This window comes from Tachyglossus aculeatus, chromosome 4 (genome assembly GCF_015852505.1).
Source record: "Tachyglossus aculeatus isolate mTacAcu1 chromosome 4, mTacAcu1.pri, whole genome shotgun sequence".
Lineage (NCBI taxonomy): Eukaryota > Metazoa > Chordata > Mammalia > Monotremata > Tachyglossidae > Tachyglossus > Tachyglossus aculeatus.
Window position 1 is genome coordinate 99072666 of NC_052069.1, and position 288358 is coordinate 99361023.

At 44.0% G+C, this 288358-nt stretch overlaps 5 protein-coding genes, 1 long non-coding RNA gene and 3 other non-coding genes across 11 annotated transcripts in view; 3 read left to right on the forward strand and 6 right to left on the reverse strand.

Annotated features, from left to right (window-relative positions):
- The first annotated feature begins 19010 nt into the window (after positions 1 to 19010).
- On the forward strand, positions 19011 to 19148 carry LOC119927821. The gene has a single exon (XR_005450790.1). It is a non-coding gene; the product is annotated as a small nucleolar RNA SNORA7 (small nucleolar RNA).
- Positions 19149 to 20385: 1237 nt separating this feature from the next.
- On the forward strand, positions 20386 to 20523 carry LOC119927935. Its single transcript, XR_005450899.1, has one exon. It is a non-coding gene; the product is annotated as a small nucleolar RNA SNORA7 (small nucleolar RNA).
- Positions 20524 to 38141: 17618 nt separating this feature from the next.
- SNX16 (sorting nexin 16) lies at positions 38142 to 89381 on the forward strand. Its single transcript, XM_038745837.1, has 8 exons — positions 38142 to 38204; positions 51886 to 52343; positions 61758 to 61844; positions 70491 to 70639; positions 78368 to 78437; positions 82562 to 82698; positions 85574 to 85690; positions 87788 to 89381. Exons 2-8 carry the CDS (start codon positions 51969 to 51971, stop codon positions 87891 to 87893), a joined length of 1041 nt encoding a protein of 346 aa, XP_038601765.1. The 5' UTR covers positions 38142 to 38204; positions 51886 to 51968; the 3' UTR covers positions 87894 to 89381.
- Positions 89382 to 101648: 12267 nt separating this feature from the next.
- On the reverse strand, positions 101649 to 125417 carry CHMP4C (charged multivesicular body protein 4C). The gene is made up of 5 exons (XM_038745649.1): positions 125198 to 125417; positions 112690 to 112867; positions 109601 to 109715; positions 102500 to 102650; positions 101649 to 102278 (listed from the first exon to the last, which is right to left on the reverse strand). Exons 1-5 carry the CDS (start codon positions 125415 to 125417, stop codon positions 102217 to 102219), a joined length of 726 nt encoding a protein of 241 aa, XP_038601577.1. The 3' UTR covers positions 101649 to 102216.
- A 16070-nt stretch (positions 125418 to 141487) lies between these two features.
- On the reverse strand, positions 141488 to 171051 carry FBXW2 (F-box and WD repeat domain containing 2). Of its 2 annotated transcripts, none has more exons than XM_038745964.1 (7): positions 170969 to 171051; positions 162462 to 162971; positions 153713 to 153907; positions 148972 to 149105; positions 147912 to 147998; positions 145022 to 145191; positions 141488 to 142174 (listed from the first exon to the last, which is right to left on the reverse strand). In XM_038745964.1, exons 2-7 carry the CDS (start codon positions 162949 to 162951, stop codon positions 141886 to 141888), a joined length of 1365 nt encoding a protein of 454 aa, XP_038601892.1. In that variant the 5' UTR covers positions 162952 to 162971; positions 170969 to 171051; the 3' UTR covers positions 141488 to 141885. The 2 variants fall into 2 exon arrangements, with proteins under 2 accessions (XP_038601892.1, XP_038601893.1); XM_038745965.1 differs by having other exon boundaries at positions 162462 to 162879; positions 170969 to 171046.
- A 15211-nt stretch (positions 171052 to 186262) lies between these two features.
- On the reverse strand, positions 186263 to 202780 carry SLC2A8 (solute carrier family 2 member 8; the record flags this gene model as incomplete). Its single annotated transcript, XM_038745650.1, has 9 exons — positions 186263 to 187762; positions 188662 to 188807; positions 192395 to 192568; positions 194430 to 194538; positions 194770 to 194913; positions 196291 to 196502; positions 197068 to 197167; positions 200393 to 200599; positions 202571 to 202780. Coding segments are annotated over 9 exons (1440 nt in total), but the record flags the coding sequence as incomplete, so codon positions are not given.
- LOC119927789 lies at positions 199452 to 199589 on the reverse strand. The gene has a single exon (XR_005450760.1). It is a non-coding gene; the product is annotated as a small nucleolar RNA SNORA7 (small nucleolar RNA).
- Positions 202781 to 203179: 399 nt separating the features above from the next.
- Positions 203180 to 205940, reverse strand: LOC119926932. The gene is made up of 2 exons (XR_005450374.1): positions 205700 to 205940; positions 203180 to 204331 (listed from the first exon to the last, which is right to left on the reverse strand). It is a non-coding gene; the product is annotated as an uncharacterized LOC119926932 (long non-coding RNA).
- Positions 205941 to 209208: 3268 nt separating this feature from the next.
- Positions 209209 to 288358, reverse strand: part of GARNL3 (GTPase activating Rap/RanGAP domain like 3) — a 175006-nt gene continuing 95856 nt past the window's right edge. Inside the window, exons 7-30 of one of the 2 annotated variants that reach the window (XM_038745515.1) lie at positions 288338 to 288358; positions 287970 to 288033; positions 287625 to 287651; positions 280522 to 280597; positions 278201 to 278299; positions 277569 to 277672; positions 271516 to 271624; positions 265290 to 265335; positions 263548 to 263654; positions 262094 to 262209; positions 258147 to 258251; positions 255423 to 255497; positions 253426 to 253537; positions 247936 to 248034; positions 243572 to 243688; positions 241804 to 241979; positions 240569 to 240727; positions 232433 to 232499; positions 231985 to 232092; positions 228517 to 228635; positions 227515 to 227650; positions 219788 to 219997; positions 219294 to 219411; positions 209209 to 209658 (exon numbers count right to left, since the gene is read on the reverse strand). The exon at positions 288338 to 288358 is cut by the window's right edge and continues 44 nt beyond it. In XM_038745515.1, coding sequence (XP_038601443.1) covers positions 209487 to 209658; positions 219294 to 219411; positions 219788 to 219997; positions 227515 to 227650; positions 228517 to 228635; positions 231985 to 232092; positions 232433 to 232499; positions 240569 to 240727; positions 241804 to 241979; positions 243572 to 243688; positions 247936 to 248034; positions 253426 to 253537; positions 255423 to 255497; positions 258147 to 258251; positions 262094 to 262209; positions 263548 to 263654; positions 265290 to 265335; positions 271516 to 271624; positions 277569 to 277672; positions 278201 to 278299; positions 280522 to 280597; positions 287625 to 287651; positions 287970 to 288033; positions 288338 to 288358 — 2542 coding nt within the window. In that variant the 3' untranslated portion in view covers positions 209209 to 209486. The remainder of the gene's footprint in view (positions 209659 to 219293; positions 219412 to 219787; positions 219998 to 227514; positions 227651 to 228516; positions 228636 to 231984; positions 232093 to 232432; positions 232500 to 240568; positions 240728 to 241803; positions 241980 to 243571; positions 243689 to 247935; positions 248035 to 253425; positions 253538 to 255422; positions 255498 to 258146; positions 258252 to 262093; positions 262210 to 263547; positions 263655 to 265289; positions 265336 to 271515; positions 271625 to 277568; positions 277673 to 278200; positions 278300 to 280521; positions 280598 to 287624; positions 287652 to 287969; positions 288034 to 288337) is intronic. The other variant, XM_038745516.1, reaches the window with a different exon arrangement.

Sequence of the window (288358 nt, forward strand, 5' to 3'; positions counted from 1 at the left end):
TAGGTTCTAATTTATGCTCTGCCAGTTGCCTGCTGTGTGACCTTGGGCAAATCACTTCACTTCTCTGGGCTTCAGTTACCTCATCTGTAAAATGGGGATTGAGCTTGTGAGCCCCATGTGGGACCTGTACTGTGTTCAACCTGATTACTTTGTAATCAGCACTTATAACAGTGCCTGGCACATAGTAAGCGCTTAACAAAAAGAGGCATAAAAATCAATGGTCAGGAGTTTCAGTTTAATGTTAAGATGAATTACTGTTGAGGAGACTGTAAATTCATTGTGGTCAGGGAATGTGTCTGTTTATTGTTATATTGCTCTCTCCCAAGCACACAGTAAGCTCTCAGTAAATACGATTGAACAAATGAATGAATGAAAGGAGCAGTATGGCCTAGTAGAAAGAAAATGGGTCCTGGAATCAGAAGACCTGGGTTCTAATCCTGCCCCTGTCAGTTGCCTGCTGTGTGATTTTGATCAAGTCACTTAATTTCTCTGTTCCTCAATTTCCTCATGTGTAAAATGGGGATTTAATGCTGGTTCTCCCTCCACCTAGATTTGTAAGCCCCATTTGGGATAGGGACTGTGTCCGACCTGTTCAACTTATATCTACCCCAGAGCTTAGAACAGTGTTGGATACACAGAAAGTAAATAACCAATGTAATAATAATAATAGAAGTTTTTGAGGAGTGGAGAGATGTGTGAAGAATGATGGTTGAGATAGATTATTTGAGCAGCAAAATGAAGTAAAGTCATGCAGAAAAATAAGAGACTATAAGGTTGCGCATGCTTGAGCTATCTTGTCACCCCTCCAGACAACATACTGAGATTAATTAATTAATTAATCAATGGCATTTTTTGAATGCTTACTGTGTGCAGAGGACTGTAGTAAGCACTTGGGAACGTACAACAGAGTTGGTAGACATATTCCCTCCCGAAATTAGAAATTAATAGCAGTGAGTTCTGGACATGTTCAACTGTCATTCAAAAATCATGGCTGGATCATATATAGAATATAGTTGAAGTTCATTGACCCTACCAAACTAAATAATAAGAGGGACAACACATCCATTTATGCAGACTCACTCCCAAAGATAAGACCACAAACCTTGGTATCAAGATAATGGGTATATGAGATAATTTGAGGATTACTAGTGAAGAAGCAATCAATCAATGGTATTTACTGAGTGCTTACTCTGTGTTTACTGCAGTAAACATTTGGGAGTGTACAGTTGGTAGATAGGTTCCCTGAGCACAAGGAGCTTACAGTCTAGCAGGGGAGCCAGACAATAAAATAAGCTATGGATATGTACATAAATGCTGTAGGGCTGAGGGAGGGGTGAATATCAAATGCTTAAAGAGTACATAGGTGATGTAAAGGGAGAAGGAGTAGGGGAAATGAAGGCTTAGTCACAGAAGGCCTCTTGGTGGAGATATGATTTTAAAAAGGCTTTGTACTTGGGGAGAGTGGTAATCTGTCATACCTGGGCTTTGGAGTCAGAAGTCACAGGTTCAAATCCCAGCTCCGTCACTTGTCGGCTGTGTGACTTTGGGCAAGTCACTTAACTTCTCTGGGCCTCAGTTACCTCATTTGTAAAATGAGGATTAAGACTGTGAGCCCCCCCATGGGACTACCTGATCACCTTGTAACTTCCCCAGCGCTTAGAACAGTGCTTGGCACATAGTAAGCGCTTAATAAATGCTATCATTATTATTATTATCTGGAGGGGGATGGAGTTCCAGGCCAGAGGTAGGTATGAGGTAGATGAAATCAAGGTACAGTGAACAGGCTGACACTGGAGAAGTGAAGTGTGTGGGTTGGGTTGCACTAGAAAATCATTATTGAACTACGTTATTCATTCTAGGACATCAAAATATTTGAGAAATTAGGTCCTAATCTTTCCTACAAGTGGTACTCTGCCACCATTGAGTCACGATAAATTAAAGAGCTCAGAACAGGATTCTGCACACAGTAAAAGCTCAGTAAGTACTATTGACTGATTATATGATTACTAGTCACAGAGACCTTAAAGACAAATCAAAGGCAAGTTTGAAACATGAGGTTACCTTTTTACTTTTCTGATAATTTGGGTGGAGATTACAGTGTCCTTGTTTCTATCTTTCCCCATTCCTCAAGAACCTCCTGCAGTTGCCCATCCACCGCCGTGTCAAACAAAAACTTCTTACCAGGACTTTAAAGCACTAAATCACCTTGCCCCCTCCTACCTCACCTCACTACTCTCCTACTACATCCCAGCCTTCACACTTCACACCGTTAATGCTAACCTTCTCACTGTACCTTGATCTCATCTATCTCACCACAGATCTCTCACCCATGTCCTGCATATGGCCTGGAATGCCCTCCCTCTTCATATCCAACAGAAAATTACTCTCCCCTCCTTCAAAGCCAAGGCACATCTTCTCCAAGAGGCCTTCCCTGCCTAAGCCCTCCCTTCCTCTTCTCCTACTCCCCTTATTCATCCTCCCACATCCCAGCTCTGCAGCACTTATGATGATGGTGATGACGATGATGGTATGTTAAGCACTTACTATGTGCAAAGCACTGTTCTAAGTGCTGGGGGGGGGGAAACAAGGTGATCAGGTTGTCCCACGTGAGGCTCACAGTCTTAATCCCCCTTTTACAGATGAGGTAACTGAGGCTAAGAAGCTAAGCGACTTGCCCAAGGTCACACAGCAGACATGTGGCAGAGAAGGGATTCGAACCCATGACCGCTGACTCCAAAGCCCGGGCTCTCTCCACTGAGCCATGTTGCTTCACTGTACATATCTGTCATTTGTTTACTTATATTAATGTCCATCTCCCCCTCTAGACTGTAAGTTCATTGCGGGCAGGGAATATGTCTGTTTACTGTTGTATTGCACTCTCCCAAGCCCTTAGTACAGCACACAGTAAGTGCTCAATAAATACAACTGAATGAAAGGACTTGGTGGTGATCATCAGTGTCCTGCTTAATCTGACTATACACAGTAGCTGTCAGGAAAAGCTTGGACTTAGAGTACCAGAGTAGGTGTTATCAACATTTATTTATTTATTTAATCTGTACATATCTATTCTATTTATTTTATTTTGTTAGTATGTTTGGTTTTGTTCTCTGTCTCCCCCTTTTAGACTGTGAGCCCACTGTTGGGTAGGGACTGTCTCTATATGTTGCCAATTTGTACTTCCCAAGCGCGTAGTACAGTGCTCTGTACATAGTAAGTGCTCAATAAATACAATTGATGATGATGATGATGATGATCAACATGACCAGTTCATCCTCAAACTGCACAGAAAGTCATTTACCTTAGTTTTCTGCAGGCCTAAAATTAAATTGACCCAGCCTGTCTGTTTCAAATTCAATCCCCTGGCAGCATGTAAATATTCCAAATTTTTGTGCACCTGCCAACACTGATCTAAGGAATGACTTTTCTCAAAGGCTGCTCTCATCACCTATATCATTTCTTTCAGATGGGATGAGAATCAGCTGGGATGAGTTGGTAAGCAATGGAGACATAAGGACTGTGACATTTGTGAAATGGAGACATTTTAGACTGTGAGCCCACTGTTGGGTAGGGACTGTCTCTATATGTTGCCAACTTGTACTTCCCAAGCGCTTAGTACAGTGCTCTGCACACAGTAAGCGCTCAATAAATACGATTGATGATGATGATAAGGATGCAACAGCCTCTTCAAGGCCTGGTACTGTGAGAAGACAGCTCCCGTCACGATCTCGGAAACGTCTATCTCCGGAATTAATGCTCAGGTCATAGGCAAGTGCCCAGCTACGCTTCAAGTGTTTAGGGAAGCCACATGGCTTACTGGATAGAGCACAGAGTCAGAAGGTCCTGGTTCTAATCCCGGCGCTGCCACGCATCTGCTGTGTGACCTTGGGCAAATCACTTAACTTCTCTTGGCCTCAGTTACCTCATCTGAAAAGTGGAGATTAAGGGTATGAGCCTCATGTGGGACAGGGACTGTGTCCAACCTGATTAACTTGTATCTACCCCAGAGCTTAGAATAGTGCTTGGCACATAGTAAGAACTATACAAGTACCATAATAATAATAATTATTATTATTTTTTTTATTAAATCCTTTTTGTGTTAAAGTGGACCAATGAAAGGAACACCCCCCATGAGTTGCTGTTATGATGATATCTGCTTAAGCAAAGAAGTTTGCAAACCCAACAAAACCCATATAATAGCAAATGGGACCATCCATTTTTGGATAGTGATCAGCTTGCTTGGGTCCACTTCATATTCTCTGGGACAATGTTGGGTAGGGACTGTCTCTATATGTTGCCAGCTTGTACTTCCCAAGCGCTTAGTACAGTGCTCTGCACACAGTAAGCGCTCAATAAATACGATTGATTGATTGATTGATTGACAATCACATACCAATCAATGGTATTTATTGAGCATTTACTGTGTGCGGAGCATTGTATCAAGTACTTTGGTGAGTACAACAGAATTGGTAGAAAGAATTGGAGCTTACAGTCTAAAGGTCTCAGGAATTCCACTCTTGAGTACTCAACTTCACACTCTGAGTTTTGTGCTGTGATGGCATCCACACAAATCTTCTAAAATGGTCATAGCATATTTCCATTCCTGTTCCAAGTTTCAGGAACTTGTATACCAACACCCTATTATATGATGACAATAAATCCTCCAAATCCTAGAAAATGTTATTGAAGACATGCTGAAAAGTGTCTGTAGTATTACATATTCCCAATAGCATACTCCATAGGAAATTCTGAAGGAAGTCCTCCTCTAGTCTCCAGGGAGAATATGTACTAGAATAGATGATCCTCAAAGGTCCAGTTTTGTAAAAATCTGAGCTGAATGTAGGTGCCCCAAGTTCAGGAATCAATGGTAATGGCCGCAATGTGCAGGGGATTTTCAAGAAAGTGATGAAGTAGGATCAGCATTACATCACCCCACATTACAGCTCTGCATCAGATACCCCTGCATCAAACAAAATCTCCTCACCATTGGCTTTAAAGCACTTAATCACCTTGCCCCCTCCTACCTCACCTCACTACTCTCTTACTAAAACCCAGCCAGCACACTTCATTCCTCTAATGCTAAAGGCTTCTCACTGTACCTTGATCTCATCTATCTTGACACCTGACTTCTCGCCCATATCCTGCCTCTGGCCTGGAATGCCCTACCTCCTCATATCAGACAGATAATTGCTCTCCCCCACTTCAAAATCTTACTGAAGGCACAACTCCTCCAAGAAGCTTTCCCTTCTCTCCTCTTCTCCCACTCCCTTCTGCACCACTCTTACTTGCTCCTTCATTCATCCTGCCTCCCATCCCTGCAGCACATATGTATATGAGGCCCTTCTCTGAGGCCCAGAGAAGGTAAGTGACTTGCCCAAAGTCACACAGCTGACAAGTGGTGGAGTCAGGATTAGAACCCGTGACCTCTGGCTCCCAAGCCCGTGCTCTTTCCACTGAGCCATGCTGCTTCGCTTCAGTAAGAGAGTAGTGAGGTGAGATAGGAGGGGGCAAGGTGATTGAGTGATGTAGCATTTGAACAAGCTTCCATTTCACCACTTAAAATGATCCAGCACTTAATACAATATCATCATTTCCAACAGGATTGTTGAGTGCCTTCAACATACCGAGCATTGATCCAAACACCTGGGTATATAGAGAGACATATCTGATAAGGTCCTTTGCTCCTACTATTAAGGAGCACGCTATCAATTTTGAAAAATTTAACAATAGACAAATATGACAGGGACACAGCCCTCCCATCTCTATCTCTGGGTCATCAATCAATCAATCGTATTTATTGAGCGCTTACTGTGTGCAGAGCACTGTACTAAGCGCTTGGGAAGTACAAGTTGGCAACATATAGAGACAGTCCCTACCCAATAGTAGGCTCACAGTCTAAAAACAGTGGGCTCACAGTCATGTTAGTCACTGGGAAAAGGAACAATTTCCCCATACTCACTGACCATCAGGAGGACCCCCATTGATAATCCATTACCTCCTTTTCTGCCTCCACTCCTCCTCCTCTACTCTTCGATGACCCCTTCTACTTGTCTGCTGTGTGACCTTGGGCAAGTCGCTTAACTTCTCTGTGCATCAATTAACTCATCTTAAAATGGGGATTAAGACTGTGAGTCCCTCCGTGGGACAACCTGATTACCTTGTACCTACCCCAGCACTTAGAACAGTGCTCAGCACGTAGTAAGCAGTTAACAAATACCATTATTATTATTATTGAAAAGCACCCCAACAGGGCTAAGGAGGGGCACATGTGTGCAGTGGGAAGGTGGGATTAAGGAGAGAGGTGAGTTATGAATTTAATTATGGTACTTAAGTGCTTACTATGAACCAAGCACTGTTCTAAGCACTGGGGTAGATACAAGTTATTCAGGTTGGACACAGTACTTGTCCCACATTGGGCTCACACTCTACATCCCCATGTTTCACAGATGAGGTAACTGAGGCACAGGGAAGTTAAGTGACTTGCCCAGGGCCACACAGCAGACATGTGGCAGAGCTGGGACTAGAACCCAGGTCCTTCTGACTCCCAAGCCCATGCTATAGCCACTAAGCCACACTGCTTTTCCTGGGTTTCCATTCCTGCATCATGTTGCGAAGATGTATTTCCAATTGTGAGTCTGATTTATAATTAGCATCCCAGAAGCAACAACTGTCCTTAATTTTAGTGAATTATTGGCCATGCCTAATTGTCACCTGAAGCGACTGATAACTTTTTTATTCACTGTCTAATTAGTAGATATTGGAAAATGGGAATATTTAACAATCCAGGATTTGTAACACAAATGGCTAATTTAGACACTCTGGTGTTTACAATTGCAGTTTATCTGTCATCAAGATAATGTTCGGAAAGCAAAATAGCAATGGCCTACTTCTATTCTGCAAGTGTGCCAATATTATGTGGTCCAATTACTTCTTTCCACATTTTGGCATTGCTACCCAATCATGCTTTGAAGTCTCCCATGGTGATCAGTTTGTCAGATATGGGAACCACTGAAATCTGTCTATCCAGATTTCTATAAATTTTTGTCTCTTCATTTCTATTTGAAAGTATTGGAGCATTTGCACAAATGATGGTAGCAAAGTGTTTTTGCTTTAGAAGCACGCATAGTATTAACAGTTGGTTGCTTATACTTCTGGCTAGATTTCGAGGCCAGAGATTAAGAACTGTCTGATTACAAATTCAACCCGGAGTGATGTCTCTCTGAAGAGGGGAGGCCTCTCCAGAAAAATATATATCTGACTCCTGTTTCTGCATTATCCAACAGGCAATCTTGTTTCACTCATGCTGCATTGTTACCTCCACATCTGGATAGTTTATGTGTAGTGAGTGCTATCACAATGACATGCTCTCCTGATGTCCCATATTTTCTTCTTTTTATTAATGTTTTCTATTTTGTAAGGCAAAATTGAAGCTCACCAAGTACAGTCTTCTGGTGAGCCTCTTTTGAGATGGAGGAGCAGACAAGTTTTAGACATTTTGATGAGCTCTTCTCCATCTTCAACTGCTCAGTCTCCAAGGCTTCTTTCCCATTGCTTTCAAACATGCCCTTGCCTTCCCTATCCTAAAAAAACTTCCCTTGACCCCACCCGCCGACTCCCTCCAATTATTGCCCCATCTCTCCCCTACCATTCCTATCTAAAATCCTTGATAGAGTTCCTTATACCTGCTGTCTCTACTTCCTCTCCTCCAGTTCTCTCTTTGATTCCTCCAAGCTGGCTTCCACCCCCTTCACTAAACAGAAACTGCCCTCTCAAAGGTCACCAATGATCTCCTTCTTGCCAAATCCAACATCCTCTACTCCATCCTAATCCTTTTTGACATCTCAGCTGCCTCTGACTCTGTCAACAACACCCTTCTCCTGACAACATTATTCAACCTTGTATTCACTGACACTGTCCTCTCCTGGTTCTCCTCCTATCTCTCTGGACATGCCTTCTCAGTCTCTTTTCATGGTTTCCTCCTCTGCCTCCCACCTCTAAAGGTGGAAGTCCCTCCAGGCTCAGTTCTGGATCCCCTTCTCTTCTCCACCTACACCCACTCCATTAGAGAACTCATTCACTACCATGGCTTCAACTACCATTTCTCTGCCCAGGATTCCCAAATCCGCATCTCCAGCCCTGATCTCTCTCCCTCTCTGCAGTCTCACATTTTCTCCTGATTTCAGAACATCTCTATTTGACTGCTCTGCTGACACCTCAAACTTAACACGTCCAAAACAGAACTCCTTACCTTCCCACCCAAACCTTGTCCTCCCCATGACTTTCCCATCACTGTAGACAGCACCACCATCCTCCCCTAACTTTGGAGTTATGGCAAGCCCATAACCTTGGAGTTATCTTCAACCCATCTCTCTCATTCAACTAAAATATTCAATCTGTCACCAAATCCTGTCAGTTCAACATTGACCATATTGCTAAAATTCACCCTTTCCTCTCCATCCAAGTTGTTAATCCAAGCACTGATCCTAGCTTCCTTGCTTAACCTCCCTGCCTCCTGTCTCTCCCCACTCCAGTCCACACTTCACTCTGCTACCCAGATCATTTTTCTAAAAAAACATTCAGTCCAGGTTTCCCCACTCCGCAAGAACTTCCAGTGGTTGCCCATCCACCTTCACATCAAATAGAATCTCTTTACCAATAGCTTTAAAGCACTTAATCCCCTCTCTCCCTCCTACCTTACTCCCTGTTTTCCTTCTACAACCCAGCCCGGATAGTATGCATCTCTAATGCTAACCTACTCATTATACCTCAATCTCATCAACCAGTCAATCAGTGATATTTATTGAGCCCTTATCTTATGCAGAGCACAGTACCAAGCCCTTGGGAGAGTACAGTACGACAGAGCCAGCAGACATATTCCCTTACCACAAGGAGCTTGCAGTGTAGACAGGGAGAGAGACAATAAAATGAACTAGAGATATGTACGCATGTTTTGTTTGGCTGAAGACAGGACAAACATCAAGGGCTTAAGGGGTACAGATCCAAGTGCAGAGGTGACACAGAAAGTAACACAGCGAAGCAGCGTGGCTCAGCGGAAAAGAGCCCGGGCTTTGGAGTCAGAGGTCGTGGGTTCAAATCCCGGCTGAGCCAATTGTCAGCTGTGTGACTTTGGGCAAGTCACTTAACTTTTCTGTGCCTCAGTTACCTCATCTGTAAAATGGGGATTAAGACTGTGAGTCCCCCATGGGACAACCTGATCACCTTGTAACCTCCCCAGTGCTTAGAACAGTGCTTTGCACATAGTAAGCACTTAATAAATGCCATCATTATTATTATTATCTCGCTGCTGACCTCTTGCCACAGCCTACCTCTGGCCTGGGCTGTCCCCCTCTTCAAATCTGACAGATGACCACTCTCCCTACCTTCAAAACCTTATTAAAAGCACATCTCCTCCAGGAAGCCTTCCCTGACTGAACTCTCCTCTCCTCTTCCCCCACTTCCTTCTGTGCCACTCATGACTGCACACACTGAGCACTCAATAAATATGACTGAATGAATGAAAATTATGAATAATACTGGCTCCACCACTTGTCTGCTGCATGACTCGCCTGTCCCCCCGTCGACCCCCGGCCCACGTCCTCTCCCTGGCCTGGAATGCCCTCCCTCTGCACATCCGCCAAGCTAGTTCTCTTCCTCCCTTCAAAGCCCTACTGAGAGCTCACCTCCTCCAGGAGGCCTTTCCAGGCCGAGTACCCTTTTTCCTCTTCTCCTCCCTATCCCCCCGCCCTACCTCCTTCCCCTCCCCACAGCACCTGTATATATGTTTGTACAGATTTATTACTCTATTCATTTTACTTGTACATACTTACTATTCTATTTATTTTGTTAATGATGTGCATCTAGCTTTAATTCTATTTGTTCTGACAACTTGAAACCTGTCCACATGTTTTGTTTTGTTCTCTGTCTCCCCCTTCTAGGCTGTGAGCCCACTGTTGGGTAGGGACCGTCTCTCTATGTTGCCAACTTGTACTTCCCAAGCGCTTAGTCCAGTGCTCTGCACACAGTAAGCGCTCAATAAATACGATTGAAGGAATGAATGAACTCGGTCCCTTCACGGGAACAAACAGCCTGGCACTTGGTCCTTTTTGTTCTCTGTCTCCCCCTTTTAGACTGTGAGCCCACTGTTGGGTAGGGACTGTCTCTATATGTTGCCAATTTGTACTTCCCGAGTGCTTAGTACAGTGCTCTGCACACAGTAAGCACTCAATAAATACGATTGATGATGAGGAGGAGGAGGCACAGAGAAATTAAGTGACTTGCCCAAAGTCACACAGCTGACAACTGGCGGAGCCGGGATTTGAAACCATGACCTCTGACTCCAAAGCCCATGCTCTTTCCACTGAGCCATGCTGCTTGAGAGCACTTACTGTGTTCAGAGTACTGTACTAAGTGCTTGGAAAGTACAATTCAGCAATAGAGACAATCCCTGCCCACGCTGGGCTTAAAGTCTAAAAGTGGGGAGGCAGACATCAAAACAAGTAAACAGGCATCAATATAAATAAATAGAATTAAAGATATATACACATCAAAATAAGTAAACAGGTACCAATATAAATAAATAGAATTATAGATATATACATATATACATAAGTGCTGTGGGGTGGGGAGAGAGGGGCAAAGGGAATGAGTCGAGGGTGACGCAGAAGGGAGCGGGAGCTGAGGAAAAAAGGTGGGCTTAGTCTGGGAAGGCCTCTTGGAGGAGGTGAGCCTTCAGTAGGGTTTTGAAGGGGGGAAGAGTGATTGATGGATTTGAGAAGGGAGGGCATTCTAGGCCAGAGGTAGGATGTGGGCCAGGGGTCGACGGTGGGACGGGCAAAATCGAGGCACAGTGAGAAGGTTAGCACCAGAGGAGTGGAGTGTGCGGGCAGGGATGTAGAAGGAGGGAAGGGAGGTGAGGTACAAAGGGGCAAGGTGATAGAGAGCTTTGAAGCCAGCAGTGAGGAGTTTTTGTTTGAGATAGAGGTTGACTGGCAACCACTGAAGATTTTTGAGGAGGTGGGTGACATGCCCAGAACGTTTCTGTAGAAAGATAATCTGGGCAGCAGAGTGAAGTATGGACTGAAGTTGGGAGAGACAGGAGGTTGGGAGATCAGAAAGGAGGCTGATGCAATAATCCAGTCGGGATAGGATGAGTGATTGTACTAACATGGTAGGGGTTTCTATGAAGAGGAAAGGGCGGATCTTAGCAATGTTGTGCAGGTGAGACCGGCAGGATTTGGTGACGGATTGGATATGTGGGGTGAGTGAGAGAGCGGCTTCTGCTCACCGCTGCAAAGCTAGACTGTGAGCCCACTGTTGGGTAGGGACCGTCTCTATATGTTGCCAACTTGTACTTCCCAAGCGCTTAGTACAGTGCTCTGCACACAGTAAGCTCTCAATAAATACAAATGAATGAATGAATAGAAAGACCTAGCTTGCAAAATCGAGGCAGACCTCGTCCCATCGTTGGGTGATGAGGAGGAAACTTCTAAGGCAAAATTTGCTGATGGCTGTGGTCGGTAGAAAGGCAGAACAGGCCAGACAGCCATCTTTCGAACCGGGAATTGAGGAACGGGCTATAAAGGAGAGCTCAAACCTGAGGAGTCTTTGCCGCTGAAGCGGCAAGGATTCTCCAGGTATCTGGAATCCCAGCCATCTGCCCGGTGTTGGGGACCCCCACACCGTGACCGCCGAGACAAGAGCAAGGACCTCAGTGGGCTGACTTGGTGAGCACTGGGAAACTGCTCCCAGGAAGGGGGGATATCAAGTAGTGGGCTAGGAATTGCTTGCTCCCACCTTCCTCAAAAATTCTAGCTAGAAATAAAGGTTGTGCACTGGTAGTTCAGGTGTAGCAATAATACAAGTATAACTAAGCTTGTGTCAGGGAGGAATACAGAGCTTGTATTTTTCTGATTAAGGAGTCTGTCTGTTTTGTCTTTCCTATAAACATTGCTCACAGAAATCCAAAACTGTTTCACCATCAATAGCCCACCTGGCCCCCTGCCCTGTGCAGCTGGGTTGAAGGAAGCATAGTGTTCACTGGCCACCTCCTCCAGGAGGCCTTCCCAGACTGAGCCCCCCCCTTTTTTCCTCTCTCCGCCCTCCTCCCCTCCCCATCGTCCCCCCATGCCCTACCCCCTCCCACTCCCCACAGCATTTATGTATATTTGTACATATTTATTACTCTTTTTTTTATTAATGGTGTGTATATAGCTATAATTCTATTTATTCTGATGGTATTGACACCAGTTTACTTATTTTGTTTTGTTGTCTGTCTCCACCTTCTAGACTCCTCACCTTCAAAGCTTTATTAAGGTCACATCTCCTCCAAGAAGCCTTCCCCTTTTTTCCCTGACTGCCTCTCCCTTTCATGTTGTCTTTGCACTTAGATCTGTACCGTTGGCACTTGGTATTCACCACTCCCTCAGTCCCACAGCCCTTATGTATATATCTGTAAATAATTTATTTATATTAATGTCTGTCTCCCCCACTAAACTGGAAGGTTGTTGTGGACCCAAAATGTGTCTATCAACATTGTTGTATTGTACTCACCCAAGCACTTAGTACAGTGTTCTGCACACAGTAAGTGCTCAATAAATACCATTGCTTGACTAACTATGCACTTGGTTCAACACTTTGATACTCACCCCAGCACCACAGTACTTATGCAGACATTCTTCTGCGCTATTATTTCCCTATTAAACTATTTTAATGTCTGTCTCCCCCTGTAAACTGTAAGTTCCTTGTGGGTAAAGCTTGCAATCTACCAACTCTGTGATACTGTAGCATCTCAAGCACTTAGTACACTACTCTGCACACAATAAGGGTTCAGTAAATACTATTAGAGAAGCAGCATGGCTTAAAGGCAAAAACATGGGCTTGGGAGTCAGAGGACAAGGGTTTTAATCCCAGCTTTGCCACTTGTCTGCTGTGTGACCTTAGACAAGTCACTTCACTTCTCTGTGCCTCAGTTCCCTCATCTGTAAAATGGGGATTAAGACTGTGAGCCCCACATGGGACAATCTGATTGCCTTGTATCTGCCTCAGTGTTTAGAACTGTGCTTGGCACATAGTAAGTGCTTAACAAATGCCATCATTATTATTATTATCATTATTATTATTATTATTACCATTATCAGTGGATTGATTGACTGCCCTGCAACTCCCTGTTTGCAGCTCACTCTCTAAACTCGGCAGTGTTTTTGAGAACTGTTATTTTGAAATCCAGAAAGCTCAGTGAATACTTGTTGACTGACTAATCACAAAAATCCCTCCCTAAACAGATGTTTCTGGGGACCGACTCAGAATAGCAGATGCAGAACTATTCAATTTCTGCAACCGTCAGTTGGAAAGACTGCATTGTCTCCTCTATTTCTGAAACGGTAATCTCAAGGCCACTTTTTACTTTTTTATTTTCTCACCTCAACCTTCAAGCCACCACCAGATGCTAAAAAGTCCTCCTCATCCCCACTTACCCCTCCTCTCTTCTATTACTTCTAAACCTTGGCGAGGTTCCAATCTGCTCTTGGCTTAGCTATTCAAATCTACTGTTCTGGTTTTCACAATCAATCAGTCAATCAATGGTATTTATTGAGCGCTTATTGTGTTCAGAGCAGTGTACTAAGCACTTGGGAGAGTACAATACAACAGATACGGTAGATGCATTACCAGACCACAAGGATATTACAGACTGGATGGGGAGACAGATGTCTGTCTAAATTACAGATATATATGAAAATATTCTGGGCTGAGGATGAAGTGAACATCAAGTGCCTAAAGTGTAATAACAATAATAATAATAATAATGGTATTTGTTAGGCGCTTACTAGGTGTCAAGCACTGTTCTAAGTGCTAGGGGAGATACAAGGTAATCAGGTGGGACTCACAGTTGTTATCCCCATTTTACAGATGAGGGAACTGAGGCACAGAGAAGTTAAGTGACTTGCCCAAAGTCACAGAGCTGATAAGTGGCAGAGCCGGGATTAGAATCCATGACTTCTGACTCCCCAGCCTGTGTTCCTTCCACTAAACCACGCTGCTTCTCCAATCCAAATGCATAGGTGATGCAGAAGGGAAAGGGAGTAGGGGAAATGAAGACGTAATTGGGAAAGGCGATTGGAGGAGATGGGATTTTGACAAGGTTTTGAAGGTGGGCAGAGTGGTTGTCCATCTCATATGGAAGGGGAGGGAGCTGGGCCAGAGGGATGACCAAACATGGGCACTGTAGGAAATGCTTTATTCAAGTTTTAATGTCTCATTTCCACCTTCAAGCCTTTCCAACACTCTTCTTTAATCAACATCTTCTCCTTTCTCTCTCCATTCAACCTTTTCAATGGCAATCTATCCTGACCTATGGTCTTGGAGACAAACTGAGGAACTGTTGAAAGCAATCTAGGGAACAAACAGAAATTCTGCCTTAAAATTGGAAAATATGGCTTCCTATTGAGTCAGCATTGTTCACACTTCAAAATTCAGAGCAATTCATTCTTTCATGATATGAATTTCTAGAGTCTGCCAGGACATGAATTAATTATTTCTTTTGTTATTATTTCCACTAACAGATCCCCGCTTCTTCTCACATACTTCTCTTAGTCTTTCTTTTCTCCGACTGCTATTATTTGACCTGCCTCCAGAACCAAGAACTGAAGCCTTTGAACAAATGTTCAGAAAACAGCAAGTTTTACAGACAGACCTCTTTGACTTTTGAGTTATTTTGTAATTTCCACAGGAGTACTCCTCAGTGAATCACTAAAGAGATATCTTTGCTACCTATTCTTACCTATTCCTTTCTCTACAGTTAGAGAACTAAGTTCCTTCTTATTGCATTTCCCTAGAGAATCTAGAACCATGCATCATGGCAGATCGAATTATTCTGAATCCTGAACTTTGAAATCCTGCCATCATTCATTGTATTGTTAATGGGGGCGGGTGAGCCAATGGATATTGATTTTCAATGCCGCTGCCAAATTTCCCCAACTCTCTGTAGGGCCTTTGATAGCTTCTATTTCATTCTGAACAATGACCGTGACATGTGGCTTCAACCCTATAGGTTTGTTTGGACTTTTCTCCTGTTCCCAACCTCTTTTCTCTCTTTAGTCATCCTCGAGCAAATTTATTCCCTTTCGTTTGATTCCCATCTCCCTTCTTGTAGCCTTCTGTACCTGTCACTCAATTCCCAGATTTCCTTCTTCCATCATTTGAATAGCCCTTGACATTAAAACAAATTACAGGTAGAGGAAGCAACAGTTACCACGCTGTGCAGGTGGGAATGGGATGAGTGTCAAAGCAGCATGGCCTAGTGGAAAGAGCATGGGAGTCAGAAGGATCTGGGTTCCAATCCCACGTCTGCCAGTTGTCTGCTTTGTGACCTTGGGCAAGCCACTTAACTTCTCTGGGCTTCAGTTACCACATCTGAAAAATGGGGATTAAGACTGTAAGCCCCATGTGGGACATGAACTGTGTCCAACCTGATTAGCTTGCATATGCCCCTGTGCTTAGTACAGTGCCTGGCACATAGTAAGCACTTTATAGAGTCCATAAAATTAAAAAAGCACCTAGGAGGTACGGACTTAAGTGCATAGGTGACACAGAAGGGAGGGAAAATAGGATGTGGGAGATGAGAATTTAGTCTGGATAGACTTTCTGGAGACAGACTGTTAGTTTGTCCTGTAGCCTGGAAGCTCATTGCTGGTAAGGAACATGTCTACCAACTTGGTTATATTGTTATATTGTTCTCTCCCAAGCGTTTAGTACAATGCTCTGAACACAGTATGCACTCAATAAGTGTGCTCGATTGACTGGTTAATTTACTGATATAATGTTTGTAGGGCTTTGAAGATGGGGAGAGTGTTTAGTGTGTTGAATATGAAGACTGTGAGCCCACTGTTGGGTAGGGACTGTCTCTATATGTTGCCAATTTGTACTTCCCAAGCGCTTAGTACAGTGCTCTGCACATAGTAAGCGCTCAATAAATACGATTGATGATGATGATGAAGGGGGAGAGAGTTCTCCACCACACTAAATGCTCTCAACACTGTCAATCAGGATTCGCTAGTTTTTCCCCTCAAACAGTTGGTCCATCTTGAAACTGAGTATAAAATCATGATGAGAAACATGTTTGCAAATTCCTTTTTCTTTGGTCAACTGTCCTCATCCATCTACCAGACTTCATTTTGGAGCTATTAATAGACACAATAAAAACAAACCTATTTTAGATTGAGAATGAGATTTCGGGGGATCTTAGAAAGGATTTGGAAGTCTCATCTCAGTTCTGCATCTAAAAATAATTTTCCTTTCAGGAAAGTGAAGTACAAAAAATATAAAATCCCGAAATGCCTCATAGAATTGCCAGATGATATTTAATTGGAAACACAGAAAACGACGGCTGGCAATCCAATCAAGAAAATAACATCTTGGGCCAAGTTTCTGGTTAAATGGATTATATACTGAATTCAATAAAGTGAAGACAAATTGAAGATGAGCCTGAAAGGACAAAACCAGAAGCAGAATGCCCACTTAGCAGATGTGTCAAAGCATTTGAATTGAAACAGGGAGTGGTTCTTTTCAAACCAGCAAGTATAAAATACAAACTTTAACACTATAACAGCCTCTTTGTAACAGCCTGACAAAAACCGCTCTTCTGGAACTTCTCCTTTGAGAGACATCTATTTCCCCTTTCCCCTTTGCCGTGGATCCAGGTGATCTACTAAGCAGGGAGGATGCCTTCTTCTAGTCTTTCCATGTCGCCCTGACTTACTCCCTTTATTCATCCCCCACTCCCAGCTCCACAGTACTTATGTATATATTTGTAATTTATTTACATTAATGTCTATCTCCCTATCTAGACTGTGAGCTCATTGTGGGTGGGGGATGAGTCTGTTATACTGTTATATTGTAATAATAGTATTTGTTAAACAATTACTATGTGCCAAGCACTGTTCTAAGCACTGAGGGGATACAAGGTGATCAGGTTGTCCCACGTGGGGCTCACAGTCTTAATCCCCATTTTACAGATGAGGTAACTGAGGCCCAGAGAAGTGAAGTGACTTGCCCAAAGTCACACAGCTGACAAGTGGCGGAGTCGAGATTAGAACCCGTGACCTCTGACTCCCAAGCCAGGGCTCTTTCCACTGAGCCACACTGCTTCTCTCTTATTGTACTCTCCCAAGCACTTAGTACAGTGCTCTGCACACAGTAAGCTCTTAATAAATGTGATTAAATGTCTTTCTGGCTCCTCCCACCTGCCTTCTCCAGGTGACATTCTCCTCTCCCTGGCTCCTGACTCCTTCTAGGTCTCCTTCCCACCAATTTGGTTTCTATAAAACCCCAGATACCATGGCTGCAACATTAGATGCAATTTAATTTTTTTCACGGTATTTGTTTAGCACTTGCTTTGTGCCAGACAGCACTGACGGCTGGGGTAGATACAACCTAGTCAGCTTGGATATAGTCTATGTCCCACATGGGGCTAACAGTCTTATTTCCCATTATACAGATGAGGGACCTGAGGCACAGAGAAGTTCAGTGACTGGCCCAAGGTCACACAGCAGACAAGTGGCAGAGCTGAGATTTGAACCCAGGTCCTTCTATCAGGCCCACTATCCTCTAGGCCAAACTGCATCACATCCTGCCTCCCACAAATGTAATGTAAAGTGAAGTAATAAAATTCTGTCTTCCATTCTGCACTTGACCCTCTGGTGACTGAGACATGTGATGCTTTTAAGTTCAGAGTTTGGAGTAGCAGTTTCACCAATATCTAGCCATCTATGAGATCAGCCTGGTGCACAGCAATGAATAATAATAATAATAATAATGGCATTTATTAAGCACTTATTACATGCAAAGCACTGTTCTAAGTGCTGGGGAGGATACAAGGTGATCAGGTTGTCCCACGTGGGGCTCACAGTCTTAATCCCCATTTTACAGATGAGGTCACTGAGGCACAGAGAAGTTAAGTGACTTGCCCAAAGTCATACAGCTGACAATTGGTGGAGCCAAAATGGAGTGATCCTCTCCATCTATCAAACAGTAGCATTTATTGAATCCCTACTAGGTGCAGAACTCTATAGTACTAACCACTTGGATGAATGCAGTAGAACTACAAGGCACTGAAATAATAATAAAAGTAGTAGCATTAATAATAATCAATCAATCGGTGGTACTTATTGAGCACTTTCATTCAATCGTATTTACTGAGTGCTTACTGTGTGCAAAGCACTTTGTACTAAGCACTTGCTCTGTGCAGAGCACTTTACTAAGTGCTTGGGAAGGTATATTGCTACAGAGTTGGTAGATATGTTCCCTGCCCACAGGGAGCTTACAGTCTAGAGGGGGAGACAGACATTAAAATTAATTATGGATATATACATAAGTACTGAGGGGGATAAATGGAGGGTGAATATCAAGGGCTTAAAGGGTGTCGATCCAAGTTCATAGGGAACCAGAAGGGGTGGAGAGTAGGGGAAATGAGAGCTTAGTTATGGAAGGCCTCTTGGAGGAAATGTGACTTTAATAAGATTTTTGAGGTGGCGAGGGTGGTGGTCTATCGTATATGAAGTGGGATGGAGTTCCAGGACAGCGGGAGGACACAGGCAAGGGGTGAGCAGCGAGGTGGACGAGATTGAGGTACAGAGAGTAAGTTGGCATTAGAGGACTGAAATGTAGGAAATCAGCAAGGTAAGGTAGAAGGGGGAGAGCTAGCTGATTGTTTTAAAGCCAATGCCTCACCATCATCAGTGGTATTTATTAAGAACTTGCACGTGCAGAGCGCTATACTAAGCACTTGGGAGAGTGAAATTCAGTAAGTAGACACAATTCCTGCCCTCAAGGAGCTTCTCTGTATACAGTAGGCACTCTAAAACACTGGTAACTGACAACTAGAAAAGTCAGCCTCTCTCCCCTCATCAATCAATCAATTGTATTTATTTAGTGCTTACTGTGTGTACTGTACTAAGTGCTTGGAAGAATACAATACAGCCAAGTTGGTCACCACATTCCCACAGTCTAGCACACACTTTCACCTCTCAGGGTCTCACTTGGAGAGTTTCCTGTACTCTACCAGTCTCGACTATAGGAGGAAGAGTCAAGCAGAGGCATACCCATTCCATACCTAGCTTAGGCGGTGGCTAGTGAGTGGAAGGCAATCTGCTACAAGTCAAAACTCACTTATGCTGGGCAGCAGCGGCAGGGGAGAGAGTCGAGGGCGGAGACTCGGGTTTACGGCGCGGAAAGCAAACCACTTCTGTATTTTTACCAAGAAAACTCTATGGATACACTACCAGAAGGACTGCAGATGGAGGTGGGGTGTTCTGAGAGAGATATGTACATGGCGTCACTATGGGCCGGACACGACTCGACAGCATAAGACAACAAGCACACACTTTAACACTCAGCAGTGGATCAAAAACTGTCCTATCCTGGGCTAGAAATAGAGCCACAACCACTTGACTGATGACAGTGACTATGACAGTTGCCCATCTGGGTTCTGACCAAAAAGCAGCAAGGAGACTATGCAGTTCTGTGGGGTTTAATGGAATGGCTTCATTCAATCAATGGCATTTATTGAGTGCCGAGCACCGTACAAAGCATTTGAGCAAATACAATGCAGGAGAATTGGAAGGCAGGATCCCTGCCTTCAAGGAGCTTACAGCCTAGAGGAGGATCTCTTATAATCTACTCTACCCATGTCCCCTGCCCCAAAGATGTTCCAGCTTTCTGGGTGGATGAAGGGTGAGTCAATTGTAAGCCTCCTCCCCACAGTTACAGGACCAGTGTCCAGTGAAATCCCTGCCAGAAGAAGGAGCAGGAAAAAAACAGTGGGAGTAGAAACAGGATGTTTCCTTTCGTCTTCCTTCCCCCCTTTCCATTTTTCCTTAACCAATCCATCTCCTCCTCATTAATAATAATGAACAATTATGTATTTATTAACCACTTACTATGCATCAAGTGCTATGCTAAGTTCCGGGGTAGACACAAGTTAATCAGGTCAGACACAGTCCTTGTCCCTCATGGGATTCACAGTCGAAGTTCGAGGGAGAATAGGTATTGAATCATCATTTTATAGTTCATTCATTCATTCAATCATATTTATTAAGCGCTCACTGTGTGCAGAGCACTATACTAAGTGCTTGGGAAAGTACAACAATAAACAGTGACATTCCCTGCCCACGGTGAGCTCACAGTCAGGAAGTGGGGGAGATAAACATCAATACAAATAAATAAAATTACAGATATATTCATAAGTGCTGTGGGGCTGGGAGTCGGGGGGAAAAGCAAAGGGAAACTGAGGTCTTTTTGTGAGACAGCTGGGAAGAGTGGAGAAATAGGTGAGAGAATCAACGCTCCCTTCTCAGGGGAATCAAAGGCATTCCAGTTCAGTACCAGAGTAAGTGTCCCCTCTCAGGGTCTCACCTGGAGAGTTTCTGGTACTTTACCAGTCTCGGCTAAGGGAGGGAGAGTCAAGCAGAGGCCTACCCATTCCATTCCTACCTTGGAAAGTGGCTAGAGAGTGGAAGGCAATCTGCTAAAAGTCAGAATTCCCCTGTGCTGGGCAGCAGTGGCATGGGACAGAGTCGAGGGTGGAGATTCGAGTTCACTGCGCGGAAAGCGGCAAAGGTAAACCAATTCCGTATTTTTACCAGGAAAACTCTATGGATACACTACCAGAACGATTGCAAATGGACAGCGGGGCGTTCTGGGAGAAATGGTGACAGTGTGGGTCGGAAATGACTCGATGGCATAAGACAAGACCAGAGTAACTGGAATCCCAATAGTCACCCCAAAATTGACCCACCAATTTGTAGTTATACAGAGTTCCTCCTTCCCTTCACCCCAACAAGGCTCCATGGAGGTGCCCCAGTCCAGCAGTACCAAATAGTACGAATGACATTGGTACAGAACACCCTTTGAATCTTATTTCCCCAAAGATTTATTTGGCACTATATTGGGGCATTCAGGGCCCTCCCCCAAATAGACCTGCTGAAAAGAACAGCCAGAACTCTTTATTATTTAGAGAGTCCCAACCCAGAATGAATGAAATACAATACAATTCCCCCTTTTAGACCGTGAGCCCACTGTTGGGTAGGGACTGTCTCTATATGTTGCCAATTTGTACTTCCCAAGCGCTTAGTACAGTGCTCTGCACATAGTAAGTGCTCAATAAATACGATTGATGATGATGATGATGAATTGTATGAAAGTCCGGACTCTGTAGTCCAGACTCCTGCATGGGAGAAATGAGTCTGGATGGCAGACCCGCTTTCCCCAGTGGTGCATTTTAGGGAAACACAGCTGTTGCCACGTTAATGTCCCTCTAATCATTTTAAGAATAACCAGGTGGCTGCTATTACTAAAGAGTAACACAACTCATCTTTCACAGATTTTCAGCATTTAGGAGAGAAAACTATGAATTCTCAAGTGATTTAAAAAAAGCTTAATTTCATTCCTGCGGAAAGAAATTTGGGATTTCCCAGAGTATAAAATGAGGCCATTTTACTTAATGAAAATGATTTCTCAGTCCAACTGTCTGAAACATCTATCATCATAATTTTGTTTATATTTGAAGAAATGATTATGATGTATATAACTAATAGAAATGTTTCAGTTTTCCAGTGTTTCCTGCCTACTCATTTCCCTTAGAAACTAATTACAGACAAGATAATTCTATTCAACTGAAGTGATTTCTAGAAACACAAAAATCCCATAATCTCAAACATTCCCTAATTAGAGCATCATAGCCTGGTGGAAAGAGCACAGGCTTGGGAGTCAAAGGACATGAGTTCTAATCCTGATTCACCTCTTACCTGCTGTGCAACCTTAGATAAATCACTTCACATCTTTGTACCTCAGTTCCCTCAATAACAGAATGGGGATTCAAATCCTGTTCTTAGTACGTGCTAAGTACTAAGCGCTTAGTACAATGCTCTGCACACAGTAAGCGCTCAATGAATACGATTGAATGAATGAATATAGTGTCTGGCACATAGTAAGCACTAACAAATAGCACATTCATTAATTATTGTTATGAGAGTGTCCCCCTTTTAGACTGTGAGCCCGTTGTTGGGTAGGGACCGTTTCCATATGTTGCTGACTTGTACTCCCCAAGCGCTTAGTACAGTGCTGTGCACACAGTAAGTGCTCAAAAAATACGATTGAATGAATGAATGAATTTCCTTGCAGGCAGAGGAGGCATTTCTTTGTAATATACTTTCTCAAGAGTTCAGTTCAGTGCCTTGCACTCTCTCGCTGTTCAATCAATACTATTTCTCCTCCTCCTCCTCCTCCTCCTCCTCCTCCTCCTACTAGTACTACTACTACTATTTATATCACTACTGCTATAATTTTTTGTTCAGCTTTGCCTTCTTTCTGTCTCCTTCTGGTTAACATTTCACTAAGGGAAACTATCATCTCCCATTCCTTCCTTATCTGAAGGAAAAACATTTGTAATTGAATAAAGTTACTTCTCATGAGCGGGAGATGAAAAAAGAGCGGGTAATGGGTGATGGAGCAGACAAGAAGGGCTAAGAAAGATTAGTCAAGCTTCAAAGATCTAACGGGGAAAGCAGGATGGCCTAGTGATCGAGCAGCAGCGTGGCTCAGTGGAAAGAGCATGGTCTTGGGAGTCAGGGGTCATGGGTTCTAATCCCAGCTCCGCCACTTGTCAGCTGTGGGACTTTGGGCAAGTCACTGAACTTCTCTGTGCCTCAGTTCCCTCATCTGTAAGACTGTGAGCCCCATGTGGGACAACCTTGATTACCCTGTATCCCCCCCAGTGCTTAGAACAGTGCTTGGCACATAGTAAGCGCTTAACAAATACCAACATTATTATTATTATTAGTGGATAGAGCATGGGCTTGGGAGTCAGAGGGACCCAGGTTCTAATCTCGCTTCTGCCACTTGTCTGCTGTGTGGCCTTGGGCAAGTCATTTCATTTCTCTGTGTGGCTCAGTTACCTCATCTGTAAAATGGAGATTAAAACTGTGAGCCCCATGTGGGACAGGGACTGTGTCCAATCCAATTCGCTTGTATCCATCCCAGCGCTTAGTACAGTGTTAGCATATGGTAAATCCTTTAGAATTTGGGGTCTTTTCTGTCCCATTTGGAAGCTGTCGATTCTTGTCAGTCAATCAGTGGTATTTATGGAGCACTTACTGGGTGCAGAGAGAGCACTGTTCTCAGCTCTTGGGAGAGAACAAGACAGTTGGCAGACAGAATCTCTGCCCTCAAGGAGTTTACAGATGGTGATGTGGAGTGAGGAAATCTGGGAAACTAGATCAAACAGCTCAGGGTAATACAACAGGTTCCACCCCAAACTTGAAAACCTAGGAGGGGAAGGAGGCCCATTGATCTAAATGCAAAATGCAGAATGGTAGAATGATTGCTATTTTCTAATGAACATTGCACACCCAAGGGGTTGTTGATCAATCCATCCATCAGTGATATTTAATGAGAGATTACTGAGTGCACAGCCCTGGGAGGGCACAATATGATAGATATTCATTCATTCAATTGTATTTATTGAGCACTTACTGTGTGCAAAGCACTGTATTAAATGCTTGGGAGAGTACACTATAACAGACACATTCCTGCTTACAACAATCTCACAGTCTAGAGATGACAGACATGATCCCTACTCTAGAGGAGTTTACAGCCTAGTGGGGAGAAAATGCCCCATCTGATCAATCAATCAATCGTATTTATTGAGCGCTTACTGTGTGCAGAGCACTGTACTAAGCGCTTGGGAAGTACAAGCTGGCAACATATAGAGACAGTCCCTAACCAACAGTGGGCTCAGGCCTACTTAGTTTCTCATAGACTCAGCGGAATCCCGAATTTACTTTGTGAACTCACTTTTTTCCTAATTTTCAACCTTTAGAAATGTTGAAGGGAAATGCAAATCCTGTTTCATTTACATTTAATGAACCAGGATGTAATTTTGCAATAGGTGTTTGCAAATCCAAGAAGGATTAAAACTTTATTCCCTGAAGTGTAAACTCTTTTTGGGCTGGGAATGTGTGGACGAACTCTGTTATATTGTACTCTCCCAAGTATTCAGTACAGTGCTCTGTACACGGTAAACCCTCAATAAATATGATTGATTGATTAGTTGATTGAACCAAGGCTTTGAAATCAGTTGTAGTGAGGAGTGAGGCCCAAAGATGGATAGAGTAGCCCACGGCTCAGCTCTAGAGAGTTCCACTTAGCCAATTTTGCTCTGGCTCCTCCACATTCAACCTTATGAGTTCCTAAGAATCCCCCCACACCCCTACTAAAATCAGCCTTGGGGCCAACAAAAATTTAACTGAGTTAGGCTTGGAATTAGCGGCTTAGATGGGTGCAGAGAGAGACACCCATTCAAAAACTTGCCATTAAAATACTGATTTCACCAACAGGTTCTTTTCACATTCCTTTATAATTAGCTCAGAGAAATCAATGTCCATTTGTTTGCTAGTCCTCTCTTTTTGGCTGCTAAGAGAATTTCAGATTCTCAACAATTTTGCAGTTAAATTTGCTAATATAGGAAATGGAATGGGTCAAATATGGGAGTGATTTGATGCAAATAAAAAGGTTCTCTGTTATCGACAAGTAGCGTGCAAAATAGGTTAATTGGTGTAAATCGGCTGCAGGGTTCTTGTACCCAGGGTGGTGACGCAGATAGGAAAAATGACTCGGAGACATGAGCTCAGATAGAGCAGTAAAGAAGGAAAGTGGCTACCTGCCTGTTCACCTCCCGGGAGAGGTACGAGTGGCAGGCAGCCCCGATCCCCTTCTCACTGTGTCTTTTATTGAGTTACAGCAACAAGGGAGCGGAGCATTGGGAATTTCAGGAATCCAATTAGGACTGACAGGATGTTATAAATTCTCATTATTCTGTTTTCACTGCCTTGAGCAGGTTGTTGTTATCTGCCCTATGGCCTTGCATAGATAGGTGTTACTGGCCTTGAAGACATCTGTTGCTGAGCCTTGCATAAAATGCGAAAAAAGGAGTTGTTCTCACAGCCTGCACAAAATGGAGGGTTACTGTCAGCATATACAAAATGGAGTCAGTCATGTCAAGTCCCCTAGTGGACAACATTCTCAAATTAGAAAAGAGCTGTCATTAAAAAGTAATGGCAATTAATAATGACAAAAAAATAATAACAGCACCCTATTCAGTACCAAATCTGAAACTCTCAACCTCTAAAAGTAGAAGTTTGAAATCTTAGAATTTGATTTTTTTTTAGGGTATAAATTATTCTAGACAAGAGACCATGTCTTTCACACGTTATGATCTGCTATTTAGTGCATGGCCTAGTAGATAGAGCACGGGCCTGAAAGTCAGAAGGACCCGGGTTCTAATCCCGGCTCTCCCACTTGTCTGCTGTGTGACCTTGGCCAAGCCACTTCACTTCTCTGGGCCTCAGTTACCTGATCTATACAATGGGGATGAAGACTGTGAGCCTCTTGTGGGACAGGGACTAGGTCCAACCCGATTTGCTTGTATTCACCCCAGTACAATGCCTGGCACATAGTAATAATAATAATAATAATAATGTTGGTATTTGTTAAGCGCTTACTATGTGCAAAGCACTGTTCTAAGTGTGGGGTAGATACAAGGTGATGAGGTTGTCCCACGTGGGGCTCACAGTCTTCATCCCCATTTTACAGATGAGGGAACTGAGGCCCAGAGAAATGAAGTGACTTGCCCAAAGTCACACAGCTGACCGTTGACAGAGCCGGGATTTGAACCCACGACCTCTGACTCCAAAGCCCGGGCTCCTGCCACTGAGCCACGCTGTTTCTCTAGTAAGCACTTAACAAACACCAGTTATTATTATTAGCAGGCAATCAAAATAATCAATCAATCAATCAATCGTATTTATTGAGCGCTTACTGTGTGCAGAGCACTGGACTAAGCGCTTGGGAAGTACAAGTTGGCAACATATAGAGACAGTCCCTACCCAACAGTGGGCTCACAGTCTAGAAGGGGGAGACAGAGAACAAAACATATTAACAAAATGAAATAAATAGAATAGATTTGTACAAGTAAAATAAATAGAGTAATAAATATGTACAAACATATATACATATATACAGGTGCTGTGGGGAAGGAAAGGAGGTAAGACGGGGGGATGGAGAGGGGGGCGAGGGGGATAGCAATGCTATGCTGATGATAAAATCCCTGCATATGCCTCTCCAAAGTTACTACACATGTTTAAATCACAAAGTTTGAACTTTCATCAATTTTTATTTTGACTATAGCGTAGAATTTTGAAGACACTTTAGGGATATTTTCTCACAAACAGTTCTTGTGCAATGCCACCTTTCCCCACAAGATGGCTCGCTCCCATTTTGATTGAAAAGGACATTCCTGCTTCATTCATTCATTCATTCATTCATTCATTCAATCGTACTTATTGAGCGCTTACTGTGTGCAAAGCACTGTACTAAGTGCTTGGGAAGTACAAGTTGGCAACATCTAGAGACAGTCCCTACCCAATAGTGGGCTCACAGTCTAAATGGGGGAGACAGAGAACAAAACCAAACATACTAACAAAATAAAATCAATAGAATAGATATGTACAAGTAAAATAAATAAAGAAATAAATAGAGTAATAAATATGTACAAACATATATACATATATACAGGTGTTGTGGGGAAGGGAAGGAGGTAAGACGGGGGGATGGAGAGGGGGTCGAGGGGGAGAGGGGGAGAGGAATTCAGTCGTACTTATTGGGCGCTTACTGTGTGCAGAGCACTGTACTAAGTGCTTGGGAAGTACAAGTTGGTAACATATAGAGACGGCCCCTGCCCAACAACGGCTGGTTGTTATCTGTCACTACTATTCCGTTGTTTTCTCTAACTTCCCTTTTTTTCATGCTATTTGTTAAGCACCTACTACGCACCAGGCACTGTACTAAGTGCTGAGGTAGATACAAGCTAATCAGGTTGGACACAATCCATGTCCCACGTGGGGCTCACGGTCTTAATCCCCATTTTTCAGATGAAGTAAATGAGACACAGAGAAGTGAAGTGACTTGTCCAAGGTCACACAGCAGATAGGTGGCAAAGCTGGGGTTCGAACCCAGCTCCTTCTGACTCTTAGGCCCTAACTCTATCTACTAGGCCAAGATCTTCTCAATCTTCTAGACTGTGAGCCCGTTGGTGGGTAGGGACCGTCTCTGTTGCCGAATTGTACTTTCCAAGCGCTTAGTAGAAGGCTCTGCACACTGTGAGAGCTCAATAAATTTGATTGAATGAATGAATGAATTTTCAAAGATGGTGCTGAAGCTGGTGCACGTGTGTTTGTGTGACTGAAAAGGCCTATAAACAACCACCAAGCTTTTCCGTATTATAATAATAATAATAATGTTGGCATTTGTTAAGCTCTTACTATGTGCCAAGCACTGTTCTAAGTGATGGGGGGATACAAGGTAATCAAGGCTGTCCCACGTGGGGCTCACAGTCTTCATCCCCATTTTACAGATGAGGGAACTGAGGCCCAGAGAAGTGAAGTGACTTGCCCAAAGTCACACAGCAGACAAGTGGGGGAGCTGGAATTAGAACCCACGACCTCTGACTCCCAAGCGCGGGCTCTTTCCACTAAGCCACGCTGCTTCTCTATATTATCAGCATGTAAAATGAGTTCCTTGCTCTGCAGCTGCATTCCCCATTTGAAAACCTTGTTACTGACGACTTGCTGGGTTCCCTCTTCTTCCCCAAGCCCCAACTCAAAAAGCGCTACTCTCAGTACTTGCTCAATTCATTCATTCATCCAGTCGTATTTATTGAGTGCTTACTGTGTGCAGAGCACTGGACTAAGCACTTGGGAAGGACAAGTCGGCAACATATAGAGACGGCCCCTACCCAACAATGGGCTCACAGTCTAGAAGGGGGAGACAGACAACAAAACAAAACATGCAGACAGGTGTCAAAGTTGTCAGAATGAATAGAATTATAGCTATATCATCATCATCAATCATATTTATTGAGCGCTTACTATGTGCAGAGCACTGTACTAAGTGCTTGGGAAGTACAAATTGGCAACATATAGAGACAGTCCCTACCCAACAGTGGGCTTATGCACATCATTAACAAAATAAATAGAATAGTAAATATGTACAAGTAAAATAAATAGGCTAAGAAATCTGTATAAATATATACAAGTGCTGTGGGGAGGGGAAGGAGGGAGGGCGGGGGGGTGGGGAGGAGGAGAGGAAAAAGGGGGCTCAGTCTGGGAAGGCCTCCTGGAGGAGGTGAGCTCTCGGTAGGGCTTTGAAGGAAGGAAGAGAGCTAGTTTGGCAGATGTGTGGAGGGAGGGCATTCCAGGTCAGGGGAAGGACGTGGGCCGGGGGTCGACGACGGGACAGGTGAGAACGAGGCACAGTTCGACCCCCAAGCTGATCTGTGAGATGCTGTTGTTTCCCAAAAATCTACTGTCATGTCACAACAGTTGAGCCTGTCTTTAAAACATTCATTCTGCTCTCCGCGCTTGCGTGAGTGCCATTTCACTTCAGCATTCACCAGCTACTGAGGTTTCCTGACCAGTGAAGCTGAGTTGCAAAGACTATTTCCTCAACGATAGACGACGGCTGACGTTCCGGGACTTCAGCGCAGCTAATTAACACGGATGATGACTAAGTAATAGTTGTGAAACCACTGGGAAAGTTGGATAAGTGCTTAGCACAGTGCTTTGCACACAGTAAGCATTCAATAAATAGCCTCCATTGATGGGCCTCTGTTACAGGCCCAAGTCTCATAGCCGTGTAGAAGATTGGACACTATCGCAGTGCTGGGGATAGAGCACGGGGTTGGGAGTCAGAAAGAGCTGGGTTCTAATATAGACTCCACCACTTGTCTATTGTGTGACTTTGGGCAAGTCACTTCACTTCTCTGTGCCTCAGTTACCTCATCTGTAAAATGGGGACTGAGATTGTGAGTCCCATGTGGGACAGGGACTGTGTCCAGCCCAATTGGCTTGTGTCCACCCCGGCGCTTAGTACAAGGCTTGGCATATAGTAAGTGCTTAACAAATGTGGTAATTGTTATTAATTATCTTCCTCGATCCTGTCATTCATTCAATCGTATTTATTGAGCACTTACAGTGTGCGGAGCACTGTACTAAGAGCTTGGGAGAGGTTCCCACAGCAATAAACAGACACATTCCCTGCCCACAATGAGCTCTATCTTGCTGGTGCTCTTGACAGCAAGGACCACTCCAACCGCCTCAAAACACTATCAGGCCCTGTTTTTTTTCTGACACACAACTAACCTGGTTCTCCTCCTATCATCATCATCATCATCAATCGTATTTATTGAGCGCTTACTGTGTGCAGAGCACTGTACTGAGCGCTTGGGAAGTACAAGTTGGCAACATATAGAGACAGTCCCTACCCAACAGTGGGCTCACAGTCTCTCTGATTGCTCCTTCTCAGCTTCAATCACTGTCTCCTCTGCATTTCATGTATGTATGTATATATGTTTGTACATTTTTTTTTACTCTATTTATTTATTTATTTATTTTATTTGTACATATCTATTCTATTTATTTTATTTTGTTAGTATGTTTGGTTTTGTTCTCTGTCTCCCCCTTTTAGACTGTGAGCCCACTGTTGGGTAGGGACTGTCTCTATATGTTGCCAATTTGTACTTCCCAAGCGCTTAGTACAGTGCTCTGCACACAGTAAGCACTCAATAAATACGATTGATGATGATGATGATTTCATTCACTTACTGGTGACATTATTTATTTGCTCATTTCTTAGAAATATGCTGTATAAGTATACAACATGTATGACTAATAATATATTGTGTAATGAAATGTATAATTTATAATTATTCATTTATATTGTCTGTACCTCTAATAATAATTATAATAATGATAGTATTCGTCAAGCACTTACTATGTGCCAGGCACTGTACTAAGCGTTGGGGTGGGTGGATTCAAGCAAATTGAGTTGGACACAATCCCTGTTCCATGTGGCGCTCACAGTCTCAATCCCTATTTTACAGATGAGGTAACTGAGGCCCAAGATCACACAACAAAGTGGCAGGGGCAGGATTAGAACCCTTGACCTTCTAACTCCTAGGCCCACGTGGGCAGGGATTTGTCTACCAACGGTGTTATACTATACTATTCCAAACGCTGCAGTACATCTTTTTTACAGTATTTATTAGGCGCTTATTATGTGTGAAGCGCTATTTATTAAGCGCTAGGGTAGATACAAATTAATTAGGTCGGATGCAGTCCTTGTCCCACATGGGGCTCACAGACTCAAACTAAGTAGGAGGGAAAACAAGAGAATGGAGGTAGGCGCTTAGTACAGTGTTCTGCACACTGTAAGCACTCAATAAATACGATTGAATAAATACGATTGAATGAAAGACTTGCCCAAGGTCACCCAGCGGGTAAATGGCAGAGTCAGCATTAGAACCCAGGTCCTACATCGATTAACTTTATCCGAAATCAAATGGTTGGCTTGGGCAGCTTAATGCACGACAGCCCTCCTGTTGGAAATTGTTTTTCCTTAAAGGCAGTCCAGTCTGCGAAACGATCCCTCAATCCAATCCAACATGGATTCTAATCCTGCCTCCACCATTTGTCTGCTGTGTGACCTTGGGCAAGTCACCTCACTTCTCTGGGCCTCAGTTCCCTCACCTGTACAATGGGGATTACGACTGTGAGCCCCACCTGGGACAACCTGAATGACCTTGTATCTACCCCAGCGCTTAGAACACTTCTTGGCACATAGTCAGCGCTTAACAAATACCATCATTATTATTATTATAAGAAGAGAAGCAGCGTGGCTCAGTGGAAAGAGCACGGGTTTGGGAGTCAGAGGTCAAGGGCTCTAATCCAATCAATCAATCAATCAATCAATCAATCATATTTGTTGAGCACTTACTGTGTGCAGAGCACTGTACTAAGCGCTTGGGAAGTACAAGTCAGCAACATATAGAGACGGTCCCTACCCAACAGTGGGCTCACAGTCTAAAAGGGGACTAATCCAGACTAATCCAGTCTAAATCCAGACTCCGCCACTTGTCAGCTGTGTGATTTTGGGCAAGTCACGTGATTTCCCTGGGCCTCAGTTACCTCATCTGTAAAATGGGGACTAAGACCGTGAGCCCCACGTGGGACAACCTGATTACCTTGTAATAATAATAATAATAATAATGGTATTTATTAAGTGCTTAGAACAGTGCTTTGCACATAGTAAGCACTTAATAAATGCCATCATTATTATTATTATTACTATGTGTGAATCACCGTTCTAAGCGCTGGGGGGAAACGATCCCCCACAGCTTGTATCCCCCACGGCGATTAGAACAGTGCTTGGTACATAGTAAGCACTTAGGAAATACCATCATTATTATTTTTATTAGTATTAACAGTGCTTGGCACATAGTAATGTTGTCCACCCTAGCCGCGTACTCCAGCAGAAGCGGCATTGACTGCATTTTCCCTTAAGGCTTAGCATAACCGACTCCATTGTACGCAGGGCTTAACAACAGGGTGTGTGAGGAATAGGCACCTCTATTACAGAATATTTTATTCTGTAATCGAGGAGGGGTGACACTTATCAAAGAGGCTACACCCTGTCTGAGACGACCCCATCCTGTATGGGCGATGTCTTCTGCCAATATCTCCTGTTAACAGGGTACCAAATTTTCGTGAGCGTGGGAATCCCTTGTGTAGCTTCGATGGGTAACCAAATAAAAGGGAAGAAGCGGCTGGAATCGGGGCTCGTACCTCTCAGGAGGTCAATGGGCGACCACTCAGCTTTCCTACCGCTACTGTTTTATCTGAACTCATATCCCGAGTCATTTTTCCTATCTGCGTCACCACCTTGGGTTCTCGAACCCCTGCGGCCGATTTACACCGGTTAATTTATTTCAATCAATCAATCAATCAATCGTATTTATTGAGCACTTACTATGTGCAGAGCACTGTACTAAGCGCTTGGGAAGTACAAATTGGCATCACATAGAGACAGTCCCTACCCAACAGTGGGCTCACAGTCTAAAAGGGGGAGACAGAGAACAGAACCAAACATACCAACAAAATAAAATAAGTAGGATAGAAATGTACAAGTAAAATAAATAAATAAATAAATAAATAGAGTAATAAATATGTACAACCATATATACATATATACAGGTGCTGTGGGGAAGGGAAGGAGGTAAGACAGGGGGATGGAGAGGGGGACGAGGGGGAGAGGAAAGAAGGGGCTCAGTCTGGGAAGGCCTCCTGGAGGAGGTGAGCTCTCAGCAGGGCCTTGAAGGGAGGAAGAGAGCTAGCTTGGCGGAGGGGCAGAGGGAAGGAGGGCATTCCAGGCCCGGGGGATGACGTGGGCCGCGGGTCGAAGGCGGGACAGGCGAGAACGAGGTACAGTGAGGAGATTAGCGGCGGAGGAGCAGAGGGTGCGGGGTGGGCTGCAGAAGGAGAGAAGGGAGGTGAGGTAGGAGGGGGCGAGGGGATGGAGAGCCTTGAAGCCCAGGGTGAGGAGTTTCTGCCTGATGCGCAGATTGATCGGTAGCCATTGGAGGTTTTTGAGGAGGGGAGTAATATGTCCAGAGCGTTTCTGGACAAAGATAATCCGGGCAGCAGCATGAAGTATGGATTGAAGTGGAGAGAGACACGAGGATGGGAGATCAGGGAGAAGGCTGGTGCAGTAGTCCAGACGGGATAGGATGAGAGCTTGAATGAGCAGGGTAGCGGTTTGGATGGAGAGGAAAGGGCGGATCTTGGCAATGTTGCGGAGCTGAGACCGGCAGGTTTTGGTGACGGCTTGGATGTGAGGGGTGAATGAGAGAGCGGAGTCGAGGATGACACCAAGGTTGCGGGCTTGTGAGACGGGAAGGATGGTAGTGCCGTCAACAGAGATGGGAAAGTCAGGGAGAGGACAAGGTTTGGGAGGGAAGACAAGGAGCTCAGTCTTCGACATGTTGAGCTTTAGGTGGCGGGCGGACATCCAGATGGAGATGTCCTGAAGGCAGGAGGAGATGCGAGCCTGGAGGGAGGGGGAGAGAACAGGGGCAGAGATGTAGATCTGGGTGTCATCAGCGTAGAGGTGATAGTTGAAGCCGTGGGAGCGAATGAGGTCACCAAGGGAGTGAGTGTAGATTGAGAACAGAAGGGGACCAAGCACTGAACCTTGGGGAACCCCCACAGTAAGAGGATGGAAGGGGGAGGAGGAGCCTGCAAAAGAGACTGAGAAAGAACGACCGGAGAGATAAGAGGAGAACCAGGAGAGGACGGAGTCTGTGAAGCCAAGGTCAGATAACGTGTTGAGGAGAAGGGGGTGGTCCACAGTGTCAAAGGCAGCTGAGAGGTCGAGGAGGATTAGGACAGAGTATGAGCCGTTGGATTTGGCAAGCAGGAGGTCATTGGTGACCTTTGAGAGCGCAGTTTCCGTGGAATGAAGGGGACAGAAGCCAGACTGGAGGGGGTCGAGGAGAGAGTTGTTGTTGAGGAATTCTAGGCAGCGCGTGTAGACAACTCGTTCAAGGAGTTTGGAAAGGAATGGTAGGAGGGAGATGGGGCGATAACTAGAAGGTGAGGTGGGGTCAAGAGAGGGTTTTTTTAGGATGGGAGAGACATGGGCATGTTTGAAGGCAGAGGGGAAGGAACCAGTGGAGAGTGAGCGGTTGAAGATGGAAGTTAAGGAGGGGAGAAGGGATGGAGCGAGAGATTTCATAAGATGAGAGGGAATGGGGTCAGAGGCACAGGTGGCCGGAGTAGCATTTGAGAGGAGGGAGGAGAGTTCCTCTGAGGATACCGCTGGGAAGGATGGGAGAGTAGCAGAGAGTGTTGAGAGCCGGGGGGTTGGAGAAAGGGGGGAAGAGACTTTGGGGAGGTCGGACCTGATGGATTTAATTTTGTTAATGAAGTAGGAGGCCAGATCGTTGGGGGTGAGGGAAGGAGGAGGGGGAGGAACCGGGGGCCTGAGAAGGGAGTTGAATGTACGGAAGAGCTGGCGGGGGTGATGGGCATGGGTGTCAATAAGGGAGGAGAAATAGTTTTGTCTGGCAGAAGAGAGGGCTGAGTTAAGGCAGGAAAGGATAAACTTGAAGTGAACGAGGTTGGCATGGTGTTTAGACTTTCGCCAGCAGCGTTCGGCAGCTCGAGCATAAGAGCGAAGGAGGCGGACAGTGGCCGTGATCCAGGGCTGTGGGTTAGTGGTGCGAGAGCGGCGAAGGGAAAGGGGAGCGAGCGAGTCTAGCTGAGTGGAAAGGGTAGAGTTGAGAGCAGTAATCTGATTTGCCCCCTTCTTGTCGATAACAGTAAGCCCTTAACAAACACCATAATTATTATTATTATTATTAAGCAGCAGCAGGCTTAGGGAGGGCTAGGAAGCACCGTGGTTCAGTGGAAAGAGTCAGAGGTCGTGGGTTCTGATCCCGACTCTGCCGCTTGTCAGCTGTGTGACTTAGGGCAAGTCACTTCACTTCTCTGGGCCTCAGTTACCTCAAAATGGGGATGAAGACTGTGAGCCCCATGTGGGACAACCTGATTACCTCGTATCCCCACCAGAGCTTAGAACAGTGCTTGGCACATAGTAAGTGCTTAACAAATGCCAGTGTCATTATTATCATTATAGCTCCCCAGTCCTTAGAACAGTGCTTGGTAATAATAATAATAATGATGGCATTTATTAAGCGCTTACTATGTGGAAAGCACTGTTCTAAGCACTGGGGAGGTTACAAGGTGATCAGGTTGTCCCACCGGGGGCTCACAGTCTTCATCCCCATTTTTACAGATGAGGTAACTGAGGCCCAGAAAAGTTAAGTGACTTGCCCAAAGTCACACAGCTGGCAATTGGCGGAGCCGGGATTTGAACCCATGACCTCTGACTCCAAAGCCCAGGCTCTTTCCACTGAGCCACACTGCTTTTCTATTCATTCATTCAATCGTATTTCTTGAGTGCTTACTGTGTGCAGAGCACTGTACTAAGCACTTGGGAAGTACAAGTTGGCAACATATAGAGACGGTCCCTACCCAACAACGGGCCCACAGTCTAGAAGGGGGAGACAGACAACAAAACAAAACATGTGGACAGGTGTCAAGTCATCAGAATAAATAGAATTATAGCTATATGCACATTAACAACATAATAGAAGAGTAAATATGTACAAGTAAAATAGAGTAATAAATCTGTACAAACATATATACAGGTGCTGTGGGGAGGGGAAGGAGGTAGGGTGGGGGGGTGGGGATGGGGAGCACTTAGCAAATGCCAGTATTTTATTATATCTCCCCAGCGCTAAGAACAGTGCCTGATGATAATAATAATAATAACATTTATTAAGTGCTTACTATGTGCCAGGCACTGTTCAAGCGCTTAACAAATGCCATCATTATTATTATTATTAACAGTGCTTAGCACATAGTAAATGCTTAACAAACACTATTATTATTATTATTATTATTATTATTATTCAGGGCTGAGGGAGGGAGATGCCCGTGGTTAGGAGAAAGACTAGGAGTCCCAAGATGGCCTGCCCCTAAGAGGGCCTGCGTTGGGCTTCATTGCAAGCTGGGGGATCTATAGTCTTCTGCTCCCCCTCCCCCCCCGCCTTATCTCCTTCCCCTCCCCACAGCACCTGTATATATGTATATATGTTTGTACGTATTTATTACTCTATTTATTTTATTTGTACATATTTACTCTATTTTGTTAATATGCTTTGTTTTGTTCTCTGTCTCCTTCTTCTAGATTGCGAGCCCGCTGTTGGGTGGGGACCGTCTCTAGATGTTGCCAACTTGTCCTTCCCAAGCGCTTAGTAATAATAATAATAATAACAATAATGGCATTTATTTAGCGCTTACTATGCACAAAGCACTGTTCTAAGCGCTGGGGAGGTTACAAGGTGATCAGGTTGTCCCACGTGGGGGGGGGGGGGGGCTCACAGTCTTCATTCCCATTTTACAGATGAGGTAGCTGAGGCCCGGAGAAGTGAAGTGACTTGCCCAAAGCCACCCAGCTGACAACTGGCAGGGCCGGGATTCAAACCCATGACCTCTGACTCCAAAGCCCGGGCTCTTTCCACTGAGCCATGCTAGGAAGGAAGGAAGGAAGGAAGGAAGGAAGAAAGAAAGGAAGAAAGGAAGAAAGGAAGAAAGGAAGGGAGGAAGAAAGAAAGGAAGAAAGAAAGAAAGAAAGGAAGGAAGGAAGGAAGGAAGGAAGGAAGGAAGAAAGAAAGGAAGAAAGGAAGAAAGGAAGGGAGGAAGAAAGAAAGGAAGAAAGAAAGAAAGAAAGGAAGGAAGGAAGGAAGGAAGGAAGGAAGGAAGGAAGGAAGGAAGGAAGGAAGGAAGGAAGGAAGAAAGAAAGAAAGGCAGGAAGGCAGGAAGAAAGAAGAAAGAAAGAAAGAAAGAAAGAAAGAAAGAAAGGAAAGAAAGGAAAGAAAGAAAGGAAAGAAAGGAAGGAAGGAAGGAAGGAAGGAAGGAAAGAAGAAAGGAAGAAAGGAAGGAAGAAAGGAAGGAAGGAAGAAAGGAAGGAAGGAAGAAAGAAAGGAAGGAAGAAAGAAAGGAAGGAAGGAAGAAAGAAAGGAAGGAAGGAAGGAAGGAAAGAAGGAAGGAACGAAGGAAGGAAGGATGGAAGGAAGAAAGAAAGGAAGAAAGAAAGGAAGGAAGGAAGAAAGGAAGAAAGAAAGGAAGGAAGAAAGAAAGGAAAGAAGAAAGGAAGGAAGGAAGGAAGGAAGAAAGGAAGGAAGAAAGAAAGAAAGGCAGGAAGGCAGGAAGAAGAAAGAAAGAAAGAAAGAAAGAAAAAAAGAAAAAGAAAGAAAGAAAGAAAGAAAGAAAGAAAAGAAAGGAAAGGAAGGAAGGAAGGAAGGAAGGAAGGAAGAAAGGAAGGAAGAAAGGAAGGAAGAAAGGAAGGAAGGAAGGAAGAAAGAAAGAAAGGAAGAAAGAAAGGAAGGAAGAAAGAAAGGAAGGAAGAAAGGAAGGAAGGAAGGAAGAAAGGAAAGAAGAAAGGAAGGAAGGAAGGAAGGAAGGAAGGAAGGAAGAAAGAAAGAAAGGAAGAAAGAAAGGAAGGAAGGAAGAAAGGAAGGAAGAAAGAAAGGAAGGAAGGAAGAAAGGAAAGAAGAAAGGAAGGAAGGAAGGAAGGAAGGAAGGAAGGAAGGAAGGAAGGAAGGAAGGAAGAAAGAAAGAAAGGAAGAAAGAAAGGAAGGAAGGAAGAAAGGAAGGAAGGAAGGAAGAAAGGAAGAAAGGAAGGAAGGAAGGAAGAAAGGAAGGAAGGAAGAAAGAAAGGAAGGAAGGAAGAAAGAAAGGAAGGAAGAAAGAAAGGAAAGAAGAAAGGAAGGAAGAAAGGAAGGAAGGAAGGAAGGAAGGAAGGAAGGAAGAAAGGAAGGAAGAAAGAAAGAAAGGCAGGAAGGCAGGAAGAAGAAAGAAAGAAAGAAAGAAAGAAAGAAAGAAAGAAAGAAAGAAAGAAAGAAAGAAAGAAAGAAAGAAAGAAAAGAAAGGAAAGGAAGGAAGGAAGGAAGGAAGGAAGGAAGGAAGGAAGGAAGGAAGGAAGGAAGGAAGAAAGAAAGAAAGGAAGAAAGAAAGGAAGGAAGAAAGAAAGGAAAGAAGAAAGGAAGGAAGAAAGGAAGGAAGGAAGGAAGAAAGGAAAGAAGAAAGGAAGGAAGGAAGGAAGGAAGAAAGAAAGAAAGGAAGAAAGAAAGGAAGGAAGGAAGAAAGGAAGGAAGAAAGAAAGGAAGGAAGGAAGAAAGGAAAGAAGAAAGGAAGGAAGGAAGGAAGGAAGGAAGGAAGAAAGAAAGAAAGGAAGAAAGAAAGGAAGGAAGGAAGAAAGGAAGGAAGAAAGAAAGGAAGGAAGAAAGAAAGGAAGAAAGAAAGGCAGGAAGGCAGGAAGAAAGAAGAAAGAAAGGAAAGAAAGAAAGAAAGAAAGAAAGAAAGAAAGAAAGAAAGAAAGAAAGAAAGAAAGAAAGAACAAAGAAAGAAAGAAAAAGAAAGAAAGAAGAATGAATGAATGAATGAATTCTGCTAGGCCCCGCCTTGCCCGACGATGGGGGACGGTCAGATCCCCCCCGGCCGCTCCCCCCCCGGCCGCTCCCCCAAAGCAACGTCACTTCCGGCCGGTCTCGCGCCGTCTCCCTACTTGGGCTGCGGTGGCCGTTGGTGGGGCGGTCACGTGAGCGGGGGGAGGTCACGTGAGGGGGCGCGCGCTCGCTCGGAAGGGGCCGTTGAAGGGGGGCGCGGGCGCATGCGCGAAGGAGCCGGAGGCCGCCTGAGGTAGGCGGCTCGGGGCGGGGGGCGCCTATGGCGGGTCGGTCGGGGACTGTAGTGGCCGGGGTTAACATATAGAGACAGTCCCTAATAATAATAATAATAATGATGATGGCATTTATTAAGCGCTTACTATGTGCAAAGCACTGTTCTAAGCGCTGGGGAGGTTACAAGGTGATCAGGTTGTCCCACGGGGGGCTCACAGTCTTAATCCCCATTCTACAGATGAGGTAACTGAGGCCCAGAGAAGTGAAGTGTCTTGCCCAAAGTCACACAGCTGATAGTTGGTGGAGCCGGGATTCGAACCCATGACCTCTGACTCCAAAGCCCGGGCTCTGTCCACTGGGCCACGCTGCTTCTCTACCCAACAGTGGGTTCACAGTCTAAAAGGGGGGGAGACAGAGGACAAAACCAAACGTACTAACAAAATAAAATAAATAGAATAGATAATAATAATAATGATGCATTAAGCGCTTACTATGTGCAAAGAACTATTCTAAGCGCTGGAGAGGTTACAAGGTGATCAGGTTGTCCCACGGGGGGCTCCCAGTCTTCATCCCCATTTTACAGATGAGGGAACTGAGGCCCAGAGAAGTGAAGTGTCTTGCCCAAAGTTACACAGCTGAGATAATTGGTGGAGTCGGGATTCGAACCCATGACCTCTGACTCCAAATCCCGGGCTCTTACCACTGGGCCACGCTGCTTCTCTACCCAACAGTGGGTTCACAGTCTAAAAGGGGGGAGACAGAGAACAAAACCAAACGTACTAACAAAATAAAATAAATAGAATAGATATGTACAGGTAAAATAAATAAGTAAATAGAGTAATAAATATGCACAAACATATATGCATATATACAGGTGCTGTGGGGAAGGGAAGGAGGGGAGATGGGGGGGATGGAGAGGGGGCAGAGGGGGAGAGGAAGGAAGGGGCTCAGTCTGGGAAGGCCTCCTGGAGGAGGTGAGCTCTCAGTAGGGCCTTGAAGGGAGGCGCGCTTACGGTGTGCAGAGCACTGTACTAAGCGCTTGGGAAGTACAAGTTGGCAACATCTAGAGACGGTCCCTACCCAATAACGGGCTCACAGTCTAGAAGGGGGAGACAGACAACAAAACAAAACAGACGGGTGTCCATTCATTCAGTCAATCGTATTTATTGAGCGCTTACTGTGTGCAGAGCACTGGACTAAGCGCTTGGGAAGTACAGGTTGGCAACATATAGAGACAGTCCCTACCCAACAGCGGGCTCACAGTCTAGAAGGGGGAGACAGAGAACAAAACCAAACATACTAAGAAAATAAAATAAATAGAATAGATATGCACAAGTAAAATAAATAGAGTAATAAATTCGCACAAACATATATACATAGATACAGGGGCTGTGGGGAGGGGAAGGAGGTAAGGCGGGGGAGGAGGGGGCTCAGTCTGGGAAGGCCTCCTATACCACCATTCTCCGTGAACTAAGTGCTTGGGAGAGTACAACGCAATCGTATTTATTGAGCGCTTACTGTGCCCAGAGCACTGTACGAAGCGCTTGGGAAGGACAAGTTGGCAACATCTAGAGACGGTCCCTACCCAACAGTGGGTTCACAGTCTAAAAGGGGGGAGACAGAGAACAAAGCCAAACATACTAATGAAATAAAATAAATAGAATAGAGATGTACAAGTAAAATAAATCCAAGTAAGTAGAGTAATAAATATGCACAAACATATATGCATATATACAGGTGCTGTGGGGAAGGGAAGGAGGTAAGATGGGGGGGATGGAGGGGGGGAGAGGAAGGAAGGGGCTCAGTCAGGGAAGGCCTCCTGGAGGAGGTGAAGCACTGTTGAGGTAACTGAGGCCTAGAGAAGTGAAGTGACTTGCCCAGAGTCACACAGCTGGCAATTGTGTGACAAAGGTCATGGGTTCGAATCCTGCTCCGCCACATGTCTGCTGTGTGACCTTTGCGAGACTTCATCAGCAGCATCATCATCATCAATCGCATTTATTGAGCGCTTACTGTGTGCAGAGCACTGTACTAAGCGCTTGGGAAGTCCAAGTTGGCAACATATAGAGACAGTCCCTACCCAACAGTGGGCTCACAGTCTAAAAGGGGGAGACAGAGAACAAAACCAAACATACTAACAAAGTAAAATAAATAGAATAGATATGTACAAGTAAAATAAATAAATAGAGTAATAAATATGTACAAGCATATGTACATATATACAGGTGCTGTGGGGAAGGGAAGGAGGTAAGATGGGGGGATGGAGAGGGGGGCCGAGGGGGAGAGGAAGGAAGGGACTCAGTCTGGGAAGGCCTCCAGAGGTGATCGGGTAACTTGTGTAACTCCTGTGTGCTGTGTGAGAAGCAGCGTGGCTCAGTGGAAAGAGCCCGGGCTTTGGAGTCAGAGGTCATGGGTTCGAATTCCGGCTCCACCACAGGTCTGCTGTGTGACCTTGGGCAAGTCGCTTAACTTTCCTGAGCCTCAGTTCCGTCATCTGTAAAATGGGGATTAAGACTGTGAGCCCCACGTGGGACAAACTGATCCCCTTGTATCTCCCGCAGCGCTTAGAACAGTGTTTTGCACATAGTAAATGCTTAACAAATGGCATCATTATTATTATTATTATTATTATTATTATTATTACTTAACTTCTCAGAGCCTCAGTTACCTCATCTGTAAAATGGGGATGACGACTGTGAGCCCCATGTGAGACAACCTGATCACCTTGTATCCCCCCCCAATGCTTAGAACAGTGCTTTGCGCATAGTAAGCGCTTAATAAATGCCATCATTATTAATTGGGGGAGGTGGGATTTGAACCCATGACCTCTGACTCCAAAGCCCGTGCTCTTTCCACTGAGCCACGCTGCTGTCCACCCGACAGGCCTCTATAACAATAATGACTGTAATGATGGGCCTGGTGAAGCGCTTACTATGTGCTAAGCACCGTCCTAAATGCTAAGGTGGACACGAGGTCAACAGGTTGGCCCCCGGAGGTTCACAATCTTCTTCCCCGTTTTACAGAGGAGGGAACTGAGGCACGGATCAGTGAAGTGTCTTGTAATAGTAATAATGGTATTAAGCGCTTACTATGTGCCAAGCACCGTCCTAAGCGCTGGGGTAAACACGAGGTCAACAGGTTGTCCCACGGGGGCCTCACAGTCTTCATCCCCATTTTACAGAGGAGGGAGCTGAGGCACAGAGAAGTTAAGTGACTTGTGAAAATAATAATAATGATGGTATTTGCTAAGCGCTTACCATGTGCCAAGCACCGTCCTAAGCGCTGGGGTAGACACAAGGTCAGCAGGTTGTCCCACGGGGGGTTCACAGTCTTCTTCCCCGTTTCACAGAAGAGGAAACTGAGGCACAGATCAGTTAAGGGTCTTGTAATAATAACAATGGTATTTATTAAGCGCTTACCATGTGCCATCACAGTCCTAAACGCTGGAGTCGACATGAGGTCAACAGGTTGCCCCACGTGGGGCTCAGTCTTCATTCCCATTTAACAGAGGAGGGAACTGAGGCACAGAGAAGTTAAGTGTCTTGTACTAGTAATAATAATGGTATTAAGCGCTTACTATGTGCCAAGCACCGTCCTAAGCCCTGGAGTCGACACGAGGTCAACAGGTTGTCCCACGTGGGGCTCAGTCTTCATTCCCATTTAACAGAGGAGGGAACTGAGGCACAGAGAAGTTAAGTGTCTTGTACTAATAATAATGTCAATCAATCAGTTGTATTTATTGAGCACTTACTATGTGCAGAGCACTGTACTAAGCGCTTGGGAAGTACAAATTGGCGACATATAGAGACGGTCCCTGCCCAACAGTGGGCTCACAGTCTAAAAGGGGGAGACAGAGAACAAAACCAAACATACTAACAAAATAAAATAAATAGAATAGATATGTACAAATAAAATAAATAAATAAATAGAGTAAAAATATGTACAAACATATATACATATATACAGGTATTAAGCGCTTACTATGTGCCAAGCACCATCCTAAGCGCTGGAGTCGACACGAGGTCAACAGGTTGCCCCACGTGGGGCTCACTGTCTTCATCCCCATTTTACAGAGGAGGGAACTGAAGAACCCAGAAGGTAAAAGTCTTGTAATAATCATGGTATTGAAGCGCTTACTATGTGCCAAACACCGTCCTAAACGCTGGGGTAAACACGAGGTCAACAGGTTGTCCCACGTGGGGCTCACAGTCCTCATTCCCGTTTAACAGAGGAGGGAACTGAGGCACAGAGAAGTTAAGGGTCTAATAATAATAATGGTATTTGTTAAGCGCTTACTATGTGCCAAGCACCGTCCTAAGCGCTGAAGTCGACACGAAATCAACAGGTTGTCCCACTGGGGCTTCTCAGTCTTCATCCCCGTTTTACAGAGGAGGGAACTGAGGCACAGAGAAGTTAAGTGACTTGTAATAATAATAATAATAATAATGGTGGTGTTTGGTAAGCGCCTACTATGTGCCAAGCACCGTCCTAAGCGCTGGGGGAAACCCGAAGTTAACAGGTTGTCCCACGTGCGGCTCACAGTCTTAATTCCCACTTGACAGGTGAGGTAACTGAGGCACAGAGAAGTGAAGTGGCTTGCCCAAGTACACACAGCAGACAGGTAGCGGGGGCGGAATTAGAACCCATGACCTCTGACTCCACTAAATAATGGAAACTCGCTCTGGGCAGGGACTGTCCATGTATTGTAATAATAATTGTGGTATTTGTTAAGCGCTTACTATGTGCCAGGCACTGTATTAAGCGCTGGGGTAGCTACAATAATAATGATGTTATTTGTTAAGCATCTACTATGGGCTAAGGACTGTTTGAAGCACTGGGGTAGCTACAAGGTTGTCAGGTTTTCCCATGTGGGGTTCACAGTCTTAAATCCCCATTTTACAGGTGGGGTAACTGAGGCCCAGAGAAGTGAAGTGGCTGGCCCAAAGTCACGCAGCTGACAAGTGGTGGAGTCGGGATTAGAACCCACAACCTCTGACTCCCAAGCCCGGGCTCTTTCCACTAAACCCCACGTGGGGTTTAAATGGGATGAAGACTGAACCCCACGCGGGACAGGGACTGAGTCCATCCTGATCTGCTTGTATCCACCCCAACGCTTAGTACAGAGCCTTGCACACAAGAAGCGCTTAACAAATACCACAGTTATTATTATTATTATTACAAGGTGATTGGGTTGGGCACACTCCCTGCCCCACGTGGGGCTCACAGTCTTAAACCCCGTTTTACAGATGAGGCCGCCGAGGCGCAGAGAAGTTAAGCGGCTTGCCCAAGGTCACGCAGCAACTTGCCAACTTGTACTTCCCAAGCGCTTAGTACAGTGCTCTGCACACAGTAAGCGCTCAATAAATACGATTGAATGAATGAATGAACAGCAGACAAATGGTGGAGCGGGATTAGAACCCATGTCCTTCTGACTCCAGGCCCGGGCTCCATCCCCTAGGCCGTGTATTGTCCCCAGCGCTTAGTCCAGTGCTCTGCACACAGTAAGCGCTCAGTAAATACGATTGACTGATGGATTTGTGGCCCACGACAGGGTCGGAGCCCCTCCAGCCTGGCTGACACAAGTCCAGCCGCCGAGGCGGTGGGCGAAAAGGGACTTTGTTTTTATCAGTGGCTTTTAAGCGCTTACTACGTGTCAAGCGCTGAGAAAAGTACAAGTTCATTGGGCCGGATACCGTCCCTCTCCCGCGCGGGGCTCACAGTCGAAATAGGAGGGAAAACAGGGCAACTGAGGCCCACTGAAGTGACTTGCCCAAAGTCACCCAGCAAGATTAGAACCCAGGTTCCCCTACTCCCAGCCCGTACTTTTTAATAATAATAATGGCATTTATTAAGCGCTTCCTATGCGCACTAGGCCACGCCGGCAGTGAGCTCGTTGTGGGAACGAATGTGCCTGTTTGTTGTTAAAGTGTACAGCACAAGCGCATAGTACAGCGCCTGGCACACAGTAAGCGCTCAAAAAATACGAATGAATGAATGAAAGGCTCCAGTTTAGCCCAGCGCTCTGCACACAGTCAGCGCTCAAGAAATACGAGTGAGTGAATGATTCCAAGGCACCCGAGGTGTCCTTCCTCTCCCCCTCGCCCCCCTCTCCATCCCCCCATCTTACCTCCTTCCCTTCCCCACAGCACCTGTATATATGTATATATGTTTGTACATATTTATTACTCTATTTATTTTATTTGTACATATCAATTCTATTTATTTTATTTTGTTAGTATGTTTGGTTTTGTTCTCTGTCTCCCCCTTTTAGACTGTGAGCCCGCTGTTGGGTAGGGACCGTCTCTAGATGTTGCCAATTTGTACTTCCCAAGCGCTCAGTACAGTGCTCTGCACACAGTAAGCACTCAATAAATACGATTGATGATGACCAAACCCACGGTGATTCAGCTCCCAAAGCGGAGCGTTTGCAGAGTGAGGGAGCGGCGGGTCGGCTGCTTCACGGGTTTGTTGCGAAGTGGAGCAACCTGTCATCACCATGGTGGTCAGCCAATGTAGAGTTAAATATTTCTTCCCCGCTGCCCTTATTTCCTGCTGAAATTCTGCTGGCACAGTATAGCATCAGAGGCCGCTTGAAATTAAATAATGATACTATTATAGGGGTGGTTTGGTATTCAAATATATAGACATATAGAGAGGGAATGTGTATTATGGAACACCAGATTTTTTTTATTGCCAAACAAAAAGTAAGTGTGTTCTTGTACAGTGGATTTGAAGTCTGCATAGAAAAGGGGGAGAGAATCTGTGCTACTTTGGTTTAAAAAGGTAAAGGAGTTTGGTTTCAAACAGGTCATTTTTAAAAGTAAACGAAGCTCACGTTTTGAGCGAACTGCATTTAATTTTCTTAGACGTGGGATTTCTCTAGTAGCAGTTGATCATCTTTTTTTCCTCAGTTACCTGGTCAAAGCTAAAAGGATTTAAAAATCCATTTTAAAAGTCACATTTGTAAAAGTGATTGATAAATATGGTATATTTTTAGAGGCTTTGAAACACTGTATAGATGTTTGGAAACTTGTACATTTCCTCTCAAGAATCGAAATATATGCTGTAGTTTTATTTGTAGCAATCATTTGTTTCTCTTTATTGTCCCATTAACACAGATAATAATAATTTATTAAGCGCTTATTATGTGCAAAGCACTATTCTAAGCGCTGGGGAGGTTACAAAGTGATCAGGTTGTCCCACGGGGGGCTCACAGTCTTCATCCCCATTCTACAGATGAGGTAGCTGAGGCACAGAGAAGTTAAGTGACTTGCCCAGAGTCACACAGCTGACAGTTTGCAGAGAAGCAATGTGACCTAGTGGAAAGAGTGTGGGTCTGGGAGTAAGAGGACCGGGGTTCTAATCCTGACTCTGCCACTTGTCTCCTGGGTGACCTTGGGCTTAGCTGCTCTGTGCCTCAGTTTCCTCATCTGTAAAATGGACATTAGACTGTGAGCCCCATGTGGGACAGGGACAGTCCGAACCAATTATCTTGTATCTACCCCAGCACTTAGTACAATACAAGTTAAATAATTGTGATACTAAATACCGCAATTATCAATTATTATATTGCATTTTTGCAGAATCCTGCATTAAGGAAAATTCATGTTTCCCCAGTTCCGCTGTTGCGTCTGGGCACATGCATGGAGAATAATGTGTGCTGTCACAACAGCGTATACAACAGTTGACTTAATGTGTAATGCCTCAGTCTATAAACTCTTCAAGCAAGAGATAGTTGGGGCAGGAGCAGTGAGTGGAGTGAGCACCACTTCTCTTCCCTGCCCGGGCTCATGGTTACCATTTTAGTCAGGGGACATGGGTTCTAATCCTGGCTCTGCCACTTGTCTGATGTGTGACCTTGGGCAAGTCACTTCACTTCCATCCCTCAGTTACCTCATCTGTAAAATGGGGATTCCACACATGTTCTCCCCCTTATGTACCCTGTAGGGACAGAGATGGTGTCTGACCTGATTACCTTGTATTTTCCCCAGTGCTTAGAACAGTGCCTGACACATGGTAAGCTTTAGAAATCCCCTTACTATTATTATTATTACTACATGTCTTGAGCTCTGTTGGGCAGGGATATCAGCAGTATATGACACAGAAAGCTTCCCAGACTCTTCCCAGATTACCTATCCCATGGGTTTGCATTAGAGCTGCAAGGCCATGGCAGGTAACATCAGTCACATTTCCAGTTTAGTATTAAAGCCTTTTTTCTGGTCAGTGGGAGGGCCCTACTAGTTGGGGATGGGTGAGGAAGGGGAGAGGAGGAAAGCAAAGATAAAGTTGGAGCCCCTCCCTCCTCCTTGCTGACTTAAGCAGAACTCTGTTTGTACAGATTTACTACTCTATTTTACTTATAAATATTTACTATTCTATTTATTTTATTCTAATATGTTTTGTTGTCTGTCTCCCCCGTCTAGATTGTGAGCCCGCTGTTGGATAGGGACCGTCTCTATCTGTTGCCAACTTGTACTTGCCAAGTGCTTAGTACAGTGCTCTGCACACAGTAAGCACTCAATAAATACGATTGAATGAATGAATGAATGAATAATATTTATGAGCACCCAGTGAGCACAGTGCACTGTGCTGATTGCACGGGAAGTACAAAACAAACAAGTGACAAATTATCTGCCCACCAGGAGCTTACATCTGAATGGGAGAGACAGACATGAAAGTACAGAGTAAAAAAAATAAATAATTGAATAAACTTGTATATCTACCCAAGTGCTGAGTGAGGGTGTGACTGGAGGGTTTCTGTGACTTGAAATGCTGAGAATTAGGGAGGGCATGATGGATAAAGTGGGCTTTGAATGAGGGGATGGGGTCTGATGGATTTGGGAGTCAGGGAGAGAGTTCTTAGCTGGGTTTGGTGTGAGCAAGGGAACGGAGGTGAGAGAGTCGAGTAAGGTACACCGTGACTCACAAGTGTGCAATCTCAGCATTGTTCTTTTCTCTTCAACCCATTTAGGCAATCAGTCACCCAGATCCTGTCAGGTTTATCATCAAAACTTGTCCGGAATCGAATCTGCCCCTTACTCTCCATCCAAGCTGTCACTTATCATAGCCCTTCTTGACTACTGCATTAGCCTCCTCTCTGTTGCCTCCTGTCTCTCCCTTCTCCAGTCCATACTTTGCTCTGCTGCCCATGTCATTGTTCTAAAACATCAGTCCGCACACATTTCCCTATTTCTTAAAACCCTCCAGTCGATGGAAGCCCGTTGACTTCCACGTCAAGGAACTCGTCACCTACTATGAACACTACCTATCGTTGCTCCTCTCCCACTGCAACCAGCCTGCACACTTTGCTTCTTTAACACCAGACCACTTACTGTGCCTGTCTTGTCCTTCTCACCTTTGACCTTTGAGAAGCAGCGTGGCTCAGTGGAAAAGAGGTCATAGGCTCAAATCCTGGCTCCGCCAATTGTCAGCTGTGTAACTTCGGGCAAGTCACCTCTCTGTGCCTCAGTTACCTCATCTGGAAAATGGGGATTAAGACTGTGAGTCCCCCGTTGGACAACCTGATCACGTTGCAACCTTCCCAGCACTTAGAACAGTGCTTTGCACATAGTAAGTGCTTAATAAGTGCCATCATTATTTGACCCTTTGCTCACACCTCCCTTCACATCAAACAGATCATCATTCTCCCCATCTTCAGTGCCCTACTAAAATTACATATCCTCCAAGAAATCTTCCCTGACTAATCTTTCATCTTCCCCACTCTATTTTCCATCCTTACCGCCTTACCTGTGCACTTTGTCAGTACCCACTAAGCACTTGGGTATTTTCACAGCCCTTAGGTTCATGTCTTTGTAGTCCATTGCTTCCCCTAATGTATTTTAACGTGTCGCCATTACTAGATAGTAAGCACCTTAGTGGCAAAGATTTTGTCTAACTCTTTTATACACACGTACACACACCCACACACACACCCCACCCCTCCCCCAAGCACTTAGTATAGTGCTGCAAATAGTAAATGCTCAATAAATATCATTGATTTGCTTAGGAGAAATAATAACAATAATAATAATAGCATTTGTTAAGCGCTGACTATGTGCCAAGCAGTGTTCTAAGCGCTGGGGGGGATACATGGTAATCAGGTTGTCCCACATGGGGCTCACAATCTTAATCCCCATTTTACAGATGAGGTAACTGAGGCATGAAGATAAGTGACTTGCCCCAAGTCACACAGGTGACAAGTGGCAGTGCCCGAATTAGAACCCATGACTTCTGACTCCCAAGCGCATGCTCTTGCCCACTGAGCTACGCTGCAGGTGAATAGAGCAGGTATCTAAAGTGGGGTGAGTTAATGGAAAAACTTGAAGCCATTGTGAGGACTTTCTGCTTGATACAGTGGAGCATAAGGAGTCAATGAAGGGTTTTGAGGAGAGATATGTGCCTTGTTTATTGTTTAATTTATTGCAACACTTAATAATAATGAGGATGGTATTTAAGTGCTTACTATGTGTCAAGCACTGTTCAAAGTGCCGAGGTAAATACAAGCTAATCAGGTTGGACACAGTTCCTGTCCCACCTGGGGCTCACAGTCTTAATCCCTATTATTCAGATGAGATAACTGAGGCACAGAGAAGTGAAGTGACTTGCCCGAGGTCACACAGCAGACAAGTGGCAGAGTTGGGATTAGAACCCAGGTCCATGCTCTCTATCCACTAAGGCATGCTGATCAGTGCAGCAGTTTATAGTATTGAGGGGAGAGCCTGGAGGCAAGGAGACAAGGGAAGTGGCTGGTCGGATAGTCTAGATATGATATAAACAGAGCTTGCCACCAGGGTAGTAGTCGTTTGGCTGCAGAGGAAGCAGCTGAATTTGGCAGTGGATTGAATGTGAAAATTAAAAGACAGCAAGAAGTTCAGGATAACACCAAGGTTGTGGGCTTCTGAGACAGAGAGGACAGTGTAGTATGAACCTGGATAGGGAAGATGAGCGGTTCAATTTTAGACAGAGGTCAAGGCTATAGAGTAGGTTCGGGAGTCCTTTACATAGGGGTGGTAAGCTGAAGCCGTGCGAGTGAACGAGCTTCCCAAGGGAGTGGGTGTAGAAAGAGAAGAGTAGGGGACCCAGAACAAAGCCCTTCGGGACCGTGGCAGTTCAGAAAAGAGAATGAAATGGGAGAGGAGCCAGAGAATGAAACTGGGGAATGGTCAGTGAGATAGAAGAACCAGGTCAGTACCATGTCAGCAGATCCGAGGCCTGAATGTATTTCAAGGAGGAGGAAGTGGTCCTCGGTGTCAAAGGCAGCCAAGAGGTCGAGGAGGATTAGGCAGTTAGGCATAGTAGAGGCCATTGGATTTTGTTGTAAGAGAAGCAGTGTGCCCAGTGGAATGAGCATGGCCATAAGAGTCAAAGGGCCTGGGGTTCTAATTCCAGTTCTACCACTTGTCTGCTGTATGACTTTGGGGAAGTCATTTCTCTGCCTCAGTTTCTTCATCTGTAAAATGGGGGTTCAGTACCTGTTCTCCCTTCTACTGTGGGCCACATTTGGGACAGGGACTGTGGCCGACCCGATTATCTTACATCTACCCCGGTGCTTAGAACAGTGTCTAGACACCACAGTTATTATTAGGAGGGCATTGGTTCAGTCTCGGTGAAGGGCCTGAAAGCTGACCGTAGCCGTTCCTGGAGTATGGATGAGAATGGGAAGTAGGGAGATGGAGAAGTAGCTGGAGAGGATCGACAGAGAGCTTTTTAAGTATGGGGGGGACTTGAGCGTATTTGAAGGTTGAAGGGAAGGAGCCAGCAGAAGGTGAGAGGTGAAGATGGCAGTGAGAGAGGAGAGAAGAGCAGGGTCAGGGAGTGGGGGAGATGGGAGCAGTGGTGCAGTAAGAGGGGGTGGTTTAGCGAGTGTTGGGAAGACCTCTTAAGAAACTGCAGAGAAGCAGAAAAACGAGAGGAGGGATTAGTAGTGAAGAAAGAGATGGAGTATATTTGTGGGAGTCGCTTGTAGCTAGAATAACAGGCAACACTTGAACACAGCCAAGCTTCAGTCAAGACAGTACTATCTAGGACTGTGTCTTCTGGGTGTCTCAACAGATCCCTGTCACAAATACCTTCCATCCCCCTTTCCCCGTGTGTCCCAGTTTTTCTCTTCTTGCCCTATGTGAGTCTCAGCTACTGATCTGAAGCACTCTCTTTTCCCTGTTTTTCTCCAAGCACCAGTTGCTCTTCACTTTCTGGGCATCTCAGGAGGCTTTAGGTCTAGGAGCCCTCCCCTCCCCCTCTTCTTTGACTCTGGCTTCTGTCCACGTTCTTCTGATTTAACAGGTTCCTCGTTAAGTGTTTCCTTTCCTTCTAAAGCTGGTTTGTTTTTCTGCTTTTGTTTTAATCTTTGACCTTTCCCGTGTCTCAGCCACCATTTCTACCTCTTATGCCCCATCCTGTGCAGTATATATGAGGGCAGAATTTCCCCACTATTGGTAATTTTATAAAATAGTCAGACCTCGTAGATGAAGATCCTACTGATGGTGAAACACCTTTTTCTAAGCAACTATGGCTAAATGTCCATTGAACTACCAACAATTCCATACTGGCCTAGTGCAAAATGCATGGGAATGGAAGTCATTAGACCTAAGTGGTAGTCCCAGTTCTGCCAATACTATACTCTATCACCATGGGCAAGTCACTTAACCTTTTCTGTGCCTCAGTTTCCTTCCCTGTAAAATGAGGGTTAGATGACTTGTGAGTCCCCATGTGGGACGGGGACTGTGTCTGACCTGATAATTTGTATCTACTCCAGCACTTAACTCATTGTAAGGGTTTAATAAATGCTGCAATTATTATGAACCTGTCATCTCCACATTGAACTACAGCCACCATTTGTAGCACCTGATTGTTGTTTACAACTCTGCCTTATTGATTATCAGTATGTCTAAAATTTATGCTCAAGAAAAGCAATCCCATTCCAGATTGCAGCTCATCAAACCAATTTCCCACAACTGTTGACATCTGTCAGCTCATGATGCTTGCAGTTGCTCTTTCACATCTTTAAAGGTTTCCTTTGGCTGTTCTGAAATAGAGTAGCATTCAGTACTACTCCATAGATGTCTCTTACTAGAATTTTTATGCACAGTGTCTCTAAAAATAAACTGTTATTGATAGCTCTTAATATAGGCTTAAATATAGGCTTAAAACCATAATCTTAAGAGGTCATTGTCCTAAGAGGGTTTGTAATAGTTAAGTTAGAGCTATCATAGAAAATTGTTTCACCGTGCAAGTTAAGATTCTGGTTCTCTAAATGTATGGCATTTAATAAAAAATCACACTAAACAAATGATGGGAGGGAATTAATTCAGTATGTATTCCAGTGTTTGATACAAAATTTAAGGCATCATTTATACGTATGTTACTAAGTACACAATGCAAACTCGAGTTTTATCATTCGTTTGAATAATGAATATTGCTTAGGAAAGCACGAGCTGCTATTGAATTAAATTAAGAACTGAGAACAACTCACTCAGTCATTAAAGGTGGATTGTCCCACACTTTACATGGGGTATAAATTCAATTCTTTACGATTATATGGCGAGGAGTCAGCCCTCCTTGGCTTATTCAGCTTCATCCACCTGCATTTAAACTCCCTTGAAGATCTGTGGGAAAATCAAGCCGTCTTTTAGCATTGATAGAAATCCTTTCAGATTTCACCTGTCTCAGGACATCTTTCACTATGTGTTCCTTTCATTTAGGCACTGCGTTACTGAGAGGAAAAGCATGGATTATTTATTGGCAGTTCGTTAAGTACTTGGACTTAGAAGTTTCCTGAAGGAGGATGGCAACTCCCTATGTCCCTGTCCCCATCCCTATAGGAAGTTCTTCATCAAGTATTACAACTCATCGAAGCCAAAGACGTTCTTCTTTTGGGAGTATTTCAACAAACTCAAACTCTTCCAAAGGCCAGCTAGAAGATTCAAACGTGGGTAGCTATAAAAAGATAAGTGTTCCCGAGCGTGTGGACAGTACATCATCTGCCTGTAGTAGCCCCCTCATTAGAACTAAATTTACAGGTGGAGATTCATCTATTGAATACTCCGCTAGGCCAGGGGCGAATGAAGAGCAAAATTTAGAAGAGGTGAATTGGGAAGAACGACCTTCAACACCTACCATACTAGGCTATGAAGTGATGGAAGAAAGGGCTAAATTCACTGTAAGTATCCACAGTAGGTAAGGGGAGGAGAAGAGGAAAAATTTTATGTGTTATTAATATGCTTTAGAGGAAAGTAAACACCATGAAATGATATAATCTTAGAAAGTAATATGTTTAATCAAACCATTACTTTTTTTAAATATATACTAAATAGCTGAAACCCTTACCGGCTTTTCAGGAAATGTAAGATTTGGACTCTCTATTTCTACCTGTTTGTTTTTACCCTTTTCTGTTTGCCACTTTTTTCAAAAGTTGTACCCAATCCCTTCTTCCACCAATCAATGAATCAATGGTATTTATGGAGCATTTACTGAGGGAAGAGCACTTTAGTAAGCACTTGAGAAAATACAATATAAAATCATATGTATTGTGTTTACTATGAGTAGAGCACTGTACTAAGCACTTGGGAGAGTACAATACAACAGAATTAGCAGACATGTTCCCTTCCCATAATGAGCTTGCAGTCTAGAGGGGGAGACAGACACTAATATAAATATTTTATGATATATAATTTAAAGACGTAATTATTATGGTATTTAAATGCTTACTCTGTGCTAGGCACTGTACTAAGCTCTAGGTTGGATATAAGCAATTCAGGCTGGACACAGGCCGTGTCCCACATAGGGCTCATAGTCTTAATCCCCGTTTTACAGATGAGGTAACTGAGGCACAGGGAAGTTAGGTGACTTGCCCGAGCCCACAGAGCAGACAAGTAGCAGAGCCAGAATTAGAACCCATGACCTTCCAACTTCCAGGCCCATAAGTGCTGTGGGGTTGGGGGTGAGGAGAATATCAAGTGATCGAAGGTCACAGATTGAAGTGCATAGACAATGCAGAAGGGAGAGTGAGCTGGGGAAAAGAAGGGCTCAATCAGGGATGGCCTCTTGGAGGAGATTCACTCTTATTTGAGTGCTTACTACTACTACTAATAATAATAATGGCATTTATTAAGCACTTACTATGTGCAAAGCACTGTTCTGAGCACTAGGGTGGTTACAAGGTGATCAGGTTGTCCCACGGTGGGGGCTCACAGTCTTAATCCCCATTTTACAGATGAGGTCACAGGCCCAGAGAAGTGAAGTGACTTTCCCAAAGTCACACAGCTGACAATTGGTGGAGCCGGGATTTGAACCCATGACCTCTGACTCCAAAGCCTGTGCTCTTTCCACTGAGCCACACTGCTTCTCTAGCTGCTTACTGTGTGCAGAGCACTGTACTAAGCGCTTGATGTGACCTTAGTAATGCTTTGAAGGTGGAGATAATCGGTGGTTTGGCCTGTGTGGAGCAGGAAGGGAAGGAGTTTCAGGCTAGGGTGATGATCATCATCAATCGTATTTATTGAGCGCTTACTGTGTGCAGAGCACTGTACTAAGCGCCTGGGAAGTACAAGTTGGCAACACATAGAGACAGTCCCTACTCAACAGTGGGAATCAATCAATCAATCGTATTTATTGATGTAGGAATTGATGATGATGTAGGAAAGGGATTGGCGGCAAGATAAGATTGGGGAATAGTGAGTAAATTGGCAGGAGAGGAGTAGAGTGTGCAGGCTGGGCGTTGGTAGGTGATTGGGACAAGATGATTGAGTGCTTTAAAGCCAGTGGTAAGGAGCTTCTGTTTTATGCGGAGGTGGATATGCAGCCTTTGAAGATTTTTGAGGAGGGGAGAGGTGTGAACTGAACGTGTTTGTTGATAAATGATTTGTGCAGAAGCGTGAAGATTGGAGTGGGGAGAGACAGGAGGTCAGTAAGGAGACAGATGCAGAAGTCAAGGCAGGATAGGATAAGTGCTTGGATCAGCATGTTCATAGGTATAAAAAAGTTGGTCGATACAGTCCCTGCCTACAAGGAGCTTAGAGGAAGAGCTTAAGTCAGTTTTGTACCTCTCTGCTTGAGTCTTGATTATCCTTGGGAGAACATCTGCCTGTATAGCTGGAGCTGTTAGTTTTCTGGAAGGTTTGTCTCCCTTTTCTTAGGCCGTTCTCCTATTCCCATTGTAACGTCTCTTGTCTGCCCCCTCACCTCCACACTTCTGCCGGCATGTACTGAATCCCTTATTGAGCAACTCAGTTTTTAAGTGTGATGATTTTAAAATTGGAGAAATGGTGATGGTAAAGGTCTGTATTGAATTCCCGTATTCTAAAGAACGTATATTTGTGAGAGTAAAAATTGCAAAATTTTCTCTCACACAGTTGCTTGACTTTGATGTCTCTGCTCAAGGTACTATGTGTTGATTAGTGAATATGAGGATGGGGAGCGAAAACTAAAAGGAGCAAGAATTAAATTTACCGCTTCTTAGCAAACTTTGCAAGAACTGAATAAAAGAAGAGGTTTTGGAGCCAGTAATTAAGGGGTGTTTTTTTGGTGGTGTGTTTTGGTTTTTATATGCTATTTGTTAAGCACTTACTATGTACCAGGCACTGCACTAAGCCCTGGGGTAGGTACAAGTTAATTTGGTGTTGGATATGGTCTCTGTCCCATATAGGGCTCACAGTCTTAATCCCCATTTTACAGATGAGGTAACGGAGGCACAGAGAAGGGAGGTGATTTCCCCAAAGTCACACAGCAGACAAGTGACAGAGTTGGGATTAGAACCCATGTCCTTCTGACTCCCGGGCCCATGCTCTATCCACTAGGCCACACTGCTTCTCAAGTTTGCAAGTTTGTGTGCCTTTTTGTTTTCTCCTGAGTACTTTTTTACTAGCCATAGAAACACTGTTCCTGTTACCCTAGAGAGTGAGAGATTGTCTTGCCAAGCTTATTTTAGCCAATGCTGACAGGCCAGCCAAAAAGCCACGCCTCCTGACAAGTAGCAAAATTGACAGATTTGAGGACTCACCATCTTTACTTTCTTTTGCTCCCTCTGGTAGAGGTTAAGATGTTAGATGACCAAAAGGAAGACTGGAGAGGGAGGAGAAAAAGCAAAGGACATGGATGATCCACCCATTGCCCCTCACTAATAGAGGACCACATAAGGATTGATTAGTATCAGATAAATGAACAGCAAAGTGGAAACAATAACACTTTCCTTGTTCTGCGGAAGGGGAAAAGTGGCAGAAATATTTGCTTTACAGTGGAACAGATGGAAGATGTTGTATGCGATCTGTGTTGTAACTGCCACGGACTCCTGAAGGAATTTTAGAATTTTCTCTAGTCCATCATTTAGGTAAGCCGCTATTTAACTGCTTTGTAGTGCTGAAGTACTTAAAGTGGTGTGCACGCAGTAAACAATAAATACCATTAATTGATGAATCTAAGTAATTTTAGGATGAGACCCTACATTTCCTGGATATTCTCAGACTTTATCTTGTTTAAAAATATTTATAAATCTTGTGTGTTAGGTGGGATATGTGTCTTTGCTTCAAGTATTTTCACGTTTCCCATCACTGTAAGCAGCACCACCAACCTCCCTATCTCACAAGCCTGTAACCTTGGCATTATCCTTCAACTCATGTCTCTCATTCAACCCACATGTTCCATCTGTCACCAAATCCTGTTGGTTCATCATTCATGACATCCCTAAAATCTGCCATTTCCTCTCCATCGAAACTGCTACTCCAATGATCCAAGCATTTATCCTGTCTCGCCTTGACTACTGCATCTGCCTCCTCGCTGACTTCCCTGCCTTCTGTCTCTCCCCACTCTGGTCCATTCTTCACTCCGCTGCCTGGATTATTTGTCTAAAAAAAAGTTCAGTCCATGTTTCCCCATTCCTCAAGAACCCCCTTTGGTTGACCATCCACCGCCATTTCAAACAGAAACTCATTACGATTTGCTTTAAAGCTCCGTCACCTTGCCCCCTCCTATCTTACCTTGCTGATTTCCTACTACAACCAAGCATGCTCACTTGGTTCCTCTAACGCGGATCTTGATCTCATCTATCTCACTGCTTACCCTTTGCCCACATCCTCCCTCTGGCCTAGAAATCCCTCCCCCACCTTCAAAGTCTTACTAAAATCAAATCTCCTTCTAGAGTCCTTCCCCTGTTAAGCCCTCATTCCACCTCCTCCCTATCCCTTCTTTGTCATCCTTGCCCTTGGGTTTGTACCCTGCCACCCTTGCCCTTGGATTTGTACCCTATATTCACCCCACCCTCAGCCCCATAGCACTTATGAACATATCTGAAATTTATTTTAATGTCTGCCCCCCCACCGGGCAGGGAACATGACTATACATTCTGTGTTGTTGTACTCTCCCAAATGCTAGAAACAGTGCTCTGCACACAGTAAGTGCTCACTAAATACGACTGTTTGATACATTGCTTCTCATTTCATTAAGGACCTGCATTTCAGAAATGCTATGCTAACCTAGGAAGCATACTTTGTAGTATTGAGTTGATGTGTCTCAGTTGTGATGTTGAGGTTTTGCCTGTGTTATATGCCAGCTCTTGAGATAATCACATATGTATGCAGAACATGAGTGGGCAAACCCACGGGTCCGGATCAGGCTGACTGTCAGCCGAGCCAGCAACTTCCACCTACATTGACTCCTACCTTGCTGCATTTCCAAGGCAGCAGCATGTGGCCCATTGTTGGGTAGGGACTGTCTCTATCTGTTGCCGAATTGTACTTTCCAAGCACTTAGTACAGTGCTCTGCACACATTAAGCGCTCAATAAATACGATTGAATGAATGAATGGTGGTGGTAGTGGTGGTGGTTATTAACTGCATCCCTGTATGGTTCCAAGTCAGAAGGGAGCTCTCTCAGCCCAAGTGGCAATGCTTCCAGAGTTCAGGTCTCTCCCCAATGCTCCTTTCAGTATTGCCAGGCCTGTGGGACCACTTACAAAATGTGGCAGTTGGCCTGGGGCCAAAATAATTCCCTTCCCCTTAAGTAGAACAAAAGAGTCTTTCAAGGCACTTGCAAGCGTCATTAATTCTTTTATCATTAATTCTAGAAGACAGTGACCCAGAAAATATTCAGGGGGCTGACAAGTTCACTATTGTTAATGTATGCTCAGTCAAAAATCCCTTTTTGGTTAATATTATCCTAAAAGTTTTCTACCATGTTTAGAAGAACTCTGGTAATCTTTTTGTAACGGTCAGGCAGATGAAATCATTATTGCAATACGGAGCAGTTTAGGGTGGTATTTTTCAGTTGAGAGCTGCAAGGAAGTTTCACAAGGATTGCAGAATGTGAAGCTGCAGCAATGTGGGGGGCAGCGACAACTTGTGCTCTTCGCAAATGGCATGAGCCGACTTCCTCCCCAACCTGGTCCTACTCCCTAAATTACCTCCAGACTGTAAGATCTGCTGAGGGAAATGAAGTCTGAGTTGTTATTTTCTTCTTGGTGATGGATGGCATGGTAGTCAGGAAAGCCCGCAGATTGAAAAATAATAATGGTGGTATTTGTTAAGCGCTGACTAGGTGCCAAGCATTGTACTGAGCTCTGGGGTAAATGCAGGATAAATCAGGTCTGATGCAGTCCCTGCCCCACATGGAGCTCCCACCTGGAGAAAGCTATCAAAGGATTCTCTGTCACTTTATGATGGTTTGCATGTTCCTCAGAGGCAGAGGCCTGGTCTTTTCCTTCCTTTGTAATTCCCCAAAGAGCCTAAAATAGTTCCTCGTAAGTGGTTGGGCTCAGTGGGCTATCCTTAAAATTGGAATACTGTTGCCGTTATAGTGCCTGTATCCCTACATAGGCTAACCCCAGCCTGCCCATCCCAGAGATCTTCTCTTGTAAAGGGCACTGCTGCCCATATTTGATTGTCCCCTTGGGCTTCTTAGGCAACTACCAACAGCGCTTATGGACAACCACACATGTGTGGCGGCATCCCTATTTCTCCAGAATTAAGGCCCAACCACTTCCAGGTCTGCCCTGGCTCACTTGTGGTCTGAGATTCCCCTTTGACCGGGCATGGTCTGGGATGGAGGTACACCAAATCTAGCCAGACCGGAGATTTCCAAACCACACAAGGCCCTGCTAACTCCCTTTTTCAGGAGGATAGGTAGAGTGTTAGACTCAGAAGCTTTTACTTTTTCAGAATGAGATTGGGACCATTTAGCTGTATAATGCCCTATATGTAACCAAAGGTATCCATCCAGTGTTTACGGCATTCCAAGGAAGTTGCATGGTGAGGCACGTCAGCCAGATCTTAGTTAATAGCTCTGTGAAGGCCACGGTAACTATAGGTGAATCCAGTTCCCGGCTGAGAGCACCATAGCCTAGTGGAAAGAGCACGAGCCTGGGGGAAGTCAGAGGACCTAGGTTCTAATCCCAGCTATGTCATTTTTCTGCTGTGTAACCTTGGACAACTCATTTAACTTCTCTCTGGTTCAGTTTCCTATCTACCCTGGTGCTTTTTAAAGTACTTAGCACATAACAGACACTTAATAACTGCTACATTTTTGTTATTACTCCCAGGTAGGATAATGACCAAAGCTGAGGAGTTAATCAGTGGTACAAATCAGTAAGAATAGCAAAAGGAAAACACTAGAGTGGTTTCTTTATTTAAACCCCCTGAGGTTTGAAACTGACAATGCCAAGCGTGATTTCTTGGGAACCAGAAATGGGTTGTTGTGTCTTTAAGGCTAGTTAATTGTGCAGATATTTTTTGAGAAGCAAAGTTGATTTTTTTTTTCATACCATAATTCTCTGAACATAGTATGTATTTTTAATCCAAGAATTACTTTTGAAGTAGGGTACACATGCATAGTAACAAATCCAAAATTTATTTTTTGATTGATTGAATTCTGTGTCCCTTCCACCTCCCTCTAACCCGGTCTTCCTAGCCCTGTGTTTCCTCTGATCATATCTAATTTTTTTATCTCATACCCACTGTCTTTCCCAGATCCACAATTTGACTCTCTTTTCTCTCACCTGTCCACCTACCTGCTGCCCCACTTTTTCTTCCTTGCTCCTCCTTTCTCCAAGGCATTAGACTCTCCACATTTTTCTTCCACTCCTTTCCCCCCACCCCCGTACCTGCCTTCAACCAATGAGTTCCCATTCTTCTTGCCATAGTTCTTCTTATTCATGTGTAATTATTCAGTACTGAAAATATGGTACAATTTGCATGTGGCTACATTTTATATCTTGAAAATTTTAGTAAATTGCTTTTTTTTAAAAAAAAAAAAGCTAAATATTCTAGCCTGAATTCCTGAATTCTTTTTATTTAACTCTATTTTCCCCATACCTGATGCTAGCATACTGTTTTGGGGGAAGTTTTTTGGCATTATTTAGTAATAAATTGTAATGGATTAGAATCAATATTGAAAGGCTAGTGATGAAATCACCAGTTCATTTCAGAATACAGGCATAGTTTTTTGTGCTTTCATAATGAACTTTTGTTCAAGAAAATCTCAAAAAATACAATGTCTTTTGCTCAATTTCCATTTTTTGAAATTGGTCAGTCTTACATAGCTGTGCCGTCTATAGAAAGATGAAAAAGTCAAAAATGAGAGTATGCCCCAAATCCTGTGATTTATGTTTTTCAGACCAATACATGAAAAACTTCCCAGTGATTCTTTTATTAACATAAAAACTCACTGGAAAAAATGATTTTAGAAATGAGCTTCACTAATAACTTATCTATGAAAAACACTTCTCATGTTCTCCAGAGAAAGAAATCTTGTTACCTTTTTTTTTAATGATATTTGTTATGCACTTACTATGTGCTAGGCACTATACTAAGGGCTGGGCTAGATGCAAGGTAATCAGGTTGGATACAGTCCATGTCCCACATGGAGCTCACAGTCTAAATCCCCATTTTTACAGATGAGGTAACTGAGGCATAGAGAAGTGGTGACTTGCCCAAGGTCACGCAGCCGACAAGTGACGGAGCCAGAATTCAAACCCAGGTTCTTTGACCCCAGGCTGAAGCTCTTTCAATTAGGCCATGCTGTTTCCTAAACTGAGTAGCCTAATTCAGAAATGTTCTCCTCATTTAAAAGAGAGGAGGGAATTCTTTGAGGATTATTTTACATTTTGTTTTTGACATTATACTCAAGACCTTTTTATTAATGTTTTAGCTTCATGTGCAGTATGTTTGGCTGATTTTGCACCAAAGCATTTGGAGCCAAATCAGTTGTTTAGTTCATGTTTCCCCACTCCCAGAGAACTCAAGAACTCCCAGTAGTTGCTCCTCCACCTCCACACCAAATGGAAACTCCTTACTATCAGCTTTAAAGCATTCAATCACCTTGCCCCCTCCTACATCACCTAGCTACTCTCCTCCTACTACTACTACCCAGCCCTCACACTTCACTCCTCTAATGCCAGCCTACTCACTGTACCGTGATCTCATCTATCTTGCCACTGACCCATGTCCTGCCTCTGGCCTGGAACTCCCTCCTTTTTCATATCCAATAGACTATTACTCTCCCCATCCTCAAAGCCTTATTAAAGGCACATCTCTAAGAGGCCTTTCCTAAGCTTTAATTTCCTTTTTTTCCCTACTCCCTTCTGCATCATCCTGACTGGTTCCCTTTAAGGCACATCTCTAAGTGGCCTTTCCTGACTAAGCTTTAATTTCCTTTTTTCCCCACTCCCTTCTGCACCATCCTGACTGGTTCCCTTTATTCACCACCCCCACAGCACTTACGTACATATCCCTAATTTATTTATATTAATGTCCATCTCCCACTCATCGTAGGCAGGGAATGTGTCTGTTGTTGTGTTGTACTCTCCCAAGCTTACACAGTAAGCACTCAATAAATACGATTGATCACCTCCTGTGTCGCCCTCCATCCTAGCCATAATGATCTTTGAACAATATGGTCATAAACAATTTTACTACCTTGGGTCCAAGCTTAGCACCATAGCAGTTTAGTTGGATTGAAGAGAGCATGCACTCTGCTCTGCTGTCCAGTACTCTTACATAACTATGCCAGTGTTGAGGTCCCATGCTTTGCCATCAGTAACGATTAGATTAGAATATTAGTTGACATCACAGACCAAAAAAGAGAAAATGACTTGAGCTGTGGAATAATGCCATGTGCCAAGTCTCATCCCCAAAACACATCCCCACACACACAAAAAATGCTAGTTGTACAGATCCTTGACAGATGCAAGCAAAACATAAATGGACAGCTGTGTAGCTCCCAAGCAGGAATCCAGATGGGTATTCTGCAGAACAGATTGAGACTGCCCCTCCACCCCTCCATCCCATCTCTCCCATGAAGGAGAAAACGCCGTCAAAATATTTAATCACAAATGGATGCAGTGTGCTCAAGATCAATCAATCATTAGTATTTAATAAGTGCTTACTCTGCAGAGCCCTGTACTAAGTGCTTGGAAAAGCATAATACAAATTTGAATAGAATGATATATTGGAAAAATGAACAAAAGCAAGGAAGAGAAAAAGGATATTGATTGTGCTTTTGTGTAGATTCCAAAGATTTTCTTTATTACTAAAACTAATTGTCTAACCCTAAACAATTTTTGGGGGGGATTTTTCTTTTTTGTGTACAGGTTTACAAAGTGCTGGTAAGAAAAAGCCCAGAAGAGAGTTGGGTAGTTTTCAGAAGGTACACAGACTTCTCTAGGCTTAATGATAAGGTATAGTATTTGACCTGAAGAATTTTGATTGCCTGAGTTATTCTTAACCCTTCATTTACCTTTTTTCTGACTCATTTTGCCCTGTATGTTGTGTGGTTAAATTCAAATTAGCTTGTTGCTGGAGTGTAGTTGATGGCGGGTAAGAGGCTTTGCTTTGGACTGAGATATGTAACATAGATACTATTCACAGTAACAACAGTGATACCTGATTTCTTTTTGAGATGCTTACTATTTAATGATTTCCATATATTTACTATCCACTAGATGAAATTTCTTCCCTTGCTCCCCCTTGTACTTATTGTAATTTACCCCTCAAGTTTTAATGACTGCCCCTTTACCCTGTTGTAGGATTTAGTAGCAACAATTCTAGGTTCGTGCTGTATGTACCCTTCATAATGGTGTAGACTTCTGTCATGTTCAAATTTAGCCTTAACTTTCCAGACTCAAGTGTGTTAACTTTTTCAGTCTGTCCTCATGCAGAAGTTTTGCCACTCCTGGTCATCTTTGGTATCCATCAATCAGCCTGTTTGACTGTAAACCCTTGACTGTAAATTCTTAGAGGGTAGTGATTATTTCCTCTAACATCTGATACTCTCCCAAGTGATAGAGCACTGCCCTGCAGATCAGGAAACCTGAGTTCTGGTCCCGATTCTAACATGGGCAAAGACCATCCGTGCCCTTGGCAATATAATAATAAATAATTATGATTATGGTACTTGTTAAGTGCTTAGTATGTGCCAAGCACTGTTCTGAGCATTGGAGTAGATACAAGTTAATCAGGTTGTTCCCAAGCACTTAGTGCAGTGCTCTGCACACAGTAAGCGCTCAATAAATGCGAATGAATGAATGACTGTGAGGCTCACAGTCTTAATCCCCATTTTACAGATGAGGGAACTAGGCCCAGAGAAGTGAAGTGACTTGCTAAAGGTAACACAGCAGACCACTGGTGGGGCTGAGATTAGAACCAATATTAGAACAATATGCAACATCTGTGTTTGTTAGATAGTAAGGTCACAGCTGAAACAGTGTGCATTAACCACCTTTTAAAGGGGCCTGGCCTAAAGACAAATGAGAGAACTGAAAGAAAGGAAAGGACTAGATAAATTGCAAAACCTAGGTACAAAAGGGCTAGTTTCACCTTCATCTCCCAGACCTCACTGGGTCATTCTGGAAGGTGTTTGCCTCTCTAATAGAGAAAGGACTCTACTCTCCTGGGCAGAGCCGATTTTCTCTCAGAGAAAACTCTGAGAAAAGCCTCGGTTTTTTGTACTGTGATTTGCCCATTGTAACGCAGGAACTTAGCTCCAAGCAGATTCATTCTGGATTCGGCGAGACCGAAGAAAGAGAGAGGAGCCTTTGCAATGGGGTTCATATCACCTTTAATCTCGCGGCGGCCGGTTGAGGCCCTGGTGCAAGGACAGCCCCCTTCCACGGGACATCCGTGGAGCATCCGCACCGCAACAGGTGTGGGGCGGGCTTTTGTACAGAACCAGGCGAAGGTGGCCACTTGCCAAAGGCTTATCTAAGCCTACATAAGGGTGGCGCAGTTAGAAATATATGGCGCATGAGCAGAAAGCAGAGCAAGAGATTCTGGATATCATAAAGCGAGGGATCGTGGATATCACAACAAAGCGAGGGATTCTGGGTATCGCGATATTCTGTGGACATACACCCATTCTGCCTTTTTTTTATTTTTTAATCTCCCCCTCATTTAGACTACACCAGAAGAAGAGTTCCATGTAGTCAGGGTCATTTTCTTAAAGGGAAGTCTGGGTGAAGTAACGTGAGGTTAATTCATTCTTAAACCTTTTTTCTATTCTCTTCCCTAAGCTAAAATCTGAAAGGTGCCTCCGTGACCGAGCGCGTGGGGAGTGAACTTCGGTAATGGACAGTCAGGTTTGGTGTTTGCAGCTTTAAACATCATTCTGTAAACATCAGTCTCTCAGTATTCTTTCCAATTTGTAATTTTGATTCAATCTTTACATTTGGGAATCTGGTTCAGCCATGATTACTGGGGCCTTGCAGAGCAATGGAAAGGATCCTGGCTGGTGTTTCTAACCCCTGCTTTTCTGCTGGGTTACTCTGAATATCTGATGGCTAGTTCTAGTGTGGGGCTTCTTAGCTCCAAACACCAGTAATAATAATGGTATTTGTTAAACTCTTACTATATGCCAAGCACTGTTCTAAGAACTGAGGTAGATAGAAGGCAATCAGGTGGCCCCATATTGGGCTCACAATTACAACACAGTGTTCTTTCGTGTCCTACACACATTAAGTGCTCAGGAAATATCACTGATTGATTTCGGGACACAACTTTGGCAACTGAAGTAGAAATAGATGTATTTGTATTTTAGAATGACTAGATATTTGTCATTCTTGCCCAAGGTTCCACAGCAGGTAAGTGGCGGAGCCGGGATGAGAATCCACTTCCTCTGACTCCAAGCCTGGGCTTTTGCCACTAAGCCATTATGCTTCACGATCTCATAAAGTTTCCGCTTCTGAATCTAACAGTGCCCCGGCAGGAACATGACTGGCTTGGAAAAGGGAGTGCAAATGGCACTGCCCAAGCCATTAGCCCTAGAAGCGTTTCCTCTTTGAAGGTTCTTCATCATCATCATCACAGCCTGCACACAGTAGGCACTCAGTAAATTCAGTAGGTTGATTATACTTCTGCCAATAATTTTGTCCCTTTTAGAAAGTGAGAAACACATTCAAAATCATATGCAATCTAAAAGCAAAAAAAAAAGTTGTTAAAGATTGTTAATATGCAGTAATCACCTTGGGGGGCTTTGAAATAGCAGTAGGCTTTAGACCAGTTCTTTCTGAATCAAGAGTTTCGTACTCAGATTTTTCTTTTAAAATATCAAAGGAAATACAAATATCTAGTCATTAATAATAATAATAATAATAATTGGCATTTGTTAAGCGCTCACTATGTGCAAAGCACTGTTCTAAGCACTGGGGAGGATACAGGGTGATCAGGTTGTCCCACGTGGGGCTCACAGTCTTAATCCCCATTTTACAGATGAGGTAACTGAGGCCCAGAGAAGTTAAGTGACTTGCCCAAGATCACACAGCAGACATGTGGCGGAGCCGGGATTCGAACCCGTGACCTCTGGCTCCCAAGCCCGTGCTCTTTCCACTGAGCCAAATAGAAATACATCTATTTCTACTATAGTTGCCAAAGTTGTGTCCCTAAATCAATCAGTGATATTTATTGAGCACTTAATGTGTATAGGGCACTAAAGAACACCGTGTTGTAATAACCATTGATTTGAGTAGAATTAATTGAAGGACGATGGCTCAAAGATACCATTATAACTGAGGCTTTTGTTACAAATTCCTATACAGTTATTTGAATGATTTGTGTTCTTTTTACAAAGAGTGTTATACTACATGAAATACAGCAGTGTAAATTGAGAAAAATGCAAACATCACACAAAATATGGTATTGTTTAGTAAGGCTAATGCAGTTCTGTAAGGCCAAGGGAGAGACTAGGAAACATAACAACCTTATACTAGTTTGAAGCTATGTGCATATACGCTCAGTAAACAATATTGCATACAACATTTTTTTGGTGATGCTTAATAATACATTTACCAGTACAGCTCACATTCTACCCATCAATTAGTACTACAGGAAGAACATCTGGTGGTTCTCTACTGTCGTTGTACTAGTAGTTGTATAATAATGGTATTTCTTTAGCACTTTTAGCAAAGTACAAAACAATATAGGAATTTACATACTAAAGGGGGAGGCAGGCATAAAAAATATATACAAATAAACTCCTCTATCCAAATTAGCCTATGCTATAGAACTAAATCTACCCCTAATAAAAATGTTAAAAAAGTACTGTTACTTTCCAAATATTTTTCATTGCCAGTGAAATGAAGTGGCCAAATGAAAGGAATAATCTAAGCTTTACAGATAGGCAGTAGATGTTCTTATTCATTTGGCAAATAAGATTATTTAGTTAAAAGATTAATTTGGAATTATTTTAAAATATTCAAATTCTATAATATTTTGATCTCTAAACTTTGCTTTATTCATATCCCTTAGTAGTGAAAAACTAACGAGTAAAGGAACTTTAAACTCTATGAAGTCAAAGAACAGCAGATAGTTTGCTGAGTAAATATTAACCTCCAAAATACAAACTATTTTTCAGTGAAATTTTAAAGATTGCCGTCTACAGGGAAGGGTTTCTGTATTATAGAAATTGGTAAATATAAACAATTTTAAAAACCAGAAAGGTAATTTCTGTTTAATTTTATTACACAAACCCCCTTCTGTCCTTATGGCTAGGTTAGAGGTTATCCTAAAATGATTAATCCTTCTTGATACCCATCGGGTGCCCCTTCTGATAATGCCTTTAAGTTCTGCCTCTACATCCCTAATTTTCCTTCTAGTCATTCCTTATGGTTCACTCATCAAGAAATGTATCCAAACCACTCCTGAACTTAACTGTAATTTTCAGCATGCACAACTTCTTATGATAATGAATCTTCCTTGTCATCAATAGCAGTTACTGAATACAAAAACACTAACACATCGAGTCGCTCAAGGCTTTCACCGAACTATAGGCTATTCCATAAAAGGATGCAGTAATAATAAAGGACCACTTTAAACAACAATAAATGATCTCTTTTCCCAGAATTAAGGGGTCTTCCCCTTGACCAGCAGTCAACTAGCAAAAGTGGTTTTAAGTGATCAACAACTTCTCTTGTAGTTTCCAAATGACCCTGACGGAGGATACAAAAGAAATGCTCTCCCTTCTCTGAGATGGAAGCCAATTTTGTGATGGGGTTTTCACATTCACTGCCCACTTAGATACACTTACAAGAGCTGGCAACAGAAGCTGCCAAAGAAACGTTTATCACTGGCCAGATCCCACTTGGGATTAGATGAGCACAAGAAAAAAAGATGCAATTTAAGATGGTGCAATATTTATATGAGCATATAATTGGTCTGTTTTTTGCACAACCTTTTAGTGAACTATTTTTGTTTATTGCTATTCCAAGGTACTATGTATTCTACAGGGAAGGGATGTTTCTGACATCTCTGTACATCAGCACCTCCGCCATAATATACCTGAGACCTCAGATGATGGGATTTGGATTTTTTTTCCTTCCCCTCCTCCTTTTCACACCTTCCTTTTTCATTCTCTCCCTTCTCTTTGCACTTCTCCACTCAACTCTGTTTTTCCTTCCTTTGTTTCTTGTTTCCCTGACCACTTGATTCCCTTGATGTATGGACTGTTCTGGGACTAACTTTCTGTGTAATTCTGTGGGCATCCAAATGTGTCTGTCCATGTTTTAAGTATTTACTTCTCATGTGTGTGTTTTGTATGGTTTCATGTGCGTCTTTGTGAGGGCTCATTTCTGTTGGTTTTTCTGGGTGTGTTTCTATTTCCCTGGAGGGGTGTGGGTATTTCAGCCAGTTGTAGTTTTTGAATTCTTACTGTATGCAGTGCACTGAAGTAAGCACTTGGGAGAGTACAGTACAGTAGAGTTGATAGGCACATTCCTTGCCCACAAGGAGCTTACAGTCCAAAGGGGGAGGAAGACATTAAAATAAGTCATAAATATGTATATAATGGGGCTGATGATGGGGTGAATATTAAGTGCTTAAAAGGTACAGATCCAAGTGCTTAAGTGACAAAGGGAGAGGGAGTAGGGGAATGAGGACTTAATCGGGGACTACCTCTTGGAAAAAATGTGATATTACTAAGGAGGTGTGATTTTTAGTATCTTCGTGTATGTGATTCCTAATGACTTCCTGCTTATGCAAAATGAGTCCAGCCGCATATGGGGTTGGAGCTGAGTAGGAGAGGGAAGGAGACGGGCACGAATCTGCCTTTAATAATAATGATGGCATTTATTAAGCGCATACTATGTGCAAAGCTCTGTTCTAAGCGCTGGGGGAGATACAAGGTGATGAGGTTGTCCCACAGGGGGCTCACAGTCTTAATCCCCATTTTCCAGATGAGGTCACTGAGGCACAGAGAAGTTAAGTGACTTGCCCAAAGGCACACAGTTGACCATTGGCAGAGTCAGGATTTCCCTTAGAGCCGAAGCTGGTCAAACAAACAGAAACCTATGAACAAGTGGTACACAGAGCCATCCAATTTATTACCCTGATGCATGCCACATGACAATACTTCAGTCTGCATCTGACACTACACGATGGTATCATTACACTGTGCAGTTGCTTCATAATGACAGGTGTTGTTGATGGGATGGGGAAAAAAAGAAAAGGATGAGTGGGGCCAGGAGGCAGGGAGGGAGAGTCAGCACCAGTCATCCTGCCTAAGGACCTCTGCCAAGCACAATTGGGGGAGCACCAGTCAATTGTATTTCAATCATTCGTATGTACATTCATAATTACTAAATATTTACACATATTTAGTGTGCAGAGCACTGTACTAAATGATTGGGAGACTACAGTATAACAGAGTTGGTAGACCAATTCCCTTCCCACCACGGGCTTGCACCAATTCCCAGAGGGTCATGGCCCCATTCCCCTGCCTTGGAGCTTCTGCTCCTTGCCTCTGATGGATGGAGGGGGAATCATCATCATCATCATCATCAATCGTATTTATTGAGCGCTTACTGTGTGCAGAGCACTGTACTAAGCGCTGGGAAGTACAAGTTGGCAACATATAGAGACAGTCCCTACCCAACAGTGGGCTCACAGTCTAAAAGAGCTCAGCAGCTTTTTCTTCCAGCCGTAGCTGTTGATCTGGGAGGGGAAAGGGCACTTGGGATTCGGGGATTCGGTAAGGCTGGCATTTGTCCCATCCTGTTAGTGGGGGAAAGAAGAATAGGGAGATAGGGAGAGAGCAGGGGGGAATGCGATATAGAGAACTGAACTGACAACCTGGTTGTTTCCTTCCTGCGTAACTCAACTGCTTTCAGATGTAGTACCCATAGTAAGTTGACCGTTTTGGCTTTCCATGGCCCCACCTGACTGGTCTGCTAGGCAGTGCTGCTACTTGACTTGCTAAGGAGATAGGAGATAGGGAAGAACCAGAGTCGCTTGAGCTCACCCTTCCATCTAGTTAAGTGTGAACCTGCCATTTTTCCCACACACCCAGCTCCTTTCTGATGCCGAAGGACCGGATGGCTCAGTTACTCCCAGCTTCATCCTGCGTAGTGTTTTTTGTTTGGCTTTGGTCTTGCTATGGAGACAAAGCTGATGGAGTCGCCCTCGTGGAGCTGAGTCTTTTGGTGGATTGGTTTCCAACTCCTGCCTTTGAAGTGTGTCCAAGTGGATATATGCACCTACCATCCTGGCACCAACCCAGGAAACGATGACCACTTCTCCTACTCCCTCCATTTCCCTCCTGCTCTAGGAGCTGCCTGGATTTGCTTTTTTTTCTTTAATATACCTAGATGCAGTTGTTAGGGTGCCATTCTGCTCAGGGATTTTGATGAATAGTAAATGTGAGAGAAAAGTACTTTATGCCGTTATCAGACACCCAAAATGAAATTGAAGCCTTCATTTCAGGCTTGCCTTTGTAATACTATTCAGGGTAAGCCATTTAAAATAGGCCAAACTTAAAGCAGTTAAATCCTTGTCCGTGTTCCTTCTATTGTTTATCTACCTCAAAGGGTTTAGTGCCCTCTTTTTCACCCATAACATTAATTTTCCATTTTCTCCTTAAATTCTCTCTAAAGAAGCTGCCATGTTAAGGCAGCTTTATTTCCTAAATCAGTGGTATTTCTTGAGCGCTTATTGTGTGCAGAACACTGAACTAAGTGCTTGGGAGAGTACACTGTAACAGTTGGTAGGCATGTTCCCTGCCCACCAAGAGCTTACAGCCTAGAGAGAGGCAAACATTAAAATAAATTACAAATATGTGCGTAAGTCCTGTGATTTTTAATAAGGCTTTGAAGGAGAGGGCAGTGGTAGTTTGTCAGCTACGAAGGGGGAGGTACTTCCAGGCCAGAGGTGGGATATGAGTAAGGGGTCAGCATCAAGATCGATGAGATCAAGGTACATTGAGTAGGTTGGCATTAGAGGAATGGAGTGGGTTGTAGTAGAAAATCGGTGAGGTAAAATAAGGGGCATGCTGATTGAGTGCTTAAAAGTAATAATAATAATTATTATTGTATTTGTTAAGCTCTTACTATGTGCCAGACACTGTTCTAAGCACTGGGGTGGATACAGGTAATAAGGAAAGTAACACAGTTGGCAGGCACATTAATAATAATATGGTTTTTGTAATAATTGGTATTTGTTAAGCGCTTACTATGGGTCAGACACTGTTCTAAGCCCTTGGGTCGATACAAGCAAATTGGGTTGGACATAGGACACATAGCCACATGGGGCTCACAATCTTAATCCCCATTTTACAGATGAAATTCACTGAGGCACAGAGAAGTTAAGTGACTTGCCTAGGATCACACAGCAGACGTGGTGAAACTGGGATTAGAACCCAGGTCCTTCTGACTCTCAGGCTCGTGCTGTATCCACTAACCCACACTGCTTCACATTCCCTGCCCACAAGGAGTTTACAGTCATAACAAGCCTTAATGAGGAAGAGTTTCTTGAATTGATCTGTGTTTGGTCGTTTGGTTTATGTTTCTTTACCAAACTGGCAGGATTGTATAAGCCTAAGAATATCATTTTTGCTGTACTTTCAGTTGAAAGAGATGTTTCCCGGCTTCCGACTCGCCCTTCCCCCAAAGCGCTGGTTCAAGGATAATTACAATGCTGACTTCTTAGAAGATAGACAATTGGGATTGCAAGCATTTCTGCAGAATTTGGTAGCTCACAAGGACATTGCTAACTGGTACGTTACTTCGTTTCCTAAAATAGAGTTTGTAAAGCTATGCCAGTATCTGGAGTTAGCCTTTGAGCTGATCCACTAATATGTTTATTAAATCAATATAGTGTGGAATTTAGTTGATGAAATTTAATCATGCATCCACTGAAATGAAACTTCATTTCAAGGATTTAGTTCCTTTCAAGGATTTATTTTGTGTTGCTTTGTGGCAGTCTAAAGTGTTGGTGAAGTGAATTTATAGCTATGTTTCTGTTCAGATATCGATTTGTTAACTCTATAGTATATTATTAAATATAGGCCTAATTGCTCATCCAGTTTAATCCTAAAGAACCTTGCTGTACTTAAGGTATAATTACTTTCTTTAAACGTTTTTTCAAGCAATATGACTATAAAATCAGTCTTGGGGGATTTCTCTGAGGTAGTCATAATTTATGTACGTACAGATCTTTTATATTTTAGTTTCCGGATGACTTTTGTTTTTTGATTTATTTACCATATCTGTAAGACACAGAACTCTGCACATGCTTAATTTTGCTGGTGGGACAGGCAGTGCCAGGCGTAAAACGGCAGGCAGGACTTGGGCACCCCTGTTTGCAGCCAAAGAATGGCCAACTCCTACCATTCGAGGTGGTTTTATTGCTAAGAGAGCCTGCAGGCGTCTGTTGGGAATTGGAAATGATGCTGAGGTTTCATTTGCATTTGTTTTGCTGACTTTGGAACAGTGCCATCCTTCTCCCAGCCATCACTAGAACATGACTACAGTTGAAGTCTTAGGCATTTTCTGAAAAACCGGGCAAAACCCCAGGTATATTGAGGCTCTTACCTCATCACATCCAGAAGGATATGTTACTGTTTTCATAGATACAATTGGAGAGAACCTACAGCATCCTTTTGGGAAAACTACTACTCTAGATATTGGAGAATAAGGGCAATTCATGGTAAACTTTTCCTTGGTCTAGTCCTTGGGGAAAGGAGTGATGATGAATCGTGAGCAGGGTGAGATTATTTTAGAGTGTCTGCCTCCCAGCTTGTTGTTACCCCTTTTCCCATTATTTTGATGCCACTTTAAAGCACTTTCCAACCTTCGCTTGGCTAATAGTGTATGAGTGTTTTCATTATTAAAGACTTCTAATTCGGAAAAACAGTAGAAAAGAGAGCAAAATGAAATATGTACGGAAATTAAGAATTGGGTTATAAATCTTAACAGACGTTGTGTGTGCCAGTTATTAAAATATCGGTCATGGTGAGTTTTGCACTGCTGTTTTCCCAGCATCTGTGATAGAAGAAAGTAGCCAGGGGATTTCAGAATTGCTTAAGTTGGATCTGCCCAGAATCAGACCAGTAGCAAATTGAACCCAAGTCAGGTTGTGATGGGCTCAGACACCCTTAGCCTCTTTCCCCTCCACCCTTTACCTACACACTTGCCTAATGCTTTTTAAGTTTCTTGAACTGGGTAGGTGACAAATAAGCAAGACTGGCTATTAAAATACTTGTTATGAAAGGCAGAGTCATGAAAACTTTCTACTGAGGAGAAGCAGCATGACCTAATAGATAGAATTTGGGCCTGGGAGTCGGAAAGACCTGGGTTCTAATCCCAGCTTCACCACTTATTTGTTGTGTGTCACTTAACTTCTCTGTGCCTCAGTTTCCTCATTTGTAAAATGGAGATGAAGACTGTGAAGCCCAGTGTGGGACACAGACTGTGCCCAACCTGATTAGCTTGTATCTTCCTCGTGCTTAGTAGAGTGTATGGCACAGAGTAAGTACTTGACAAATGCCATTAAAAAAAATGGTTTCAGAAGAGTTTTGAAGATGGGAAGAGCTGCAGTCCATAGGTCCTGAAGGGAAGGAATAATAATAATAATGATGGCATTTGTTAAGCGCTTACTATGTGCCAAGCATTAATTTGAGGTGAGAAGTGAGGGCAGGAGCAAGAGGTCAGTGGCAGAAGAGAATAGAACCAGGTACAGTGAGTAGGTTAACTTGAGAGGAACAAAGTGGGAGCTGGAGTGTAGTTGGAGAAGAATGAAAAACCAGAAAGAGATGATCGAGTCTTTTAGAGGCAATGGTCAAGAGATTTTTGCTTGGTGCAGAGGAATATCAGCCATTTGATACTTTTGAGGAATGGAGAGATGTGTGCAGAAAGATGTTTTCGAGAGGAAAAATGTGCTTGATGGTGTGGTTATTAATTTGGTTTTACAAGGATCTGGGAATTTTGCTTCTGCTGATTCATTATTATAAAGCACTGTGACCTCCAATCGTGGTAGCTGACTGCAGAGGAATAAAGGCAGGAAAAGTGAATATAAATGGAAAGTAAATAATAGCATTTTTCTTCCCCCAAGCTTTTTTTACTCCCTTCTTTCCTTTATAAAATGGCATACTTATATGTGTGATCCTTGTTGGAGTGGTGGTGTTAGAAGGGAAGCTTTGAGATGGAGTGGTCCTGAGCATAGTACCTTTGAAGAAGGCCAGCTGTTGAGGTCTGCGAGGATTTTGGCTTTTTGTTGTTTTGTTTTGTTTTTCTGGTATTTGAAAGGGCTTACTCTGTGTCAAGCTTATGCGAAGTGCCGGAGCTGCTGTCTGACAGCACTGAGAATAGTTTTGGAAGGTTTCAAATCCTTAGATATTTGTTTGGTAGACTATACTTTTTCTTGCTGCACCTCTTCTGTTTTCTTAATGTTAGATGGTTATTGCTTGAGCTGGAGGTATGATCATTTCTTATTGTGAACTCAGTTATATGTTAGGCAAAGGGGACATCAGTCAATCATATCTTTTGAGCACTTAACTGTGTGCATCATCATCATCAATCGTATTTATTGAGCGCTTACTATGTGCAGAGCACTCTACTAAGTGCTTGGAAAAGTACAACGCACTATAAGATGCAATCCTTGCCCAAAATGAGCTTAAAGTCTAGAGGGGGAGACAGACATTAATATAAATAAATTATAAATATGTACATAAGTGCTGGGGGGTGGGAGCAGGGCACTTTGGTGCATGAGTAGAGCCAGTCCGGGTGACACAGGAGGGAGTGGGAAAAGAGGAAAGGAGGGCTTAGTCAGTGAAAGCCTTATGGAGAAGTGCCTTCAATAAGGCTTTGAAATTGGGGAAAGTGATTGATGGTATGAAGAGGGAGGGCATTCTAGGCCAGAGGCAGGACATGGGTGAGAAGTTGGTGGCGAGATAGACGAGATTGAGGTACAGTGAGTAGGTTGGCATTAGAGGAGTGAAGTGTGTGGGCTGAGTTGTAGTAGGAGAGCAACAACTTGAGGTAGGAGGGGGCAGGATGATTGAGTGTTTTTAAAGCATGGGCAAGTGATATTCACAAAATAACCACAAATTAAGACTGTGGGCCCTACGTGGGACAACCTGATTACCTTGTATCTACCCCAGAGCTTAGAAGAGTGCTTGGCACATAGTAAGCACTTAACAAATACCATTATCATTATTATTATTATAAACAAAATCCTAATTTTACACCATTCCACTTCTGCCAGGCTTTATACAACAGATCTTAAGCAGACTCCCTTGAGTTTGTCCTCCTTTTCTATGCCCCTTCTGAGCCCTTCAGCACTGTGAGCTGTGAAACAGCCCAAAGGCAGAGAGGGAGGAGAACCTAAAGGTCATCTGCTAATTGCAGTCAACCCTGCACAATTGAGAATTGAATGATTTGTCTGCAGTCTCTGGCAATCTATGAAAATGTCTTCATGTTTTGCTTTGTTGTCTGTCTCCCCCTTCTAGACTGTGAGCCCGTTGTTGGGTAGGGACCATCTCTATATGTTGCCGACTTGTACTTCCCAAGCACTTAGTACAGTGCTGTGCACACAGTAAGCGCTCAATAAATACGATTGAATGAATGTCTGTGAGTTAATGTAAGCTTGCTCACTCTGGCCTGGGGATTAGGTAGACCTGCTCACACTATGCTTTGGATTGATTAATCAGAAAGTTAGTCATCCTAGAATTGGATGTACCTTGGATTGGGTCAAGGTTTTTGACTGACTTTGGGCCTTGGTTTTGCCGTGAGACAGGGACCCACTGGTGGGCCTGGTCAGTGATGTGAGGGAAATAATAGGGTGAACCCTCTGCCCCTCATCATGGGAGACTTCCTTTAAAGTCAACCTACTCACTATTCTTCGCTCTTGACCTCTTGCTAATACCCTCCCGTCTGCCCGGAACTCTCTCCCATTTCACATCCTGGCAGATCTCTACTCTTGCCGTTTTCGAAGCCATGCTAAAATCCCATATCTTCCAAAAACCCCTCCCTGACTCATTCTGTCATCTCCCTATTCCCCTTATTGTGTCACCTATGCCCTTGAGTCTGTACCCCCTAAGCACCCCACCCCACAGAACTTTATACTCAGCTGTATAAGGGGATTATACTTTGTCTCCCTTATTTATTTTAGCCTCCACCTCCCGCACTAGATGTAGATGAAGTGCAAAAAGCATGATAAAAGAAAGTGCCTGAGATCAGTAACTTGTCTGATTATGTTTCGTCACATTTTTCATTATCTGTTGCTTTCCCTTTCCTCGTTGTTTTTCCTCCAGTCCCTCCGTGTTTATAGATTGTTGGTCCCACCCCTTAGAATTTCCATTCTCCTGATTGAGTATTCGTCGCTCCTTATATTCCAAATATATAAATGGCACTGAGCTCTGAAATAGGTAGAGTTGCTTTGCGCCCCTCCTGGGAGTTTGCACTGAGCCACCGGGGCTGTGAATATGTTGTGGATTGGTAAAGTACTGCTGCAGTTGCAGGAAGAATACAAGCTCTGGGCTCCTGAAGAATCTTGGTGTTCTGGCTCAGTCAGTGACCCCACCTGGTTTGATTGTAATAGGATTATATTGTTCAAAGTTGTGTTACTGCTGCCCTGTCTGCGGTTAATGTCATTGCCAGCAAAGATCTGGGGGAAATACAGTCCGTCCTCCTTATACCATGGGGGTTATATTCTATGTTAAGCCCTGAGCAGTTATGCGATCTATGAGCTATGACAGACCATAACTCTCCCCACTTTCAATTCCCTTACTCCCACTCCCTTCTGCATCGTCGCCTGCATTTGGATCTGTACCATTTAAGTGCTTGATATTCACCCCACCCTCAGCCCCAAAGCATTTGTGTGCATAGCTGTAATTTACTGTAATGTCTGTCTCCCCCTCACCTGTAAGCTCCCTGTGGGCAGGGAGCATGTCTACTGACATGTTACGCTCCGGGCATGTTACTCCCCTCCTCAAAAATCTCCAGGGCTACCAATCAACCTATGCATCAGGCAAAAATTCCTCGCTCTTGGCTTCAAGGCTGTCCATCACCTCGCCCCCTCCTACCTCACCTCCCTTCTCTCCTTCTCCAGCCCACCCCGCACCCTCCGCTCCTCTGCCGCTAATCTCCTCCCCGTGCCTCGTTCTCGCCTGTCCCGCCATCGACCCCCGGCCCACATCATCCCCCGGGCCTGGAATGCCCTCCCTCCGCACATCCGCCAAGCTAGCTCTCTTCCTCCCTTCAAAGCCCTACCGAGAGCTCACCTCCTCCAGGAGGCCTTCCCAGACTGAGCCCCCATTCCTCTCCCCCTCCCCATCCCCCCCGCCCTACCTCCTTCCCCTCCCCACAGCACCTGTATATATGATTGTACAGATTTATCACTCTATTTTACTTGTACATATTTACTATTCTATTTATTTTATTTTGTGAATATGTTTTGTTTCGTTGCCTGTCTCCCCCTTCTAGACTGTGAGCCCGCTGTTGGGTAGGGACCATCTCTATATGTTGCCAACTTGTACTTCCCAAGCGCTTAGTACAGTGCTCTGCACACAGTAAGCGCTCAATAAATACGATTGAATGAATGACTCCCTTGTATTGGACTCTCCAAGCACTTAGTGCAGTGCTTTGCCCACAGAAAGCACTCACTCAATACATGTCATTGAATGATAGCCATATTTAGTGAGTGCTTACTATGTGCAGAGCGTTGTTCTCAGCTCTTAGGAGAGTACAGTAGAGTTAGTAAACATGAGCTCTGCCCTCACGGAGTATAGTCAAGTGGGAGGAAGCAGTGAAGTATAAAGATTTGTATGTAAGTCGATCAAGCATGGAGGCCGAGGCAGGTGTGGAAATGTGTATCCAAGTGCTTAAAGAACTGTGTGTTCATGAAAACTCAAGTTGTATTCATTCTTTGGGTGACACCACGCAAATGCACAAAACTATCTTCTGATATAAACATGTCAAATCCAGACAGCTAGATTGTTCAGAAAACCTTTCCCTGGTTTTGCATCAACAGTCTCCTGATGAGCAGGTCTCCTAAACAATTTTTCTTGGTAATCCATCTCAATCCAGTGCTTTAATCCCAGCTCTGCTATTCGTCTGCTCTGGGACATGGGGCAAGTCATTTTCACATGTCTGTACCTCAGTTACCTCAGCTGTGAAGTGGGGATTAAGATTGTGAGGCCCATGTGGGACAGGGAGTGTATGAAATCCAGTTTGCTTGTATCCACCAGCACTCTGAACAGTGCCTGGCCCATAGTAAGCACTAACAAATGCCACTATTATTATTCTTAACCTTACCTTTTGAACTGTAATTAGCTGTCTATGCCTCATGGCGTCTAATCATTTAAGATCATCGAAAATGCAGGTAATTTTAAAATTACCTAACATCACCTTTTGTAAATTTGATGTAACAATGCTTTAAAATTATATTTTCATTTAAAACTTCTTCACGTTTGGGGGCAGGTAGTATAATAATTATGGTATTTGTTAAGCACTTACTATATAATAATAATAATAATGGTATTTGTTAAGCGCTTACTATGTGCCAAGCACTGTTCTAAGCACTGGGATATGTACATATCTATTCTATTTATTTTATATTGTTAGTATGTTTGGTTTTGTTCTCTGTCTCCCCCTTTTAGACTGTGAGCCCTCTGTTGGGTAGGGACCGTCTCTGTATGTTGCCAACTTGTACTTCCCAAGTGCTTAGTACAGTGCTCTGCACACAGTAAGCGCTCAATAAATACGATTGATGATGGGATAGATACAAGGTTATCAGGTTGTCCCACGTGGGGCTGACAGTCTTAATCCCCCCTTTAGAGATGAGGTAACTGAGTCCAGAGAAGGGAAGTGACTTGCCCAGAGTCACACGGCTGACAAGTGGCGGAGCCGGGATTAAAACCCCCGACCTCTGACTCCCAAGCCTGTGCTCTTTCCACTAAACCACGCTGCCTCCCCCAGCCACGCTGCTTCCCCTATGCCAAGCATTGCCAAGTCTTAGTATATCATCATCAATCGTATTTATTGAGCGCTTACTATGTGCAGAGCACTGTACTAAGCGCTTGGAAAGTACAAAGTGGCAACATATAGAGACAGTCCCTACCCAACCAAGTACTGCACTAAATGCTGGGGTAGATACAGTATATGCAGATCAGACACAGCCCCTTTCACAACTGGGGCTCACAGTAGGCAGGAAAACAGGTATTGAATCCCTGTTGTACAGGTGAGGAAACTGAGGCACAAAAAAGTCAAGTGTCTTCGTAGTCAAACAACAGGCAAGTGGCAGACCTGGAATTAGAACTCAGGCCCTCTGAATACTAGGCCTTGTACGACTACTGTACAACTGCTACTGTTTTGACAGGCTAATATAGGCATTCATTGTGTTTATTTCAAGAAGAAATAATTGATTGTCCTGTATGGATTTTTTCCTGTAGCCTGGATCGTATCTGTACCACAACTTATTTGTCCTTTTTTTTTTTTTTTTAAAGCCTTGCAGTTAGAGAATTCCTATGTTTGGATGATCCACCAGGTCCATTTGATAGCCTAGAAGAGAGCAGGGTAAGTGCTGTATTTTATATCACATAAAAGGAACAAATGCAGGACAATAATCCCCTTGTTTCTAGAGCTGCTTAAAATGTCCCTGCTGAAAAGAATACAGTGTTATGATTTGAGACTCTGCGTATTGTGTTACTGAAAATGTAAGTACCCATTTTCACCCCACCCTCAGAATTTATATGCATATTCTTATACTCTGCCATTTTCCCTAACTGTAATTTATTTTAATCTCTGTCTCCCCCTCTATTCTGTAAATTGCTTGTGGGTAAAGATCATGTCTATCAACTCTGTGGTACTGTACTCTCCCAAGCGCTTAGTACAGTGCTCTGCATTTAGTAAGTGCTCAATGAATACCATTGTTGATGAGAATGTGAAACTAGAGATAAATGTGAAATGTACACCATTAGAATATTAATGTAGTCAAAAAATGAAAAAGACTTAATTTTGGTATCACCCTTTGTCTTTACTCTTGAAAAAGGTTAAATAACTTGTGCATTTACATTATACCTCATATTTAGAGTAACTTTTATTTTCATGTGCTGAATTTTCTTTATTATGATAGAGCCTAGAACACAATAGCATATGAGGTGTTTTTGTGGAGAGACTGGTGAGGTGAGCTTTGGTGAATGCACCTTTCGCAGGGCGTGACTCAGATTTTGGTAGAACAACTTTAAATGACATCCGAAGTGGCAAACCTCTTACTTGGAACGATTGAGTAGATTCACCAGGCATATTTAGTAAAAGATTTGTGGAATGAATTGCACACCAGAATGGCACAGACACCAAGTGTGTGTGATGTTAAATATTAGAAAAGACACTTGGATGGTAATACATTCAATGAATGTGTTTTCGTTCCCCTACTAAACTATGCCAATGTCCACTAGGTATCATGGTCAGTTTGTATAACTTAATAGCCTGTTGTTTTGTAGTTAAAAATTGAGCTTGGTGTATTTTCTATATTTCTAATATCTTTAAGAAGAGTGGGAGTCATCAGTAGGCACTGTACTCTGGGGGATCAGTTCACAATTCTGTACAGCCCCTGCCAAAGCTTCCCTTCCCACTCCAGTCGTAAAACTGTGGAGTGGGGCCATATCGATGAGGCTGAAGTCCTTAAAGCCCTTTTCCTTCCTTCCTGCTCTCCCAATCAATGGTATCTATTGAGTACTGAACACTGTACTAAGTGCTTGGGAGAGTACAGTACAATAAAGTTGGTAGACATGATCCTTGCCCACAAGGAGCGTATAGAATAGAGGGGGGAAAACAGAATAAATTACAGTTAGGGGAAAATGGCAGAGTATCAGAATATTCATGCATTCATTCAATCGTATTTTTTGAGCGCTTACGGTGTGCAGAGCACTGTACTAAGCACTTGGGAAGTACAAGTTGGCAACATATAAAGACGGTCCCTACCCAACAACGGGCTATGTTACATAAGTGTTGAGGGTGGTGCGGACATCAGGTGCTTAAGGAGTACAGATCCAAGTGCATAGGCATTGCAGAAGGGAGAGGGAGTAGGAGAAAAGAGGGCTTAGTGCAAGGAAGGTGTTTTGGAAGAGATGTGAGTTTTAGTAAGGCTTTGAAGGTGGGGAGAGTGGATACGAAGTGGGAGGGAGTCTCGGATCCAAGGGAGGATGTGGGCAACAGTTGGCGGGCAGTGAGAAAGACAAGCTCGAGGTACAGTGAGTAGTTGGGCACTGGAGAAATGAAGCGTGCAAATTGTGTTGATAGATCAGCAAGATAAGGTAGGTGGGGGAGAGCTGAGTGAGTGCCTTAAAGCTGATAATAAAGAGTTTCCATTTGAGTCAGAGGTGGATGGGCAGTCATTGGCGATTTCTGAGGAGTGGGGAGATACGGACTGAACAGTTTTTCAGAAAAATGACCCCGGGCAGCAAAGTGAAGTTTGGACTGGCGAGGGGGAGACAAGAGGCAGGAAGGTCAGTGAGTGGGCAGGTCAGGATACAATAAATGCTTGGATTAATGAGGTAGCCATTTGGATGGAGAGAAAAGAGCAGATTCCAGAGATGATGTATTTTGGTATTTATTAAAAACTTTCGGTGTGTCAAAGCTCTGCTGAGTGGGGTAGATCGAAAACAGTTGAATCAGACACAGTTCCTGTCCCACACGGGGCTGAAAATCTGAGGGAAGAAGAGGATTTTACAGACTGAGAAACTGAAACACAGAGAAGTGACTTGTCCATGGCACCGCAACATACTGTTGACAGAGCTGGGATTAGAACCCTGGTCTCCTAACTCCAGAATCATGCTCTTTTCCTTAGGCTATGCTGCCTCTATCTTTATCTTATTTTGCCTGCTATACTGTGCTTTAAAATACCCCCGAGAGTTTGCATTATAATTTGAGGACTGATTTAGTTCACGCTTCCCCCCCCTTTCAGTTAAATATTAGATAAGGGTATCTGATTATCATTAGATATCATGATGGGTCAACTCCATGGGGATTTTGTGAGAATAAACTTGTGATCACTGCTCTAGTATTGGAAAAATTGTTCCTTGAGCAAGTTTAAAGTCAGGTTATCCTCCCCGATACTTGACTTCGTAGTTATGATCACCAGTTTATTTCCAGTAGTCTGTTTAAATTTTCTATACTGTAGTGAGTTTAAAGCACATCAGATGGAAATTCTCAAGGAGTCTATAGGTGCCGGTTCTTTTGTTGGGAGTGTGGTGGGTAAGAAACAATCCCCTGACCAGATTCTATGAAAAACTGTATCTGGGACAGCAGCTCCCTTGGGCTCACTGGCTAGGATCGGTGCTGTGCAGTAGTAATCCCCTGGGATGGAATACTTTGTAGCAAAAGTCTTGTGGGGGAGGTGGGGAGGGAAGACAAGAGAGAGAGAGAGATTTTAGCTCTCAAGAGAGCACTTGAGTCTTGAGAGGACATAACTGCCAAGTCTGTTTGCCTGCAAAGCCAAAGAACCTAGTGGGCTTGGCCACAAACGTTCCTGATACTTCAGGGTCTAGCCAAAGAGCAGTGGTGCAGCCATGAGCCAAGGAATTTACGAATGCCTCGGATTTGTCCATTGTAAAAATGTTTGCAATGTCTTTCAAGTACCCTAGTTCTCCTCTCACCTCGGGGGAGTACATTCTTGACAAAGCCCCTATTAAAGAAAACTCACAGCGTGTGCATGTCTCACTACACCAGGCAGATGCTCACACCCATTCCTCCCAGCATTGCGTTATGTTCTGTCCAGGCTCAGGTTGTTGGGAGAACACCCCATAATTCCCTAAGAGCAGTCTATCCAAACATGCTTTGTTGGAAGAAATGAATGCGTTCAAAAGAAAGCAAGAATTGAAAATAGAAAGGAGTTCATTAAAAGAACATATTTTAAGTAGTATTTTGTTTCAGGAACCAAATGTTTTCTTTGAAATAATGAATAGAGGGTGCTCTGAAACACTAGAGTGTGCTTTTTAAATGGTATCTTGGGGGGTGTTATGTTCAAGTCTTGGTTCGAGTCATCCTGGAAGACTAGACTTGTTATCTCAGGAGAGTTTGGGGCTGTAATGCTGACCCTAATGCATCTTATGACCCCCATCCTGGGACACATATGGGCGATGTTTGAGGGAGAGCAGCAGTGTATCAGTAATTCCAAAAGCATCATTGATCATATATGGTGCGCTTAATTCCCAGCTCAACATCATCATCATCATCATCAATCGTATTTATTGAGCGCTTACTATGTGCAGAGCACTGTACTAAGCGCTTGGGAAGTACAAATTGGCAACATGTAGAGACAGTCCCTACCCAACAGTGGGCTCACAGTCTAAAAGGGGGAGACAGAGAACAAAACCAAACATACTAACAAAATAAAATAAATAGAATAGATATGTACAAATAAAATAGAGTAATAAATATGTACAAACATATGTACATATATACAGGTGCTGTGGGGAGGGGAAGGAGGTAAGAAGGGGGGGATGGAGAGGGGGACGAGGGGGAGAGGAAGGAAGGGACCAACACCAAATAACACAGTCAAGTTTCCCATATTTGCATAGTATGTTTCCCTACAACTTCACCAATTCATGGGCTTTTCCAAACTACTGCAATGGCTTACTCATGTCTTTCAAAATCCTGATGGGAAAAATTAAATAATTTCCATTTGCTCTGTTCTTTAGGCTTTTTGTGAAACCCTCGAAGAAACTAACTATCGTTTGCAAAAGGAACTACTTGAAAAGCAAAGGGAAGTGGAATCCCTGAAGAAATTACTGAATGAAAAACAACTTCACATAGATACTATGGAGAACAGAATGAGGTAGGTCATGACTCTTTGAAGCTTTTCTGTTTTGCCTTAACTGATTGATCTAGTCACCCTAAACAAACTTCCCCTGTAATGATTAATGTCATGTATGCTCTTAGGAGACAAAGAAAGATGAATGTCTGATTCTGTAAATCTTACTTTCATTTGATTATTCACATTATTCTCTATTTGTACTACATGTTTGACTTTTGAAGAAGCGTAAAAGCTTTTGTAGTTAGTTATCACGGTAATTAATCTGGAATTAAACTATTTGATGTTTTGCACAAGCCCACATTATAGGACTATTCTGAACCTTGCAAGTTTTTCTCCATAAGATGAATTAATGAATACACTTTTCATGTGTATTCACACTTTTAGACTGTGAGCCCACTGTTGGGTAGGGACTGTCTCTATGTGTTGCCAATTTGTACTTCCCAAGCGCTTAGTACAGTGCTCTGCACATAGTAAGCGCTCAATAAATACGATTGATTGATTGATTGATTGATTGAATAGCTCCCTCCCTGATGATGATGGTATTTGTTAAGCATTAACTATGTGTCAACTGTGCTGTGGTAGATACAGGCTAATCAGGTTGGACATAGTCCCTGTCCCCCATGGGGCTCACAGTCTTAATCCCCATTTGACAGATGAGGTAACTGAGGCCCAGGGAAGTGAAGTGACTTGCCTGAAGTCACACAGCAGACAAGCGGCAGAGCTGGGACTAGAACTCAGGTTCTTCTGACTCCCCAGGTCCATGCTCGAGGCCATGCTACTCCCTGTACCCCCTCCCCCTCTTTCATTCTACTTGACTTCATTATGCAGTGTTTGAGTAGAACCATCTTACATGTAGACCTTTCAGAAATTTATAGGTAATGCAACAAATAATAGATATAAAAAATCAAAGGTTACCATGACATGCCTTAATTTAGTGCTTTACCCACCCTGATGCTGAAGCAGGCATCCCATGTATATACAGGATAATCAGGCTGGACCCAGCCCCTGTTCCTCATTGGACTCAGTCTAAGTAGGAGAGAGACCTTGTATTTAATCTTCATTTTACAGATAAAGAAACAGGCATAGAGAAGTTAAATGACTTGCCCAAGGTCACAGACCAGGTAAGTAGTAGAACTGGGATTAGAATCCAGGTCTTCTGACCCCTGGGCATATGCTCTTTCCATTAGGCCACAGTACTTCCACCACTGATCTACAGTATAAACTTGGGCAAATCACTTCAGGCCCATTTTACAGGGGGTACAACTGAAGCACAGAGAGGGGCTGTCTTTGGCCCCCTCTTCCTCACAGGGATAAGAGGTAAATGAAAGGTTATCTGAACGAAGATTTGATTTATTAGGAGGAGATACTTAATAAATCCCAAGATGTATTTTCTTCACCCCTCATATTAAACTCAGTAGATCATTAGCTCATAGTTTTGACTCCCACTCACACTGCTCTTGCAGTAATTTATGAATAGATTGCATTTCTGAACTAATAGTACAGACCAGCCAGACTCCAATGTGGCTAACCACCATTTGGCGTACGTAATAGTACTGCTAGAAACCCATAGGGTTTTCACTGTATTTATTCCTGGACTGAGGTGGACCGTCCTTGTCCCCAGCAGGACCATTTCTTGTAATGCCATAAGGAGGAAAGGGTTTAATGTGCACCAACTTGGAGTCAGTAGCCCTGCAGGTGATTTTCCCAAATTTCTCTTGTTCTATGCATTTTCTGCAGCTTCCCATTTCCCGCACCAAACATCCACATACACCATCTCTCTTGTGCTCTGAGCCCTCTATCGTGCCCTTGCCTCGCAACAAGAGACAATGGTGAAGGATGCAGAGGGCCTGGGTTCTTATCCCTGCTCTGCCACTTGTCTGCCGTGTGACCTTGGACAAGTCACTTCACTTCTCTATGCCTCAGTTACCTCATCTGTAAAAGGGGAATTAAAACCGTGAGCTCCATGGGGGACACGGACTGTGTCCAACTTGAATTATCTTGTACCTACCCCACCACACAATACAGTGTCTGGCACATGGTAAGCGCTTAACAAATACTTAGAAAAACAAAAAAGTAAGGAACCTTAGATTCCCAGAGCCATCAGACAGGCAACCTCTCTTTAGGCCCTCAGAAATTGCAAAGAAGATAGAACAGACTTCTTGCCTTGTTCTCCCAGTGAGATGAAAATGTCACACAGTTCAGCAGCTGGCAATATATCCAATTCTGAATGGACAGTACAAGCAATACTGTAGGTACCAGCAGTTATTCACTTATTTATTGAACACATGTACGTCTGGGGCACTGTACTAAACATTGAGCAAAGATACAAGGAGGATAATTTGCTCAGACACTGCCCCTGGACCCCAGGGGGCTCGCAGTGTTAGACTAATGATGATCACACAGGCAAAAAAAAAAACAAAGTTGGGCAAAACAGAGTAAGAAAACAAGGTAAAAAATAAGAGCTGTGATACACTGACAGGTATATAGGGCAATTTATAGGTTTCTCACCACCCCAGAATCCAAGAGTTGCAACCTTCCAGCTGTTGGGATGGCGTCCCCACAGCTGCCTTTCTGCCAGCCTTGCTGGAGCAGGACCTTAAGGTGCCAGAGGGCAGTGGCATCTCCTGCACCCACCGTGGCGCTCAGCTACTGTTCTCTAAGGAGAAAAATGGGTGACAGCGAGGCGGATTGCAGAGATTGCACATGCTTCCATTGGTGCTGATGTCCTCAGACTCCAGCTGGCCACTCAGTCCATTTGGTTGGCAAGACTGATGGATCCCTATACCAACCGAGCTGGTCACGTTCAGGATACCCTGTCTACTTCAGTTACTTGAGTCGTTTGCCATGTATCTTTTTTGGAGAGCTGCTTTTGATGATCGACCTGTTGTTCTTATAGGTTTTTATCTATAGAACCTATGGGCACACTTAGGATTTCAGGAGGCAGTGAGTGCTTCAGAGGTGTGGAGTCCCCTTCAGTGGAAGCCGGTCGTAGTACTCTGGATGAAGTAAACAGGTAGGAAAATTAAAGATAACTTAATATTGTTTCTATGAATTTTAAACTGTTTCTCTCAGGAGAATTGTATAGTTTTAATCAGGGATTAGTACCCCGAGGACTGAAAGATTCAGGGAGGGAGGAAGGCCAAGATCTCCATTATGTGGGCTGCAGTTCTCCTGTCCTCTTCATTAACAATATTGATTGAACATTTGTGAACAGAGATCCATACAGGATATTTCCAGGCAGTTCTGAAAGACACACATTCCAGCCTCTTGAAGGGTTTACAGTGTAAAATTAAGGATTGAGGGTGGGCATAAATCTACAGAAGAGTAAAGGCAAGTGATATAGATATTATACAGTAGGTCATGACTGGGGTTGGGGATCAATCAAGAAGGGCTTTGAAGAATAGGTTTTGTTAAGGGCTTTAAGGAGGAAAGTGACATGATTCAGAGTGGCAGAAGCTGAATGGAGTGAGAGTTAAAAGCCGGGGAGGAAAGGCGAATGGCAGCGGGTCAGAAACAGGAGAATCGATGTTGTGCTCTAACCAGTGTTTTAGAGAGATGATGTGTGCAGTGGATTTAAGAAGGGCTTAAGTTGAGGTGGAGAGAGCCTGAGAGTAGGAAGAACAGGAAGGAGGCTGTTACAGTAGACCAACCAGATGAGTGTGTAACAAGGTAGAAAGGATGGGACAGATCCATGAAAAACTGTAGGGAAGTGGCAGAACGTTTTGAGAGAGGGAATGATAACATGAAGATAAGGAAGAGGGAAAAACAACAGTTTAGGAGGGAAGTTGGTGGGCCATTCAGGTGGAGATGACTTATTCAGTCCCTTCCTCATATTATGCTCTTAAAATGTACACCTAGTTCAATGCTTTGTGCATAGAAGGTACTCCATGAATACCATTGATTGATAGGATTCAAAAGCAGGAGGAAATACAAATTGTAGAGCAGATGAAGTCAGGCCAAGATTGGGAGATGACATTTTGGGCCAAATGCAGCCCATGACCCACAGGTTTCCTCATCCATTAACAAAGTGGAGAGCGCACAGGGGAGATTATTTGATCTATTCCCCCTATGAGGTGTACACCAAAAGTACCCTGACATACATTCAAGGCCTGGAGAACAAACCAAAAGCAAATGACAGAAATTACAGCCTGTGGAATTTAGGATAAGATTGTTAAACACTTGAATGGATTCTTACAGAAGATTGCTCTTCTGAAACGCTTTAAACATGTGTTAACTCTTCTATAGCTTGACTGGTGCTCCTGACTAAATTCGTAAGTCACTCAACAGCTTCATGCCTCAGTTTCCCTATTTGAAAAAAGGGTTTGAGTATTTGGCCCGAGTCTGTGACGATAGGTTATACACTGAAAAGTCTGGTGAGCTCAGTAGGAAGTGTGCTATTTATTGTTCCAAGAAAATATGAATACCCTATGGGCAACTTACTAAGTAGCAATTGATTAAAAGTCAGAAGAGAGAAATTGTCTTGGTGGTAAGGATAGTTAAGAACTCATTGTACACTGCTAAATGGTGTGCACAAAAGTTGGTTTTACCTCAGAGTGCCTAAAGTTGATCCAGGGAATGGCTTACTTGTCTGGCAGTATCTGATTTACCATTTCTGGGGAAATATAACAGTTACATATGCAGGAATGAGAGACTGAAGTTCTTTCATGTGTGGTTAATAACTTTTGTTCTTTTCATTCAATCGTATTTATTGAGCGCTTACTGTGTGCAGAGCACTGTACTAAGCGCTTGGGAAGTCCAAGTTGGCAACTTATAGAGACGGTCCCTACCCAACAACGGACTCACAGTCTAGAAGCGGGGGACAGGCAACAAAACGAAATATATTAACAAAATAAAATAAATAGAATAGCAAATACGTACAAGTAGAATAGAGTAATAAACCTGTACAAACATATATACAGGTGCTGTGGGGAGGGGATGGGGAGGGGGAGAGGAAGGAGGGGGCTCAGTCTGGGAAGGCCTCCTGGAGGAGGTGAGCTCTCAGTAGGGCTTTGAAGGGAATCATAGTTCTTTTTAGGGGGAGGTGTGGAGAAAGGTTAAGTTTTGTTAATCAAGCGTGTTTGTTGAAAAACATATCCATCCCTTCTTTCAGCTCTGGCAAGAAAATTGACATCGCAGACTGGAATGCCTGTGAGTCCCAAACCTCTGTACCAGAGGTGGAAGTAGCTGAAGTGGCATATACTGTCGAAGAACAGTAATACAGCAGTAGCTACCACCATTGAGGTTTCAGTGGGTTTGGAATGGACTATACGTGGTGGTAAATGTCCTCTTCACACAGGATAGGAGCTATAAAGCATTTAAGGCAAGTTGAAGAATGCACATGTGACTGTTTACAGAAACCAACTTAAATTATTGGCATAGAAAAGGGGTTCCGTGCTGCTCTGTTTTACCCGGCCTTAAAAAATGAACATTTTCAGCAGTGTAACTAGGAATAGATTCTGAAATAGAAATTAAGGATGGGAGGGTTGTGTTCTTGCAAAGCCTCACGTTCAGGAAGGCTGGTGCTGTGATGCTCAGCCACTGCAGCACCTCGCTCAGGCACACAAGCAGCTTTGTCAGTAATGCTGCAGGTTGAGCCCAAGCAGGACTGGTGGTCTCAGAGTAACCTTCCCTGCTTCCTGGCTCACGTCCTAGCCAAACTGCATACTGAAAACAGACGGCATGGCAGAACTGAGTTCTGAAAGCTTTATGCTACAGCTGTAATAACCAATCACACTAGGTGGGTCAAATGGAAGGATATGGTGATGCTTTTCTGTATTTAAAGCATGCTTATATATACACCTGTCTAAGTTTAGATCCAGGTTATCTTTACTGCAAAGACCGAGTCTTCTTTTCATAATTGGTTACTGGTCACTTCTAAAACCCAAAAATGAAAATGGCTTCTGGAATTTTATTCCAAAAGAAAGGGAAATATTCAGTATAGATGTAAAGTGTTTGACAAGAGTTATAACTGGGTCTGGTGTATGTTTCTCAAATTTAGAAAAATTCCTGGGTATGCAGTAGCATTAAAGGCCCTCCCCCTCAAGTCTGTGATCTGTGTAATTCTTTTACATGTGATATTTGCTTTCAGATCATTTAAACTCTTGAGTAAGCAAAATCTGCCTGTACCCAAAACACTACCTCTTACTTTGCTAATTCAGACAGTCTGTTGAGAATTTATTCTAGATGTGTAGATTGTAATTCACTGAAAAACAGTAAAAAAAAAAAAGCCATACTCTACTTCAGAGTTGATAACTAGGTGGAATTTAGTTACATTTTTGTTTCAAAAGAGGCATGAAGGTATTACTCCAATGCTATAGCCTGTTTTTCAAAAATGTATTTAGCCAGGTGATGCACTTTATAAATCTCGTGCCAAGTTTAATTGGCAGTTTGTTTAGTGAGTGGAGTTATGTGGAAAAGGATTATATAGTGCCTTTTATATTTTACTTATTACAGAAGCCTCGCGGTTCTGTGGATCAGCTTTATGGTACCTATTCCAATGTATTTCTAGCTTTGCACTTAGTTACTGCAAGTGCCTTGCTTGGTTTGTGAAAGAAACTTGGTTTTTTTTTTTCCGTTCCTACTACTTTGCTTGTTACTGTGATAATACAGTTTAGCCATGCTGATGTTTTTAAAGCTTACTTTGTATCTGGGGCTGATTGAGGAACTGAATGACATTTTTTGAGGAAATAAAGCCATGGACATTGTTTAGTTTTTGGTTTTTCTTACCTTGGTATGTTGCTGTGGATTGCCCGCTAAAATTCTGTGCTTCTCGTGTTTCCCCTCAATAGTAGAACAGTCAGCTTTTACTCTAAAATCTATTCTCCTTTTAACCTGTAATACCAAAAATATGAGTCTTTGTGAAAACAAATTGCTACATTCCCACTTAGAGGACATCTCAGAAAGAAACATTTACTGGGCTTGTACTAAGAAGAAAATCAAAAAAGCTGGTCATCTGCCTTTCACTGGTTGCAGGAGAGTCAAGAAAGGGGATATAACAAAGGTGAGAGAATTTTCAGTCACCTAAAATGCAGTGCTTTTTGCCAAATCCATGTAATTATTTGCATCTTTAAAAGCAAGGTGAGACTGCATTTCCTCTTTTTGCCGCCTTAAAATGCCCCATATAAAGTTTGCTAGGAACCAGGTTTCTGGGCCAGCTCACTAGACAAACCACTATTGTTTTGTTTAGAATTTTTCCATTTTGCCTACGGTGTCATTTTTTTTTTTCAACTGGTTCTGTGTACTTGCTAAATTCCTATTTTCCACCCAGCAGTAGACATTTTACGAAGCATTTAAATGTGTGGGGTTGGGCTGGTGACTTACCTGTGTTTCTTCCTCTAAGGATTATAGGATCATCATTATTGTAAACGAAATGAAATTTTAGTGCCGCACCTCAAAGATGTAGAGGGAGTACCTATTAGATTTCCTGTTATGCTTGATGTTGTTGATACATTTTAAATCTTGATCAGTGCAGTGCACTTCCCAATATTAATAAAGAAGTTTTATGAAGTTTAAAATATGGGTTTGTGGATGAGTTCTTGTAATTGGCATCTTCCTGAGAACTCAGAGCAATATGTAATACTTGTTGATATGTGATTGTCCAAATCCACCTGTTGCCATACCTTGTCATTTGAGAGGCTTTCAAGACTTGGAAACCGAGGTTGGGAATGTATGGATTTCTGAAAACCAACCTCCTCCCCCAAACGTTCAAACTGCCTTTGGCACAGGATCCCTTTCCTAGAATATTAGAGAAGAGGATTTTAGTCTCCAGTTGGAATTAAGTATATCCTATGAAAAATAAACTGAAGCACCGTGAAAGGGGTTACTTTCACTCAGAGTTTTCACTGGTTTAACTCCTCTTTTCCTCAATCTAATCTTGAAAAGCTCATCTATTTCTATTCCCATTCTGGTGACGTGTTCCCTTTTGAAAACCTTCACACCGTATCACACTCTCGGGAAAAGTCGTTAGCACTTAGTCTGTTTTCCGTGTCCTCACCACAATGCTTGGAGGAAAGGCCTTTGGGATTGGACTGGCAACAGGTGATATTAGAAACACCTGCTACTGACAAATCCCAGAATACCTCAATTTCCAGTAAGTAGGAGGTTGGGGAAAAAGAAAAAGCAGAAAATTGGCAATGGATCACCATCTGAAAAGCATTGCTAGTTAGCCAACTGGTGATATTTCAGTTCCTTGTGATAAAATGTCCCCTTGCAATGACAGATAAGCCTCAATCCTGAGCCTTCAGGACCAAGGATCTGGGCAGAGGGGTTGATTCTAGAGCTAGTGGCTTGTGCAGCACCACAAGCATACTGTCATTCCTGCCAGTATATTTTTTTTTTACCCTTACTAAAGACCCTCAAGCCCAAAAGACTGTCTGTCCAGTCCTAAAGGAAATGTTGAACCAGACTGCATGCTCTAAAAGGTAGGAGGCTTGTGTGGGTCTCAGAGCACTCAGCCACGAGGAAACCTTGAGGAAGCCACAACTTGTTCACTCTCTTCCCTTCTTTACCTCAAACCAAAACACCTATATTTAGAGTTGTTCTGTTTGTAAGTACTACTTAATGGTTATTTCATGTAGCTTGAAAAAAGATCAGTTCTAAAGTAGGAAATGCCCTACTTAAGTACAATTGCTGGGGGGGAAGTTAGCTTCCAGGACTAATTCAATCATATTTATTGAGCGCTTACTTTGTGCAGAGCACTGTACTAAGCGCTTGGGAAGTACAAGTTGGCAACATATAGAGACGGTCCCTACCCAACAGCAGGCTCACAGTCTAGAAGACTAATGCAAAACCCAAAGACATCTAACAGTATAACTCCAAAAGGGGCCATTGTCTCATCTCTCTTGTTAATGAATGGAGCCTGTGACCCAGAAAAAAAGGTTATGGTAAGTCACTGAAATACAGTCATAGGCCCAGGTGCTCATTTGGATAATTGGTGTTCTTAAGTGTGAGCAATTCATTGTCCCTAGAGTTTGATGTGTTTTTTCCTTCCCTTCAAGTGAAGAACTAGATTTCAATGTTCCTGTTCTCCATTTCAAGAAATGATCAACAGTATTCAATTTCTAAATTCAAACCCAGCTTTGACACTATGAAACTAACTCCCAGGGTGTGGACAGCTTACCTGAGGGCCAGGTGGAGTCACCAGGGTTGGTCGCATATCTTCTTATTTCTGAAAGGTTAAGGGCATTGGTTAGTGCACTTAACAGTCTTCTATTACAGTACCTCTCTGACTATAGCATACAGTAAGATATTCCTCCTCTGAGAATACAACTCTGGGTAATTTTGGTAAAAACAGAGCATCCCATCTGTAACACTGTTCATTGGGGGGGGGGGAAAAAAATTCCAATTTAACATTTTGACTTGCACTAATTGGCTTTGAAAACTGGCTTAAGTTTGAGGACTACTTGCAATACAGTTTGAATGCCAGCTGTGAACCCAAAATTCAGATAGGGTGGCTCCTGTCACAAGGAAGGGTCTGGAACTCAGAGGACCTGGGTTCTAATTCCAGCTCTGCCACCTGTCTGCTGTGTGACCTTGGGTAAGTCACTTACCTTCTCTGTGCCTCCGTTACCTCATCTATAAAATGGGTCCAACCTGATTATCTCGTATTTGCCCAGTGCCTAGCATATAAGAAGCACTTAAATACCATTAAAAAGAAATGTGACCACTAAGGAGCTCAACAAGCTGTGCAGCAGAGAGAAGAATAAAGCAGGCCACCATCCTCTACACCTCTCCCTCCACTCCCCGCAGCTTCCAGGGCATGGCTGGTGCTGAAGCGTGTCAGGCAAGCGACACCAGGAAGCAAGAAGTGAAAAGTCTGATCAAATCCATTCAAGTATGAAATTCCCTTTCTAAAACAGCTTTATTGGTTTTAGTGAGTATTCCCTATTAAAAGGAGTGGTTAAAACTGAACCCCTCATTCAAACAATCTGAAAATAGAAAACACTCTTCATGATCAAATTTCTCTGTGGGACTTTTTCCCCCTGGCTGATTCTCATCTTTCAACCACAAGAGAGACACAGTATTGAGCTATCCTCTCACAGTCTTTAAAAAACAATTACCTCAATAACTGCTTCCTTGGTGATGGTGTTTCTTCATTCTGTGTGGCAGATACTAAACATTCACCGTATTTCAGCACGCTGCTCCAAAGCCAGTGGTAATCTCAGAGCTTTTGTCTTGCCTATTCCAAGGGCAATAATAATTGTCAGGCAGTCGTATGTACTGTATACAGAGCACTGTAATAAACGGTTGGCAGAGTACAAACAGCCATAATCCCTGCCACAATGAGTTTACAGTCAAAATGAGGAGGCAGACATTAACAGAAATAAATCACTAATATGTACTTAAGTGCTGTGGGGCTGGGAGGGGAGATGAATAAAGGCAGCAGCAAGTCAGTGTGATGCAGAAGAGAGAAGAGGAAAGGAGGGCTTAATCAGGGAAGGCATCTTGGAAGAGATGGCTTTGAATAAGCCAATAAGGCTTTGAAATGGGGGAGAGCAATTGTCTGTCAGATGAGGAGGGAGGGTGTTCCAGGCCAGAGGCAGGTCGTGATAGTTAAGTGCTCACCTATTTCTCACTGAAGCCACTCTAAAAGTGCAAGCTACTGTCAGACTACTCCATAGGAGAGGTAGGTCCTAGGTGCCTTTCCTTTCCCCCGCAACTTCCAATTTAGGCTTTGCAGCATCCCACCCTTACAAATCCCTAGGCAGTAGGGGGAGGAACGTAGGGGCGGCATTCACTGGCAGGTTGTCAAGCTGGGCGTGGGCCCTTGGACTCAGCCTCTTGTGCTGCTCACGGTAAAAGGCTGTAAAACACCTCCCTCCACTTACCTTTTCTGTTGGCATCAGTTAAGTGCACTACTTAGAGGGTGGGACTTAAACCATCTACTGGCATGAGGAAGAACTAGAAAATTTAATCATCATCATCATCATCAATTGTATTTATTGAGCGCTTACTGTGTGCAGAGCACTGTACTAAGCGCTTGGGAAGTACAAGTCGGCAACATATAGAGACAGTCCCTACCCAACAGTGGGCTCACAGTCTAGAAGACGGGAGACAGAGAACAAAACCAAACATAGTAACAAAATTAAATAAATAGAATAGATATGTACAAGTAAGATAAATAGAGTAATAAATATCTACAAACATATATACATATATACAGGTGCTGTGGGGAAGGGAAGGAGGTAAGATGGGGGGATGGAGTGGGGGAGAGGAAGGAAGGGGCTCAGTGTGGGAAGGCCTCCTGGAGGAGGTGAGCTCTCAGTAGGGCCTTGAAGGGAGGACGAGAGCTAGCTTGGCGGAGGGGCAGAGAGAGGGCATTCCAGGCCCGGGGGTCGATGGCGGGACAGGCGATCAATCAATCGTATTTATTGGGCGCTTACTGTGTGCAGAGCACTGGACTAAGCGCTTGGGAAGTACAAGATCATCATCATCAATCGTATTTATTGAGCGCTCACTGTGTGCAGAGCACTGTACTAAGCGCTTGGGAAGTACAAATGGGCAACACACAGAGACAGTCCCAAAAGCTTATAATTGTTATGTACAATCTGTTAAGTACAATACTCACCTGTGCTGGGCAGCAGCAGCATGGGAGAGACTCGAGGGCAGAGACTCAGGTCCGCTGCGCAGAAGGAGGCAATGGTAAATCACTTCCATATTTTTACCATGAATACTCTCTGGATACACTACCAGAGTGGGTAGAGACTGTCTCCATATGTTGCCAACTTGTACTTCCCAAGCGCTTAGTACAGTGCTCTGCACACAGTAAGCACTCAATAAATACGATTGATGATGATGATGATGATTGCAGATGGACGTGGGGTGTTCTGGGAGAGACGTGTCCATGGCGTCGCTATGGGTCGGACACAACTCGACAGCATAAGACAACAACAACAAATACTAAGGAAAGTACAAAATACTAAAACAGAGAGATCTGTGAGCTTCAATTCAAAGCTGAACCCGTTGATGCTGAAGTTTTCTTGTGTACATATCTATTCTATTTATTTTATTTTGTTAATATGTTTGGTTTTGTTCTCTGTCTCCCCCTTCTAGACTGTGAGCCCACTGTTGGGTAGGGACTGTATATGTTGCCAACTTGTACTTCCCAAGCGCTTAGTACGGTGCTCTGCACACAGTAAGCGCTCAATAAATACGATTGGCTGAAAAAACATGGGTGACTGACAGGTTTGTGCAGATACAGTGGTTTTCTTACAGGTCTAACAGGAAAATAATCACCCACCTGGACAGCACCAAAGAGGGTCTGTACGGCAAACAGCTCAAGAAAATAACCAACCCACTATTTTCTTGCATGCACTGTTGCTAATGTCAGAAGCGCAATCTTGACCTGACCCAGGAATGGCAGTGCGGTTCTTGGCTGTACATTTTTCCTCAGCAATTGGAACAGAAAAGAAGGTTTATTCCTTTGAGTTGAAGAGACCCCAGCCACCTCCTGGGCCCCTCATGGACTCATTAAGCACCTCCTACGCCACCCCCATGCTTTCTGACTGGAGGAAAAAAAAAAAAACACAGAAAACAAAGTATGATGCTGCCTCCAATCAATCGTATTTATTGAGCATTTACTGTGTGCAGAGCACTGTACTAAGCGTTTGGGAAGTACAAGTTGGCAAAATATAGAGACAGTCCCTACCCAACAGTGGGCTCACAGTCTAAAAGTTCCACCAGGACACGTCATACATTTGAAAACAAGAAACAGACATACCATGAATTTAAATGAAAAATGCAGTCTCCCAGCCACATGGGAGAGGAGGATCAGCTCACAAGTAAAGAGACCCCTGGGAATGAATAAGAGTGACAAATGACCCTTAGGGAACTCGCACTTGCATCTCCTCTGGCCACTGTCTCCTACTAAGTTTGCCCCCACCCAAGAGTGGAACTTCTAGGGGCCCCGACAGCTATTTATCGGATTGTAGAACAAGCAGATTAAAATGGGGGCACGTTCCCTAATGGGAAATGCCCAGTCTGGTTCATGTTTCTGTACAAAATACAGTTTACATACTTAGAAGTCTAATTAATGAGCCCCAACTAATAATCAATAGCCCTTTAAAGGAGCTACTGCCAGTACTGTGCGCTCACTTCGCCTACAACAAGCACAAACCTCCACCTGCCGGGCAGAAGGTTTCTCAACACCAAGCATCTTTCTGGTAAAAAAAAATGTCATTCATTCGATCATATTTATTCTATCAATCGTATTTATTGAGCGCTTACTATGTGCAGAGCACTGTACTACGCGCTTGGGAAGTCCAAGTTGGCAACATACAGAGACAGTCCCTACCCAACAGTGGGCTCACAGTCTAGAAGGGGGAGACAGACAACAAAACCAAACATATTAACAAAATAAAATAGACTAGATATGTACACACATGTACCCATAGAAAACTTCAGCATCAATGGGTTCAGCTTTGAATTGAAGCTCACAGATCTCTCTATTTGTCTTAGTACTTCTGTACTTTCCTTAGTATTTGTTGTTGTTGCCTTATGCTGTCGAGTTGTGTCCGACCCATAGCGACGCCATGGACACGTCTCTCCCAGAACGCCCCACCTCCATCTGCAATCGTTCTGGTAAGTGTATCCAGAGAGTTTTCATGGTAAAAATACTGAATTGATTTACCATTGCCTCCTTCTGCGCAGCGAACCTGAGTCTCTGCCCTCGAGTCTCTCCCATGCCGCTGCTGCCCAGCACAGGTGGGTATTGTACTTAACAGATTGCACATAATTATAAGCTTTTGGTTTTTATGACTAAATTTTCTAGTTCTTCCTATTGAGCGCCTATTGTGTACAAAGTACTGAGCTTGGGAGAGTACAATACAACCATATCCCCTGCCCACAGCGAGCTTACAGCTAGACTCAGCCCTGATGAGACTACTGGAATTGCCTAGAATACTGGCTGACCCAATGAACTCTGCCTGAAGACATATGCTCCTGGGAATTTTACTTGCCTAAAATCAATCAATCGTATTTATTGAGCGCTTACTGTGTGCAGAGCACTGTACTAAGCGCTTGGGAAGTACAAGTTGGCAACACATAGAGACAGTCCCTACCCAACAGTGGGCTCACAGTCTAAAAGTATTATTTGAACCTGATACCTGCCACTGCATCCTCAGTGTTTTGCCACCGCCCTCTCCCTCATCCTATCATCATCATCAATCGTATTTATTGAGCGCTTACTATGTGCAGAGCACTGTACTAAGCGCTTGAGAAGTACAAACTGGCAACATATACAGTCCCTACCCAACAGTGGGCTCACAGTCTAAAAGTATTATTTGAACCTGATACCTGCCACCGCATCCTCAGTTTTTTGCCACTGCCCTCTCCCTCATCCTACGTGAGCAGCTACAGTTTCACTGCCCCAAGAAAGTTCACAAGCAAGTGTGGTGTGCTCTGCTTTGAAGGGATCAGGATTCCCCTTTAATCTATTTCCTTTTCAGCTGGTTTTTGTGACTCCAGTCACCTCCCCTTGCCAAAATCTATCTTATCTCACCAGGGGCATCACCACGCTGGATGCTCCAAACCCTCTGTTACAAAACCGTCTCCTGGTTCGTGTGGACACAATCACTACAACCCCCGGGAGGTGCAGAGCATCACTTGATGCACCCAACCACCTCCCAGAGCCTTTCCAGTTACCCACTGAGGTCACCAAATCTATACCATCGTGAAAGGTGAGCCCAGAGCCAAGTGAAATCATCGTTCTCCAAATCCCACAACAGGACGAGCTTACCCTGATGCTGCGGGGAGGACGGCCCAGTCGCCACGGGGCTGCCTGTGTGAAAGGGGTGCTGCCATGCTCTGTTCTCCTCCTCCTGGCAAGGCAGATTCTGAAACGAAAACAGAGAGGGTGGTTTGGGTGACGAGTAAAAGAGCTGTGGGGCCCAGAACCCACGTCAGGACATTCTCTCTTTCTTGCCTTCCCACATTTTAGAATGCACACAATGTGGGGGAGTGAGGGAAGTTGAGGGAGTTGAATTGGAAGGGGGCTACTGATAGAGTTTATCACCTCCCTCCCTTCCCCTACTCCAATTTAAGGCAGAACATCTGCATTATTCCATCTCCTCGAGATCATCACCCATCCTTCCTCAATCCTCCCTCCAAATCTTCCTTTAAAAATCTAGTTTAGTCCCAAAACGGAAATTAATCGAAAAGATTACAAATGAATCGGGAAAGGCTTCCTGGAGGAGATGCCGTTTCCTAAAGGCTTTCGAGATGGGGAGAGCTGGATCTCTCACCTCACCGTGGCTCAGTGGAAAGAGCTCAGGCTTGGGAGTCAGAGGTCATGGGTTCTAATCCCGGCTCTGCCGCATATGTGCTGTGTGACCTTGGGCAAGTCACTTCACTTCTCTGAACCTCAATTCCCTCATCTGTGAAATGGGGATTAAGACTGTGAGCCCCACATGGGACAACCTGATCACCTTGTATCCCCCCCAGTGCTTAGAACAGTGCTTTGCACATAGTAAGCACTTAATCAATCAATCAATCGTATTTATCTTTTAGACTGTGAGCCCACTTGTTGGGTAGGGACTGTCTCTATATGTTGCCAACTTGTACTTCCCTAGCGCTTAGTACAGTGCTCTGCACACAGTAAGCGCTCAATAAATACGATTGATGATGATGATGATCTGTTAGGTACGAAGGAGGAGAGCTTGAGCAAGAGGTCAGCGGCAGGACAGACTAGAACAAGGCATTTTGAGTCGGTTGGCTTGAATGAGACAGAGTCCCATGAGGGACAGGGACTGTGTCCAACCTGATTAGCTTGTCTCAACCCCACTGCTTAGAATAGTGCTTTACACCTAGTAAGCACTTCAAATACAATATAATAATAATGATTATAAATTATAACCCTGACTCCCTAGACTTATAGAGAGCATCAAGGTCAGGTGCTGGCCTCCCAGATCGCAGAATTTCCCTGGAAAGAGTACAAGTGGGCATCTTGAGGGCAGGGAAGAGTCAACTAACTCTGCTCTATTGTCCTCTCCCAAGAACCTAGAACAGTGCTCAGCCCACAGGAGGCAATAAATACCTACTCATCATCAATCGTCATCATCATCAATCGTATTTATTGAGCGCTTACTATGTGCAGAGCACTGTACTAAGCGCTTGGGAAGTACAAATTGGCAACATATAGAGACAGTCCCTACCCAACAGTGGGCTCACAGTCTAAAAGGGGGAGACAGAGAACAAAACCAAACATACTAACAAAATAAAATAAATAGAATAGATATGTACAAATAAAATAAATAGAGTAATAAATATGTACAAACATATATACATATATACAGGTGCTGTGGGGAAGGGAAGGAGGTAAGATGGGGGGATGGGGAGGGGGACGAGGGGGAGAGGAAGGAAGAGGCTCAGTCTGGGAAGGCCTCCTGGAGGAGGTGAGCTCTCAGCAGGGCCAAACACCTACCTACTATACCTATTACAGTATTACTAAACTACAATACCTACTATAAATAATCAATACCTCTGATTGATGGGAGTTGGAGGACCCAGGTTCCGATCCTAGCTGGGCCACTTGCCCACTCCGTGACTTGGCCTGTCTGTGAATCAGTTTCCCCACCTGTAAAACACAAGGACCACTGACAAATTAGCCCCCTTCTAAGTGCAAAGACCATTACAGGTTCCATTATTGGAGAATTCCCACCGCTCTTTCCTAATCGGGGGGTTTCTTGACTGACCTTTGCCTTGTTCCTAGTCTCCAAATTCTGCCGCTGGAAATTTTTCTCCTCCGCAGGGCTTGCGCGCCAAGTCCCCCTCCATTCGGCCGCACTGGTTCTTCCCTTCTCCTCCCATTGTTTGCCAAGTCGGTGACAGGATGATCCCATGAGTCTGAAGGAACCTGAGAGTCTGATTCACTCTCAGGGCTGGATGTGCTCACTTTACCATCCCCTATATAATGCTGATGTTTCACAACCATAAAACAAGTTGGGCCCATCAATTTAGCGTGCCCAAAGTAAGTCAACATGTGTATATGTTGTTCTGTTGCTTTTGTTCTCTGTCTCCCCCTTTTAGACTGTGAGCCCACTGTTGGGTAGGGACTGTCTCTATATGTTGCCGATTTGTCCTTCCCAAGCGCTTAGTACAGTGCTCTGCACACAGTAAGCGCTCAATAAATACGATTGATGATGATGATATTGACTCTGGCCTGACTTAGCCAACCGGAGCAGGGCTTGCAGGGATGGGTCCCTGAAGACTCGTGGCAGCACATCCTCACCCTATTATTTAAAATTTACAATGGTATTATAAATACCAGGAAGACCTGGGTTCTAATCCCATCTCTGCCACTTGTCTCCTGTGTGACCATGGGCAAGTCACTTAACTTCTCTGTGCCTCAGTTACCTCATCTGTAAAATGGGAATTAAGACCGTGAGCCCCACACGGGTCATGGACTGTGCCCAACCCGATTATCTTTTTTTTTTTGAAGGTATTTGTTATTGCTTATTATGTGTCAGGCACTCTTCGAAACACAGTACCTGGCACATAGTAAGCGCTTAACAAATACCATTAAAAAAAACTGAAAATAAAACTCAGTTAATTGAAATGTTAGCAAACAACTGCAATTTGGAAGAGATTAAATTTATTTGAAAGGAACATTCTCCCCAAAGCAGCTCGGCTTCACTTCACCAGTCACTAAATCAGTTTCTTTCTTGAGGCTATATTTGATCTGCCCGGTAACTGGAGCAGTTCCAGCTCTTTACAGCCTATTTGAGAAGCAGCAACATAGACACCATTTATCCACATGTGTACCCCTACCCAATGTTAACACTTGCCATCGCCATTTCCCATAATTAAGAATTAGAGTGGTGAAACCAGACCTTATGTGCTCAGATGTCAGTGTTCAACAGATCAGTTGAATTTTCAAAAGCCAACCCCTCCCAGATGTGTAGAATAAACATAAACATCTGAATTCCCCGATACTTTCTTTTTCAATCCTACAAATGAATTTCTGTGTAAACCTTTGTCACAAGCATTTTCGTTTATTTTGAATATTATTAAATGGAAAATATGATTCAGAAACTACACCTTAGCCTTTGCCATTAGATTGGTCAATGAGCATTTCCACAAAAATCTGCATTTGAGTTGTAAGTTGCCACGCGCTCAAAAGACATATTAAATCAGTACCTTCCTTTGTGTGATAATAATAATAATGATGGTATCTGTTAAGCGCTTACTATGTGCCAAGCACTGTTCTAAGTGCTGGTGTAGATACAAGGTTATCTGGTTGTCCCACATAGGGCTCACAGTCTTATCCCCATTTTACAGATGAGAGAAACTGAGGCATAAAGAAGTTGACTTGTCCAAAGTCACACAGCAAAGTGGCAGAGCCAGGATTAGAACCCATGACCCCTGACTCCTAAGCCCAGGCTCTTTCCACTAAGCCACGCTGCTTCTTGGAGGGTTGCCCTCCCTACTTCTATTCTCATGATTCGTTACATACCTCCTGATTATGAACCTAATACCTATGAGCATATCTAAACCCTTACTGGACCATTTAATTTATCAAATATTCATTCATTTTGGACCACTCCAAACACTTCTTGAACATATTGAAATCTTCTACCTCCACAACTTTCTATGGTGTCAGGATAAACCTTCAGAAATGATCAACCCAGAAACTGTTTTCCAGGCAAAAAATACTCATTCTCAATCAACCGTATTTACTGAATGCTTAACGTGTGCAGAGCACTGTACTAAGCGCTTGGGAGGGGACAATGCTATAGCCTATGATTATCAAAATCTTTGAAAAGAGGCCTTACCTAAGCCATTTCTTCTTCTCCCACTCCCTTCAGCATCACCCTGATTTGCTCTCTTTATTCATCCCTTCCTCATCTCTACAACACTTAAGTACACACTCGCAATTTATTTTTGTTTGCTTATTTTTTTATTTATTTATTTAATGTCTGTCTCCCCCTCTAGACTGTAAGCTCACTGTGGGCAGGGAACGTATCTACCACCTGCTATATTGCTATACTGTCCTCTCCCAAGCACGTAGTACAGTACTCTGCACACAGAAAGCTCTCAATAAGTAGAATTTGGTAATTTGTAAGGCACTTAATGACACAGCGCATAATAAACTGAATACACACCAGTGTAAGGTACTTGCTGGGAGTAAGGTAAGCAGCTGGAAGCTGCATTAACTCCTTTAAACCCCCATTCTAATGCAAAAATTGTTGTGCTTCTATATATGTACCCCTAAACCATAGATATATATTTTCAGGGGCCAAACATGCCCCGACTGTTTTACTGCCGAACGAACTCTTTGCATTCAGTTCGACAGTCAACGTGCTGGTGTGATCTGGATGCCTGATACTATACTCCTCTACTTCCCTGTATGTTTGCATGATGTATGTGCTAGAGATAGAGTCCTGAATGTCAGCAGAACTAGCCCAAAGGCAGGGGAAAACTACCTACTTGTCTTGGTGTCGACATCAAAGAGGGTGCAAATGAGTTTTTAATTATGGTAAACATGCATTCCAAAAATTTACACAGCTCGGCGGATTATGCCTGTGTGTGTACTGTAGTTGGCTTTTAAGAGGCCCAGGCTGCCAGCTGATGCACATCGCCATCCTCTTCCGTTCTTTTGGAGGATGCTGTGGTGAAAGTTAGATAAAAACCGGTGGTTGATGAAATAATGTAACTCTAGAAAAATCACCCGCCCGAACCAAACAGAAATGAATTCTGCTGTAATGGTGTCCCATATTCGAGTAACCTCCAAGCACTTGAAAGCGACACGCTCAATATAGTTAATGGGCCAGCTGATGTGGGTGTTTTCCTAGGAAAGCACTCCCAGTTCAGGGGAGAGGGCACTCACCACCTTGAAACTGTCGGGAAGCGGAGGGTCCGCTGGGCAGTCTTGAAGGCGCAGGGAGCAGAGAGGGAGATGGCACACTTGGAAGTCTGACGCTCTTCGTCTTCTTCATTTCTTCCTGCTCCAATTCTAAAAGTTCTGCCATCAGTTCGTCCTAAGACCAAGCAACAGTATATTAGAGAGGAAACCATTCAAGATTATACTCATCCATAATCCCATGAGCACCAGACTGACGGGAAAACTGGGTGAAATTTTTAGTTTAAAATTAAACTTGTTTTTCCAATCAGGAGCAAGAATTGATGTACATATGAAATGGGTCACTGCATAATATACTTCACCATTCACATCGTTCAAAGCATGACTTCACAGTCAATTAATCATCGGCCTTTACTAAAGGCCCTCTGAGTAGTAGGTGGTGTATTAAGCACTTGGGAAAGTATGAAAACAACCACCTCATTTTCCTAGTCCTCAAACTGACAAACTAATGGGGAACACAGGCAGAAGTTATTTACAGATATTGAAAGCCAGAAGAAGCATAAGCAATCAGTGCTACTCATTACGCACTTAATATAGGAGAAGCAGCGTGGCTCAGTGGAAAGAACCCGGGCTTTGGAGTCAGAGGTCAAGGATTCAAATCCCGGCTCCGCCACTTGTCAGCTGTGTGACTTTGGGCAAATCACTTAACTTCTCTGGGCCTCAGTTGCCTCATCTGTAAAATGGGGCTGAAGACTGGGAGCCCCCCGTGGGACAACCTGATCACCTTGTAACCTCCCCAGCACTTAGAACAGTGCTTTGCACATAGTAAGTGCTTAATAAATGCCATCATTATTATTATTATTACATGAGAACGCTGTAAAACAATTGGGAGAGTACAATGCCGAAGAGTTAGCAGACATGCTTTCTGCCCACAAGGAGCTTAAAGTCCAAAGGGAACAGAAAGCAATTAGTGACATCTCAAAAGCAGCATGGCCTAGTGGAAAAAGCATGGGCCCGGGAGTTAGAAGACCTAGGTTCTGATTCCAGCTCCACCACTTATCTGCGTATGTTCTTGGGCAAGTCATTTAACTTCTCTATACGTCGATTACCTCAGCTGCAAAATGGGGATTGTAATACCTGTTCTCCCTCCTACTTAGACTGTGAGCCCCATGTGGAGCCTGATTATCTTGTATCTACCCCAGTAAATATATATACTATATAGTATATGCACTATAAGATATAGTGCTTGGTGCATAGTAAGCACTTAACTAATGCTACTACTACCATCATCATCATCATCATCTGTGAACCTCCTAGGGAGTTTGTCCAGTCTCTCCTCTGGGCTTTTCTCTGCTGAGGATAAGCAATTAAAAACACAGTTCTATCCCTCTGAATCTGTTCCTAAATCCTCTCCCCAACTTAGTTGAGTCTGCTAATCAATTACATTTGCTGAGTGCTTATAGTGTGCATAGCACTGTACTAAGCACTTGGGAGAGTACAACAGAGCAACAGACTCATTCCTTTCCCACAATGAACTTTCAATCTAGAGAAGATTACATTGGCACACTTCCCCCCTTCAAAGCCCTACTGAAAGCTCACCTCCTCCAGGAAGCCTTCCCACCCCCCTTTTCCTCCTCCCCTACTCCCTCCCTCTGCTCTACTCCCCCCCAACGCACCCAGGGGACACTTGTGTATATATGTGCATATTTTATTATTACACTTATTTTATTAATGATGTGTATATATCTATAATTCCATTTATATTGACACTACTGATGCCTGCCTACTTCTGTTGTTTTGTTGTCTGTCTCCCCCTTCTAGACTGTGAGCTTGTTGCTGGGCAGGGATTGTCTCTATTTGTTGCCAAATTGTACTTTCCAAGTGCTTAGTACAGTGCTCCACACACAGTAAGCGCTCAATAAATATGATTGAATGAATGAATGAATGATATAAATAAATTACAGACATGTACATTAGTGCTGGGGGGATAGGTTAATAAAGGGAGCAAGACACAAAAGAGAGTGGAAAAGAGGAAGTCAGGAAAGGCTTCTTCAAAGAGATGTGCCTTCAATAAGGCTTTGAAGGTGAGGAGAATATTTGTCCATATGAAAAGGGTGGGCATTCCGGGCAGGAGGTGGGAATAGAGAAGGTGATTGTGAGATAAAGTATTAGCAGGTACAGCAAATCTTACTTCTAAAAGTAAAAAATGAATGAGTGCCTAAATGCTCACTATTGAGAAATACTGTATGATCTCATCAAGACTATCTCTATAGCCCCACAGGTGACAGGTTTCCTATGATCTGGTAGGAATACAGGTAGAAATGGGATTAATTGCTTATTTTTTGTTAAAAAAAATTGGAGGAAAGAGTAACAGTGAAACACATCAGCTAACACTCAGTTCTCCTAGATTTCCCCAGTCATATCCCTAACAAACCCTGCATTGATGGGAACTCAGGCTATATGTGTCTTTTGTCCAGTGCCACTTGCACGTCCACAACTATTTCTTCCAACAAAACATGGTGTTCTAGCCAAAGCATGTTGTGAAACATGGCTTACGGAAGAACTGGGTGTTCTTGAAATCCATCATATGCCAAGAGAGCCTTTCCCAGCCAATGCCAGAGCACAGTGCAGTGTCCGCATGGTCTCTGAGCTTGCCAATCAATGGTATTTATTGAGCACTTACTGTGTGCAGAGCGCTGTACTAAGTGCTTGGGAGAGTACAACACAGAAGACTGTGATCCCACTCTTGGGTAGGGACTGTCTCTATATGTTGCCAACTTGTACTTCCCAAGCACTTAGTACAGTGCTCGGCACACAGTAAGCGCTCAATAAATACGATTGATTGATTGATTGATTGGTAGGCACATTCCCTGCTCACAACAAGCTTACAGTCTAGAGAGTCCAGAGAAGCCCCCTGCTCTCCACCTCCCCATCCGCGACAGAGAGGAGCCTCTGGCTCAGTGTCACAGCCCAGGTGGAGGACGCATGAGCCCCCAACTTGCCCCGACTCACCCCCAGACCATCAACCATAGCTACTTTAGTTGGAATAGACACAGGATATTGGATTCTCCCAAGCGCTTAGTACAGTGCTCTGCACACAGTAAGTGCTCAATAAATACGATTGATTGATTGGGCCAGAGGGGGACAGACAGGAAGAGCAGAAAGAGGGAGAAGGAAAAGGAGAGGTGGGGGTGGCGGAGAAGGAATAAAGGAGAGAGAGTATCCACCTTCTGCTACCTCGCCTGTCCAATGCTTAATACAGTGCTATGACTATAAGTGCGTAATAATTACTATTATTACCGTGCCTTCTCCTACCGCCACCACCAAAACTAAGCAGATGGCAGGCACCATGCCACCTCACAAGGACTGCAGAGTCTTTTAGAGTCTTTTAGACTGTGAGCCCACTGTTGTTGCCTTCCCACATTTTAGAATGCACAGTGTGGGGAAGTGAGGGAAGTTGAGGGAGTTGAATTGGAAGGGGGCTACTGATGGAGTTTATCACCTCCCTCCCTTCCCTTACTCCAATTAAGGCAGAACATCTGCATTATTCCATCTCCTAAAGATCATCACCCATCCTTCCTCAATCCTCCCTCTAAATCTTCCTTTAAAAATTTAGTTTAGTCCCAAAACGGAAATTAATCTAAAAGATTACAAATGAATCTTTTCTGTCTCTATATGTTGCCGACTTGTACTTCCCAAGCGCTTAGTACAGTGCTCTGCACAAAGTAAGTGCTCGATAAATACGATTGATTGATTGATTGCAGAGCCGCACCAACAGTTTCCGAGACCAGACATCTGCCTCACTCCCATCCCGCCCGCCCACTGCCTGCCTGGGTTTTCAAACCCAAAGTCTCGGCCTAACATCATCATCATCAATCGTATTTATTGAGCGCTTACTATGTGCAGAGCACTGTACTAAGCGCTTGGGAAGTATAAATTGGCAACATATAGAGACAGTCCCTACCCAACAGTGGGCTCACAGTCTAAAAGACATCCTAACCTCCATGTGGGTGAGGACTGGGCCCTTCACTTCTGGGCTCCATTTTCCCAAGCGCCCAGTGCAGGGCTCAACCCACGGATGCTCAATGAAGGAACAGTGAGCAGATCAGTTAGCCGTATTTACCGAGCACTTACTGTGTGTGCAGAGCACTGTACTAAGTGCTTGGGAGAGTGCAATAGAGTTACTAGACACTGTTCCTGCTCCTAAGGAGTTTACAGTCTACAGAGGAAGAAAGACATTCAATCCATGTTATATTATTAGACTACATATTAGACTAATAAATGTCTAGAGAAGCAGCGTGGCTCAGCGGAAAGAGCATGGGCTTTGGAGTCAGAGGTCAGGGGTTCAAATCCCAGCTCCCCCCATTGTCAGCTGTGTGACATTGGGCAAGTCACAACTTCTCTGGGCCTCAGTTCCCTCATCTGTAAAATGGGGATTAAGACTTTGAGCCCCCCATGGGACAACCTGATCACCTTGTAACCTCCCCAGTGCTTAGAACAGTGCTTTGCACATAGTAAGCGCTTAATAAGTGCCATTATTATTATTATTACCAACAGAGTTGGTCCACATTCCCTGCCCACAATGAGCTTGCGGTCTAAAGGACTCAATGCAAAAGTCAATGATTCATGTTGGCAGTTGGGAAGGAGAGCACGTGCCCCACCTAAACTCAGCTATGCGGACTTGGTGTCTGCCCAATTCAGTCCCGCCGGCGCAGGTTGGCCAAGCCCAGGTTGGGCTCTAAAATCGGCTGGGAAAATGCAGCAGCATGGCTTAGTGGATAGACCACAGGCTTGGGAGTCAGAAGGGCATGAGTCCTAATGCCGCTTGTCTGCTGAGTGACCTTGGGCAAGTCACTTCACTTCTCTGGGCCTCCATTACCACATCTGTAAAAGGGGGACCGTGTCCAACCCGATTTACTTGTGTCCACCCCGGTGCTTAGTTTGGTGCCTGGTACTTCATAAGCGCTTAACAAATACCACAATTACTATTATTATTACAGCTGACCCGAGGGACCCCAGTGGAAGAAGTGGGCCGACGAAAAATGATCCAGGCAGCAGAGTTAAGTATGGACTGGAGTGGGTAGAGACAGGAGGCAGGGAGGTCAGCAAGGAGGCTGAGGCAGTAGTCAAGGTGGGATATAAGTCCCTGGATCAGTGTAGTAGCAGTATGGAGGGAGAGGAAAGAGCATAGTCTAGAAATGATGTGATGGTAGAACCGAATACGTGGGTTGAACGAGAGTGATAAGGACAATGCCAAGGTTTCTGGCTTGTGAGACAGTGAGGACGGTGGTGCCAACTAACTACAGTGTTGGGAAAGTCCGGAGGACGGTATTTGGGTGGGAAGATGAGGAGTTCTGTTTTGGACATGTTTAGTTTGAGGTGTCAGTAGGACATCCAAGGAAGGATGTCCTGAAGACGGGAGGAAATGCAAGACTGCATTGAAGAAGAGAGGTCGGGGGTGAAGGGGTCAATTTGAGAATTATCCACGTAAAGATGGGAGAAAATGTGTCCTGTGATGGAGTGGGTGAAGATGGAGAATAGAAACGAATGCAGAACTGAGCCTTGAGGGGCTTCTAAAGATGGGAGTGGGAGGCAGAGGAGGAGCTGGTAAAAGACACTGAGCAGGAAGGGCCAGAGAGATAACACTCCCCTGTTAAGAGTTTAAGATCCCTGTGGACAATAAGTCAATCGATTAATGGTTTTTATTGAGTGTTTACTGCATGCAGTAAGCTACTGCGGTATGCTACTCAATACTCTTTTCCTACAACCCAGCCCACACACTTCGCTCCTCTAATACTAACCTCCTCATTACACCTCATCTTGTCTATCTTGCCGCCGACCCCTCGCCCACATCCTGCCTCTGGCCTGGAACGTCCTCCCCTCTTCAAATCTGCCAGACTCTCTCCCCCTTCAAAGCCTACTGAAGGCACATTTCCTCCAAGAGGCCTTCTCTGACTAAACCCTCTTTTCCTCTTCCCCCGACTCCATTCCGCATCACCCTGACTTCCTTCCTTTATCTCCCCTCTCAGCCCCTTAGCACTTATGAACATATCTGCAATTTATTTGTTTGTATTAATGCCTGTGTCCTCCTTTAGACTGTCAGCTTGTTGTGGGCAGGGAATGTGTCTGTTTACTGTTACATTGTACTCTACCAAGCGCTTAGTACAGTGCTCTGCACACAAGTGCTCGATAAATACAATTGAATGAATGAAGGCAGAGCACTGTACTAAGTACATGGGAGAATAAAATACAGCACAGTTGGTAGACACATTCCCTGCTCAAAAAGAGCATACAGTCTAGAGGGCAGGGAATGTGTCTACCAATTCTGTTGTACTGTACTCTCCCAAGCACTAAGTACAGTGCCCTACATACAGTAAGGGCTGACAGATTGACAGAGGGGGAGGCAAACATTAACATAAATTATGAATAGGGGAAATGTCAGAGTACAAGAATATGTACGTAAGTGTTGTGGGCTGAGGGTGAGGTGAATATCACGTGCTTAAAAGTACAGATCCAAGTGTCTAGGTGATAATAATAATAATGATAATAATTATGGTATTTGTTAAGCGCTTACTACGTGCCAGGCACTACTAAGTACTGGAGTGGATATAAGCAAATCAGGTTGGGTACAGTCCCTGTCCCGCATAGGGCTCATAGTCTTATTCCCCATTTTCCAGATGAGGTAACTGGGGCACAGAGAAGTGAAGTGACTTGCCTAAGGTCACACAGCAGACAGGTGATGGAGCAGGGATTAGAACCCATGACCGTGCTCTATCCACTATGCCACAGTGACAGGGACATGGACAAGCAATGTGTTTTGTGCATCTGTTGCACTTTCCTGAGCACCTAGCCCTCATTTTACCCAGTGAGGATTAAATAAATACTGTTACCACTACTACCCTTCGCTGCAAGTTTGATATAACTGATCCTGGTAAAACATTCATTCATTCAATCATATTTATTGAGCACTTACTGTGTGCAAAGCACTGTACTAAGCACTTGGGAGAATGCAATATAACAATAAACAGACACATTCCCTGCCCACAACAAGCTTACAGTCAAAGTCACAAAAGAAAAGCTGACATCAGGCACACTAAGTTTTCAGCTTCATTTGGTCGCATTACTAACCTCATCAAAATCGTCACCAAATCCAACTCTCTGCGAAAACGCGTCTGCCATTTCTTGGGCACGATCTTGTTGTTCTGTGACCTCTTGCATCAAGTCATCTATTTTGTTTAAATCCCTAAGAAGAGAGTACTCTGATGAAGCATTTGGAGTTTCGATTACAAATCGAAGAACATCGTAGAATAAATGAATAACAGTGGTTCCCAGAAGAGTCTTGGAGTTTTCAACTAGAAGGTAAGGTACCAGGGCATTTGCCCTACTTTTCAATCAGTAATGGCTTAAAAAGAAGACTCTAAGGGTATCTGCCTTGTGCCAAATGACTTGCTCCCTTTGTTCTTCCCAGCTCCACAGCACTTATGTATATATTTGTAATTTCTTCACTTGTAATGATGTCTGTAGCCCCCTCTCTAGACTGTAAGCTGGATGTGGGCAGGGAATGTGCCTGTTTATTGTTGTACTGTACTCTCCCAAGTGCTTAGTACAGGGCTCTACACACAGTAAGTGCTCAATAAATACAACTGAATGAATGAATCAGTTTAGGGGCTCTTAGGGTCTCTTTTGTCCAGCAGCCCCTACTAGCTACCAAGGAGTACCAGTGAGAAGCAGCATGGCCTAATGGAAAGAGTAGCAGATCTGGGTTCTAATTTCCATTCTGCCAATTGTTTGCTGTGTGACCTAGGGCAAGTCACTGAAGTTCTCTGTGAGTCAGTTTCCTCAACTGTAGAATGGGGATTCAATCCTCCTCCCTCCTAGATTGGGAGCCCCATGCGGGACAAGAACTGTGTCCAACCTGATTAACTTATATCTTCTCCTTTATCTGTCCCAATTCCTAAGCACTTAGAACAGTGTCTTACACATGGTAAGCACTTAACAAATGTCATTAAAAATTGAATAAATAAAAAGGACTGGGGAATGTCTGCAATCCCTCAGAGCCCTTGGAACTGTAGCTGGGTCCAAAGAGACCATCCTCCATCCTGGCTGGTCCCTCTGGCTCGACAGAGAAATCTCAGAGCCAGTCCCGGCCCTGGGGAGTTAGGTATACAGAGGTAGTCTCTTTCCCAGAAATGGCAACATTCACAGTAGAGGGATTTCCCCAAAGCCATAGTACTGGCTCTTCTAGTAATAATAACAACAATTGTAGTATTTGTAAAGCACTTACTATGTGCCAAGCATTGTTCTAAGCACTGGGATAGATACAAGGTAATCAGGTAGGACACAATCCTTGCCCCACCTGGGGTTCACAGTCTTATTCCCCATTTTATAAGGTAACTGAGGTACGAGAAGTTAAGTGATTCACAAAGTCACACAGCAGATATGTGGTGGAGCTGGGATTAGAACCCACATCCTCTGACTTTCATGCCAGTGCTCTTTCCACTATGCCACGCTGCTTTTCTCTTGACCCAGGGCCCTCCAGGGTGAGCGAACACTGCTCCCGTCAATGGCTGGGGGAAAAATATACAATACACTAAAATGAAAATACTCAGCCCATGTAGAGCGCATCAACCCTGCAAAGTTGATAGCTCTGCATGTGGGGAAAAGGACCAGTCTTCTAGACTGTGAGCCCGCTGTTGGGTAGGGACTGTCTCTGTTGTCGACTTGTACTTCCCAAGCGCTTAGTACAGTGCTCTGCACACAGTAAGCGCTCAATAAATATGATTGATTGACCAATCCAGTCCTTCACAGGTACTGACTAAGCCTCCTAATCAGCCCATACTGGGTCCTGAAAAAGCCACTTGTCTGCTGCCTGTGTATTAATAATAATAATAATGATGATGGCATTTGTTAAGCACTTACTATGTGCAAAGCACTGTTCTAAGCACTGGGGAGATACAAGGTGATCAGGTTGTCCCACGCGGGGCTCACAGTCTTAATCCCCATTTTACCGATGAGGTAACTGAGGCATAGAGAAGTGAAGTGACTTGCCCAAAGTCACAGAGCTGACAAGTGGCGGAGCCGGGATTAGAACCCACGACCTCGGACTCCCAAGCCCATGCTCTTTCCTCTAAGCCACCCTGCTTCTCTACGTGAGATTCTCTCCTCCTTTCACCATTGTCGGCTGCCCATCCATCTTGTGAACGGTAAGGAAGAAAACCTTTTTTTCTCCTATGCAAAATGTAGAAAAAGGGACTACTCACCCTTCTTATGAAAATAAGAAATGCCAATCTTAGAAGAGCATCTGGGATAACTGACCTTGTTTTTCTTACCAGTAAAAACCCATCATCCCAGGCCAGGATTGTCCTGTTTTTTTTCCCCCAAGGCCTATACTGCTCTTCCTTTTCCCCTCATCCAGGTCCCCTTCCCTTCTCTCTTCTCTCTCCCTCGCATCCCTATCTGCCTCAGCCTCTGTCAAGATTCCCACTGCCCAGGCCGGCCAGAGGGCAGACACAGAGCAGAAATAGGTGTGTTGCCATGGTGTGCCCCAGAAGGAGGTGTCTGTGGACACGACTGATACGATTAAATACGATTAAATACGATTGATGATGATGTGGAGCAGAGAAGCAAACAGATAGCCGAGGAAGTGACTACACGGAAAGATCCGAAAGGGTCTCGGGGAGCAAGAAGACCCAGGTCAGTGATACACTGGCATTCAAGTGCTTGACTTCTAAAGGGATAGTCTATTTTAGCAACCAAGATTGCTCCGGATTCCCTACTTGGAAAATGGCCTTCCTGCCCCTGCCAAAATGACCTGAGCTGGCAAGAAAGTCAATTATTTCCCTTGCAAAGCCGTGATGAATTGGAAAGGTCACCAACAGTCAGCCGGTCACCTGGACCCTTTTAGACTGTGAGTCCACTGTTGGGTAGGGACCGTCTCTATATGTTGCCAACTTGTACTTCCCAAGCGCTTAGTACAGTGCTCTGCATGCAGTAAGCGCTCAATAAATACGATTGATGATGATGATGGACCCAAGAGGAATGCAAAACACACACCTGCCTGATAATAATAATAACTGTGGTATTTTTTTAAGCACTTACTGTGAGCAAGGCACTGTACTAAGTGCTGTCCAAGGGGACAAACAGCTCCAGATCGCTCTTTGCTTATGGTCACTTGGTGGAGAAAAGCTTCATCTGGGAAACACCCCAAAACCACTCACATAGGCTCGTGAACTGCTTTCAGGACTTTTGCAGCAAAGCCCAGGTTCCTTATCACTTCCGTGTTGGTGTGGGCCTTCTCCAGGGCTTCTCTCTGGAACTCAACGGTGGAAAGTAGCCCATCAACTTGAGACAACTGTTTCTCAAATTGCTTCTTTCTCTTCAGGGCCTGTAATGCAGCTGGGAGATAAAGTAACGTGTTTAGAGAAGTCAGTGTTATCAAGGTGGAAGTAAATAAAAAACAGCTCAAATTATGGACAACGCAGTTAGGAAAGTCGGGATTTGAGGCCAAAATTAAATCGTCTCTCCCCCACCTGCTCTCATCCTTGTCCTCCTAACAGGTCAAAAAAGAGAGAAAGGGGAGTAAATTTCTGCTGCCCATAGAACACACTTTACATTACCACTGTTTTGATCCAGTAATATAATCTTTTATATTCTTAGGCAAGCTGCCTAAATGTAGTTTACTCCCACTGGTAGTTTTCCTCTGAGAAATGGACCGAAAGGCAAGTAGTAGAATGGGAGAAAATACCCTAGAAGGTTAAGATGAAGCCAGTGCTCAAATGAGACAGAGAAATGCCTAAAGAAAAGATATTTATTGATGGAATGAAGAGAGAGAGAGGAAGACGACAGCACTGATGGGCAATGAAGGATTCTTTTAGCTGTAGGATTCTGAACTAACCTAGAAAAAGGATTAAAAACATGAACTTCAGCAGGGGAGTAAAAATTAGGTAACGTACACTTATCAAAATAACGATGGTATTTGTTAAGTGCTTACTATGTGCAAAGCACTGTTCTAAGCACTGGGGTAGATACAAGGTAATCAAGTTGTCCCACGTGGGGCTCATGGTCTTAATCCCCATTTTACAGATGAGGTAACTGAGGCACAGAGAAGTTAAGCAACTTGCCCGAAGTCACACAGCTGACAAGTGGCAGAGCCGGGATTACAATCTACTAGCCTGACTCCCAAGCTCGTGCTCTTTCCACTAAGCCACACTGCTTCTCATGCTGCTTGTTGTGAGCAGGGAAGAAGTCTATCAACTCTGTTGTACTGTACTCTCCCAAGTGCTTAGTACAGTACTCTGCACATTCATTCATTCAATCGTATTTATTGAGCACTTACTGTGTGCAGAGCACTGTACTAAGCACTTGGGAAGTACAAGTTGGCAACATATAGAGGCGGTCCCTACCCAACAACGGGCTCACGGTCTAGCACATAGTAAGAGTTCAATAAATAACCACTGATGCTGAGACAGGATTTAGAAGTGCCTCATATTGTACTGAGGAAGAGAAAGGGAATGGAGAAGCTGATAATCAATCAGTGGAATTTATTGAGCACTTACTGTGTAAAGAGCACTGTACTAAGAGCTAGAAAAAGTACATTACAATAGAATTGGTACATGCTATCCCTGTCCACAAGGAGATTACAATCTACAGGGGGAGAACGATGTTAAAATAAATTACAGATAAGGGAAACAGTAGAGTATAAATATATGAACATAAGTGCTGTGGTGAGTATCAGAGTGTTTTAAGGGCTACACAGCCAATGATTACATTAATTCAATTCACATGTGTTGAAGGCAGGGAAAACGGCATTATTAACAGTAGGGAAACTGAATAAAGTCAAACTTGGGGAAACATCAGGATTACTGTCTTCTTCACAGTGGAAGAAAATAATAATGGGACTACTTCAAGAAAGCTGGGATGGTGAGAATGAGCAGCAAGAAATTAAAGGGTAGTAGCGTGGCTCAGGGGAAAGAGCTCGGGCTTGGGAGTCAGAGGTCATGGGTTCTAATCCCGGCTCCGCCACTTGTCAGCTGTGTGACTTTAGGTAAGTCACTTAACTTCTCTGTGCCTCAGTTCCCTCATCTGTAAAATGGGGATTAAGACTGTGAGCCCCACGGGGGACAACCTTGATTACCTTGTATCCCCGCTCGCAGCGCTTAGAACAGCGCTTGGCACTTAGCGCTTAATACCAACATTATTATTAGTAGTAAGGTGTCCCTTCAGAGGATGCGGCAGAATATATGTATATGCATATATGTATATATATTCGGGGGGAATGGGGAGAGAGAGAGAGAGGGAGAAGGGACTAATAACAGGAATTAGAGAAAAGCTTGGAGACATGAAGTAGCCATTACAGCACTGCACTGACATACACACTGGTGTAAAGATGCTTCTTCTTTCCCCTCAAGGCATTTGTTAAGCACTTACTATGTGCCACGCACTGCACCAAGTGCTAGGATAGATAGGAGATAATAAAGTTGGACACAATCCACATCCCACATGTGGCTCACCGTCTTTATCCCCACTTTACAGATGAGGTAACTGAGGCACAGAGAAGTTAAATGACTTGCTCAAGGGTCAAACAGAGCTGAGATTAGAAGCGAGGTCCTTGTAATTCCCGGGCCCGTGCTTTCAGTGGGGTTTGCTTTCTTCAAGTACCCCCCTCGCCCCCCTCATTCCAGAACGCATGGACACTGTGACCATTCTCCACTAAGTAATAGAATCAATCAATCAATCAATCGTATTTATTGAGCGCTTACTATGTGCAGAGCACTGTACTAAGCGCTTGGGAAGTACAAATTGGCAACACATAGAGACAGTCCCTACCCAACAGTGGGCTCACAGTCTAAAAGGGGGAGACAGAGAACAGAACCAAACATACCAACAAAATAAAATAAATAGGATAGAAATGTGCAAGTAAAATAAATAAATAAATAAATAAATAGAGTAATAAATATGTACATCCTAGGGCCCCTCCAGCAGGCAGGGTATATTTTCTTGATCTTTTCTTCATATGAAATATGATCACTCAGTGAGTTTCCAGAGGAAAGAAAGGTGAATGGGGCCCCTGTGCCATCCCACCCTGTTCACTAGGGACAAGGCTGGGACTTGGGCGGTCAGCCATCATCTTCCTCGGCTCCTCCCTCAAGAAGGGACATGAATACATGACTACAGGATAATTACATATTTCCCTTTTTTTTTTTACTGGACCAAAACACAACTGGATGCTTTTTTTAGACGTTAATCACCCTCCAATTTCCCATCACAATGACACGTTCCGAAGTGAAGGAGGAAACTGGAAATGCAGGTCCACCACCCAAACATTCTTGAAAGCTGATTCCAATTCCACCTACACATGCCTGGCTGGTTAAGCGACTATAAATATAATAAGCCAAACTGTTATTGCCTGTCAAAAGAAGAGGAGGATTTTTTGCGGTTTAACCTGATTTTAAATTATGTAGTATCTCTGAGGAGAAAACAAAAATAAAACTTTTTTATATAAAGCTTTCTCTAAATTCTACTTTATTAAAATTACCTACAAATGTGACCTGACGTTTCCCCCCACGGAAATACTAAGGGGAAATCTGAAAGTCCAATACATATACTTTTCCTATCTGGATTATGATCATTATAAAATAGGTTACAATTTACCAATATTTCCACCTTTTAGAAGAAAAAAGAAGGTTTACCAAAATTCAAAAGAAAATATTCTATTGCAGTTAAGGAAAATTACGGATTCTATTAAAGTAGTGAAAGAGAATAACTAAGGAATCAACCAGAAAACTAGCCCAGATTTCTAATTCAGAGATAATAGAATGGTTCAGAAAAATCAATCTGCCTAGATTTTGGAAAGAACAACTCATTTTAAAAGTTGGTGTGACCGGCTGGGATCTAGAGAGTGTTCTAACTGGTGAGAACAAAGGAGCTATTTTATTTGTGATGGTTTTTGTTATTTTTTTCAACCAGACACCATGTCTCACTGAGGTGTTGTTTCCAGACCAGAGGACTATTATTGTAATAGGAGATGCAACAATAAATCATTTTGATAGAGGCAAAGTAAGTACATTTAGATTGTGGTAGTTAAAATGATGAGTCTTTGGCATCTCCTATCTAAGCGCTATTGTGATTACTATTGTAGAGCAATGTAAACAGAATTAGGAGGTATGAAATTTAGGTAGATTCTGTTACTCATATAAATTATAATTACAGTATATTAACTGCTCAGTATGTGCCAAGCAATAGGTTAAGCACTGGGGTAGATAAAAAAAATATTCAAATAAGGTAAGCTTCAGTAAGTTTATTTGCCAATAATTTGGTATCTGCTGGCAAGGTACTTGGAAGATAAATTGTTTCAAAAGTGTACATAAAGAGTCTCTGTCAGGACCTACTACAGTGCTTCTCAGTTTACCGGGCCACACTCTTCTTTGGTTTTAAAATGATGACTTCAGGGAACTCAGCATATTCTGTTTAATGGAGAGAAGCAAAAAGACCTGGAGGAAAGCGTACAAGCCTGGAAATCAGGAGACCTGAGTTCTAATTCTGATTCTGCCACTTGCCTGCTGCCTGACTTTGAGCAAGTCACTTAATATTTCTGTGCCTCGGTTTCCCAACTGCAAAATGGGGGATAAATACTGGTTTTTCCTCCTCATTAGACTGTGAGCCCCGCTGGGTCTTACCTGATTGCCTTGTATCTACCCCAGAGCTTAGAACAGTGCTTGAAAAGAGTTTACAATCTACTGTATTAAGTCCAAAACCCTCCTGGCTAATATTCTTTTGGTGAAATTGGTGAGATGGATGGAAAGAGGAGGGAACTGTAGGGTGGAATTAGGAGAGGTTTTAAAAATGTCTTAGAAATATTAATACTTAAACTGAGTTGATACAAGACATTAAAGGATTAGGATTCATCATTAGTTCAGAAAATTGTTTAACATATTGATAGTCTTCAACTTCTTACTTTCTTGATTTGTGACTGGTCACACAGATTAGTTCTTTCTTTGTGAAATGACTATAACACTCACTAGGAGAGTGAAATAAAGAGAGTCATATAAAGAGTACATTTAAGTATAAAACATTTAGTGAGACAGAAGTAAGCTCATTATGGGCCGGAAACACGTCTGCTAATTCTGTTAATAATGATGGCGTTTTGTTAAGCACTTACTATGCTCCAAGCACTGTTCTAAGCGCTGGGGTATATACAAGTTAATCAGGTTGTCCCCAGTGGGGATCACAGTTTCAATCACCATTTTACAGATGAGGTAACTGAGGCGCACAGAAGTTAAGTGACTTGCCCAAAGTCACACAGCTGACAAGTGGGAGGGCCAACATTCGAACCCATGACCTCTGACCGCAAGCCTGTGCTCTTTCCACTAAGCCACACTGCTTCTCTGTTGTATTGTACTCTCCCGCGTGCTTAGTACAGTGCTCTGCACATAGTAAGCGCTCAATAAATATGATTTATTGACATAAGTATCTGAGTAAGAATGAATTGAAGTTTTGAAAATCTGCATGTCAAGCCTCATGGTCATGAAAAATCCTAGTTAAAAAGATAAAGAACAGCACTTCCAAGGTTGGTGTTTAGAGCAACTGTACCTAGAATGTAAAGACTATTCCTTCATTTTGCCACCCATTTGTATGATTTAAAGTGCTGAATTGTGTCCATATAGAAAATGCTCTGAAATCTGCCCAACAAAAATAAACACCCTATTCACAGGTCAGCACGGAGGCTGGAATACATTTCACTCTCTTGCCCTGTTTTTTTTTTTTCCCCCTGTTGTTTTGGTTTGTTAACATATATTATGAACAGATCACATTTAGAATGTCCACATTCAGGTACGCAGTACACTCTGTAATAATAGTTATGGAATTTATTAAGCATTTACCATGTGCTAAGTGCTGAGATATTCATTCATTCATTCATTCAATCGTATTTATTGAGCGCTTACTGGGTGGGAATGGGGAGGGAGGATGTAGAGTCAATTTCATGTCAAATCATAAGGAACACCATGAGTTGTCAAGGCCAACGGGGTCCTCTGGTCAACCCAGTGGCTGTTCCAAGTGAATGTCCTGGCTAGACATTGTGGATAGGCATCCATCCATCATCTAGACTGTAAGGTCGTTGTGGGCAGGGAATGTGTCTATCAACTCTGTTGTATTGTACTCTACCAACTGCTTAATACAGTGCTCTGTACTTAGTAAGTGCTCAATAAATACCACTGATAATGAAGGCTATTTCACAGAAATCTGCTGCCTTGCACCTGATATTCCTCTCAGTCAGCCCAATCAAGGCAGTAACTGAATCAATCACAATTATAAAGCCCCTTTCTGGTGGATGTTAGAATGAGATATTAATCCTGAGCTGGAAGAAGGCCAATCTTCCCAAATCCAGTTAACACACAGATGGACAGGGAAAGTGTCTGACATACACTGAACTCTCCAAATGCCTTAGTACAGTGCTCTGTGCACAACAGAAATACAATGGATTGATTACTTTGTCATATGAAGGTTTCCCTGATTGCCAAAAATGTTTTCTCCTTCCTGTCTTGCCTTTTGTCTTTAAAAACATGTCCATTCATTCAGTCAATCGTATTTATTGAGTGCTTACTGTGTGCTGAACACTGTACTAAGCGCTTGGGAAGTACAAGTTGGCAACATCTAGAGACGGTCCCTACCCAACAGTGGGCTCACAGTCTAGAAGGGGGAGACAGACAACAAAACAAAATATATTAACAAAATAAAATAAAATAGAATAAACATGTACAAATAAAATAGAGTAATAATAGAGTAATAATAAATAGAGTAATCTACATTTGCTAACATACAGAAACGGCTGATGAACAGGTGTGGGCATATGTTTTCTTCTTGGCAGGTGTAACCATTTACTCAGAATTCTCAAGCCCAAACAAACATGACTCCTGCATTCCCACCCAAACCAGTGTAACCATCTCTCAATTATGGGTAACACTGGGGTTCATATCCACTCGGTCTGGCTGCAAAATCTCTTCCTCGAGATCCTGCTGGGCAGCACTTGGTCTCAGGTCCCAAGCACCTGCAGCATGGCTCAGTGGAAAGAGCGCAGGCTTTGGAGTCAGAGATCATGGGTTCAAATCCTGGTTCCGCCAATTGTCAACTGTGTGACTTTGGGCAAGTCACAACTTCTCTGTGCCTCAGTTCCCTCATCTGTAAAATGGGGATTAAGACTGTGAGCCCCACGTGGGACAACCTGATCACCTTGTATCCCCCCCAGCGCTTAGAGCAGTGCTTTGCACATAGTAAACGCTTAACAAATACCATCATTATTATTATTATTTGGCCCCCTCCTCCTCCTGGGTACTCGGTCTTCATTCTTAGGAGTCAGAATAAATCCAACTGGGCTCCCCTACCTGATTCTCAGACTGCCACTGCTCTTGCTTTGGAATCAATCATATTTATTGAGTGCTTACTGTGTGCACAGCACTGTACTGTGTGGGAGAGTGCAACTGATAGACACGTTCCCTGTCCACCAGAAGCTTACAGTCTTAGAGGAATTCTCCTCTGTGAGGTAGCTATAAAGTTTCCTGATTTCCAAAAAAGTGTCCTCTCTTTCTTCAAAGAAGAGTCTTTCAAGCCACCTTTCTTTGTCTAGACTGGAGGACCCCTCCCCTACTTTGGCCCTCTCAGTCCCCTTTCCAGAAGTGCCTCCCTGCCCCTCAGGTGCTCTTGACTACAGACACTCTACCGAACCCACTCCAATGACCCTTGGAGTACATTAGCCTTAAGTTTTTTTTCTTCTGAAACTATTTATTGATTTTTGAGAAGTTGCTTCACACCTAACCTCATAGCAATGGGAGTACGTTCAGAGGCTCTCCTTTCATAGGGAAACAAATTTTCTGACACAAAGGGAAGAAAAAACTAGTAGATGTAGCCAGATTGAAATCTGTCCTTGCTGAACATGGCTTTTTTAAAACCCAAAACAGGAATTGATGTAATGGCAATTAATAAGAAATAAACGGAGGGTTAACTTCACCAATTGCCATGAGAAGATAGGAGCCAGAAATGGTTGGCCCGTGAGGAAACTGGCCAGCATTCATTCATTCAATCGTATTTATTGAGCGCTTACTGTGTGCAGAGCACTGTACTAAGCACTTGGGAAGTACAAGTTGGCACCGACTTCTACTTCCCAAGCGCTTAGTACAGTGCTCTGCACACAGTAAGCGCTCAATAAATACGATTGATTGATTGATATAGAGATGGTCCCTACCCAACAGCGGGCTCACAGTCTAGAAGGGGGAAGACAGAGAATCTGGCCTCTACCTCCAGGCACATCCCGGAGATGAATCACATCCACCTTAGAAGAGTGCTTTGCACATAGTAAGCGCTTAATAAATGCCATCATTATTATAATTATCCACCTCCTTTTTTCTACCCGAAAAATAGGGTGATGTTAATACTGTTTGCACTCCCTGACTCAGGGCAATGTGGCAGAAACCAGTGAAGGCTGGTAAAGCCCAAGTGGTATTTGACGTGAAGCATATTAAAAACTGATATTGTGTGCCAATCCCCAGCGAGCTGAAAGGGCGGGGCCAATTTTTGTCGTTGACTCAGGTGTTGGAGAAGCTACAGGAAAGGTCTGAGAAACAACACCTGAAGGTCATGTATACCGCCGGCAACATTACATACAGAAGGATGTGTCAAGCCAACAATCTGTAAACCAATACAGGTGCACACATGCAATTACAAGCAAATCCACCTTGCTTATGCAATTCCAAGAACATAGCTGCCGCCGCCATCTCCATACACATACACACACACGCATACAAGCAAATCCACTTTGCCTATGCACTTCCAAGAACATACCTGCCCCCGATAGTCACACACAAGTACAAGCAAATCCACGTTGCCTATGCCCTTCCAAGAACATATCTGCCCTAATTAGAAGCAAATCCACCCTGCCTATGACCTTCCAAGAACATATCTGCCCCCGATATACACACAGAGTACTTTGCCTATGCACTTCGGTATCTGCCCCAAGTAAAACAAAACCACTCTGCCTATGCACTTCCATGAATATATCTGCCCCCCCGACATCTCTATACAGAGTACTTTGCCTATGCACTTTGGAATCTGCCCCAAGACAAAACCACTCTGCACTTCCATGAATATATCCGCACCTACACACATGCGCAAGAAGATGCAAATCCACTCTGCCTATGCACTTCCAAGAACATAATAATAATAATTTTGGTATTTGTTAAGCGCTTACTATGTGCCAAGCACTGGTCTAAGTGCTGGGTAGATACAAGGTAATGACACTGTCCCACATGGGGCTCACAGTCAATCCCCATTTTCCAGATGAGGGAACTGAGGCACAGAGAAGTTAAGTGACTTGCCCAGTCACACAGTTGATAAGAGGCACCTAGAACAGTGCTTTGCACATAGTAAGCGTTTAATAGATTCCATTAAAAAAAAAGAGGTGGATCCAGGATTAGAACCCATGACCTCTGACTCCCAAGCCCGGGCTCTTTCCACTGAGCCATGCTGCTTCTCATGTCTGCTCTTGACATCTCTGCACACACATACACACACGTACGCAAGCAGAAGCAAAGCCACTTTGCCTATGCACTTCCAAGAACATATCTGCCCTCGACATGTCGACACACACACGCGCAAATAGAAGCAAATCCACTCTGCCTACGCACTTCCCAGGACATACCAGCTCCCCGAAATCTCTACTTCCATACACACACGTACACAAATAGAAGCAAATCCACTTTGCCTAAGCATTTCCAAGAACATATCTGACCCCATCTACACACGTACACACACACGTGCACAAATAGAAGCAAATCCACTCTGCCTATGCACTTCCCAGGACATACCAGCTCCCCGACATCTCTACTTCCATACACACACGTACACAAACAGAAGCAAATCCACTTTGCCTAAGCATTTCCAAGAACATATCTGACCCCATCTACACACACACACACACACACACACACACACACACACACACACGTGCGCAAATAGAAGCAAATCCACTCTGCCTATGCACTTCCCGGGACATACCAGCTCCCCGACATCTCTACACACATACACACAAGGTAGAAGCAAATTCACTTCACCTATGCAGTTCCCAAAACACATCTGCCCCCAACATCTCTATAATGATGGCATTTATTAAGCGCTTACTATGTGCAAAGCACTGCTGTAAGTGCTGGGTGGGGGGGGGGGATACAAGGTGATCAGGTTGTCCCACGTGGGGCTCCCAGTTTTAATCCCCATTTTCCAGATGAGGTAACTGAGGCTCAGAGAAGTGAAATGACTTGCCCAAGGTCACACAGCAGACAGGTGGCGGAGCTGGGATTAGAGCCTATGACCTCTGGCTCCCAAGATCATGCTCTTTCAGACACGCTTAACAAATGCAATCATTATAATCTCTACAGACATACACACACAGAGTAGAAGCCAATCAATAAATCAATCGTATTTATTGAGCACTTACTGTGTGCAAACCACTGTACTATGCGCTTGGGAAGTACAAGTTGGCAACATATAGAGACAGTCCCTACCCAACAGTGGGCTCACAGTCTAAAATCCACTTTTCCTATGCATTTCCCAGGCTATACCTGCCCCCGGCCCTCACAAACACACACACACGTGCGCCAGTAGAGAAGCAGCGTGGCTCAGTGGAAAGAGCACGGGCTTTGGAATCAGAGGTCATGAGTTCAAATCCCGACTCTGCCAATTGCCAGCTGTGTGACTTTGGGCAAATCACGACTTCTCTGTGCCGCAGTTACCTCATCTGTAAAATGGGGATTAAGACTGTGAGCCCCCCGGGGGACAACCTGATCACCTTGTAACCTCCCCAGCGCTTAGAACAGTGGTTTGCACATAGTAAGCGCTTAATAAATGCCACTATTATCATTATTATTATTGTTAAGTAGGGGTAGATCCAGTTTGCCTGTGCAGTTGGAAACAGCTCTGTATGCCCCGCCAGGTGCTCAGTGGAAAGAGCCCGGGCTTTGGAGTCAGAGGTCGTGGGTTCTCATCCTGGTTCTGCCAATTGTCAGCAGTGTGACTTGGGGCAAGTCACTTCACACTTCTCCGGGCCTCAGTTCCCTCATCTGTAAAATGGGGATGAAGACTGTGAGCCCCCCGTGGGACACCCTGATAATAGTAATAATAATAATGATGGCATTTGTTAAGCGCTTACTATGTGCAAAGCACTGTTCTAAGCGCTGGGAGGGATACAGTGTGATCAAGTTGTCCCACGTGGGGCTCACAGTCTTAATCCCCATATTTACAGATGAGGAAACCGAGGCTCAGAGAAGTTAAGTGACTTGTCCAAGGTCACACAGCAGACATGTGGCGGAGCCGGGATTCAAACCCATGCCCTCTGAGCCCACTGTTGGGTAGGGACCGTCTCTCTATGCTGCCAACTTGTACTTCCCAAGCTCTTAGTACAGTACTCTGCACACAGTAAGCGCTCAATAAATACGACTGAATGAAAAATGAATGAAAGCCTGGGCTCTAGAAACTCCTCCCCCTGGGCTTCAAGGCTGTCCATCCCCTCGCCCCCTCCTACCTCACCTCCCTTCTCTCCTTCCGCAGCCCAGCCCGCACCCTCCGCTCCTCTGCTGCTAACCTCCTCACCGTGCCTCGCTCTCGCCTGTCCCGCCATCGATCCCCGGCCCACGTCCTCCCTCGAGCCTGGAATGCCCTCCCTCTGCCCACCCGCCAAGCTAGCTCTCTTCCTCCCTTCAAGGCCCTACTGAGAGCTCACCTCCTCCAGGAGGCCTTCCCACACTGAGCCCCTTCCTTCCTCTCCCCCTCGTCCCCCTCTCCATCCCCCATCTTACCTCCTTCCCTTCCCCACAACACCTGTATATATGTTTGTACCTCAACTCGCTCCCTTTGCTCTCCCCTCCACCCTGCCCCACAGCAGTTATGCATATATCTGTAATTCTATTTAAACTAATGCCTATTTACTTGTTTTGATGTATATACATCTACAATTCTATTTATTCATATTGATGCCTATTTACTTGATGTCTGTTTCCCCCCTTCTAGACTGTAAGCCCAGTGTGGGCAGGAATGCCGTCCCTCTGCCCATCCGCCAAGCCAGCTCTCTTCCTCCCTTCAAGGCCCTACTGAGAGCTCACCTCCTCCAGGAGGCCTTCCCAGCCTGAGCCCCTTCCTTCCTCTCCCCCCATCCCCCTCTTCATCCCCCCATCTTACCTCCTTCCCTTCCCCACAGCACCTGTATATATGTATATATTTTGCACATATTTATTCCTCTATTTTACTTGTACCTATCTATTCTATTTATTTTATTTTGTTAGTATGCTTGGTTTTGTTCTCCGTCCCCCCCTTCTAGACTGTGAGCCCACTGTTGGGTAGGGACTGTCTCTCTATGTTGCCAACTTGTACTTCCCAAGCGCGCTTAGCACAGTGCTCTGCACACAGTAAGCGCTCAATCATCATCAATCGTATTTATTGAGCGCTTACTGTGTGCACAGCACTGGACTAAGCGCTTGGGAAGTACAAGCTGGCAACATAGGGAGACAGTCCCTACCCAGCAGTGGGCTCAATAGATACGACTGATTGATTGTAACTTCCCCAGCGCTTAAAACGGTGGTTGGCACGTGGTAAGCGCTCAATAAATGCCATTATTATTAGGTGTCCGCCCCCCCCCACTTGGTCCGGTGTGTCGGGGTCCCGGGGGGGAGGGGGTGTCCGTCCACTCACCTGTCCGGTCGTTGGGGCGGTGCTTCTTGGCCAGGGCGAGTTGGGCCTGGATTCGGGCCTCCAGGGCGGCCTGCCGCTGGCGCAGCGCCTGCTCGCTGTGTCGGAGCCCCCTCAGCACCTGGCGGGGGGTCGGGCCGCCCTCGGGTGGGGGGCGGGACCCCCAAAGGGACCCCCACCCGGACCCCCAACGGGACCCCCGCCCCCTCCCCTGGTATGTCATGCCAGCCGGCACCAGCTCCTGCTGCACCCGCGGCCCGTTGGTATCCACGGATCCTCTCTCTGTGTTGCCGATTTGTCCTTCCCAAGCGCTTAGTACAGTGCTCCGCACACAGTAAGCACTCAATCTATTCTGTTGAATGAACGAAATTGTCTCTGTTGCCGAATTGTCCTCTCCAAGCGCTTGGTGCAGTGCTCCGAACCCAGTAAGCGCTCAATAAATACAATTGAATGAAATTGTCTGTTGCCGAATTGTCCTTTCCAAGCGCTTAGTACAGTGCTCCGCCCCCAGTAAGCGCTCAATCTATTCTACTGAATGAATGAAATTGTCTCTGTTGCCGAATTGTCCTTTCCAAAGGCTTAGTGCAGTGCTCCGCACCCAGTAAGCGCTCAATACAATTGAAATTGTCTCTGTTGCCGAACTGTCCTTTCCAAGCGCTTAGCCCAGTGCTCCGCACGCAGTAAGCGCTCAATCTATTCTGTTGAATGAACGAAATTGTCTCTGTTGCCGAATTGTCCTCTCCAAGCGCTTGGTGCAGTGCTCCGAACCCAGTAAGCGCTCAATAAATACAATTGAATGAAATTGTCTGTTGCCGAACTGTCCTTTCCAAGCGCTTAGCGCAGTGCTCCGCACCAGGCAAGCTCTCAATAAATACGACTGAATGAATGAAATTGCCTCCGTTGCCGAACTGTCCTTTCCAAGCGCTTAGTGCAGTGCTCCGCACCCGGTAAGCGCTCAATAAATGCGACTGAATGAATGAAATTGCCTCCGTTGCCGAATTGTCCTTTCCAAGCGCTTAGTGCAGTGCTCCGCACCCGGTAAGCGCTCAATAAATACGACTGAATGAAATTGCCTCCGTTGCCGCACTGTCCTTTCCAAGCGCTTAGTGCAGTGCTCCTCACCCAGTAAGCGCTCAATAAATACAATTGAATGAAATTGTCTGTTGCCAATTTGTACTTCCCAAGCGCTTAGTACAGTGCTCTGCACATAGTAAGCGCTCAATAAATACGATTGATTGATTGATTGATTGCCGAATTGTCCTTTCCAAGCGCTTAGCCCAGTGCTCCGCACACGGTAAGCGCTCAGTAAATACAATTGAATGAAATTGTCTCTGTTGCCGAATTGTCCCTCCCCAGCGCTTAGTCCAGTGCCGTGCACGCAGTAAGCGCTCCTTACCTCTGACTGACCGAAATGAGTCGCCCTGTCCTGTCCTGTCCTGTCCCGGCCGGGGAGGGCCCGAGCTCTGCACCACGACTCCCAATTGCGGGGTTGGGGAAGCGCTTACTACGTGCCAGGCGCCGGGGGCGGACACCTGACAATCACTCTCGGCCCCACGTGCGGCTCAAAGTCTCAATCCCCGTTTTCCAGAGGAGGGAACCCAGGCCCGGGGAAGGGAAATCAACCAATCAATCAATCAATCGTATTTATTGAGCGCTTACTATGTGCAGGAGCACTGTACTAAACGCTTGGGAAGTCCAAGTTGGCAACATCTAGAGACAGTCCCTACCCAACAGTGGGCTCACAGTCTAGAAGGGGGGGACAGAGAACAAAAACCAAATATACTAACAAAATAAAATAAATAGAATGGATAGGTACAAGTAAAATAGAGTAATAAATATGTACAAACATATATATGTATATGTCAATCAATCAATCAATCGTATTTATTGAGCGCTGACTATGTGCAGAGCACTGTACTAAGCGCTTGGGAAGTACAAATTGGCAACACATAGAGACAGTCCCTACCCAACAGTGGGCTCACAGTCTAAAAGGGGGAGACAGAGAACAGAACCAAACATACCAACAAAATAAAATAAATAGGATAGAAATGTACAAGTAAAATAAATAAATAAATAAATAAATAAAATAAATATATGAGAAGCATATATATTATATGTATATATATGTATATATTGAGAAGCAGCATGGCTCAGTGGAAAGAGCCCGGGCTTTGGAGTCAGAGGCCGTGGGTTCAAATCCCGGCTCCGCCAATTGTCAGCTGTGTGACTTTGGGCAAGTCACTTCACTTCTCTGTGCCTCAGTTACCTCATCTGTAAAACGGGGATGAGGACTGTGAGCCCCCCGTGGGACAACCTGATCACCTTGTAACCTCCCCAGCGCTTAGAACAGTGCTTTGCACATAGTAAGCACTTAATAAATGCCGTCATTATTATTATTATATATGCAGGTGCTGTGGGGAAGGGAAGGAGGTAAAATGGTGGGGGGGATGGAGAGGGGGACGAGGGGGAGAGGAAGTTAGGGGCTCAGTCTGGGAAGGCCTCCTGGAGGAGGTGGGCTCACTTGCCCAGGGTCACACGGCAGACAAGTGGCCGGGCCGGAGCCCATTGTTGGGTAGGGACCGTCTCTATAGGTTGCCGATTTGCCCCTCCCACGCGCTTAGTCCAGCGCACTGCACACAGTAAGCACTCAATAAATAGCAGCATGACTCAGTGGAAAGAGCCCGGGTTTTGGAGGCAGAGGTCATGGGTTCAAATCTCAGCTCTGCCCACTGTCAGCTGTGTGACTTTGGGCAAGTCACTTCTCTCCTCTGGGCCTCAGTTACCTCATCTGTAAAAATGGGGATTAAGACTGTGGGACAACCTGATCACCTTGTAACCTCCCCAGCGCTTAGAACAGTGCTTTGCACATAGTAAGCGCTTAATAAATGCCACCACCATCATTATTATTATTATTATTAAATACGATTGAATGAATGAACCCACGTCCTAGAAGCAGCAGGGCTTCGTGGCAAGATTATGGGTTTGGGTGTCAGAGCACGTGGGCTCTACTCCCGACTCCCCCTCCTTCCTCTCCCCCTCGTCCCCCTCTCCATCCCCCCATCTTACCTCCTTCCCTTCCCCACAGCACCTGTATATATGTTTGTATATATTTATTACTCTATTTATTTTACTTGTACATACCTATTCTATTTTATTTTGTTAATATGTTTGGTTTTGTTCTCTGCCTCCCCCTTCTAGACTGTGAACCCACTGTTGGGTAGGGACTGTCTCTATATGTTACAACTTGTACTTCACAAGCGCTTAGTACAGTGCTCTGCACACTGTAAGCGCTCAATAAATACGATTGATTGATTGATCGACTCCGCCACTTGTCTGCTGTGTGACCTTGGGCAAGTCACTTCACTGGGCCTCAGTTCCCTCATCTGTAAAATGGGGATGAAGACTGTGAGCCCCTCGTGGGACAACCTGATGACCTTCTATCTACTCCAGCGCTTAGAACAGTGCCTGGCACATAGTAAGTGCATAACAAATGCCATCGTTATTATTCCAGCCCCGTGCACTATCCACTAGACTACAGTGCTTCTCTATCTACCCTAGCTGCACTTCAGAGAGACCCTGTGCCCCCTTCCGCCTCAACTCGATTCGCTCCCTTTGCTCTTCCCTCCCTCTCCACCCCACATAACAATAATAATAATGGCATTTATTAAGCGCATACTATGTGCAAAGCACTGTTCTAAGCGCTGGGGAAGTTACAAGGTGATCAGCTTGTCCCACTGGGGGCTCACAGTCTTAATCCCCATTTTACAGATGAGAGAACTGAAGCCCGGAGAAGTTAAGTGACTTGCCCAAAGTCACACAGCTGACAATTGGCGAAGCTGAGATTTGAACCCACGACCTCTGACTCCAAAGCTCGTGCTCTTTGTCACTAGGCCACGCTGCTTCCACATCACTTATGTCTAGATGTATAGATCTGTAATTCTGTTAATATTGATGCTCATTTACTTGTTTCAGTGTGTCTCCTTCCACCCCACCACCCCGTGCCCCGCCCGGCCTTAGACTCTAAACCCGTTATGGGCAGAGATTGTCTCTATTGCGGAATTGTACTTTCCAAGTGCTTAGTACAGTGCTTTGCACACAGTAAGCACTCACTGAATACATTTGACTGAATGAGTAAAGGAACCCAACCTTCAACCCCTCACTCCTCCCTGGGTACACACTTGAGAAAAACTGATGGGTGAGAGTGACTCATTTTTTCATTCATTTATTCAATTGTATTTATCGAGCACTTACGGTTTGCAGAGCACTGTACTAAGCACTTGAAAAGTACAATTCCACAATAAAGAGAGACAATCCCTGCCCACACCGGGCTTAAACAAAAAAATAAGCTGGGCAGCAGAGTGAAGTATAGACTGGATTGGGGAGAGGCAGGAGGCAGGGAGGTCAGCCAGGAGGCTGCTACAATAATCAAGGCAGGATAGGATAAATGTTTGGATTAATGCGGCAGCAGTTTGGAGAGGAAAGCGTGGATTTTAGCAATGATGTGAAGGTTGAACAGACAGGATTTAGTGACATTGACTATGTGGGTTGAACAAAAGCGATGATAACACCAGGGTTATGGGGTGTGAGACGGATGGATGGTGGTGCTGTCTATAGTGATGGGAAAAATCAAGGGGAGGACAGGGTCTGGGTGGGAAGAAAAGGAGTTCTTTTTTGGACACGTTAAGTTTGAGGTGTCAGCGGGACATCCAAATACGGATGTCTCAGAGACAGAGGCAGATAGTTGGAGAAAAAGCCACAAAAATACGGATACACACCCTCAACCCCCCTCAAAACACCTAGAAAGAAAAACACTCCGAGATCTTTTCAGCCTTGGACAGCCAGCAGCAGTCAGTAACCACAGCTAAGTACAAAGAGAGAAGTAGAAGTAGCAGCCAGCAGCCTCCCCAGCTGCCATGGTCATCACTGACTTAGAATACACGGTTACACACTTGCACACAGGTCCAGCTGCAGTGTCTACAGCATTCTCCTCCATTCCTCCCTCTGTTTCAACCTCGATATTCAGTCCGTGGCCGTAACCTGCTGTTTCTAAATCCAGCAACGAGTATAATGTACATCAGTCAATGGCATTTCAGTCCTTAATGTAGGAAGAGCGCTGTACTAAGTGGTTGGGAAAGTATAAGGCAGTAGGATTGGTAGACACAATCCTTGTCCGCATGGAGCTCCATGCCCTGGAGGAGTTTATAATCCTCCACATTTCTATCCCCAATTCATTCATTCAATCGTATTCACTTAGTACAGTGAGTGCTCTGCTTACAGAAGTAATTATCATTGGCTTTTATTAAGCACTTGCGGTGTACAGAGCACTTTCTTTAGTGCTTGGGAGAATACAACAGAGTTGTTCAGAGTTGGAAGACCTGGTTTTGCACAAAGCAAGTTTCCCATCTAGGGAGGCTATACTCTGACAGAGAACTATATACTCTAAAGCACGCTATAAAATGCCATTGATTGATAAATTTCTAGGATCCCCCACTTGTCCTTCTTTCAGATAGCCCTTCTGCTGGTCAACATACTAATATCCCATCTTAACTACTAGCTACATTAGCGTACTCACCCATTTCCCAGACTCCAGACTCTCCACTCTGCAATCCATACTTTACCCTGATGATCCGATCATTCCTCTAAAATGTCTGCCCACAACTACCCAAAAACCTCCAATTTTTTAAAATGGTATTTTCCAGTGTTCATTATGTGCCAGGCACTGCAGTAAGCACTGAAGTAGATACAAAGTTGGACACAGTCCATATCCCTATTGGGGCTCACAGTGTTAATCCCCATTTTACAGATAAGGCAACTGAGATACAGAAGTCCAAAGTCAAGCAGACAAGGGGCAGAGCCGGGATTAGAACCCGGATCCGCATACTCCCAGGACCATGTTTGGTTGCCCATTCCTCTCTGCATCAAGCTAAAACTCCTGCGAGCACTCAGTCAGCTCTCTCTTCACTTACCCTCCCTTCTCTCACTACAACCAGCTCAAAGATTCGGTTCTCCAAAGGCCAACCTACCCAATGTGCCACTTTCTCATCTCTCTTGCCACTGACCTCTTGTTCACTCCCTTCTTCCTTTCTGGAACTCTCTCACCCTTCAAATAAAAATAATAGTATCTGTTAAGCGCTTACTATGTGCCAAGCACTGGGGTAGGTACAAGATAAATCCAGTTGGACATAGTCCATGTCCCACATCGGGCTCACTGTCTTAATCCCCATTTTACAGATGAGCACAGAGAAGTGAAATGACTTACCCAAGGTCACCCAGCAGACAAGTAGTGGACATGGGATTAAAACTCGGTTCCTTCTAACCTCCAGGCTCTTGCTCTATCCACTAGGCTACTGCTCTCTCCAGCTTCACAGCACTTATGAAATCATATTAATCAATGTTCTGCCCCAGGACCCCAGAACCCAATGAAGGATCTATAATTCACTCTAGCAACAGGGCAGACAGTGCCAAGTCACCTTGGAGCACAGGAATGGTAGTTAATTATGGTGTTCATTGGGTGCTAACTATGAGCCAAAAACTGTGCTACTAAGGTAGATTCAGAGGCACATCCCTTTCCTACGTGGGGCTCACGATCTAGGAGGGGATAGCCAGATAATAATAATACGAAGGTGACAATACAAAAATGGAGACTAGAAAATTAGACTAAGGACCTAAAGAATTGAACAGAAAGATATTTAACTTGATTTGGATAAGCGGTTCCCAGGAAGGAGAGTAAAGCTACTAGGCTAATTATTCAACCCCAGCTCACCATCACCATCTGTTTACTGCAGCCTCATTTAGGTCTCATACCTTTTCTCTCGTGGACACTGATTCCCCTCATAACGTGCCCCTTGCCATATCACTTAGCAGGTGCCTCCAAAATTTGTTATTTTTTCATAAATAATCCATAGCACCACTCTCCTCCCACATCACTCATGAAATTTACTAGAGAAAATATAGAACAAGGAGTCAGTGTTGAGTCATTGTTATCTCGGGGCAAGCTAAAGAGCCATTTTAAAACTTCAAAAACCCCATGCTTACTACGGTGGCAGCCAATTAATATGAGAAGCTGTTAGTCACATTTTTCAGTATGGCAGGTGTCAAAGCTTTGGGTGGAGCTGAGGTGCAATGGTATTTTTCCTGCAGGATTGGATCCTTAATAGGCCCAGGAATCGAGTAATTGGCAGCAGCTGCCCTGGGTCCTGGCCTAAGGGGACCATGTGTCCCACTTTGAACAAAACCAGCCTAATCTGGGAGGGTTTTGTCCTGCACTGGACAGGCCTAAAGTAGGTCTCATTAAGGTGGAGGACAAAAGCCCCTAACTCTAGTGGGGTTGATTACCACGGTTGGCTGCAGCTGCATTGCCACTGTTGCAGAAGAGGAAGAGCCCAAGCACTTAGTACAGTGCTCTGCACACAGTAAGCACTCAATAAATACAATTGATGATGATGATGATGATTGTCTCTTGCTGAATTGTACTTTCCAAGTGCTTAGTACAGTGCTCTGCACATAGTGAGTGCTCAATAAACACAACTGAATTAATGAATGAGGGAAGCAATGCACTGTGGCCCCTGTATAAGAGACCAGAATTTTTTATTTGCAGGGGAGGGCTCAATGTGGGACAGAAGCAGGGCCTAGAGGGGTTCCAAGTCCACAGAGCTTGTTCTGGTTGACAAGCAGCCAAATCAGGTTGGGTTGGAACGAGTTCAGGGGACCCCCAAAGACTCTGCAGGCCCCTCAGTTAGGTGGTTTCAGGCTAGGGCAGGTGACAGCAGAGATACTACCCTGAAGGCAGTTTTCTTTCCCAAGTGTACCTGTATTCATTGAAGCGTGTGGGTCTAGGGGGACAGCAGTCCATGGGACCACCACCACACAGGTCAGAAGACACCAGCAGTGAGCAAAAGGTTGTGATGCTAAAACAGGGCCGAGAGAAAGAAGGAGGGAAAGGAGAGAGGGGGCAAAGAAAAAGAGGGAAAGGAAGCAGCATGGCCTAGTGGAAACAGCAGGGGCCTGAGAGTTAGAGGACCTGAATCCTAATGCCAGCTCCACCACTCATCTGCTTTGTGACCTTGGGCAAGCCACTTAACTTCTCTGTCAATTACCTCATCTGTAAAGAGGGGATGAAATCTTCCTCCCTCCAATTTAGACTGTGAGCCCCATGTGGAACAGGGACCGTATCTGACTTGATTAAGTTGTATCTACCCCAGCCCTTGGAAAAGTGCTTGACACATAGTAAACACTTGACAGACTGTGAGCCCACTGTTGGGTAGGGACTGTCTCTATATGTTGCCAATTTGTACTTCCCAAGCGCTTAGTACAGTGCTCTGCACACAGTAAGTGCTCAATAAATACGATTGATGAAATAGCAAAATAATAGTAATAATAAAAGGAAATACTAGAAAAGAGAATCAGAGGAAAGAACAAGGGGGTAGGGAATAATGGTGGGGGGGCAGGAAAGAAGGCAAAGGAATTTACTGCTATCGTCCACCACTGTTTTAAGAACATGAAGTGGGAGGCAAGACAAACCTTGAAATTTAAGGACTGTCCCTCCTTAGCTGTAATAAATGTCCACCTCAGCCTGCACCTGCTTCTGGTTTACATTAAACTCACTTCAGCCCTGCTCAGTTATCTGATGATATAGTCTGGGGGCAGAGTGGAGATGAGCCTGTTAACATTAGTTCTCTAGAACATGAAGAAAGTGAAATTTCCATCCCTGGGGTCACTGCACAAATTTTAAATCTAAAGGTCATCATCAGTCATTTGGTTGCTCTTCAGCATTTTTGCTGAGGATTCCAAAACAGGTTAGATGCTTAACATACTTACCTATAGGGAAAAAAAACCAAACATAATTAATCAAGTGTGATGATGGAATAGAGCATTTCCTGGAGATTAATCACTAATTCTGTTGGAACACTGGTTTCCAGGAAGTTTCCAGGCCTGAGGTATAATTAGCTCTGCAGAACCGAATTTGAAACAGGAGGAAATCTCAACTAATAGGGTTCCTCACACACACACACACACACACACACCCTGTCCATGAAGTTTTTAGCTTTAGTCACTGTTTCCAGAGGATTAACTCTTGGGCTCACGGGTCATAATACCACCTTGAGCCTATGTTTAAAGAACCTAAGGTAATTAAATTCTTGGATGTGGGTAGAGGAGTTCAATGTGGGACAGGAACAGGTCCAGAGGGATTCCAAGTCTGCTGAGCTTAGGTCGACAAGCAGCCAAATTAGGGTAGGTGAGTTATCACCGATGGTATTTACTGAGTCCTTACTGTGTGCAGGGCACTGTACTATGCGCTGCTTGGGAGAGTACAACAAAGTTGGAAGACACATTCCCTGCTCGTTAGGTTAAGTTAGGTTAGTGAATTTGTACGAGGAGGTTAGACTACAAATGGGAGCGTTTCATGAGCTACCAACTATCTGCAAAGGCTGTAAAGCTACTATTTTGTTTATAGTATTGGCAGTGAACTCACAGTACTTGCCAATGCTCCCTTTCTCCCTCTTTTTCTGTTCCAGGACCCCCTTCTGCTCCCCAGATCACCAGGGCAAGGGATTACAACCCCCTTCTGTGGGAAGTATTATGATGTACTAATTCCCTGAAAGCCTCAGATTCCTAGGAAAGTTTTTTTAAAATGATTTGAAAAGAGAATATACAGTAAATCCTTGGTTATCTGTGGGAATGGAGGTTTAGGACAATATAGATAATCAAAATCCAGAGATAATTGAGAAGTAGCATGGCCTAGTGGATACAGCCTGGGAGTCAGAAGGACCTGGGTTCTAGTCTTGGCTCCTCTATTTACTGGCTGTGTGAGTTTAGGCGAGTCACCTAACCTCATCTGCAAAATGGGGATTAAGATTGTGAGCCCCATGTGGAACACGGACAGTGTCCAACCTGATTATCCTGAATCTAACCCAGTGCTTACTACAGTGTCCGGCACATAGTAAGTGCTTAAATTCCATTTTTAAAAAATCCCATAAATTTTGCTTTCTCCAACAATTTTAATCTTTTCCCCTCTCAAAACTTTTCACAAATGTTTCTGACAGAATTTGCTGATTTTAGTTGGCCACCTTCCCCTTATCGCCCTCTTTTTCTGATGAAGTAGTTAAAAAGTAGAAATAGAGCCCAGAGAAGCGGTCATAGTTGTCTAATTACCCTCCCACCAGCCTGGGGAAAAGCAGGCACCTCATGGAGGCCTTTTGATTACAGGGAGCATGATTAAAAAGGGATTAGCCTAATAATAATAATACTGACATTAATATTACTAATGATCTGTGGTATTTACCTTATCATGTGCCAAACACTGGGTTAAGTGCTGGGGATAGGGGCAATACAATCAGATCAAATGTAGTTTCTGTCCCACCTACGGCTCACAGCCTTAGGGGGAGGGAAAACAGGTATTTCATCCTCATTTTACACATGAAGAAACTGAAGCACAGAGAAGTTAAAGTGCCTTGGACAAGGTCACGCGGCAGGGAAGTGGCAGAGCCGGGATTAGAACCAAGATCTCCTGAATGGGCATTTGGTTATATGAAAACTGTTTTCCTTTGACTTCTTGATTTTGCTATGAAGCAAAATGTCTACCTTCTGCTTTCTAATCCAATGAAACATACTGTAGTGGGCTGTAAATGAGTTATTCTCAAAGCAACCCAATCACCCTGGGACATTTGTATTCCTCGCCAAAGAGAGGAGCAGATGATACTTCCGCCACTTTTATTTGAAGAACCCAAGGAGTACGTCTGAATCTATTGGCTGCTTGCCATAATTAAATATTGAGGTAAAGGAAAGGAATCATTTGACAGTGACATCTTCTAGTCACAAAAAGCATCTAAGTAATGCTTTATGACTCTTGTCAAGGGGGCAACAAACAGATGAGCATGTTTAGGATAGGTTCATCTCACTTTCATCTCAGCTGTTAGGATAGTTCTCTATCTTGGGAAAGAATAGAAGCAACAAAACTAGTGGAAAGAAGCCAGGTCTGGGAATCAGGATATCTGGATTCTAATCCCAGCTCTGCCACTTGCCTGTTGTATGACCTTAATAATAATAATGATGACATTTGTTAAGCGCTTACTATGTGCAGAGCACTGTTCTAAGCGCTGGGGGGGATACAAGGTGATCAAGTTGCCCCACGTGGGGCTCACAATCAATCCCCATTTTACAGATGAGGTAACTGAGGCTCAGAGAAGTTAAGTGACTTGCCCAGGGTCACACAGCCGTCATGTGGTGGAGATGGGATTCGAACCCCTGACCTCTGACTCCAAAGCCCGTGCTCTTTTCACTGAGCCACGCTGCTTCTTGGGTAAGTCAGGACACTTCTCTTTGCCTATTTTTCATCTGTAAAATGGAAATGAAATACCCATTCTTCCCAGTTGGACTGTGTCACATCAAGCAATCAATTATACCCGTATCTGCAATTTTACTTATTTATATTAATGTCAGTCTTCCCCTCTGGGCTGTAAGCTCCTTGTGGGCAGGGAACGTGTCAACCTCCTCAGGTATATTGTACTCTCCTAAGCACTTAGTACGGTGCTCTGCACACAGTAAGCATTTAATAAGCATTTAATAAATATGAATGATTTTCACCTCAGCCTCAGGGCACTTATGTACATACCTGTATACATTGTGGGCAGGGAACAAAGTATAGCAACTCTGCTGTACTCTCCCAAGTACTTAGTACAGTTCTCTACCCAAAGTAAGCACTCAAATACCACTGATGGACTGCCAAGCACTGTGCTAAGCACTGGGGTAGATGCAACATAAGCAGGTTGAACACAGTCCCCGTCCCAGATAGGGCTCACAGTGCAAGTAGGAGGGAGAACAGAACAAAACTCCTCAACCACACTGATTGATCAGTGGCTTCAGCGTTCTTCATTGACTGATGACTCCTTCTTACCTATCTGCTCTTTTCTGTCATTACACCCGAGCTGGTGTTCTTCATTCCTGCCAAGAAAATCTCAACTATTTCTTGCCTGAACAATTGCTCATACCTTCCCCTTGCCAGGAACCCCTTCACCCATCGGTTTTGCCGAATCACATCTATCCGCTTTTTCAAAGTCCTAAAAATATCATCTCCTCCTCAATCAAACCCTTCTGGTTCTCCCACTCCCTCAATAATTACGCACTTAGTTTATCAATTCACTTCATCATCATCGATGGGATTTTTATCTCGGGGCACGATGGGACCCTGTCAAATCGCTAAAGGATGTAAACTTTCAGTTCCTTCTCAAAAATCAGGTTTCACTTTGTTCAGGAGCAGGGCAGAAACAACCCCATGAGAAGCAGCATGGCCTTGTGGACAGAGCACAGGCCTGGAGTCAGAAAACCCGGGTTCAAATCCTGGGACTGCCAACTCCTTGCTGTGTGACCTTGGGCAGGTCACCTTACTTCTCTGTGCCTCAGTTTCCTCAACTCTAAAACGGGGATTCGCCCTCCTCCTTACTCCGTGAGCCGCATGTAGGGCAAGAACTGTGCCCAACCTGATTAACTTGTATCTATCCCAGTGCTTAGACCAGTGTTTGACACATAGTAAGCACTTAACAAAAAGCATAAATTTTTTTTTAAAAGTAACAAAAAGTTATGCAATAGAGGGGTTACAAAAAACTGCAACCCAAAAAGGCTTAGAGAGGGGAGCGAGGGAATGTAAAGGTGACAAAGCTATTTGACCCGAAGTTTCCTTATATCAATGTTGTGTAAATTCAGGGAGCAGCAGGGTGGGCTGACCAGACGCGAGGGATGGATGGGGACGCATACCTTCATTCTGGTAAGATGTGGTCATCAGAGTGTCCTCACTGCCGAAGCTAGATATAATCTTGGAAAAGCTACATCATTTACATCATTAGAGTACTTGTGCATTGTATCTCTTCTCAGGATGCTGTCCATTGTTTCTGGTTTTCTCCAGAAAAGAAGCAATCCATTTCGTTACGAAGAAGATTGGAAAAGGGAGTTTACAATGTTTCTTGAATGTAAAGTTGAGTCACTTCAACATTTTTAGAAATTGCACCCCCGGGCTCTCAAGCATTCCCCTGAAGTAGTACCCTGGTGTCTCTTCCCCGGCTTCCCTTCGCATCTCCACCCCGCCCACACTGAGGAATGCTCCCTGGAAGCAGAACTGAGGGAGCAGAGCCTCAGTGGTTGGATTGCTGGACTGGAAAAACTGAGCAGAGATGCTAGTGCCAGTGCTGACGGTCACCTAGGGTTCGTGGGTCCCCGAGACCACAGGGTCATTTTTCACGTGCTGCCAGCAGAAATATGAACTCTGGGGGCTGGCACCAACAGGAGTTTCTTTTCTCATCTGGTCTGGTGGCTGATGCTTTAGACTGTGAGCCCACTGTTGGGTAGGGACTGTCTCTATGTGTTGCCAATTTGTACTTCCCAAGCGCTTAGTACAGTGCTCTGCACATAGTAAGCGCTCAATAAATACGATTGATTGATTGATTGATTGATTGATTGATGCTGGGCGGTGGCATCATTTCTTGCTGAGCTCCCCATGTTATCATCTCATCAGGGAGGCCCGCTATAGAAACAGCTCAGTGCCACTCAGTACTGCTGCTGCCACCACCATGGCTTCACCCTCTGCCTCTTCTACACCGAGTTACCCGAAGGGCCAATTGGCCACCTGGGTGGAAAACTTCTGACAGAGAATGAAAAAGCTTTAAAATAATGGCCTAAAAAGCAATGGAAACCCAAGCCAGATTTAACGAAATATATGATCTTATCACATCACATGGATAAAACTCTCTTTAAAATAAATTTGGGTGGAATAACTTATTACAACAGTGCCTTATTGTATTTAACCGATCAGGTAAAAGTAGAGTCCTATATTCCCCTAAGATATATAAAGCCTCAAACTGTTCATGAAAAAAATTGCTAAATTATTATTACCTGAACTCATTTTCTCTCTTTGGAAGAATTTCCGTCATATTGCAATCAAGTGGGAGTGTTATTTACACAATTAATTCAGAATAATTAAAGCTTCCTTCAGTTGGAGCACACGGATTGTGATTATCTTTTTTTTAATCTCTTTCCTTCCCGAATTGCCTATTTCTTGAAGGCGAATTGTGCTGGAGTTTCAGGCTAAGATACTTCGAGCCTGTCAAGCTATGAGGTCGTTCAACCGCATAGTAGGTTGAAGCAGCCATCCCTAGAGACAGCAAGAGAAAACAGTGAGGAAAAAATGCTCCTATTTTCAGAAGAAATGGAGTTTTTGGGTGAGGTAGGTAATCAGTTGGTCCTAGGATAAAATAAAGAGAAGAATTGTTGGTTTTGTCTGTCTGTAAGCTCGTTGTAGGCAGGGACTGTGTCTGTTATATTGTACTCTCCCAAGTGCTTAGTACAGTGCTCTGCACACAGTAAGCGCTCAATAAATATGATTGACTGACAGACAGGGAGTAAGGAAAGAGAAAGGAGGCACAACACAGCAATTCCTTTAACTTTGTGATTCTTCACAGTGTCACCTCAGCATTATATATGACAAAAGGCCAAACTGCAAGATGTCAGATGTTTATCAGTTTTATAACATCATTACTGTAGGTTATAAATGTGCTCTCTTCATTCTAGTGTGAAAGCTAGTGGCTTGAATAGTTTTTTACCTTCCTGTTATCCCTAGGAATCAGCAGCAATTCAGTCAATTATACCCTCACTTCTAGGCCCAGACATACCTTATTTAAATATTTAGTAGAGATTCCTGGCTCGTAATTTTGAAATATAGTGGTTTCTGCTTTTGCTCAAGTCTCCCCACTCTTATCAATCAATCATTCGTATTTATTGAGTGCTTACTGTGTGCAGAGCACTTGGAAGAGTTCAATATAACAATATGACAGAGTTGGTGGACAAGTTCCTTGCCCACAGCGAGTTCACATCTAGAGGGGGAAACAGACATTAATATATAATATATATATATATGTATATATATATATATATAAATTACAGAAGTGTGCTTAAGTGGCTAGTGAGTGGAAGGCAATCTGCTACAAGTCAAAACTCACCTGTGCTGGCCTGCAGCAGCGTGGGAGAGAGTCGAGGGCGGAGACCCAAGTTTACTGCGTGGAAACCATTCCTGTATTTTTATCAATAAAATTCTATGAACACAATACCAGAATGATTGCAGATGGAGGTGGGGCGTTCTGGGGCAGATATGTCCATGGCATCGCTATGGGTCGGAGACAACTCGACAGTAAGACAAGTCAAGACCCCAGTGTTTAGCCCCATGGTTGGCACATACTAAATGCTTTACAAATACCACTATTATTAAGAAAAAATCCATTTTGAATCTATTGATTTTTCAGCCTACACAACTTCCTATGCGGATTCCACATTCTTAGTACCAGCTGGGTGAAAAAGTCCTCCTTTATGTTTGCCTTGACGCTATCATCTTTAAGTTTCAGTGAGTGTTCCCTCATCACAGGTGTGGAATTTGGTGAACTCTGTATTCATTCTGGCTACACAAACCTTTTAATTAAAAAACTTTCTTCATTAAGTTTCCCAGTCGGCCTTCATTATTTCCAAGAAAGAGTCCAAATCTTTTCATTCTATCCTTATTTGGAAATTTTACTAACTCTCTGACCATTTTGGTTGTCCTCCTCTGCATCTAAGAAAGGACATAATTGAGCTGGAGGAGACGAGAACTGCACCTAATATTGCATAATTTTGTACTGCAACAAAACTGGTTTCTCTCGTTTTCACTAAACTTTCCCAACAATCTCCACAGTTCTCTTTGCTTTTTTTGACTGCAAGCACATATTAAACTAATGGCTTCAGGGACCCATCAATGATGACACCAAGATCCCTTTGCTGAGTTACAAGAGTTGATCGTTTAATTGCAGCGGCACATAGCTAACAACTAGGAAAAATGCAAACCAAACCAACTTTAAATAAATCCTTCCCCCTTGTACATTGGACGAAATGTCTTCCCTTTGACTGGACACATGCTATTTTCTACTATCAGATCATAACTTCCTGAGGGCTGGAATTTTATCATTTTCAATCAATTGGTGCCCCCTCTCTAGACAGAAATAATTTCTCTCTCTTCCTCCAAGCCCATCAACTGGTTTTTCCCTTTCACTTGAGTTCACCCTTACAAATTTTTCCCCTCTGATTTGGGTGTGAAGATCATACCTTTTTTGGAACTGGAAGCTGATGAAGGCTTTTTAAAAACTGAAAAGCCAGGGCCACTGAATTGTGTGTGGTCTTTGTGTAACACTGCTGCCTGTAAAAGTCAAGTTATACGTGGAAGAAGCTGTTTTAGGGATAACAAAATCTCAATGCATCTCGGTGAAAAATGAATGGGGCGGAAGCTTTACGAACAAGATGTGTTTATGAATTCAAATGCAGTATTAGCAGATTTATAACACCTTTAACTTTCGCAAGTTTAAATCAATACTCCACTCAAAAAAGATAAGCCCAAACTTGTCTTATTATAATGACAAACAGAACTGAATACAAAGAAATTTCAATGGTGAAGACTGTTAGTTAGCATGCTGCGTCACGGCATTATATCAACAAAATAACTCCTGGTCGTCCCCCCACCCCGCCCCCCAACCCCCCAAGAAAAATCAAGGTAATGATTGTGCACTGCATGACGTTATTATTAGATGTGAACTTTGGTTCATGCAAAGTTTGCTCTCCCAGAGGCCTTGTCAAAACAATTTGCCTCTTCACCCACAGAAAGTCAATGAGCTACTCCCTTCGAAACCTCAGCCATGTTCCTTCCATAACACCAAGTGAATACTATGGTCTGGCATACTGGTGGCAAAAACGAGACCCATGTCATTCTGACCATCCAGTCCATCGAGCCATGACATTTCCCCAGCCAAGAAGCTTGAGCCTCTCTTCGACTTCCTGTATTCAGGTAGTGGCCAGCGGCTGATCAACGTTTCTGTCCGTAAGTCCATTATGTATAGGTAGCGGTGGTCGAACAACAGGGCAAAAACATCTCCAAAGCCAAGCAAGGACAAGTTGGCCAACTCAGGAGTCTTGATCACCCTGCAAGGACGAGAGTGAAACCAAGGTAAATAATCAAAACGTGATTTTGTGAATATGAGCTCATCTCCTGGTCAGGAACAGAGTCATATCATCTAGGGAAAGTGTCCAATCTGCTCTAGTCTCAGGAGAGATAGCGGAGTGGAAGTGAACCATTTCAAGTGTGGAGTGTGAATCAGGAGGAAGGACCAAGTAATACCCAGGTAACATATGTGACACGGATGGATCAGACACCGAAAATCAAGAGGTAGGGAAGGGCAGAAGAAAATTAGGAGTCTGTTCTGTCAGGGTAAATTTTTACAGAATATAAGACATCTGTTGGAGGAAGCAGATGAGAGATTAGAATCTGAACAAAAACGTAGATTTTTGGGTGTCACAGATGAGTAGCGAAATTATGGACGGGTAGGAACTCAGAAGGAGAATGACAGGGCAGGGGAAGGGAGGAGAAAAATAAGGGACATTTATTAGTCATTTTAAGAGCTGGAAGCAGGGCCACACCTACAAAACCCAAGCCCTGAGAGAGGAATTGTGCCATTATCCCATGGGATCTCAGGCTTGACTAACCAGTTAACTCTGCCTGCATATATCTGCCCTAAGCAAACTGCAGAAAAGAGGATCACTGTCTCCAGGATGTTCATAGGTTATATAAAGAAGATCATGCAATCGTGTAAATTGCTCTCTTATTAATCAAGACTTTGTAGTTCAACCACAGAAAAAATCTCTCACATCATAATGCTCTGGAGGCATTGACTCTTATTGCTCTAGTTAGCCTACACAGTACAGTAAACTCTGAAATTCAGCCCCCAAATCCCAAAGGGTCTTCAGAATGTTTGGCAGTCAATCCTCCACTAAGTAAATGAAATAATCTAATGTGTACTAGTCAAAATAACACATCACATTTCCACTGAAATTGGTTTTCATTCCTTTCCTATAGTGTCTATGTGCTATGCATTCTACGGGCATCTATAAATACTAGATGATGAAGATTCCCTGATATATTTTAGGAGCCAGTTCAAGCGGCATATCACCCTGATAGTTAAATTCCTCCTTTATGCCCAATCAAAACTCATACTACTTTAATAAACCCAGTTCTCCTATAACATGAGGGTTGTATTTTTGCGGAATCTCACGTTCAGGAAAATTCATGCTGTAGTACTTGTCCATTCCAGAGGCATGCACAAGCATCCAAGTGTGCAGTGCAGCTTCTTTCAATTACACAGCATGCGGAGCCCTGGTAAGGCCACAGTGTTGGAACAATACTCCCTAAATCTCTAACCACATTCTAGCCAGAACTTAGTGGAAATATGCATTTTGGCAGAACTATACAGGTGGAGAAGTGACTTTCTCTGGTGGGTCCTTAATTAACGTGGAAGCTAACAAATCAGCATCCTCCTTCCAAACACTCGAAGACAGTTACGTCCCTCCTCAGCCTCTGATTCTAAAAACAACACTCCAATTCATTTAACCTGTCTCAAATGACAGATTTTTCATCCCTTTTGTAATTTCTGTCACGCTTCTCTGAACCTTTCCTAAATCCTCGTTAAAGTAACAAACCTGACAATGGAGCCGAGGAGTTTTTAACAGTAGGCTTATTTTCCATCTCTTGCATTTTAGATTCCCCATCCTCTTTTGGGATATATATTTTTGGCGCCTCAGGGCACTACCTTGCACTTAACCCCAGTGAACTGCTTTCTGCTTTGGCAAAATCATTTTTCCCAGCCTTTTACGATTAAGCTATTTCTGTCTCCCGAAGTGCTGGCAACCCCGCCCAATCTGGTGTCATACGCTAAAACTAATTTTGTCATAATGAACTCTCCTAAGTGTTTAGCACACTGCTCGGCTCAGAGCAAGCACTCAATAAATACCACTGATTGATTGACTGATTAAACAGAAGAGTGTGTTCTTGGTTCCTGTATGTATGTTGCTAACAGAGGTGGTGGCTAGAGCAGGTCCTAGAATCTCTCCCCACTTAAGGGCACATCACTTTGTACATTCCTCCTGGTTGCCATTATTATTATTATTCTCATCATCATCATCATCACGTTATTTGTTAAGTGCTTACTGTATGTCAAGCCCAGTTCTAAGCGCCGGGGTAGATAAGAGATAATCAGGTTGGACACAGTCCCTGTCCCAAATGGGGATCACATTCCAAGTAGGAGGGAGGACGGATACTTAATCCCCATTTTACAGCTGAGAAAAATGAGGCACAGAGATGTTAAGTGACTTGCCCGAGGTCACACAACCAGCAATTGGCAGAGCAGGGATTAAAATCTAGTCCCTTGTCTCCCAAACCCGTGCTCTTTCCACTAGGCCATGACGCTGCTCACTGAGCCACTGATAACTATCTTTTTGGGGGCAATCCATGAGTTGACTGTGAATAAAACTGCAGCATGCTCCAAACTATACTTTTCTAGCTTGTTGTTGAGGAGGACATGAGTTATGGAATCGAAAGTCTTCCTAAAGATTAGAGAGACTAACTGTTGCTTTTTACCTATGTGAGCAGCCATTGATCAGGCATGACTCACTCATCAAATCTATGTAGAACGGTTCCCAGAAAGAATCGCTGGCATTTCTAAGTACTTACAAAACGACTGTTAAATTCATTTGCTCTAGTATTTGCCCAGGAATTAATGTCCAGCTGATTGGCCTTTACTTATTAGGGTCATGCTTTTCGACCTTTTAAAAGATGACCATAACATCTACCTCTTTCCAGTGTGAGCCTGTTTTGTTTTTAATGAAATCAGATCACAAGAGAGTCCATCAAAAAATGTACCGTCAGATTCTGGGAGGTTTTCTTAATTGACCAGATTTAAATGACATAAAAAAAACCCACCTTTAACAAATTGTTACCTGAGAATATCATAGCTGGCAAAGTCCCACTGGTACAGTCCTATTGCTGAGCTGCACACAATGTATTTACCATCAAAATGAAGTCTTGGCTGCAGGCAGATACTTCGATCTTCAGATACGGACAAGGTTTTTAAACATTTGCAATTGATTTCTCTTCCAATTGGCCAAATCTACAAATGAAAGGAAACACAGAGTAAAACCACATGGCATCACCTTGGGACATAAAATTATTTGGAAAAGATTTTCCAGAAGCGATAGTGCCACTCTAGACCTGCTATCCCAGGGAAGATGACAGGAATCCTGATATTTCTCTTCCCAAAGCAGTGTCAATAGGAACATTAACTAGTTGTTCCAAAATGGCAAGAGGAATGGGAGGAAGAGAATGATGGCTTTCTCTTCCCAAAGCGGTGTCAATAGGAACATTAACTAGTCGTTTCAAAATGGCAAGAGGAATGGGAGGAAGAGACTGATTGAAAATAGCAACATTAGCAGGAAATGTATTTCTTTTTGCGCCAAGAGGAGCACCATGTTTTATATTTTCCCTGGAAGACTTAGCAGCAAAGACTTTGGATAAAGGACCAGACTTATTTCTACTCTGAGGTAACCCGTGCAGTTTCCAAAAACCAAAAGCGAGATCTTTCAATCAGGCGTGGCAATTTTTCACTTTGATTGAGGTAGAGGGTAAACTTGGGATGAAGCATGCGGGGGGAGAGAAAGAGGGAAGGGAGCGGGGTAGAGAAGAAGGAAAAGGACAAGGAGGAAGAAAAGCAGAAAAGAGGAGGAAAGGAGGAAAGAAAGAGGACGGTGAGAGGGCACTTGAAACTGTTCTTTACTTCCACTGTGGACACCCAGGGTATTAGTTTATCCAAAATGCTGCATTGTCAGGGTCTCCCCCCTCATCCTCTTCCTGCATCATCGCTCAGCTCGTCATCACCAGCCTATGGGGCCAGCCAGAGGCCACTCCTACCCCAGTACCCCAAATGGCTGATTCATCCAGAACGAATGTACTCCTTTCCAGCCCAGTGTGTCACTTGCCCACTTACAGCCAATAAATACTGGACTGTACAGTCAATGTGCATAAATACCAAGGATAGGTATAAAAGCACAGATTCTTAAGGTACTTGTTTGGTTGACACACTTTGGGATGATGGGAATGAATCAGGGGAAGCTTTTGGGAGGAGATAGGATGTTAAGATGGGTTTGTTCTGATGGATTTGAAGGGGAAAGGAGTTCCTAGAAGGCAGGACAGTAGGGGTGGAGGCAGGAAAGTTCGGTGTTTGGAAGGTGAGTTTGGAAAGAGCAAACAGTGAGCTGGGGAGTAGTGGGTAAAGAGAACCGATATGTGAAATGAGAGAAGTTGGCAGAGAGCTTTGAAACCAATGATAAGGAGTTTCTGCTTAATGCAGGGGGAGACGGGTAGCCGCCGGAGGCTTTGCAGACAGGAGACATGTGCTACACAATATTTGATGATGAGATGACAATGGAGATTCCTGTTAGACACAAGAGACATGCCTCAGGACTGAGACTTCAGCAATGAGAACCTGAGTAGACATTTGACTTTCGTGCCAGCGACTTAACCGATATCACTCAGATGGTCTCATTCCTCTCACTCATGCTATCGCTGGGATATGGCATGCAGCGAGCAAGAAGGTGGGAAGGGGTGCAGTACATTGCAAAATCCAAGTGTGGTCTTTGTTTACATTAGCCAGTTAAAGGCAGAACCGAGACCAGAATCAAAGTCTCCTGTTTTCCAATGAACTAAGAGGAGAGTAGCACACAGCATATAATTCAGACAGAAAGGAAAAAGGTGGGAAGGCTGGAGGCTGAGAGATCAGTGAGGAGACTGGAATCTATCAATGGCATTTATTGAGCCCTTACTGTGTGCAAAGCAATGTATTAAAAGCCCTTAGGAAAGTACAGTTCAACAGAGTTGGTAGTCACAATCCCTGCCCACAAGGAGCTTTCAGGGTACAGCAGTTTAACCATGACATGAAACAGGGTGATGGTTGTCCGGGTGGAGAGGAAAGGATAGATTTGGGAAACTGGGGGAAAGACTTGGCAGTTGACAATGTGAGGGCTACAAAACAGTGAGGAATTGAGGATGATAGCAAAGGGGCAGGCTTCTGGGCCGGGAATGCTAATGGTGTCGACAGAGATGGGGAAATGAAGAAAAGGAATGTGCTTAGGTGGGAAGATGAAAATTTCAGTTTTACACAAGATGAGACTGAGATGCCAGTGGATACCCCTAATTGAGAGATCCTGGAAGTGGGAGAAAATGAGAGATCCTAGAGCAGGTGAGAAGTTGGGGGTTTGAGAGGAAGATTTGGAAATCAATACAAAGGTGGTAGCTAAAGGCATATGAGGAGATGAACTCTTCAGGAGAGTGAGCTTAAAGCAAGAGTAAAGCGTATCCACAGTTGGAAGGGAGAGGCAGAAGATGAGCCAGTGAATCAAAGTGAATTTAAAATGGCAACAATTAGTTACTGAGCGCTTACTGTGTGTGAGGGAATGTAAAATAGAGTTGGGAGACATGATCCCTGCCCACAATTAGCTTACAATCTACAGAAGGAGCTAACAGTCTAATTGGGTGTCTGGATTTTCACAGCAGTTTTCAGCTACATGGGTGCGAGAATGGAGGAACCTGGCTGTGAGAATGAGCCAGGATTTGATGCTGATGGCCAAGAGTAACACAGAGATTTCGGGAGTAGGAAGGGGAAAAGCAGAGAGGAGGGACAAGGGAACTGAGTTTGGTCGAAGGGTGGTACTGGGGGCATGAATAGTTTATGAGAAAGAACCTGACAACTTGGTCCATTCTTAACTTTCTCCAATTAAAACACCTTTCTAGTCATACTTGTAGCAAATGGACAACAACAAAATATTAAATACATACCTTGATTTCATACTTGTCAGCGCTCAGGAGAATATAATCTCCAGGGCTGTGCAAAAGAGACTTGACCTTGCACTTCTGTAAAACCACCTGCAATTGAAAAGAGTTCACATTCAAGAAAAGTAAAATGATCAAATCATCCTTAAGCGGTTTACTTCTTTGCCAGAGGGGTAGGAGTGGGAGGGGGGTGCTAATCAAGCTCAATGCACCTTGATTCTAAAGGTAGCCTCTCTCCTCTTTCTCATAGTTGGGCCCAGGTTTAAAAAGCAGAGATGAGCTACAGTGCTACCAACTGTAGCTGCATACTGCTTTTAACAAAAATAACAATAATTATGGGAGGGAACGGTTGTCGGTGCAAGTTGAAAAAGTCAGGGAGTGGCAGAGGCAATCTCTAATTCTGGGTCTGAGCTTAACTGGGTAAAGTCTTACTCTAAGAAACCAAACATGCCATTATATTCTACTCACGCTAGCTTTTTCCTTGCAATGGGCACAGAGCATCTTCACTAGATCCTTCAAGGAAGGATTCAGCAAGAAGGAAAAGCATCTGAAAGCTGCCTTACATAATGCGAAAGAGTCCATGCCCTTGGTTTCAATCAGGAAGTAGAAGCGGTATATACTGTAACCCATTTAAACTCTTCTTTGGGTCTGAGTCCTAGCCATTGAACCTAATTAGACTGCAAACATTTTGGATACATCGTTCAAAGGTGACTCTATAAATGATGACGGGGTAATCAAAATCTTTGCTAAAGACCTTCTACCAAATTGAAAATTCAGAATCCTCAAATCTATCTGAGCAAAGCTGCTAAGGCGCAGGGGGATGGCAGTCAATGGCAACTTCTAGAAGTCTGTCTTTTTTCCTAACTTGTTCGTTCCCAAAGTTCAAATTCACAATAAGGGAAAAGGTGGCCGGGCCCTACTCCAGAGTGGCTGCTGACTATTCAAGTGGGCCAGTGGCTTCCTATAAGGTTGAAAGAGCCCAGGTAAAGTCTCCAGTGTGAGTTTTCAGTACACAATATCCCAGATTTGATCTTGAAGAACGGAGATGAAACAGAAATGGTCTTACCTTGGTGACCCATTCTGTGTGGCCGGTGAGCGTGTTCAGGCATGTACCAGTTGATAAGGCCCACACTTTCACAGTGAAGTCTGCAGAACCGCTCACCAAAATATCAAGCTCATCGTTGTAGTCTACGCTAAACACTAAGGAGACACATGCATCCACCATTAAAAACAAACACATTTTGAGCTATAATAAAGTTTCTCTGCATATTCTTTTCAGATACTTTCAAGTTTAGGGAAGAGAATATACTACAGATAAGGTCTTTGACTAATACGTGAAAGTCTTTCTTCTCATTTCACTCACAGCAGAGTCATCTGGAGTTACCTGAAGTTGCGCTCACTGGGATAATAATAATGATGGCATTTGTTAAGCACTTACTATGTGCCAAGAACTGTTCTAAGCACTGGGGTAGATACAAGGTAAGCAGGCTGTCCCACGTGGGGCTCACAGTCTTAATCCCCATTTGACAGATGAGGTAACTGAGGCACAGAGAAGTCAAGTGACTTCCCCAAAGTCACAGAACTGATCAGTGGTGGAGCCATGATTAGAACCCATGACCTCTGACTCCCAAGCCCACGCTCTTTCCACTAAAGCCACGCTGCTTCTCTGAATCAAGACTAGAAAAATAAACCGCATCAAGATTTGAAGAAAATTCACTTATTTTAGAATTGGATCATTTTAATTTTAGGGCAGCGATGACAAGATTTTCAAAGACCACATCTGACCAACACACAGAGGCTCCTGACTTCTTTTTTTCTGGGCTCTGAAAGCAAGATGAAACATTCCGAACGCGGACAGCGTGGCCCAGGGGAAACAGCTCCAAAACTGGGAGAAAGGAGACGTAGCTTCGAGGTCCAGCTCCAATACTGGCCTGCTGTGTGACCTTGGGCACGCACAGGGAAGCAGCATAGTGTAGTGGATACAGCACGGACCTGGGACTCAGAAGGTCATGGGTTCCAATCCCAGCTCCACCACTTGTTTGCTGTGTGGCCTTAGGCAAGTCACTTCACTTCTCTGTGCCTCAGTTCTACAGATGAGGATCTGTAGAATGGGGATTGAGACTGTGAGCCCCACTTGGAAAAGGGACTGTATCCACCCCAATTTGCTTGTATCTACCCCAGCACCAATAGTACAGTGCCAGGCACGTAGTAAGTGCTTAACAAATTCCACAACTATTATTATTGTTACTTCACCTCTTTTGACCCAAGTTTTCTTGTCTGCAAAATGGGGATGAGATCATTTGGGATCCCCTGATGGGCAGGGACTGTGTCAATCTTATAACTTTATAATGTGGTAAATCCCTTAATACCATCATTATTATTACACAGCACTCAAAACGGTCATAAGAGGAGCTTTAAGCCTGATGCCACCAATAGCCTTCCTGTGCCACTATGGAATGCACACATTGCTGCACACGACATACAATCTCCCAAAGGACAACAGAACGAAAAATACACTTTAAAAACAGAACTTTAAAAAAAACCGGCAAAAATCAAACAGTGCACTGTGCATATCTGCACAATCAGTCCATCAGTAGTAACGACTGAATATCTGCTGCGAACAGACCACGGTATTAAAGGTTTGGGAAACCTCACGGAAGTATAAGATTGTGATCCCTAACCTGCAGGACCTGCAGCTTACAATCTAATGGGAACACTATCACACTTAAGTCCACGATTGCCTAAGAATGGGAGAAGAGATGCAAATAACCAACCCAAGGAGACTAAAAAAATAAATAAACAAATGTTGGGTAGGGACCGTCTCTATATGTTGCCAACTTGTACTTCCCAAGCACTTAGTACAGTGCTCTGCACACAGTAAGCGCTCAGTAAAGACGATTGAATGAATGAATCTAGCTAACAGTCTAGTTTTTATCCTAAGCGTGGCAAGAATCCAAATCTCTGCATGCTTCTTCCCTGATGGAGCAGGTAATTTTAAGTGACTACTTTCTACAGAACGCATATGTGGAATCCAACCATCAGACCCAGTTTGGAATTATTAGGTCATCAATGGTAACAATTCAAAAAACTAACTTTGCTGATGAAATGGTTCAATTCCATAGGGGCGGGATTCTTAGAAGATGGAGAAAGAGGCAAAACCTTGTTTAAAAGCTCTTGAAATAAGTAGGATCTTTGTAATTGACTCAAACCTGTGGTGCCAATAGGGTGTACCATAATGTGCATACAATTCTGCCATGCCTTTCACTATGTGTTTTGGCTAAACCACTGTTAAGGCATTACGGACCATTCTTCAGACAATGTGAGCCAGTTTGTGGTTCCAGAGTGTCAAAATAAGTTGACTGTCCACACATTCACAGTATCAGAACAGGTGAGTATTTCTGCAGGAATGCAACTCACGTTACAGGATAACTGAATGTACTTTACGGGGTTTTTTGAATCTGACAGTAGTGGTTTGGCACATGAGAAACGGAAGAGATAATGATCATCCCCGAGGGAGCATGGGAATGGGAAATAAAGACCAGATGAACCACACAGGTTGAAGTAGAATGGTGTCTTGTAGTTTTAATTTGCTATGGAAGGCCAGGACAAGAGGGCTGAGAGCAGTTACTGAAAGTCTAGAGAGGAGGAAATTTCCTAAGATGATTAAGCAGCAGTTTTAGAAAACAAAGGGCATAGTTGCATGTGGGCTGCATAAAGGAATCTGTTGTTGGCAAGGCAAGAGATGAACCCCAAGCCAGTGGGTAGGGAATGTGTCCGTTATATTGCTAGACTGTACTTTCCCAAGTGCTTAGTACACTGTTCTGCACGCTGTATGCACTCAATATATACGATTGACTGACCGACAGTTATCTGTTTCTTATTCTACCAAGGGCAGTTTCTGTGGCAAAAAGGAGAAAAGGAATCAAGGGGAAGGAGGCAAGAAGGGTGAAAGAGAAGTAGACCTCAGAAGGGTTCCATGAGCAATTCTTACCTCCCTTTTCACCTCACAAAGCTGTAAACTTTGTAAGTCACTTAGAGTGCTGGGGATAAAGCAGCCACCTTTGAACTTGGGAGCAAAAATCACGTAGGCAGAGGACAGGCAGAGCTGTCACGGCTGCCTCCAAAGCACTCTGCTTTAAACCAGCTGGCTCCCTAAACTAACAAAACATAGCCTTAGACTTGTAACTAGTAATCTTACCAGAGAGACAGACAAAATGGGAGAAAATGCTGCCTATACTAGATAGATCCAGCCTGCCAAACGATCCAAAGGCAGATTCAAGCTGAACTCCCACTGTAGCCTAGTCCAGCTGTGGGTGCAGGAAGCAACCATCTGACTTGCTGGGACACCATCATCATCATTCTAGACTGTGAGCCCGCTGTTGGGTAGGGACCGTCTCTATATGTTGCCAACTTGTACTTCCCAAGCGCTTAGTACAGTGCTCTGCACACAGTAAGTGCTCAATAAATACGATTGAATGAAGGAATGAATCATCATCATCATCATAATAAATAAATAATGATGGCATTTATTAAGCGCTTACTATGTGCAAAGCACTGTTCTACGTGATGGGGAGGTTACAAGGTGATCAGGTTGTCTCACAGGGGGCTCACAGTCTTAATCCCCATTTTACAGATGAGGTAACTGAGGCACAGAGAAGTGAAGGGACTTGCCCAAAGTCACACAGCTGACAGTCTCTTTTGCAGGCTCCTCCTCCCCCTCCCATCCCCTTACTGTAGGGGTTCCTCAAGGGTCAGTTCTTGGTCCCCTTCTGTTCTCGATCTACACTCACTCCCTTGGTGACCTCCTTCGCTTCCACGGCTTCAACTATCATCTCTACGCTGATGACACCCAAATCTACATCTCTGCCCCTGCTCTCTCTCTCTCCCTCCTGCCTTCAGGACATCTCCATCTGGATGTCTGCCCGCCACCTAAAACTCAACATGTCCAAGGCTGAACTCCTTGTCTTCCCTCCCAAACCCTGCCCTCTCCCTGACTTTCCCATCACTGTAGACGGCACTACCATCCTTCCCGTCTCACAAGCCCGCAACCTTGGTGTCATCCTCAACTCTGCCCTCTCGTTCACCCCCACATCCAATCCTATCCTATTTCTATCAGAATAAATAGAATTATAGCTATATACACATCATTAATAAAATAAATACTGTGTACAAATAAAATAGAGTAATAAAAAGTGCTGTGGGGAGGGGAAGGGGTTAGGGCGGGGGGGTGATGGGGAGGGGAGAAGAAGGAGGGGAGGAAAAAGGGGGGGCTCAGTCTGGGAAGGCCTCCTGGAAGAGGTGAGTTCTCAGTAGGGCTTTGAAGGGAGGAAGAGAGCTAGATTGGCAGATGTGCGGAGGGAAGGCATTCTAGGACAGAGGAAGGATGAGGGCCAGGGATCGACGGCGGGCACAGTGAGAAAGGATGCTTCAGTGAAGACATATATATATATATATATTTTTAAAGGGTATTTGTAAAGCACTTACTATGTGTCAAACACTGTTCTAAGTTCTGGGGAAGATACAAGTTAATCAGATTGCACACAGTCCCTGCCTCACATCTGTAGAAATAGAAGGGAGAACAGGTAATAATCCTCATTTTACAGTTGAGGAAGCTGAGGCACAGCTTCGGAGAAGCTGAGAGACTTACCCAAGGTCACGCTGCAGGGAAATAGGTGGCAGAGCCGGGACAAGATCCCAGGTCCCTAGATGACACTGCTTCACTCACAGTGAACTAGATCTCTGGGTGTGGCCCCTTTGGGAAGAGATAAGCTCCGGAGAAGGTGCGTGAGGGGAACGAAAACACATACCTGCACCTGTGTGACCTCGGAAGTGTTGGGTTCTGGCTCCTGAACTCCATTCCCAACAGGCTACTGTGTTGTCAAAGGATCCCGTTACCAGTTTTTGCTCATCAAATTTCACCGCAGCGCAAGTGTGAGTCTGGATGCCGTAGATGCACTGACCTGTGCTCACATCCCACAGCTTTGCAGACAAGTCATCTGACCCTTCAGAATGGAAAGACAGAAATGAAAACTGGACATCTTTCACTTCTGCCCTCTTCACCGGGCACATCTCAGCTCGTTCTCTTGGTTCCTGCCACGCTAACCGAACCCCTCCCACCGCTATCCCCCTTCATCCACCCAATTCCCCCGGCCTAGAACTTCATGCCACCCCACAAAATAATAACAGTGATTGTGGTATCCGTTAAGCACGTACTTTGTGATGATAATGATGATTATGGTTATTTGTTAAGCGCTTACTATGTGCCAAGCGCTGGGGTAGGTACACGGTTATCAGGTTGTCCCACGTGGGGCTCACAGTCTCAATCCCCATTTTACAGATGAGGGACCTGAGGCACAGAGAAGTGAAGTGACTTGTCCAAGGTCACAGAGCAGACAAGTGGAGGAACTCATGACCTTCTAACTTCCAGGCCTTTGCTCTATCCACTACGTCATGCTGCTTGCCAATGCTTGCTTGCACCGGGCACTGTAATGAGCGCTGGGGTGGATACAAGTAAATCAGGTTGGACTCAGTCCACAATCCCCCAGACCACAGTACTCTCCACATTCAAAGCCCTCCTAAAAATCCCATCTCTTCCAACAAGCCTTCCCTGATTAATTCCCAGCATTCCAAGTTGTTCAAACCCACCGGCCACTTCCAAAAGCCCTGTCCTTGTTTACACTCATCCTCAACACTTCCTATTATTCAGTTATACATTCAATTACTTACTTTGATACCTCTATGTGCAAATGCTTTCATGTCTGTCTCTCTCATTAGTGTCAGCTTTTGGGCAGGGAATTTGGGCAGCTTTTGGGCAGGGAATTTGCCACTTTTCTGTTTAGACCTTCCCAAGCCCTTTAGAGCTTTCTAAAACTTTCTACACTTTCAGAGAAGCAGCGTGGCTTAGTGGAAAGAGCACGGGCTCGGAAGCCAGAGGACATGGGTTCTAATCCCGGCTCTGCCACTTGTCTGCTGTGTGACCTTGGGCAAGCCACTTAACTTCTCTGTGCCTCAGTTTCCTCATCTGTCAAATGGGGATTAAGACTGTGAGCCCCTTACAGGACAACCAGATTACCTTGTATCTACCCCAGGGCTTAGAACAGTGCTTGGCACATAGTAAGCACTTAACAAATACCATAATTATTATTATCATTTCTAGTAAACTGCACTCAGTGGTGACTCAAATACCATTATTATTATTGGGCATGGCAGGAACACAGTAGAACAGGCAAACTCCACCAGAGTCTGTGTCTGTTTATTGTTTATTTTCTAGACTGTGAGCCCACTGTTGGGTACGGACCATCTCTATATGTTGCCAACTTGTACTTTCCAAGCGCTTAGTACAGTGCTCTGTACACAGTAAGAGCTCAATAAATACGATTGATTGATTGACTGTTGTACTGTACCCTACCAAGTGCTAGTACAGTGCTCTGTACACAGTAAGTGCTCAATAAATATGACTGAACGAACCATGGCATTGGCTTACTTAAAAAAAAATCCCCAACTAACCCTACAAAATATCTACATGAATAATTAATATCCTCAGTGATTATTTTAAGGAAGGTAGAGAGATTTTTTTTTGCCCTGAATTATATTGTTACTATTGGGGAAAATAAAAGTAGTTCATAAATTGGGAAAAATTTCAGAATAAGCTAGCCTTCACTGCTAGCTGCTTAAAGACCTAGAGGCAGTCCTTAGGACATTTTGAGCTAAAATGAGATTTGTTAAGTGCTTACTATGTGCCAAGCTCGGATTTAAATTCTAGGCAACTTAAGTGAGAAAGAGTCTCTGTCTCACGTGGGGCTCACAGTCTATGTAGAAGGGAGAACAGTTATTGAATCCCCATTTTACAGTTGAGGAAACTGAGACACAGAAAAGTTAAGTGACTTGCCCATGACCCCACATTAAGCAAGTGGCAGATCCAGGATTAGAACCCAGGTCTTTTGACTTTCAAGCCCGTGCCTTTTCCACTAAACCACAATGCTTCCCATCACTATCCCAGTTTCAGGGCCTAACTACCATCCCACCCCAACTCCCTAAAAGCTTCAGATAACTTTGTGCTCAGCTAACATCCTTCCCCCCACATCAGCCACACATGTTCAGTAGATTTCAGGCAGAACTGCTGCTGCTTTTAGAAGTGAAGATTAGAGGTGGGGCACACGTTACTCCTCAGAAAAAGAAAAAAGAAACATTTTTAAGTCCAACTTCACACCTATTTCAAGTTGGAATCAGGGAATCACACCAGAAAAGCTTTCTATTTAATGCTACTTTGGGATCACTGCTGAAATTCTAGTTCATGCTGGCCTAATTAATGGTTTGGGGATTATACTAAATCAAAAATCACCAGAACTGTTTTACTCAGGCTGAACTCTGAAACATTATCAAAAGAACAAAAAGTTCTGGTGGAGTTGGGCAGTTTGGCCCAGGGCTGTGGCTAAAATGTAACTTTATCTGCAAAAGGTCAGTATACTCAATGTATTATGCTGAGCTTTCAATGTCCTACGAATATCCCCCTCTTTCCTGCAGCCCAATTTTTGGCCATTTCATTGCTAAACAGCAATTCTTCCCAAAGGCAGGGTATGAGAAAAAAGTAACTGTTCAAAAGAGTTCTCAAATTAGCCAAACACTGTTCCCTGATAATCAAACCTGTCAGTCCTCACATTTGAGAGGGAAGTGGGGATTAAACTGATGACTATTAAGAAGTTTCCCCAATCAACTATAGGTTTGAGTTATTCATTTTCTCTCACTCTCTTTCTCACCCAATTAAATGAAGAGTTGCCTGGAGTTAAAATATCTCTCTGGCAACAAACAGCAAACCCCTAATCAATACTGGAGAGAGTCCTAGAACACGGTTGCACAATGTTCTGTTCAACTATGATCATTTACTGCGAAGAAACCCACCCCAAAAGCCTCAATTTATTTTCATGGAAAAAAAATGCGTGTACACTTCAAGTTATAAATCTATAAGTTGAAATTACGAATGACACTTATTTGACTGGAAAATGCACGGGGATGGGAGTCAGATGACTTGTGCCCTAGTCCCAGCTCTGCCACTGGGTGAGCATGGGCCGGTCTCTCCTCTCTATGCCTCAGTTTCCTCAACACTAAATTGAGGCTATGATTCCCTTCTCCCTAACTCAAAGTGAAGGAAATAAAAATGACGTTAAGTAACAAGAAAGTGCTCCAAGAGGCTTTCCCTGACTAGGCTCTTATTTCCCCTATTCACCCTCCCTCCTGCGTTTCCTTTATACTTGGGTCTGTAACCCCGTAAGCACAATGACATTCACCCCACTACTAGAGTACTTAACGGCAATCGAATGAATTGAATGAATATCCTTTTACTCTTCAGCTTATTTACATATCGGTCTTATTTAAATATCTGTCTCCTGACATACAGTTATGTACTTAATAACCCAAGCAATAATAACAGTCTATAAGTTCCTCATGGGCAGGGAGCATATCTAAGAACCTTACTGCATTGTACTCTCCCAATGTGGCTCCCAGTCTTAATCTTAAGAGAAGCAGCGTGGCTCAGTGGAAAGAGACCGGGCTTTGGAGTCAGAGGTCATGGGTTCAAATCCCGGCTCCGCCACTTGTCAGCTGTGTGACTCTGGGCAAGTCACTTCACTTCTCTGTGCCTCAGTTACCTCATCCGTAAAATGGGGATTAAGACTGTGAGCCCCACGTGGGACAACCTGATCACCTTGTAACCTCCCCAGCGCTTAGAACAGTGCTTTGCACACAGTAAGCGCTTAATAAATGTCATTATTATTATTATTATTATTTTTCTCTGTGACTCAGTTACCTCACCTGCAAAATGGGGATTAAGACTGTGAGCCCCCAAGAGACAACCTGATCACTTTGTAACCTCCCCAGCGCTTAGAACAGTGCTTTGCATATAGTAAGCGCTTAATAAATGCCATTATTATTGTTACAGTGCTCTGCACCTAACAAGCACTCAATAAATGTCAGTGATTGGAAAATGAATGTGCTATTTACATTCAAGGTATTACCTGTTTTAACTTTCGGGTTTTAATGAGAACATAGGGGAAGCGCCTTAAGCACTTAATACATGTCATTATTATTATTATTATTATTTAACGTCTCTGTGCCTCAGTTACCTCACCTGTAAAATGGGGATTAAGACTGTGAGCCCCACGTGGGACAACCTGATCACCTTGTAACCTCTCCAGCGCTTAGAACAGTGCTTTGCACATAGTAAGCGCTTAATAAATGCCATTATTATTATTATTACAGTGCTCTGCACCTAACAAGCACTCAATAAATGTCAGTGATTGGAAAATCAATGTGCTATTCACATTCAAGGTATTACCTGTTTTAACTTTCGGGTTTTAATGAGAACAAAGGGTAAGAACCATCTCGAATCTTAAATGTGCATTTTCAATTTTAGTCACCAACTCCATTTGGGGGTTGAGGGAAGGCAACTACTGGGGCGGGTGAGCAGTCCTAGTTAACTCGTTCCACACCGCTGGGAGTCAGAAAGGGACCACAAGTGGAACCAAGATAGCAGCTCCAGCTTTCATTCTCTATCGACAGCAGGAGGAAGAGAATGACCTCACAGTCTTTTAGACTTTTAAACAGTCTTTTAGACTGTGAGCCCACCTTTTAGACTGTGAGCCCACTGTTGGGTAGGGACTGTCTCCATATGTTGCCAATTTGTACTTCCCAAGCGCTTAGTACAGTGCTCTGCACACAGTAAGCGCTCAATAAATATGATTGATGAAGAGAAGGAAAAGGATGCCACTGCCGCCCCTTCCCCAGTCCTCACCGAGTCCCGGCCCTGACGCATCCCCTCGTGCCTAACCCAAAGCGGGCTCCCCATGGGGCCGTCCTGCTTCTGCTGCTCAAGTGGCTCCAGAACCACTCCAATCCACTTCCCAACCACCGGCGAATCCCCCAGAGCGGCTCGGTGGATCAGTCCGGGTGAGGCGACCTCATGGGGCACTGGGGAAGGAGGTGGTGGTGGTGCTGGGGCCCTGTGAGGACCAAAAGAGCAACAGGAGGGAAGAACAGCAGGAGTGAGAAACTCTCTCCCTCGTCCTTCTCCATTTTTTCTCCCCTTACCTTCCTCCTTATCATTTCCTTCTTCCACCAACTTGCTCCCTATTCCCTCAAATTCCTACATCCACACTGAAAAGGAAGAATGGGAAGCCCAGTTTTTGGTCAGATTTAAGTAGCATTCCCTAAATGGAAACAGGAGATACATTCCAACCTCCTCTGTTATTTCACCGGGCTTGAGATCACAGATCCAATCGGGCCCCGTGCATGGCAAATTTCAGCCAATTCAGTTCAAAAATCACAAATCTTGGTCATTCAGGTGATGTGCTTCATTTACCCCTCACTTCAAAAATGAAAATTCAGACGACTGGGAGGCCATGTTTTTCTGCTTTGGAACCAATGTACAGACATGACCAAAGAATCATTAAGACGTCATTGCTTCCAGCTTCCTCTCCCTCTTTGTAAACTCTGCCTTTGCTAACACAGGACTTGGCATAACAGCAATGTTATTTACTAATCATACATTGCATGCAAAGCACCATACTAAGTGTCGGGAGAGAATACACAGGTAGGGATTAGACACTGTTTCTGTCCCTCGGCGAGGGTGGGGAACTCACAATCTAAGAGAAAGGGGCTGCCATTGGCACTGAAACTGCCTCCACGCTGGTACAAACACTTGTCATAACCCACCTCGACTATTGTATCAGCCTCCAGGCACGGAGCGGACACTCAGAAAGTACTGAGAATCAATGGTGGGAAAAAAAAAATGCACTAAGAATTTCACTCTTGATGGTGTAGCAAGCAAGATACATATATACCCTTATTGCCAGCATGAGAAATAGCAACACTTTAAGTTGAGGCTTGCATGCACAAGGCGTGATGGTGGCCCCTAAATTTGTGAGGCACAGCCAAACCAGTCAGCTTCAGGACTTGCTCATCGTCATCATCATCAATCGTATTTATTGAGCGCTTACTGTGTGCACAGCACTGTACTAAGCACTTAGGAAGTACAAATTGGCAACATATAGAGACAGTCCCTACCCAACAGTGGGCTCACAGTCTAAAAGGGGGAGACAGATAACTAAACCAAACATACTAACGAAATATGTTACAACATAACAAAATATGTCAGAGAGGGTTCCTGCTTCCCACCCACCCTGACTACTGCATGCCCTCAGTCCAACTATAACTAAGGAGCAGTGGAGGTGGGAGAAGGTTTCATATGCACTTACATTTCTTCATAGCTACATAAAGCTACCTCAAGCCTGGAAAAAAAAGGATATTTAAGTGTCTTATTTTCCAACCGTAGATCAGCAAGAACCCAAACAGTTCTTTTTAAATTTTGGGGTGCAGAAGGCTCGGACCCCAAACCTTCCATGGCTGCTAAACAGGGGAGGGAGCTCGCCCCCCGAATCCAGCCTGTGCAGAACCCTATTTCAGAGGGAAGGAAACAAGGACACGAGCTAAATATCAGTCCTTCGACATCCTGTGAAAACCGTTTCACTATCAGATTTTGCCGGCTTAAGACTGCACATCAGATTGACCCAAGGATGTATCGCGGCCACTTCTCTGAGATTGCCTTTTTGCCCAAAGGACTCTTCTGAGAACGCGTCGGTACATTTCCTGGTGCCGCCAGACAGTGTGTGGATTCTCCAAACAATCAATCAATCAATCAATCAATCGTATTTATTGAGCGCTTAGTGTGTGCAACAAGGCTTCCTCGCTGACAGACAGGGTAGCCCCAACAGGGCCAGGCCTTTCAAAGGGTGGGACTGGGGCCTCAGCCTCCTTGCTGAGGAGCTCGGCCCTCCATCGCGGCGCCTGAAACCCACGCCCTCACCGCTCAAGTGGGAGAAGCAGCGTGGTGTAGTAAATAGAGCCTTGGCCTAGGACTCAGAAGGTCACGGGTTTTAATCCTGCTACCTGACCTTTGGCAAGTCACTTCACTTCTCTGTGCCTCAGTTGCCTCATCTTTAAAATGTGGATGGAGACCCTAAGCTCCATCTGGGACAGAGACTGTGTCCAACCCGATTTGCTTGTATCCACCCCAGCACTTGGTACAGGGCCTGGCACATAGTAAGCACTTACCATATACCATGATTATTGTTGCTATTTTTATTATTATTATGTGGCGTGGGGTGAAGCAGGGACTGTGGCCCAAGGCCCTGACCTTTGGGGTCCGGTTACTTGGGGGTCTGTGACCTCCAAATCCCAGTCCACCTCTGGGTTGCCCAAGGACTGGAATGGAAGGTGGGTCAAACCAAGGCTGCATCCTTGTAAAAATTGGGAAATTTTGTTCCTGGACTGGGAGGACGTGGCGAGGCAGCATTGGGAGTGTTAGCTTTGATACCTAATTTAGCAGTTGTTTCTGGGTGAGCAGGACCTGTCTTCAGTTTACATCATAATAATAATAATAATAATGGCATTTATTAAGCGCTTACTATGTGCAAAGCACCGTTCTAAGCGCTGGGGAGGTTACAAGGTGATCAGGTTGTCCCCCCGGGGGGCTCACAGTCTTAATCCCCATTTTACAGATGAGGTCTCTGAGGCCCAGAAAAGTTAAGTGACTTGCCCAAAGTCACACAGCTGACAATTGGCGGAGCTGGGATTTGAACCCATGACCTCTGACACCACAGCCCGTGCTCCTTCCATTGAGCCACACTGCTTCTCTATATGTTTTGTTTATTTCTAGGCACATGGCACCGTGCTATGCCCAGAGAAGCAGCGTTGCCTAATGGAGAGAGCATGGGCCTGGGGGGTCAGAAGGACCGGGGTTCTAATCCCACCTCTACCACTTGTCTGCCGTGGGACCTTGGGTAAGTCACTTCACTTTTCCGGGCCTCAGTTACATCATGTAAAATGGGCATTAAAACTGCGAGCCTCATGTAGGACATGGACTGTGTCCAAACTGATTAGCTTGTATCCACCCCAGCTCTTAGTTCAGGGCCTAGCACACAGCAAATGCATAACAAACAACATATTTTTTTAAAAAGTAGGAGCCCAAATGATGATGATGATAATAATGATAATAATAATAATGTAGTCTAGAGAAATGAGCATGGAAGTAGGAGTTAGAGGACTTGGGTTCTAGTCCAACTCTGCCCCTGGCCTGCTCATGACCTCGGGCAAGTCACTTAAATTCTCCGTGCCTCAGTTTCTTCATCCGTATAACGAGAATAATAATACCTGCCTCTCCCGATCTCACAATGACGTGAGGGTAAAAATGAGTTAACGGAAGAGACGGTGCTCTGGTAAAAAAAAAAATTTTGAAAAGCTCTACACAAATACAAGGTACATGTCCAAAGAACCCACAAGGTACACGTCCAAAGAACCCTCGACACTAACAATACATCGTTCTCACTAGAAATTGGCCCAGACCTAGCTCAGCTGCTGCTGATTTCAAGATTTGGGACCAATTAAAAGTTCAGAGGACCAATTAAAAGTTGAGTACCGATGAAAACTGACAACGCTTAGGCTGTGTTTAAGTACACACCCCCAAAAAACTTGATTTATGAGCCTGAAGGGAGAGCACTTACTCACCTGTACAGAGAAGTCCATCTTTATAGTAAAGTGCATACACCCTGGCACTATGTCCAATTAACGACGAGGTCTCAAAGGCTTCATGGTCCTTCAGTTGCTTCATTCTTAAAATGGCCTTCAAATAAACCTTCTTCCAATGGAGAGCGTCCTGAACGGAATCATCTATCTGCCAGCCCAAGTTCTTACAGGCCGTCTGCCACACCTCTGTACAGGCACTTATCACCTTATTCCACTGCTTAGAGACGAGGCAACATGTGAGTAAGGTCTGAGGATCGAGCCATTTTAACAAATAAAAACTGAGTTCCAGTGGAAGGAGTTTGAGGAAGTCCCGCTTGAGAAGGGTCTCTAGGTTATTGGAGAGATGCCTGAGCTGGATTGCTCCACTCAAGCTAATCAGGTGATCCAGAGTTTCATTTTTCTGCAAGTCCGTCAGAGAAAGAAACGTAACAGAAATGTTATCAAGCCATGTCTCAAAGTCCTTTCTCTCCATAAGGTTATGGAAAAATTTACCTGTGGCACATCAAAATATTGTATTAGTTCTGCTCAGAAAGACGGTACAAGAATGAATACTATGAAATTAAGTATTAAAAATTAGTCAGCTTTTACAATGCAAATCATCTGTCATTAATCCATGACACTTTACAGTTCATTCACTATACATGTCTTTACAATTATCATCATGCATACACAAAAACTGGTCCTGAAAAATCAATATACTTAAACAAGTAATGATCCTTGAAACAAAATGCCATCGCAGTAACAACACCTAGAACCACTCGGAGATCTCACTACATGCTCCATGCAATTTCCTTCTAAAAGGCCTAAGTTCTCCTTAATATGGGGTTCTGCAAAAAAACTGTAAACCCTATGTTACAGGAGAACTGTTTTTATCTATATTCTTTAAAGTTTCTTTATCGGTACACAAGGCAGGGATAGTCTCTGAACTTGATTTGGTGGCAGAAATAACTGAAAATATCTTCAAGCCATGAAAACTCATGTCTGCAATCCATTCTGGAAAGTATTTTTCCTTCAGTTGACCTACACTTGTGGACTGCAATCTCAAAAACTAGCTAACCTATATTAAAAGCAAATTGCCAGGAAAGCAAAGTTGGGGGGAACTGTACCCCTCTCCTCAACATACGACATAAGCTGGGGGGGTTCATAAATCCTGGGTAATTTCTGGAAAACAGCATTCCAGTATGTTCAAGTCCTTTCTGTCATTAGAAAAGGGCTCTAGAATTTCTCTTTGACCTCTTTCTTGGACTCACTAAAAGGTAGTAGGTGAGTCCAAATTATGGCTCAAGTTTCTCTGAAACGAGGACTGGGAGACTAGGATTCTCTGTAGAAAGTAGGCAGTTGAGTTTATAACATGTTCAAAAAATTTTAATGCCTCATTTTAAAAAGGGATAGCAATTAACAATGAACAATAATTTATACATCAACAGATTCCAAATACCCTTTTTGAATACCCATGCCCATCTTCCCCGTCAGCTCTTCCATACCTTTAACTCCCTTCTCAGGCCCCCTGTTCCTCCCCCTCCTCCTTCCCTCACCTCCAACTTCATTAATAAAATTAACTCTATCAGGTCCGAGCTCCCCAAAGTCACTCTTCCCCCTTCTGCAACCCCCCGGCTCTCAGCCCTCTCTGCTACTTTCCCATCCTTCCCAGCAGTATCCTCAGATGAGATCTCCTCCCTCCTCTCAAGTGCTACTCGGGCCACCTGTGCATCGGACCCCATTCCCTCTCATCTTATGAAATATCTCGCCCCGTCCCTCCTCCCCTCAACTTCCAACTTCAACTGCTCACTCTCCACTGGTTCCTTCCCCTCTGCCTTCAAACATGTCCACGTCTCTCCCATCCTAAAAAAACCCTCTCTTGACCCCACTTCCCCTTCTAGTTACCGCCCTATCTCCCTCCTACCATTCCTTTCCAAACTCCTTGAACGAGTCGTCTACACCTGCTGCCTCGAATTCCTCAACGCCAACTCTCTCCTCAACCCCCTCCAATCAGCCTTCCATTTCATACATTCCATGGAAACTGCCCTCTCAAAGGTCACCAATGACCTCCTGCTTGCCAAATCCAACGGCTCCTACTCTATCCTAATCCTCCTCGACCTCTCAGCTGCCTTCAACACTGGACCAGCCCCTTCTCCTCAACACGCTATCCAACCTTGGCTTCACAGACTCTGTTCTCTCCGGGTTCTCCTCTTACCTCTCTGGCCGTTCATTCTCAATGTCTTTTGCGGGCTCCTCCTCCCCCTCCCACCCCCTTACTGTAGGGGTTCCTCAAGGGTCAGTTCTTGGTCCCCTTCTGTTCTCTACACTCACTCCCTTGGTGAACTCATTCGCTCCCACGGCTTCAACTATCATCTCTACGCTGATGACACCCAAATCTACATCTCTGCCCCTGCTCTCTCTCCCTCCCTTCAAGCTCGTGTCTCCTCCTGCCTTCAAGACATCTCCATCTAGATGTCTGCGCGCCATCTAAAACTCAACATGTCGAAGACTGAACTCCTTGTCTTCCCTCCCAAACCTTGCCCTCTCCCTGACTTTCCCATCACCGTTGATGGCAAGACCATCCTTCCCGTCTCACAAGCCCGCAACCTTGGTGTCATCCTTGACTCTGCTCTCTCGTTCACCCCCACATCCAATCCGTCACCAAAAACTGCTGGTCTCAGCTCCACAACATCGCCAAGATCCGCCCTTTCCTCTCCATCCAAACCGCTACCCTGCTCGTTCAAGCTCTCATCCTATCCCGTCTGGACTACTGCATTAGCCTCCTCTCTGATCTCCCATCCTCGTGTCTCTCCCCACTTCAATCCATACTTCATGCTGCTGCCCGGATTGTCTTTGTCCAGAAACGCTCTGGGCATGTTACTCTCCTCCTCAAAAATCTCCAGTGGCTGCCAATCAACCTACGCATCAGGCAAAAACTCCTCACTCTCGGCTTCAAGGCTGTCCATCACCTCGCCCCCTCCTACCCCACCTCCCTTCTCTCCTTCTCCAGCCCAGCCCGCACCCTCCGCTCCTCTGCCGCTAACCTCCTCACCGTGCCTCGTTCTCGCCTGTCCCGCCGTCGACCCCCGGCCCACGTCCTCCCCCGGGCCACGGGATGCCCTCCCTCTGCACATCCGCCAAGCTAGCTCTCTTCCTCCCTTCAAAGCCCTACTGAGAGCTCACTTCCTCCAGGAGGCCTTCCCAGACTGAGCCCCCTCCTTCCTCTCCCCCTCCCCATCCCCCCCGCCCTACCTCCTTCCCCTCCCCACAGCACCTGTATATATGTTTCTACAGATTTATTACTCTATGTATTTTACTTGTACATATTTACTATTGTATTTATTTTATTAATATGTTTTGTTTTGTTGTCTGTCTCCCCCTTCTAGACTGTGAGCCCGCTATTGGGTAGGGACCGTCTCTATCTGTTGCCAACTTGTCCTTCCCAAACGCTTAGTCCAGTGCTCTGCACACAGTAAGCGCTCAATCAATACGATTGAATGAGTGAATGAACGAACAATTAGTTCTAGTACATACCTACCACATTGCAAAACTGCCTGAAGGCACATCCAAGGCCTCTGGCATATAGTAAGCACGCAACAAATACCACAGTTATTATTATTATGAATCCTTCTGCATAAAACTGGAATATTTCCATCTGCCAGGAGATGATCAGAGGAAGGCCTTGGGCACTGCCAGGCCTTGATGATACTGTCTTTGGCCTGTGGTAACACTTCCCCCTCCTCTTCCTGCGCCCCTTTTGGAGTGAAATTTATGGCAAAAACGGTCACGAGAGAGGGTGAAGAGACCTTCCTCCTCCCTTCTGCTTCCTGTGTGCAGAGCACTGTACTAAGCACTTGGGAGAGTACATTCAATCAGGAGTATTCTTTGAGCACTTAGCGCACTATACTAAGCTTGGGAGAGTACAATAATACAGAGTTAGCACTCCAAAGTTGGTAAGACACGTTCCCTGCCCACACACCCAGAAATACACACCTACACACTCGGGCGCCCCTGCGCATTGGTCTCACACACTCAAACGCCCAGATCCAGAGACTGATACTCTTAACCCACCCAAAAGTCACCAATATAAGTGAAAACGACAGCGGTGCAACCACCGCTGCCAGAGGCATAAAACGCTGCAGCCAGGAGTAGCGACAGAAGGGCGGTAAGAGCCACAAAGTAAGGAAAACTACATTCTTCTCACCCCGGGCGGCGGCAGTTGCAGCAACTGTTGTTTCCACTTACTTCCTCCTACTGCTGCTGTTGCTCCTGTCTGCTCTGCACCAAAGACGTCTGGGTGTTTGTGGAAGTCAATCTTGGTGTGATGGGGTGAGGGGGGCTCGGAGTCCAAGCGACGGAAGGCCGTGAAGGGGGTTGGGCAGTGGGATGCGGAAGGTAGGGGTGTAAGTAACTGGGCATGGGAGGGGCAGAGTGTCCAAACTGGGCGGGAGGATCTACTTGTGTGTGGGTGTCCAAACAGAAGCCACTTTTGGGTCTGTCCCCTTTACTGCTGCCTTCCCTATTACATCATCATCATCATCATCAATCGTATTTATTGAGCGCTTACTATGTGCAGAGCACTGTACTAAGTGCTTGGGAAGTACAAATTGGCAACATATAGAGACAGTCCCTACCCAACAGTGGGCTCACAGTTCTTCATGTGCTTCCCTAGACTGCACACTCCTTAAGGACGGGGATCACGTCCTCTGACTCTGTACTCTCCCAAGCGCTTACGACAGTGGTCTGCACATAGTATGCGCTCAGTAAATACCACTGATTGATTGCTCGATCTGTGATACCCTCCCAAGTTCTTGGTGCAGGGCTCTGCAGAGAGTATGTAATCAATAAATACCACTTCCTGATCGAGTCCCTCACATTTTTTTTTATGGTATCTGTTAAGTGTTTAGTACATGCTGGATACTGTTCTAAGCACTGGGGAAGATACAGGCTAATTAGGTGAGCCCACACGGGGCTCACAGTCTTAACCCCCACTGTACAGATGAGGTAACTGGGGTACGTAGAGGTTAAACTACTTGCTCAAGGTCACGCAACAGATGAGTGATGGAGCTGAGATTAGAACCCTGATCCTTCTGACACCCTGGCCCGGTTCTATCCATTCGGCCACAGTTTCTTTTCACATTACGGGAAGTGCGGCTCTTTCTGCTAGTCTTTAATACGCACCCTCACGTGAATTACTTGGTCCCGGGCATCCTGGGGCCTTGATGAATTCCTCACTGGTTGATAAAGATTTCAAGCAGCGTGGCCCAGGAGCCAGGTATTCCCAGGGGCCTGCCCACTAATAATAATAATAATAATGGTATTTGGTAAGCACTTACTATATGCCAGGCACTGTACTAAGCACTGGGGTGGACACAAGCAAATCGTGTTGGACACAGTCCCTGTCCCAAATGGGGCTCACCGTCTTAATTCCCATTTTACAGATGAGGTAACTGAGGTACAGAGAAGTTAAGTGACTTGCCCAAGGCCACAGAGCAGACAAGTGGCGGATCCAGGACAAGAACCTAGGACCTTCTGACTCCCAAGCCCGTGGTCTATCCACTGCGCCATGCTACAGGGGTGGAAACAAGTTGACGTCCACAGCTCTAAGCCACGGCTCCAGAATTCTAACGTCTTGGACCAAAAACAATGGTTCCCTTCCCATTAGGGCAGCAAATGTTTTGACCCTGCGCCCCTTGTCAATCGGTGATATTCAACATGTCAGCTCAACATGTCCAAGACCGAACTCCTTGTCTTCCCTCCCAAACCCTGCCCTCTCCCTGACTTTCCCATCACTGTTGACGGCACTACCATCCTTCCCGTCTCACAAGCCCGCAACCTGGGTGTCATCCTCGACTCCGCTCTCTCGTTCACCCCTCACATCCAAGCCGTCACCAAAACCTGCCGGTCTCAGCTCCGCAACATCGCCAAGATCTGCCCTCTCCTCTCCATCCAAACCGCTACCCTGCTCGTTCAAGCTCTCATTCTATCCCGACTGGATTACTGCATCAGCCTTCTCTCTGATCTCCCATCCTCCTGTCTCTCCCCACTTCAGTCTATACTTCACGCTGCTGCCAAGATCATCTCTGTGCAGAAACACTCTGGGCATGTTACTCCCTTCCTCAAAAATCTCCAGTGGCTGCCAATCAACCTACGCATCAGGCAGAAACTCCTCACTCTCGGCTTCAAGGCTGTCCATCCCCTCGCCCCCTCCTACCTCACCTCCCTTCTCTCCTTCTCCAGCCCAGCCCGCACCCTCCGCTCCTCCGCCGCTAATCTCCTCACCGTACCTCGTTCTCGCCTGTCCCGCCGTCGACCCCCGGCCCACGTCACCCCCCCGGGCCTGGAATGCCCTCCCTCTGCCCATCCGCCAAGCTAGCTCTCTTCCTCCCTTCAAAGCCCTACTGAGAGCTCACCTCCTCCAGGAGGCCTTCCCAGACTGAGCCCCCTCCTTCCTCTCCCTCTCGTCCCCCTCTCCATCCCCCCCATCTTACCTCCTTCCCTTCCCCATAGCACCTGTATATACGTATATATGTTTGTACATATTTATTACTCTATTTATTTATTTATTTATTTTATTTGTACCTATCTATTCTATTTATTTTATTTTGTTAGTATGTTTGGTTTTGTTCTCTGTCTCCCCCTTCTAGACTGTGAGCCCGCTGTTGGGTAGGGACTGTCTCTATATGTTGCCAATTTGTACTTCCCAAGCGCTTAGTGCAGTGCTCTGCACATAGTAAGCGCTCAATAAATACGATTGATGATGATGGGAAGGACAAGTTGGCAACGGCTAGAGACGGTCCCTACCCAACAGCGGGCTCACAGTCATTCATTCATTCACTCAACCGTATTCATTCACTCAACCGTATGGATTGAGCACTTACTGTGTGCAGAGCACTGGACTAAGCGCTTGGGAAGGACAAGTCAGCAACATAGAGAGACGGTCCCTACCCAACAGCGGGCTCACAGTCATTCATTCATTCACTCAACCGTATGGATTGAGCGCTTACTGCGTGCAGAGCACTGGACTAAGCGCTTGGGAAGGGCAAGTCGGCAACGCCTACAGACGGCCCCTCCCCAGCAGCGGGCTCACAGTCTCAGTCATTCATTCATTCAATCGCATTCATTCATTCATTCGAGAAGCAGCGTGGCTCAGTGGAAAGAGCCCGGGCTTTGGAGTCAGAGGTCACGGGTTCGAATTCCGGCTCCGCCACTTGCCAGCTGTGGGGCCTTGGGCAAGTCACTTAACTTCTCTGCGCCTCAGTTACCTCATCTGTAAAATGGGATTAAGACTGTGAGCCCCCCGTGGGACAACCTGATCACCTTGTATCCCCCAGCGCTTAGAACAGTGCTTTGCACATAGTAAGCGCTTAATAAGTGCCATTATTATTATTATTCATTCATTCACTCAACCGTATGGACTGAGCGCTTACTGCGTGCAGAGCACTGGACTAAGCGCTTGGGAAGGGCAAGTCGGCAACATCTAGAGACGGTCCCTCCCCAGCAGCGGGCTCACAGTCATTCATTCATTCAACAGTATTCATTCATTCACTCAACCGTATGGATTGAGCGCTTACTGCGTGCAGAGCACTGGACTAAGCGCTTGGGAAGGACAAGGCTGGCAACGTCTAGAGACGGTCCCTACCCAACAGCGGGCTCACAGTCATTCATTCATTCACTCAACCGTATTCATTCATTCACTCAACCGTATGGATTGAGCGCTTACTGCGTGCAGAGCACTTGACTAAGCGCTTGGGAAGGACAAGTTGGCAACGTCTAGAGACGGTCCCCCCCCCCCCCCCCCCAGCAGCGGGCTCACAGTCATTCATTCATTCAATCGTATTCATTCATTCATTCATTCGAGAAGCAGCGTGGCTCAGTGGAAAGAGCACGGGCTTTGGAGTCAGAGGTCATGGGTTCGAATCCTGGCTCCGCCACATGTCAGCTGTGGGGACTTGGGCAAGCCCCTTAACTTCTCTGCGCCTCAGTTACCTCATCTGTAAAACGGGATTAAGACTGTGAGCCCCACGTGGGGCAACCTGCTCCCCTTGTATCCCCCAGCGCTTAGAACAGTGCTTTGCACACCGTAAGCGCTTAATAAATACCATTATCATTATTATTATTATTAATTCATTCACTCAGCCGTGTGGATTGAGCGCTCACTGCGTGCGGAGCGCCGGACTAAGCGCTTGGGGAGGGCAAGCAGCGCGGCTCAGCGGGAAAAGCCCGGGCTTGGGAGGCCGAGGTCATGGGTTCGAATCTCGGCTCTGCCACATGCCTGCTGTGCGACCCCGGGCGAGCCGCTTCACTTCTCTGGGCCGCAGTTCCCTCATCCGTAAAATGGGGGTGAAGACTGAGAGCCCCTCGTGGGACAACCCGATTACCGTGTATCCTCCCCAGTGCTTCGCACGTAGTAAGCGCTTAATAGATGCTATTATTATTATTATTATTATTATTATTATTCTAATAAGCGGGCCGCGTCTGGTGAGGGCGCAGAGGATGCGGACACCGACCTGAGGGCGCGCCTGGGTCCGGGCGGGGGCCGGCCGTCCTCCGGAGCCATGGCAACCGAAACCGGAGGGGGCTCCGCGGGCGGAGGGTCGGGGGGGACCCACTTCCGGCGCAGGGCCTGCGTCATCACCGCGCGACGCCGGAAACGGCTTCCTGACGGGGCGCGCGGGGGGCGGGGGGCGGCGCCCAACGGCCGCCTGTCCAACTTCAGTCATTCATTCATTCATTCATTCATTCATTCATTCATTCATTCATTCATATGGATTGAGCGCTTACTGCGTGCAGAGCGCCGGACTAAGCGCTTGGGAAGGACAAGTCGGCAACATCTGGAGACGGTCCTTAGCAACAGCGGGCTCACAGTCTCAGTCATTCATTCATTCAATCGTATTCATTCATTCATTCAACCGTATGGATTGAGCGCTTACCGCGTGCAGAGCGCCGGACTAAGCGCTTGGGAAGGACAAGTCGGCCACATCTAGAGACGGTCCCTACCCAACAGCGGGCTCACAGTCTCAGTCATTCATTCATTCAATCGTATTCATTCATTCATTCATTCAATCTTATTGATTCATTCATTCATTCAATCGTATGGATTGAGCGCTTATTGCGTGCAGAGCACCAGACTAAGCGCTTGGGAAGGACAAGTCGGCCACATCTAGAGACGGTCCCTACCCGACAGCGGGCTCACAGTCTCAGTCATTCATTCATTCATTCAATCGTATTGATTCATTCATTCATTCAATCCTATTGATTGAGCGCTTACTGCGTGCAGAGCACCGGACTAAGCGCTTGGGAAGGACAAGTCGGCCACATCTAGAGACGGTCCCTACCCAACAGCGGGCTCACAGTCCCAGTCATTCATTCATTCATTCATTAAATCGTATTGATTCGTTCATTCATTCATTCAATCATATTTATTGAGCGCTTACTGTGTGCAGAGCACCGGACTAAGCGCTTGGGAAGGACAAGTCGGCCACACCTAGAGGCGGTCCGGACCCAACAGCGGGCTCACAGTCTCGGTCATTCATTCATTCAATCATATTCATTCATTCATTCAGTCGTATCGATTGAGCGCTTACTGTGTGCAGAGCACTGGACTAAGCGCTTGGGAAGGACAAGTCGGCCACATCTAGAGACGGTCCCTACCCGACAGCGGGCTCACAGTCATTCATTCATTCAATCACTCACTCATTCATTCATTCAACCGTATGGATTGAGCGCTTACTGTGTGCAGAGCACCAGACTAAGCGCTTGGGAAGGACAAGTCGGCCACATCTAGAGACGGTCCCTACCCAACAGCGGGCTCACAGTCTACGGTCATTCATTCATTCAATCGTATTCATTCATTCATTCAATCTTATTGATTCATTCATTCATTCAACCGTATGGATTGAGCGCTTACTGCGTGCGGAGCACCGGACTAAGCGCTTGGGAAGGACAAGTCGGCCACATCTAGAGACGGTCCCTACCCAACAGCGGGCTCACAGTCTCTCAGTCATTCATTCATTCAATCATTCATTCATTCATTCAATCGTATCGATTGAGCGCTTACTGCGTGCGGAGCGCCGGACTAAGCGCTTGGGAAGGACAAGTCGGCCACGTATAAAGACGGTCCCTCCCCAACAGCGGGCTCACAGTCTCGGTCATTCATTCATTCATTCAATCTTATTGATTCACTCATTCATTCAACCGTATGGATTGAGCGCTTACTGCGTGCAGAGCACCGGACTAAGCGCTTGGGAAGGACAAGTCGGCAATAAATAGAGACGGTCCTTACCCAACAGCCGGCTCACAGTCTCAGTCATTCATTCATTCATTCAATCGTATTTATTTATTCATCATCATCATCATCATCATCATCAATCGTATTTATTGAGCGCTTACTGTGTGCAGAGCATTGGACTAAGCGCTTGGGAAGGACAAGTTGGCAACATCTAGAGACGGTCCCGACCCAACAGTGGGCTCACAGTCTCCGTCATTCATTCATTCATTCAATCGTATTCATTCATTCATTCAACCGTATTGATTGAGCGCTTACCGTGGGCAGAGCACGGGACTAAGCGCTTGGGAAGGACAAGTCGGCAACATCTAGAGACGGTCCCTACCCAACACTGGGCTCAGTCTCAATCATTCATTCATTCATTCATTCAATCGTATTGATTCACTCATTCATTCATTCAATCACATGGATTGAGAGCTTACTGCGTGCAGAGCGCCGGACTAAGCGCTTGGGAAGGACAAGTCGGCCACATCTAGAGACGGTCCCTCCCCAGCAGCGGGCTCACAGTTTCATTCATTCATTCATTCAATCGTATTCATTCATTCATTCAACCGTATGGATTGAGCGCTTGGGAAGTACAAGTCGGCAACATTGAGATGGTCCCTATCCAACAGCGGGCTCACAGTCTAGAACCAAACATATTAACAAAATAAAATAAATAGAATAGATATGTACAAGTAAAATAATAAATAAATAGAATAATAAATATGTACAAACATCTATACATAGATACAGGTGCTGTGGGGAAGGGAAGGAGGTAAGGCGAGGGGGATGGAGGGGGGAGGAGGGGAAGCATCATATTAGGGGAAGCATCATGGCTCAGTGGAAAGAGCGCAGGCTTGGAAGTCAGAGGTCATGGGTTCGAATCCGGGCTCCGCCACTTGTCAGCTGTGTGACCTTGGGCAAGCCACTTCACTTCTCTGTGCCTCAGTTCCCTCATCTGTAAAATGGGGATTAAGACCGCGAGCCCCAAAGTGGGACAACCTGATCACCTTGTATCCCCCCCCCCCCCAGCGCTCAGAACAGTGATAAGCACTTAACAAATGCCACCATTATGATTATTATATTTATTGGGTGCTTACTGTGTGCAGAGCACTGAACTAAGTGCGTGGGAGAGTACAATGTAACAGACACATTCCTAGCCTGTGGACCCCCAAACTGCAGGGCCACATCAGTACCGAGCCAAACCGTATCCGGTTTATTCGGTCCCTCCGCTCCCTGCCATAGGCTCGTTCAAACCCGGCTGCCCTGAGTAGGCAGCGCTTACGGGAATGGTGGCCGGGATTGTCCGTCTCCCAGCAGCTTGCACCTTCCGCTTTTACTTGGGAATCCCGTTTCTGGAATTGCCGGTAGGAGTGCCCGCGCGGATTGCGAGCCCGTTGTTGGGTAGGGACCGTTCTCGAAATGCTGCCGACTTGTCCTTCCCAAGCGCTTAGTACAGTGCTCTGCACACAGTAAGCGCTCAGTAAATGAGATTGAATGATGGAATGAGTGAATGAATTCCCCTGGGCTCCTGAAGATGCCCCAATATAAGCCCAGGTTCATTTTCATATTTATATGAATATATTCATTTATATGAATATATTCATATTTCATATTTATCAATAAACACGTATTTATTACTCTATTTATTTATTTATTTTACTTGTACATATCTATCCTATTTATTTTATTTTGTTGGTATGTTTGGTTTTGTTCTCTGTCTCCCCCTTTTAGACCGTGAGCCCACTGTTGGGTAGGGACTGTCTCTATGTGTTGCCAATTTGTACTTCCCAAGCGCTTAGTACAGTGCTCTGCACATAGTAAGCGCTCAATAAATACGACTGATGATGATGATGATGATGATTGAGCGCTTACTGTGTGCACAGCACTGGACTAAGCACTTGGGAAGGACAAGTTGGCAACATCTAGAGACGGTCCCTACCCAACAGCGGGCTCACAGTCTCAGTCATTCATTCATTCAATCGTATTCATTCATTCATTCTCATTCAACCGTATGGATTGAGCGCTTACTGTGTGCAGAGCGCCGGACTAAGCGCTTGGGAAGGACAAGTTGGCAACATCTAGAGACGGTTCCTAGCAACAGCGGGCTCACAGTCTCAGTCATTCATTCATTCATTCAATCGTATTCATTCATTCACTCAACCGTATTGATTGAGCGCTTACTTTGTGCAGAGCACTGGACTAAGCGCTTGGGAAGGACAAGTCGGCAACATCTAGAGACGGTCCCTACCCAACAGCGGGCTCACAGTCTCAGTCATTCATTCATTCAATCGTATTCATTCATTCAATCGTATTGATTGAGCGCTTACTGCGTGCAGAGCACCGGACTAAGCGTTTGGGAAGGACAAGTTGGCCACATATAAAGACCGTCCCTACCCAACAGCGGGCTCACTGTCTCAGTCATTCATTCATTCAATCGTATTCATTCATTCAACCGTATGGATTGAGCACTTACTGTGTGCAGAGCACTGGACTAAGCCCTTGGGAAGGACAAGTCAGCAACATAGAGAGATGGTCCCTACCCAACAGCGGGCTCACAGTCTCAGTCATTCATTCATTCATTCAATCGTATTGATTCATTCATTCATTCATTCATTCATTCATTCAACCGTATGGATTGAGCGCTTACTGCGTGCAGAGCACCGGACTAAGCGCTTGGGAAGGACAAGTTGGCCACGTATAGGGACGGTCCCTACCCAACAGCGGGATCACAGTCTAGAATACTAATGATGGCAAAATACGATTGAATGAATTCATAAAGCACTTACTATGTGCAAAGCATTCATTCATTTCTGTATGTATTATATATGTTTGTACATATTTATCACTCCATCTTACTTGTACATATCTATTCTATTTATTTTATTTTGTTAGTATGTTTGGTTTTGTTCTCTGTCTCCCCCTTCTAGACTGTGAGCCCACTGTTGGGTAGGGACTGTCTCTATATGTTGCCAACTTGGACTTCCCAAATGCTTAGTACAGTGCTCTGCACACAGTAAGCACTCAATAAATACGATTGATTGATTCATTCAATCGTATTTATTGAGCACTTACTGTATGCAGTCTAGTCTCAGTCACTCATTCATTCAATCGTATTGATTGATTGATTCATTCATTCAATCGTATTGATGGAGCGCTTACTGTGGGCAGAGCACTGGACTAAAATAATAATAACGATGGCATTTGTTAAGCGCTTACTATGTACAAAGCACTGTTCTAAGCACTGGGGGGATACAATGTGATCAAGTTGTCCCACGGGGGGCTCACAGTCTTAATCCCCATTTTTACAGATGAGGTAACTGAGGCTCAGAAAAGTTAAGTGACTTGCCCAAGGTCACACAGCAGACTTGTGGTGGAGCAGGGATTCGAACCCATGACCTCTGACTCCAAAGCCCGGGCTCTGTCCACTGAGCCACGCTGCTTCTCTAAATGCTTGGGAAGGACAAGTTGGTAACATCTAGAGACGGTCCCTACCCAGCAGCGGGCTCACAGTCTAGAAGGGGGAGACAGACAACAAAACATATTAACAAAATAAAATAAATAGAATAAATATGTACAAATGAAATAGAGCAATAAATACGTACAAACGTATATACATATATACAGGTGCTGTGGGGAGGGGAAGGAGGTAAGGCGGGGGGGGGGGAGGGATGGGGAGAGCACCGTACTAAGCGCTTGGGAAGTCCAAGATGGCAACATATAAAGACGGTCCCCACCTAACAACGAGCTCACAGTCTAGAATACTGGTGATGGCATTTATTAAGCGCTTACTATGTGTCAAGCATTCATTCATTAATCATATTTATTGAACGCTTACTGTGTGCAGAGCACCGTACTAAGCGCTTGGGAAGTAAAAGTTGGCAACATCTAGAGACGGTCCCTACCCAACAGCGGGCTCACAGTCTGGAATACTATTGATGGCAAAATACGATTGAATGAATTTATAAAGCGCTTACTATGTGCCAAGCATTCATTCATTCAATCGCATTTATTGAGCTCTTACCGTGTGCGGAGCACCTTACTAAGTGCTTGGGAAGTCCAAGTTGGCCACATATAAGACGGTCCCTACCCAACAGCGGGCTCACAGTCCAGAATACTAATGATGGCATTTATTAAGTGCTTACTTTGTGCCAAGCATTCATTCATTCAATCGTATTTATTGAGCACTTACCGTGTGCAGAGCACCGTATTAAGTGCTTGGGAAGTCCAAGTTGGCAACATATAAAGATGGTCCCTACCTAACAGCGGGCTCACAGTCTAGAAGCCTAATGATGGCATTTATTAAGCGTTTACTACGTGCCAAGCATTCATTCATTCAATCGAATTTATTGAGAGCTTACCGTGTGCAGAGCACCGTACTAAGCGCTTGGGAAGTCCAAGTTGGCCACATATAAGACGGTCCCTACCCAACAGGGGGCTCACAGTCTAGAATACTAATGATGGCATTTATTAAGCGCTTACTTTGTGCCAAGCATTCATTCATTCAATCGTATTTATTGAGCACTTACCGTGTGCAGAGCACCGTACTAAGCACTTGGGAAGGACAAGTTGACAACATATAAAGACGGTCCCTACCCAACAGCGGGCTCACAGTCTAGAATACTAATGATGGCATTTATTAAGCGCTTACTATGTGCCAAGCCCTGCTCTAAGCGCTGGGGAGATTACAATAATAATAATAATAATGATGGCATTCATTAAGTGCTTACTATGTGCAAAGCACCGTTCTAAGCGCTGGGGAGGTTACAAGGTGATCAGGTTGTCCCACGGGGGGCTCCCAGTCTTCATCCCCATTTTACAGAGGAGGGAACTGAGGCCCAGAGAAGTGAAGTGACCTGCCCCAAGTCACTCAGCCGACAGTTGGCAGAGCCGGGATAATAATAATAATAATGACATTTATTAAGCGCTTCCTATGTGCAAAGCACTGCTCTAAGCGCTGGGGAGGATACAAGGTGATCAGGTTGTCCCATGTGGGGCTCCCAGTCTTCATCCCCATTTTACAGATGAGGGAACTGAGGCCCAGAGAAGTGAAGTGACCTGCCCCAAGTCACTCAGCCGACAGTTGGCAGAGCCGGGATAATAATAATAATAATGACATTTATTAAGCGCTTCCTATGTGCAAAGCACTGCTCTAAGCGCTGGGGAGGATACAAGGTGATCAGGTTGTCCCACGTGGGGCTCCCAGTCTTCATCCCCATTTTACAGATGAGGGAACTGAGGCCCAGAGAAGTGAAGTGACCTGCCCCAAGTCACTCAGCCGACAGTTGGCAGAGCCGGGATAATAATAATAATAATGACATTTATTAAGCGCTTCCTATGTGCAAAGCACTGCTCTAAGCGCTGGGGAGGATACAAGGTGATCAGGTTGTCCCATGTGGGGCTCCCAGTCTTCATCCCCATTTTACAGATGAGGGAACTGAGGCCCAGAAAAGTTAAGCGACTTGCCCCAAGTCACACAGCTACCAACTGGCAGAACCGGGATGAGAACTCACGACCTCTGGCTCCAAAGTCTGGGCTCTTTCCACTGAGCACCTGTCGGGGCTAGGCACGTAGTAAGTCCTTAACAAATACCATTATTATTATTATTATTATTATTATTATTATTATTATTATTATCTGTAAAATGGGGATTAAGACTGGGAGCCCCATGTGGGATACGGACTGCATCCAATCTGCTTAGTCTGTCTATTCCAGCGCTAAGTAGAGTACCTTGCACATAATAATGATCGCATTTATTAAGCGCTTACTATGTGCAAAGCACTGTTCTAAGCGCTGGGGGGGGATACAAAGTGATCAGGTTGTTCCATGTGGGGCTCACAGTCTTAATCCCCATTTTACAGATGAGGTAACTAAGGCTCAGAGAAGTTAAGTGACTTGCCCAAGGTCACACAGCAGACATGTGGCGGAGTCGAGATTCGAACCCATGACCTCTGACTCCAAAGCCCGGGCTTTTTCCACTGACCACGCTGACACCTTTTCTCCGTGGAGAGTTCATTTTTTTTAAACAGGAAGGGAGCGGGAGGGCTTGGTGAATGCTGACCGATTCGGGGTGACTCCGCCACATGTCTGCTGTGTGACCTTGGGCAAGTCACTTAACTTCTCTGAGCCTCAGTTACCTCATCTGTAAAATGGGGATTAAGACTGTGAACCCCACATGGGACAACCTGATCACTTTGTATCCCCCCCAGCGCTTAGAACAGTGCTTTGCACATAGTAAGCGCTTAACAAATGCCAACATTATTATTATTCTTATTAAGAGGACGCTTTATTAGCTCATTATTATGGTATTCGTTAAGCGCTCAGTACGTGGCAAGCACTGTTCTAAACGCTGGGGTAGGATAAGAAGAATTTTGGTATTTGTTAAGTGCTTACTATGTGCCGAGCACCTTTCTAAGCGCTGGGGTAGGTACACTAAGAAGAGTAATTTTGGTATTTAAGCGCTTACTATGTGATAATAATAATAATAATAATGATGGCATTTGTTAAGTGCTTACTATGTGTCGAGCACCGTTCTAAGTGCTGGGGTAGGCACACTAAGAAGAAGAATTTTGGTACTTGTTAAGCGCTTACTATGTGATAATAATAACAATAATGATGGCATTTGTTAAGCACTTACTATGTGCAAAACACTGCTCTAAGCGCTGGGGTAGATACAAAGTAATCATGTTGTCCCACATGGGGCTCACAGACTTAATCCCCATTTTCCAGATGAGGTAACTGAGGCCCAGAGAAGTGAAGTGACTTGCCCAAAGACACACAGCTAAGTGGCGGAGGCGGAATTTGAACCCGTGACCTCTGACGCCAAAGCCCGGGCTCTTTCCACTGAGCCACGCTGCTTCTCTATGTGCCGAGCACTGTTCTAAGCGCTGGGGTAGCTACAGTAAGAAGAAGAATTGTGGAATTTGTTAAGCACTTACTATGTGCTGAGCACTGTTCTAAGCACTGGGGAGGATACAAGGTGATCAGGTTGTCCCATGGGGGGCTCACAATCTTAATCCCCATTTTACAGATGAGGTAACAGGCCCAGAGAAGTGAAGTGACTTGCCCAAAGTCACACAGCTGACGAGTGGCGGAGACGGGATTAGAACCCATGACCTCTGACTCCCTCTGAGCCACGCTGCTTCTCAGGCTGCTGCGTGCCGAACATAGATCTTCGAGAAGCAGCGTGGCTCAGTGGCAAGAGCCCGGGCTTGGGAGTCCGAGGTCGTGGGTTCTAATCCGGCCTCCGCCACTCGTCAGCTGTGTGACTTTGGGCAAGTCACTTGACTTCTCTGGGCCTCAGTTACCTCATCTGTAAAATAGGGATTAAGACTGTGAGCCCCACGTGGGACAACCTGATTGCCTTCTATCTACCCCAGTGCTTAGAACAGTGCTTGGCACATAGTAAGCACCTAACAAATACCATTATTATTATTATTATTATTATTTGATAATTGCAATGTCAGTTTTGAATCCCTTAGAGGGCCTTGGGCTAGGGCTCAGCGTCACAATATTCCAAGGGCCAGCCTTCCCTTATTCATTCCAACAAACATGTGATCATATTGCAAATATTTTGGTTCTCCGCTCCCTTCTTTGGCTCCTCCTGAGGACGTCGTCTTTTATTTCTTCACCCAGTTCTGCTCCCGCAGTCCACGGGAACGATTTTTCTCATTTCTTTCAAAGGATAGGGTTCCGAATTTCCCTAGGCAAGATTTGTTACTAAAGTTTACCAGCAGCGAATGCACTTTTAATCATCATCATCATCAATCGTATTTATTGAGCGCTTACTATGTGCAGAGCACTGTACTAAGCGCTTGGGAAGTACAAATTGGCAACCTAGAGAGACAGTCCCTACCCAACAGTGGGCTCACAGTCTAAAAGGGGGAGACAGAGAACAAAACCAAACGTACTAACAAAATAAAATAAATAGAATAGATATGTACGAGTAATATAAATAAATAAATAAATAAATAAATAATGTTTTTGTTTTTTTTTTTAATGTTTTTCTGACGTGTGGAGTTTCTGATGCTTGATGGTTTATGACTGCCGGCTGAAACCTGTCACACTTCACACGGTTGTAAGTCTCCTCTTGCCAAGGATGCTGATTCGGATTGAGCTCACCCTGAAACTCTTCCCACACCGGCTGCACTTACAGGGTTTCTCCCAATTATGGATCCTCTGAGTCCACTCGGGGGAGGAGCGGCATGGCCTCACGGAAAGGGTACGGGCCTGGAAATCAGGGGGCCTGGGTTCTAATCCCAGCTCTGCCGCTTGCCTGCTGAATAACCTTGGGCAAGCCACTTCTCTGTGCCTCAGCTTCCTCACCTGCAAAATGGGGATTCAATACTTGGTCTCCCACCTACTTAGATGGTCAGTCGATGCGCCTGCCAAGTCTCAATTCCCCAAACTGTTTTGGGGCATACTGCATAGGGTCAGGGGTTAGTCAAACGTATTGAGTGCTTACTGTGTGCAGAGCACTGCATTAAACACTTGGGAAAATACAGTATTACAGACACATTCCCTGCCCACAAGCCCCTCTCCCTGGCCTCCCTTCAGAAGCGCCGGTTCCAGCTGGAGGGAGTTGCCTCAGCTTCCTCACCTGTAAAATGGGGATTCAATACTTGTTCTCCCACCTACTTAGATGGTCAGTCGATGCACCTGCCAATTCTCAATTTCCCAAACTGTCTTGGGGCATACTGCGTAGGGTCAGGGGTTAGTCAATTGTATTGAGTGCTTACTGTGTGCAGAGCACTGCATTAAGCACTTGGGAAAATACAGTATTGCAGACACATTCCCTGCCCACAAGCCCCTCTCCCTGGCTTCCCTTCAGAAGCACCAGTTCCAGCTGGAGGGAGTTGCGGGAGCGAACTTTCCTCCTCTCCTCGCAGAACCGTTAATTGTGGAGTGGCTCACCTCGGAACTATGTCTTCTGCTCCATCCACTGCTGCAGTCTTCTCTCCTGTGAAGCCTCCGGAGTTGACCCCATGCAGGCCCTCGCTCCACGCGGACTGGGGTCGATGTACCAGCTGAGCCCCCAGTGCACACGCACCTGAGCGGAGGCGGGCCAAGGGGCCAGAAATGATCAGATAATTGCTCTCCCCCACTTCAAAGCATTGTTGAAGTCACATCTTCAAGAAACCGTCTTCCCTAATCCCTCTTCTCCCACTCCCTTCTGCGCCACTTACTTGCTCCTTCATTCATCCTCTCCCATCCCCACAGCACATATGTATATATCTGCATAGATCTGTAATTTATCTGCATTAATGTCTGTCTCCCCCTCTAGACTGTGAGCTCGTTGTGGGCAGGAATGTGTCTGTTGTTCTATCGCACTCTCCCAATCAATCAAGCGTATTTATTGAGCGCTTACTGTGTGCAGAGCACTGTACTAAGTGCTTGGGAAGTACAAGTTGGCAACATATAGAGACAGTCCCTACCCAACAGTGGGCTCGCAGTCTAAAAGGGGGAGACAGAGAACAAAACCAAACATACTAACAGAATAAAATAAATAGAATAGATATGTACAAGTAAAATAGAGTAATAAATATGTACAAGCATATATAGGTGCTGTGGGGAAGGGAAGGAGGTAAGATGGGGGGATGGAGAGGGGGGCGAGGGGGAGAGGAGTGCTTAGTACAGTGCTTTGCACACAGTAAGCGCTCAATAAATATGATTGAATTGAATCGAAAGTGACTTTCTGTTTTGGAGAAGGCGGGACTTGGGAAGCCTTCCCAGCTGGCGTCTAGCCCGCTCGGCGCAGGCTCGGTGTGGCCCCAGCCCGACCCCCTAGCCGCCGCTTCGCTCATCTTCCCAGGCCGACCTTGAGGGAGGAGGTCGGCCACCCCTCACAAGGTCAGGGAGAAGGGCCGGAGGGCAGGACTTCTGCTTCCCGGCACGGGATTTACGGCAGGAACCCATAGCCCCTCGCGGGCTGCTCCGCTCACACGACGTTGGCAGCCGGGCAACACACTGAGGATCTGCAGGAGTGGCCATAGGCTCGCTCCCAGACTGGGTGACTTAGTGGGCCAATCAATCAATAACAATAATGATGGTGTCTGTGAAGCGCTTACTATGTGTCAAGCACTGTTCTGAGCGCTGGGGTGGATGCAAGTTCATCATTTTGAACTAAGTCTCTGTCCCACAAAGGGTTCACAGTCCTCATCCCCAATTTGCAGATGAGGAAACTGAGGTATAGAAAAGTGAAGAGACTTATCCTAGGTCACACAGCAGACAAGTGGCAGGGCTGGGATTAGAACCCATGACCTTCTGACTCGCGGGCCTGTGCTTTATCCAGTAGGCCACGCAAGCGTTTACTATGTTCTGAACACTTCAGTAAGCGCTTGGGAGAGCACAAGAGGACAGAATTAGGAGACACGTTCCCTGCCGGTAATGAGCTTACAGTCTAGCAGGGCCGCCTGCTCCATAAAACTAAGTCAGTCAGAGAATTAGCATATGAAGGTCAGAGATCGGTAAAGCCAGGGAGGTCACCAGCTGATAGGGAAGGCATCCCTAAACCCCTTTTAGACTGTGAGCCCAATGTTGGGTAGGGACTGTCTCTATATGTTGCCAATTTGTACTTCCCAAGTGCTTAGTACAGTGCTCTGCACATAGTAGGCGCTCAATAAATATGATTGATTGATCCCTAAACCCCAGGGCTCCTGCTTAAGTAAGCAAAGAGGAATGGGCTGCATCCACACGGACGGATAAATGCAACAATGCCAGGGCAGGACTGGGGCTTTGCGCCCAGAGAACAGTGACATGAATCAGACACGCCTGCCAGAAGGAGAGGCCTGGAGCTGGGAGCTATTATTTGAAACGGCAGCAGGGAGGTAAAGGGATGGCTTGGGTTAGGAGAGAGGGCTCCATCAGAAAGGAAGTCTGTTTCGGAAGAAAGAGCGGACAGGGGTACAGCAGAGACAGCAATTGTGATAGGGCCAGTGGGTGAAGCGTTTTGGAGGATAGTGGACAATAAGGAGCATTATGATCCATCTCGAGGTGGAAGAAGAGTGAGGCCACATTTTTTCCTGTCTTCAGGCTGTCCAGTAGTAATGGTATTAGAGCACAACACACCGTATTAATAACCTGGGAGATACAACAGAAGCGCAAGACAAGTTCCCTGCCCACAAAGAGTTTACAGAGCAATGGAAGAAACAGGCATGAATTACTTAACAGGGTCAAGTTTCAGTATGGGGTGTACAATTGAAGACACACCCATACATGCTAGAAGGGGCTCTTGGGTTATAATAATAATGATGGTATTTGTTGAGCACTTACTATGTGCCAAGCACCGTTCCCATCTGGCCTGTAGGCTAAGATACAAAGTAATCAGGCTGCTCCACATGGGGCTCACAGACTTAATTCCTATTTAACAGATGAGGGAACTGCGGCACAGAGAAGTTAGGTGACTTGCCCGAGGTCACAAAGCAGATAAGTGTGGGGGAGTCAGAATTAGGACCCATGACCTCTTACTCCCAAGCCTGTGCTCTTTCCACTAAGCCACACACTGCTCCTCAGGGTATGACTCGAGGGTATTGGGAACTCATTAGGGAAGGTTGGCTGGAGGAGATAGTACCCAGGCAAATAACATGCATAGCCTTTTACCCTTCCCATTGGAGGCAGCCTTCTGGAGGATGGGTGGAAAGTTCTGGCCCATCGTAGCACAAACCGTAATTTTGACCAGTTCCTGAACATTTTGACTCTGTAGGCACCCTCCAGATCCCCTAGTGTAAACTGAGGAAAAAGCTAAGCATGGCACACTCATCCGGAAAAAGGAGAGCTGGGTTGGAAGGAAAGACCTTGGCAAGCCCCAGAAATACGACAAGGACTTCCTCACAATCAAGTTTTGAGGCTTTTCCCTCCCATGTCCCCCTCCTGTCGTGCCTTATTTCTTTAAAATTTGGCCCTAAGGGTGGGGGGACAGGGGGTGGTCCTTTACTCTTTATCCTTTCACTATGTGCTCCTGTCAGGGCATTAAGAAGCAGAATGGCCCAGTGGAAAAAGCACCAGCCTGGGTGTCAGAGGACCTGGGTTGTAATCCCGACTGCCACATCTGCGGTGTGATCTTGGACAGCTCACTTAAATTTCTCTGTGCCTCAGTTACCTCATCTATAAAATGGGGATTAAGACTGTGAGCCCTATGTGGGACAGGGACTGGGTCCCATCTGCTTCTCTTGTATCCACTCCAGTGGATAGTACAGTGCTTGGCATGTAGTAAGTGCTTAAATTCCTTAAAAAAAGGAAATGAGTATTTCTATGGAATTAGTTAGGAAGGGGCTTGTGTGACACTGTTTGGGGATGAAAAGGGAGTCTCCTCTTCCCCACTTCCCGACATCAAGGTGACGTGGAGGGAATTTAGGCCCACCAATATAATCCTCAGGATGGTAAAACAGAAATACTGCCCTACATGACCCTCCTAGAAGAGGAAAAACCCACAAGGCTAGATTTCTCTGTTGTGAAGAAGGGCAGAGCAATACAATTCTGAGAGGAACTAGAAGGGGACAAAGGAAAGGTGGTTAGTGACTAGCTTAAGCCTTGACCCATAAACCACAAGAATGATTAACTGTGGATGAGAGGAGAGAAAGGGAGTAACTTCCATGTCGCCTCATCTCCTGGAAAACAGCGTGCTAAACAGTAGTTATGGGCTGTGCAGTCCAGAAGCTAGAACTAATCTCTCCGTTTCCCTGTTTTGAGGTCCATGCCTGAAACCTGGGTGCTGTCAGCATCCTAGACATTTTTTTCTGGTAGGGTACGATGTATTGAAGGGACAGTAACTCCCCCACGGACGAAGGATGGGACTGGACTTCAAGTGCTTAGTACAATCCTCTGCACACAGCAAGTGCTCAATATTTACCTTTGTAGAGAGGACAGACTCCGTTCTTTTAAAAAATGAAAAATGTTTTAAGCCCAGTCGCTTAACTTAAAAAATGTTTCAAGTCCTAGTTGCTGCAGGTTCCAAGGCCCCTCAGCACCTTCTCATGAGGCATCTAGGCTCTAGACACGCCATGGCTCACTATTGGGGACCACTCCAAGATCTGTGCTGCTCTTTGTCCCTGCTCCCACCCACTGAAGCTTGTTAGTTTCAAGGGAAGAATGGGCTGGGAATGAATGAGAGGCGGCACCCAACCATCACAATGCCTGGCAAACTCAGCTACCTTAGCTCAGGGAGCAGATGAAATGGACACTGAGCAACTTTGCAGGAGGGAAAGGGAGACGAGAAAAAGGAGAGATGGTCTGTCGGTCGGTTGAAGGATACCATTCCTATTGCTTTGGGAAAACTGAGGGGACCAAAGAATTTGGGAAGTGGTGCTGTCTCGTTGCAGGCAGAAAACAACTTTGGCAGCAGCATTAAGTGAATTGAGTAGTGGGGAAGCCGGAGCCAGTCAGTTCTTGAATCACAGCTGAGGGAAGAAGACAGGAAAATGTGGGAGATCGTTAATGAAAAAGCACTTGGCAAGAGACTAGATGCCTAAAATTTCTATGGACTAGATCGGAATCCTTCAAACTGTGAGGTTGGGACATTTAACACAATGTCATCATCTGCTTTTCAAAATCACTTGTTTATTGAAAAACGTTTTCTTCATCAGCCTTCACAGTCAAAACAGTCTGTTGAACTGCAAGCTTAATCACCTCTCCTATTCAAAAGGGTAGGACGTAGCAAATATTCTGATTTCTTTCAAAACTTTTCATTCAAGAAAGGAAAATTACCTGAAGTACAGTTCCCATATTGCTTCCCATCCTCTTTCTGTCTCAGTTAAGTCTGCAACAGCCAGAAATTGGCCTGAACACATTTAGATGAAATTTCATTGTTACCATGATAGCTACAATGAAAATTCTACTTCACAGGGTATTATACTGCTCGGCAGAAGGGGAAACAACATAGCCGACAAGCCAGCACTTTAGATGGAGAGTGATCAAAATCCAGACAGACTGTATTTAGCTGCAGTGTCCCCAGAATTCCCAATAAAAGAACCAAAGCAGTGGGCTCTTTTAAAATGTAAACACAAACACAACATGAGCTAATAGTAACTGTAAACTTGCGTGCAACAGAAGAGCACTTGAGCCCATGGTTGGTCTAGAGTTTTTGTAAAATCAGAAAGGCTATGAACTAGCCAAAGCCACTTGAGTCTGATCCACAGGTTAGGATGAGAATTATAGAGTTAGAAAAACACTGAAATAGGAAGCATCATGCTCACGGTAATCCAGTAATGAGAATGAGGGGGAATGTATTTTCCAGGGAGTTTGCATCAGGGTGAAACAAGTCGCTGGCCTCTTCCTCAAGCCTCAGCACAGTCAGGAAGAGATAGCATCAGGTTTTCTTGCTCAAACAATACTTAGCCTTCAAAAGCTCCAGATAAGATAGAGGCACTATATTTTTAAGTCATGCATCTGGCCCTAAACTTGTCTTCTATATTTAAGCGTGGTGGAAAAGGCCAAACAATGTGGAAATTGTGGCCTATAATCGATCAATTCCATTTCTTTTATGGTTGTAAAGCTGAGTATTAAGAAGCAAGCCTCCGTGATGGAAGTCTGGCAGCAAAAGCTTAAGATATATAGTAAGTCATGAACGTAGTATCTGAGACCCACATGATCAGATTTAGGATTAGAGATGACGTTCACATCACAACTTGGCACTGTCCATTCTCTGAGGCACCAAATCTAGAGAAAGGGCAATAATGGACTGGTGAATTACAGGAAAACAATCCCACTGTCCCGTCCATAAGTAGCTGATAATTTCAAAAATTTGGGTTAAAACTCAAAGGAAGTGTGGGATACAAAAACCCAACCACAACTTGAGTTCATCCCCCCCATTTTTCAATTTCCGTTCACCTTAGAATGTGAGAGTTGTTGGACCAGCATATTCTAACCTATAATCGTATCCTCAGTATCTGCCATTGAAGTGTCAACTCCGTTGAAAATGAGCTTCAATTTGTTCCAAAGTCTTTCCCTTGGTTTCAGGAACGCAGAAGGCAGTAAAAATGACATTTACAATACAAAAGCCTGAGAAAAGCCAAAAGGTTCCATATGAAGTCAGGAAGTCCTATAAGAGAAAAATAAAATACAAAGCTTTTGGTCTAATAGATTCAAGTTAATCAGTGAATCGTGTTGTGTGGTGAGTACTGTACTAAGCTCTTGGGAGAAAACTCTATTGTTTTCCTGGAGTCTACCCTCAGGAGCTAATATTCTAGTGGGGGAGACAAACACTCATAATCAATCAATCAATCGTATTTATTGAGAGCTTACTCTGCACACAGTAAGCTCTCAATAAATACGATTGATTGATTACTTGGATGTGCCTTCAGGCAGTTTTGCAATGTGGTAGATATGTACTAGAACTAGTGGCTCATTCATTCATTCAGTCGTTTTTATTGAGCGCTTACTGTGTGCAGAGCACTGTACTAAGCGCTTGGGAAGTACAAGTTGGCAACATATAGAGACGGTCCCTACCCAATAGTGGGCTCACAGTCTAGCAGGGGGAGACAGAGAACAAAACCAAACATATTAATGAAATAAAATAAATAGAATAAATATGTACAAGTAAAATAAATAGAGTAATAAATATGATATCCTATGTAATGACTCCCTCCTGTGGAGCTTTGAGTGCATATCACATTAGTTTTTGCTTTTTTTTATTGTTGTGGGTTCCTTTGGTATTTGTTAAGCACTCACTATGTGCCAGGCACTGTACTAAGCACTGGGATAGATACACCATAATCAGGTTGGCCACAGTGCCTGTTCCAGATAGGGCTCACAGTCTTAATCCCCCTTTTATAGATGAGGAAGCAGGGACAGAGAAGTTAAGTGACTTGCCCAAGGTCATAGAGAAGACAAATGGTGGGAACCAGAATTAGAAACCAGGTCCTCTGACACTCAGGCCCATACTCTTTCCACTGCATCTTTTACAAAAAGGAAAAATTCAGAACCACGTAGGACACATACCATAAGGTGATGGAATTCCTTCGTAACTAAAAAAGCCATGATCCAATTGGTAAGGACGCAGACACCACTGGCCAGGCCTTTGGCTCGGAGAGGGAAAATTTCAGACATGACCAGCCAAGGAATAGGCCCCCAGCCCAGAGCAAATCCTGAAATAGCAAAGAAAGGAGAGAGAATAAGCATGCTTGACTTTCAAAAAGAGTAGAAGCTTTTGCAAATGTTAGAAAATAAGTATATAAGCAAACCACTGCACTAATTCTTCACCAGAGGAACAGCAGAATAGTTTTAGCAGTGGCCAACTGGAGAGCCCTATGTATTGGTCATGGTGACTTTCAGCACAGGAAAACACAGTTTACTGTCCTATAAATTCTGACGATTGACACCTGTCCACATGTTTTGTTTTGTCTGTCTCCCCCTTCTAGACTGTGAGCCCGTTGTTGGGTAGGGATCGTCTCCATATGTTGCCAACTTGTACTTCCCAAGCACTTAGTACAGTGCTCTGCACACGGTAAGCGCTCAATAAATACGACTGAATGAATGAATGAATATAAGAACCAAATCAACTCAAAATTGTCAACTCAAGCTAGAAAGGAGGGTCTTGAGGAAAGAAAGCTGAACTGTTTACATAGTTCTCAGGTTGGAGGTCAGCCTGAACACCATCATATGATAAAAAAAATTCTGGCTGGCACACTGAGCTTTTCATTCATTCATTCAATCGTATTTATTGAGCACTTACTGTATGCAGAGCACTGTACTAAGCACTTGGGAAGCACAAGTTGGCAACATAGAGAGACGGTCCCTACCCAACAACGGGCTCACAGTCTAGAAGGGGGAGACAAGCAACAAAACAAAACATGTGGACAGATGTCATCAGAATAAATAGAAGTAAAGCTAGATGCACAGCATTAACAAAATAGAATAGAAAATATGTACTGTACAAGTAAAACAAATAGAGTAGTAAATCTGTACAAACATTCAATTAATCATTCAATCGTATTTACTGAGCGCTTACTGTGTGCAGAGCACTGTACTAAGCGCTTGGGAAGTACAAGTTGGCAACATATACGGACAGTCCCTACCCAACAGTGGGCTCACAGTTTAGAAGGGGGAGACAGACAACAAAACAAAACATATTAACAAAATAAAATAAATAGAATAAATATGTACAAATAAAATAGAGTAATAAATACGTACAAACATATACAGGTGCTGTGGGGAGGGGAAGGAGGTAAGGCTGGGGGGGTGGGGGGGAGGAGAGGGACAGGAAGGAGAAGGCTCAGTCTGGGAAGGCCTCCTGGAGGAGGTGAGCTCTCAGTAGGGCCTTGAAGGGAGGAAGAGAGCTAGCTTGGCAGATGTGGGGAGGGAGGGCATTCCAGGCCAGGGGGATGACGTGGGCCGGGGGTCGACAGCGGGACAGGCGAGAACGAGGCACGGTGAGGAGATTAGCGGCAGAGGAGCAGAGGGTGTGGGCTGGGCTGGAGAAGGAGAGAAGGGAGGTGAGGTAGGAGGGGGAGAGGTGATGGACAGCCTTGAAGCCCAGGGTGAGGAGTTTTTGCCTGATGTGTAGGCTGATTGGTAGCCACTGGGGAATTTTGAGGAGGGGAGTAACATGCCCAGAGCGTTTCTGGACAAAGACAATCCAGGCAGTGGCGTGAAGTATGGATTGAAGTAGAGAGAGACAGGAGGATGGGAGATTGGAGAGGAGGCAGATGTAGTAATCCAGACGGGATAGGATGAGAGCTTGAACGAGCAGGGTAGCTGTTTGGATGGAGAGGAAAGGGTGGATCTTGGTGATGTTGCAGAGCTGAGACCGGCAGGTTTTGGTGACGGCTTGGATGTGAGGGGTGAACGAGAGAGCGGAGTCGAGGATGACACCAAGGTTGCGTGCTTCTGAGACAGGAAGGACGGTAGTGCCGTCAACAGTGATGGGAAAGTCAGGGAGAGGGCAGGGTTTGGGAGGGACAACAAGGAGCTCAGTCTTGGACATGTTGAGTTTTAGGTGGCGGGCAGACATCCAGATGCAGATGTCCTGAAGGCAGGAGGAGACGCGAGCCTGGGGAGAGGGGGAGAGAGCAGGGGCAGAGATGTAGATCTGGGTGTCATCAGCGTAGAGATGATAGTTGAAGCCGTGGGAGCGAATGAGGTCACCAAGGGAGTGAGTGTAGATCGAGAACAGAAGGGGACCAAGAACTGAACCTTGAGGAACCCCTACAGTAAGGGGATGGGAGGGGGAGGAGGAGCCTGCAAAAGAGACTGCGAATGCATGGCCAGAGAAATAAGAGGAGAATCAGGAGAAGACGGAGTCTGTGAAGCCAAGGTTGGATAGCGTGTTGAGGAGAAGGGGGTGGTCCACAGTGTTGAAGGCAGCTGAGAGGTCGAGGAGGATTAGGATAGAGTAGGAGCCATTGGATTTGGCAAGCAGGAGGTCATTGGTGACCTTTGAGAGGGCAGTTTACATGGAATGTAAGGGACGGAAGCCAGATTGGAGGGGGTCGAGGAGAGAGTATATACAAACATGTATATACAGGTGCTGTGGGGAGGGTAAGGAAGTAGGGTGGGGGGATGGGGAGGAGGGGAGGGAAAAGGGGGCTCAGTCTGGGAAGGCCTCCTGGAGGAGATGAACTCTCAGTCGGGCTTTGAGGAGAGGAGAAGAGCTTTGGCGGATGTGTGGAGGGAGGGCATTCCAGGCCAGGGGGAGGACGTGGGCCGGGGGTCGACGGCGGGACAGGTGAGAAAAAGGTACAGTGAGGAGGTTAGCGGCAGAGGAGCGGAGGGTGCGGGCTGAGCTGGAGAAGGAGAGAAGGGAGGTAAGGTAGGAGGGAGCGAGGTGATGGAGAGCTTTGAAGCCTTTAGTTTTCAAGACTAAACTAAGATTTAGACATGAAGTAAGTTTGTTTTTGTAATCAAGATTAAGAAGAAGGTAGCTGAATGAAAGCCCGGGCCAACCCTATTTATTGGTTCAGGCCCAGAATCACAAATCCTCTCAAGAAGCCATGTAGCTGGCAGCTCCTGCTTTCCTGGAACAAATTCCACTACCAAGTGGTAGGCACTGTCCTCACCCAGCTATGCCAGCTCCTCCAGCACCCACAGAAGTTTCCTGCTGGGTCAGTTCTTGCTCCCACCTCTCCAGACCATGGTAATCAACCAACCAACGGTATTTACTGAATACTAATTGAGAGCAAAATTCTAAAGACCACCAAGTCACATGCTCCATGCCTTCAAGTAGCTTGTAGTCCAATGGGACGGATGGGGGAAAAAAAAAAAAAACTACTAATAGGAGGAGGAAACTGGTACAATACCACCCCAACTGCACCCGACTCCTGCCAGAGGCCTATGAGAAGAGAATAATAATAATAATAGTATTTGTTAAGTGCTTACTATGTGTCAAGCACTGTTCTAGGTGCTCAAGTAGTTACAAGCTAATCAGCCCCTTTCCCATATGGGGATCACAGTCTTAATCCCCATTTTAAAGATGAGGTAACTGAGGCTCAGATAAGTTATGTGACTTGTCCAAATTCACACAGCAGATAAGTGGGAGAGATGGCATTAAAACCCAGGTCCTTCTGGCTCTTAGGCCAGTGCTCTATCCACTAGGCCAAGCTGCTTCTCTGTCCTGCTGACAAACAGAACAGTCACTTCTGAATTTAAATCATTTTCACTTAACAGAAATGCAGACGTATTCATTTTCCTGCAATTAGAAAACAAACATCTTTGTTGAACTCTTAGGACGACTTACCGGTGATAAAGAATCCCATACTAACAACTGCCAGCCATGCTAGACCGTATTCTGGTCCTGAGCGTTCTGGATTCAAAGTTGTAAGAGAACCAGGATGCGATGAGTTACTAGGAGCTAGAAGTGTCATTTTAAAGTATACCCCAAACGTTACGGCACTGAGAGCCATGATGACCCCTGGAAAGATAAGTGGAAATGCAAATCAATACACGTGGCATTTACCAGCACCTCAGGAAAATTGAGTTGAGGCAACAAGAACCACCTCTATAAGGGCAAAGTGGACAATGGGGCTGGAAAGCAAGACAGCCAAACCAATGGGTTTTTCCCCAACAGCTTTTTGGGGCAACATAAGCAGCCACAGCTAGTCGTTTGGAGCCAGAGAGGTAACAGAGAGTAGCTTCTTCCTCCATCACCATCAGAAGGATGTGGGAGTGGCCACCTTTTCAATCAAGTGGCAAGAAACAGGGGCAGCAGCTCAGAGACTGTCTGGGCCCTGCGATACACTTCATCACTAGGAACCCCTGCCTCATCCCCAATAGTTCCCCTAAGCTGAGCAAGCAAAGAGTGAGATAGGTAGCTGACTTCTCTATAAAGGCCCAGGAGTGAGGGAGCCTAGCCCCAGAATCCAGGGAGGTCAAGAGAAGCAGTGATGGCAGAGACACAATAAAGACGAAGGGAAAATACCTTTCTCTCTCCCTGCCTGCCCTCTCATGCTCCACCCCCTCAGTGTGTGATTCGAAGTTAAGTATTGCTCTCTCTCACTTTTAAACAACTCAGAGTAAAATGAAGTTTGAAGCCTAATTTAACCGCTTTCAAAAATGGGAGAGGATAGAAATATGGGTCAAAGTCAGCATCAGAAAAATCAAACACTGAACCCAGCTAGTGCTAAATTAGGAGGGCAGCTGGCACCTCATGACCCCACACACCTACATTTTCCCTGAAGGAAAAATGAAAAGGTATACACAAATATGGTGCCCTCCAAATTGATGGTACTTATTGATCACTTACTGTATGCCGGGCCTCATACCAGGTACTTGAGACAGGAGAGCTGGTAGACACATGTCCTGCCCACAAGGAGCTCCACAAAGGGATTGACCTTTCTCTGTAAAGGCCAAAAGTCTACCCCAACACTTTTTTCCACAGAAGAGAAAAGGTCTCTTTCAAACCACTCACTAGAGAGCAGGGAAACCCTGTCTTGTAGTCATCAGCATGGGAATGATCTGGGAATGAGAATGCAACTTTGGAATTCAGGTACCCGCCTCCCTTTTCCTCAGCCTCTCCTCCACACCACTCTGACTCGCTCCCTTTGCTCTACCCCCTTCTCCCCGCCCCACAGCACTTGTGTATATATTTACTATTGTATTTATTTTATTTTGTTAATATGTTTTGTTTTGTTGTCTGTCTCCCCCTTCTAGACTGTGAGCCCGTTGTTGGGTAGGGACCGTCTGTATATGTTGCCAACTTGTACTTCCCAAGCGCTTAGCAGTGCTCTGCACACAGTAAGCGCTCAATAAATACGACTGAATGAATGAATGCTGGTTTACTTGTTTTGATGTCTGTCTCTCCCCTTTTAGACTGTAAGCCCAGTCTGGGCAGGGATTGTCTCTACTGCTGAACTGTACTTTCCAAGTGCTCAGTACAGTGCTCTTCACACAGTAAGTGCTCAATAAATATAACTGAATGACTGAATGAACCTCCCCCATCCCTCCCCACAAAAAACCTTGTTACTTTGAAAACTGTTACATGATGACTGCCCAGAATTAGATTATCTTCAAACAAGACCATTTAGTTAACTTACAGCTGCCACCTCAATCAATGGCATTTATTGAGCACTTACTGTATGCAGAGCACTCTACTAACTGCTTGGGAGAATACAGCATAAGAGATTTGGTAGATGCATTCTTGCACTTCCCAAATGCTTACTACAGTGCTCTGCACACAGTAAGCGCTCAATAAATACGATTGAATGAATGCATTCCCTGCCCACAGCGAGCTTACAGACTAGAGTTTAGTTAATCAGACCTCATCTTTATCTTACCTGATATGGAAAGAAGAACTTTTCGCCCTGCTTTATCCATAATCAGCGCTGCCACTGCTGTGAAAAACACTTGTACGGCCCCGACAATGGCTGATGCCATGCTGCTGTTCTAGAGAAACAATTATATTTTATACTTCGAAGAAAGTAAATCTCAATTGGCAAAGAAATGCATGAAAAATGAAAATAAAGCAGTAATCCAATGGGAAGTCTTCATGAGACTACCAGGACTCCCTTTGTTCCATACTAAGAACCGGTGCCCAGCAGAGAAGATCTCAGGAGTAGACACACTTGGGCAGAGTAGCCTGAAAGGCTAAAAGAAAATCCCACAAAACAGATTTACCTCAAACTTAGCTTCTTCAAAAATGGTTTCTGCATAAAACATAACTGCATTTATCCCAGTGAGCTGCTGCAAGGCCATCAGTGACACACCAATAAAAAGTGGCCTGTAAATGGAAGGATTCTTCAGCTCCGCTAAATCAAATTCCTGTTTAAAACAAAAAAACAAATTATGGCATTTAAGAGCTTACTATGTGCCAAGCAATGCCCAGAAGAAAATTTCCACCCCTATAGTAATCCTCTTAGAGCTCCCCAAAAGAGAAGAGAGTGCTAGGAGACACATCTACAAGGCCTTCTATTCAGAAATGGATGGAAAACTATCAACTATCACTGAAAGAAAATGAAAATGATTTTCAATCAAGGCACTTGCCGTATGTTAGTGGATGAGAATTTCATTCCTAGCAATCAGTGCTATTTATGAGTGTAGAGCAAAGTAATAATAATAATAATAATAATGGTATTTGTTAAGCGCTTACTATGTGTGAAGCACTGTTCTAAGCGCTGGGGGGGATACAAGGTGATCAGATTGACCCACGTGGGGTTCAGTCTTAATCCTCATTTTACAGATGAGGTAACTGAGGCCCAGAGAAGTTAAGTGACTTGCCCAAAGTCACACAGCTGACAAGTGGCAGAGCCGGGATTAGAACCCGTGACCTCTGGCTCCAAAGCCCACGCTCTTTCCACTGAGCCACACTGCTTCTCAGTAGTAAGCGCTTGGAAGAGTACTATTCAACAGAGCTAGTAGACACGTTTCCTGTCCATAAGGAGCTCACAGTCTACAGGGACTACGTTTACAAGTGAAGCACTTTAAAGGATTCAAGTTTACTTCTACATCCGTCTATTGGGTATTTCGGAGTTATTAATATGCCGACACACCGGTCTCAAGAGATGCTTCATTTCCACACACTCTCCCTCCTACTTTAGATTCTGAGCTCCATGTGGGTCAGGGACTGTGCTCAACCTGATTATCTCATATCAGTTCCAGCGCTTAATACAGCGCTCGACGCAAAGTAAGCATTTAAACATCACAATGATTATATGCTGCCTCTTACTGAACCTTCCTTCCAGAAAGGACGAAAGGACTGACTGGGGCCGTGGTTATAAGGGAGACCTTAGAATGAAGGTCTTTTCAAGGTTTATTGAATTACAGTTGCCACAGGTCACACAAAAATGTATTTAAACGGGTACTTTCATTACCAGGAATTGTGTTAAGAGCCTGCATTTTGTGTAAGAAAATAATACAACTTGTACACTACAGAGAAGCATCACCAAAAGGCATTTAGGGGAAAGAGCTTATTCCACAACCATCACCGCACCTTGCGGGGTTCTTCGGCATTCAACTCCGTTTGGATTATTAGAAGGAATTTGGGGCGGGAAGGGAATCCCCTGGGGGCAGAGATAAATAAGATCTGGCCCATATACACCGTATGCAACATACAGCTCTGCTTACTTTCATGCCCTTATACTCTTTTGGCAGAGAAAAGTAGAACTAAATTAGTCTAAGAGCCAATTCCGGAAGGCTTACCTGGTCCCCACCACTGGCTTCTATCTGCCTGCACTCCCATTCATGATCTACCTCCGGACCCCACAGAAAACGCAAAGCTGTCACTGCTTCCTGGTGTTTGTTCTGGCTCAGTAGGAATCTCGGCGTTTCTGGCATAAAGCACATTAGCAGCAACATGCAAAAAGGTGGAACACAACACAGGACAGCCAGCCAGCGCCACTCAAGAACCATTCCTGGAGAAGGGAGAGAGACAAAGGGATGCTTCTAAGAACAAATGTCCTCAAAGAAAATTGGGTCGGTCCCAGTACAGTCTCACTGATCTTTTTTGACTCTTACACCATGGCTAAAGAGAGTAGTAGCAATACCATGTCTTTGGCACTTACTGTGTGCAAAGAAGCACTGTACTAAACACTGGGGAAGTAATATATAGATGAGGGATAGATACGGTCCCTGACACCCAAGAGGCTCACGACTTACGAATGAGGAAGGGGGAAAGACAGACACAGAGTTGGAGACGGATATGAGGAGAGGCAAACAAAAATATAAAAAAGACAAAGACGATGACACAAGAAAGGAGCAGCAGGATTTGCTCTTGACCCCTGGAACCCAGCTGTACGGGAAGGATGCTGCCTCTCCCCCAAGATACTAGGGCTCCCAAAAGAACCCCTTCCACAAGGGGATGGGACCCATTTTCTCCTCCAGCAGCCTGGGTTCTCTGACCCAAGACATTCACTATTCTAATGAAAAGGGCCAAAGAATCTGATCATGCATTAAAGACACAAGTTCTGATGACTGTACCTGCAATGTAAGCTCCCATTATGCCCGTCACTACCATCAGCTGCACACATGATCCTAGCATCCCTCGAACTTTAGGGTAAGATATTTCAGCAATATAGACCTAAAGTTGAAAAAAATCAAGTATTAGCAAACAACCAATACTGCGGAATACATATTACAGAATTCTTAAGAGCTGCAGTGTTGCCCTTAAGAATTCTTTAGCCAACTCAGAATGTTTCATTTTTTCAAATATCAAAAAGAGGCAATCAAGAGTATTTGAGGACCTACTTTGTGTAGAGCACTAGGGAGAGTACAACAGAAGTAAAAAAAATCACAGATCCTGCTTTTAAGTTTCACAATCAGTTTGGGAGAAAAAATGCTGGACATATAATCTTAATCTAGACACTCAATGCTTCCATAATGTGCTATTAGCTTCTATTACACGTTTTAGATAGAACAGTTAAGAAACATCCGAACAGCGCGTGTCTATGTGAACAGCATAATGCAGTGTTGGAAGAGGTGGTTGTGAACATGCATGTGGTACCTCTGATCAAATGCACCTCTGGCTTAATGTAGGACTTGTCAGAAACATAAGCCCATGTTACCTAAGGACTGAGCTTAAGGATATTTACAGCACTGATAAATGTGCCGAGAACAAGAGCACGTACAAACTGCTTAAGGGTAACGGTTGATTGATACAGGTTGAGGTGTGATAATTAATTGGGAAGGCTTCCTGAGGGAGATGGGCTTTGAAGATGGAGAGAGCTGTGGGTTAGCAGATTTGAAGGGGGAAGGAAGTTAGGAAGGAGGCGGAAGGGGGGAATCGGGGTCTAATTACCAACTCCACCAGCAGCCTGCTAAGTGACCGTGGGCAAGTCACAATTTCTCCGTTACCTCATCTGTAAAATGGAGATTAAAGCTTTCTTCCTCCAATATACAATGTGAGGCCCAGCTGGGACAGGGACTGTGTTCAACCTGATTACCTTGTATCTACTCCAGTGCTTGGCACACAGCAAGTCCTTTACAGGGTACCATTTAAAAAAATAATCATAAAGAGGAGATATGTGAAGTGGAGAAAGCTACCTTGAACCCAATGTCAAGGATTTTTCTGCTAGATGTGCAGGGAAATCAGTACCCCTGAAGGTTTGAGGGGGTGATACAGGCCACCTGAACTCTGAGGAAAATGACGATATGGTTGTCGAGCATAGTAAATAAAGACGGGAGTGGTTGAAAGACCAACAAAGGGATTGTATGTAGGTGTTGGCCTAGCAAAAGAACACGGTACTAGAGGAGGAAAATACAGAATTAACCAGAGGAATGGGAGGTTCTGTACCAGAGGGCTAACCACACATCCTGTGGGGGGGTGCAACACACAGTTTATATAACACTTTGATACGTGGCCTTACACAAAAGCAATTATCCATCCTGCAGACCCTCGAATGGGCCCACAGCAGGAAGAGATGTTTGTCAACTGAGGAGATGTTTATCAATTGCATGCCTATGCTGGCCAGTCAAACGGTATAAAGATTGCGGAAAGATCTAGGAAGCTGAGCCTTAGCCTTGGGTCCAGCAATGCTATAGCTGACACCAGGCAACCTGGAACGGCTGAGAACACAGGGCTCCCTCAAGCCAGAAGGATTCTGCTATGGTATTAATTCTCTTTTTATATCTATCTCTTTGTGACATTCTCCTACCTACGTGCATGCGGATTGATTGCAATTCTTAACGAATCCCTCTTGCATCCCTGCAGCAGTAGTATTATACAGTCAAATGCTTGCTTAACCATATTGCGTGTATTACGATCTTTGTACCTCCATCTCATGCGTACAGTATTTCAGAATTCAAGTAACCCAATGTCTTGCGAACCCCATTTCAAGACAGAGATTAACAGATGTGAGTTGGCAAGAGGCTGAACCAGCGGAGTGGCTGCTGGGTGGTGAGGAAAATGTGGATCTAGGAAAGGCTGTGGAGAGAGCTGGCATGAATTCCCAATCGAGTGAATGTGAGACCCCAAAATGAGCACCTATTTGATGACACCACAAACTAAGGTGGCAGGCTTCTGGGACAGGGAAGATATTTGGGGCACCACTAACTGTGGGTGAAGCCCTAGGTTCTAACGTTGATCCCCTTCTCTTTGACTTCCTTGGGAAGCCCATTAAAGCTCCCATGGCTTTAACGGTTGTTGTCTTATGCTGTCGAGTCACGTCCGACCCACAGTGATGCCCTGGACACATCTCTCCCAGAACACCCCACCTCCACCCGCAATCGTTCTGGTAGTGTACCCATAGGGTTTTCTTGGTAAAAATATGGAAGCGGTTTACCATTGCCTCATTCCACGCAGTAAACCTGAGTTTCCACCCTCGACTCTCTCCCACGCCGCTGCGGCCCAGCACAGGTGAGTTTTGCCTTGTAGCAGATTGCCTTCCACTCGCTAGCCACTGCCCAAGCTAGGAATGGAATGGATATATCACTGCTTGACTCTCCCTCCCATAGTCGAGACTGGAGGAGTATTGGAAACTCTCCAGGTGCAGCCCTGAGAGGTGTGGCTTTAAACTACCACCTCTATATAGCCGATTCCCAAATTTACCTCACTAGCCCCAATCTCCCTCTCCCACTCTCTCTCTCCTCATATTTTCTCCTGCCTCCAGGACATCTCTACAAGGATTTTCTGCCAGCACATCAAGCTTAATATGTCCCAAACTGAACTCCTCCACTTCCCTCTGAAATCACCTCTTCTAACCTAATTTTCCCATCACAATTTACACCCCCAAGTTTTCCTAAAACATCATTCTGCATACGTCTCCCCACTCCTTAAACAGTCAATGGTTACCCATTTCACTCCACATCAAGCACAAACTCCTGACCACTGGGTTTAAGACACTCAGTTAACTCTCTGCTTCCTAGTCATCCACCCTTCTCTTCCTCTACATCCCACCTCGCACACTTCATTGTCCTAGAATTGCCCTAACATCTTAGGGATACAAATGACCAGCAATTTACTCGTAGGCACATACAGTATTGTGTGTCCCTGCAAAGTTCTGAGAACACAAACTGCAACTAGTTAAGTCCTGTTAAACTTTTCTCTGGATCACTGTGGTCCCTTGTCTCATCCCCTCTATCATACTCCCCCCATCATTTTCTCCTTTCTGGCAAGAATTCAATATCAAGAGCTCTATTTTTGTGATTCAACAGTGTTAATCCTTCTAATTACTTGCTTACTGCAGCTGAATACGGCTCAAGTTCGCCTCGGAGGAAGCACATTTTTGATGACTTCTGGCCTTGCACATTTACGGATCATGTAACGGGAAGTTATTTTGGCCAAGGGAAGTGAGCACTCTTTACTTACAGGGACAACAAGTGAAATGACCCCAGTAGCTAGGCCTGTCAGAAGTCTCCCAGTGTAGAGCATCCAAATGTCCTGGGCAGCAATGATCACTGTGAAGCCAGCAATGTAGGGTACGGAGCAGAGCATGAGACTCAGCTTCCTCCCAAATTTATCCACAAGCCAGCCGCCCAGCAAGCCCCCGGTCGCAGCTCCCAGGGTAACTATAGACTGCAGGTAAAAAGAGAGGAAAAATGTGAGGATTCCTGTCCACACCAAGAAGGAAAGGGCTAGATGTTTTTCATGAGGGGGATTACTGGGGGCTGGAAATTGTGCAGGGAATCAAGGCAGAAGGGTGAGGCTTGGAGCAAGGTTTTAAGGTCCACAATGAGGAATTTGCTGGTTAACTACTTCAAGATAAACCAAAGGTCTTTAAAGGTAATGCAAACAACACATGACTTGCCAGTCTCCCTACCCCAGCAGACATTAGGAGGGCAAGTCACTAGTTAGTTATTGTATTTGTTACTCTGTTTCAGCAGGCCTGTCCTGCTGGGCAGGTTTCCATTTAATTGCATCTATTGAGCGCTTACTGGATGCAGTGCATTTAAAAGAAGCAGCATGGCGTGGTGGCTAGAGCACGAGCTTGGGAATCAAAAGGACCTGGATTCTAATCCAAGCTCCACCACTTGCCTGCTCTGTGACCTTGGGCAAATCACGTCACTTCTCTGTTCCTCAATTACCCTAAAATGGGGATTAAGACTGTGAGCCCCGTGTGGGACAGGGACTGTGTCCAACCTAGTTGTCTTGCATCTACCCCGGCACTTAGTACAGTGGCTGGCACATGGTAAGCGCTTAACAAATACCTTTTTTTTTTACAAAAAAAGGCACTTTGTTATTCTCCTGGAAAAGATGGGTGGAGCCGGGCCAAGACTCAGCCAACCAATTCGGGGTTGCTGCCTGCAGAGGCCAGGGTGGGCACAGGCCCTGGTGTCCGGGACCCCCAGGGTCCTCAGGCCGAGTTCACCCTTAGGTAATAACAATAATAATAAAAATGGTACTCGATAAGCGCTTACTAGGTGGTAAGCGCTGTTCTAAGCACTGGGGTAGATACAAGGTAATCAGGTTGTCCCAAGTGGGGCTCACTGTCTTCATCCCCCGTCTTCCAGATGACTGAGGCCCAGAGAAGTGAAGTGACTTCCCCAAGGTCACACGGCGGACGAGTGGCGGAGCAGGGATTAGAACCCATGACCTGTTAGCAGCCAGGACCTTGCTCTGTCCACTACGCCACGCTGCTCGATGCAGTACCCGGCCTGCGGTGGGGTGGAGGGAGGGGAAGAAAGGAAGGAAAAAAGGGGAGGGAAGGGAGGGAAGGGGAGGGAAGAGGGAAGGGGAGGGAAGAGGGAAGGGGAGGAAAGGGGAGGGAAGAGGGAAGGGGAGGGAAGGGGGAGGAGGGAAGGGGGAAGAGGGAAGGGGAGGGAAGAGGGAAGGGGAGGGAAGGGGGGAGGGAAGGGGGAAGGGAAGAGGGGAGGGAAGAGGGGAAGGGGAGGGAAGAGGGGAGGGAAGGGGGGAGGGGAAGAGGGAAGGGGAAGGGGGGAGGGGAAGAGGGGAGGGAAGAGGGATGGGGAAGGGGAGGGAAGAGGGATGGGGAAGGGGAGGGAAGAGGGATGGGGGAAGGGGAGGGAAGAGGGATGGGGGAAGGGGAGAGAAGAGGGAAGAGGGGAAGGGGAGCGAAGAGGGAAGAGGGGAAGGGGAGCGAAGAGGGAAGAGGGGAAGGGGAGCGAAGAGGGGAAGGGGAGAGAAGAGGGGAAGGGGAGAGAAGAGGGAAGAGGGGAAGGGGAGAGAAGAGGGAAGGGGGAAGGGGAGAGAAGAGGGGAAGGGGAGAGAAGAGGGGAAGGGGAGGGAAGAGGGGAGGGGAAGAGGGAAGGGGAAGAGGGGAAAGGGAAGAGGAGAAAGGGAAGAGGGAAGAGGGGAAGGGTGGAGGGAGGAGGGGGAGGGGGGGAGGGAGGAGGGGGAGGGGAGGAGGAGGGGGAGGGGAGGAGGGAAGGGGGGGAGGGACGAGGGAAGGGGGGGGAGGGACGAGGGAAGGGGGGGAGGGGAGAGGGAAGAGGAAAGAGGGAGAGGGAAGAGGGGAAGGAGGGGGAAGAGGGGAAGGGGAGGGAAGGGAAAAAAAAGGAGGAAAGAAGGAGAGGGAAGGCGACTCACTCCAAACCAGGAGGCTTGGGCGTCGTCCAGCCTGAGGCGGGTCTGGGCGTCCGTCCTTAGGCTGGGGATGGCCGGAGAGCTGTAGCCCAACACGAAGCCGAAGCTCAGCGGGCCCAAGGCGGCGGCGAAGGCGGCCACGAAGAGCTTCTGGCCCCGCCGGCGGTGGCGGTCCGAGCCGGCCCCCGCGGCCCCCGCGCCATGGCCCGCTGAGCTGGGTTCGAGGTCCCGCGGCCCCGCGAGGAGGGCCGGCTCCCCGCCGCCGCCGCCGCCGCCGCCGCCCAGGAGCGGCCGCCTCTCCTCCTCCTCCTCCTCCTGCGCCATGGCACCGCCGCCGCCGCCGCCGCCACCGCCCCGCTCCCACCCCTTGATACAGCCGGGCCCAGCCCGGCCAATCACAGCGCCGGCCGCCGACGGGGCGGGAACCCTTCCGACCAATCGGAGCCCCGGACGGGAGAGGGGAAAGACCCGGCCAATCGGAGCCCCGGCCGGGACGGGGGCGGGGCCCGGCCGGCCAATCGGAGCCCGGGCCGGCGAGGGGGGCGGGGCCCGGCCGCACCAATGAGCGGCCGGGCCGGCGACGGGTGAATCAATCAACGGACAGGCGGCCAATCAGCCGCGGGCGGGTGAAATCCCACAACCATTTATTTTTCCAGCACGGAGACGAGAACACCCATCGCGGGCACGGGCACGGCACCGAGGGGGGTACAGGGAGGGTCGGTTCTTTACAGGCGGACACCCGGATCACCACGGTTACAGAACTCGGCGTTAGAAACAGTGGGGCGGGGAGGGGGGGGGGGCGATAAAGTTTAAGACACTTGGTGGTAGTTCTCGTTGATAGCACAGAAGTTCATCAGCAACAGTCGAACAGTACAGACTCATTAAGGTACAAATCCACCGCTTCGAACCAAGGCTTGGACACAATGGAAAGACGGACGGTGCCCAACGGCACCCCCGCCCTTCACTCAGCAGTTACAAAAAACCGTAATATGCAGCTTTTTTTAAAAAAAAGAAAATTCTCTTCGATGGCTAGGATCTCTTCTGAGCACACGGAGGGGGTTGAACTAAGGGGCAGAAGCAAGGACGCGGTGAAACAGGCATGCATTATACAGGCTGGCAAGATCGCCGTCCCCTACTGCCGCTATCCTACTGGGCGATTCTGCTAGGTGAGGGCACCCTCGTTTAGCTCGGAAATGGAAAAGTCGGTTCCTCGAAACGGAGTTCATCCCGTTAGTAAGCAGGAAGAAATTCAGGGAGGGAAATCGGTCGAGACACTAGGTGGGGGGTTTTTTGTTGCTTGTATTGTTTAACCACAGCATCAGACAAAAGGTATGCCCCGGTGTAAGACTGACACCCACATCTGCAAAATCGGTTTATAAGGTGGTCTAAGAAAACACAAAGAGGGAATACACATCAGTACTGTAAACAAGTTCAACTCATGCCCTTCCTTTCCCTAAAGATGAGCCTAAACTCTCCGAAAAGCGTCTTTAGACTGTGAGCCCCATCTGGGACAGGGACTGTGTCCAACCTGATTAACTTGACTCTACCTAATGTTTAGTACAGTGCTTGGCACATAGCACTTGGACAGTTGGCCAATAATAGCCACCTGTTATTATAATCATCATCATTAGAAACCCACTGGACAGGAAGCCGAGAGTATCTATTTCCTGGGAAACATTCTTTATGTCTCATCCCCACTAAATGACATGCAGCTATTCTGATAGGAAGAGCAAGTAAAACCTTGACTCTACCCTAGAAATCCACCTCCTGATATCCCTGCTTTTCAAAAGAACTCTGTCCAGGGGGCTGAGAATAAACCTTGGGCTGGGTGAGACGGAATACAAAGACCTCTTCTTAAATTATTCCCAGGCTGACTTTGGGAAGAGATTATTTACAGGCGAATTGGGTCTCAAGAGAAGTTTTCAAACCTACCGAATAAGGGATGACTAATAACCATATCTTATCCAAGCTTAAAAAGACAATACGATCACTGGACAGGCTGCAGCATGTACAAGATTCTGGTCAGGAGTCCAGGAGGGCGGGCAAACTGAGATCAAAATGTCTAAAGCCCCCTTTTTGTGTCACCTAATATATGCACAGGGCAGAGCCAGCACCACAGTCATCCTCGGGAGCACCACCTGGACTCCAGGTGCTCTCCGGGCATAGGCACTCAGGCATTGCCTGCTGAGAGGCAGTAGCATAGGTCAATTAGCCCTAATAAAGGACAATTCAATTTAATCTGATGAAAAACACAGGTGATTATCTCAGTCCCCGCACACTCCGGTAAACACAGTCTGTTCACTTCCTTTCTGATCCCAAAAAGAAAATGATGCAAAAAGAGTCGCCCCTACCTTTGATAAATTGTGTGCGACCTTATGTTGTTTTTTTTTTTTTAAAAAAAGAATTACATTAAGGATTGCTTTCTCTTATTTCTCCTTTCCTGGATTGGATATGCACTGGGGGAATTATCTATGAAGAGACAAACCGAAAGGACCTGTTTGAGGAGGGTCCTGTTGGTTGTAGAAATAGTTTTGCTCAATTCACATCTTTAGTGCCCAAAAGCCAACAGATGCCCTGGGTGTTAGAGTCCTCATCAATCCAAAGAGATCCCCGACCCTTCTCTACTTTAGTCAAGGAATTACCAGCGGTGTGGCCTAGTGGAAAGAGCACAGGACAAGAGTCAAGAGACCCAGGATCCTTGGCTACTTGCCTGCTGCGTAACTTCAGGCAAGTCATTTAACCTCTTTGTGCCTCAGTTTCCTCATCTGTAAATAATAGGGGATAAAACACCTGTCTTTCCTCCCTCTTAGACTGCAACCGATCTGATTATCTTGAACCAAGCCTAGCACAGTTTTGGGCACTTAGCAAGTGCTTAAGAGATACCATTATTATGCAACTAAATGTAGGTACATCTTCAATGCACACCAACTATGATAATTTCATGCTAAAAGAAATCCTGGGTTTAACACAGCCAGATCATTGGAGTTAGTGGTTATCCTGTCAGATACAAATCCCTTCTTCAGTACATCTATTTCCTGGGAAACATTCTTGATGTCTCATCCCCACTAAATGACATGCAGCTACTCTGATAGGAAGAGCAAGTAAAACCTTGACTCTACCCTAGAAATCCACCTCCTGATCATGTTACCCTATCAGTCACCTTAGTAGGCGGGTGAATATCTGTTTATTATTCATTTACTTGCTTCTCTCGATCATTTATATGCTCTTATACCCATTTAAATTGGGAAATTTATTGACCATCCCTCCCCCACACCCTGCCTTAGATTGTAGCTTCTCAAGAGCAAGCCCCTTCCTTTCAATCAATCAGTCAATCGTATTTATTGAGCGCTTACTGTGTGCAGAGCACTGTACTAAGCGCTTGGGAAGTACAAGTTGGCAACATATAGAGACAGTCCCTTTTGAAGTATGTTTTTAAGTTCCTACTACAGTGCTCTGCACACAGGGGGCAATCAATAAATGATGCTGATGAGGTGTTGATGATGCTAACTCTGTCAGATGATTTGCAGATTTTTTTTCTCAGTAATAGTTTTAAAATCTCTACTGAATTTACAATGGCTGGAAGTGGTAGAAGCATTTAGACTATGTTTCCTCACTGCCAGTAACTCAGTGGAAAAGCTGGGCATTCTTTCTTGTTTCTGAAGGCACCATCAGAAGCACCGATACTTTTGGGACCCTATTAAGCAGGAAACATATTCTGGAAATAAAGTACACTGATTTATATCTGTGGTGGCTTGCCCCCTCAACAAATAGCTTTAGGTCTCTTTTCTGAAACAACAGGCTGCAAAATCATGTGCCTCCCTTTTCTTGAGACTATTTCTTCCTCTCAGTTGAGGGCTTCCTAAGATCATATGCTGATCCATAGAAGGGATTCTACCAAATTTACCAATAATAATCAAAATGTATCAGAATAATAATGATCAGATTTCAACTGCAACTCAGGGAAGAGTCAGACCAAACATAAATCTGACGCCAGGGTGAAGCTCTAGAGGTGCCTGAAACTGAGAAAAACTACTAGAAAATAACCTGAAGTTTGGCTATATGAAAGATTTAGCCGGCAAGCTACTCTCCTGACTTTCTATCAGAGATGAGCTACAACCTTTAAATTAAATCTGAAATTGAGTGCTGAGAACTGCCCTATTGGGAATTGCTGTGCTGAATGCAGGACCCAAAGTCAGGTGATTTCAGTCATTTCAGGATCAGCAGCAGGATGGTATGTGATTATCTGGCTCAAGATTATCAACCAATGGTAGTTACTGAGCGCTAACTATGTGTAGAGCACTGTATTAAGTGCTTGGGAGAGTACAATACAATAGAGTTCACCATCCCTGACCACAAGGAATTTACAGAGACTCTACACATACATAGGGATACCACATCTATGAGAGTGGATAAAACTGCTAATCTGTCAATTGCTAGTAATGTCAATTAACACAATTTAGTCATATTGGTAACAACAAAAATTTTCTAACTCCTTTTCACCTTCATACTACCACAGATAACTAAGTTCAGAACCATGCAACAAGAGCTAATCAAATACATATATATATAAAACACACATACGTGTATATATATACATATGTATATATTTTGTGGTAGATGATGGTAATGATTTTGCAGTCGGCCTAGTACTGGCAGGACAAGTGCATCACCTACTTCATTGACCCTTCTAGGCCATTTCAACTACCGCTGGCAGCTCCTGGCAATATCTCTGAGTTTCACTTTGTTATTCACATATCAAACTCAATGTTAGAACTATAAAAGCTCAGAGAGTTGAAATTCAGACATAGTAAAACTCCAATCTTATTTTTGTTAGTTTCCTTCCCACTGAATATTCCCATTGAACTTATCTAATGCCATCTTAAATATGACTGGGTAATGCTGACCGTGTGTTTCACATCCTTTAGGGTCCTTAGCTCCTCAGCATCTTATCTCTAAAACTTTCCTTGGGAATCTGCCCATTCACCAAGGTGAATCCCCTGGCTAGCAAGATGTTTTTGACTCCTCTGTGGCTGCACTCTCTTTTATACAATGCTGAGGAGAGAAAAGCAGGAGGAAGACAAATACAAATTCTTTCAGGTCGCAATCCATCTTGAAAAGTCAAAACTACTTCAGTCATTTATAAGAAATGTTATTTTAAAGCATGAACCTAAGCTTTGAAGCTCTTTGCTGTCAGGGTATGATAAAACATGATCCACAGAGCCAGGAAGGGGACAGAGAAAAGTTAAAAATGATGGAACATATTTAGCAATGAGTGCCCCAGAAGTGGGTGGATTAAAATTGTTTTTTACTAATTTGCTTTTTGAATACCTAAGAAAAGCACCATTCTGTCTAGTGTTTCCAAAGACTGAAATCTGGCTATGAAACATCATTCTTTCAAATTTGGCAGCTTTCTGCTTGAATTTAATCCTGAACACAGCAGGCAAATGGCAGAGGTAAACGCTTTTCCCCTGTTATCCACAGAATGCACGTTCACTGGCACTAGTTCCCTAAAGAGGTAGCCGTGCTAGCTTTCATCCACATTCCATCCATGTAGCATTGTTCAATTTCATTTTTTTAAGGCTTTATCTCACAGTTGACTGGTTCAAAAGAACTGTAAAATACCATACTGTCAACCACCACCACTATCTCTTTTCTTCAATCACAGAGGGCCTGAAATGAACCATTTGCTGGATTAGCACTATAAATGACCCCTCCTACCACTTTTTTTTAAGGTGATTAGCAGAGGGAAGAGTTCATCAAAAAGGAAATGTAACTAGACAAGCTAAAATCAAAGGCACAGGCTTTCAACTGTTCATGTATCTTAGATGATTATACATCACACGGGACAAAACAATATGTCAAAAAATCATTAAAGCAATTGGCATCAGACCATTTTGGGGTTCACTCAATTTTCTGTCAAAATGTAAATGCTTATTTTTACTTCAGTTCCACTCTGTACTGAAGCCTTTCCTAACCACATTGTCCAAGTCCAATTCATTTACCGATTTATTTTCATTCTCAAATTTATGTAACAAAGAATGACAGCACTGGGGAGACTGCAATGGAGCTCTGGGACTGGTAGGTGACTATGGAAGGCAATCCCTAACCCATTACCCCTGTTAAAGGAGAATTATATACAACTGTTCACGGTCCCTTTAAAGTATAAATGATACAGTAGAATCCTACCACTAAGGCAATGCCTGAGGAAAAGAGCATCTGATTTAAAATCTTATTTCTGATTTTTTGACAGGGCCTTATTTTTCTTTACACATGAAAATTATCTTTGAAATCCATTTTCTCTGGGTTTTTTTTTCTGAAAGACATATGCAAAGAACTGACATACCAGAAAGCAATTGGTCATATCCTTAATGTATCTTCCTTCAACACCCAATTGTTTTTCAGTAAATGAGCATTTTTTTAAAAAACCAAATGAACAGGAACAGTATTTCCTGGTTGGAGAGAGCAAAACTGAAGAAAACTCAGAGTTGAAGCATTTTTCACAATGAAATACAAATTATTTTTTTTATAAAGAATTTCTAGGTGACATTTGTTCTGTGGCATAATTCACATTCTATAATGAAAATAATTACTACTTTTCATCTAAGAATCTCAAAAATAAAAGGTCTAAAGTAAATAGCATATATACACATTTATTTTCTTAAAAGTTTCAACTTAAAAAATCTCAATTAAATCTACCACCTTTATTATGAGGGACCGATGGTTCTTCAACTGAGAACATATAAATCAAGATGGCACAAAATATTAAGAAATATTATCCAAACTGGCCAAATGTGCCAGAACTAGTTGGTCCAAACTCCTTTTTGCCATTTTCTGACCAGAAGTGGTGTCAGAACTTTCCTACAAAGTACAAAGCAGTGTAAGAAAAACAAGATGGCCAACAGCATCTTAAGACTGTCTTTTACTTCAAGTCCACAATGTCTTCATCAAAGGAAGTGGTGAGTTGAAATGGACTGCAGGATGGTGGACTTTCCTCTCTGTTCGCGGAAGTATCAGGGTCGGAGCTTGTTGAAAGGTGGCGTCCATCAGAATTACTTTCAGAAGGAGGTTTTTCAAAAGAGCCTGATATGATCCTGTGAGGAAGAGAAAACCCCCGTTGGGCGGGCGGAAGAAATAACCTGGTCAAGGAGCCTGTCAACTGCCTCAGTTAGACCAACGTCTCTTAGTTCTAGAACAGACCCCTACTTCAGGGTTCATCTATAACCAACCCCTGAGAGTCTTAGGGTTAAATCTGCATCAGAATTGTTTGTTACAAAAGTGATTACAGGGCTGGTGTAATAAAACATATCTCCCCTCTAAGTAGCTGCAGTGACTCCTTTGGGAAGTGACCAAAGAGAGCCTTGGGGTTCTGTCTCTTCAGAAGCATTAATATCCCCCAGGTTCTCCCTGAGAAGCATATGAGACATGTTATTTCTGCTGATTTTTTTTAAATAAGGGGGCAATAATGAGACATAAAAGAGCCAGAATGGAAAATATTTCCAGCATTTAGATATCAGTACACCTGACTGAAAGCCAAGTTTCAGCTGTGTCATTCAACGGATTCAATATAATAACAATAATAATGATGGTATTTGTTAAGCACTTACTATGTGAAAAACACTGTAGGTGATGATGGGAAGGTTGGTAGTGAGAGAAGAGACTGTAATCGAAAACCTAATAGCGTCATCTTCCAATTATCCATGGTGGCTGGAAAACAACTTGATTGATAATTGATAAACTGGGAATGCTGGGAATGCTTTGGAAACCCTGGAAATTTAGGGCACAGGTTATGCAGAATTCACCAAGTGTTTCTTCTATCACCCAGAATAATTAATAAATGGCTAATCAACTGCTTCCAACATGAAGGAGAGAGGGAGCTGGAAGCAAGGTCATGGAGTACTGTCCCAGGTATATGGGGACAGAGTGGAGCTTTATCAGGCAGCCGTAGTTGGAACATGACCTAGTGGCAAGTACATGGGCTTGGAAGCCACAGGTCATGGGTTCTAATCCCAGCTCTGCCACTTGTCTGCTGTGTGACCTTGGGCAAGTCACTTATCTTCGCTGTGCCTCAGTTACCTCATCTGTAAAATGGGGATTAAGACTATGAGTCCCATGTGGGAGGAGGACTGTGTCCAACCCGATTACCTTGTATCTATCCCAGTCCTTGGAACAGTGCTTGGCACATAGTAAGCACTTAACAAGTACCATCATTATTGTTATTATTACTATGCCACTGGGGGGATGCTGGCAGAAGCAAATTGCCCACTGCCTGTCCTTAAATTTATTCAGTGCTTACTGTGTGCAGAGTATTGTACTACATATTTTTATTATTGTTATCTGGAGAAGAAAGCCAGTAAAGCAGTAGTAGTAGTGGTGGTGGTGGTGGTAGGAGTGGCAGTAAAGACATTTACTGAGCATCTACCAAGCCCGCAACCTTGGTGTCATCCTTGACTGTTCTCTCGTTCACCCCTCACATCCAATCTGTCACCAAAACCTGCCGGTGTCACCTCTCAACATCGCCAAGATCTGCTCTTTCCTCTCCATCCAAACCGCTACCCTGCTGGTTCAATCTCTCATTCTATCCCGACTGGATTACTGCATCAGCCTTCTCTCTGATCTCCCATCCTCCTGTCTCTCCCCACTTCAGTCTATACTTCATGCTGCTGCCCAGATCATCTCTGTGCAGAAATGCTCTGGGCATGTTACTCCCCACCTCCAAAATCTCCAGTAGCTACCAGTCAACCTACACATCAGGCAAAAACTCCTCACCCTCGGCTTCAAGGCTGTCCATCCATCACCTCGCCCCCTCCTACCTCACCTTCCTTCTTTCCTTCTACAGCCCAGCCCGCACCCTCCACTCCTCTGGCGCTAACCTCCTCACTGTGCCTCATTCTCGCCTGTCCCGCTGTCAACCCCCAGCCCACGTCCTCCCCCTGTCCTGGAATGCCCTCCCTCCGCACATCTGCCAAGCTTGCTCTTTTCGTCTCTTCAAAGCCCTACTGAGAGCTCACCTCCTCCAGGAAGCCTTCCCAGACTGAGCCCCCTCCTTCCTCTCCCTCCTCCCCCTCTGCATCCCCCCCGCCCTACCTCCTTCCCCGCCCCACAGCACCTGTTTATATGTTTGTACAGATTTATTACTACATTTTACTTGTACATATTTACTATTCTTTTTATTTTGTTAATGATGTGAATCTAGCTTTACTTCTATTTATTCTGATGACTTGACACCTGTCCACATGTTTTGTTTTGTTGTCTATCTCCCCCTTCTAGACTGTGAGCCTGTTGTTGGGTAGAGACCGTCTCTATATGTTGCCAACTTGTACTTCCCAAGCGCTTATTACAGTGTTCTGCATACAGTAAGCGCTCAAATATGATTGAATGAATGAATCTACTGAAGCAGCATGGAGTAGTGGATAGAGTACAGGCCTGTGAGTCAGAAGTGTATGGGTTCTAATCCTGGCTCTACCACTTGTCTGCTGTGTGACCTTGGGCAAGTCACTTCACTTCTCTGTGCCTCAGTTCCCTCATCTGTCAAATTGGGATTGAGACTGTGAGCCCTACATGGGGCAGGGACTGTGTCCAACTTGATTTGCTTGTACCCACCTCAGTGCTTAGTACAGTACCTGGCACATAGTAAGTGTTTAACAAATACCATACTTATTATTATTATTATTATTATTATTATTATTATTATTATTACACTCTACTAAGCACTTGGGAAAGTACAACAGACACATAACACATATTCCCAGCCCACAAAGGGCTTACCTTCTAATGGGGGAGACAGACATAAACAAAATTTACAAATGGGATAATCAGAGTAAATAAATTGACTGAACACAAGTTCTGTGGGCGGATATAAATAAATATATAAGTGCTACAAGTGGTTCATAAGTTCCATGTGATTTTGGTCTTTTTAGATTCCCAGCCCAGCCTCTCTGCAATTTCCAGCTCCAGTTTTAACTTTCCTTCTGCTGTTTCTTTATGCTCATGGTTTAGGACTGAATGGTATTTATGGAGATCTCCCATCAGTTCTATGTCTGCCCAGGCAAACTCACTTCCTTTCCAAGTGACTGTTGCTGGAATCTCAGCTTTTGCAAATTTATCTGGGAAGTAATCCTGGTCCCTCCCTTCTAGCCCAGCCCTTCCAGATTTATACACTTATTACATGCCAAGCACTGTACTACACACTGGGGTAGGTACAAGAACATCAGGTTGGACGCAGTCCATGTCCCACATGGGGCTCACAATTTTAAATACCCATTTTACAAATGAGGGAACTGAGGCACAAAGAAGCTAAGTTACTTGCCCAAGATCACACAGAAGACAAGTGGCAGAGCCAGGATTAAAAACCAGGTCCTCTGACTCCTAGCCCATGCTCTTTCCACCAGGCTATGCTATTTCTCCTAAGGTTCTCACAGTTTTCAGCTTCCCTGCCTCCCTCCTCATACACTGAACTTTCCCCCATCCCCCTATTCCTCCCATGCCCACTCCTTCTAGTCTGCATATCTTCTATAATTGAGTTATTTTTTCTACAGTTCCAAGGCTGCCAATTCTCACTGGAGACCTTGCTGCTCTTGCTGCCACTGTTCTCCCGCTTCCTTGACTAGCAAAATGTGTCTTCCAGGGCAATAAACACAGGGGGCTGGGGTCAAATGAATGAATGAATGAATGAGTGCTACGTGGGGAGAGCAGGTGTGAGGTTGGTTAAGACAAGATCCAAGGCTCTTCTTTGCCAACTCTCCCCATCTGCTCCTTTGGCAGCACCTCCAGTCTGCTCTTCTCCCATACTACTTCTGAGGCTGCAGTGTCAACTTTCCCCAGCCCTCTGACTTTGCAGCCTCAGAAAGTAAGCACCGGAAGTATGTATATATATATATATATATATGTTTGCACATATTTATTACTCTATTTATTTATTTATTTTACTTGTACATATCTATTCTATTTATTTTATTTTGTTAGTATGTTTGGTTTTGTTCTCTGTCTCCCCCTTTTAGACTGTGTGCCCAGTGTTGGGTAGGGACTGTCTCTATATGTTGCCAACTTGTACTTCCCAAGCACTTAGTACAGTGCTCTGCACATAGTAAGTGCTCAATAAATACGATTGATTGATTGATTGATTGCAAGCTGAGGAAGTGGCCAGTGAAAGTGACAGTGACAAAGACAGGAGAGGGACTCAATAACATTGGAGCGCTGGAAAAAAAACAGAGGAAGGGCATGTAGGGACTGGGGACACGGGGGGAATTTCAATCAGTCTTTTAATAATATTTACTGAGCACCTACTGTATGCAGATCACTGAATTAAGCACTTGGGAGGGTTCAGTTAATAATAATAATAGTAATAATAATAATAATAATGATGGCATTTGTTAAGGGCTTACTATGTGCCAAGCACCGTTCTAAGCGCTGAGGGGAATACAAGGTAATCAGGTTGTCCCACATGGGGCTCCCAGTGTTAATCCCCATTTTCCAGATGAGGTAACTGAGGCCCAGAGAAGTCAAGTGACTTGCCCAAAGTCACACAGCTAAGTGGCGGAGCCAGGATTAGAACCCACCACCTCTGACTCCCAAGCCCATGCTCTTTCCACTGAGCCACGCTGCTTCTCTTGAAGCAACAGAATTAGTAGTAACCAATAGTAGTAGCAGTAGTAACTTGAAGCAGTTAGAATTAGTAGATATGATCCCTGCCCTCAAAGTCAGTCAATTGTATTTATTGAGTGCTTACTGTGTGCAGAGCACTGTACTAAGCACTTGGGAGAGTACAATATAACAGACACATTCCCTGCCCAGAGTGTTGTCTTAATGGGGAAGAGAGAGACACCATAATACATTAATCTGCTAGATTGTAAACTCCTTGAGGGCAGAGACCGTGTCTACCAATGTATTGTACTCTCCCAAGTGCTTAGTACAGTGCTCTGCACACAGTAAGTGCTCAAAAAATACCATTAATTGATTAAATTTCAGATGATGGGGCAATAGAACATGAGATATATACATAAATGTTAGGGGCTGTAGGGATTTAAGTACTGAAGTGGTAGTTGGAAGATATAGGTGAGGAGATTAATGATTAAGCAGGGACAGTTTAGACAGAGAAGAAAATCAAAAGCCATTAGCACCCTGGGGAGAACTGAGTTTAGATATGAGTTTATCCATCATGGGTGGGCAGGGCTAGCTTGAAAAGGAAGAGTTGTGTGGATCACTTCTGAGATTCCCCCAGAACAGCAAAATTCACTGTGCTGAGTAGTAATTTCCCAATCCTTCTCTAGGGGCAAAATCTAGAGATAGAACTGAACTGCATCATCCAATTCAGTCAAACTTTGCAAGGCCATCCTTAGGGAGAATATGGGGCTAGAGGTACAGCCAATGATCTCACTGGGAAAGGGGGAGGAGTTAGGTTACTTCTTGCTCCCCAGTGCCACTTTCGTACCATTCCACCTCCCCAATCCCTCTCTTTCCCTTCCTTTGAAGTCCGTATCATCCACCTGTACCACCCACTCTAGATACCAGTCACGGTCACCTACCACTCTTCAGACCCCACCTCCAACTTTTTGAATCATTTTGATCCCTTTCTCACATTCATTCTTTCTCCATCTCTACGTTGATCCTTGGGGACTTAAATATCCACACAGACGTTCCCAACGACTCTTCCACTATCTGCTTTCTATCACTCCTCAACTCCACCGACCTCCTGCTCCACCACTCACCAACTTCGACAAACACTTGATCTTGTCATCTCTAGTCACTGTACAATCTCTATGCTCACCAACTCTTCTAGACTGTGAGCCCACTGTTGAGTAGGGACCGTCTCTATATGTTGCCAACTTGTACTTCCCAAGCGCTTAGTACAGTGCTCTGCACACAGCAAGCGCTCAATAAATACGATTGAATGAATGAATGAATGAATGAAATCCCTGTATTGGACCACAACCTCCTCACCTGCCTTTCTCCCACACAACTCCTCCCTGCAAATCTGCCCTGTTTCCCCAAAGACCTTCAATCTTTGACCCCATCCAATTTTCTCAAGTCATCACACCCCTTTGAACCTCCATACCCAAACTACCAAATTGTCACACCATGCTCTCTACTGAATTCAACACACTCACTCTCCTATCCCTTTGTTGATCTCATATCACTAACCCACAGCCCCGGATCACCTCCACAGTCCACTTCATTTGCTTCTGTGCACGAGCCAGAGAATGCTGCTGGAGGAAATGTAGATAAAAGGTCAACCTCATTCACCTCAAGTTCATCCTTGTGAGCCTTATCTCTGCCCTCTCCTCTGCTCAGCACAGTTATTTCTCCATCTTAATGACACCTATGCCCATTGCCCTTGCTAGTTGTTTCAGGCATTTAACTCCCTCCTCAAACCCCCGTCCCTCTGCCTCCTCCATCCCTCACCCCTAATGACGTGACTATCTACTTCACTGAGAAAATTGAAACTCTCATATAGCTTTAATTCTATCATATAGCTTTAATTCTATTTGTTCTGACGACTTTGACACCTGTCTACATGTTTTGTTTTGCTGTCTGTCTCCCCCTTCTAGACTGTGAGCCCGTTGTTGGGTAGGGCCCGTCTTTATATGTTGCTGACTTGTACTTCCCAAGCCCTTAGTAAGTACAGTGCTCTGCACACAGTAAGTGCTCAATAAATACGATTGAATGAATGAATGAATCTCCCTAAAATCTCCCAGCTTTTCTCCAGTCCCTCTCTCTTCCTGCTCCTTCTTCAACTTTCCAACACTTCCCAGAAAGTGGAGACCTCCTGCCTTCTCTCAAAATCCACCCCACCTTATCAAAACACTTACCCCCTTTCTTCTTCCCTCCCTGACCATCATCTTTGACTGTTCGCTCTCCAATAGCTTCTTCCCTCCTTCTTTCAAACTACTCATGTCTCCCCATTCTAAAAAAACCCTCTCTTGACCCCAAGGCTCCTTCTAGCTATCGCCCCTTCTCCCTCCTACTATTCTTCTCCAGACTTCTTGAGCGAGTTATCTACACCCACTGTCTCAAGTTCCTCTCCTCTAATTCCCTCCCTGACCCTCTCTAATCTGTACCTTTCACTCCACAGAAACCACCCTCTCAAAGGTCACAAATCATTTCCTTCCCAAATCCAATGGCCTCTACTCCAATGTAATCCTCCTCCATCTCTCAGCTGCCTTCAACACTGCTGACCACCCCCTTCCCCTGGAAACATCCAACCTCGGCTTCACCGACACTGTCCTCTTCTGATTCTCCTCCTATCTTACTGTCCACTCATTCTCAGTCTCTTTTGTGGGCTCCTCTTTGCTTCCCACCTTCAAACTGTGGGGGCCCCTCAAGGTTCAGTTCTGGGTCTCCTTCTATTCTTCATCTACACCCACTCCTATATTGAACTCATTTACTCATATGGCTTCAACTACCACCTCTATGCGGTTGATTCCCAAATCTACATATCCAGCCCTGATCTCGTTCCCTCTCTGCAGTCTCGCATTTCCTCCTGCCTTCAAGACATCTTTATTTCGATGTCCTGCCATCACCTCAAACTTAACATGTCAAAAACAGAACTCCCTATCTTTTCACCCAAACCCTGTCCTTCCCCTGACTTTCGTATCACTGTAGACAGCATCACCATCCTTCCTATCTCACAAGCCCATAACCTTGGCATTATCCTTGATTCCTCTCTCTCATTCAACCCACAGTCAATCCATCACTAAATCCTGTCAGTCCCACCTTCACAACATCGCTAAAATCCGTCCTAGCCCCTCCATCCAAACTGCTACCATGTTAATCCAAGTACTTATCCTATCGCTCCATGATTACTGTATCAGCCTCCTTGCTGAACTCCCTGCCTCCTGTCTCTCCCCACTCCAGTCCACACTTCACTCTGTCACTTGGATCATTTTTCTACAAAAATGTTCAGCCAAGGTTTCCCCACTCCTCAAGAACCTCCAGCGGTTGCCTAACCACCTCCACAAGAAACAGAAACTCTTTACCATTGGCTTTTAAAGCACTCAGTCACCTTGCCTCCTCCTATCTTACCTCGCTACTCTCCTACAACCACCCAGCCCACACACTTTGCTCTTCTAATGCCAACTTATTCACTGTACCTCGATCTCACTTATCTCACCGCCAGCCTCTCACTTAACATCCTGCCTCTGGTCTGGAACACCCTTCCTTTTTATATCTGACAGACAGTTACTCTCCCCACCTTCAAAGCCTCAATGAAGGCACATCTCCTCCAAGAGGCCTTCCCTGACTAAGCCCTTTTCCTACTCCTTTCTGTGTCACACTGACTTCCTCCCTTTATTTACCACCCACGCTCCCTGGCCTTATAGTACTTTTGTACATATCTGTAATTTATTTATATTAATGTCTGCCTCCCCCTCTAGACTGTAAGCTCCTTATAGGCAGGGAATGTGTCTGGTATATTGGTGTGCTGTACTCTCCCAAGCACTTATTACAGTGCCCTGCATACAGTAAGCATTCAATAAATATGACTGATTGATCAGTTTAGGGGCAGTACATCTTATCTGTGGCACCACCTTGGACCGAGTCCTTGGAACCAATGAATGATTGGTCCTGCATCAAACAGGCCTGCTGCTTTCTAGGAGGTGAAGGGCTCCCTAGAGCATGAACTTGGGGCAACTGCCCAGATTCATCCCAAAATCCCTTAATATTGAAGCTGTTGAACCTACAGCTTTGTTGGTTGACACATATTTTAGTCAATCACTTTATTGAGTGTTTACTGTGTGCAGAGCACTGTACTAAGCACCTGGGAGAGTACAAGAGTGAAAAGTGAAGAGAGTGAAGCAGTGTGGCTCAATGGAAAGAGCACGGGCTTTGGAGTCAGAGGTCATGGGTTCAAATCCCGGCTCTGCCACATGTCTGCTGTGTGACCTTGGGCAAGTCATTAACTTCTCTGAGCCTCAGTTACCTCATCTGTAAAATGGGGATTAAGACTGTGAGCCCCACATGGGACAAATTGATCACCTTCTATCACCCCCAGAGCTTAGAACAGTGCTATGCACATAGTAAGCACTTAACAAATGCCATCATTATTGTTATTATTGTTACAATATTACAAAAAAACAGGCCCATTCCCTGCCCATTATCAGCTTACAGTCTAGAGGGGGAGACAGACATTAATAGAAATACATCAATTACAGATATGTACAAAACTGCTGTGGGGCTGCGGGGAGGTGGTGAACAAAGGAAGTAAGTCAGGGTGATGTCGAAGGGAGTGGGAGAAGAGGAGAAGGGCTTAGTCAGAGAAGGCCTCTTGGAGGAGATGTGCCTTTTAATAAGGCTTTGAAGTGGGGAGAGTATTCTAAAGAGTCCACAGATGACTGAGCTGATTGGGTTTGATTTGAAGGAGTAGGTGTTTTACCTGCCTTTAAAGAACATAAACTATACATATACAGATACAGTAATTACTGAACAATGGTCAGGGGAGGGTCGAATCATGTACTGTGCAGGTGATAGGCAAGTAACTGGGGTTATTTTGGGAAATATAGCGCTTCCAAGAGGCACTAATCCTTGTACAACTAGTGGCCATTTAACATGGTCCCAGGGAAAGGCTCCTTGCCATCTCTTTCTCCTGCTAGGCAAGGAGCTGGATGTAGTGGGGAGAGGCAGCCAGGGCTGGCCTACTTTCCAGTTTGTAGTCCTTCCCCTTGGGAAACACAGACAGCCTCACAGATTCCTCCTTAAACATTAGGCGCAAGTTCCTCTGGCCTTCCCATGTTACCTGTCACTGCTAGTGGATCGAATTGCTCCCCGCTTGGGGTCTCCACCAGGTCGTTTTCGAGGGGTCTTCTTTTGTTTCTGGACCAGTTCTGACTTAGGCCCTGCTTCGTCAGAGAGGCCTGCATGAGAGAGGAAATTGTCTTTTGAAATAAAGTATTACTATACTCAAAACTTTACAGCTCTAGTATTCTATATTATGTTCCTAAGGACATAACTACGTAACAAACGATGGTCATTTTCTTTGACTAGTATTTGTGCTGTACAATAACAACTGCTCCTGGGCTTTCAGATGGCCCACTTGGGTACTACTCGGCAGGTGGATCAAATTATCAAAGGTTTCCTCCCCCTCTTCCACCACAAAACATTACTTTTAGGACTAGCCAAGTTTCTGTCTGGTGGAAATCACCCTTTTTCCTCTTTTTTTTTTTTGTAGGATGGAAACTGTCCAAAAATCACACATAAATCCGTAAACATCAAAGTTACATTAAATTTTACCTAGAAGTTCTTTACGTGTCCTGCTTGCTATTTCTTTAATTTCCATTCGGGAAAGAGACAAAGAGTGAGTAACGGGAATGGCTGAAATACCGACTGACGTTGGGGTGGTGATGACCTTGGGGACTAAGGGTGATTTTAGCGGTCGTTCAATGCTTCTGCCAACAAGGTTTCTGAGAGGTATCTTGTACAGATTTTTAAACTGAATCTCACCTGAAATACAATAAGAAAAAATAATCAGATTTTTTCCCCCCATAATTTAAATCTCTTGCAAAATTTCTTTTCAGGTGAACACAGACTCTTGGGAAAAGCTAAAGAAGAAAGAATTCTCCTTGACGTATTTATCCTCAATCTGGAAAGGCTGGGAGAGCAGTTATGATTGATAGCTATTTCTGCATAACCTGATTTCCCAAGTTAATTTTTTCCACAAATGAATATTACTGGTTCTTTGTAATTCTAAACCACATCTATCTGAATACAAACAAGAGAAACTGCAAAATAAGTATAAAATCTCATTTTTAGGCTGTGGCTTTTCCAAGGGGTTCTCAGCCCTAAATCCAAGCTGAAACATCCACAGAGTTACTTTAGAAGCTCCCCGAACCCCATTAGCTTCTGTGGGGTTCTAAAGCCCTCCAGTTCTCCCCTTCCCCAAACAGAAAGGATTTGGGGGAATCTCTGCCCAACAAGATCCAAATCCCTGCAACCACCCCTTGTCTCAACCCCAGGCAGCTCAACAAAGGCAAAGGGCTCATTCGGGGACTAGTCTACCACCCGCTTCCCAGGCTTGGCTTTCCAGAAAGGACTCCCTTTCTCTTAGTCTCTCAGGTCCCTGCCTCTCCCTGGAACCCAGGGATTCTCCTCCAGCCCACACTACAGGAGATGTCAAGATCAGAGAGCTCAATAACTTTTGCAAATATAGAAGCAGCATGGCCTAGTGGATAGAATAAGAGCCCGGGAGTCAGAAGGACCTGGGTCCTAATCCCGGATCCGCCACCTAGCTGCTACGTGATCTTGGGCAAGCTACTTAACTTCTAAATAAGATTACTAAATACGACTGAACGAATGAATGAACTGTGCCTCAGTTTTCTTATCTGTAAAATGGGGATTGAGACTGGGAGCCCTATGGGGGACAGGGACTTTGTCCAACTCAATTATCTTGTATCTACCCCAGAGTTTAGTACAGTGTCTGGCACAGAGTAAGCACTTAACAAATACCATTATTATTATTTAGTGCATTTTCCAGGTAATAAATGAACCGAATTCCAATCCAAACCACTTTTCTCTATCTCTAACGCTTCTCCTGCCCTCCCAGGATCCTTCTTGCTTTCCTGGAGGCTTCCCCGTGTATACGCTCCTCTGGTCCTTTCCCTACTTCTCTCTGGGTGTCCCCAGGATCCAATCTGATCCTCTCCAAGTCCTTCAGATGACGGGGTAGCTCTGTGCCATTTCTTCCCTCAAGGGCAGGATTCTTGCTCTTCCAGAGTCCTAGCCTTTGGATCACTAAACCTTCTAACCCTACGGGAGGAATTCAGTATTAAACTCAATATTAAAAAAGAAACTGAACCACTCTTGCAAATTAAAGTACTACTCTAGTTAGGTCAATCTATAGTATCTACTGAGCACTTACTCTGTGCAGAGCACTGTACTGAGGGCTTGCGAGAGTACAATACAGTTGATTTGGAAGACATGATCTCTAGGTATAGAAGTGTTGTGGGGCTGGAGTTGGATGAGTGTCAAACTGCTTATGGAGTACGGGCTCTAGTGCATAGGTGATGCAGAAGGGAGGGCTAATAGGTTGGGCAAAAGAGAGGTAAGTCAGATCATTTTTTTGGAGATATGAATTTAGTAGGGCTTTGAAGATGGAGAGGGTGGTGGTCGGTGAGATATGGAGGGGGAGGGAGTTTCAGGCCAGAGGGAGGATGTGGGCAAGTGGTCAGTGATGAAAGCGATGAGACTGAGACACAGTGAGAGGACCAAACTGTGGGCTGGAATGCAGTAGGAAATTAGCAAAGCAAGGTAGGAGGGGGAGAGCTGATTGATTGCCTTAGAGCCGATGGTAAGGAATTTCTGTTTCATGTGGAGATGGATGGGCAACCAACAGAGATTTTCTGAGGAGTGGGGAGATGTGCACATAACAATAAGAAGCAGGCTGACCTAGTGGAAAGAACACAGGCCTGTCATCATCATCAATGGTATTTACTGAACGCTTATTGTGTGCAGAGCTCTCTATCAGGTACTTGTGAGAGTTCGATACAACCAAGTTGGCAGACATATTCCCTGCCCACAAATTTACAGTATAGAGGGGGGGCAGACATTAATATGAATAAGTGATTCATAATATATAATTTAAAGATATGTACACAAGTCCTATGGGATTTGGGGGGGGGGTGAATATTAAATGTCCAAAGGTCACAGATCCAAGTGCATAGATGATACAGAAGGGAGAAGGAGCAGGGAAAAAAGGGCTTAATCAGGGAAGGCTTCTTCAAGGAGATGTGACCTTAATAATGCTGTGAAGATGGAGAGAGTGGTGGTCTGGCATATAGAGAAGGGAGGGAGAGTATGTGTGAAAGGGGTTGGCAGTGAGGTAAACAAAATCGGGGAGCAATGAACAAACTGACGCTACAGGAGCGGCGTGTGCAGGCTGGGCTGTAGTAGATCAGTGAGGTGAGGTAGGATGGGGCAAGCTGATGGAGTGGTTTAAAGTCACTGGTGAGAAGTTTCTGTTTGATGTAGAGGTAGATGGGAAACCACTGGAGGTTTTTGAGGAGTGCGGAGACATGGACAGAATTTTTTTTAGAAAAGTGATCTGTGCAGCACAGTGAAGTATGGCCTGGAGTGGGAAGAGTCAGGAGGCAGGGAGGTCAGCAAAGAGGCAGATGCAGTAGTCAAGGCCGAATAGGATAAGTGCTTGGATCAGCATGGTAGCAGTTTGGATGGAGAGGAAAGGGAGGATTTTAGCAATGCTGTGAAGACAGAACCAATAGGGTCAGATTTAGGATTTGGTGACAGACTGAATATGTGGGTTGAATTAGAGAGTTGAATCAATAGTGCTCAGGGTGCACGTGGCTCAGTGGAAAAAGCCCGGGCTTCAGAGTCAGAGGTCAGGGGTTCAAATCCCGGCTCCACCACTTGTCAGCTATGTGACTCTGGGCAAGTCCCTTCACTTCTCTTTGCCTCAGTTGCCTCATCTGTAAAATGGGGATTAAGACCGTGAGTCCCACGTGGGACAACCTGATCACCTTGTAACCTCCCCAGCACTTTGAACAGTGCTTTCCACATAGTAAGTGCTTAATAAATGCCATCATCATTATTGTTATATTGTACTAGCCCAAGCGCTTAGTACAGTGCTCTGCATGCAGTAAATGCTCAATAAATATGATTGACTGAGGACAACACCAGGGTTACAGGCTTGTGAGATAGGGAGGATAGTGGTATTGTCTACAGTGATGGGAAAGACAAGAGGAGAACAGGGGGAGTGAGTTTTGGATGTGTTATGTTTGAGGTGTCAGCAGGACATCCAGGTAGGGATGTCCTGAAGGCAGAATGAAATGTGAGATTGCAGAAAAGGGCTGGAGATGTAGGTTTGGGTATTGTCCGCATTCAGATGGTAGTTAAAGTCATGGGAGCAAATGAGTTCTCCAAGGGAGTGGGGCGTAGATGGAGAGTAGAAGGGGACCTATAACTGAGCCTTGAGGGGTGCTCCCCTCTGTCGGAGTGGGGGGGAGGGGGAGGCAGAGGACCTGGGTTCTAATCTCAGCTCTGCCACCTGCCTGCTTTGTGACCTCGGGTAAGTCATTTAACTTCTTTGTGCCTCAGTTTCCTCATCTCTAGACTGTAAGCTCATCATGGACAAGGAACCTACCAATTCTGTACTCTCCCAAGCATTTAGTTCCATGCTCTGCACACTGTAAGCACTCAATACATATGATTGATTGATTGATTTATAAAATGGGAATTAAAACCTCTTCCTCCCTATGTCTGATCTATCACTTGTCTAACCTAGCCATTAATACAGTACTTGGCAAATAGTTGGTGCTTAATACAGGAACTACAATTATTAGGACAGTTTCCACACTTTAAAAATGATATAGAGAGGTCCAGAAAAGAGTGACAAAATTGATTAGGTCTTTGAAGGAAAATCTAAAGGAACTGGGGGTCAGGAAGAGAAGGCTGAGACAAGAGAAAACAGACTTAAGAAAGATAAATTGGGAGTTAGACATGACAAATAATTTATTGGCTATCAAGGTGAAAAATATTTTGAAATGGTCAACAGGGAGAGATTGGTGAATCTCCCTTTGCTCAATTTGAAAAAAATTCCAACCTTTGTCCACGCTGGATGGTTCAGTCATTCACTTGCTTGGAGGTATCTTTCAGCTTTGGGAGTCAGTGCATGATTTTATGCTTTCATCAACTTGTTATGCAATTTCCTTGAGCTTTTAAAACCAAACGTATGACCCAAGCAAATTGCTACAATATTCATAGAATAATTAAAATGGATTCCTCCCAAATGGAAAATCCTCATGGGTGGGAGCTAAGGGCTTCCCCCATGGGTGTGTAACTCAAGTGGATTCCTCCCGAGTGGGAAGTGCACATGAGTGCAAACAAACTGAAAGGGAATTCCGCCTGAGTGGGACCTGGGGGTTCTGCTACGCGCGAGTAATGTATATGTGTGTTCCTCCCATTAGGGAAGCTCTAATATTACTAATTGATTACATTTTTCCCAAAAGGGAAGTTCAAGCCATTGCACCTAAACAATTACATAATTCAATTCACCTTGCAGAATAAATTTTATATAAAACTCAGGCTTTCCGTCCCCACCTCTCTCTCATGGCGTGCCGATTACTGAACGAACCCATCTCCCTGGACAACGGGTGACAATAGTGTACAATGGTTGCCTCTAAACTTCACTTCCACAAGGGAACTTTTTTTCTTTTTATGTTTATGTCCACAGTTGAAGAGAAGGAATTTTGAAATCCAGTTCAGTTTAGCAGTTTTATGATTGCCATTAGGATTGGGGCCAACAAATGAAGAAAACCTCAATTTCCCCCTCTTTCTTCCCATCACTGTAGCAGCAATACTGTGAGTACTGCTTGGAAAGGGCTGGAAAAGGCAGGGAGTGAGGCGCCTCAAGGGGAACAGAAGGATATTTGGGAAGGAGGGAAAAACAGGAGTGAGGTTTTAAAAAGGGAGGGAAACCAAAGGGTAAATAAGGGTAGGAGAGGTGGGAGAGATGCACCTCTGTACATCTGAAGGGGTATGACTGTTTTCATAAATATTTCTGATCTTTCTCCTTCTCTGCAGTCTAGTATTTCCTCCTGCCTTTAGGATATCTCATTCATTCATTCAATCGTATTTATTGAGTGCTTATCGTGTGCAGAGCACTGTACTAAGCACTTGGAAAGTACTTAAATGTCCCATCAAAATCACCAACTTAACATATCCAAAACAGAATTCATCTTCCCACCCAAGCCCTGTCCTCTTCCTGACTTTCCATCACTGTATACAGCACCACCATCCTCTGTCTCACAAGCCCATAATCTTGGCATTACCTTCAACTCATCTCTCGTTACGGGCAGGGAACATGTCTGCTAATTCTGTTATATTGTAATAATAATAATGATGGTATTTATTAAGTGCTTACTAGGTGCCAAGCACTGTTATAAGCACTAGGGTGGATACAAGGTAATCAGGGTGTCCCATGTGCGGATCACAGCCTTAATCCCCATTTTACAGATGAGGTAACTGAGTCACAGAGAAATGAAGCGACGTGCCCATCACACAGCAGACGAGTACCAGAGTCAGGATTAGAACCCATGTCCTCTGACTCCCAAGCCCGTGCTCTTGCCACTAGTCCATGCTGCTTCATATTGTACTCTCCCAAGCCCTTAGTACAGTGCTCTGCACATAGTAAGCACTCAATACCATTGATTGATTGCTTTTCAACCCACATATTCAATCTGCCACCAACTCTTGTCAGTTCTACCTTCACAACATCGCTAAAATCCATTCTTTCCTCTCCACCCAAACTGCTACCATGTGGATGCAAGCATTTATCCTAACCTGCCTAGATTAATAATAATAATAATAATGGCATTTATTAAGTGCTTACTATGTGCAAAGCACTGTTCTAAGCGCTGGGGAGGTTACAAGGTGATCAGGATGTCCCTCGGGGGGCTCACAGTCTTAATCCCCATTTTACAAATGAGGTAACTGAGGCACAGAGAAGTTAAGTGACTTGCCCAAAGTCACACAGCTGACAATTGGCGAAGCCAGGATTTGAACCCATGACCTCTGACTCCAAAGCCCGTGCTCTTTGCCCTGAGACACGCTGCTTCTCAACTGCATGCTGCTACTGCATCAGCCTCCTTGCTGACCTCCCTGCCAACTGTCTATCGCTGCTACAGTCCATACTTCACTCTGCTGCCCGGATAGTTTTTCTAAAAAAATTCAGTCCATGTTTCTCAACTTCTCAAGAACCTTCAGTGGTTGCCCATCTACCTCAAGGTCAAACAGACACTCCTGACCATTGGCTTTAAAGCACCCAATCACCTTGGCCCCTCCTATTTTACCTTGCTGATTTCCTTCTACAACCCAGCACACTTACTATTCTCCACTAATGCCAATCTACTTACTCAGTGTACCTCGATTTCATCTACCTCCTCTCCAGCGCTTAGAACAGTGCTTTGCACATAGTAAGTGCTTAATAAATGCCAATTATTATTATTATTATTATTATTATTACCTCGCTGCTGACCATCGCCCATATCTGACCACCTTTGACCCGGAACTCTCCCTCCCTTCATATTCAAAAGACATCACTCTCCCCACCTTCAGAGGTTTATTAAAATCATATCTCCTCCAAGAGGCCTTCCCCAACTAAGTCCTCACTTCCCCTATTCCCTCCTCCTTCTGCATCGCCCTTGCCCTTGGATTTGTTCACCTCACTCTCAGCCCCACAGCACTATGTACATATCTGTAATTTATTTTACTATCTGTTTCCCCCTCTAGACTGTAAGCTCCTTGTGGGCAGGGAACATGTCCACCGAAGTAGCGTGGCTCAGTGGAGAGAGCAAGGGCTTTGGTGTCAGAGGTCAGGGGTTCAAATCCCGGCTCCGCCAACTATCAGCTGTGTGACTCTGGGAAAGTCACTTCACTTCTCTGTGCCTCAGTTACCTCATCTGTAAAATGGTGATTAAGACTGTGAGCCCCCCGTGGGATAACCTGATCACCTTGTAACCTCCCCAGCGCTTAGAACAGTGCTTTGCACATAGTAAGCGCTTAATAAATGCCATCACTATTATTATTATTTTTACTCTCCCAAGACCTTAGTACAGTATTCTGCACACAGTCAACACTCAATGATTGATTGATTGATTGAAAGAAAAGGGAGAAAGTTGGGGAAAGAGCTAGGGTGGTGTTTGGACCTTCTGGTTGGGAAAGGGGGCGGGTTTCCGAAGGAGATGGCATCCTGTGAAGTGTCTCTGTTGTACTCTCCCAAGCGCTTAGTACAGTGCTTTCTGCACATAAAAAGCATTCAATAAATACCATTGATTGATCTTGACCAGTTACAATGCTAGGGAGAAGGAATTGCTGATAAACAGAATTCCCTTAGACCTGGAGGATCTGGCTGGTTAGAACCTGGGTGAGTGTGATACAAGAAGCATTACCAGGTAGTCACCTCAAGTAAATGGTAGCAAGGTTACCGCAGATAGAAAACAGTACTTTACCTTCCCCCAGGGAAAATGGAAGCATCGGCATTTCGTGGCCTGTGGGGGTCTGAGGAGAATTGTGGGCACTGGCCTCCCTGGAGCTCTCCCTGGATGAATTGTCAACTGCTGCTGTAGCTTTAAAGTATATGTCGGACTGCAAAGGAAAAAGCACACTTATACACACACCCAGGCTCTTGGCTGTTGAGTAAACCACTGGAAAACACCAATTAGATGTTGACAGTTGCTTATATCAACATGTGAACCCCAAAAATTTGTTTCAGAAATCTCCACCTTCCCCATTAACATTTAAAAACCAAGTCACTTGTTGCTCTTGGCACGTTCAATATTTCTCTTCAGTTATCTTAGACCCCTTCCAAGTCTTGCCCTTCTTTGATGAACATGAGGGATCTTTTGGAAAAGAATTCTGAATCTCACATAATTTCAGATTGCAAATGCAGGAAAAAATGTCTAAATCAGGTACTATATGGAATAATTCAACTTGAAGAGAAACAGAAATGAAGAAAAGGATAGTCCAGGCTATGCCAAATAATGAAGAGCAGGATACGGAGAATTTCTCCAACAGAGCATTAAAACACCCAATAACACTATGTCAGGACGCTCTTCTGACACTATAACCTATTATTCTTATTCCATTGAGGAGAAATTTAAAAAATTAGGAGATTTGCTCAGGGTTGTCAACACTGAGTCAGATATGGAAGTCCTACTTTCCTAAGTTCTATTATCCATATATGACTCATGATACAATATTGCCTCACCTTTTCTTTCTTTGTTAATTTTTGCATATATGTTGACCTTATATAGTACTTTAAGTTGCCCTTCCAGGCTGGCTTAAAACAGCAAATATGTGCATTTTATTTTTAATGAAACATACATACAACTTAAACATACCAATTCACAATGCTTGGGATTCTACGAAGAGAATAAATTAAGTCACTTAATTTAAGTGACTTAAATTAAGTGACTTAAGTGATTTAAAAATCACTTTTGGGTGATTCTTACCCTTGAGGCCACAAGTTGAAGTTGGGGCACCACAGCTGTGTGGACCAGGTTTCCATTCACCACCAATCGAATCTCAATGGAGTCAGTGGTGAAGGCCAGAATGTATGGGAAAGCACAAACTGCAAGGCACAAAGAACACGAGGTCAAGGCACACTGTCCATGTTGGGCAGGACAAGAATCATGACACTTTCACAGCACTTCCATTTTACTTGGCCCAAATTTCCTATATGTAAGACCAAATATATCCATGACCTCACCCATCACAAATGCCACCCTCTTTGAGGTGACTCACTGCTGCTGCTACTGTTTAATTCACCTAGTTCTTCTACAGTGTGGGGGTTCCTTTCTTGCCAAAACTCACACTGAGGAAAATTTATCTTGTACTATGCACCACATGGATGCCGTACACATCTGGTTTTTTTTTCCAACTTTGCATCATGCTGTATTCAGATACATACCACGTTGGAAGACCTGTCCCTAATTCTGTCTTGGCGATCTAGCCAAGTGGCATAGTGAAAATACATATTCTGGCAGAACCGAGAATATTTGTAAACAATATTAAATAACCTCAGTTAAGACAAAACGAAGAATCAGATTGATGATTGAAACTTCAAGGGTATGTCGGTCGGTCAATTGCTGTCGAATAATTTCCAATTCACAGTGACTCCCCGGACCCATTTTTTCCAAAACGCCCTCCCCTTCACCTCGTTCTGGCATGTGTAGCCATAGAGTTTTCTTGGTAAAAATACAGAAGTGCTTTACCATTGCCTTCTTCTGATCAAGGGTGTTTAGGGAGGTAAAATTAAGTTACTGGGTTTAGAATTGGACTGGGACACCTTCTGACTTAGATTTCTAATTTCTCCCCCCGGCCCACCTCCCGCTGAAGGGGTTGAATTAATTGTTCTTGCTGGTGAAATGACATACATTCCTGTACTTGTACATGGATGATATTGTTCTTGGATTAATGTCTAATAAAATGATGTCTATAGCTTTTGTTGAAAATCAACAGCTGACCCAAGCACCTGTCATATTCTGTTTCAACAGACCTCCTTGCCTCCAGCCTCTCCCTTCCCTGCCCAATTTATACTTCACCCTAGTTTCTGGCTCATTTTTCTAAAAATATCTTTTTACTCACAATTTCCCCACTCCTCAAAAACCTCCAATGGTTGCCCACCCATCTTCTCATCAAGCACTTGGATCTGTACCCATTAAGTAAGCACTGGATATTTACCCCACTCTCAGTCCCACAGCACTTAGGTACAAATCCATACTTTATTTTAATGTCTAGCTCCCCGTCTAGACTGTGGGCAGGAAACGTGTCTACCAACACTGTTGCACTGTACTCTCCCAAGGTCTCAGTACAGTGCTCTGCACACAATAAGCCCTCAATAAATTCCATAAAATATATACAATAAATCAAGCAGAAACCTTATAATCATCAATATGGCACTTGATAAATCTTTTATCCCACCCCCCCCCCCCCCCCCCCCCCCCCCCCCCCCCCGCCTTTTAGACTGTGAGCCCACTGTTGGGTAGGGACTGTCTCTAATGTTGCCAACTTGTACTTCCCAAGCGCTTAGTACAGTGCTCTGCACACAGTAAGCACTCAAAAAATACGATTGATTGATTGATTGATTTCCCCCCCCATTTCTAACCTTACTCCTTTCCCACTACCACTGAGCCAGCACAATTCACTCCTCTAAAATCAACCTACTTACTGTGTCTCAATTTCATCTCTCAAGCCATTGACACTTTGCTCTAGCCCTTCTTCCTTCTTGAAATTCCCTTCATCTTCATATCTGGAAAACCATCACTCTCCCAACCTTCAAAACCCTATTAAAATCAGATCTTCTCCAGAAAACCTTCCTTAACTAACCTCTCACCTCCTCACCTTATTTCCCTCCCTTTCGTGTAACCTGTGCACTTAAGTCCATACTCGCAAGCACTTTGGTACAACCCCCACAACCCCATCCTCACTCCCATAGCACTACTTACACAACCTTATAATTTGTTGCTTCCCTTGCTTGTAATTTATTTTAATGTCTGTCTACCTCACTAGATTGCAAGATCTTTGAAGGCAGGGATTGTTTCTACCTACCTCCCAAGTGCTCAATATAGTGTTTTGCACACAATAAGTGCTGAATAAATACCACTGACTGCTTGAAGATGTCTGCAGTTATTTAGTACTAAATGTTCATCTTCCAGCCTCCTAAAATAAGATATATGTTCCATTCTGAGAAAATCACTTAACTTTCCAATAGGCCAAGATTCATATTCTTCCATCCTAGAATTTCCCCAGATGTGTAGCTAGTGTGCAGCCCATTAATCCAAATTCATAAGAAATAATTTTACGCCACCTTGAAAAATGTCCCTGAAAATTAACTCAAGATACTTTCCGACCAATGCTGTCCTGAGCTGAAGACCAAAATACTTGGAATTTACAAATTTGTAGATTCAAAAATCGGTCCCCTACTCCCTTCTAAGAACAGCAAAGAATAAAAATGATCTGGCTCTCCCATTGTAATGGTTAAAAAACTATAAGACAGGGATAGCAAATGCATTCCTGTGGACTGGGCTACATATGCGGGTATGCAGTTATATGAGATCTGCACAAACTGCAAATTACAAATCACTTACATGTAAAACTGTTGGCAATCTAGTAATGCAGTTAGAGACTGCAGTCCAAGAATAAAGAGGAGAAGACGGCAGGAAAGGTAGAGTGAGAACAAGAGAGTGAGAAAGAGATGAAAGACACACACAAAAAGAGATGCGCACACACAGACACACACACACACGCACACACATCGTTTGTATCTTAGAGAACAGCAGCAGCAGGAGTGAGAATGTCCCTCCCCTGCCCCTGCAAGCAGACCATTTCCTTGCTTCAAGATGGACGGATTGCTGCTGTTTGCTATCTCTACATTTTCTGAGGTGGGTCTGGCAGTGTGCGGCTGGGTGAGAAAGGGAGAGAGGGGAATGCCTGCCTGCCGAGCGACCCCAGGAATCCCTGGAAACTCCATAAACAGCAGCAGCAGCTACCCCTTCAACCCAAAGCAGGAGAAGGAAACAGGCAGTCAGCAGAGATAGGGGAGGGAGGGACACATTGCATCTTTTTCATTCTCTTTTGTTGCTGAGGCTAGCTGGCTTGCGGGATGCACAGAACCTCTCAGGAGGTCACATGCAGCCCATGGGCCCCGCACTTGAAATGTCAGCTTTAAATAGTCTTTAAAATGTCAAAGGATGTTTTGATACTCAAATGTAATGGCAACTACACTGGATAAATTTTTACGAAAATAGACTGGAAGCTAAATGTGAAAGCAGATTGATTTCCTAAAAAGAGATTTCACAACCCATCCTACCTTCCTCCTTTTCAGCAATATATTAACACCAATCCAGTGAGTTTGCTTTAAACAGGATATGAAAGTCAATCAATCCGACTACGGTTACCATAAAAAAGGGTTTTCTTACCAATAGCATAAGGAACCTGGTTCCAGCTAAAGTGGAAATCTGATGCTGAGGGTTGGACCAAAGGAGAGCCACCATTAAAAGGGCAGACCTTTTTATAGTAGCAAATATCTGCAATAAAAGCAAAATGCTGGTTTCATAACTGAAAGACATTTGAAGAGCAGCGAACTTTTACTAAACGAGTAACCTCCTGGGCCCCATTTCTGGCAATATCTTAGATAAATTAGTACAAGTAACACAAAGACACTAGAGTTGGAAATACCATTTAGAAGACATTTCAGGAGAAACATTCCAAACTGTTCATGGGCCTAGTCACACAATTATCACATCTGTGCATAGAAATGATGCCGTTAAGATGAGCAAGTGCATGGGTAAGTCAAATTATAATTAGCCCTTGACATTCGAAATCTTTCAGTAATGCAAGGTTAAAAAAAACATTCCACACACTTACAGTTGTAACATAACAGTAGGCCAGCTTCTCCATCTTCATACACATCAATAGCTGCAACAAAATTAACCTGCAATGATAATGGGCAAGGGTAGTGGGCAGACTGGATACTGATACTATTATAAAGAAAATCTGCATCAGTGAGACACTCCAATTTTTTTCTCAGGTCATCGTCTCATCTCAAAATTCTAGTGGTTAGAAATGTTTTTTTACGCCTACTTTACTGAGGTGCTACCATTCTAACTGATGTCTGATACAACAATGGACAACAGAAATATTTCCCTTAATATTAGAACTCGTTTTATAAATTAAAATACAAACCATCTACTGCATTTAGAAAAACATAGACAAATTAGGAGCAGGAGAACTTGATTTCAATAAACGATTAGGATACCAGAAAGCCAGAGGACTTTGCTCTTCCATCAACTGGTCCTGAAGATAGGGAAGTACCATGGCCTAGAGGACACAGCACGGGCTTGAGAGTCAGAAGGATCTGGACTGAGCCCACTGTTGGGTAGGGACCGTCTCTCTATGTTGCCAACTTGTACTTCCCAAGCGCTTAGTACAGTGCACTGCACATAGTAAGTGCTCAATAAATACAAATGAATGAATGAACCACTTGCCTGCTCTGTGACCTTGGACAAATCACTTAATTTTTTTGTGCTGCAATTACCTCATCTGTAAAATGGGGACGGAGACTGTGAGCCCCACATGGGACAGGGAGTGTGTCCAACTTGATTTGCTTGTACCCACCCCAGTGCTCTGTACAGTGCCTGGCACATAGTATGTGCTTAACAAATACCATCACTACTATTATTACTATTAAGTACTTAACAAATACCATAAAAAATAGGGCAGTGGGACAGAGCTCAGAGCTGGAGTTGGAAGCTAAAGCTTCTAGTCTCTTGGTTGTGTCACGATTCACGGGGAGAGCGTTCATTTTCTCCCATTCCCACTTCCTCCAGGAGGCTTTCTCTGACTAAATTTTCTTCTTCCCAGGTGACTTCCTCTTTACCATCACCTCAGCACTTTTGTTGTGCTTTTGTATATATTGTTCTCTAGGCTGAACTCTGAGCATTTCTTCCTCCTATTTGTAAACGCTTTTACGTCTGCCTCTCCCAGGAGATTGTAAAATCTTTGTAGGCAGGGATTACCTCTTACTGACTGACTGATTAGTACTTCACAAGGAAGAAGGCAGAATGACATCTGTTGAAGGTGTTCGGCAATCCTCAGTTGGAAAATGCTATATAACTGGAGAGGGTTGTGATGCCTGGATACCATGACTTGGCTTGGCCAGGGCTCAAGTATTACACTTGTTTGGATGCCTCGGATGATTAGCTACCTTGCTTTGGTTACTGGGATAAAGCTCTGGCCAGCTTAACATCCACAACTTGGTTGTGGAAGTGTCTACATGGCTGCAGTAAGCTGGTTCCCACATAAGAGGGTGCTTCTAAGACATCTGTCTCTCCTTTTCCGCAGCATGGATCAGCGCTTAGAACAGTGCTTTGCACATAGTAAGCGCTTAATAAATGCCATTATTATTATTATTATTGAGATTCAAAGTTCATGCAACAGCTTCCCCGTGGAGCTGGGCTGTGGGGCTTTTGTGACTCCTGAGCGCAGCCCCACCCTCACCCATCCCCACCCTGGACTAGGACAAGCAGCACGGAGCAGTGGACAGTGCTTGGGCCTCAGAGTCTGAAGGCCATAGGTTCTAATCCCGGCTCCACCACTTGTCTGCTGTGTGACCTTGGGCAAGTCATTTCACTTCTCTGTACCTCAGTAGCCTCATCTGTAAAACGGGGATTGAGACCGCGAGCGCCACGTGGGTCAGGGTCTGTGTCCAATCCGGTTTGCTTGTACCCACCCCAGGGCTTAGTACAGGGCCTGGCACATAGTAAGCACATCACAAATACAATTATTACTATTATGTCTCTAGGCATCCTCTTTGCAGAGGTAGAGACTGGCCCTTCTCCTCCCCAGGAGACTGCCTGGCTTCTCTCTACCCTCATGATTCTTCACAGACAGAAACATCATCAATTAAAATTTTACTGAACTGCTTTTAGTTGCTTTTTATTCAGTTTTGGGATTCCTTGTTCTCTCTTTTACACGTTAAATTCTATCTTGAGTTCAAACCATTTCCCAAAGCAGTCTCTGATAAAAACTCAATAACACTAAAGACCTAGGAAAAAACAATTCAAATTGTAATAAACATAAGGAACATAAGAAATTCAACTGAGCCCTGTTTTGAAGACCATGAATACATTTGAAGGTTGGTTTCCTACACTCCTAAGCAACTTCCTTAAAAAACGTCAATCAGGAACAAGGTATTTTGGGCTTGGCTTCCTTTAAGTCATTATCTTAAAAGATGTGGTCATAAGAAACAGTGTAAAAGAAACTCTGGTTTTCTTGTACTTTCAGATCAAATGGATTTTTCTTTCAGAATCTGCTCCAGAACTTCACAAAAGCTATACTTTTGAAAGCTATACTTTATACTTTTGAAAGCAAAAGTATGGTCTGAAACAGGCAATACAAAAAGGCAGGATATTTTATGAAATTACTCTGAGTATTTATTTAACGTATGCTTAAAGAAGAATGCTAACGTATGCTTAGGGAAGCAGCGTGGCTCAGTGGAAGGAGACCGGGCTTTGGAGTCAGAGGTCAGGACTCAAATCCCGGCTCTGCCAATTGTCAGCTGTGTGACTTTGGGCAAATCACTTAACTTCTCTGTGCCTCAGTTACCTCACCTGTAAAATGGGGATTGAGACTGTGAGCCCCCCATGGGACAACCTGATCACCTTGTAACCTCCCCAGCGCTTAAAACAGTGTTTTGCACATAGTAAGCGCTTAATAAATACCATTAGAATTATTATTATTAAAGTGAAGCCTTAATTTTCAGAGTTTTAGAAATTCTTGATACCATACTGTTATAAATATGTGCGGAAGCTCAAAAATGTGGTGAAATAAAGCTCAAAAAGTATTCTTAAACTTTCTCTCAGATGATGCATGCAAAGGAGTAGTAAACATGTCATACGAAAAACCTGGTTTTCCAAATTCTTAACTACCCCTGCTTTTTTTTTTTTAAATAAAAAAGAAAAACAAAAAACCCTCCCTTTCTTCCATGCATTAAGGGGCTCACGTAGAAGGGAGGTGACCTGCCATTTACTCTAGGCTCTAACCCTCCAGAAAATCAGTCTGGCTCCATTCATTCATTCTTTCATTCAATCGTATTTATTGAGCGCTTACTGTGTGCAGAGCACTGCACTAAGCGCTTGGAAAGTACAAATCGACCAATCGCCAGGGTAGGCCCAGAAGGAACATGCTCCAAACTCTTCCAAGATGACTCTCTAGGACTTCCTTTCTTGCCCACCTGGGATTTGAGACACTGCAAGATGCACTTTCAGGTCTGGTTCAGACGAGGAACCCCAGGCTAACCTGAGGGGAGAGCTGAACTCCTGAGGCAGCCCCAGGACTAAACTTGTCTCCACTGGACAGGGAAGACCTAAGGCAAAAGAGGACTGGACTCCCCTTCCCCCAAAAGTCAAGGGGCCGTGTAAACACCCAGGCTCACTCCACTTGAGATCTGTTCACCCAGGGCTTCACTGAAACCAGCCCGCCCTCTGAAAAAGGGTGTCGGAGCTTGAGAGGTGTGCCACTCTGCCTGGCTCTGTTTCATTTCTGCTTGCCCATTTCTGGCTTCCTCTGGCCTGAGTGAAGATCCATGTGCTGAATTTATTACAGTAGAGTTAAGGAAGTAGGAAGGGAAGGGACTCTTTAGGCTGTGGTAGCTGCAAACAACCCCCAAAGGATATTCTTGTCTGCAACAGACTACCGAAACTGCAGAGTGGAATGTAGTAAATCCACATTGTACACATTCTAAAAGTTAGTAAATGTTTAAACAAACAGATATTAAAATTGGGGAAATTAAAGGCTAGGCTTGAAGAGAGGAAGTGTTCTTTTCAAGGATAACGCATGGGTATATTTCTAAACACCATCATGGTTGTGGAGAAAAAATGTACAAATAAAGAGTTGCACTTTTTACATGGAGGGAGAATTGGCAAGAAGCATGTCAGTAAGGGTGCTATTAAAGCTGCTTAACAAAACTGCCCTGGGCCAGGGGAGACTGGGGGGCTGGGCAGGGGAGAGTGGAACAGAGCCCTGGACCGCGAGGGACTCAGGATAGTAAGCACTCAATAAATATGACTGAATGAATGAATTGAATGATAGTATGGAGACAGGATGGGAGTCGGCAGGGGGGAGCCCATTCAGGTTGGAAGGTCTAGAGGAGAGGAACAGGTCTGTAAGCTCATTGTGGGCAGGAAATTTGTCTGTTTATTGTTGCATTGTCCTCTCCCAAGTGCTTAGTACAGCACTCTGCACACAGTAAGCGCTCAATAAATAGGAATGAATGAATGAATGACCAATCCAGGAATAATTTATTTCTATTAATGTCTGTCTCCCCCTATAGACTGTAAGCTCACTGTGGGCAGGGAATGTGTCTATTATTTTATTCTGTTGTCCTCTTCCAAGCACTTAGAATAGTGTTCTGCACACAGTAAGTGCTCAATAAATACGACTGAATGAATGAATTACTGAAAACTGGAATCAAATGTAAAAAGTGACCATCCTGACTAGATACCCTGGGGAAAAACATTTTAAAAATGTAAATACACCGCTTACTTGAAGAGGTTTAACTATTTGTGAATTTCTCTTTTCCTATAATTCAGCTAGAACTTGAAGGCTACGACTTGAGCATCTTTTGAAAACGACTACACAAAAATGAATGTAGCTAGAGCTGAGGTCAAGGATAAAGTGAGGCAGATTGACAGAGACACTCAGAGAGGGGAGCTAAATCTGAGGTGAAGGGTAACAGGACTTTGAGGATGAGGACAATCCTAACATCAAATCCTTTTGATAACACTGGTGGCACAGAAGTGAAGAAACTGGGAGAACAGGGCTAAGGTTCTCTAGGGATGAGCTGAAGTGTTACAAAGGAAGAGGCAGGGCTTGGAGATGTTTCGGGGGAAATAGAACTGATCTGATGGCTGCTAGAATATGAGGAAAGAAAACAGGAAAGCAGTCAAAGTTTACTAAAATTCCAATTGTGGGGGGGCCTAGGAAGTTGGTTGGTACTTCCTACAGTGATTGGGAAGATGGTTGGGGGACTAATTAGGATGAATCTGAAGTTATCAAAGGACACTTACACAAGTGGTTTTCAGAGAATGTTTTCTTGTGGATACCAGTAGAACAAAAACACTGTTGTGGCCACACCTCTAAAATTTTAAATTTAAGATAACTATATAATTTGGAACTTTATACAATTTATGAAAAATGCAATTAATCATGAATATGTTCTCAATGGAAATGTTTTGTGAGGCTTTAAGTGGGATTTACAGTAACTTGTTAAAGGAAACTGAAGTAGACAACCCCAGCCCCCCTGGGCTATCAGATATGATGAATAACGCAGGGCCAGATAATATTGAATTGGAACTATCTAATCAAATTACGCCTCTTAGTCTTCTACCATTTTCCACCAAAGCATCTAAAATGGATTGCTCCATTCACTGGCTCAGAAGCAAATGAGCCACTTAGAAAAGGTCATTTTTTTTTTGACAAATGACCAAGATGAATGCCATCCAGTCCAAAACTTAAGAATTGACTCTGCAAGTTCTAACTTGAACATAGGGGACGGAAAGTGTAGTTAGTCTACAGCTATTCATTTTATCATAGATGACATTTTAAGTGACCAGATGTATAACTTTCATATGTGTTGAACTACAGGGGGACACTTGAATGCTTGATGAAGAAAATGGGACTAAATATGGATGGAAGGAATCGGAGCACCCAATTAAGAAAACATAAAGAGAGAGAATGCTCTTCACATCCCGTGACTTTATCTATTTCTCTACCCAGGAACACAGCCCAGTTCTGAATAACAGCAACCGAGCTACACTTGATCTTGTTTATTTGAAAAAAATTCAACTTTAACTCCTCTGCTGGGGAACAACCCTGTGGAAGGGGGAAAAATTAGACTACCGTAAACACCATAACCATTATAGTAATGAGGAAATAGGTGGGGCCTTCATTTCAGTAGAGAAGGGTTTTCCTTATTATGGCTCAAATTAGAGGGACCCATGGGCTATTACTGACTCCTGTCTTGTCAGTTTCCTCCTGGCCCTTTGGGCACAGCATCTGCTCTAGGGTTGTTTTTCCTACGCTGAATCCATGTCCTTTTGGGCTGGGCAGGGCCAGCTTAAGGCTCTAGTACACCCTGGGCAGTAGCAACTGGGTTTGGGAGGCAGCCTCCAGGTAAAAGATCACAACTCCCCTTCCTCTCCCAAGGCAGAGTGGCTCAGTGGATACAGTGCAGGCCTGGGAGTTGAAAGGACGTGGGTTCTAATTCTGACTCTGCCACATGTCTGCTGTGTGACTTTGGGCAGGTTGCTTAACTTTGCTGGGCCACCGTTACCTCAACTGTAAAATGGGGATTAAGAGTGTGAGCCCTATGTGGGACAGGGACTGTGTCCAACCTGCTTACCTTGTATCCTACCCCAGTGCTTAGAACAGTGCTTGGCACATAGTAAACGCTTAAGTACCATAATAACCATAATTAAAGCATATCTGTAGCCTCTACTCTCTGGGCTACCTGGGCCCATTTTTTGACAAGACAGTGGCCACAGCAAAAGTAGAGTGGGGAATTAAGTTACCGTTTGATAAGATGAAATGGACTTCCTTGATGGCGGTGGGCCCTGGGCAATTGTCTAGTTTGGTGGAAGGAGTCCAATCTGAGATCAGGAGCTGCTGCCTGAGATCCAGCAGAGGCTGGAGACATGCCCAGACCCAGAGCACCCGTTGGTAATTTTTTTTTTTTGGACATCTTTGCTCATGCCTCTTAAGGCTTCTTCCTCAGCCCCAGCCCTGGTTTGCCAGGAAGTGGGTGATCAGTTGTCAGGCTGCCTTTTATCTGGGCGGCTTGTGATTATCCAGGTCCCTGCAGGCTACCGTGAGGGAGACAATAGAGTCCATCTAACTGCTACCTTCTGGTTCCTCTGTCAGTCTTGCAACTGGCCTTACACTATTTTGTTTCCTCACATCCAGGTGTTCAGTGTGGCCCTGATGGTGGGTCTATTGCTGCTTCAAATCATCAGTATTCACGCCTTTCCTCCCACCATTCATTCATTCAATCATATTTATTGAGCACTTACTGTGTGCAGAGCACTGTACTAAGTGCTTGGACAGTACAATTCACCAAAGCAGCCCTGCTGAGGAGAGGCATTAGCAAGCCGAGGAGAGAGTGAAAGAGGGAAGCATCCATAACTTCTCCATGGATCCTGGACATAGGGACACCAGTCACAGTCATCCTGGCAGGAACAATGCTGCCCTCCTTAAGCTAATCATTCATTCATTCATTCATTCAATCATATTTATTGAGCACTTAATGTGTGCAAAGCACTGTACTAAGCCCTTGGGAAAGGACAATACAACACCAAACAGACCCATTCCCTGCCCAAAACAAGCTCAAAGTCTAGAGGGGGTGACAGACATTAATACACATAAATAAATAAATTACAGCTATATACATAAGTGCTGTGGAACTGAGAGGGAGGACGAATGAAGGGAGCAAGTCAGGGCCCTGTCACCTGGGCTTCACTGTCCTCTCGGCCCCCTTGTTCAGTCACCACTGGTTCTCTGGACTCACCTTTCTACTTACTCCTGACTCCAGAGAGGGGAGACCTTTGGGTCTGCAGAAACACTCAGCAAATGCTATCATCATAACTTACTTTTTAGTGGCCACACTTGAGAACCACTGCTCTAGACAGCTGAATCATCAACCCAGCAAGAGAAGAGGACTTTAAAAACTAGGCAGCTGTCATTCATTCAATTCAACTCAATCGCATTTATTGAGTGCTTACTGTGTAAACAGCACTGTACTAAGAACTTGGAAGAGTAAAATATTACCATAAAACAATGCAGGTGTGGAAGGAAGAATCTGGGAGTAACTAGCTTAAAGGTGGAATTATAAGTACACTGTGTAATATAAGCAAGACAAAATAAAATGAGGTTTAGCATTCAATTAGGCACAGCAAACTCTCCAGGCATTATGTACTTCTGTTGTTTTTCCTAGGGTTGTGAACTTACTCTGCTTGCATCAATGTGATGAAGCCTGAAGGACTCTCCAGTGCTCTCATTAATTAAATCAAATTGATGCCGATATGCCACACATATCATATTGTCATTTTCTTCGGTAGGACCATCCACTAGGGTCATCACCACAGGAGGGTCAGACAGACATATCTCCTGAAACAGAGGGGAATATTAAACAGAGATTAGAAAAGGGTCAGGAGATGTAGGATCTCTTGGGTGTACTTTGGGATGGTAAATTTGGTTTTCAACCACTTCTTTTTCAACCCAAAACAATTAACAGTTCAAGCACAATTAAACCAATTGCTGACCCAAGGAAGGGAATAAAGGAAGGAAGAGATAAGGGGGATACAAGGAGATCTAGACTGAAAGCTCACTGTGGGCAGGGAATGTGTCTACCAACTCTTGTTTCATTGTACTCTCCCACGCACTTAGTGCAGTGGTCTGCACACAGTAAGTGTTCAATAAATACAATTGATTGGATGATTGAATGATCTAGTCCTACAGTCTCCAAGGACCCGCTGCGCTCAGGGCTGGTGGGAAGGGATCCCAGTAGTCAGAGACTCTCATCCAGCCTGCTACCATTTCCCACTCTGGGATTATTACAAATAATCAGTGCCACACTTTACACTTCAGCCTTATGGCAACTGACCAGGGCTTCTACAATGGCTCCAGGCTTACTGCTGATGGGCTTTGCCATCACTCCAGGCTCTTCTCAAACATTTCAAGCCACCAATCCAGCCCTTGGCCTTTTTATAAATTCACTCATTCAATCGTATTTATTGAGCATTTACTGTGTGCAGAGCACTGTACTAAACGCTTGGGAAGTACAATTCAGCAACAAATAGAGACAATCTCTGCCCACAAAAGGCTCACAGTCTGGATGAAGCAAGTCCCCACCCACTGCTCCAAATTTATTGCAAATAAATCAGAGCCTCCATCTATTTCCCAATTATATTTCAAATAATCTGAGAACCTATTTTGGCCCTGCCTGTTGTTTCCACCTATCCTCCCTGTTGTCTAAGTCCCTCTTTGCTTCACACCCAGAAGAAGTACACCTGAAGGAAACTCATCCCTGACCTTCTCTCACCCTGGGATGGATGCCCCAAGCTGCTCCCTAAAAACGGGATTGGTTTCAGTTGGAGAGAGTGTGAGGAAATCAGGGGCTGCCCCTCGAAACAGATGATAAATGGCAGCTTTCTTCAGGAAAATAGTTTAAAATAGAAACGTACCCTGATATACTGGAATTCTTCTACAGGTGACTCGGACAGAGGTGACAGTAATGAAATACCAGTTAAACTACTCCGTTGATTGTATTTTCTTGTGATGAGAAGTAGTTTGTTTCGAATAGCAGCAATGATCCTTAGTTCATTGTTGTTGTGAGTGTTAATGGCATACAAGTGGCAGCCTGAGGAGAGAAACACATCAACTCAAACCCTTACAAGAAAATCAGTCAATAGTATTTACTGAACACTTACTGTGTACATCACACTGTACCAAGTGCATGGGCGAGAAGCAGCGTGGCTCAGGGGAAAGAGCAAGGGCTTGCGCGTCAGAGGTCATGGGTTCTAATCCTGCCTCCACCACCTGTCAGCTCTGTGACTTTGGGCAAATTACTTAACTTCTCTGGGCCTCAGTTACCTCAGCTGTAAAATGGGGATTAGGACTGTGAGCCCCATGTGGGACAACCTGATTACCTTGTATCCCCCCCACCAGCGTTTAGAACAGTGCTTGGCACGTAGTAAGTGCTTAACAAATGCCATCATTATTATTATAGTAGAATTAGGATACATGTCCCCTGCCCTCAAGAAGCTTACAATCTAGCAAGGAGAGGTCAAACACTAAAATTAAAGGCAGAAGGAAGAAATACGGTATAAAGATTTGTCCATAAATGTCACAGAGGCATGTGAATACTTAAATGCTTAGGCAGTGCAGAATTGTTGACCTGGCAGTTGCAGAGAATATCAAATGAGCATATTAGAAATGAAGTGAAGAAGGCCTCCAGGACGAGATGTGATTTCACAAGTGCTTTGAAGATGGGGAGAGTGGTGATCTATGGGATGTGAGTAGGGAGGGAATTCTTTCTGGTAAGAGGGAAAGGGTAAACAATATGACAGTGTGAGAGAGAGGCTGATGAAACACAGTGGGTAGGTTAGCTGAGAGGAATGAACTGTGTGAGCAGGTGTGCAACAGGAAAAAAGTGGGTAAGGCAGGAGAGAGCTGATGGAATGCCTTAAAACCATTCGTCAGACGTTTCTGCTTAATGTAGAGAAGCAACTATTGGACATTTTTGAGGAATGGGGAGCTATGTGCTGGATGACATTTTAGGAAAATTATCAGGGCAAAAGTGGAGTATGGACTGGTGAGGGGAGAGGCGGGAGGCAGGGAGGTCAACGAGGAGGACAATGCAGTAGTTCAGTCAGGATATGGCAAGTGCCAGGACCAGCAGGGTGGTCATTAAGCGCTTAGTACAGTGCTCTGCACACAGTAAGCACTCAATAAATATGACTGATTGATAGAGAGGAAGGAACAGACCGTGAAAGCATTGGAGGAGGAAGAACTGCCTGTATTTGGTGATCGACTGAATATGGGGATGAAAAGTGAGAGAAGTCAAGGATAATGCTAAGGTCACAGGCCTGAAAGACAGGGAGGGTAGTTATGTACATTTCTATGAATTCTGAGAAACTATAGTTTATTACGTTGAAGGCAAAACAATATATCCAAGTTCTATAAAGAGTCTTCACTCACAGATCTGGTAATACTGTGTCATAACGAACTACGGACCTTATGAAAATCTAGGTCTGAATTTTTCTCATCTCTTCAGTGATCTTGAGAACTCAGGCTTCTCTTCTACAAATACCAGGGAGATTCTAAATTGTTTTATACTTTGTCCCCTACAGGAACTGAGATTGGTCCCAATTTTCTCTCATTTACCACTTTATAGAGAGCTTAGAATTTCAGAGAAATAAATTACTGCTTTTAAATAGAAGATAAAGTCACCTTTTGTTTTCTCAAGTTTATTTTCTCTGCAGTCACTCTTGCTCTTTGCCACCTGTTTGTCCTCTATGCCTTTCCTCACAGTGCTCAACCTGAAGACGAAGAGGCGGGAATCTTTCCCTGTTAAGAGGAAGGAAAAGTTACAGCGATGAAATCATCAAAATAAAATAGCCAAGACATTATCTTCGTGAAGCTGCAGAGGCTAGTGGAAAGAGCAGGGACCTGGGTGTCAGGGGACCTGGGTTCTAATCTTGGCAGGCCAGTTGCCTGCTATGTGACCTTGGACAAGTCACTTAATTTCTCTGTGCCTCAGTTTCCTCAACTGTAAAATGGGAATTAAGTACCTGTCCTCCCTCCTACTTAGACTGGGAGCCCTATGTGGGACACAAACTTTGTCCAGCTTGATTAACTGGTACGTACCCCAGGACTTAGAACACTGCTTGACACATAGTAAATGCTTAATAAATGTCATTATTCTTATAATGATAATAATAATAATTATAAGAATTTCAGCTCAAACACAAGGAAATACCAGAATGGGGCGGCTGGCATTTATGCAGCTGTTTGCTATATTGTTGAGAAAGTAGGCACTATCTCATGTGAACTTCCCCAAGGATGCCCTTCACCTCCTTTATGTCCTGCCCTCAGTCCACATTCTCCTCCTTTCCAGCTCTCCAACCTGCTCTTAAAATCTAACACTTGGGTCCAACCCTTTTGACTTCTTAATATCCTTCTCCTCTGTCTTACTACAGTCTTCAACGTTTTTAATCTCTGACTTTTTAACTCTATTCTCCTTTTACTCTACTTTCAATGAGTCCAAATCACCCCCCCATTTTAAAAACTATCCCTTGATAGCTTTTAACTTCCACTCTATCAACTCTCTTCTTGATCCCCTGCAATCTGGGTTTCACCCTCTTTACACGAATGGGCTCATGCTCACCAATGTCTTCAATGATTTCGCTCTGGCTAAATATAATCAATGGGCTCTGTCTATTTTAATCCTTCTTAGTCTCTCAGCTATCTGGATATTCCAACCTAACCTTCTCAATCAATCAATGTTATTTACTGCACACTTACTATGTGCAGAGCACTATATTAAGCACTTGGGAGTGTACAATACAACAGAATTAATAGACATGTTCCCTGTCCATAACGAGTTTAAAGTCCAGAGATTATTCTCCAGGTTCTTCTCCTCCACTGATCACTCCTCCTTTCCTTTTGCTGGCTCTTGGCCCTCCCATCACCCCTTTTAACTGTGGACATTGTATAGGACTCTCTAATATTCTTGGGGCTACCACCTCGAAGTGGTTGATTCCTAAATGTAGGCCACCAGCTCCGTCCTTTCTTCTGATTCACAAACTTGCATCTCTTCCTGCCTTTGAGACATCTCATATGAATGTCTTGCTGACGACAAACGCAATGTGTCAAAAACCCTTCCTAACTTTTCCATCAGTGTTGCCCACAACTCTTGTCATAAAGCCACCCTCACCAGGTGATTTTCTCCTCTTTCCTGGTTGATTACTTTTGTTTTATCATTTGGAGCTATAATTTTACCATTTAGCAAAGTTGGCAATTTGTATTTGTCCCCTACATTTTTTGGAATGGTATTCATTAAGCACTTACTATGTGCCAGGCACTGTACTGAGTGTTGGGATAGATACAAGCTAATCAGGTTGGACACAGTTAATATCCCACATGGCTCTCAGTATTAATCCACATTTTACAGATGAGATATGTCTGAGGCACAAAAAAGTTACATGACTTGCCCAAGGTCACACAGCAGACAAGTGGCAGAACCAGGATTAGAACCCAGATTCTTCTGATTCCCAGGCCCATGCTGTTCCTCCCTCAGTTCATTGTAAACTCCTTGCAGGGAGGTATGACACCTTTATTTCTGCTGTGTATGTTGTCGAGGACCTCACAGAGTGTTCTGCATACAGTAGGCACTCAATAAATGTTGAGTATGAAGATGATGATGAAGAAATGCACAATTTGAGAGGAATCTTCCTTTAATTTACCCAGGTATGAGCAACCAAAGGTAAATTCTGTGCTCAAAGGAAAACTATGCAGGAGACAGAGGTAGAAATATAAAAACTTGGACTCCAGTAAAACAATTCTTTTAAATAATAAAGACACACTTAGGACTTCCATGAACATATATAGAAAACAGATGATCTGAACTAGTTGAAATGAAGGTTTGTTCAGAAAACTGAATTGGATAACTAGATAAAATTGATTCCAGCTATTTGTTTTGTTTGATTAGGCACTTTTTAATGGGAGCGTGGGTATGAGTGATTATTCTGCACTAACCTCAATCTGATCAACGGTGATTTGCCATAAGGATATTTAGGCACTTAACTTTCTCCTATAACAGGCATCATCTGTGACAGATGAATGAAAGATGAACCCAGCCCCGCTGACTCCCACCAGACCATCTTGTGTCAGGGGGTTCCACTGCCCTGCAGGAGTCAGGGTCAGTATTAGGGGGTCAGGAGCTCCTATTAAACTGGGAATTTGGGGGTTCCTTAGTAGCCCAATACCAATATAGCCTAGATAATAATAATAATAATAATAACATTTGTTAAGGGCTTACTATGTGCAAAGCACTGTTCTAAGTGCTGGGGAGGATACAAAGTGATCAGGTTGTCCCACGTGGGGCTCACAATCTTAATCCCCATTTTACAGATGAGGTAACTGAAGCACAGAGAATAATAATAATAATAATGGCATTTGTTAAGTGCTTACTAAGTGCAAAGCACTGTTCTAAGAGCGCTGGGAGGATAAAAGGTGATCAGGTTGTCCCACGTGGGGTTCACAATCTTAATCCCCATTTTACAGATGAGGTAACTTTGGCACAGAGAAGTGAAGTGACTTGCCCAAAGTCATACAGCTGACAACTGGCAGAGCCGGGATTTGAACCCATGACTTCTGACTCCAAAGCCCGGGCTCTTTCCATGGAGTCACACTATTTATACTAATGTCTGTCTCCCCCTCTAGACTGTAGGCTCACTCTGGGCAGGGAATGTGTCTGTTTACTGTAATAATAATAATAATAATAATAATAATGGCATTTATTAAGCACTTACTATGTGCAAAGCACTGTTCTAAGTGTTGGGGGGATACAAGGTGATGAGGTTGTCCCACGGGGGGCTCACAGTCAATCCCTATTTTACAGATGAGGTAACTGAGGCACAGAGAAGTTAAGTGACTTGCCCAAGGTCACACAGCTGACAACTGGCAGAGCAGGAATTTGAACCCACGACCACTGACTCCAAAGCCCGTGCTCTTTCCACTGAGCCATATTGTACCCTCTTCTGTCTCTCCTCAAAGGTGCCCTCTTACCCCGGTTGATACCCTCTCAAGGAATAACTGTCATACTGTCGTTCTGGGGCAGGAACAAAGATAGGTAGGAGGAGAGCCATATCAAAGCAACCATGTCCCCCACTAGATCAGGGTAGGGACTGTCCCTATATGTTGCCAATTTGTACTTCCCAAGCGCTTAGTACAGTGCTCTGCACATAGTAAGCGCTCAATAAATACGATTGATGATGATGATCAGCACTTGATAGAGGCCTCTATTCAGAATTGCTAGAACAAAGGAGAGGTTATGAAGACCACAGAGGTTTGTAATTAAGGGGTGTGCCCAGATCCCTGAGGAATTTTTGGACTTCTTCTTCCAAGAACTATGATTAGCTCTTTAATCTTCATTTCTTTTCTTGAACTGTTGCTTTTATAATTTATTATTTCACTTTCCACTGTTATTAGTCCATCTCCCTCTTTGACCCCACTTAAACTGTGAGCCCCAGGTAAGACAGGGCTTAATCTATTTCCCTTGTAATTTTACTCCAGTATGCTTCCCACTTTGCCAGATGAATAAAGATCTTTACTGCTAAAATGAAGTCAGAATCCTGACTTATCAATTGGTCTAGTGCACCAATAAACCAAACCTATACTGATCCTCTGATCTAAAATAAATTAGGCCATGGTTAAAATAAATACGGCCAGCACAGATACTATGTGAACAGAACTGTTTTTATGTATATTTTTATAACTGACTTTCAATTTCACTGGATGAACTCTCTTCAGGGTACTAGAAAGTGGAGGAAAAGCTAGTGACAATGTCGTGGGCCTGGAGGAATATAGAAGAGCTCTGCAAAGTGGATATTGAAGGGTTTCCTCAGTGGTCATATTGGATCAGGAAATATGGCTTCCAGCCCACACTCTACCATTTAATTATATTTGAATCTCGGGTATGTCCCTTAATCTCTCTGTCCCTACAATCATGAAATGGGAATAACGAATGTCCACACACAAATGCTGTGCTTTTTCTTCCTGATCCACAGTAAAGAACAGATATAGAATCCTACCTTTGTCTGCTCTAGTAATCAGAAGGTCCAAAGATTCCAGCACATGCATCTGCTTGAATTGCAAGGTTTTGTCAAATACTTGTACTGAAGGTTGGCCATCTGAAAAAGAAAACAAGTCACCCAATGCTACAACTACACTTTATTCTTTTCACTCTCTTTTGGACTCTTATAAAGGCATTTGCTAGTGACTTTTAAGATCCACACCTTCTCAGTAAAAAAGAGAACTGACTTTCTCTTTCCAGAGGGTCATTAAACTTCAAACTCCAACCACTCTGTTGTTCCAAAGCTATTTGTATAGCTGGTGCATCATGCCCCAAAGCACTTATGATTCAGCACATAATGAGTTAAAAAAACAACCTTATGTGGTTCTGGAGGGCAGCCAATGTATTACTTGGTGACACTAAAAGATAGACTTAATTGAGCCAAATAATTAAATTGTATTCTGTTGGGCCACATATGAAAAGAACAAAATAAATTATTTCCTTTAGGCTTTCTTCTTCCATGCACCTATCCTCTGACTCTTCTATTCTATTAAATGATTCCTTAGATATCTTTGTCCTCTTTCTTGCATTTCTAATGGAGCTTCTTACAGGCAGGGAATGTGCCTACCAACTCTGTTATATTGTACTCTCCCAAGGCTTAGTACAGTGCTCTCCTTATACCCACAGTAAGCACTCAAATACCACTGACTGATATCATTCTAATATGATGCTATTACATTTGTCCAATATATTTGGTATTTTATGTTGAAGGTTAACTTTCCTCTATATTCAGGAATACTAAATATTCCTCTATCGGGAATAATATGGCAACTATATCAATTAAAATGACCAAGTAGTAGCATACACAAAATTAATGAAAATATTCAAGCAGGTTAAAAGAATGATTTTAATGCAGTTACAAATACTGTTCTGCTCTTCAAAGTCATTTTAGGTCTTTAGCAATTCATTTTCTGGCTTTCTTTCAGATGTGCTCGAAATATAAGGGTATATTTTCAGGCTTTTTTCATTTGGGGTCTCATGGAAATGTTTAGATGGTGAGAGAACAATTAAGGGTACCTATGAGCTGCAAACCTTCTTGTAAATTTCTAAAATTAGTTTCAGGAGTCAGATTAAGACCAGATCACGAAAGCCAAAGACAGAATCCAGGCCTGGGCCAAAATTTCCCAATGCAACTCATCTATTTTAACTCCCTGTATCTTAGTTATGTCAGGGTCTTGGGATCGTGTTGTCCAGTCCATCCTTGAGCACCATTTTGTGCTCCAGGGTTCTAGGACATGCCCTTATTACTATGCTGAGGAGTATAGTGGCAGCAGCCAATCAAATAATAGGGCATTTGTGAAGCATAACTCTCTAGTCAACATAGATTCTTGGACCTAAAAGAATGGAGGAGGTAAGAGACACATAGGGATGTTCAATCCAACTAGATTCATTTGACCCAAGCCTTGAAAGCCTCTAACAGAAGAGTTGGTATGGAAGTGAGATTTAGGGCTGAGTACTCCTGAGAGTGTTCAATTACAAGCAAACAGGAATACTTTGTTGAAAGCATGTTTTTCAGTACATATGTAGCAACAATTCTCATCTGGGATTCAGAGCTCGCAGTGCTTACACTTTCCACGACAGATGTTGACATCCTCAAATCCAACTAATTTTTCTGAGTGAAATTTCAGTCGGCCCATTCTCCGATCCCATCCCAAAGTTTGACTGATTCTGGGTGTTTAATGTCTCTTCTGCTGGGCATTAATTATTCCAAAAGGACAGGATAACCTCAATGTTTTACATAGCATTTCCTTCCTCAATTTTCTAACCCCCATTCCCTGAGACAGCTTTTATTATGTTTCAAATTCCCATCTACTGCGCAAAGAATAAAAACTGCATTTATAGCAGAACTGTGATGAAGTATGAACTAACAGACTATTTATATGTAGTTCAAGCAGGCTACTACTACTGCAGCAAAAAGGGATGTAAAGCAAAACTGTATTCGACTAGAAATAATTTTAAATGGCTGAAAACCACGAGAGAACAAGAAAGCTTAAGAAAGAGGTGTTGACTAGATACCTAACACACTGATAATGTTTTATTAGTGGGAAAGTTACAGATATTACTGGGAACTGCTAAGGGGGTAGGAGGTTCAGAGAGGGTTTAAAAAGATTTATGAAAAATAGGTCCCGGTGGATTAGAAAGAGGGAAAAGGTGGGTATATGAGGAGGTAAACCTCTAACATGAGGTTGGATAAGGAGAAAAGTCACCATTGTGTTCCTCCAAGAACACTTCAGAGACAGAATATTGGCCTAGTTGGACCACTGATCAGATTCAGGATGGCAGTGCTAAGATTTTATGCTCTAAAAAAGAGATTAGAAAAAAAGGAGGAATCAGGCTTTCTGGCACATTACTTGAGTGATTTTTTTTTTACTTAAATAGCAGTCTATAATAAAAAAATCTTTAGTAACTAATTTATAACCATTTTTCTTATTAAAGTCACACCAATGAGAATGGTTTTAACCAGATTAGAGATACTCTTCAAGAAATTTTCATTATGTCTTGGTTACATATAATCTTGGACAAAAAAAGGCCTTTGCGTTAGATCATTTTGAAAATGGATAATGTGTAGCATAATAAAACAAAATGGAATCCAACCCAAAACAATATAGACATATTCATACATACTCTAGAAAAGTGGAAAGACAAAGGAATAACAAGAGACTACCCACTGCCTGGAGAATCATCCATTTACTGTTACTAGAAGCAGGAAGAACAGGGAAAGCATAATTTTAAGGTCAGAGAGAGAGTAATAATAATAATAATAATAATAATAAAATGGTGGTATTTGTTAAAAGTGCTTACTATATGTTAAGCACTGTACTAAGCACTGGAGTAGACAAGAAGTTAATCAGGTCCCACGTGGGGCTCACGGTCTAAGTAGGAGTGAGAACAGATGTTGAATCCCCATTCTGCATATGAGGGAATTGAGGCACAGAGAAGTTAAATGACTAGCCCAAGGTCACATGGCACACATGGTGGAGCCTGGACTACAACCCTCCCAGGCTCATGCTCTTTCCATTAGGCCATGCTGCTGAGAGTAGAAGTGGTCAAGCTTAATATATCCATATTTTAATGGCTTATAAATATAATCTGGCCTTGTAGAGAGAGCATAAACCTGGGAGTCAGAGGACCTGGGTTCTAATTCTGGCTCCACTACTTCTCTGTTTTGGGACCCTGGACAAGTCACTCAACTTTTCTGGGCCATAGCTGCCTCATCTGTAAAATGGGGATTAAATACCTGCTCTCCCTCCTACTTAGACTCTGAACTCCATGTGGGACAGGGACTGTGTCCAACCTACCTAGCCCAGCACTTAGCACAGTTCTTGGAACAGAGTGAGGTTTAACCAATACTATTATTATTATTATTGTCATCATCATCAACTCAAGCAGAGGCCCTCACAGTAAACTGAAAAAGGGGGTCCTCACTAACATTTTAAACAGGAAATGGCTTGAGCCTCTCAAAATGGAAATCCTCTATACTGAAGAAATCTTGTAAATCGGAACAAGTAATTTACCAGCCCCTACTCCCCCCAAAAGAATCCAAGTAGGAGAAAAAAAAAGGTCTACATTTTTAACATTTTGCCCAACATTAATCTTTCACTGCTGAGCATCCCTTGAAAAGTTACTATTTGCCAAGCTACATTAAGGACTCTTAGAATCTCTAGAAGCATTTAAATCTATTCAATGTTAGCTTGATATCATTTTGATAAATACAGAATCAAAAAGTTTGCTATTACTATCTAGAACAATTTTCTAGATAGAGGCAGATTTGCTATGACTGACGTGTATTTCTTTATCATCTTGGTGCAGCAGGAAATTAAAATTTACAAAATATTACTAATTCAGAATTGAAACAAGTGACCTTCCTTTACAGATTAAATGTATGGTCAAATGAAAAAGCATATTTTTTAAAAAAATCATTTCTGATACAAATATACATTACCAGTGCTTTTGTTTTTCAAATGTACCCTACAAAGATAGAGGTGTAATGATACTGAATTGCACCATTTTTAGGTCATTAGGATTTAAAATCAAGGAAACACGCCCCTGACTATAAGATTTGTGATAAAAACCATTTATTTACTGCTGCATTTTCAGGAAACGCTGTTATCTTTAGAAAAACAGGGCCACACATAATTTTAGCAGATGGTTTGACGGCCTTTCTTCTAGCCAAAGAGACTGCTGGCAGCAGTCAGTGAATCAGAGAATGGGCATATTACTCTCCTCCATATCCCTCTCCTGTCTCTTACTTGTGGCTTTAATTCTGGTCAGTGGTACTGAAAGGAGGAGTCAGAACCGGACAGAACACCCTCCCATGTAAAGAGCAAGGTTATTACTCCCTCTGGATCTTTGGCTAATTTCAATCATGAAATGGTTCCAGAAGGCACCCTTGTTAGAAGCATTAGAGTCTGGCACAAGCTTGGCTCAAGCCATGGGTAACGGGCCACTGGTCTGGGTTCACCTTAGGCCAGTCAGTTTGGGGCTGGCTTTGTTCCAGGTTCTTCTTGAAGTCCTAGTGTCCCAGTCTGGCCCCCTGTCTTCCCAATTATGACCAGGGGAACTAAGGTGAAGTAACTCCGGTAACTCTACTGCCCACATATGGTTGTCCCATGAGCTATAAGTCCCTGGATCAAAAGTAGCAGTGCATGTGTGAACACTATACATGCATAATAGTGCTGCTCCATTCTCATAACGCCTAAGCCCTTGTCTGGTCCCAAATGAACCTGGCCAGACTCAGGCACTGCAGCACGGGATGGCCAAGGACCTGGCCAGATGGAAGATTTCTGGCTCTTTAACCTGCGGGGCCTATGTCAGTGATCTAAATAATGATGTTCACAACTCAAGAGTTTCTCAATTCATTCAGTTCTCCTACATCAAGGGGGTTACATTCTCGACGAACCTCACATAATGGAAAGCTTACATTATAGCCGCTGTGTCTTGATCAGCAGGGAACACATGTGTGTGCCTACACACAAACACACACATAACCATTTCTGATAACATCACAATAATATTCTATTCTACGAGATTTGCCTTGCCAAAAGATTATTTCCTAATTCCAGAAAAGCATTCAATTCAAAGTGCATAGTGATGAACTTTGCCGATGAACTGAGTGTATTGGGAAGTCACACACCCATACCAATACACGTTTAAAGAATGGATTTGACTAATAGTCACCTGTGGATTTAAGTTGCAAGACATTTATAGATGCTCCATTAAAGTGACTTTGTATCCCTTCCTAAATCATTAGTGTCCGGAAAGGGAAGTGAGAAATCTAAAAAACAATCACACCTCAATCTTAGGAACTTGGTACTTAGTAATGCGGGTTAACAGGGAATTGCTTTCACATCTTTCCCCGCTGTACGGTAGTTAGAATAGCGTTCACCACTCTCAGAAATTCTATCAGTCACACAAATAGATACATTTAGATGAGCAGCTACTCACTAACCATCTACTAGTAAGACGCCAGCATCTGTGGAGACCAGCAAGGCCTGGCCCCAGGAATCTGCGCATACAGCTTCATGAGGAAAATTATTGCAGAAACACTGGGGCTCCCAAGGCTACGAGACAACACAAGTATTGGAAAAATAAGTGACCAGAAAAAAACACACTAAAGCTTTTAAACTGGAAAAGTAAAGTACAATGATTGAAACAGTAACACAGATACCTTTAGAAGACAGAATATTTGGCACTGCATTTGGGGATTTAAAAGGATTAGAAGTTGGTCCTTTGGATGGAAAAAATCTCTCTTCAATTGAGGTGGGAAATTAATTAGTTTTGGTGATTATGAGATACACTGCCCTACTGTCAAAATGTCAATTCTCAGATTTCTGAGGGAGATAAGGCAATGGATAATTTTTTCTCTCTCTCCCCTGAAATGAGGCAAACAAGACCCATTTTCAGAGGATTATAAAGGAATTTAGTTCATGGACCATCTCTGAATGAAAACCCCATGCACATTTTTAAAAACTCCACCTCCTGTGTTACTGATTCAGTGAAAATATTAAACTATATATAAATCATGAGGCTTAGAATATTTAAATAAATTGCCTTTTATTTTAGACATTGTGCTGAAAAAATCCAAGTTTCTTGTACAATAGGGAAACACAGATAATTGGTAAAAGTGTCCTTGAGTAAAGTATCAAGCATTAATTGTCAAGGCATTCACATTCTTACAATGTTTTGTCCGCATGACCTTTTTCCCTCAAGACTTGGATCGGGTTTTATTTCAAATTTAAAATGTCAGTCCTCAGTTGGCCCACTACATCCACCTTCAGAGATTTCTCACAGCTGAGAGTTTATGCTTACAGCAGCAAATCATCAATATCTCATGCTACTTGGTGAAATGCCTTATGGGTTTTGATACTACTGAGAAATGGTACTTGGAATCAGCTTAATTAAGCCCCTCTGGCTGATTCCATTTCATGCATCCAAATCCCAATCAATGTTTCAAGTTTTGGTATGCACCACTCCCTATGCCAAGGCCCAAGCCTCTTGGTCTTTCAATATTGTTTCTAAAGAATTGCTGGTGCATGCAAACAGCTCCATGACATTTGTGCTATTATTACAAGTGGCTAGGTTGTGGAGGAGGAGGAGGAGGTACTGTGGCAACATCATTTTAGGTCCTATTGGAAATACCTTCGGTGATGTGCCGGTATTTTTGGAAATCATCAAGAAGGTCCCTACATTTTTCCCTTATGTAAATAAGCGACAAAAAGACTTTAGAAATGATGTAGTGCTGAGATTATCCTTGTTAGTAGAATCAAACAAAATAAAGGCAAAAGCAAAACCTCTCTAGGAAAGAGGCTACAGTAAGAGTGATTCACATTGACAAAGTCAACTAAACCAAAACAAACACAAATGCTGCTTGTGTGTTAAATATAAACAACCCAGCATTTGGTAGCACAAAGAGAGAAGAGCAACTAGTCTAACCACAACAAGGCAAATGACCAAAGGATTGGATTTTACAGGAGAGGAACTATGGAACATTTATTGCATTCACACATTGATTAAGCTTTTAATACAGTTCAGTTCTACTTTCACATTTCACAAATCACCAGCTCATACATGACAGCGTCTCTGTCAGAGCGTGACGGTAGGGTTGCTGTTTAGTTCCAGTATCTACTGATGCCTTGGGCCAACCTCCGCCCTATTACTATGGGCTACACTTTCATGCCAAGGATGCTCTGTAAGAGCTTCCTTTGTTAAGATAAGATGCTATCCCTACCTGTGGCCCATTAATGTGGCTCATGGGCATAATGTGGCATAAGCATAATAAGGGCAAGACTGTACTAGTACAACTTCCACTCAATATTATTGGTCTCATTCCTAGAAGCAGACAAGCATTTCTATTTCCCATATCTGCAGGAATTATTCACATTTTCTCAATCACAAAAGAGAAATTACATGAATTCACAGTTCAATACGAAAATAACGGAAGCTCACCTCTTTTCTACAGAGCCCCGAGGTTGCCAAGCTAGTTGGAGCATCCCCTCTTACAATGGTTTTCAGCTTCAGTGCCTTAACAGGACAGAGATTTCTTTTAAAGTGTGTCCCTAATCAGGGTAATGACAGAAGGATAAACAGGTACCATTTGAAGAAGATTCAAAGCGGAAAGGGAAATAATTGCATGGTTCCTGAACTGCTGCATTACTAAAATTGAATAATAGAATTCAAATGATACCAAGGTAGAACATGAGCAATCTCTAGTTCCCACAAGTAAAAATTACACATTCTTCAGCCAAGCTATTTCCCTTCCTCCCATCTTGCTTTTGATATTTATGAATTTACACCCATCCTTGGCACTTAGGGAAATAGCATATTCAATTGAATTTTCAATAATAATTCTGCAGAATTCTGTTACTTCACCTTAACATGCACACTACTACTATTTTTTTTCTTCCTTCTACTCCCACTATTTGTCTTCCTTCACTGGACTGCAAATTCCGTGAGGACAGGGAAATGTGGCTTTGCTGCTAAGAACTCTACTAAACACTTAGTACAGTACTCCGAACTCAACAGGCACTCAGTAAATAACACTATGACCAAAGCTGGTCAGTCGCTGATATTCATCCTCTCTAATCCCTGTCTTCTTCCTCTCTCACACCCTTCATTGGCCCCTTCTACTCTAGTCTGGAGGGTGAGGAAGCAGTGGCATGGTGGGGTACTCGATTACCCCGGACCAGATGCATAGGGGTGGGAACCTCATACCACCAGGACTCCTCCATCGGCCCCCTCTTCTCAAGGCAGGAGGGTCAGGAAGCAACTGCAGCCTGAGACAATCTTTACAAACAGAACATTGGGAAGGTTGTATCTACTGGACTCAGATGCATGTAGCCCTAAAACGCTCTTCTAGCCACATGTCTTCTAGTATGCAAAGTTGTCTTTTCTGATGTTTCTATGTTTTTATTGCTTCATCACTCCTGATATGTCTGTTGACCATCTCCTCTCCCCTCCCTTATTCTCAGATTGTGATCCCCTTGAGGGCCAGGAATCATGTCTAATTTTGCCTGTGTATTTTTCCCAGTGCTTAGAACAGTGCTCTGCACATAGTAAGTGCTTAATAAGCATTATTATGACCCTACTGCTACTTGTTGGTCTCTTTATTTCTCACCTTCTCTTCCTCCTCTTTTACTGCCCCGACTTCTTTTCTCATCAACAATTTCCTCCTCTATCCTTAGCCCTCCACATTTCTCCCCTTTCCGGCCATGGCTCCCTCCTATCCTTCTTTTTCTGCCCTTTTCTTCCTCCTCTTCTGGACTTCGCATCCAGAGATCCGAGCTCATATTTCTCACAGGACCTCATTTGTTGGGAAAAAGTGTGGTCTAGTGGAAAGAGTATGGACCCGGGTTCTAATCCTGACTCTGCCACCTGCCTACCGTGTGACTTTGGGCAAGTCACTTAAGTTCTGTTACTCGGAGCCCTCATCTGTAAAAACGGGATTCAGTACTTGTTCTTTTTTCCTGCTGAGACTATGAGTCCGAAGTGCAACAGGTACTGTGTCCTCAAACTAATGATCATGTATCTACTCCAGTGCTTAGAAACAGTGTTTGGCACATGGTAAGCACTTAACAACACCACAATTATCATCATCTTCTTCTTTCTGCCCAGCTTTCAACTAGCCCTCTTCCCATCTCCATGTCTCCCCTCCTAAAAAGATCCACTGACTCTCCCCTCCCAGTCTCCCCTGCCAATCTTCTACCCAATCTACTTGAATGTCTGAAATGGGACCCAGGAATTTCTTGGGTCACTTGCAACCTTGACTTCCCAATGAGAGAAGAGCTAAAAAAGCCTCTATCCACTCAGAATCCCAGGCTGCAGAGAAGTAAAGGTGCCAGCAGGGCAGCACCGCCCTCCCATTCCCACACTTCCCCACTTCCATTGGACAGTCAGGTAGTGCCAGGGAGCAAGAGAATGATGAATGGAGAAGTAGCACATGCAGGAAGAGCATTTAAAGCATGCTCCTTGGCATTGCCTATGCCCTGAGTACCACATCTGCATTTCTTGTTGGTACATTCAATTCTCTCCAGCCCAGGAAGGGGAGAATAATAATGACGGTATTTGTTAAGTGCTTACCATGTGCAAAGCAACACTAACATCAGCATGAAGGCTTGTTAATTTTGAGAATGTCTGGAAGGCTGCAGTTATGACAGCAATTAGGATTGTTGGGATGAGCCCACGGTGAGCCTGAACCTTACTCATCTAGCCAAAATACTCTATTGCTCACATATTTATCATTGTCCCTTATCTTTTATGATCCTTTCATATTTCCTCTAGACTATAAGATCATTATGGGCAGGGAACATGCCTGCTAATTCCCTTCTCTTGTGCTCCCCCAAGAGCTAAGAACAGTGCTCTGCACATAGTAAGTTTTCAATAAATACCATTGACTGATTGATTGATTGATTTTTATTGTTTCACCTTTCCCTTTGAACTGATTGCCAATTTCTTCTCTCCACTTTATTCTTATATTGTGTACCCTTTTTTTTTTGGTTGGAGGGGTCAGAGACAATGTCTAATTTTCACCCATGAACTTCTTCCCAGTACTTAGTTCAGTGCTCTGCACACAGAAAGTATAATAGATACAATTACATGGTCTCCACCTCCAATAATTAATTCACAAACCTCACAACTGAATCACTGGTTACAGAGGTTCCAAATAAAACTCACCTGACCAATCCTTACAAACTCTGCCTGACGAGCTTCCTCTTTCTTCCGTGCTGATTTAGGTGATTCTGGTAAGACGTCACTAAATGATCTTCTATTAAGCATGTTCTAAATGAAAAGAAATGAGTTACTGAACCAACAATACTATTGCAAGGTCATCTCTCTTAACCTTATTGAATTATTTTGTCAATTATAAATGAGATAATTTGCATTACATTTAAAAGAAAACTATTCACAGACAATCCCAGAAATTTCTCTTTGAACCGTGTCTGAGTTTCCATTGGGCCGGCATAATTTTTAGTGCATTATATCATTGGAAATAATAATAATAATAATAATAATGGCATTTGTTAAGCGCTTACTATGCGCAAAGCACTGTTCTAAGCGCTGGGGAGGATACAAGGTGATCAGGTTGTCCCACGTGGGGCTCACAGTCTTAATCCCCATTTTACAGATGAGGTAACTGAGGCCCAGAGAAATTAAGTGACTTGCCCAGTCACACAGCTGACAATTGGCAGAGCCGGGATTAGAACCCATGACCTCTGACTCCCAAGACCGTGCTCTTTCCACTGAGCCACACTGCTTCTCTAATGTACCTTTAGGGCTCAACACTGCATGGAGCAAACTTAAGACTGGCCCCAACTTATCAGTTTCAGGGATCAGGCTGTAAAGATAATTCCGAGCTTAATGAAAGCCTTGGAGAGTAGCACCTGGGGGTCCCAGCCCGGGCAGAAGCAAGCACGGAGGACTCGGGCCTACCTTCCAGATAAAGCCATCGCACATGCATGGATTTTTTACACAGATATGGCTGTCTTGTGTTTTCCCCTCAGCTCACTGGAACAACCACACAAAAGGGTCATGCATGGGTGGCAGTACCCAAGTGCCATGCCATGACCCGGCCCAGCCAGAAATAGCTTTAAAAAATACAGGAAAGGAATTGGTTTGGCTTCGACCCCACCAAGCCCATCACTGGCTCCCGTCTGCCCAGATGCAGGATTAGCTCTATCACTACCAACTACATGGTGAATTTGTTATAAAAGAAGAAACACAGCACCGGGTGTTTCCTATATCTCTTTAGAATGAAATACTTATTCCCTCATTTAGTGCTCATTCCTACTGGTGTTCTGTAAAATACCTAGGAAGAGGCCGATCCTAAGAAACAGGATGCCTCTAGTTACGCTGGCAGCCCTTAATATTTGTAATAGACGTAATGCTGGAAAATTGCTCTACAGCCATACGCTCTATTCTGAACTGTTTTTCCCATTGACATATTAGACCAAAGGAGACGTGTTCTGATTTTCTTTTAATGTGATTTCCTAATCATGCGTTTCCTTAATCAGGTTGCCCAGCAATCAGGTTTACCTAATCAAAAAAAAAAAAAAAAAGAAAAAGAAAAAGAAAAGAAACAGACACATATAAACCTTAAGAGAAGGACCAGATTGAGGAACTGAAGGGAGTTTACATTCTAGGGGCTCCTTCAATGCCTCTGAACTCTAAACACGAAGAAGGGAAATGACACTGATTTTAAAGCTTCCTCTCCATTCCCCTCTCTTCACATTAACTAGACAGGACAAGCCACTTTTCAAATTCAACTGATCAATTCAACTGATCAAAAATTCAATAACAGCACGTCGAAAAGCTTTATGTTGAATTGCATTTACTAATTTGTTAAATTATGTTATCCTAGGGAAATTCATCACACTGTCTGTAATGCATAGTGAGGAATGTCTGTGCTTGAAATTCCCAGAAAGGGGCAGTATCTGAAGAGACAAACTGGGCAGCCTTGTTCCCACATTTCTCTACATTACTCCTGCTTTTGAGGGGTATGAACTATCTTCTTTTTCCCATAGTAATGCTATTAATCATGAGATTTGTTAAGTTTTTACTGTACGCCAAACTCTATACTAGGTGCTGGGGTAGAGAGGGATTAATCAGGTTGTTTACAGTCCCTGTCCCGCACAGTCTAAGCGGAAGGGAGAACAGGTATTGAATCCCCATTTTACAGATGAGGAAACAGAGGCCCGGAGATGTGAAGTGATCTGCCCATGGCAGGCAAAGGAAGCAGTGTTGCCTAGTGGAAAGAACACAAGCCTGGGAGTCAGAGGATACGAATTCTAACCCTGGCTCCACTACTTGTCTGCTGTGTGATCGTGGGCAGGTCATTTAACTTCTCTGTGCATCGGTTACCTCATCTGTAAAATGAGGATTAAGACTGTGAGCCACATGTGGCACATGGACTGTGTCCAATCTGATTAGCATGTATAATAATAATAATAATGGAATTTATTAAGCGCTTACTATGTGCAAAGCACTGTTCTAAGCGCTGGGGAGGTTACAAGGTGATCAGGTTGTCCCACGGGGGGCTTACAGTCTTAATCCTCATTTTACAGATGAGGGAACTGAGGCACAGAGAAGTTAAATGACTTGCCCCCAAAGTCACTTAACACACACACACATACGTGTATCTTCCCCAGTGCTTAGTACAAGTGCCTTGCATACAGTAAGCACTTAAAAAATACCATAAAAAATGGTGGTGGCCTGGCAGGGGCAGGGCGGGGGGGCCACACAGCTGAAATTAGAGGCCAGGTCCAGTGACTCCCATGTCCAAGCTCTTTCCACTAGGCCACAGTGAATTTCCGAGGCCACCCATCTTGGGAGATGAGTTCTGGAAATACTAATAATGATAATAGCGATGGTATTTGTTAAGCGCTTACTTTGTGCCAAGCACTGCAATACCGTGCTGCTTTTTGAAAGCAGCTTCTGGGATGCCTTTTTAAATTGGCCATTTGGCCTCCTTGGCCACTTGAACTCTCCTGTACACCTCCAGTGGGATAGGAGGTGGCTATTTAAAAGGAGCCACCCAAGTTTGCATTGGAGCTCTCTCCCCTCGGTAGCAAATTAAAAGAGCCTCTCAGATTCATGTAGCAGGGGGCAGCTTCTTTTAAATGGCCAGAGATCACATGCCAACACCCAGCTCCCTTGCTCCAACCGTTCTTCACTGCTAGCATTTCTGTAAGGAAACACAGCGCTGTTTTCGGCACTCCACCGAAAAATCATGCTGATTCACGCTCTCGCAGATTTTGTTGTTTGTGCTTTTCTTTCTTGTTTCTCCTCCCTGTCCCTATGCAGATTTGGACAGGAAGATGGTGTGAAATGAACACCCGAGAGTAAAATGAGGGGTACAGAGCTTACGTCCCACCAGTATTTCAAAACAAAGGAATTGAAGGAATGAAAAGGCCTGAGATTACAATGCTTTCTATAGAATAAAAGATTATATTCTCGGAAAGTTTTTACATCAGAATGACAGACTGAACTATTGCAAAATACAAGCTTTAGCTCCTGCTGTAACTACTGTACCTTGAGTGTTTGAAAAATCTTACTACTTGTCTTTTGTTCTAAACAAGCATGGTCTAATGCTAAATAATTTCAGTTTTGTTCAACATCCTGAAGTCTCACCGTAGGAAATGTGTTTTATTCTAGACTCTGTCCCATTGGATAGATAGTATCAAAAAAGGTAAAAATTTTTGCCAGTAAAACCCAAACTTTCTAGTATTGCATAGATCACATACCAAGCAAATGAGAGTTGAGTTGCCCCAAGAAGCGCAACACTCCTAGGTGATTGTTCAACATTCTTACTTGTCAGGCATCTATTCTCTTTTAGATAACCGGACCTAGATCACCAAATTTACACTATTAGGCATGGCTGCTTTCTACTATGGGCTGTATAAAACACTGTCAAAACAAAGCCTGATGGCGATACGTATGAGAATTAAGGTCCATGCCAAGACATCACTTCCTTAAATCAAAATGGTAGGGATGGGCATTATGTCTCAAATAATTCAACCTTCTTACTCAAACTAAGGTGCGCCTGCCTTTTGAATTGAGTTAGCTTAATCCAGTTCAAATGAGAAAAGAACAGTGAAAAAAGATTCCGCTATCCTCAGTTTTACCTTATGAAGATCAGGCATCAAATCCTGATATAACGATCGAATCAGCATGTCTAGAGTCCGCTGTCGCTTCTGGGCAAATGTTGGGGTTTCCAAGGTGGCTTTTTCACCATTTATCACTAAAATACACCAGATTTGAAAAGAAAACTTTAAAGGGAATATTTGATGCTACCTGTTAGATCATTCTCTCAAAAAGCTTTTCTCTATTACACCTAATGCCTTCCAGCTGCTATTACTATTACCTTCTATTCCTAGCCACTTAACAATTTAGGCTGTGTCAGTATTTGTGTTGATTTCTGCCTTTCTTCTTTAGAAGATTGCAAACCACTCCTCTAACAGAGCACAAAAATACTAGTAGGGAGCTCAAAAAATGGCCACTAGCTTTGTCCCCACAGTTTTTGGGGGCTTTTCATTCTGCCACTTCAAATAATAAGGGGGCCAGGTGCTATGTGGAGCTACAGAGGGAGACTGGACTGTAGTTGTCTCCCATCCCTGGCTTCACTTGTACAGTTCCAAGATCTAAACCCTCTCAAAAGGATCAGGCTCATTTTCAGGCTCCAAACCCTTCCTCTGTGTGTCCCTTGGGTGTGAACATCTATGTGATTTCTATGTGAGTGTGTGTCCACCTCCTCATTCCTAGGAATGTTTTCATTTTTATTCCCCCAGCTATACCAACACCTCTCATGCCACAGAGCCTACCCCAACCCCGGCACAGTAAAGCCATTGGGTTTAAAATAGGGAGTTGGCAACTCTGATCTTGCCACATTAACTGGTTTGGCTTCAAATTCATTTAAGTAAACTACATTGAAATGGAACCATTTTATTTTTGACTTCTGGTCTAGTTTTTCTCAACACATTTTAAACTAAAATGATAATTTGTTCTTTTTCACTGTCACAGAAACAATCGTTTATGTCCTTAAAATATTTACATCTGTCAGACGCCCAAAATTAACATGTTTCTGATTGGTGTTTGTAATTAAAAATTTGTCTTTTTAAATGGATACATCCCCACATTATGAAAAATTCTAAGAACGGGTATTCCAATCCTTTCTCAGAATTTGCCTTTAACTTTCCACTGAAATGCATGGACAGGATTAAATGAATAGTTAGATGAGTTGATTATTTTTTCCCCAAACCAAACTGATTAAACAGGTGGGTGCAATTACTATTCATTCATTTATTCAATCGTATTTATTTTGCGCTTACTGTGTGCAGAGTACTGTACTACGCACTTGAAAAGTACAGTTCAACAACAGAAAGAGAGTCCCTACCCAAAAACAGGCTCAGAGTTCACAAGGTAAGAACAATGGCAATCCAAATGTATTATGGCTAACATACAATTTTTTAAACATAATTTACTTTCAGTAAGCAGTTTCTTGATGCAAAAAGACACAATACACTCAGAATTTCAGAAACATGGCTTAAAATGCTTTTTATATCTGCAAAATTAGACTTACATTTCACTAGCAAAAAGTCCCTGAATTCTTGATGATCTGTAAACACAGGTGGGGATGGCAAAGGTGGACCAAAAAGAGGCACACTTTCTTCTGAAAATATTTTCAGCCTGTTGAAACATTTTTTTGTTGTTGTTTACATGTGTTTAGCTTTGCATTCCCCTCTAAAGTAATATTTATACATATCCAGGTATGTACTGGCAATGGACACGCATTCAGACCTATATGGTCCAGGGACATTTTCTCCCTGATGATTAGTATTTATACCTTGTTTAAAATTAATTTTGCTATGCATTTATCTATCTTCCCTAACGTAAGCCGTGAATGTCTTCAGGGCAGCAACAGGGAATCCCCTTTCTCCTGAGAGCACACTGTGAAGCAGTGAGGCCTAGTGGAAAGGAACAAGTTGGAATTTCAGGTCAAAACTAAGAAGCAGTGTGATCTAATCCCTGGAGAAGCAGCGTGGCTCAGTGGAAAGAGCACGGGCTTGGGAGTCAGAGGTCATGGGTTCAAATCCCGGCTCCACCACTTGTCAGCTGTGTGACCTAGGGTAAGTCACTTCACTTCTCTGGGCCTCAGTTCCCTCATCTGTAAAATGGGGATGAAGACTGTGAGCCCCCCGTGGGACAACCTGATCACCTTGTAACCTCCCTAGCATTTAGAACAGTGCTTTGCACATAGTAAGCGCTTAATAAATGCTATCATTATTATTATTATTATTATCTAATGGAAGGAGCACAGGCCTGCGAGTCAGAGCACCTGGGTTCTATTACCTGGCTCCACCACTTGCCTGCTGTGTGACCTTGGGCAAGTCACTTAACTTCTCTGTGTTTCAATGATCTCATCTGTAAAACGGGGATTAAATCCTACTCCCCACTACTTAGACTGTGAGCTCTATGAGGGGGATGGGGACTGTGTCCGACCAAATTATCTTGTAACTACCCCAGTGCTTAGCTCAGGGCCTAGCACATAGTAAGCACTTTACAAGTCCCATAAAAGAAACTAAGGATTCAATATATACTAATTAATGATTACTGATGATTGTGAAGTAGCTAGCACTGAAAATAGTGAAGAAACCTATTTTTGTAAAAGTATCGGGTCAAATTTGCTTTCTTATTACAGTGTCAGAATCTCCCCCAAACCCTTTGATTTCCAAATCTGATCAACATAAAAATTAAAGTTTATTTTCATTAAAGGGAGAGTGCATTTAACACGACATTTTAGACTGTACCAATTCCTAATCATTTGAGTGGAATTTGATACTGGGATTCTATGAAATCTCGATATCGCAAATCTGATAGAGCCATCTATTTTTTTTAAATGATATATGCTAAGCCCTCACTATGTGCCAGGCACTGTGCTAAGCACTGTGGTAGCTACAATATACTCAGGTTGGCCCAGTCCCTGTCTCACATTCATTCATTCGTATTTATTGAACAGTTACTGTGTGCAAAGCACTGTATTAAGCACTTACACAGGGTTCACAGTCTTAATCCCCATTTTACAGATGAGGTAACAGACAGAGAAGTTAAGTGACCTGCCGAAGGTCACAAAGCAAACAAGAGGCAGACTCGTGTTCTTTCCACTAGGCCACCTTGCTTCTCCATTCAAATACCAGTTTACTGAACCACATACCACTCAATAGAGCATAATTCAAAGATACATTCATTCATTCAATCGTATTTATTGAGTGCTTACTGTGTAACCATGAAAAATAAAATTGAAAACTCAATTAGTTTACCTACCTGTAGTTGTTGTTTTGCTGATTATACCTCACTAAGGCAAAAATATCTGCCATAATTGTTAAAGAACTATTTCAAGACTTCATTAATGCTCATGTCAATGTTTGATTTTTCCAAAAAGTGGGCATTTTTGAAATACATAAAGTTACTGACATAAAAGGTAGTTTTATATATTGCAATTCCCACCATAGCAGAAAAATACATGAAGGTAACAGTTGGCCAGAAGCTGAATTTTAAAGAGTTGACCAGAAACTGAATTTTAAAGTTCTCAGATGCAGGGATGTTGAGAAGTAGTCCATCCACTATACTCCACAGTAATCAAAACCTCCTTAGAATATTATGTCCAGTCTTGTGTAAGTTTTCTTTTTAAATTAATCTAGGGATTTTGGAGTTTCAAGAAGAGTGACAAAAACAGGATTGAAAACAGATCCTATACTGAAAGGTTAAAAGATGAAAGAGGGGATTAAGTAAAAGTATGGTCAACATCCTCCTGATTACAGCAAGTTGTTCTCTATGTCCACAGAGAATCAAACAAGAGGAAATTCGTTTTGCATCAAACAGACTTTCTGGCCATTAGCTTCAAGGCTCTCCAACAGTTTTTTCTTTGCATAGCTATTCCCTTCATCCCCTCCAAATCAGCTCGTGCTCTTCACTGCTCTCAGACTCATCCATCTCACCACTGACCTCTTGCCCATGTCCTCCCCCTGGCATGGAATCCCCTTCCCCTTCATATAAGAAAGACCACCACTCTCCTCATCTCCAAAGCCTTATTAAAATCACAACTCCTCCAAGAGGCCTTTCTTGTCTAAGTCCTCATTTCTCCCATTCCCTCTTCCTTCGGCACTGCCCTTAGATCTGTACCCTTTAAGCACTTAATATTCACCCACCCTCAGTCCCACAACACTTATACACATATCTGTAATTACTTTAACGTCTGCCTCCCCACGTTAGATTCTACGCTCCTTGTGGACAGGGAACATGTCTATCAACTCTGATGCAATTGCTTAGTGATGCTTAGTTCAGTGCTCTACACATAGTAAGTGCACAATAAATACTATTGATTGATTTTCCTACCGTTCTTTGCTCCCAATTCTTCTGTCTCCAATCCACTGCTCATGCCCTTCCCCCACCTTGGAACTCCCTTCCCTTTCAAATCTTCCAGACCACAGTTATCACCATCTTTAAAGCGCTCCTGAAAACTTACCTCCCACAAGAGGTATTTCCCAACTAATTTTCCACCTTCTATGGTTATGTCACTCCACCACAGAGCCTTGGCAATTATTTATATCAACATTCGTACTCCATTTATTTAATCACTTTTTCATCAATCAGGGGCATTCATAGATTGCCTGTGTGCAGTGTTGTGCTGTTATAAATAAAAATATAAATATAAATTAAAATAAAATCATAGAGAAATAAAAATAAAAGCAAAAACTAACTCCTTGCCCTCAAGGAGTTTCCAGCATTCTTACTATTATGAGTTGTATTTTTTTCCTTCTTGCTTGCACTGTATTTATACAATTTTTGTCTGCCTGGTAGATAAGAAGTCCAGCAGGGTGAGGAAACTATGACCACTGGAGACTCTGGAATCATTTTTAAGGAAATATTAGATCCCTATCTGTCCTGCTATGAGGCAGGGTGGGCTGGGCTAGATACTGTCTCTAGGTCCCTTCCAGGGTCTATGATTCTTTCACCAATACCCTAGGTCAATTTTTAGCAAGACGCCGTTGTTGCATTTTAGCAAATTCCTCCTTATACTGAAATGGAAAGGAATTTTTTCAACCTGATAAAAAGTGAACACAATCTAATCAGTTGATCAATGGTACTTATTGAGCATTTACTGTGTGCAGAGCACAATACGAAGTGCTTGAGAGGGTAAAATCCAATGGAGTTAGCAGGCATTTTCCCTGTGCATGAGGAGTTTACAATGTAGCAGGGGAGACAGACATGAAAATAAATTATGGATATGTACATAAGTGTTGTATAATCTAATCAATCATATTTAATCATTCATATTTATTGAGCTCTTACTGTGTGACAAGCAGTATACTAAGCACTTGGGAGAGTACAATATAACAGAGGTGGCACACACAATAAGGCTGTAGAAACTGTTTCGCCACAATTCTGGATGTAAACCTTGGAAAAGTCTTCCTAAACAGCTCTCTCTTCCTTCACAATGTACACTTTCATTTACAAGCGCTTAGTACAGTGCTCTGCACATAGTAAGTGCTCAATAAATACGATTGATGATTTAACGGTACAAATCTCTTCTCTCCACCCCGCTCCATGTACACAAATTATGCTCTTTTCCTCTTCTCTCACTCCCTTCTGCATCATTCTGACTTGCTCCCTTTATTCATCCCCTTCCCAGCCCCACAGCACTTATGTACATATCTGTAATTTATTTAGATTAATGTCTGTCTCCTTCTCTAGACTGTAAACTTGTTGGAATCAGGGGATGTGCCCATTTAATGTTGTACTGTACTCTCCTGAGTGCTTAGTACAGTGTCCTGCACACAGTAAGCACTCAATAAATACTGATTGGCATTCCCTGCCCAGAAGTAAAGCTTCTATTCCACTACATTAAGGCCAATTTTTAAACTTACAAAATTGATTATAGGATTCTAATCTTGACTGACTGACATTCATTCAATCACATTTATTGAGCGCTGTATGCAGAGCACTTTACTAAGCGTTTGGGAGGTACAAGTTGGCAACATATTCATTCATTCAATCGTATTTATTGAGTGCTTACTGTGTGCAGAGCACTGTACTAAGTGCTTGGGAAGTACAAGTTGGCAACATATAGAGACAGTCCCTACCTAACAATGGGCTCACAGTCTAGAAGGAGGAGACAGACAACAAACCAAAACATGTGGACAGGTGTCACTGCCCAGAAGTAAAACTTCTATTACACTACATTAAGGTCAATTTTTAAACTTACAAAATTGATTACAGGACTCTAATCTTGAGGAAAATGGCCTAAAATCATTTTTGTAAGTTAATGCATATCTGTATATATCTAAAATAGTTTAAATCTTAGCCTTATCTAGAATTTTGGATGTAGAACAATCTTGCAGGAAATCTTTCTGCTTTAACTTTTATTTATAAAGAAGTCTGAATGTAATCTTTGCTGGTATTCACACACTGATTTGGGAAATTGTATGTAGTTCACACCTCATGCTAATGTAAGAATCGCAGAGGAAAATCTCCCAGCAACTAGGCTTCAGGACTCACCCGGCTGTTCTGTCAGGCCCTCACCTCATTTTCCCCCTTTACAGAGATCAGGTTCCAGCTGGGTGGTGCAGGTTCACTGTTTTGCCTTGATGTCAGAGAGGTAAGCAAGGGAAAGGGAGTGGCTTGTTCTAAGTAGTGGTGATGCTTTAAGGTCAGAGGGGTGAATAAATGACTCTGAAGTTGTGATTGGGCTTTCCTTTTCACTACCAGCAATGAACCAAAAGGATACATTATCAACTACCCCATTTTATGATGTGAAAGGAATTGCTCTGGCAACAGACAGAAACAGTCCTGGGTAACTTCACTGTACCCCAAACTTGTCTATCTCACCGCCAACCCCTTTCCCACATCCTCCCCGCCAGCCTGGAATTCCCTCCCCATCCCTATATGCCAGACCAACACACTCCCCATCTTCAAAGCCCGATTAAGGTCACAACTTCTCCAAGAGGCCTTCCCCAATTAAGCCCTCTTTTCCCCAGCTCGCTCTCGCTTCTGCCTCATCTATGCACCTGGATGTGTGACCTTTGGGCATTTGATATTTACCTCACCCCCAATCAATCAATCGTATTTATTGAGCGCTTACTGTGTGCAGAGCACTGTACTAAGCACTTGGGAAGTACAAGTTGGAACATATAGAGACAGTCCCTACCCAACAGTGGGCTCACAGTCTAAAAGGGGAAGACAGAGAACAAAACCAAACATACTAACCCCCAACCCCACAGCACTCATATACATATCTTTAAATTATGTTCCAAATTTTCTGTATTCATGTCTGTCTCCCGCTCTAGACTGCAATCTCATCATGGGCAACAAATGTATCTCTTAAGTACGTTGTATTTTACTCTCCCTAGTGCTTAGTACTCTGCACATGGTAAGTGTTCAATAGACACCAGTGATTGACTGATTGACTGAACTTGGGGAAGCCGAGACAGGAAGACAATGAGGCCACTAGCTGTAAGAATCCCAGACCCACCAGCATCTTAGCCTGCCAAAACCTCATCTCTTCCTGACCCCCTACCACTCATCCCAAACTGCTCCAGATTTTCTCTTTCCTTAATCCTTCAGGGACTTGTAAATGTATAGAAATTGGAGCTACGGCCATTTTCAACTTTTCTGGTTTGGTAGTCCTTTACTAGCAAGCTCAGAGGAATCAATATTGCTAAGAGAATGAGTACAAAGTAGAGTAATAGAGCTTTTGGTTTGGCCCAGAGCTGAAACTTCTAGGATCAATCTGGGTGCTGATAGCCTACGTACATACCCATAACTTGTTTATTTACATTAATGTCTGTCTCCCCTTTTAGACTGTGAGCTTGTTGTGGGCAGGGAATGTGTCTACCAACTCTGTTGTACTCTCCCAACTGCTAAGTACAGTGCTCTGCACACAGTAAGTGCTCAATAAATACGACTGATTGAGGAGAATGGCTGCAACTGGTATTGATGTTGGCAGGAGCTGGTGGTCACAATGGACTGGACCATCAGAGCTCATGATTCAAGGAGTTACTGCGCTTGACTGCGAGGGGAGAGATTTTTAGGTTGTTCTTTTCTAAAAAGAAATATTCTATGCAGTGATTGGTTACTCATGTTGGCATGATGGGGAGAAGTGAGTTGAGACTTAAAGCAGATCCCAAAGATATAACACAAGAAGTTATTACCTAGTTGGCACTCAGGCTGTTGCTTTTTTAGCTAAGGTTAAACTAACATCATCCTGTTTAAAATATCCAATTGCAGATGTATTCTTGACTATTAATTGGGGAAAGGGTTTTATTGATTGGTGAAAAAAAATATTTGGACTGTAAGCCCCCTGTGGGATGGGGACGGTATCCAACGTGATTATTTGTGTCTTCACCAATGCTCAGAACAGTGCTTGGCACTTGGTAATTGCTTGATTAATTTAAGGCTTTGGAAAAAAAGGCTAAACAAAACACTTGAATATGCACATGAAAAAGCTACTAACAGAAAAAAATTCAGATAATGGACACCATATACATGGATAAAAAATAAAAACATGAAAAATATTAATTATCAAGCAATAGTATGCCTTCTATGTGCCAAGCACTGGACTACACACTTGGAGGAAGGACGAAGAAGAAGAAGTGGATATGCACACGAGTTAGTGTTTAAACAGTAGGGTGTGTAAATCGATTTGTACAGAAGTGTTATGGGAGGTTGTTAGTCCACAAGGTGGGGCAGAAGTGCTGAAGTAATAGCTGGAGACATGTAACTGGGAGAAAATAAATGAATTGGGAAAGGCTCCCTGGAGGAGCTGTGGTTTCAAAAGGGCTCTGAAAATGGGCTGGGAGGACCTGTGTCTGGCAGATTTAGAGAAGGAGGGAGTTTCAGGTTGGGAAAAAGGCATGAGCAAACGGTGGGGAACAAGAAACTGAAGAGTTTGCTTGGGGTGTAGTGCAAGAACAGAGATGAAATGCAATCAAAGAATCACACAGTTGAAGTAGATCTGCCTGCATCCAGTTAGTGAATGCCTAAACCATCCAGAGCATAAGGACCTTTCTCCCCACTATTCTCCTTGAAGGGGGGAGGGGTTTGTGTGTGTGTGTGCTTTACAACCCTTAAAACAAAGCAGTTTTATTCTAATCGCTGGTAAGTCTATTTGGTCTTCTGGTGACATAAGGAAAAATCTGACAGCCTCCACCTCATAAATCCAATCACTTATTTGAGGACTTATTAGGTCACCACTTAACTTTCTTTTCTCTAGACTAAACATTCCTAATTCCTGCACCATTTCCTCAAAGAGCCTATTTTTCATTCACTTAATACTTTTTTGGCTCTTCTTTGAGTCCTCCTTAGTTTCTCCTTATATGCTGGATGGCTGAATGCTCCTCTCATTCCTAGAATAGTTTCAAAAATACCTAAAATGACTAGAGCATTCATGCCTTAAGCACTTAACACAACTTCCTGCTATTACTTGATGTAGTAAGTCAGACTGAACTTTACGTTATTTTAAAGGTTCAGGAAAGTACAACGAAAAAGATACGAGTAAAGTGAGAGCGGATCATGGAAGGCTTAAATGCTGGAGAAGATTCTTCTCCTTCCTGGAATACAATGGTAACAATGTCATTTCCAATATGTCGCTTCCTTTCTACCTGCAAATAAGTAAAAATGTCATTATTGAAATGATAACTATAACATATTCAGATGACAAATTACATATTCAGATACATATTCAGATGACTTGATTAGTCATAAAACACTCCATTAACTAAACTGTACACATTTCCTTTAAAAGAAAAAAATCCACTTTTTCCCCTCAATAGTATGAGTCTGTAGTAGAATACAAGTTAGCCTTTTATATCACTATCTCCTTTTTTCCCCCACACCTATTAGCAGAAATAAAGGTTTCGAATAATTTTTGGTCAATAAAATTTCAGTTTTACCAAGAGAAGGTTTGCAGTCTCTCTCTAGGAAAAAGATTCCTCTTTATTAAATTCCTGCCACTTAGCCTTTATAACAAAGCATAATTAGTAGGAAACTGCATTCATTGATTCGATCATATTTATTGAGTGCTTACTGTGTGCAGAGAACTGTACTAAGTGCTTGGGAAGTACAAGTCAGCAACACATAGAGACAGTCCCTATGCAATAACAGGCTCACAATCTAGAAGGGTCACAGTCTACATACTACAGTCTTTGAAATTCAATGCTTTGATAAAGCGCAGCTTCTAGAACTACATTATCATTTTACCCTTGTCAAAAGGGAAATTGTATTTTCCTTTCTAAATCCTTATTGGGACTCTTCCCTTGGAAATATTTAATATGCATCTTCCATTTGCAATTTGCAATTCAATGCAAATACTTTGTCTCCCAAGATATAAAATTTGCTGTTGGCATCTAAGAAGCACTTTCTGAAGAAGATCACCTACTCTCTATTTTAATCAAAAGCTGCATCAAGCCTAGAGTTCTTGCCAACAAGGTCCCAGATATTTTCTCAATAATTCATTGTGCACATATTTGTATACATACAAATTTTATAGTGATAATTGAGGCATTTATTAAGCACTTACTATGTGTCAAGCACTGTTTTAAGCACTGGAATAGATACAAGATAATTGGGGTGGGCATAGTCCCTGTTCCAAATGGGGCTCACAATCTAAGTAGGGCTCACAATAAGAATATACACACACAATGCACACATATGTGCGCATGTACACATATACATACATATTCTACCGGAACTCCTTGTCTTTTTGGTTTTTATGGTATTTGGTAAGTACTTACTGTGCCAGGTACAGTACTAACTGCTGGAGTAGATACAAGCTAATCAGCTGAGGCACAGTCCATGTCCCATATCTTAATGCAGATCTTAAAATGCAGATCTTAAAATGCATTTTACAGATGAGGTAACTGAAGCACAGAGAAGTGAAGTGACTTGCCCAAGTTCAGAGCAGGGATTACAATCCAGGTCCTTCTGACTCCTAGGCTGTGCTCTATCCACTAGATCACTCTGCTTCTCTTCTGAGTCTATGACCAGATTGCCTGGCTGGGCTCCCTTTGGGCCTGGATAACCTCTGCTGACCTATATGTGCCTGGGATTGATTTAGGTAGAGCCTGAGGACAGAGTGGCAACACGCAGTGTGTGCCTCTGAAACCCCAAAGGATAATCACTGGATTGCTGACTACCCATGCCCACCTTCTAACCAGACCTCCAGACATGATGCTTTGGTTCCCCTTTAGCCTTCCCCAGGATTTTAAACAGGACTTTGGCATTCCCCTCTCTACTCTGTAATCCTGGACTTCAGCTATTTCTAAACTGTCTTCTGCCTGGAAATTAGGTCTGGAGGGGATCCAGCGGACGTCATTTTAAACGTTAAATATTAATTTTAAATATTCTCGGAAGCAGCGTGGCTCAGTGGAAAGAGCACGGGCTTTGGAGTCAGATGTCATGGGTTGAAATCCTGGCTCCGCCACCTGTCAGCTGTGTGACTTCGGGCCAGTCACTTAACTTCTCTGTGCCTCAGTTACCTCATCCGTAAAGTGGGGATTAAAACTGAGCCCCCCGTGGGATAACCTGATTCCCAGCGCTTAGAACAGTGCTTTGCACATAGTAAGCACTTAACAAATACTATTATTATCATTATTCACTGAAGTTCCATTAACATCACTGTCAGGATTGAAAACATTTTAACAAAAATTCAAATAGTCAGCAATCTAGCTTTTCACAAGAATTTTCCCTAAGTAAATGGCAACATTTGAGATATATAGATCTATCCTATGACAAAGGAAGTAGGTAGAGTCTGAGCTTGACTCTTGTCTTATGCTGTTAAGTCGTCTCCAACCCATGGGCACATCACTCCCAGAACACCCCCCCCCCCCCTCCATCTGCAATCGTTCTGGTAGGGGATCCATAGTTTTCTTGGTAAAAATCCAGAAGTGGTTTACCATTGCCTCCTCCTGCGCAGTACACCTGAGTCTCCACCCTCGACTCTCTCCCCTGCCACCCAGCACAAGTGAGTTTGACTTGTAGCAGATTGCCTTCCACTCGCTAGCCACTGCCCAAGCTAGGAATGAAATGATATGCCCCTGCTTCACTCTCCCTCCTGTAGTCGAGACTGGTAAAGCACTGGAAACTCCCCTAAGGGGGGAGCTTGACTAAACAGACAAAAAAGAGTAGGGGGAGATGAGCGATGTGCAGTTTTGAAGGGTGCCAGGGAAAAGCTTCTAGCAGAGAAGTGATACAGTTTAAGAGCATAAAAAGGCAAATCATGTTTGAGGTCCCTCTCTCTTGAGTCCTTCCTTTGCACTTTTGTCCCCTGTGCCTTCACTTCCTCCTCAGTAACTCCCCCCTATCTGCATGCCTCCATGTCTCTATTATAATCCTCATCATTTAAAACTCTAGACTAGACCTCTAGACTGTAAGCTTGTTGTGGACACGGAATGTGTCTGTTTACTGTTATATTTTACTCTTCCAAGCACTTAGTAAAGTGCTCTGCATACAGTAAGCACTCAATAAATACGGTTGACTGAAGAACCATTTGCCATTTTTCTGCTACTCCCTATTTCCTCCCAGCCATTTTCTCATATACTACCTAGGCTTCTCTATCACTTGCCTCTCTTTTCCCTGCCTATTCAACAATAAACTTTTCCTCACAACACTCTTAATGTTTTGCCTTGGCGATGATCACAGTTCTCCCATTTTGAGCTTTTGCTCTTCTGATTTTTCCCCAGTACACCTGCCCTCTGCCAAGTCCCCTCCTTTCCCCTAGCAGGGCACTCCTAAAATCCTACCTCAAGCAGAAAGCCTTCCCAGAATAGGCAAAAATGAGGGCTCTCTACAGTGCTTTGCACATGGTAAGCGCTCAATAAATAGAATTGAATGAATGATTTAATGAATGAATTTACCCCAAACTTCTTTCCAGCAATGTTTTCCCCGCGCTTAACTTTTCTACAAAAGTTAAAAAATAAAATCTATCAATCAACGAATGATATTTATCAAATGCTAACTGTAGACAGAGCACTGTACTGAGCACTTTGTACCAACCTACCATCAGAAAGAAAAGATTTTTTAAAAACCTGCAAAGTAGCCTTAAAAAATAACTGAATATGCAGTGTTTTATGGCATTTGTTAAGCACTTACTATGTGCCGGGCACCATACTATGTGCTGGGGTAGATACAAGCTAATCAGTTTTGACACAGTCCATGTTCCACACGGCGCTTGTAGTTTTAATTCCCATTTTACAGATGAGGTAACTGAGGCACAAGGAAGTGATTTGTCTAAGGTCAGATGGCAGGCAAGAGGTTGGGCTGGGATTCAAACCAAGGTCCTTCTGATTCCCAGGCCCGTGCTCTACCCACGAGGTCACGCTGCTACTCTTTGCATGGAAATATACAAGGTATGCATCATACAGACTACCACTCTCCCTATGCAAATCACATGTCCTCCAAGAAGCCTTCCCTGACAAAACCCTCACTTCCCCATCACCTACATACTTGGGTGTGTAACCCTTAAACACTTTGATTTTTCACCCCACCCTCAAAGCATTGATGGATCTATCCATCTGTAATTTATTTTAACATCTGTCTCCCCCTCTAGTCTGCAAGCTCCTCGTGGGTAAGGAACATGTCTCCCAACATTGTTGTACTGCACGCTCCGAAGCGCTTAGCACAATAAGCAGCATGGCTTGGTGGAAAGAGCAATGAACTGAGTGCCAGAAGGCAGGGATTCCAAACCCGACTCCACCACTTTCCTGCTTGGTGCCCTTGGGCAAGTCTCTTAATGTCCCCCATCCTCCTGTCTCTCCCTGCTTCGGTCTATACTTCACTCTGCTGCCCAGATTATCTTTCTACAGAAATGCTCTGGGCATGTCACTCCTCTCCTCAAAAATCTTCAGCGGTTGCCTATCAACCTTTGCATGAAGCAAAATCTCCTCACTATTGGCTTCAAAGCTCTCCGCCACTTCGCCCCCTCCTACCTCACCTCCCTTCTCTACTTCTACAGCCCAGCCCGCACACTCCACTCCTCTGCCGCTAACCTCCTCACTGTGCCTCGTTCTTGCCTGTCCCGCCATCGACCCCTGGCCCACCTCCTACCTCTGGCCTGGAATGCCTTCCCTCCACACATCCACCAAACTAGCTCTCTTCCTCCCTTCAAAGCCCTACTGAGAGCTCACCTCCTCCAGGAGGCCTTCCCAGACTGAGCCCACCCCTTTTCCTCTGCTCCTCCCCCCAACACTCCCTCCACTCCCTTCCTTTGCCCTACTACCTTCCCCTCCCCACAGCACTTGTGTATATTTGTACATATTTATTACTCTATTTTATTAATTATGTGTATATATCTATAATTCTACTTATCGATATTGATGGTATTGATGCCTACATATTCTGTTTTGTTTTCTGTCTCCTACTTCTAGACTGTGAGCCCATTGTTGGGTAGGGACTGTCTCTATCTGTTGCCAAATTGTACTTACTAAGCGCTTAATACAGTGCTCTGCACACAGTAAGTGCTCAATAAATATGACTTAATGAATGAATGTCTCTAGGCCTCAGTTCCTTCTTCTGCAAAATTGGGATTCAATAGCAATTCTCCCTCCTACTTAGATTGGGAGCCCCATGTGAGACTTGATTATCTTGTATCTACTCCAGTGCTTAGTATACTGCTTGGTACGCAGAAAGCGCTTAACAAACATTAAGAGTATTATTATTATCTGTGCCTCATTTTCCTCATCTGTTAAATGGGGATAAAATTCTTGTTGTCCCTTCTACTTAGCCTATAATAATAATAATAATGGTATTTGTTAGGCACTTACTATGTGCAAAGCATTAATGGCATTTGTTAAGCACTTACTATGTGCAAAGCATTGTTCTAAGCACTGGGGGGATACAAGGTGATCAGGCTGTCCCACGTGGGGCTCACAATCTTAAACCCCATTTTCCAGATTAGGGAACTGAGGCACAGAGAAGTTAAGTGACTTGCCCAAAGTCACACAGCTGACAATTGGCGGAGTCAGGATTTGAACCCATGACCTCTGACTCCAAAGCCCGTGCTCTTTCCACTGAGCCACACTGCTTCTATGAATCCACGTGAGGTACTGGGTCTGTGTCCGACCGGATTATCTTGTTTCTACCTCAGCACTCAGTACAGTGCTCTGCACACAGTAAATGCTCAATTAATACCTCTAGTTGATTGATACTGTCTTTCAGACAGCAATATACATTTTGTACTGGGCCTGGTATGTTGCAGGAGACACTCTCCTGAACAAAGCACTGCTTCAGGTAACGGATAATTCGCAATCTAACTACAGAAATTATTTCAGTAGAAGAACATACATGCACAAACTAACATCTGGATTTAGAGAATTGTAAAGAAATGGGGCTGCAGTAAGGGTAACCAGACAAGAATCTTTTAAAGCTAAAGTTTCAAGATGGTTATTAGAATTATCCAAGCTGACCCTATTTGGTATGATGGCAAGGGGGGAGATAGCAGTTTCTAGTCTTAGAGAACCTCAAGGCTTAATACTTAAAAATACACTTTAAATCTTCATTTCGAAATTTTATGGCTTTCCATTTTCTATACACCCCAATACAAACACTCACTTGCTGCTTGTTCTCCTTAGAGTAGGGTAGCAGGGTTGAAACATGAAACATGATCTCATGTCCTTGGTACACAGTATAAACAGAATATATTCCTGTGGTATCATCTGTAAAGGAGTGAGTATACATTCAGTGGCAATCAAATACTTGGTAATTTTTATTTCATATCCTTGGATTACCTTTAGACAGTGATAACCTTTGCAAGTGTTTGGTTTTTTTACACATTAAATGCATGCAAAAATCTATGTGCACAAATGGATTGTCCATTTTCTGTGCTCTAATATGGACTGAGTCATTTGCTGGTTCCACTAGATACAGTGCCATTCTGGAAAATCACTTAATCTCACTGTGCTCAAGTAAGTATCCCCTAGGGAAAATCATAATACTTAACTCTATCAGAAGGGCCCAGGGAGAACTGATTTATGTTCCTGGAACATTCTGCAACCAGTTCCCCAGGCAAAGTACTGGAAATCATTTACCCTTGGAAACACTAACAATGTAACAGTGGGTTCAAAAGGTGTAGGAACTGCCTCCGTAGTTCCGCCCCACATTTCCACACCTGCAGTTACCAACAATTCATCAAGTCCACCCAGGACCATAACACAATAGTAAATCACTACTGCTTGAGATCTTACTTTTGGTGTCCAGTCCCCCTCGATAGCCAGTCCAGCCCTTTAATGTAATAGTGTCACCCAAAAGGGTCAATAATTTTTGGAAGGTTTCACTTCCAGTTTCTGAAGGGAAAAGAAATTGAGTTTTAGGAGATTAACAACACTCGCTAATTTCCAATAAGTCGATTCATTTTTGTAACCTCTAAATAGCTGTCAATACCCACTAAAAACATAATACACGGCACAGAAATGGATAAATGTGCCTGATAAGGAACCTGATTTTAAGAGTCAGATTCGGTGGTTTTCCTGGAAGCCTCCCAGCTTTCTAGTCCATGGGAAATTAAAGGAAAGAAAATCACCAATCTGTATATGTAGACTTTAAAAACAGATCATTGCTACCCGATATTTTTGAAAAGATTTTATCACAGCCAAACTTCACTAATCCAGACTGAGGGAGAGAGAGAAGAGGGAGTATAAGCTGAATTAATAATAATGAAATTGTGTAGCCAGTGTAGCAGGCTGCCTACTGAAAAAATCGATTTCTCTCTTCTTCCCTCTGAACAAAATCCAAGGAAAGAGAACTGAAGGAAGAGGGAATGGGAGTTGAAATAGTGTTAATAGCAGTAGATTGGGTTAATAAAAGAGGATAAATTGTGATTCCTTCCTCTTCTCGGGGCTATTCAACCCTCATTCATTCATTCAATCGTATTTATGGAGTGCTTACTGTGTGCAGAGCACTGTACGAAGCACTTGGAAAGTACAATTCGGTAACAGAGAGAGACAATCCCTACCCAACAATGGGCTCACAGTCTCCCTTGTCCAACACAGCTTGTGCCTTAGTCTCCGCCCCTTCTTTCAACAAAAGTGTACTAGTTTAACACCAGTGGCAAGAAAGTTTCACCTGAAAGCTAATCAGCCAGGCTTTTCTTCACACTTCTGATGGGCAGGTGAAGATAATAAAACACCAACTACACTACTAAAGCTCAGTGATGGCAACCCATGAAAATAAGCTTCACAGCAACCTTTAACAGAGGTTGTGAGGAAGTACTAGACCCCTGACCAAAAATTTGGAATTTTGGTCTTAACCTCAAGTCCCAGGAACTGGAAAAGAGCTGCATAGGACAGGAATGCTGCAGCAGTGCAGGAATTGGTGAAAAAGAAGTTGCTGGGACCTGAAGAAGGAAGTGAATCAGAGAGAGTTCCCTTGAACTTGCAAAACAATATTTTTTCTTTCTTTTTTTTCTTTTTTTAAATGGCATTTGTTATCATTTGCCAGGCACTGTACTACGTGCTGGGGTAGAAACAAGCTAATCAGGTTGGACACATTCTCTGTCCCACAGGAGGCTCACAGTCTTAATCCCCATTTTACAGATGAGGTGACTAAGGCACAGAGAAGTTAAGTAGCTTGCCCAAGGTTACACAGCAGACAACTGGTAGAGCCAGGATTAGAACCCAAGGCCTTCTGACTCCGAGACCTGTGCTCTATCTACTAGGCAACATTGATTCTTTTCTGTCCAGATGATCCCAAAAGCCACACTTGTGTAAGCTCATTATGGGCAGGAAACATGTCTGCTAATTCTGCTGTATCATATTCTCCCAAGCGCTTATTACAGTGCTCTGCACGTAGTAAGTGCTCCATAAATCCTACTGATTGACTGACTGATTGAGGTGCAAATGAATTAGCTTTTGCTACTGTATTAAAAATGTATTTCCAACATTAAGACATCTGGATCTAAAGACTTATCTGCGTTTGGCAAGTTTTGCATAAACCCAATTCTGCCATTACAAATTTTAATTCCCCAATTTAGATTTAACAGGATGGATGACTTAAGGAATGATCTTCCTACAACACAACTAACTAGTTGGTTAAATAGATTCAGTTCATGAAGAAATGACTGTGGGCCTGGGACTGGCATCAAACACGATCTAATGTTGCTATACTCCAGCCTCTACCTTCTACGGTAATTTTTGTTTTATTATGTTTTTGCAACTTTACTCAGTATTTAATATTATTAAAAATAAGCAATGTGAAAAGGGTATAAAACATTCTACTAGTGATGGACATAGCAATAATGCAGGAATTTTTGTGGAAAAATCAGTCAGGGAGAACCTTCCTACCTTTCCTATTAATTCCCACTGAATCAATGGCCATTAACCAAAGGTTCACCCCTACCATGTAATAAGGATAAAGTATACGGCGTTCTCCTGACAACTATTTTGTGCTTTTGCTTTCTTGCCACTTCTCACATTTAAAACTCAAATGTAGTAACACATGTCCATCATTTTCAATCAGGGTGGAACATTTACATCAATAGACATGAGGGTGGAGTTATGGGAACACTTACCATTGCTGAACATTTCATCGTCAGTGAGTTGCCCATCTTTGGCATAAAGAATTCCAAACTTGAAATTCACAGAGCCCTTAAAATCAAAGCCATGGAAAGAGATTCATAATGTCAGAAAGTGAGTAATTTTGGGTCGTTAGTAGAAACAGGGAAATAAACAGTTTTACAGTTTACATAATTTTAGTAGAAACAGGGAAATAAACAGTTTTACAGTTTACATAACTATTCATTCATATCTAGTAAAGGGTACTTCAAGCTGGCTGTGCACATCAGCCCCAAGTAGGAATGCTTGCGCTTAGTACAAGCGCTTAGTACAGTGCTCTGCATACAGTAAACGCTCAATAAATAAAATTGAATGAATGGATGAATGGCATTTGCAGTATTCTGTGATTACAACCCACTGTCCCAGGATACTCTTACCGATCAACTTGAAAATCAAGTTTGGGATCAAGCAATTTTTTTCATGAATTAAAAAAAATATATGTAGTTATCCCTTCACACTTGAGGAGATGCTTATTATTAAGTGTCGAGTCGTTTCCGATTCATAGCGACTCTATGGATACATTTTCTCCAGAACATCCTGTCTTCTGCCATAATCCATAATCTCACTAACAGTTCTTCCATTATCGTTGTTATGCTTTCTACCCCTCTAGCTGCTGGTCTGCCTCTTCCAAGTTTTCCCTGGACTTTTCCTAGCATTAGTGTCTTCCCCAGAGAGTTAGTTCTCCTTATTATGTGTCCAAAATATGCTAATCTAAGTCAAGTCATCTGGCCTTCCAAAAACCACTCTGGCATAATTTGCTCCAAAATCCATTTGTTTGTTATTCGGTAGGAAGATGCTACTGATGAAGAAATTCACCTACAGGAGGCTAGTGGAGGAGTGCAGGGTGTGTGTTTGGGGGTAGGGGGATTGGGTGGGTGTGAGGGTGTGTGTAACTGATAAAACCGTCCTCACCAAATTGTGTACAAATTCCACCCTTTGTGAGGTCATGTTTGATATTTGCAGCTCCCAGCCCTGTTTTCTCCATTTCCTCCTTTCTGTTGAAAGAGACTCTTGATTTCAGTGCACTATGTTGGTCTATCACTGGAAATTAACGCCTACTTTTTGTCTATGCTGTAGCATGATCTGAGGCTTTGTTTTATTGTATTGTTAAAAAGGGTTTTTTTTTTCCCTCCTTGAGTTCTATTTTCCCACTTCAACCACCATTCAGCTGCTCTTTGGGTACACTACTGCTATCCATTCTCCTCACAAGTCCTACTCAGCACGGCGTGCTGAAAAGCAGCAAGGCCCATTGGAAGGAGCACGGATATGGGAATCAAAGGATCGAGTTCTAATCCCGGTTCCGTCACTTGTCTGCTGTGTGACTGTGGACAAGTCACTAATTTTTCTATGCCTCTGTTACCTCATCTGTAAAATGGGGATTAAGACTGTGAGCCCCATGTTGGACATAGATTGTGTCCACCCTGATTAGCTTGTATCTTCCCCAGTGCTTAATACAGTTCCTGGCACATTGTAAGTGCATAATAGATTTCATTAAAGAAAAGCATAGTTATACTGCAGTGAGCATAGTTTATTGTTTATTTAGTTCATAGACTGACAAAAAAGACAAAAAATACTTTCGTGCATAAACCTGAAAGCTGAACATTCAAAAACAAATACCAAAAAAAATTATAGATAAAACTAGCTGAAAATTTTGGCAAATATTGGACAAAAATCAATGAAAATGAGAGTGGGTGGAGGATGGGCAGCAAAGGAGACCAACAACCACAAAAACTTTCAGCATCATCTAAGAACTCATCTCTACAAGCCAGGGACAGAAATATAATCAAAATTTCTCAAAGAATGAGAGAAGCCTTGGAGAGAGGAGGAAATTAAAAAATACCAAATGGCAAGCTCTTTAATTACCTCATCTTTCTAAAAGTACCAGATGACAGTGTTTGTCTGATGTTAATACCATTTGTGATATTTCTCCACACAACAGGTGGAACCCAAACCAAACTCCTTAAGTAAACTGCAATATTTGCATTAATTAGGGAGGTGAGTGTTTGCTCACTTATTTACTTTAGATAACTACTGGATTCTCCATGTAGAGGAATATGTAAAGTCTCCCTGAAATCACCTCCCATCCTAAACAGATTAATGCCAAAATTAGCATGATTGAGCATTACAGTATTTATATTTCTATTAATGCCCATTTACTTGTTTTGATGTGTATATGTATCTATAATTCTATTTATTTATATTGATGCTATTGATGCCTGTTTACTTGTTTTGATGTCTGTCTCCCCCCTTCTAGACTGTGAGCCGGTTGTGGGCAGGGATTGTCTCTGTTGCTGATTTACACTTTCCAAGCGCTTAGTACAGTGCTCTGTACACAGTAAGCACTCAATAAATATGACTGAATGAATTCATGGATGAATTTAAAGGGAGTAAGTGGTTAAAGGGACAAAGCCAAAAACAGGGGCCACCTGCAGATCCAGGGAAACCGACCTCTGTTCCAACTCTAACCAACTTTCTTCTTCAGTGTATCAACTGACTGTCAAATGTGCCATGATACCACCAGATGCCCAACAGGCACAGGATAGCCCAGCAACACTCAAACCATGCTTCCATAGATTCATTTCATAAAACTCAGAGAGAATTCCATCCTCCAGTTCTGGGAAGAACTGGGCCTCCCAGTACGTGAGTTACAGTTGTCTCTGATCTTTTTCCTGAGAATGTACGGCCACCACTCAAGCAATGGTATTTATTGATTTACTGTGTTCAGTGTGTGTACACTATACTTACTGTGTGCAGTACGTTTACTGTGTGCAGAGTACTACGATATAACAGAGTTGGTAGATACGTTCCCTCCCCACAATGAGATTACAATCCACGTTAGAGACTAGACCTGATCTAGCCAGAAGAGTCAGTGCTCCATTGCTGAGGTACAGAAGAAAAAAAAAAAAAGCAGAGAATCCTGAAGTATTGTTTCTGTAGTTTTAACAGATAATCTGAAGTCCTGAAGGCCATGCAAAAGCTTCCACCTCCAGGGCACTCTGGACTCACAACAGCTGCTTCTGACTGGCAGGAAATGGGAATTGGAACACCCCCAAAGAGATATTCCTTGATGGCATTTAATAGTTATCTCTCTCTCTCCAGGATCTGCTTCTTTCTCTGCATCCAAAACAACCACCTCAAAGGTCAAAGCCCTTGCCATATCCTGGCCAGCATATGACTTGACCACAGCATCTACTTCCAGTCTTTCTCTTCTCCAGGCCATACTTTCAATCATTCATTCAACTGAATTTCTTTTAATGCTTACTGTGTGCAGAGAACTGTACTAAGTGCTTGGGAGAGCACAATACTTCACTTTGTTGCCCAGATCATTTTTCCAAAATATCATTCTGCACATCTCATCACTCCTCAAAAGCCTGTAGTTACCCAATACTCTATGCATCAAGCATATGTCTGATTGGTTGATGAAACAAAAAATCATAATCAATGGGACTCAATTAATTCTCTCCTTTGTACTTATCCAACCTCTTTTCCCACTACACCCCAACTCACTCTCTTCACTCTGCCCAAGATAACCTACTCACTGTGCCTCACTCTCATCTCTCCTGCCTTGCCTTGCTCAGAAGGACCTGGGGTCTAGTTCCAGGTGTAATCTAATGCCACTAACCTCCTCACTGTGCCTCGTTCTCGCCTGTCCCGCCATCGACCCCCGGCCCATGTCCTTCCCCTGGCCTGGAATGCCCTCCCTCCACACATCCGCCAAACTAGCTCTCTTCCTCCCTTCAAAGCCCTACTGAGAGCTCACCTCCTCCAGGAGGCCTCCCCAGACTGAGCGCCCCCTTTTTCCTCTCCTTCTCCCCATCTGCCCTACCTCCTTCCCCTCCCCACAGCACTTGTATATATTTGTACAGATTTATTACTCTATTTATTTTACTTGTACATATTTACTATTCTATTTATTTTGTTAATGATGTGCATCAAGCACTTAGTACAGTGCTCTGCACACAATAAATACGATTGAATGAATATGGCTATAATTCTATTTATTCTGACCATTTTGACACCTGTCTACATGTTTTGTTTGGTTGTCTGTCTCCCCCTTCTTGACTGTGAGCCCACTGTTGGGTAGGGACCGTCTCTAAATGTTGCCAACTTGTACTTCCCAAGCAGTACAGTGCTCTGCACACAGTAAGCGCTCAATAAATACGATTGAATGAATGAATAATCCCCGCTCTGAAACTTGTCAGCTATGTGACCTTGGGCAAGTTATTTAAATTATCTGTGCCTAAGTTACCTCATCTGCAAAATGGGGATTAAGACTAAGCCCCATGTGGGACATGGACTATGTCCAATCGATTAGCTTATATCTACTCCAGCGCCTTGTAAAGTGCCTGGCACATAGTATGTGCTTAACAAATACCATAAAAAGGGGGGACTGCTACACCCAAAATACAAAAATTTTGTATCAATCAATCGATCAATCAATGGTATTTATTAAATGATTACTATGAGCAGAGCATTGAACTAAGCACTTGGGAGAGTACAACAGAATTATCAGACATGTTCCCTTCCCATAACAAGCTTACAGTCTAGAGGACTGCAAATGCGATGTTTTTGCTTGGAAATAGAAGAGCTCATAAAATGCCAAGCAACTTTGACAGTTTTCAAAGTAGCCAATGGGCAACCCTAGATTTGCATTCTAAGTCAAATATTTAGAACCCGAGAAGGAAGATGAGGTGCTTGAAAAGGATTCTGGCTTGAATCTTGTCTGCAGTTGGAAACAGGGAGATTGCATTGTAGTTTCCACAGTCTGTTCTGTCCCTTTTCTTTTTGAAATGGTGATTGTGATGACATCTTTTATGTCTTGTGAAGCAGCATGGCCTAGTGAGAAGCCATGTGGCCTAAGGGATAGCACGCAGGCCTGGGAGTTAGAAAGACCTAGGTTCTAATCCCGGCTTTGGCACGTGTCTGCTGTGTGACCTTGGGCAAGTCATTTCACTTCTCTGTGCCTCAGTTACCTCATCTCAGTGAGCCCCTTGTGAGACAGGGATTGTATTCAACTTGATTTGCTTGTATCCACCCCAGCACTTAGTACAGCACTGGGCACATACTAAGTACTTAAATACCACAATTAATATTATTATTATTGTTTGAGGATATATTTTGTCAGCAGTCAGGGAGAGTGGCCAGGCCTAACTGAAGTAACAGTGCTGGAGGAGGCAGGCAACAATACTGTTATATTGTACATTCCCATGTGCTTAGTTCAGTGCTCTGCACACAGTAAGTGCTCAGTTTGTTTTATGGCATATTTTAAGTGCTTACATTGTGTCAAATACTCTTCTTAGCGCTACAGTAGATACAAATTAATTTGGTTGGACACAGTCTCTGTCCCACATGAAGATGATGGCATTTGTTAAGCTCTTACTATTTGCCAAGCACTGTTCTAAGCTCTGGGATGAATACAAGATAATCAGGTAATCCCACATGGGGTTCACAGTCTTAATCCCCATTTTACAGATGAGGTAACTGAGGCACAGAGAAGTTAAGTGACTTGACCAAAGTCACAGAGCTGACAAAGTCGCAGAGCCGAGATCAGAACCCATCACCTCCGACTCCCAAGCCTGTGCTCTCTCCACTAAGCCATGCTGCTTCTCACTAGGCCATGCTACTTCACGAGACATAAAAGATGCCACCACAATCACCATTTTCAAGAAGAAAAGGGAGAAAGCAAACTGTATAAACTAGAGAGCATGCTCCCTACTTCCCACTGCATTCAAGATTCAGCCAGAATCCTTTTCAATATATTACTGAGGGACGGTCACCCCTCTCCCCCTGCTCCCACCCACCCACACCACACCACACCACACACACACACACGGGCTACTCGAATCTCAGTGCAGCTTCAGACCAAAGTACTGTTCCACAGCTTGGATCTTTACAGCACAAAAGGAACAGGAACTGAGCAGTGACTCAAAAAGACACTATCACTAAACCAGAGCTCTGGAAATTTCAAAGTAAATTTGAAATTCCCTAAGATTGGTTGATAGAGTCAGAGTTACACATGCCAGGTCTGACCTTTTCCCCTTAATGTTGGATTTCACTGCATAGTAGGTTCAGTCCAGTACAACCCTATTCTACACTGCCATGCTTGAGGCTACAACAAAGGACCAGAAAGCCAGAGATCAAAAATGTTCCCAACCCACTGGGAAACTTTCAGCCCAACAGGTTACAAAGATATCCTCAAAGGTCTTCGAGGAAGTGGCTCAGGAACTGCTTTAGGCAGAAGACAGCACTCTTGAGACAAAAACAGAAGAGGACTCACAAATGTTATGTATAAGACTGTGAGCCCCATGTGGGACAGGGACTTTGTCTAACCCGATTTGCAAAACCCACCCCACACTTAGTACAGTGCCTGGCACATAGTAAGCACTGAACAAATACCATAATTATTATTATGTACATATTATACTCTATCTTCCCAATCTGTATTTTATTTTAATGCCTGTCTCCCCTGTAGATTGTAAGCTACCTGTGGATAGGGAATGCATCTACTACTGTAATATACTTTCCCAAGTACTTAGTATAGTGTTCGGCACACAGTAAGCGCTCAATAAATGCCAATGATTGATCGAATCGATAATTATTTTAATGCCTGTCTCCCCTGTAGATTGTAAGCTACCTGTGGATAGGGAATGCATCTACTACTGTAATATACTTTCCCAAGTACTTAGTATAGTGTTCGGCACACAGTAAGCGCTCAATAAATGCCAATGATTGATCGAATCCATAATGTGGCAATATATGTCAGTCATTCATCAGCCTTTTCAGCACACACATGGATAGGATTTTACCATCTATAACAACATTTCTGAAAGAGGACAGCTATAGATGTTCATGTGCCTAAATCTCCTTTACAAAACATATGAAAAAATCTTCTCATACACGTGCTCTTTAATGTGTAACCAGGTGACAAAACTTTAATAGCTAGTTTCCAAAGAGAAGAAAAAACCATAGATTTCCAACCACTTCAGGGGGATGATACACATAAACCAAGTATTTCCACAAAAAAGATTTAGGGAACACAAGGGAATTAAGTACTTCTTACCTCTTGTTCTTCAAGAACTAGTAAATCCTGTTAATGAAAATAACATTACATTATTTCAAGGATGCTCAAACATGTTGACTTCTTTTGCAGCTTAGATAACTACTTTGGTTCACAATTTAACTTTGGTGAAATTATGCAATCATTTTGAAAACTGGGTTAGGGAAGTATCACTCAGAAAATGCCAAATTTGGCTTAAATGCAAGTTTCCAACAATTGAATACCAAAATAATTTTGAAAGTGCTAGAGTTTGGAAGGACGCTGAAAGGTCATGTACAAGTTAGAGACCTTTCTCTTGAATAACGCACTGTATTTTATAAACACATGGGGATGGATACTTTTCTTTACCTTTTGTATCTCAGGATGAAGAATTTCTCTAGGACCCCTCTCAAATTTGTCAAGATTCATGGCACTGAAATGAAATGAAAAAACATTAATTTGTGTGGGAGACTTGGGGGGTGGGGTGAGCATTTTACTATTCTCCAGACAAATTTATTCCATAGCCCTACAAGAAATTGGTTGAATCATCATCTTACATTGCTAAACTGTATAATTAGTACTTAAGGGGTTAAGATGTACTTTTTTTTAATGTTATTATCCTTTTGAAGTTAAATGAAATGAACCATGAACAGGAAGCTATCACAGACTATCCAAAGGAAAAACAACAATAAAGCTCATAATTTTCCAGTAATGTTCTCTTTAACTTCAAATCTCACCTTAAAATGGACTTCACTGAG

Coding starts and splice junctions, on each gene's coding strand:
- CHMP4C (XM_038745649.1), bottom strand. CDS start 125,417: ATGACATACCAGGGGAGGGGGCGGGGGTCCCGTTGGGGGTCCGGGTGG. Junction 109,716..112,689: donor AAAGCAGTTCACGAGCCTAT/GTGAGTGGTTTT, acceptor CTCTCTTCTTAG/GGATTTAAACAAAATAGATG. Junction 102,651..109,600: donor TTGGTGACGATTTTGATGAG/GTTAGTAATGCG, acceptor GCTTGGTCTTAG/GACGAACTGATGGCAGAACT.
- FBXW2 (XM_038745964.1), bottom strand. CDS start 162,951: ATGGAGAGAAAGGACTTTGAGACATGGCTTGATAACATTTCTGTTACG. Junction 149,106..153,712: donor CCGAGGTCACACAGGTGCAG/GTATGTGTTTTC, acceptor GTGTCTCCTTAG/TGTTTAGCGTAGACTACAAC. Junction 147,999..148,971: donor ACACAGAATGGGTCACCAAG/GTAAGACCATTT, acceptor TTTCAATTGCAG/GTGGTTTTACAGAAGTGCAA.
- SNX16 (XM_038745837.1), top strand. CDS start 51,969: ATGGCAACTCCCTATGTCCCTGTCCCCATCCCTATAGGAAGTTCTTCA. Junction 70,640..78,367: donor CACAAGGACATTGCTAACTG/GTACGTTACTTC, acceptor TTTTTTTTAAAG/CCTTGCAGTTAGAGAATTCC. Junction 85,691..87,787: donor ACTCTGGATGAAGTAAACAG/GTAGGAAAATTA, acceptor CCCTTCTTTCAG/CTCTGGCAAGAAAATTGACA.